We start from the raw sequence: 288,358 nt of genomic DNA, 5'->3' as shown, positions 1-288,358 counted from the left end.
TGCAGATTGAAGCATATATTTTTTCACCTTTTCTTGGGTTGTTTGCAACATAAGCTAATGTGAAAAATATGTTTTACCTGATTTCATATGATTAATGAGAATCGTATTTCTTGCTTTCTCATTGGGTAGGGGAGGGACAGAGGAAGGGAGAGAATTTGGAACTGAAAATTTTAAATTAAATTAAATTTTTTTAAAGCGTCATATAGCTCCTGTTCTCGAAGAACTTATAACTTAATTGGAGGATGGAAAAGTGTCTAAATACTATGATAAAAAAGAAAGGTAAATGGAAAGAAGAGAAATCATTTCAGGTTTTTATAGCAAGCCCTATCCACCCTTCTCTCCTTTCCACTTTGCTGAATTGCTGTGAGCAGACCCCTAATACTGGCTTTTTTGAAGACATCTGTCAAGTTCTTCTTGTCTTAGATGTTAGGAGTTGGGTATAACAAGAAAGCAATAGATTTTGCAGCAGAAGCCTGTGCCAGACTGAGGCCCTACTAGGAGCCAAGGTGAAAAAGATGTTTTGTCTTGCTTCCCTTAGCTTATCTCTCCAAGGTCTAGGTGATAAGGTGAATGGAGCATCATCTTTAGGGGAGTTACCAGGAACACTGCTTTAGTCTTCTGAAGATTTGCCTCCAAAAAAGCTTTTCTGTGAAATTTGTTTGCAAATGGATTGTTTTATTTGAAATATTCTAGAGAAAATGGTCTTCAGGGTATTCAGAACTGAAGTAGTTAGAGCCAAGCAGGAAGAAGTCCCACTTCCAATGGACAGGTGGTTTGAGAAACAGAAGAATAATGTCCTCAGAGGTTTGGCTATTTATATTAATATCTGATGCCAGCCGTCCAATGGTAAATGCCAGCTAGAGGAAGAAATGATGGTCTATATTTTGGTACCTGGTTCCAGCTCTCTTATCCTTCCATTTCCATCTCCATAGAGTCTTTTTTATTTTTGGTGAGGCAATTGGAGTTAAGTGACTTGCCCAGGGTCACACAGCTAGTGTCAAGGGTCTAAGGCCAGATTTGAACTCAGGTCCTCTTGACTCCAGGGCCAGTGCTCTACCCACTGCGCCACCCAGCTGCCCCCTCCATAGAGTCTTTATGAAAATAATCTACATATACATCATGGGCACCCTTGATGAAGATTTGAAAAAAGAAACTGTCAGGCTTCCATAAATAACCTTCTATAGTAGACCACATTTTTATAGTCCCACAATTGTCAGGCACAACTGGGACAGGGAATACAAAGTCCCAGGGGTGTGAGGAGGCTCCAAGATATCACTAACAAAGAGCCATAAAGGAGACGCAGCATAAAGGACATCCTCAGACAGAAAAAAGACCAGGAAAAAAAAATAGGCAAGCTGGTCATTGAGGGATAAGTGATGGCCAATGTATGATAGTGGTTTCTATTGTAGAAAATTAAAATATATAGTTTATTTTGCCTGTCTCCTACAAACAGATCAGAGAAATTAAATCCTTAATATCTCCTACAAAATTAATAAACAGCCCAGAGAAATTATAATATCTTATATCTCCTACAATTTGTTTCCATACCTGTCCTCCTACAAAAACCCAGATCAGAGAAAAATAAATCTCCTAGTAAAACCAGATCAGAGAACATGACTACAAACCAGATCAGAGACAGACCAAAAGACAAAACAAAACAAAAACAAGAACCCATAATATCAATTTAATTTTGTCCCAAGAAGAAATATAACATGATCATGCGGGAAACTCCCCTCCTAATAACAGAGCTCAGGGACTCCCTCTTTCTGAGGGTTTTGGTGTTTTTTTTGTCCATGGGTTACAGGGCGTTGTCAGTTACAGATCATCCCAAAAGCAAATACTGTAACAAGAATGGATGTAACAGAGGCATCATGATAAGATTACAGGATTGCAAAAAAGGGTTTGGCACAGATGGGGATGCTGAGAGGTCTCCATAAGATAGGGACTTGCCATCCTTGGGGAAAAGAAGTTACCAGGTAGGGACTTTTATCAGCCAGCTATCTGGGTTCAGTTTGGAGTTCAGTTGAAGGACATTTTTTTTTTTGCTCCTATTAACCCAGGGTTTCATAAAAAAATACTTTTGGATAATTAGGCACCTCTGTCAACAATATCAAGAAATCTAGACCATGGACCAAAGACAGCCAGAAACTGTTGTTGTTGTTGTTGTTGTTGTTGTTTAACAAGAGTGTTTTAGATTTTTAAATAAAGTTTTGCTGTACTTTAAAATGTAAAAAAAAAAATCTTAGTTTATAAACTGTAGTTTGCTGACCTCTGATTTTAAGCTAAAAGATACCTTAACAAGTCATCTACCTCATTTTATAGATGGAGACACTGAGAGCCAATGAATGGACTTGCCCATGGTTGTGTGGTTTAGGATTGAAACCAAAGTCATCTGACCACAGATCTAGCATTCTTCCTGCTATATCATGCGCTCCCCTAGCACGTTGAATTGGCCTCTGGGATCTAGATCGTTTCTCTAACCAAGGTGTTCCCCATGACTCTCTCCCAGGCCCTCTACTCGGCTCACTCTAAACTGTCTCTCTAGGTGATCTCATCAATTTCTATGGATTTAATTATCATCTCTAAGCCGTTGATTCCCAGATCTATTTATCTAGTCTCAGAAACTTGAATGTGGGAACCTGAGCATACACAGATAGCCTCTGCCTGCTTATAGCTATATGTGTATGACTCATTTCTGGGTTAAATCCCCCAGATTGGTTGCTGAGCCAGAAAAGCTGATGATTCAGGGGTCCATACCTGGTTGGAGAAGAGGTAGCTTCCAGCTGGTGGGTCTATTTGGGGCTTTCAAGAATATAAAAATATAAGATAAAACTATAATAGACACTCCAATCAAGGTGTGAAGGAAAGAAGGGTCCTCGGAACAATGGCAAGGCTGGGGCCCTTCAGATGTCTACTCTCCTCATCGTGTTTAGATTCAACCAGTTGAGCTTGTACCAGAGGTCTTTGACTACCCTGCCCCTCTTTTTGCATTTCCTCATTTCTAGTGTCAACCTTGTGAACGATCAAAGGTCCTAGAAGACCTGTGAGTGCCAGCAACAAAGACAAGGTCTGCTGAAGTGGTTGTGGTTACAGCCACAGATTCAGCATGGAGTCTGCAACACAGAAAGCATTGACATCAAAAAGGGAGGTCCCAGCAAGGAAGATCCCTCTTGATGTTTTCATGGATTGTATTCACTGGAGGTGAATTATAAGTGTTTACATCCCAGTAAGACTTTAATATTAACTTCCAGACTGATTATGCTAGTCATGATAAATTATTGGATTCTGCTGCATGATTCTTTTTTTTTTTTTAATGAGGCAATTGGGGTTAAGTGACTTGCCCAGGATCACACAGCTAGTAAGTGTCTAGTCATCTGAGGCTGGATTTGAACTCAGGTCTTACTGAATCCAGGGCCAGTGCTCTATCCACTGCACCACCTAGCTGCCCCTTGCATGATTCTTTATGGATTAGCATTGTCTTTTCTATTCCATGACCAATACATGTTTGTACATTGGGTAACATTTTTTTTTATTCTCCCTTTTGCTGTAGAGAATCCTTAGAGCCTGTGACCACTTCTATAATTACCAACTTTGCCCAGAGTAGCCATGATGGGAGCCAATGAATGTTAAAACTGGGAAGCCTACTGTCATGGGGTGCAGAGCACCCCAGAAGTTCTCTGGGGCACATCAAGGAAACTTCTCCTTGAGAAACTAAACCAGAGGACAGATAACGCCTAGAGAGATAAGCTGAACCAAATCTGACTGAGCTAGCTTGGAATTCCTACCCTTCATTCTGGTCTCCCTTACCCTGGGAGATAAATTTGGGTGTGGCTGTGGCCTTTTCATTCTGAAGAGGGATCTGTAGCCACCCCTCACCCAATTCCCCCATCTACCACCAGTGGGGGATGGTCCTTTCTCACTAAAGGAACTTTTCACAGGCAGATGGTCCACCCCCATCAGTCCTCTATAAAAGTACCTTCCAGTCTCCTGTTCGAGGAGATTTGGTACCTCAGAGCCATGTGCTTTATGCCAATCTCCCCATGAAAGTCCAAAGATTTCTTTCATGGTTTCCCTCCCCCCACCCTTCCCTTCCCTTGCTCCTAAATAAACTATCACCTTATTCTAACTAAGTTTTGTGTGCAAGAGGGTGTAATTCTTTAAAGAGGAATTCCCAAGAACCCCAACTCCTACACAACCCCTACCCCATTTTCCCCCATTACACTACTTACCCTTTTGAAAAGTTGGGTAACCGGGGCAGCTAGATGGTGCAGTGGATAGAGCACCGGCCCTGGAGTCAGGAGTACCTGAGTTCAAATCCTGCCTCAGATACTTAACACTTACTGGCTGTGTGACCCTGTGCAAGTCACTTAACCCCAATTGCCTCACACACACACACACACACACACACACACACACACACACACACACACACCAAAACAAACAAAAAAAAAGTTGGGTAACCCCAGAGCAATGCACCCCAGGAAAACTGGGATGGTAGATAAAGGGCAAAGATTGGTACAAGTCACCAGTCCCTGTGATTTTATGAGAATAATCTATAGCCACATGCTTCCTAACTAGACCCTTGCCTTATCTTGCCAAGACCAAAACCTCAATACCATGATCACCTCTGCCTTCTCCCTACCAGAACTTTGGACTCTCAACCCAGGGTCGCCTAGCTCTGATTGGTGAGCTTTTGCCCTATTTTGCCGGGGCCCTAGTCTCCATACCACTTTCTAAATCTCTTCTCCCCATGTGGATATCCTTCCCTCCCTCTTTCCAGCACCTCTTTAAGTGTTGACTTTCTCCATTAGGATTTAAGGTCCTTGAGGGCAGGGACCATCTAGCACTTTTTTATTTGTATCCCTAGCATAATACTGGGCACAGGATAAGCACTAAAAAAATGTTCTGTGGGGGCAGCTAGGGAGAGCTATGGATAAAGCACGGGTCCTGTATTCAGGAGGCCCTGAGTTCAAATATGACCTCAGACACTTGGCACTTACTAGCTGCGTGACCCCAGGCAAGTCACTTAACCCCCATTGTCCTGCAAAAAAGAAAAGAAAAAATGTTCTGTTTACATATCTGTTCATATGTATTTGTCTTCCAGGACAGAATTCTTGTTCTTCAAGTAAAGACTGCTCATTCATTCCATTTGTCTTCCCAGCACCCAACACAGTGCTTGCTACATAGTAGGTGCTTAATAACTATTTGTTAGTTGATTGATTAAGCTAAATGGAGAATCTAGGTATAACCTTGGGTTCAGGAAACTATTCTCTTGAAACTCTCTTCCTCCAAAGGATTGATTATACAGACTACCACCTCATTTAAAAGAGCTAAGGTTTCTATTCCCTTCCCCTCCCCCGCCAACCAAATCTGGAAACTGACCAACTTCTGATTACTTAAATTTCCTTTTTATGATCCTGTTTGCAGGCCTATAACTGTATGACTTATACTCTTCATTTTTAGCTAACCCTGGTGGATTGAGATAAACACCAACCTTTTAGTATGGAAAATTCCTTTATTGTATCCACCTCTCTCCTCCTTGCCTCACTTAAATTAAAAAAGAAAGACACAAAAGCTAAATCAGTCACTTAAAACAGATGCTAACTCACCCCCTTCCCTGCTTTCCCCCAGCTCCTCCACCCCACCCCCCCAGTTCCTATCATTTGGGCCTTTCTCTTATTATTATGATCAGACCACTAGAAGGATTCAAGACATCATTTCATCTGATCAGGATCATTTATAAATAGCAGCTCTGCTCTGCTGCAGCTCATGATACTGAGATGAGTGAATTAAAGCAAATTGCTATTAAGGAAGAGAGAGAATGAATTTTAAAGCAGCACAAGGCAGGTTTCTCCTTTAGTGTCTTTTCATGCAAATCAGCACTCTATGGGCACCTGGGGCCAGCTCTGTGGCTTCAATTGCCAGGTGCCAAGTCCCTTGAGGAGAAAAACCAAAGAGAACAGCATTGTGTGATCTGCATTTTACCTTGTCTTCTGAGGCCCAGAGCAAACAGGTTTTAGCACTTTCAAGACTGGCCTGTGTTATAGAACCAAAGGAAACTACTCTTGCAGGGTAGAAATCTTGTTCTTGAAGGAAATGTCCTTTTACAAAGTGCTACAGACTCAACTGGTAAACCTTAGAGTTTGAGTTAAGAGAGAAGAGGTGAAAGTGGGAACCAGTCGGGGAGGAAGGAGAACTCAGTACTCTTCTTAACTGTTTCCTCACATTATCCCACATTTAAGTTCTAACCTTGTTTTGCATTGAGTAGATGCCCTAGTGAGTTCCACCTGGATTAATGTTTTCTATTTATTTTTGAAACCCAAAATGAGAAACCAAGAAAACCTCCACTTTTATTGGGTAAAATGACTTGAGCACTTTTAACAACTGACCTGTCATCCTGCATTTGCTTTTGGTCTGCTCAGTTACTAAACTGGATGATACATCCAGCTTAACCCCTGCCTCCAACTTCTACTGTTATCTTGGCCCTACTCCTATTCTAAGTATACCTGATCAGGTATGCATGCCCCATGTCAAATAAGGATTTTCTTCCCTCGTGAGGGTAGCTACGGATGATCTGGCTCAGTGTGCAAAGTGTCAGACTAAGGAAAAACTGGAAATGGGAAGAAAATTATCATAGTATCTTCCTTCAGAAAACACCGCAGAAGGAACCCCCAGGCTTAAGAAAGTGTTATGGGGAAAATAGGCTGGGGTTTGGGATAGGTGTTAGGGGTCCTTATGATGTAGGAGGCAAAAAAGGGGTTAATAGAAAAACCTAAGACCCAAGCCCTAATTCAGATATGAGCTCCAAAAGGGAGTCAGACCCCAGTTAATGGATAACTTATACTAGGTTCTTATACCCACAGAAATCAGTGTCCATAACGGGATCAGAGGGAGAGAGGCCATGATGACCTTAGACTAAAATGACAAGGCTATAGAAATTCTAAAGAAAAATGATTATATTTTGAAACTAGCCATGGGAATCAGAAAGAGACATGCACAGAAAAGGCCAAATTTGTCCCCAGATTCACCTTATGATGTGTAAACCCCCAAAACACACCTCCACTGAAAAAGGTACCCACCTGGGGGGGTATCCAAATTAGGATAAGCCCTCCCCTGAAACACCCCTAGGTGGAGATTATTATAATGAGAAGTACAGGCCCTCTCCTGTACCTCCTCAAGGTGGAGATTATTATAATGAGACCGATAATCAATTTATCTATGCTATAAATATAACTGTCTTTCCTTTCACTATTCAAGAGATACCTTTCCACTATTCTGGTTCTCTCCCTGTGGTCACTCACAGTTTTGCAATAAAACTTGGGAAACTGAGTCACTGAGTCTTGTAATTCTTTTGGGACAATCAATTTGACCCTAATTCCATCCCACATCACTTAGGTATTCCTCTTTAAAGAATTACACTCTCTTGCACACAAATCCAACAGAATAAGATAATAGTTTATTTAGGGGCTGGGGAAGGGAAACCAAGAGAGAAATCCTTGGACTTCTTCTCATAGGGAGAAGGCATGGCACAGAGCATGGCTGTGAGATACCAATCTCCTCGAGCAGGAGACAGGCAGATACTTTTATAGAGGACTGATGGGGGTGATCATCTGACTGTGGAAAGTTCCCTTAGTGAGGGAGGACCATCCCCCACTGGTGGTGGCTGGGGGAGTTGGGTGAGGGGTGGCAGCATATCTCTCAAGCCATCTCTCTGCTCCTCAGGCCACAAAGGCAGCAGCCACACCTAATCTTATCTCCCCAGGGGTGAGGGAGACTGGAATGAAGGATGGTGGTCCCGGAGCTAGCTCAGTCCTGATCAGGTTCCACTTATTTCTTTAGGTGTGTCTGTCCTTTGGTTGAGTTTCTCAAGGAGAAGGTTCTTTGATGTACCCCAGAGAACTTCTGGGGTGCTAGGCCCATAACATAAGTGATGACTTCCTAAATTTGCTTCGGGGCTATGTGGTACTGACAATAGGTCAGAATCCCTGATTACACTTTTTGGCACACTTTGTTAGCACTTTGGATAATATTTTATAGGTCACACTTAGTAGTTATATAACCATGGGCAAACAACTTCTCTCAACCTATTTCTTTATCTTTAAAATTGAAATAATAATAGTACCTACCTCACAGGGTTGTTGTGAAGATTAAGTGAAGAAAATACATATGAAGTGAACCTTAAAGTGTAATATAAATGTTAGCTATAATTATTTTTTGTCACAATTTTAAAATAGTACAATTAATTCAGAAAAATTCAATTGAATGGGAGGGAAGACCCCCTAGTACACACACCATGGGAGGAAACCCCAGAACACTGACCCCTGCTGGATGGTTTGGGGGGTGGGAGAAGTAGAACAGATACCCAGAAATACTAGAAATCAGATACCCAGGTGTGAGAAAATGGGTAGTTGTCTCCTCTCAGTCAACCATACTCCTCCTGACCTGGTTGTAGGACAAAGGTCTCAGATTCCCCCCTCCCCCTCAGGCTAACAAAATCACGTGGTTCAAGGAGCCCTGGTCTCAATAAGGTCCAATCTGGAGTTGTGTCCATATAAGGAAATATAAAGTCCACTCCTGAGTTATGTGCATACAAGGAAGAGGGGTGGGAATACTGTGTTCTGATTAGCTAGTTTTTGCGCATAGATTGTAACTCTTGAGTAATCAGACCAATGATGAAAAAAGGGAGGGTCCATTCACTTTAGGGACTAGGATATAAAACAGGGCCTGCAAGCCCCCTTTCTTTGCACCCACTAGCTGCATACTAGGGTGTCTCCTTCTCACAAGAAGGAAATAAAAGAGCCTTTGTCACATCCCTGCTGAGTTCCTAAGAATTATTGAGAAGAGTATGGTTTTTCCCTCACACCAGGGACGCTTGTCTTCATTCCTCTGCAAGGGTATACTCTTGGGATAAAGCACTGGTCCTGGGTTCAGGAGGACCTGAATTCAAATGTGACTTCAGACACTTGACACTTACTAGCTGTGTGACCCTGGGCAAGTCATTTAACCCTCATTGCCCTGCAAAAAATTTAAAAATTAAAAAAAAAAAGAGTGTACTTTTGACTTTCTGCACTTTCTCTACCAAGCCTAGGGCCAGGTATTCCTCCTTCCCCCTTCCCCCTTCTTCCCTTTCTCTTCTATTTTTAGCTTTTTTTAATTCATTGTCTTCCCCCATTAGAATGTAAATTCCTTGAGGGCTGGGACTGTCTAATCTTTCTGGTTGTATTTGTATTCTCTAGGCTTAACTGAGTGCTTGGCACACAGTAAGCACTTAATAAATGTTTGTTACTTGTTAATTATCCTCCCTAAGGGAAATACTCTAAAATACATATATATGTTTTGTCCTTTGTTCTTGAGCTATCTGGGTCTAGTAGCAATGTATATCAGGATGACTGGAGATGGTCCTGGATGTTTTAAGGCAGTTGGGGTTATGATTTGCCCAGGGTGACACAGCTAGTGAGTGTCTGAGGTAAGATTTGAACTCAGTTCCTCCTGACTCCAGGGCCAGTGCTTTTTATCCACTATACCACCCAGCTGTCCCACAAGTCTTTGGTCCTATTTGTAACATTGAAGAATAACTGCCTGGCCCCCAGAGGTAAGGTACTAGGCCACTCCCTATTCTGTTCCTAGGCATGTGGTTTGAGTAAGGGTTAGGCACCCTGGTTTTGACACTCTTCAGCTTACTAAATCTCTTCCCTAGTACCCTCATGATGATTTTACATATAGCTTATGTTATGGCTCACTTCTAGAGTTTCCCCTCAAAAGGGGAAATAAAAGGGTGCTCAATGTACAATATGAATCAGGTATGGGAAAGGTAGTTTATTACTATACACAACAGAAATGCTAAACATAAAAGATTCACAGAATGCATTAGCCAGCTAAGTGGCACAGTGGAGTCAGGAAGATCTGAATTTAAATCCAGCCTCAGACACTTACTTATTAGAGTGTGACCTTGGGCAAGTCGCTTAACCTCTGCCTTAGTTTCCTCAATTATTACATGGGGATAATAATAGTACTTTCTTCCCAGGCTATTATGAGGATCAAATGAGATAGTATTTATAAAAGCACTTAGTACAGTATCTGGCACATAATAGGTGCTATGTATGATTAACAGAATGACTTAAGCAGGATTCAGTAACTTAATTTACATGACTTATAATTACTGTTATAAGTGTATATAACTTATAACTATTGTTACAATCTGCTGAGTATCTGGTATTTAAACCTTTTCAGAACATAAATGAGACTGTAAGACTTGCTAATTAAGCATTTTACATTTGATATCAGTTCTGCATTGTTCAAGTGCAAAACTCAGTATAAGTCTGCTGCTAAAATGGGCAGGCCTGGACCAACTCTCTTGTTATTGGCCATCCTCTCTACTATGGAAGCGTCCTTTGCCACCTGTTGACTCTAGCCTGGTGGGACCAAGGCCTCTGGACTTCTCAAAATCAATTTTTTCCCCCTGGACAATGAAGGTTAAGTGACTTCCCCTGGGTCACACAGCTAGTAAGTGTCAAGTGTCTGAGACCAGATTTGAACTTAGGTCTTCCTGAATCGAGGGTCACTGCTTTATTCACTGCTGCACCACCTAGGTGCCCCTCAAAATCATTCTTGACATGGATATATCTAGACTATTGTCCTAGAGAGACATCTACTCAGGAAAGGAAATCTACTCAGAGTAGAAAAGGCAGTCAAAGGGCCCAGGTGCCAGGCCTCTAAGGAGGAATAGCAGTCTAAGGGAGTAGAGGTGAGAAGAGCACCATCCGTTCCTCAACTTGTGAAGAACAAGGAGTCTAAAGATCGTGTACCCTCCCTACCACACTGGAGGGTCAAAGCAAGAGGCAGAATAATCTCTCTCTTCTTTTAATATCTGTCCTTGACATAGGTGGAGGGTAATACTAAGGGATCATTCAGGACTTTGACAGCATACCAAAATGCAAGGTTTTCTCAGAACTGGGCTATCATGTGACTGGAAGCCGACACCCAGGTTCCCATGTGCCCAGCTGGAACTAGGAATAGCAATTCTGCATAGGTCATCAAAGCTCCTTTAGGACAATTCAACTACACTGTGATCCAAGGTACTAAATTCAGTATTCTCTATGCTAACTGAAGGAATGAAAATGCTATTAAACTGTAGCAATTATTAAAATTGAATAAATTTTAGGGGCAGCTAGGTGGTGCAGTGGATAAAGCACCGGCCCTGGATTCAGGAGGACCTGAGTTCAAATCCGACCTCAGACACTTGACACTTACTAGCTGTGTGACCCTGGGCAAGTCACTTAACCCCCATTGCCCCGCAAAAAACAAAAAAAAACAAACAAACAAAAAATTGAAAAAATTTTTAAAAGAATTATTTTATAGGTTTCCACCTTTTAAATGTTGGTGTTATCAGCCAAGCCCAGAGTGTTCCACCCTACTTGTAGCTTTGCACCAGGTGTTTCAGAAATGAAAAATAAGGGAGAGTATAAGTATTCAGCTATCCCATTACAAATTTGCAAAATACAAGCAACTAAAATTCAGTTCTGTAGATGCAGGCCTATTAGCTACTCAACACCTATTTTGCCATTCTGGTGTCAGAGGTATCATCTTTTTTACTTACAAATGTTTCCCATAAATCCTTCTTAGAGGAACTGCCTAGCACACTGGAGCTATTATGACTATTATGATCGCATTTTTCATAATATAGTCACCTTGGCCTAAGTAAAGGTGAGTTAGGAGGATCTCAGCTGCACTAGTGAGAAGAGCTGAGTTGCCTGACCCCTAAACCCTCACTGGAAGAATGAAGAGGAAGAGAGAGCTTGCTATTTTAGATGTCGCCATCATTCTTCTGGCTGGGATTCACACCAGACTCTAGGAGCGTTCCATGGGTTTTAGCACCGGGAAAAGCCTGCCATAAATCAACTCTGTCTTTACCAGTTGGTGTTGCTATGGCAATAGGAATGCACTGTGGGCTTTAAAAGATGTAATTTTCTGTGATTCACTGTATATTTTTAGTGATTTTTCTTCCTGTATTATCTCTCTATGGCAATTGCCTATTAATGCTGCTCTGAGCCAACCCTGGGATAAATGGTCAGTTCTCAGAAATGATGAAAACACTGGGGATCACTCAGTAAGTACAAGAGTGGGGCTGAAGTCAATGGATCTATGGATGCTCTGAGAGAATGACCAGATTATTAGACGGCAAAAAGTCATTCATTTGTACCAGGACAAATCTCAGAAGCATAGGTCTAGGAAACTGAGTCCTGGTTACTTGCATAGTGAAACTGACTTCGTGTGGGTTGGTTCTCACATCCATGGGCAAGGCCTGCAGGCAGTTCTGTACATTGCTAAGAGGACCAGCTCACAAAGCTTCAGGAAACAAAATGTCTTTTGCTAATGGAGAATAGAAAAACCTTGAGCTGTCAATATTTGAATGATGTTCTTTGGCCTGTGACCAAGTTATCTGTAACCAAGGCCCAGTTGTTGATGAAAAAGCTGCAGAGGGGCAGCTAGGTGGAGCAGTGGAAAAAGCACCGGCCCTGGATTCAGGAGTACCTGAGTTCAAATCTGGCCTCAGACACTTGACACTTACTAGCTGTGTGACCCTGAGCAAGTCACTTAACCCCCATTGCCCTGCAAAACAAAACAAGAAAAAAAAGAAAAAGCTACAGAGACCATGATGCCTAACTTAAGAGGCCAAATATCACTTTATCTACTCATCTAACTAGCTTCAGCACGTGGGAGCCACTTATGTTCTTATACAGTGAGATGGATATTTTAGAAAATGAAGCTAAGATGACCATTCAATAAGACTTTATTTATTCAGTAATTTGTAATTCTCTCCTTTTAAAACTGAACATTCTAAGTCTAAAGTCATATTGAATAGACTTGAGTTGTTCCCTGGCTCTTTCTAGGATAGAAGCCAAGCCGGCTTGGCTAAACAAGTTAGTCTTCTCACTTAAAGAAGGGTTGACAATCTTAAATCACGTTCACATGCCTCAGGTCTGAGCTGACGTTTACCTAAGTACATAAACTTCATTATCTATGAAGAATGAGTTCATTAAGCAAATTAATAGTGTAAACAATAATTCCAGGAAAATGTTTAATAAACAGATAGTTTCCAAACACTTTAGAAGGAATCATTAGCTAACAATTAGTATAATGATTACAAATTAGTATTATATAGTTATAAAAATTGGACTGGATTTCTGCTTGTCATTTACTAACTTGGATAACAACAATAACAACAAAAATAATAAAAATAGCAGCTGCCATCAATTTACTCATGGACTTGATGTGAATAAAACTATCATTTTTCCTAACTTCATAATTTGACTTTTTACTCATTCAGACTAACTTTCCTTTTTTTTTTTAAGCCAGGGAGATGTAAGGAAGCATTACCTGTCCTGTAGTGCCCTCTGCTGATAACAATCACAACGTTACAAATTTCCAATAATGAGAATGATGTCGGGACCTAAGAAAACTTTCCTATTAAAAAGAAAAGGAAGGGGGCAGGTAGGTGGTACAGTGGATAGAGCACCGGCCCTGGAGTCAGGAGTACCTGAGTTCAAATCCGGCCTCAGACACTTAACACTTACTAGCTGTGTGACCCTGGGCAAGTCACTTAACCCCAATTGCCTCACTAAAAAAAAAAAAAAAAAGAAAAGAAAAGGAAGAATCCTGCCTAACCCCAGAGTGCTATCCATGAATTAGATAAATGCAAGTGGAAGAAGAAGAGATGAGTGGTGGCCTCCACAGCGTCTCAAATGAGAGCCACAGGAAGGCCCTGCCCCACCTCCCATTGTCACATCATTACTCCCACCAAAGAGGGCATCAACCATTCACTGCTGTCATCTTTTCTTTTTTCTTTTTGAAGAATATAAAATTATTTTTCCTGACCACTGTTCACCCATATTTACAATAAAGTTAACAATATCCAGTTGTACAATATTCTAATGATTACAAAGTTTTTTGTTGTTGTTTGTTTGTTTGTTTGTTGGAGCTTGGTAACCCAAATAAATACTCAAAAGGCTGGTCCAACATGTTGAATATTGATGGGTTGGGATTAAAGAAGGAAAAACATGCATGTCAAGAGGAAAGAAGACTACATAACACGGGTAAGGTTGCTTCCTCATTTATGTCCATAGTTAGGAAAAAACAACACCCACAAATGCTTGTTCTTTGGGCAAAATATTTTAAGTAGCAGCAGATGGGCATGTTACTACATGATTAAGAAAGTACCCTTTGGGGGCAGCTGGATGGCACAGTGGATAAAGTACTGGCCCTGGATTCAGGAGGACCTGAGTTCAAATTTGACCTCAGACACTTGACACTTACTAGCTGTATGACCCCAGGCAAGTCACTTAACCCTCATTGTCCTGCCAAAAAAAAAAAAGAAAAAGAAAAAAAAAAGAAAGAAAAAGGACCAACCTATCTTTAGCCTTCATATCTCTCCAGAATTCTTTAACAAATATTAAAATACTGATCCTTACAATTCTGCAGAAAAGAAAACAGGGTAGAATTAATGATCTATCTTCTGAGATATGGGGTGGGGGTGGGGGGCAGCTAGGTGGTGCAGTGGATAAAGTACCAGTCCTGGATTCAGAAGGATCTGAGTTCAAATCCGGCCTCAGACACTTACTAGCTGTGTGACCCTGGGCAAGTCACTTAAACCTCATTGTCCCCCAAAGCTATCTATTCCCATATGAAAAAATGCTCTAAATCTCTAATGATTAGAGAGATGCAAATTAAAACAACTCTGAGGTACCACCTGACACCTATCAGATTGGCTAAAATGACAAAAAAGGAAGATAATAAATGTTGGAGGGGCTGTGGGAAAATTGGAACACTAATGCATTGTTGGTGGAGCTGTGAGCTGATCCAACCATTCTGGAGAGCAATTTGGAATTATGCCCAAAGGGCGATAAAGCTGTGCATACCCTTTGACCCAGCAATCCCACTTTTAGGTCTTTTGCCCAAAGAAATCATGGAAGGGGGAAAGGGATCCACATGTACAAAAATATTTATAGCTGCTCTTTACGTGGTAGCAAGGAATTGGAAGTTGAAGGGGTGCCCATCAATTGGGGAATGGCTGGACAAGTTGTGGTATATGAATACAATGGAATACTATTGTGCTGTAAGAAATGATGAGCAGGAGGAGTTCAGAGAAACCTGGAGGGTCTTACGTGAGCTGATGATGAGTGAGATGAGCAGAACCAGAAGAACATTGTACACAGTATCATCAACATTGAGTGTTGACCTACTGTGATGGACTATATTCTTCTCACCAATGCAATGGTACAGAAGAGTTCCAGGGAACTCATGATAGAAGAGGATCTCCAAATCCAAGAAAAACAAAAGAAAGAAAGAACTGTGGAGTATAGATGCTGATTGAACCATATTATTTCTTTTGTTTTGGGTGCTGTTGTTTTTTTTTTTCTATTTTGAGGTTTTGCATCACTGCTCTGATTCTTTCTCTTGTAACAGGATTAATGCAGAAATAGGATTAATGTTATTATGTGTATATATATATATATATATGTATATGTATAGAGATATATAGATATAACCTATATAAGATTACCTGCTGTCTAGGGGAGGGGGGAGGGAGGGGAGGGAGGGAGAAAAATCTGAAATTGTAAAGCATGTATAAACAAAAGTTGAGAACTATCTTTACATGTAACGGAAAAAAAAATAAAATATCTCACAAATATAAAAAAAAAACCCTCATTGTCCCACAAATAAATAAAAAATTTTTTTAAAGTAAGATATGGAAGAAATAAACACTGTGGTCCTTCAAGCAAGGTGGAGCTGGTAGTAGAACCCAGTCTTCCTGCATCCCAGTCCTCAGTATTTTTTTTTTTTGGTGAGGCAATTGGGGTTAAGTGACTTGCCCAGGGTCACACAGCTAGTGTTAAGTGTCTGAGGTCAGATTTGAACTCGGGTCCTCCTGAATCCAGGGCCAGTACTCTATCCACTTCACCACCTAGCTGCCCCCTCATTATTTTTTAACCACAGGCCATTTTGGCAAGGCACTAGGCTCTATGGCTCACCAGTGTAGTCCCTGCTTCCACTTGCCACTACAAACAAAACAAGTTGTTTATTGTGGAATTTTTGCCTGGATAAATAAACCATTATTGTGGCTATATTTTTTTAATATTGATTTGAGGAATTTTAAATCTGGAATTTAATCTAAGGGAAACACTTTTTTTTGTTTGTTTGTTTTTTTAGTGAGGCAATTGGAGTTGACTTGCCCAGGGTCACACAGCTAGTAAGTGTTAAGTGTCTGAGGCTGGATTTGAACTCAGGTACTCCTGACTCCAGGGTTGGTGCTCTATCCACTGCGCCACCTAGCTGCCCAAGGGAAACACTTTTAAAAATAGATAATCTACATTTTTATATGATTAGAATAGAGACTACCTGAAGGTACTTGTGGACCATTAACAGGCCGCAGACCATACTTTAAAAGCAGTTGTCTTTTTGGACCAGGGCAAACGGATAGTCTGACTAAAATTCAGTTCCCTTGTTCCATTTTTGTAGCCAAGGATGTCCTGCTTCTCTTTTTTTTTCCTCATCTTTTTCATTTTTTGTGTAGGCCTGAGATGTAATGTTGTAGGAAACATCCTGTAGGAATGGGAAGGGGAAGGGTTTCCCAACCAATGTAAATTTGTGACTGTTCTGCCATTTTATAGTCAGTACTGAGAGATTAGGTGACTCAATTAGGACTTCACAGCCAGTGTTTGTCAGGAGCAGGGCTTGAAACTAGGTCCTCTCTCTAATCCGCTATACCATGATTTTTATTTGCCTTCACAAAACCTCTGGGTTCCTATGCTTTTTACTGTTTTCTTTTTGTTGTTCTTCCCCCCACCCCAACTTCAGTTCCTATTTCTTATCCAATATTTCACTCCAGACTTTGATTCTTTACTTCTCATTCCCAGTAGTAACTTCTGAGATTTCTCTCTTAACTACAATAAAATCAGGAGATCTTTACATCCTCACTCTGGGGGGAAAACGTAGGTAAGGGACATTGTCTTTCAAATGTAAGGGAGGAGGGTAGATCTGATTCCTTCCCTCCCTCATGTATAGAGTCCTTTGTACTAGTACCCAACACTTAACTTGCACTCCTGAGTCCTCCTATTTGTGTTTATGTTCACATCAACAAAGAAACATTATATCCATTAAAAACATTTCTAGCTGGATCCTGTGAAGAAAGCATTTTCTCTACAAATGTCTAGTATTGTGCTGGTTTAACACCATTACTCTTTTACTCTGCTCAGACTCACACATCTCATTCCATTTTTCTGGTCCTAAGCAGGTAATCTCTTCCTCTTGGTGATTTTTTTTTTTTTTTTGGTGGGGCAATGAGGGTTAAGTGACTTGCCCACGGTCACACAGCTAGTAAGTGTCAAGTGTGTGAGGCCGAATTTGAACTCAGGTACTCCTGAATCCAGGGCCGGTGCTTTAACCACTTCGCCATCTAGCTGCCCCCCTTGGTGATTCTTGATCTAAATAAAATGTCAAGTTCTGCCCCGAGGGACCTACTTACAAGATCGCCCTCCTAGGTTTCTTATTTAAGGAAAGTGGCAGATAGGACCCACCACTCCACAGATACCACCATTTTCAAGTCTAGGTTTCAGATAGGCTTATTTTGCTTCTCCTTCTTATGTTTTAGGGAACTCCCTCACTCTTGTGAACCCACACACTTGCCACAGCTGTGCCAGAGTCATTAGCAGTCAATGAGGACTTTTACTTTCTCTAATCCGTGTGTGTGTGTGTTTGTGTCTGTGTGTGTGTGTGTGTGTGTGTGTATGCATATGCCTTCTGAAGCACTGACTTCATGGCTTAAATGATGCAATCAACCCTTTCTACCTCAATCAGATCTCCTCTCACCCACTTCAGTCATGTCTTGGATGGATATTTTTCTATCAAATTGAGAATCCGCTCTGTTGTTAATAGCACTGAAGGTTTATATGCTCAGAGCTGCCTCATTCTCTCTATAGGTACCCTACAGAGCTCCCAAGGAAATTGTCTCCTTAGTTCTAGTCTCAGACTCAAAACTTCTGATCCTATGGGGAAAAAAGGGTTAACTTGACCACTTTATAGCATAAAAACTACTACCAATCTATAGAAAAACAAATTTCCCATGGCTGCACTGTGAGATGGTATGTTGAGGAATCTGTAATAGTATATCACTATAGGAAGTTAACATCATACCCATGAAATTGGACCTCATAGGAGAGGGGCTCTACAAAAGACTTGGAAATCATGTAAGTTTTTTTTTTATTTAATTTAATTTTACATATAAGGTATTTTATTTTTTCCATTACATGTAAAGATAGTTCTCAACTTTTGTTTATACAAGATTTACAATTTCAGATTTTTCTCCCTCCCTCCCCCCTCCCCTAGACAACAGGTAATCTGAAATAGGTTATATCTAGATATCTATATATCTATATACATATAGATATAGATATATAGATATCTATACACACACATATATATATACACATAATAACATTAATCCTATTTCTGCATTAGTCCTGTTATAAGAGAAAAAATCAGAGCAATGATGAAAAACCTCAAAATAGAAAAAAAAACAACAGCACCAAAAACAAAAGAAATAGTATGGTTCATTCAGCATCTATACTCCACAGTTCTTTTTTTTTTTTCTTGGATTTGGAGATCCTCTTCCATCACAAGTTCCCTGGAACTCTTCTGTGCCATTGCATTGGTGAGAAGAATATAGTCCATCGCAGTAGATCAACACTCAATGTTGATGATACTGTGTACCATGTTGTTCTGGTTCTGCTCATCTCACTCATCATCAGCTCACATAAGACACTCCAGGTTTCTCTGAACTCCTCCTGCTCATCATTTCTTACAGCACAATAGTATTCCATTGTATTCATATACCACAACTTGTCCAGCCATTCCCCAATTGATGGGCATCCCCTCAACTTCCAATTCCTTGCTACCACGTAAAGAGCAGCTATAAATATTTTTTGTACATGTGGGTCCCTTTCCCCTTTCCATGGAAATCATGTAAGTTTAATGCAAAGTAGCCCAATGGTACCTGGCAGCCTTTCTACAACCTGGCCCAACTCCATCAAACCACACTATAGGAAAAACAGCACAGAAATGAGATTTGCCCAGTCCTCCTCCTATTGGGTTGCAGAGGTCACAATGCCATTTTTGTGGTCTCAGGACTTAGACATGGGGCTACATATACCAGACATGGAGTGATATATACAGATGTCTCAGGATCCCTCTCCTTTATTAAGGATACACTCTGCTGTAGTCTTTCATCCATGGGAGGGCTTATAGACATCATCAGTGATACATGGCTGGCTCCTCTTATGTACAGCTAAAATGGTATGATTTTTAAAATGGCTAAAAGTTCTACCCTGCTCCTAAATTTCTCTCCTACTAAAATTCCTACCAGTAGAGTTACCCTTCTGGGCAATTCTCTGTTTTTTGTTTTTTGCGTGAGGCAATTGGGGTTAAGTGACTTGCCCAGGGTCACACAGCTAGTAAGCGTTAAGTGTCTGAGGCCGGATTTGAACTCAGGTACTCCTGAATCCAGGGCCGGTGCTTTATCCACTGCGCCACCTCGCTGCCCCGCAATTCTCTGTTAAAATGCAAAATGTGTTGTCAGGAGAAATGTTAACCTATTAGAACTAATTAAAAATACTAGGTAGGACAGGTCAATTCTGAATGGGGAGAAAGGGATTGAGAAAGTATGTGATTCTTCCAAGGAAGACTAGTCTTGGATCAATGTGCTGCAGTAAGAAGCCATGTGAAATGAGAAATAGAAAGGGGGATTGTATACCTTGGGGCAATCAAAAAAAGGGGAATGGGAGGGCCCCAAGGCATCTTCTGCTTATATCACAAGTTGTTTTGGTCACTCTCCCAAATGAATTAGCACAATGACACCTCATTTCTGTGAGAGTTGGTATGACCGCTCCACCCTTAACTTCCCTAAACATTTCCTTATCACATTCACCAGCTTCTTCTGTCCTTGACCAGTACATGGAAAGAATAGAGGTCAGGACCTGAACCACTAGTAAAAGGGTGCCAATGTCTCTTTTATATCAGGATCTCCCATTCCCTATTAGCTACTTTTTTTAATTAGGAAGGATGAATGTAGCACTATTGAATAGTGGAAAGATCACTGACCTGGGAAGCCAGGGGACAATCGTTTTTGCTCTTACATTCAGCTGTGACTTCAGTCAAGTTACTTCATCTAGCTGGGACTCAGTTTCAGAAGGAGGGGTGTGGACTAGGTGACCTCTAAATTTCCTCCCAGCTCAATGATTATATATGATGATGTACTTACTTTAAATTGAATCTAAGTTGAGGCCAGTGAGCAGCATCCTGGCTTTTAGAAGTTCTCAAAGCTGAGGTCAGACTCCTAATCCATCTTTTTTTCTTTAGGAAACACTTGAAAACCCTTTGGAGATGGTGATGAAAAAGAGAGATACTGTTTTGGAACTGGAAATCAGAGGAATAAGGAAGAGCCAGGAACTATTGGTAGGAAGAGGACATGGCTCCTCAGCTGCTTTTCTCAGATACTCATCCTTAGTACAATAGTGTATGATTTTCAGGAAGAGCAGTTTTATGCTTTGGTAAAAAGTTCCTTCTAGGTTTTGTTTTGTTTTGTTTTTGGAGTTTTTTGGGGGGGGGCAATGAGGGTTAAGTGACTTGCCCAGGATCACACAGCTAGTAAGTGTCAAGTGTCTGAGGTCAGATTTGAATTCAAGTCCTCCTGAATCTAGGTCCAGTGCTTTATCCACTGCACCACCTAGCTGCCCCCTTAATTCCTTCTAGTTTTACCTGAAGGTGTGGAACTGAACAAACATTTGTCAAATCTACATATATCTTTTTACACTTAAAAAAAAAAATTGTGAGCTTAGTAATCACCAGCAATTTAAATACTTCAATATGCAGAAAAAATAGGGGGTTTGCTTAAAAAAAACCATGATCTTGCATGTGAAGCTTTTTTTTTAAAACTTTATCTGTCTCTATGTATACATATATATGGGGGGGGTTGTAGGTGTGTATATATACACACCCACACACATATTGTAGTAACAAAATGGGTCATTTATCTATGTCCCTTCTATACTTTTTTCTTATGTGCATTTAAAAAATATTTTTATTGATTTTTCTGTGTGTCTACTACCTCCCAACTCCCATTTACTTCCCTGCATAGAAGCCTTCTTTTTTTTTTTTTAATAAATTGTGTATAATTAAGTAAAACAAATCAATACATGGGCCATATCTGAGAAGAGTGGATTATCACATATTATATTATATGTATAATGTTATGGTGTTTTTTTTTTTTAAGTGAGGCAATTGGGGTTAAGTGACTTGCCCAGGGTCACACAGCTAGTAAGTGTTAAGTGTCTGAGGCCAAATTTGAACTCAGGTACTCCTGACTCCAGGGCTGGTGCTCTATCCACTGCGCCACCTAGCTGCCCCGTATAATGTTATGTTAAAACACTATATACCTATATTTGTTGTTGTTATTCAATTGTTTCAGTCTCGTCTTAGTCTTCATGACCTCATTTGGGTTTTCCTTGACAAAGATACTGGAATGGTTTGCCATTCCCTTCTCCAATAGACGTAATATATAATTAATTGCTTACACATTATATATCATATATTATATTATATATTATTAATAATTCTGCATCTCAAGAGATGAGAATCATATTTCTTCATGAAATCATTATTGTTTGCTACTTTGACCAAAATTCTAAGGTTTTTCAAACTATTGTTATCACATAAACTGTTCCAGTTCTGCTCATTTCATTCTGCATCAGTTTATTCAAATTTTTCCATGTTTCTCTTAATCTGCCATCTTTTTCATTTCTTGTGGTATGATAATACTCTTATTACATTCTGATACTATAACTTGTTCAGCCATTCCCCAGTTGTTGGGCACTTATTTTATTTTCAGTTCTTTGCTATTACAAAAAGTGCTGCTAGAAAAATTCTTGTACGTGTAGGTTCTTTCTTTTTATCCTTGGGATAGATAGCTAACTGAGTGGCATCACTGGGTCAAAGATTAAGTAGAGTTTAGTGTCTTATTAGAAATACATTAGGGGGCAGCTAGATGGCGCGGTGGATAAAGCACCGGCCCTGGATTCAGGAGTACCTGAGTTCAAATCCATCCTCAGACACTTGACACTTACTAGCTGTGTGACTGTGGGCAAGTCACTTAACCCCCATTGCCCTGAAAAAAAAAAAAAGAAATACATTAGCATGAATTTTCTCTTAAATCCCTTCCAACAATTGTCCTCCCTTGTCATCTTTGCTGAGCTGATAGATGCAACATGAAAACCTCAGAATTGTTTTAATTTGCATTTCTCTAATCATTAGTGATTTGAATTTTTTTCATGTTTGTTAGTGGGTATTCTTCATTTGAGAACTGACATTCATATCCTTTGGCTATTTATCTAATGAGGAATGGCTCTTGTTTTTATATCTTTTTATTAATTCTTTATATAATTTGAAATATTATACCTTTATCAGAGAAATCTGCTGAGTTTTTCCCATTTGTTCCCCTTCTATTTATGAAAGCATTTATTTTGCTTGTGCTAAAGCTTTCCAATTCTATGTAATCAAAATTTTCTACCTTGTCTTTTTTGATCACCTCTATCCCTTGTTTAGGCAAGCATTCTCTTTCATCCATAGTTGTAAAAGATATCTATTTCCTTTCTCCTTTTTTTTTAATGATATGAACTTTTGTATGTAGGATCAATATTTCTTTTCTTTCTTTCTCTTTCTTTCTTTCTTTCTTAGAAATTTATTTTGATTTGGGGACCCTACCTTTGGGCTGAGATTGGAAAGCCTTAGGCCCTCAGGGTCTCTTCTCTGTGGGAGGGGCTGGTGCCCCTCCTCCTCAGCTTCAGCTGAGCGAAAAAAGCCCCGTGGGCTGTACTAGATGCCAGCTGGGGGAAAAAGCCCCCAGTTCCCTCCGACCTGAGCGGAGGTATCTGAGAGATGCGGGGCTCTGGCGTAGCCTGTGCTGAGGCACGTGAAGGTGGAGCGCACCCCGCCCCCCCCAACCAGCTGCAGCCCTGACTGGCAGATTAGCTTGGTCTGTGGGGGTGCAGGAAGCCCCGAGATTTGAGTGGAGAGAAGAAAAGGTATATATAGACCTGGGAGTTAGACAGCAAGGGGGGCCGACAAGGTACGGGGGCTGACAGGAGGACTGGAGGTCAGCAGATAAGACTTAGAGGGCAGAGGGACTAGATGAGGTGGAGAAGAGGTCAAGTGGCGGCTGATTAGATTAGAAAGGTTGGAGCGTGGCAGACTAGAGACGGGGCTACAAGGACTCTGGAGAAGCACTAGGAGCAGGGAAAAGAGAGGCCGAAGGGCAGACTGACGGAGCAGACAGACAGAAGGTCGGCAGTAAGGAGAGGAAAGTTAGAAGCAAGGGGATTTACAACGTGAAAGGGGTTTGGCTAAGGCCCTTATTGTATTAAAAAGGTTACAGGCCTTATTACAAATCAGGGAAAGCATAACGTGCCCTGAGGCGGGAGGCAGCTAAGGCCCTTATCATATTAAAAAAGCTCAAAGCACAGCAGGTGGGAAAGAGACACAGTGGAAAGAGACCGCAGGAAAGCAGTCAGGTTGTACATTTTATTTCCCTGTATTCTTAATTTTCAATAGTATCTCATAAATAAACTCTGATTTGATTATTTAGTTAAGAGGCTTCTTAATATTATGCTTATCAATTTGGGAGTGGAGCTGTGTGGTGGAACTTTATAAACGGCCCACATTAAATTAATAGCAGTCAGATTAGCCAAACAGTCAAAAGTCCCCAGATTAGTCCTCCAGTCAGCTTTAGCCCCAAAATTAGGCCTACTCATCAAAAATATTTTTATACTTTCTTTCTTTTTTTTTTGAAGCAATTGGGGTTAAGTGATTTGCCCAGGGTCACACAGATAGTAAGTGTTAAGTGTCTGAGGCTGGATTTGAACTCAGGTTCTGAATCCTCCTGAATCCAGGGCCGGTGCTCTATCCACTGTGTCACCTAGCTGCCCTGAGATCAATATTTCATGAGAAACTCTAGTTCTGCTTGCTTCACTCTCAGCTTACTCACTCCTGAATTGTTCGATTTCCTCAGTAACCTTGCCTCAGCATAGGTATTTACCCCTAACCTTGACCAAATCTTTTATATGTATTGTCTTCTTCCATTAGAATATAAACTCCTTGAGAATAGGGACAATCCTGTTTTCTTGTATTTGAATCACCAGTGCTTGCTTAGCACAGTGGCTAGAATGTATGTATGAATATGTATACATATAGGTGGATATAGCTACCATTAGGTCATATATCCATTTGGAGTTTATTGTGCTATGTGACTTAAGATACTGATCTAAAACTAATTTCTATCTGACAGCTTTCCAGTTTTCTAAGCAGTTTTTTGTTTTTGTTTTTAATATGGAGGCATAAACCCAGTAGTTGGTATCCTGGAGTTTATTGAACACAATGCTATTTGCATTTGTTTCTGAGTTTTGTTTACCTAGATCTGTTCTACTGATCAACTTTTCTATTTTTTAATCAGTACCAAATATTTTGGATGGTAACTGCTTTAATAGTATAGTTTGAAATCAGATACAGCTAAGACCCCTTTATTTATTTATTTTTATTCATTCATTCATTCATTTATTTATTCATTCGTTTGTTTATTCATTTATTTATTTATCTGTTCATTTACTTATTTATCTATCTATCTATCTATCTATCTATCTATCTATCTATCTATCTATCTATCTATCTATCTATCTATTTATGTATTTATTTGTGTGGGGCAATGAGGGCTAAGTGACTTGCCCAGGGTCACACAGCTAGTAAGTGTCAAGTGTTTGAGGCTGGATTTGAACTCAGGTCCTCCTGAATTAAGGGCCAGTACTTTATCCAAGACCCCTTTATTTTTATCTTTTTTCCATTACTTTCCTTCAGAGTTTTGATGTTTTGCTCTTCCAGATGAATAGTTATATGAAGTAATCCCTTGTTACTCTGATTAATATTATATTTAATCTGTAAATTAATTTATATGATATTATAATTTGTAATGCATTATCATGGTATACACATTAAGAAATACTATTCCTCCAATTATTTGTCTTTTTATTTATGTAAATAGTGGTTTTGAGTCTCATACAGCTAAGTCCTTAGTGTTATTTTGAATGGACTTTTTTTTTCTATCTCTTACTGCTAGGTTTTGTTAGATATACAGAATCTAAACAATTTTTGTCAGTTTGTTTTATATCCAAGTTATTGTTTTAATTCATTTTTGGTTGAATCTCTAGGATTCTCTAAGTAAATAATCCTATCATCTACAAATAGCAATGGTTTTGTTTTCTCATTACTAATGTTAATGATATCAATTTCTTTTTCTTAGATTACTGCTCTAGCTAGCATTTCTAGAACTATATTAAATAATAGTGGTGACTATGGGATATCCTAGCTTTACCCTTGACTGCTATTGTTTCTCCATTGAAGATAACTCTAGTTTTTGTTTTTCAATAGATGGTTTACTATATAAAGGAAAGACCCATTTATTCCTATGCATTCTAAGGTTTCTAACATAGTTAAGGGTTATAGTTAAAAGTCTTTTCTGTATCTGTTGACATTATCGTCTGCTTTTCATTTTTTTGTTATTACTATGGTCATATTATGTTTAGAGTTTTCCTGATATTGAACCAAATCTATATATCTAGCCTTTTTCTCTTCTTCCTTTGTTTGAATCCCTATCATTGATATGATAGTTATCTCTACCTGGATGTTGACAGATATCTTAAGTTCAAAAATAGAACTTATTATCTTTTCCCCAACTTTTACTCATTTTAAAAAATTTATGTTCATGGTATTATCATACTTCCAGACACTGAGATTCACAACCTCTGACCCTTCATGCTTCCTCATTCCTCATATCCAATAAGTTACCAAGTCTTATCAATTAATTTTACATCTACAACATCTCTCTGATATGTCCCCTCTGTTCTCTACTCTTGGAGCTACAATTATGGTTCAGGCCCTCATCTTACCTCATCTAAAAGGTTTTTTCAACAGCTTCCTATTTGATCTCCCTGCTTCCAGTCTCTTCTCTGTCCAAACCATCCTCCACACAGGTGTCAAACTGATATACCTAAAGTGCACTTCTGACTAAGACTCCCCTGCTCCAGAAGCTTCAGTAGCTCCTTATGGCCTCAAGAGAAAAATACAAATTCCTCTGTCTGATAATCAAAAACTTATACATTAGTTCCTCTCATTAATTCCTACTACATTATAGCCAAACTGACCTACCTGTTGTCTCTTGTACACATCATCTCCTCTCTTCATGCATGGGCCATGCCAGATGCTAGGAATGCTCTTCCTCTATGTCTCTGTCTCAAAGAATTCCGAGCTTCCGTTTCCCCCCACAAGGTGTATGGTCCTTGATGGTAGAGAACATTTTGCTTTTGTTGTTATAGCTCTAATGTCCAGTGTCTTGTACATAAAAGGCATCGAATGCCTACTGAATTAAATAAAGATCATTCTATGTTCAGGGAACTATGATAGGTGCTGTGGATACAAAAACAAAATAAACAACATAGCAGCCTTTTCTCTCAAGGACTACATAAATATTCTACTGCCATATTCCTCCCTAGAAGGGAGCCTGCTGGCCAGTAATGTTTATTAAGGGCTTGTTCTATGTTGGCAAAGAGAAAGAATAATGAGAAGGTTATCCATGACTAGAATGAGTTTGTAGTCAGACTATACCTGAAAAAGACAATTTAAAAACATTTATAAGCACATGCAAGTCAATACAAGTAGTTTGAAAATACAAGTAGTTGGGGTTTTTGACAACCCTATATTTCACTTTTCTGCTCATCTGATGGTACCCAAACCCACCTTTGCCTTGAGAAACCTTTGATCTACATTTTCACAGCCTCATGTTCATTCATCATTTTGAATCTTTCATTAATTTCCACTAGCTCCCATGTAAACAAAGTATTCTCAGCCCACTTTTCACCTTTTACTGGTATAGAAACACCATCTAGTGTTCAAAAAGGGCAACTCCAGACTATATATGGAATAAGGAAAATCTGACCTAGAGTGTGGCTTCTAGGTGGACAACGTACTGAAAAACAGGCTGAAGTGTGAGTATGAGCATGTGTGTGTGTGTGTGTGTGTGCACACGCACACATGTGCATATGTACATGCATGTACATGCATGTATGTGTGTGCTGATATTACTGGTATGTGTTATAAGTACTACGGTTAGATGAAACAGAGTATGAGAATCACACTAGACTGGTAAAGAATTAATTTTCTGGGAAATTATTATTACTTTAATTGTTATTTGGTCAATATTAACTTTCCTCAGCATATCTGACTTCATCATTAGGTACAAAACCAGACCAAAGTATCTGATTTGGTACAAATGTACATAAAAGGGGCAGCTAGATGGCGCAGTGGATAGAGCACTGGCCCTGGAGTCAGGAGTACCTGAGTTCAAATCTGGCTTCAGACACTTAACACTTACTAGCTGTGTGACCCTGGGCAAGTCACTTAACTCCAATTGCCTCACACACACACACAAAAGCAAATGTACATAAAGCTCCTATATAGGCACTGAATAAATAGTGATTGATGAGTATATTTTTAGATATTAAAGATATTTTTATATTATTTATATTGTATACTCAGCACCAAAACACATCCGAGTTTTGAAATCTGATTCAGACAAAGTGATGTTCATCACCTTAAGGAGTTGAGATTTCAGAATAAATTCTAAAAAACTCTTTCTATTCCTCTCCATTTAACAATCACAGTATAATAATAATGGAGCCATCACAGGACTAAGGTACTATCATCCTTTTAGCTACCCAGGTTAGCATACTAAATACATTTAGAGTAAAAAGCCTTACTTATTAAAAAGTTAAATTCAGTTATTAAATAGGAAAAATTATCTAAGAAATTTGGGGAATACTTTTATATAATTTTGCTAATATATTTTTGTTGTTAGAGTCCTATAATAATTGATAAATGATTTATATTGAGAAGTCTGTAGATTTGATAGAAGTATGCTATTAAAATTTTGAAATATAAAGTAATTCATTTTTTTTTTATTATCAAGGTGTAAAGAATTAATTGTTATTTGAGGTTTTTATGCCTCGGCGTGCACTGGCCTGGGGCTCCGCAAACCGCACGGTGCTCCACCCACTGGTTGTAGCCGTTGCCAGTGCTCTGGCATCTCACGTCATCACCACTACATAGGCCTGGCAAAATTATAAGCATTGGAAGCCTAGAGAGGGCAGTCATGTGACTGTCACAGCGGCCATTACATTGGCTGGGACTGTGTGGGGTGTTTCTAGGTTTGAGGGAGGAGAATTGGGCATTCTAGGTGAAAGCTGGAAAGTGACAGGCGTTCTGCTGCATATTTTCAGCTGATTCCTGGGCTGTGGTATTTTTTCAAGTATTATAATTTACCTTTCCTCATTTTATTTCCTTTCCCTTGATCCTACTGATCCTGTTTGTGGTTTGTTTTTTTTGTTTTTTTGTTTTTTTAGTGAGGCAATTGGGGTTAAGTGACTTGCCCAGGGTCACACAGCTAGTAAGTGTTAAGTGTCTGAAGCCAGATTTGAATTCAGGTACTCCTGACTCCAGGGCCAGTGCTCTATCCACTGCGCCATCTAGCTGCCCCATGTGTTGTTTTTTTTTTTAATTCGTTCTTGTTAAAATAAATCTTGTTCTGTTTCGAGGGAGGCTGCTGGTCTCCTTCCTTGCCCCAATATTGCGGCGAGCCGCTTAGCTAGCACTCCCCAATTAAAAATTGGTCCCCACAAAGGACAGTTTGAGATACTCAATATTTATTTGGAATTTTCCAAAAAGTATTAGCATTTTTAAACACATTCATACAAAGGAGTCTGTAATATAATGCATTTTAAATTAAAGTATAATCCCATATTGGCAGCAGGGATGATGGGATCTATAACTTTTCCCAATCATAAGGAAAGATGGAAGCCTGGGAACTTTGGAGCTCCACAATCTGTAAAGGGGGACCTGGGCTACAGCGCTGCAAATGCATACATGGCAGGAGCTAATAGCATGGAAAGGAGAGAATACCGGAAAGGGCAATAGTATCAATTATACTTATGAGCAGGGGAGCTTTGTTTGCTTTCTTGATCTATGTTGTTTAGAAGTGGAAGGAATTACTTGGTAGCAGGCTTCTATTGCCAGCAACAAAGAATGTAATGTGGTGAAGGATATAATGGAAAGACCCTTTTAAAACAAATATTTTATCATTTGCATCCTTAGAACACTGTACGACACATAGTAGGCACTCACCAAATGATTGTTCATTGATCTGCCTAGACAGAATTTGCCGTTTGCTTGAATGTGCCCTGTCTCAGATGTGGTGAAGTGAACAATTCTCTAATTTCTCCACACTCCCCTGCCTCCATAATCTTCTAAGGTTCTTGCTTTTTAAACCTGGCTTATTTACTCTCCATACTTTCATAATGGGTTGTATCTCCAGATAAAGATAAGCAGATTTGTACTGCATTCTGAGGAAATTTGTTACAGAGGCATGGGTAAAAAAGGACAATTAAGGTTGGAAAGGATGTAAGTGATTCTGTGAGACCAATTGCCCTGGACACCAAAAGATTACGTTAAATTCTTTGTAACATAAAGGAGACTTCAAAAGAAATCGTTTATTATTTGATTAAAGCATCACTTTTTATCTCCATTAGCACAGCTAATCAACAAGTGATTTACAGACAGTCCCAGACTATATAAACGCCAGACAATTGCTTAAGAATGAACCTAATTAATAGATGAGGGAAATGGTGTGGACGTGGTTTACCGAGATTTTAGGAAAGCTTTAGATAAAGTATCTCATACTACTCTTTCTTTGTTTTTGTTTTGTTTTTTGCGGGGCAATGGGGGTTAAGTGACTTGCCCAGGGTCACACAGCTAGTAAGTGTCAAGTGTCAGAGGCTGGATTTGAACTCAGGTCCTCCTGAATCCAGGGCTGGTGCTTTATCCACTGCACCACCTAGCTGCCCCCTCGTACTACTCTTATAGAAAAGATAGTGAAATAATGGATTAAACAATAATATAATCAGATAGATAAAGAAATGGTTAGGTAGCTAGACTTCAAGTAGTCCTTAATGGTTCAATGTCAACACAACAGTTTTCCAGTGGCATGCCCTAGGGCAAGGCGTAAACTTGTGACCTCTTTTCACCTGAGAATTTTTTACATGAGCCCAGGTATATAGGTATATCAAATAGGTATACGAGTCAAATATTTACTGCCAAATTTTTCACAACCCTCACATTCAGTTATGTGACTCCATATGGGGTTGCAACCCACAGTTTCAAAAGCTTGGTCCTAAGGGATCTGTGCTTGGCCCTGTGCTGTATAACATTTTTGTCAATGATGTAAATAAGCACATAGGTAGTATATTTGTCAAATTTGCAGATGAAATAAATCTGGGACTGATGGCTAACAAAGCAGATGACAGAGTCAGGATCTAAAATGATCATGACAGGTTAGAGCACTGGGCTGAATCTATAAAATTTAATAGGGATAAATGTAAAGTCTTGCATTGGGTCCAAAGAATGAACTTATTTTTTTCTTTTCCTTTTTTTTTTTTAATTGCTAGGCAATGGGGGCTAAGTGACTTGCCCAGGGTCACACAGCTAGTAAGTGTCAAGTGTCTGAGGCTGGATTTGAACTCAAGTCCTCCTGAATCCAGGGCCAGTGCTTTATCCCCTGCACCACCTAGCTTCCCCCTAAAGAATGAACTTATAAGATGGGGGAGGATAGGTGGAAGAAATTAGTTCTGGACCAAAACCAACCAAACAAAACTCTCACTAACAATTATAACTCACATATATGTACTGATTTAAGGTTTGTCTTATCTCCCTATTTTACAGGGGTAAAAGGCAACTTTTTGAAGTCTGTCTTTGCCTTTCTTTATATCCCTGTTATTTAGCACAGTTTCTGACACATAAGTGTTTAATAAAGGCTTGTTGATGAGGGGTAAGTGACTTACCTACCGAGGGTAACACAGCTAGTGTCAAGTGTCTGAGGCTGGATTTGAACTCAGGTCCTCCTGAATCTAGGGCCAATGCTTTATCCACTGTACCACCTAGCTGCCCCTATTGACTGACTTTTTGAATAAGGAAGAGTATGTTAAGATCACACAAAAAATTCCAGAGATATCTTTCTAATAACCCTCTACTTATTCAGATAAGCAAGGAGATTTACACAACACTGGAAGTGTTCACAACTGTCAGGGAGTACAGAGCATTTAATAGGATTTAACCTTTAGAAGGTGAGGTACTATAGAAGTTTCTTTCTACAGATGTTATTATCATAAATTCATGAAAACTCCTGAAAGTTATTCAATGATCCTCCTTATTGAAATTCATGATTTTTCATATACAAAAAACTAAATAGGTGAAAAATACTTTTTATACAAACAATGAAATGCAATTGGTTCAGTTCACTGAGCTGGGACATTATTAGTACACATACCTAGGGCAGACACTGGGACCAGAAGTGAAGAGAAAGAAGAAAGTGAATTGGATTGCATTTTTAAAACTACACAGGGGCAGCTAGGTGGTGCAGTGGATAGAGCACCGGCCCTGGATTCAGGAGGACCTGAGTTCAAATCTAGCCTCAGACATTTGACACTTACTGGCTGTGTGACCCTGGGCAAGTCACTTAACCCCAATTGCCTAAAAAAACAAGAAAAAACCGCACAATGTTTTTAATGAGACCAAGCTATTCTGTGGTACAAAGATTTGTCTCTTAATTAGTTAATTAATTTTTAAAGACCAACCTTTTAAATTCTAATGTTCTTCAGCAATGCTATATGGTTGCAAATCTTGGAACACTACAATCTCCAAAAGATTTTATTCTCAAGAGCTTCCCAGTCTTTCTGGGTTTACTTCCTCTGTAGAATTTTAGGTCATGGGATATATGCTGCCTTTTCTTTCTAATAGCCTCAAATTATGACAACAGTTGAACACTATGATATTGTCATGTTTACATTCTTTGTTTAAAAATTAATGTTTTTATTAATATAAATGATTTCTAGGAGTGGGCATGACTCAGGCTGGCCTTCTGTTAGTTTGGGTTTAATTTGGGGATAGAACGAGTTACTCATTTAACAGATAACAAAAAGAGCTTTACTTAGCCATAACATAGAAAGGGTATTCAACAAGGGCACTCCAGTATTTAGCTTGGGTAGAAACAGCCCTTCCTTGTCTCTATACGGAAACATATCTGGTCATCAGAGCAGAATGTGATGACTCTTGTGGTCTTGGGATATCCAACATATCTGAAGGGCCTGGCTCCAGTTATGTAGGTCTTTTATGCCCTTAGGGGACTGATACTACTAGAGGTTATCAGGAAGATTGCCAGGGTTGGTACAGCTTGAGTCATAGTCTCCTGGGACAGCCTGGTCCTTAGGAACAACATTGTTGACTTTCAGGGGAAATTCCATGTGATATGGCCTAACTCATGTTGGAGGTCAGGGTTAGGAACTATCCCAATGGTTTAAACATTTTCCTTTCTATTAAGTTAGAGTAACAACATTCATCATCATTGATAGTTTACAAAACAATGGCTCTAGCACCCATGTGTTCATCTATCTTACACTTAGAGCTCACTGTCTGTTTGCTTGTATATAAGGAAAAAACTGTTTATTCCACTAAAGCACTGAATGATTAATATATTTCTCTGAGAAATTCATTTATAATTTATCATTTGTTATTTAAAGAGACTTGAATAAAGTAGTCTGCTGAAATAGAATCAGGGGAATTATATAGCAATATCATTGAGAAAATTTATGATCAGAGAAGAAGATGGGACTGGTCCTATAATAAAAGCAAAGAGTAAGAGATGGAAAAGCTGTGTTTTATCAGTGCCTATGAAACATAAGAATACCAAAACTCAACAACTTGTTTGTGAGGAACACACAATATTAATTGTGTAAGCCCTAACCATATTAATCAGTTCTATTTTTTATCATCTTTACTAATTTGCTGGGATGTGAGGTGACTTAAAACACACAGTGAAAATAAGATGATTTTTAAAAATTCAATTAATTGACAACCATATGAAACTATTTTAAGTCACTAATAATAGAAATGAAAATTTAAACAACTCTAAGGTTTCACCTCACAATCCAGCAAACTGACTAAGATGACCAAAAAAAGAAGAAGAAGAAGAAAAAGAAGGAAAAAAAGAAAATAAAAATTTTTTAAAAGAAAAGAAAAAGAAAAAAGGAAAGGTTTCTTTGGCAGGACCTGTTGGTAGAGCTATGAATTGGCCTAACCATTCCGGAAAACACTTGGAACTATGTGAGAAAATTAGTAAATTATTTATGCTCTTTGACCCAGTGCCACTCTTAAACATATCTCAAGGAGATTGGTAACAAAAAGTTTCCGTATATAATCAAATATTCAAAGCAGCACTCTTCCTGTAAAAAGAAAAAAAATGGAAACAAAATTGATGTCTATCAGTTGGGAGAGAGATGAACAAATTGTAGTATGTGAACATAATAGAATACCATTGTATTGTAAGAAACAACAAGTATGGGGCAGCTAGGTGGCGAAGTGGATAGAGCACTGGCCCTGGAGTCAGGAGTACCTGAGTTCAAATCCGGCCTCAGACACTTAACACTTACTAGCTGTGTGACTCTGGGCAAGTCACTTAACCCCAATTGCCTCACCAAAAAAACCAAACAACCTTCCCCCCCCCCCCCCCCCCCTCAGAAACAACAAATATGTTATTTTTTATTACTCTTCCTAAGCACCAGTCTGACCATGTCACACCCCTCCATTTAGTAAACTCCAGTGGTTCCCTATCACCTCTAGATGAAATATAAAATCTTCTGTTTGATATTCAAAGCCCCCTCCTACATTTCCAATCCTGTTGCACCTCATTCACCTCCATGCTCTACTCTCTGATATAGTGGCACTGGCCTCCTTGCTGCCCCTCTAAAAGACACCACATTTCCTTATTCTAAACATTTTCACTGGCTGTCCCCCATGCCTATAATTCTCTTCCTCCTCATCGTCTACTAGGTTCCCCAGCTTGCTCTAAATCCTAGATAAAATCCCACCTCATACAAAAAGCCTTTCTTGATCCTCCTTAATCCTTCCCTCTGAGATTAATTCCAATGTATTCTATATATACCTTCTTTGTACATGGTTGTCTTTATGTTGTTTTACCCCTTATTAGACCAGTATGTCATAAGTGATTAATAAATGCTTGTTGACTTGGGGGACAATATGAAAAATTCTAAGAAACTTGGGAAGTCTTCTATAAATAGTTGTAGAATGAAGTAAGTAGAGCCAAGAAAGCAACATATACAATGACAATGACAAAAGAAAACTACATTAAGAGATGCCAGGGGGCAGCTAGGTGGCACAGTGGATAGAGCATAGGCCCTGGAGTCAGGAGGACCTGAGTTCAAATCCAGTCTCAGACACTTGACACTTACTAGCTGTGTGACCCTGGGCAAGTCACTTAACCCCAATTGTCTCACACACACACAAAAAAAAAAGTGATGCCAGAAATCAGATTATTACAATGATGAATCCAAACTCTAGATGGCTGATGATGAAACTTAGCTCTCTGGGTAGACACATGTTGGGCTATAAGTATAGAATGAGGCAAATGGAGTCAGACATAGTTAATGTGTCAGTTTGACTTGTTTAACTGTGCTTTCTTACAAGGGAAAGTTCCAGTGGGAGAATGGTATTGGGAAGTCATAGCCAGGTGAAAGAAAAACAGCAATAAAACAAAAAAAGATATGTAGAAAGATACAGAAGATCTTCAATTGGTCAGCTGGGTCCTTTTTAGAAGATCAAGAAGAACACTAGTTCCCAAACCCAAACACTAGCTCCCAACCTCTCTAGAATAATGACCGTTAAAAAAAAAAAGCCATGTTGTCTCCAACTTCCTCAAAACCTGTATGAAAAATTTTTCATACTCCATCCATAGTCTCTTCCCTCCCCTCCCTTCCTCTCCCCTTCCCTCTCCCTCCTTCTCCTTTCCCTCCCATCCCCTCCCCTCTCCTCTCCCCTTCTCTATACCCTTGCTTAACTGGCCCTGCTTCAAGTCTCTCTCCACTCCAATCCCTCCTGCACACAGCTGGTAAAGTGTTTTTCCTTAAGCACATGTCTGACCATGATGTTTCCCTACTCAGTAAATTCCAGAAACTCCCTGTTGCCTCAAAGGTAAAATAGAAACTCCTCTGCTTAGAGGACTATACCCAAACTATCTTTCCAGCTTCATCATACAGCATTATACTCTTATCTTGTCTCTATTCCTCACACATCTTTATTTCCCATCTCCATGCCTGGAATAAACTCCCTCTTCACCTCTGTGAATCCCTCTCTTCCTTCATGACACACCTCAAGGACAACCCTTCCTGATCAGCCCAATTTTCCAATGCCCTTCTTCCTAAATGATGTTATTTATTTTGCATTCATTCTATATATTCTTGTGTATGTACTTGTTTCCCCCAATAGAATGGAGGAATTGTTCCTTTGAGACTAGGAATGGTTTTGTTCATTTATATTTTTATTCCTAGCACCTATGCTGGCACATAGGCTATTAGTAAATGTTTGTTGATTGACTGATGACCTTATCGTGTCCCATGGGTTCAATGATCACCTTTATGCAAATAATAATAATAAGATAGCATTTATATGCTGCTTTAAGATTTGCAAAGCACTTTATATAGGTTATCTCATTCAATTCTCACAACCTACCTATGAAGAAGGTATTATCTACATTTTACAAATGGGGACTTGAGGGGACTGAGGTTGAGAGAGATTAAGTCAGGGTCACACAAATACTGTGTTTCTGAGGCAGGATTTGAATTCAGGTCTTCCGAGCACTAATTTTGTATTTCAAACTGCCTGCTGGATATCTCTACTTGGATGTTGCAAAGACCTCTCAAACTTAACAGTTCCAAAACAAAATCCATTTCTCTTCCCTACCAAAAAAAGGAAGAAAGAAAGAAAGAGAAAGAAAGAAATCTTAAAACAATAACAAAAACCAGCCCTTCTGCTAAACTTCCCTGTGTTCTGCTGAAGGTATTGCCATCTTTCCAGCCACCCAGAATAACAACCTTAGAGTCATCCTTGATTTTTCATCCTCCCTCACCCCTGCTCCATCAATTCTACATTTCTCCTGGACATCCCCCTCTCTCCAGTCAAATAGCCACCACCTTGCTTCAGACTTAGTTCATCAGATCTAGAATGAATACAATAGTGTTCCAATTGTGCTCCGTGCTTCCAAGTCTATTTCCAAACCTTTCCTAGACACACAGCTGCCAAAACAGTATTTGTAAAGCCACAGGTTTAACCATGATACCCTCTTGCTCAAAAAGTCTTCAGGGAATACCTGTTGCCCTTAGGATAAAATGCAAACTCCTTAGCTTGACATTTAAAGCCTTTCAATCTGGCTTCAACCTACTTTTCCAGGCTTCCTTCACATTACTCCCCTTCATGAACTCCACTTTCTGGCCAAACTGGTCTATGTGCTGTTTTTCCAAATCAGCATTCCTTTTCCCACTTTTGCAGTCTATATTTTCTACCTGGAATACATTTTTTTCCCCCGCTGGCTCCCATGGGAAACCTCTCCAGACCTCTCAAGTTGTTAGCATTATTTCTTCCCTCAAATTAAGCTACATTTACTTGTGTTAATGTTCTGGAATGGCTGTGAACAGACAGAAAAGTAAGTTGTCACCTTATTAATTAACCAGCAAGGGAATGCAGTATAAACATTGACCATCAGGTGGCAATACACTCAAACAACCAATCAAGTAGTTTCATAAAAACTAGTCCATTGCACCAATGTGAGCTTCCCATAAAGGCTACAGTATCCCCACCATTTACCAGAGTATGCTCAAGTCCTTGAACTCTTGGATTACTTACCCCTTTTCATCACCCTGATTTCCCAGTGTGTATGCTGGGGAAAGTGCTTCTTTTTTTCACCTTTATTTTTTTTTCTCTTTATTCAGCATTTTCCCCCAATCACATGTAAAAACAATTTTTAACATCCATTTAAAAATCTTTCAGTTCAAAATTATCTTCTTTCCTCCCCCGCTCCTTTGAGAAGACAGGTAATTTGATATAGATTATACATGTGTAGTTATACAAAACATTTCCATATTAGTCATGCTGTTAAAAAAAGACAAAAAAACTCAAGAAAAATAAAGTAAAAAACATTTATGCTTCAATCTTTATTCAGACACCATCAGTTCTTTCTCTGAGAATAGATAGCATTTTTCATCATAAGTCCTTCAGAGTTGTCTTGGATCATCAAGAATAGCCAAGTCATTCATAGCTGATCAGCTTACAATATTGCTGTTACTTTGTACAGAGTACATTTCACTTTGCATCATCTCATGTAAATCTTTCCAGGTTTTTCTGAGAGCATTCTGCTTATCATTTCTTAGTTTACATTTGTAATTTTTTTTCCTGCCCATCATTTCCTATAGCACAATAGTATTCCATCATAATCACTTATCACAATTTGTTCAGACATTCCCTAATTGATGGGCATCCCCTTAACGTCCAATTCTTTGCCACTAGAAAGAACTGTTACTACAAAATATTTTTGTACCTATAGGTCCTTTTCCTTTTTTTGGTTTTTGGTTTTTAATCTCTTTTTGGATACAGACCTAGCAGTGGTAGTACTAGGTCAAAGAGTATGCATGGTTTTATAGCCCTTTGGGCATAGTTACAAATCTCTGTATGGAATGGTCGAATCATTTCAGAACTTCACCAACAATGCATTAATGTCTCATTTTTTCCCACATCCCCTCCAATATTTGTCATTTTCTTCTTCTGTTCTATTAGCCAATCTAATAAGTAAGAGATAGTCCTGGGCAGCTAGGTGTTGCAGTGAATGAAGCCCTGGATTCAGGAGGACCTGAGTTCAAATCTGGCCTCACACACTTGACACTTACCAGCTGTGTGACCCTGGGGAAGTCACTTAACCCTCATTGTCCCACCAAAAAAAACAAACAAAAAACCAACCAAACAAAAAGAGATAGTACCTCAGAATTCTTTTGATTTGTGTTGCTCCAATTAATACGGAGTTAGAGCATCCCCCCCACCACCACCATGGCTACAGATAGCTTTGATTACATCATCTGAAAACTGTTCATATCTTTTGATCATTTATTGATTGGGGAATGACTCTTATTTTTATAAATTTGACTCAGTTCTCTATATGTTTTGAGAAATTAGGCCTTTATCAGAGAAACCTGCTTCAATTGTTTTTTCACAATTACTATTGCTAACTATATTTCCCTCCATCCTATTCCCTTTCCTCCTCCCCATTTATTCTATTCTCTCTCTCCTTTCACCCTGTCCCTCCTCAAAAAGTGTTTTGCTTCTGACAACCCCTCCTGCATTCTGCCCTCCCTTCTAGCACAGACTCCACCCCTTTTTGTCCCCCTCCCCTCCTATTTTCCTAAAGGGTAAGATAGATTTCTATACTCAATTGAGTGTGTACATTATTCCCTCTTTGAGCCAATTCTGATGAGAGTAAGGTTCACTCACTTTCCCTCACTTCCCCCATCTTCCCCTCTATAAGCCTTTTCTTGTTTCTTTTATGTGAGATAATTTACTCCATTCAACCTCCTCCCTTTCCTTTTCTCCTAGTGCACTTCTCTCACCCCTTAATTTTATTTTTGCTAGATATCATCATCTTCAACTCACACCTGTGCCCTTAACTGCCCTAATATTGAAAAAGTTCTTATATCATCTTCCCATGGAGGAATGTAAACAGTTTAACCTTTTAAAATCCCTTATGATTTCCTTTTCTGTTTACCTTTTTATGCTTCTCTAGATTCTTATATTTGAAAGTCACCTCTGGCCTTTTCATTAAGAATGTTTAAAAGTCCCCTTTTTCATTGAATGCCCATTTTTCCCTTGAAGGATTTATAATCAGTTTTGCTGCATGGGTGATTTTTGGTTGTAATCCCAGTTTCTTTGCCCTCTGAAATATCATATTCCAAGCCCTCTGATTTTTTTTCTTTTTTTTTCTTTTTTAGGGCAACGGGGGTTAAATGACTTACCCAGGGTCACACAGCTAGCAAGTGTCAGGTGTCTGAGGCCGGATTTGAACTCAGGTCCTCCTGAATCCAGGGCCGGTGCTTTATCCACTGTGCCACCTAGCTTCCCCCCTTCTGATCTTTTAATGTAGAAGCTGCTAAATCTTGTGTGACCCTGACTGTGCCTCTATGGTATTTTAATTGTTTCTTTCTGGCTGCTTACAATATTTTCTCCTTGACCTGGGAGCTCTGGAATTTGGCTATAATATTCCTGGGAGTTTTCATTTTAGGATCTCTTTCAGGAGATGATCAGTGGATTCTTTCCATTTCTCTTTTATTCTCTGGTTATAGAATATCAGGGCAGTTTTCTTTGATCATTTCTTAAAAGATAATGTCTAGGGGCAGCTAGGTGGCGCAGTGGATAGAGCACCGGCCCTGGAGTCAGGAGTACCTGAGTTCAAATCCAGCCTCAGACGCTTAACACTTACTAGCTGTGTGACCCTGGGCAAGTCACTTAACCCCAATTGCCTCACTAAAAAAATTTTAAAAAATTAAAAAAAAAAAAGATAATGTCTAGGGGGCACCTAGATGGAGCAGTAGACAGAGCACTGGCCCTAGATTCAGGAGGACCTGAGTTCAAATCCAGCCTCAGACACTTGACACTTACCAGCTGTGTGACCCTGGGCAAGTCACTTAACCCCAATTGCCTTACCAAAAAAAAAAAAGAAAAAAAAAGGAAAGATAATGTCTAGGCTCTTTTTTTGATCATGGCTTTCAGGCTGTCCAATAATTTTCTTTCTTTTTTTTTTCTATTTTTGATTTTCTTTTGGGTTTGTTTGTTTGTTTGTTAGTAATAAACATTTATTTTATTTTCCATTTACATGTAAGGGTAGTTTTCAACATTCATTTACATAAGATTTAGAGTTCCAAATTTTTCTCCCTCCCTTGCCTCCCCCCTCCACAAGATCGCAATCAGGTTATATATGTACAATCCACAAGTGTTCTTTTTATCAGTTCTTTCTATAGGGGTGCATAGTAAGCTTCCTCATTAGTTCCTTGGGATTGTCTTGGATCATTGCACTGCCAAGAGTAGTTAAGTCAATCACAATTGCTCATTGAACAATACTGCTGTCACTATGCACAATGTCCTCTCAGCTCTGCTCACTTCACTATACATTGATGTTCATTAGTCTTTCAAGGTTTTTCGGGGATCATCCTGTTTGTCATTTCCTGTAGCACAAGTCCATTCCACTACAATCATATAACACAGCTTTTTCCATCATTCATCAATTGATGGACATTCCCTTGATTCTCAATTCTTAGCCTCCACCAAGAGTTGCTATAAATATTTTTTGTATAATTTTTCCCCTTTTCTCTTTGTCATGATTACTATTGTTAACTGTTTCCCTTCCATCCTAGTTCCTTCCCCATGATATTTATTCTATTATCCATCTTCTTTCATCCTATCACTCTTCAAAAGGAATTTGCTTCTGTCTGTCCCCTCCCCCACTCTGCCCTTCCTTCTTTTGCCCCTCTCTCTTTATCCCCTTCCCCTCCTATTTTCCTGCAGGGTTAGAGAGATTACTCCACCCAATTGGGTGTGCCCATTATTCCCTCCTTGAGCCAATTCTAATGAGATTGAGGTCTTTGAGCCAATTCTGATGAGTGTTAGGCTCATTTACTGCCCAGATTAAATAGATTACTCCACCCAGTTGGGTGTGTGTGTGTGTGTGTGTGTGTGTGTGTGTTAGTCCCTCCTTGAGGCAGCTCTGATGAGTGTAAGGTCTTTGAGCCTTTTCTGATGAGTGTAAAATTCATTTACTGCATTGCTCCTCTCCCATCTCTTCCCCCACTCCATAAGCCTTTTCCTGTTACTTTCATGTAGGATTTCACTTCTGCCCTTCCCCCTCCCCCAGTGAATTCACTTCACCCCTCAATTTAACCCTAAAGATGTTATCATCTAGCTAAGTGACACAGTGGACAAATCATCACCCCTGGACCCAGGGGGATCCCAGACAAAACCTGGCCTCAGACACAAGACAGTCACCCACTGTATGACCCCAGGTATGTCCCCCAGCTCCAATTTTTTTTATGGTTCTCTAGGGTCTAGTATTTGAAAGTCAAATTTGCCATTCAGTTCAAGTCTTTTCATCACAAATATCTGAAAGTCTTCTTTTTCATTAAAGTCCCATTTTTTCCACTGAAAGATTATGCTGAGTTTTGCTGGGTAGATGATTCTTGGTTGTAATCCCATTTCCTTTGCCCTTTGAAATATCATATTCCATGCCCTCTGATCCTTTAATGTAGAAGCTGCTAGATCTTGTGCTATCCTGACTGGGGCTCCACAGTACTTGAATTCTTTCTTTTTGGCAGCTTGCAATATTTTCTCCTTGACCTGAGAGCTCTGGAATTTGGCTATAATATTCCTAGGAGTTTTCCTTTTGGGATCTCTTTCTGGAGGTGATCGGTGGATTCTTTCAATTTCTATTTTAGCTGCTGCTTCTAGAATTTCAGGGCAATTTTCCCTGAGAATATCTTGGAAGATGGTGTCTAAGCTCTTTCCTTGATCATGGTTTTCAGGTAGACCAATAATTTTCAAATGATCTCTCCTTGGACCTATTTTCCAGGTCAGCAGTTTTTCCCAGAAGATATTTCGCATTGCCCTCTATTTTTTATTCATTTGGATTTGCTGTATTGTGTCTTGGTTTCTCATAAAGTCACTGGCTTCCATTTGTTCAATCCTCATTCTTAGGCAATCATCAGAAAGCTTTTGTACCTCCTTTTCCATTTGACTTTTCAAGCTGTTGACTTTTTTCTCATGTCTTTCCTGCATCACCCTCATTTATCTTTCCATTTTTTCCTCTACCTCTCTAACTATCTTCAAAGTCCTTTTTGCGCACCTCTATGGCCTGAGACCAATTTGTATTTTTCTTGGAAGCTTTAGATTTAGGGGCCCTGATGTTGACATCTTCCTCTGAGGGTGCCCCTTGGTCTTCCTTGTTACTGAAGAAACTTTCTATGGTCCTCACCTTTCTCTGTCTGCTCATCTTGCCTTTCTTTGACTTGACTTTTAGCTCCTTAAAGTGGGGCACTGTTTCCAGGCTGCAGTATCCCAAGCTTAAGAAGTCCCAGGTAGTATGATTTAAGGAGAATCAGGTTCTTCACTCACCTGGCCTGTTCCCTGGTCCTAGATGACCCCAGACCAACTTGCTAATCAACCAGCTTTGTGTGTTGTGGTTGTTAGCTCCAAGGAGCCTGTGCCCCTCCCCCACCTGGGCCACTGCTACTCAAGCCTACCTCCTGGTTCTCAGCAGGGGTGTAAAATCCAAGTTCTGCCTTAGCACCAGCATAGACCCCTGTAGTCTCTCCCCTGCCCAGGGCTCGGCCCTCTCACCAGACTGTGAGCGTAGTTCCAGACAACACTGGCGCTTCAGCTGATTCAGAGACTCTGGGGGTCTGCTTCTCTGGTGAGGCCTTCCCGGGACTGGATCTGTGTTCAGGGTGACTGTGGGGTTGGGCTCAACTCCTGTATCATCACAGCAGCTCCCTCCTTCTGACCTTCCAAACTGTTGTTGGTTAGAAGATGATTTCAACACATTCTTCTGTGAGTTTTGCTGCTCCGGGCATTTTCCTATGGTGTTATTTGGATGTTTTTTGGAGTGATCGTGTCATGAGTTTGGGAGCTCACTGCCTTGCCTCCGCCATCTTGGCTTCCCAATTCTACTTTTTAAGAAGTTTTTTTCTCTGGTGAATTTTTGTGCTTCTTTTTTTCCATTTGGCCAGTCCTGCTTTTCAAGGTATTCTTTTCATTGGCTTTTTGTACCTCTTTTTACCATTTGACCTAATCTGGTTTTTAAGATGATTTAAGATGTTATTTTCTTGGGGCAGGTAGGTGGCGCAGTGGATAAAGCACCAGCCCTTGACTCAGGAGGATCTGAGTTCAAATCTGACCTCAGACACTTGACATTTATGAGCTGTGTGACCTTGAGCAAGTCATTTAACCCTCATTGCCCCACCAAGATATATATATATATGTGTGTGTTATTTTCTTCAGTATTTTTTGTGTCTCCTTTACCAAGCTGTTGACTTTTTTTAATCATAAAAGTATTTTATTATTTTCCAGTTACATGTAAAGATAGTTTTCAACATTTGTTTTCATAAGATTTTTAGTTCCAAATTTTTCTCCCTCCTTTCTTTCCCCCATCTCCAAGACAGAAAACATTCTGATACAGGTTATATATGTACAATCACATTAAACAATTTCTGCATTTGTTGACTCTTTTTTTCATTATTTTCTTGCATCTCTTTCAATTCTCTTCCCATTTTTTCCTATACTTCTCTTACTTTATTTTCAAAGTCCTTTTTGAGCCCTTCCATGGCCTGAGACCAATTCATATTTTTATTGGAGGCTTTGGATATAGGAGTTTTGACTTTGTTCTCTTCTTCTGTGGGTGTATTTTGATCTTCCTTGTCACCATAGTAACTTTCTATGGTCATTTTCCCCAGCCTACTTCTTGACTTTTAACTCTTTGTTAAAATAGGACTCTATTTCCAGGATGGAGGGTACACTGTCCCAAGCTTCAGGGGTTTTGTGCAGCTGTTTTCAAAGATACTTCTACAGATTTGTAAGTTTTTGGTTCTTCAAAGGTGGTATGATCTTAGGAGAGGTGTGTTTACTACTCTCCTGTCCTGTGCTCTGGTTTGTGACAGAACACAAGTTATTTTTTTACCCTGGAACTGAGGAGGGTCCCTGTTCCACTGGGGCTACCAAAATCTCTGGTGCACTAACACTCCTCCCCACCCTGGGACTTCCTCCCAGCACTACAACTGGGATCTGAGTTTAGGCAAAGCATCAGAGTCCTACCTCAGTGCTAGCAAAGAGAATCCTGTAATCTTATTCTGATCAGTTGTTCCACCCCTTTACTGTCTGTGGGCTGATAGTTACAGAAGCAGTAGCTACTGCTGCTGCTGCTGCTGCTGCTGCTGCTGCTGCTGCTGCTGCTGCTGCTGCTGCTGCTGATTCAGTAGCTGCCAAAGCCTGCTCCTGGTTTGCTAGGGCCTGGTCTGTACAGGACTGTGCTCCACTTTTACTGGATGCAATGGATCTTTCCTGTCGACTTCCTAAGTTGTCTTTGGCTAGAAAATTATTTCACCCTGTCCTTTTGTGGGTTCTGGGCTCTAGGAATCATCTTATGGCATTATTTAAAGGTATTTGGAGGGGTTTTGAGGATAGCTCAGGGGAGCCACTGCCTTTCCTCCACTATCTTCCCCAATTCAATATTGATGTAGAGGTATGAAAATAAAATGGAATATAGCTCTAAGATATCAAAATCATGGAAATCTCAATATGGCTCTAGTCCACATCACTAACTGAGAAATTTATCTCTCTTTATTAACCAACTTCATTCATGAGACACATATCTTTCATAAGACTTCAGTGGCAATGTGTTTTGTTAAAGTGAAGTAAAGGCTTAAAAATAAAAATAGTTATCAAGCCCAACCATTTCCCCAAAACTTTATTCCAGATGGTAGATTGTGCGAAAGATCTAGGGAAGGAATTGCTTGTTTGGAACCCCCTAGATCAGCATTTTGAACAATTATTGAAGAGAGGGATTTCAAACTATCTCCTAGTATTATCTCACCAGCTTTTTGGCTTTGCTGGTCCAGTCCTGCTTCATCTCAACCTTGGCTTACCTACTGCTCGATCTTGCTATCATAACACCTTGGTCCCGTATCTTCCCAGAATCTTCACTTCAGCCACTCAGCTCTGGGGATTTGTTACAAGTCTACCTTTGCCAAGCCTAAATTAAGTGGAAGCAATAGTAACTTCAGCATCAAGTGACTAGGGGCAGCTACCCCCATAGCCAGCTCCCCATCTTGGCTTTTCTGTTCCCACTCTTGATAATAGTGTTGTATGAAATGGTGGACCTGCAATGCTTTCTTTCTTTCTTTCTCTCTTTCTTTCTTTCTTTCTTTTTGCAGGACAATGAGGGTTAAGTGACTTGCCCAGGGTCACACAGCTAGTAAGTGTCAAATGTTTGAGGCCGTATTTGAACTCAGGTCTTCCTGAATCCAAGGCCAGTGCTTTATCCACTGTGCCACCTAGCTGCCCCTCCTGCAATGCTTTCTAAGGGAGTACCTCTCCCCCCCAACACACACACACACAAGGCAAGCAGGAAAGGTAAAATTGCATAACTGCATGCAAAATCTCACCCCATCTCCTAGCCTCTCATATGACTTCATCCCTGTCTGAGTATGCAGAGTCCTTGCTTCCAATATCCTTCTGATTCAGCTTTCCCTATTGCCTATCCCTCTGAATCCCACAGGTAAGAAACATGTTTCATACCCCACCTCATACTTCTTTGTGTAAACATTACAGTCCCCCAGTGGAATATAGGACAGGGATGAGGGCAGAGACTGTTTTTTGTCTTTGTATTGTCAGTGTCTAGCAAAATGCTTTTGCACATAACAGCAATTTAATAAATGTTTGTTTAATTGAATTCACTATTTCCTAAAAATCAAAGAGAATTTAAATTAATTTTGCTTTCATAAATAACTAGAGACATCCTTGGAATGGGTATAAAACTAGGGTTAGGCATCACTGCTAAAGGCAGGCATCACCTAATATTTATACATTTGAAGTTTTAACATCTTTTTAAAAGGATAAAATGTTTTGCTCTCAGAAACTCCTATCTTACGTAATGATGGTACTATAATAGTAGAGGAAAGAAGACTTACAATGTGATGTTATTTATGTGTGATAATAAAAAAAAAGATTCATTAATGCTGGGTGGGGATTTTTTAAAAAATAGCTTTCCCTTTCCTGTTTATCTTTGTATATTTCAGAGACAAACAGAAACAGAGAGGCAGAAGATAACATCTGAATTTGAAAAACTCCACCAATTCTTAGTGCAGAAAGAACAAGACTTCTTGGCCCAGCTGAAGGAGATAGACGAGGCTATTTTAAAGACACAGGATGAGAATATTAATACGCTCTTGGAAGAGAGGACTCTTCTCAGCAACCTTTTAAAAGAAATGGAGAAGAATCAACAAAAGCCTGAAAATGAATTCTTAGAGGTTGGCTGTTAGAATAGTGAATCAAGGAAGAAGGCTAGGGATGGGGGCTGGGGGGAGGAATATTCTATACCATTAGCCAATGCTTTCCAAGACAGGTCACTTAATCTCCCTATAGAGAAGACATATAAAGAAACCCAAGCAAAGCACTCCCATCTCCAAAAGTGGGAATGTGTTGTCCAAGCAGAAAGGTCAATTCAGTGACTCATTTTGAGGCAGAAAAAGTTAATTAACATGATTGATTAGCTCTGACAAAAGCATTCACAAGATCATTCCACCTTCAGAAGGCAACTAGTCCAGTACATGGGGCATAAAGTTGAAAGTTAGATTTGAAATCTCAGCCTAATTCTGCCCATTGCTTGTTAGGTTACTTTTTGGATTTCTCCTTTTGGGATTCTACTAACTTGATGGTACCATAATACCAATTTCTTACTAGCTCACAGAGATGATGTAAGTACAGGCAAGAAATGGGTCTGAAATTGACCTGAATGGCTAGTAATAAGTCTAAAGAACATGATAAACTTTCTTCCTCTGGTTAATAACTTTTTACTTATACCACATTTACAATAGAATCGTTTTCCAGTGTGTATCTACCCCTCTCCGTGAATACCCACTTGCAACAATGAAAAAAAAATAAGCAAAACCCAACTAGCAAAGCAACTGTATCTGTCAGTTTATACATCATTCTATCACCATTATCATAGTTAAATATCTTAACAGAGCAGTAAAGGGAAGAATCTACTGAGCAACATGGCTTTGTTAGATGGTTAAGCTTATCCTACTTACTAAGTAATCTTGCCAAATAATGAATTTAGCCATATGTGTAAAAAGGCCAGGAAAGTAGGAACAGATGCATCTCTGTAATCCCAGAAAATGTACTTATGATGAGAAGTTCATTTTTTTGTTTTTGTTTTTGTTTTTTGCGGGGCAATGGATGTTAAGTGACTTGCCCAGGGTCACACAGCTAGTAAGTGTCAAGTGTCTGAGGCCGGATTTGAACTCAGGTACTCCTGACTCCAGAGCCGGTGCTTTATCCACTGTACCACCTAGCTGCCCCCGGAGAAGCTCATTTTTAAGTTGCAAAACAAACGTGCTAGATAAATGCTAATCCAGTAGGCTATGGTATAAAGTGAAGAAATCCAGGGCAATGCACATCAGAACCTGAGTCTTCTTTGTTTTCCTTACAGGATGTCAGGACCATCTTGCGCAGGTATGTAGATGGATAGACAGGATTCTCAGAGGCTGTTGCCAACCTTGTCCCCTGAAAAAGACTTGAGAAGATATCTGATGATGCAGGATTAGTAGTAGTTACATTATGGGACACATGATGAACAAAGAAAGCCACGTACCTTGCCTGTGGCTAGTTGTTTATTTGCTTGGAACCTAGAGAAGTTGGAAGGAAAGATGAAGAAAAATAGTAGAAAGAACACTCTATTTGGAGTCAGAGGGCCCTGGGTTTGTCTTGGCCTGCTACTAAACTTCTCAGGGGAACCTTGTTCAAGCTAACTTTCTCCAAACCTCTGTAAAATGATAAGTTTGGACTAGATGACTCTAAGCTCCCTTTAGGGATTTAAATTTATGATCCTGTTAAAAGCATTTAAGTGTTGTCATTAAAGGAGGGAGCAGGTAAGACATTAATACACTCATCATTTTTAGTTTGATTATTGTCTCCAACCCAAAGCATTTCCACTGACGTGGGAAGAAGAAAAGAGTTTCTGTCAAGTTCCTTGTGGACTGGTGGCTCAGTGGCACTGGATTCTGACAGGCAGTCTCCCTGAGAGATTTCAGAACATCCATGACAAGAAAGAACAGTAAAGTTAGCAGGAGAAAGTGTTAAGCAAGTCTTACTGTTCTTGGATCTGGCAAATGTCATTTCTTTATATCAGAGCAGCCTAAATTGGCCTCTTAGAAGTTTTGGTTTTTTGGGGTTTTTTGCAGGACAATGGGGGATTAAGTGACTTGACCAGGGTCACAAAACTAGTAAGTGTCAAGTGTCTGAGGCCAGATCTGAACTCAAGTCCTCCTGAATCCAGGGCAGGTGCTTTATCCACTGTGCCAGCTAGCTGCCCCCTGCAAATGCCATTTCTAGTGAAAAGCATTGTTCTTCTTGGCCCTTTCAATTCAATCAGTCAATCTACAAGTATTTATTAAGCACCTGCTACTCAGTACTAGGTGCTAGGGGAACAAAAACAGCAACACATACATCACTTTCACGTGAGCAATACAAAACTCTCACTTGATTTTCAAAATCCCATGTCTGTCCTTAGGCATGATAATACTAAGCTTCCTATGCCAACTTCCAAGTTCCCTGACCTGGACAAGAGAATCAAGATTTTCACCCAAAAACACCTGTGTCTCAGCCATTGCTTACAACAGTTCAAAGGTAATAGGCTATAGTTGTTTTCATATGAAATGTTTTATTTATTTATTTTTTTAATTTTTTAGTGAGGCAATTGGGGTTAAGTGACTTGCCCAGGGTCACACAGCTAGTAAGTGTTAGGTGTCTGAGGCCGGGTTTGAACTCAGGTACTCCTGACTCTAGGGCCGGTGCTCTATCCACTGCACCACCTAGCTGCCCCTTTATGAAATGTTTATTACTGATCCATGAACAGTTAGACCATCAGTTCTCAAAATGTGGCCCATGGACCCCTTTAGGTCCATGAGACTCTTTCAGGGGGGTCTGAAAGGCTAAAACTATTTTCATAATAATACTAAGACATTATTTGCTTATTATAATACTTATGATGAGGACCCTGTTCTAACTCTATATTGAGGCCAGATTTTCTTCATTTACTTCAATAGAACAATATATCACAGTAGAATAAATACAGAAACAGATATGAGAATCCAACTGTCTTCTAGTAGGCCATATATTAAAGAATCTGGCAGGGGCAGCTAAGTGGCGCAGTGGATAGAGCACTGGCCCTGTAGTCAGGAGGACCTTGAGTTCACATCTGGCCTCAGATACTTAACACTTCTAGCTGTGTGATCCTAGGCAAGTCAATTAACCCCAATTGCCTCACCAAAAAAAAAAAAAAAAGAATCTGGCAAATATATATAAACCAATGCATCTTTTCTCACTAATTCTTTTTGTTTAGGAAAATACAGTATTTTCCCATAAATATTTATGTAAACATGAAATGGATTTATTATTTTAATGAATTACTAAATATTTTCAAAATTTATCTATTTTAATTTCTAACATAGTAAATAAATGTGTGTGTATATATTACATACAAATATACACACATAAATATATCCTACATAAACAAAAACTCTTTGGGGTCCTCAATAATTTTTAAGTGTGTAAAGAAGTCCTCAGACTAAAAAGCTTGACAACCATTGACCAAGATCATGATGAAGCCTCTGCTGTGATGCATAACCAACTGTTCTTTTTTTTAGTAATAATTTACATATGCATAGCAACTGTCTCAATGTGCCTCAAAAAATTTCAAATTTTTTTCCCCCTAGAAAATCTACCATCTTCTGTGATAGAAATAAGAGGTAAATTGCTCAAAATAACAAGTCTGGTAAGGCTATCGATAATGGATATCACCTTTCTTTTTTTCCAATTGTTAAGCATTTATTTTTTCCTCCCACCTCCTCCATATACATACTGGAAAAAAAAATAACAAAACAAAACCCTTGTAACAAATATGGAGTGGAGCAAAACAAATTCCCATATTGGCCATATCCAAAACCTTGTGTCTCATTCTGCATATTTAAGTTTATCACCTCCTTCTCAGACCTGAGATAGGATGTATCCTTCTACATTAGTTTTCTGACCTGTTAATTTTTTAAAAAAGCAAAGAAGGCATATTCCTTTCCATAACCTGGATATTTGAGGGGTGTAGGGGAGGGAGCTAAAGCAATGACGGCTATCAGGATGTCATATTCAAAGAAAATAGGACTGGGTCACAGAACCCAGTTTACTCCTGTGCAGATCTTGTATTTGCCTGGCAGGGCTGACTTTCAAACACATTTATGGTTTTCATGAAACATAGGAGGGCAATACAAATCAATGTTGTTCACAATACAGGAAAGACATCTGAAGGTAATGAAATCTGAAACCAAGGAGAGTGAACAGTTAATAAGCAGTTAATAAGGCTGTAAAATTGACTGGAAAAAAAAAAAAAAACTTGGTTCTTCTGTTTATTCCACAGACAACTCCACTTTACACAGACAAAGCTCAGCTTTCTTTATTTCAGAGAAGCCTCGGGACTCTGAGACTGGTGCTATAACCATTTGAGGAATAGAGTTGACCATTCATGGCCAATAGAATCTGAGCCAGATTCCGGGGATCCTCAGGTCTTTCCTGCTGTGGAAAGAGATAAAGCACTGATTCTGAGAAAGTAGTCTTACTTCTGACATAGTTTAGTAGAAATATCTTTGGATGTAGAGTGAAAGGTACCTTCCTCTGGAAAAAATGGGGTGGAGGGAGGAAGAATCATAGTTGGCATCCAGCCAGAGTCCTTTCCCACTCCCTCCCTTCAGACTCACTTATAACCTATAGAACCAAGCTATGGATCTCCACTGTGATCATTCCCTCCAAAAACAAGCTCTTGAGGGCAGCTAGGTGGCACAGTGGATAAAGCACTGGCCCTGGATTCAGGAGAACTTGAGTTCAAATGTGACCTTAGACACTTGACACTTACTAGCTGTGTGACCCTGGGCAAGTCACTTAACCCTCATTGCCCAAATCACACACACACACACACACACAAATTAAAATAAAAATAAAAAAAACAAGCTCTCTCTGGTTTTCTCTCCCCAGATTCCATGACTTTGGACCCAGAAACTGCCAATGCTTTTCTTATGGTGACAGAGGATCACCAGAATGTGAAAAACATAGGGACCAAACAGGATGTGTCCAGGAACCCAAAGAGATTTTCCTATTTTTCCTGTGTCCTGGGGGCTCAAGGTTTCAACTCAGGGAAGCACTACTGGGATACAGAGGTTACTCATGGAGGTTACTGGGGATTGGGAGTTGTCAAAGAATCAGTGAATAGGAAACAATGGTTTAAGCTAAGACCTGAAGAAGGAATCTGGGCTATCGGGCTGTACCAAAGTCAGTACCAGGCTCTGACCTCACCCTGCACTAGTATTGTGTTGAAAGAGAATCCCAAGAAGATCAGAGTTATCTTGGATTACGAAGAGGGCTTGGTATCATTCTACAATACTGAGACTATGAGTCACATCTTCACTTTTTCTGCTACTTTCACTGAGAAAGTCTTCCCCTTTTTCTGGCTGCCCTCAAAAGGGTCTCATATAACAATCTGCCCCACTAAGGAGTCATGCTTCCCCTGACAAATACCTGGGAGCTCCTGTCATTGCCTTCTTCATGACTGTGTGATGGAATTCAGATTCCTATTCCTTGTTGGGGGTTTAAGTGTTGTGTAAATGAAACTCATCAGCCATGAACACTTGGAACCTTCTCCTGTTTTAATGTGTTTGTAGTCAAGTGATATTTTCTGAACTTTTTATTCTAGTCTCCACTTTTACCTTCATCCATACAACCTCATTCACAATTCACTCTCCCCTCATCAAACAAAACCCACCTCCCCAAAGTCCCCAGCTGTGAGAAACCTCCAAACAAGTGAAAATTGTTGGACCTATGGTGCAGCTTTTATTAATCATCCAAGTGAAAAGGGCCCACAACAATTCCCAGTGTGGCAGGAGCCAGATTAAAATGTAATTGGGAAATATTTAAATGTAGTTGGGAAATAAAATACAATGAAACATGGATAATATTACATTACAAAACTAAGTCCTTTTACTCAAAAACCAAATTGGACCACTTTCTATTCCCCAAATGCATCTTTCCAAGGGGACCATGCCTTTGCTCCTGCAATTCCCTCTGTCTGGAATACTCTCATCCCTTAGCTATTCCACCGTTTTCAATATGTGTTGAAATCCTAATCATCCTTCAAGACCCAGCTCCAATGCTACCTCCCTCTACCATCTTCTGATTCCCTTGGCTAAAAGTACCTTGTTTCTTATTCAAGACTCCATAAACACTCTGTTTATAAGTCTCCAGTTTATAATACACCATCCATATTATATTTATAGGTAACATTTTTTTTTTTAGTGAGGCAATTGGGGTTAAGTGACTTGCCTAAGGTCACACAGCTAGTAAGTGTTAAGTGTCTGAGGCCGGATTTGAACTCAGGTCCTCCTAACTCCAGGGCCGGTGCTCTATCCACTGTGCCACCTAGCTGCCCCAATAGGTAACATTTTTATATCATCAATTACACTTCATTTTTTATTTGTTTTTTGTCTTGTGACACCAATAGGTACAAATAATAATACTACTTGAGCTCAATTGTCTATGAATTATAGCATTACAAAGTTAGAAAAGACATTGAAAAATTATCTACTCCTTTCACCTGCCTTCAATCAAAGCCTCTCTATTCAATAAGAATCTATCCTTTGGGGGAAATCCTACAATTTCTTTCCATGTGTTCTGACAAATATTCATCATAGAGGGTTATTTCATCATGGTGGATGATAAGATGGCCTTAGGAGTCAAGAAGGCTTGGGTTAAGTCCCACCTCACACACATACCAGCTGGCTGGATGGCCTTAGGCAAGTCATTTAACTTATCAATGCCCCAGGAAATTTTCTAAGAGTAGGTTGTAGAGCAGTTGAGGAAGCTTTCTTACCAGCAGTTCCCTACCCAAATCCAATTCAAAAAGAAATGTTCTTCATATGCATGAGGAGGGGATAATGTAGCAGAGCAGTATAAATGGTGCATCAAATATCAGAAGACTTGGGTTCAAATCCTGCCTTGGCTACTTAATTCCTGTGTGACTGTTTATACCTCTATGGGCCTTAGTCTTCTTATTTATAACAAAGAGGGGAGGTCAAATTAAATGATCTCTAAAAAAAATTTTTTTTGACATTTTCCTCTGTTATCAATTTCCTTTTTTTTTTAACTTCACTCCGGTCATTGTGAAACCAGACTTATTTGCATTTAAGGGATTTAGTTTTTATCAATGTGGATTAAATTTTCCACATTCTTGCCCAATAGCTCAGAAAACAAAGGAGGGTAATCAATTGCATCTAATGGTTAAGGCAGGGAGAGGTTTGTGAAAGCTGCAAGGATTGCTTTACTTGGAAATGGAATGAAGATGACCTGACTCCCTCTCACCAGCAGCAGCAGCAATGTTATCCTTATTTCTAGTTTCTCAAGCTCCCAATTCTTTCTCCTTTTTTTCATTAAATACATTGCCAATTCTTTTTTTAGAATATTGTCTCTTCCTTTTCTTCTTCATTATTGTTTGGGACAAACTGCCTCAGTTTACCCAAATAATTTGAGGAGACCACCAAGTCAAGCAGAGACAGATATATTACATCCTCATGAGGACGGGCAAAACCCAATTACACATTGAAGTCTTGCAAAGATATGCCCAATCCTCTAGGCTTTTATAGTAATCTTGAAAAGGACTGTCCCCACGTATACCTAGGGTGGATGAGCTCACAATCTAACATCCAATCCTGTCTCACTCAAGATGTGTACCCAGCTCATGATCCATGTATGGAGATATGTCCAAGAACAAAGGGGAGAAGGGGAAGGGGTACAAGTCTGAGGAATGTCAAAGAAAGAGGGAGGCAGAAATCACTCCCTTATCTGACTGCAATTAATCCATGACAGGGACTGGGATTCTGACATGTGAGAGGGGAGTTTTTTATTACAGGCCATAAACTAAGGTGTAGCTGGCATGTGGGAACTAAGCAGAAGTAAAGTAAATAGTGCTAATTGGTAGAACTGTGACAAGTAATAAAACTTACTGGGGGACTGGATATCTCCCAGACTCCATCCCCAAAGTTTACAGAACTGTCCCAAGTCCGTTATCTCAACAATAAAACTTAAAGAAGACAGTGAGAATTTGACAAGCAATTAACTTTTAGGCAAAGCGAAGAGGCTAGCTATTCTGGGGCGGGGGGGGGGGGGGGGGAGGCTAGGTATTTTTCATACTCCATCCTCAGAGTTTAATCTGACTCAAATCCATAATTGTCCCACACAATTATCATAGCCATTGTCCCAGTCCAGTCCTTAAGCAACTCATACCAAAACTAATACAAAAGATTAAAAAATAATTATTCCACAATTATTTCTTTTATAGAGGAGCAAAAATTTGACTTAAGTATCTTGTTTTCATTAAACAGTATTCTTCTTCTTGAGAATCCACAGTGAAATTCCATTTAAAACAATTATAAAATGTATAAACAGTTGGAAATCTATCCACCAAGATCTACACAAGAACTATATAAATACCACAAACCGCTGTTTCCAGAAATGAAGACAACTACTTATATCAAATTTAAATTATTGATCTTGTACCTTTAGTTCTTTCACTCAGTCTGTCTTATTTAATTCCCCTAAACTTAGAGGAAGTAAGGGCTTTTAAACTGGAGAATACTTTAAGAATATATAGTAACTGGGGCAGCTAGGTGGCGCAGTGGAAAAAGCACCGGCCCTGGATTCAGGAGGACCTGAGTTCAAATTTGACCTCAAACACTTGACACTTACTAGCTGTGTGACCCTGGGCAAGTCACTTAACCCTCATTGCCCTGCAAAAAAATAAAAACAAAACAAACAAAAAAAGAATATATAGTAACTGCATTCAAATATTTGAAGGGCTGTCACATGGAAGAGGGATTAAATTTGTTCTCCCTGGCTTCAGATGTCAGAGGTAAGAAGAATGGGCTGAAGTTGCCGATGGGTACATTTTAATCGGGAGTACCTAAGTGGCAGAGTGGGATAAAATGCTGGGCCTGGAGTCAGGAAGATTCATCTTCATGAGCTCAAATCCAGCCTCATACATGACTAATGTGACCTTGGGCAAGTCACTTAGCCTGATTGCCTCAGTTCCTCATCTTTAAAATGAACTGGAGAAAGAAATGGCAAACCACTCCAGTATCTTTGCCAAGAAAACTTCAAAATGGGTCACAAAGGGTTGGACGTGACTGAACAACAACAAAAGTATACTGGTGCCTTAGAGCACCAGTCCTCTCTCAGAGAGTCAGTTCCTTACTAACCTGGGTGAATGGATGGGTGGAGAGGGGCTGGTGGTAGATATCTCCTGTTTCTTTATAACTCCCTGAATCATCTATTAAAAAGATAAACATTTAGTAAGCTTGGATTTGGAGTTGGGAGAGACCAGAGTTCTAAGCTTGTCTCTAAAACTTACCACCTGTGTGACTAAAAACAAATGACCTCGTCTCTCTGTGCTTCAGCTTCCTAGCCTGTGGTCAGTCACCTCAACTCTCTGGCCCTTAGCTTGCCCATCCTCAAAATGAATAACAATTGCATCAGTGACCCCACAAGGTGATTGCTAGAACAATGTTTTAAAAGTGGGAACCGTTCCCATTCAACAGAGGTTGTGGCTGATCCTTCTAACCAAGAGAGAATTCCCCAGAGAGGACCAAACTGACCAAAAAAGGACCTTCCTTAGGCAGTTTTCTAGTGTGCTAAGGACATTTGCACTTGTTCCCAAACCAGACAAGTCAGTTTTTACTCCTATTTCAAAGCCACATCTCTTTTGCATTTTTTTGTTGTTGAAGCAGCATTTGGTCTGCAAATAAACTAGAAGAATGTTAGAAAAAACATAATTCGAAAATATTTTTATAAATACAAAGTTGAAGGCCAGCTAGGTAACACAATGGATAGAGCACCAGCCCTGGAGTCAGGAGGACCTGAGTTCAAATCCAGCCTCAGACACTTGACACTTACTAGCTGTGTGACCCTTGGCAAGTCACTTAACCTCAATTGCCTCACCCAAAATAAATAAATAAATAAATACAAAGTTGAAACAAACATCAAGATAAAATATGTTCTTTGCCCTCTGAATCAACATGTCTGTAACCCATATTGCCTGACTGATCCTTGAGTGACTTGTCTGAGGCCACAGAAAATACTCATAGATAATGAACAGCTGTTGGTGGATTAGTGAACTGATTCAACCATTTCAGAGAACAATTTATAGCCCAAAGGGCTATAAAACTGCACATACCCTTTGACCCAGCAATACCACTACTAGGTCTGTATCCCAAAGAAATCATAAAAAAGGGAAAAGGACCCACATGTACAAAAATACTTTATAGCAGCTCTTTTTGTGGTGACAAAGAATTGGAAATTGAAGGGATGCTCATCATTTGGGAAATGGCTGAACAAGTTGTGCATATGATCGGGATGGAATACTATGACACGGGGAATGGCTGCAGAAAAACATGGCAAGAACTATATAAACTGATGTAAAATGAAGTGAGAAGAATCAGGAGATCGTTGTAATGAGTAACAACAATACTGTAATGATGATTAACCATGAGACATTTGGATACTCTGATCAATCCAATGATCTAAGACAATTCCAGAGAACTCATGATGAAAAAATGCTATCCACTTCCAAAGAGAGGACTGATGAACTCTGAATGCAAATTGAATTATAATTTTCTCACTTTATTTTTCTTGCTTTTGTTTTAATATAAATGTGGAAATATGTTTTGCATGGTTTCACATTATAACTGACATCATATTGCTTGCTTTCTCAGTGGGAGGAAGGGAGGAAAGGAAGAGGGGAGGGCATTTGGAACTCAAAATTAACAAAGAAAAATGTTAAAATAAAGAAATAATTAAATGTTTTTTAAAATACTTGTAGAGCAACATAGCGTTGGGGTGGGGTGGAGGGGAGATTATAGTGTGTCTTTAACTATTCTGTGAGTGAACAGAATGTGCTGGACACAAAATAGCTAACTAAAGATTTTTATATAACTGAGTGTCGTTCAGAATGCTGGCCCCAGGATCCACATTGGCAGTTGGATTTGATATGGCATCCATGCCACAATGGTGCCCTCCTGCCAAAAACAGATGGCACCTGGCATGTGCCCTGTTACATCCACTTAGCTGCAATGAACAAAAAGATCTCATTCTATTGTTTTCCGTTATACCACTCTCTTAGCTGCTTTCCTCTTCTTTACTTCCATATGGCCAAAAGTGAATGACTATTTCCAAATATTCAGACACAGGGGCTTTAATAGTATGTAACTCATAAATCATGTTTTAATGATAGCTAGCATGTATATATTGCTTTAAGGCTTGCAAAGGACTTTGTAAACATTATTTTGTTTTATCCTCACAACAACCCTGGAAGGTAGGTGCTATTATTAACTGTCTTTTATCAATGAAGTAACAGAGGCAAACAAATAATAAATGATTTGCTCAGGATCACATAACTGAATTTGCATTCAGGTCTCCCTCACCCCAGGTCCAGGGCTCTATCCACTGTAACATCCAGCTTCTAAGATTGAAGTTAAGGTTAAAGGTTTACCTCCTCAATCTAAGACCTCAACCTTGTGTGGTAGCTAAGGATCCCATCATGAGTCCTTAAAAAACCTATGAGATCAATATTAAATATGTATGTGCCAAGTGGTATAGCATCCAAGTTCTTAGAGGAGAAGTTAAATGAGTTACAAGAGGAATTAGACAGTAATACTATACTAGTGGGGGATCTGAATCTCCCCCTCTCAGAATTAGATAAATCTAGCCAAAAAATAAATAAGAAAGAAGTGAATGAGGTGAATAGATTACTAGAAAAGTTAGACATGATAGATGTCTGGAGAAAATTGAATGGGGATAGAAAGGAATATACCTTTTTCTCAGCAGTACATAGCACATTTTCAAAAATTGACCATGTATTAGGGCACAAAAACATCATAGTCAAATGTAGAAAGGCAGAAATAGTAAATGCATCCTTCTTAGATCATGATGCAATAAAAATTACATGTAAGAAAGAGCCAGGGAAAAGTAGAATGAAAATCAATTGGAAACTAAATAATTTCATTCTAAAGAATGAATGGGCCAAACAAGAAATCATAGAAACAATCAATAACTTTATCCAAGAGAATGACAATAATGAGACAACATACCAAAATCTATGGAATGCAGCCAAAGCAGTGCTTAGGGGAAAATTTATAGCTCTAAATGTTTACATGAATAAAAAAGAGAAAGAGGAGATTAATGAATTGGGCATGCAACTTAAAAAGCTAGAAAAAGAACACATTAGAAATCCCCAATTAGACACTAAATTAGAGATCCTGAAAATTAAAGGAGAAATTAATAAGATTGAAAGCAAAAAACTATAGAATTAATCAATAAAACTAAGCTGGTTTTATGAAAAAATCAATAAAATAGATAAAATATTGGTTAATTTGATTAAAAAAAGAAAGAAGAAAACCAAATTACCAGTATCAAAAATGAAAAGGGTGATGTTACCACCAATGAAGTGGAAATTAAGTCAATAATTAGGAATTATTTTGCCCAACTGTATGCCAATAAATTTGACAATCTAAATGAAATGGATGAATATTTACAAAAATACAAACTGCCAGGTTAACTGAAGAAGAAATAAAATCCTTAAATAAACCCATATTAGAAAAAGAAATTGAACAAGCCATTAATGAACTCCCTAAGAAAAAATCCCCAGGGCCAGATGGGTTTACGGGTGAATTTTACCAAACATTTAAAGAACAATTAATTCCAATATTATACAAATTATTTGGAAAAATAGGTGAAGAAGGAGTTCTACCAAATTCGTTTTATGACACAAATATGGTGGTGATACCAAAACCAGGCAAAGCAAAAACAGAGAAAGAAAATTATAGACCAATTTCCCTAATGAATATTGATGCTAAAATCTTAAATAAGATATTAGCAAGGAGGTTACAGCAAGTGATCACCAGGATAATACACTATGACCAGGTGGGATTTATACCAGGAATGCAGGGCTGGTTCAACATTAGGAAAACTATTAACATAATCAACCACATCAATAAGAAAACCAACCAAAATCATATGATTATCTCAATAGATGCAGAGAAAGCTTTTGACAAAGTACAACACCCATTCCTAATAAAAACACTAGAGAGTTTAGGAATAGGTGGAGCTTTCCTTAGAATAATAAACAGTATCTACCTAAAGCCATCAGCAAGTATTATATGCAATGGAGATAAATTAGAGGCCTTCCCAATAAGATCAGGGGTGAAACAGGGATGTCCATTATCACCCCTATTATTTAATATTGTCCTAGAAATGTTAGCTTTAGCAATCAGAGAAGAGAAAGGAATTAAAGGAATTAGAATAGGCAAGGAGGAAACAAAACTATCACTCTTTGCAGATGATACGATGGTATACTTAAAGAATCCTAGAGAATCAACTCAAAAATTACTTGAAACAATTAACAACTTTAGCAAAGTAGCAGGATATAAAATAAATCCACATAAATCATCAGCATTTCTATACATGACCAACAAAGCCCAGCAGCAAGAGATAGAAAGAGAAATTCCATTTAAAGTAACGGTAGATAATATAAAATACTTGGGAGTCTACTTGCCAAGACAAACCCAGGAACTCTATGAACACAACTACCAAACACTCTTCACACAAATCAAATCAGATCTAAATAATTGGAAAGATATCAATTGCTCATGGATAGGCAGAGCTAATGTAGTAAAAATGACAATCCTGCCTAAATTAATTTACTTATTCAGTGCCATACCAATCAGACTACCTAAAAATTATTTTATACAGCTAGAAAAAATAATAACAAAATTCATCTGGAAAAACAAAAAGTCAAGAATATCCAGGGAAATAATGAAAAAAAATTCACAGGAAGGTGGGTTAGCGGTACCAAACCTGGAGCTTTACTATAAAGCGGCAGTCATCAAAACTATCTGGTACTGGCTAAAAAATAGAGTGGTAGATCAATGGAATAGGCTAGGCTCAGGAAATGCAGTAGTAAATGACACTAGTAATGTAGTGTTTGATAAACCCAAAGACTCCAGCTTCTGGGATAGGAACTCAGTATTTGACAAAAACTGCTGGGAAAACTGGAAGATAGTATGGCAGAAATTAGGCATAGACCAACATCTTACACCTTATACTAAAATAAGGTCAAAATGGATACATGATTTAGACATAAGAGGTGATACCATAGGTAAATTAGGAGAGAAAGGAATAGTGTACCTATCAGATCTTTGGAAAGGAAAACAGTTTTTGACCAAACAAGAGATAGAGTATATTATAAAATGCAAAATGGATGATTTTGATTATATTAAATTAAAAAATTTTTGTACAAACAGAAGCAATGCATCCAAAATTGGAAGGGAGGCAGAAAGCTGGGAAACAATTTTTGAGGCCAGTGCTTCTGATAAAGGCCTCATCTCTAAAATATATAGGGAATTAAATCAAATTTATAAGAATCCAAGTCATTCCCCAATTGAGAAATGGTCAAAGGATATGAACAGGCAGTTTTCTGATGAAGAAACCAAAGCTATCTATTCCCATATGAAAAAATGCTCTAAATCTCTAATGATTAGAGAGATGCAAATTAAAACAACTCTGAGGTACCACCTGACACCTATCAGATTGGCTAAAATGACAAAAAAGGAAGATAATAAATGTTGGAGAAGCTGTGGGACAATTGGAACACTAATGCATTGTTGGTGGAGCTGTGAACTGATCCAACCATTCTGGAGAGCAATTTGGAATTATGCCCAAAGGGCTATAAAGCTGTGCATACCCTTTGACCCAGCAATTCCACTTTTAGGTCTTTTTCCCAAAGAAATCATGGAAGGGGGAAAGGGACCCACATGTACAAAAATATTTATAGCTGCTCTTTACGTGGTAGCAAGGAATTGGAAGTTGAGGGGGTGCCCATCAATTGGGGAATGACTGGACAAGTTGTGGTGTATGAATACAATGGAATACTATTGTGCTGTAAGAAATGATGAGCAAGAGGAGTTCAGAGAAACCTGGAGGGTCTTACTTGAGCTGATGATGAGTGAGATGAGCAGAACCAGAAGAACATTGTACACAGTATCATCAACATTGAGTGTTGACCTACTGTGATGGACTATATTCTTCTCACCAATGCAATGGTACAGAAGAGTTCCAGGGAACTCATGATAGAAGAGGATCTCCAAATCCAAGAAAAAAAAAAAAAGAACTGTGGAGTATAGATGCTGAATGAACCATACTATTTCTTTTGTTTTTGGTGCTGTTGGGTTTTTTTTTCTATTTTGAGGTTTTGCATCACTGCTCTGATTTTTTCTCTTGTAACAGGATTAATGCAGAAATAGGATTAATGTTATTATGTGTATATATATATATATGTGTGTGTGTGTGTGTGTGTGTGTGTATATATATATCTATATGTATATGTATATAGATATAACCTATATCAGATTACCTGCTGTCTAGGAGAGGGGGGAGGGAGGGGAGGGAGGCAGAAAAATCTGAAATTGTAAAGCTTGTATAAACAAAAGTTGAGAACTATCTTTACATGTAACGGAAAAAATAAAATACCTTATACATTAAAAAAAAAAAAGCCTATGGGGTATGTAGCACAGAATATGGCACCAAGTGTGTTTCTGTGAATTAAAAGGAATTACTTCCAGTATTTGCACAAGCTATCATCGCCTGTAAGGGTTTATAAGATTCTGATTCCTCATAAAAATGGACTTGTCTAATCAGTTCATAGACTTCTCATTTCTACTTAGAAACATTTTATCATAGAGAACCCCTAGTTATTTTTTACTTTCCTTTTTCTTTTTAATTTTTCTCAATTACACGTAAAGTTTTGTTTTTTGGTTTTTTTTAGTGAGGCAATTGGGGTTAAGTGACTTGCCCAAGGTCACACAGCTAGTAAGTGTTAAGTGTCTGAGGCCAGATTTGAACTCAGGTACTCCTGACTCCAGGGCCGGTGCTCTATCCATTGCGCCACCTAGCTGCCCCCAAGATATTTTTGAGTTTCAAATTTTTCTCCCACCCTCTCTTCCCTCCCACAGTCCTGAGGCCAGCAAGCAATTTGATATAGGTTATACATTACTATCATATTAAACATATTTCCACATTAAACACAACCAAATGGGGAAAAAATGCAAGAAAGAATAAGCAAGGACAATAACGAAAAAGTAAACACAAAAGTGAAAATAGTATGCTTCAGTCTGCATTCTGAATCCATAGTTCTTTTTCTGAATGTGGAGAGCATTTCCCACCATAAGTCTTTTGGCATTTTCTTGGATCATCATATTGCTAAGATCATCACAAAATGTTGTTGATACTATGTACAATGTTCTCTTGGTTCTGCTCATTTTACTCAGCATCAATTTGTGTAAGTATTTCTAGGTTTTTCTGAACTCTATCTGCTTATCATTTCTATTTTTAAAATTTAAAAATTTTTTTATGCTTATCATTTCTTATAGCACAATAGTATTCCATTACATTCATATACCACAACTTGTTTAGTCATTCCCTAATTGATGGACATCCCCTCAATGCGCAATTCTTTGCTACCACAAAAAGAACAGTTATGAATATTTTTGTACATGTGGGTCCTTTTCCCATTTTTGTAATCTCTTTGAGATATAGATCTAGTAGTGTTATTGCTGATTCAAAGGGTATGCACAGTTTTATAGCCTTTTGGGCATGGAGAACCCCTAATTATTTTTTAAAATTTATTTTATTTTATTTTTTTAATAGAATTTTATTTTATAAAATATATGTAAAAACAAAATTTTAACATCAATTTTTAAAAAACTTTGTGTTCCAACTTCTCTTTCCCCCCCTCCACTTGGACCCCCCCCCACCCACCCACAAGAACTCAAGCAATTCAAAATAAGTTATACATGAGTAGTCATGGGAAAATTCCCATATTAGCTAGTTGTGAGAGAAAACAGTAAAAAAACCCAAAAAACCCAAAACTTCAGATTAAGAAATTGTCAAAGGGGAAAAGAAAAAAAATTTTAATGTGTTTCTATCTGTTTTCAGATACTATCAGTTCTTTCTCTGCAGATGGGCTGCAATCTTCATAAATCCTTCAGGGTTATATTGGATCATTGCCTTTCTGAAAATAACCACATGCTTCCCAGCAGATCATCCCCCACTATTGCTGTTATTTTGTATACAGTACATTTCACTCTGCTTCAGTTCATGTAGGTCTTTCCAGGTTTTTCTGATAGTATCCTGTTCATCATAACCTGTATATAGAACCTTAAGCTTGACAGAGAATTTTCTTCATAAAAGCCCAGCAAAGTAGGTACCATACGTTTTGCCATTACAATCAATCATCATAACTATTTCCCTCCATCCCACTCCCTTCCCATGACATTTACTTTCTCTTCTTTTTACCTATTCCTCCTCAGAGGTGTTTTACTTCTGACTATCCTCTTCCTCACTCTGCACTCCCTTTTTTCACTCTTCCTTCCTTATCTTTTTCCCCTCCTATTTTCCTGCAGGGTTAAATAGATTGCTCCTCCCAATTGGGTATGAAAGCTATCCCCTCCATGAGCCCACTCCAATGAGATCAGGGTCCCTGAGCTAATTCTTTGTTCTAAATTGTTCTTCCTCCCTCCCTCCTCAACCCTCCCTATGAGATCAAGCAATTCAATATGTCATACTGGTGCAGTAATGCATAACATCTTCATCTTCCTTGAAAGTGTTTTGCTTTTTACTGCTTTCTCCCAATCTGCCCTTTCCTCCTTCCCCTCTTTCCCCCTCCCCTTTTCTCCTTCCCCCCCTCCCCTCAGGGCAAAAATATATTACTATACCTACTTGAGTATGTATGGTAGTCCTTCTTGAACCAATTCTGATGATATTAAGGTTCACTCACTCCCCAACTCCTTCCCCCTCTTCTACTCTCCTCCATAAGCTTTTTTCTTGTTTCCTTCATGTGAACATGAATGTCTCCCCAGACCATCTCTCTCCTTCTCCCTCCCCCAGTTTATTCCTCCTACACCTCAATCCCATTTTAATGATGTCATCATGGATTAGTTAGGTGGCACAGTGGACAAAGCACCAGCCCTGGACCCAGGAGGCCCCAAGCCCAAATCCAGCCCCAGACATAAGATACCCCACCCTGTCTGCCCTACAAAGAACAAAACATAAATGCTTTACAGATATAATCCCTTCATATTCAGTTCAGCCCTGTCTTCTGTGAATTGCATACTGAGATAGTTCTTATGATTTCAAAGTATTATCTTCCCATATAGGAATGTTAACAGTTTGATCTTTTAATATCCCTCATGAAGTCTTTTTCCTATTTACCTTTTTATGCTTCTCCAGGGTCTTATATTTGAAAGTCAATTTTTCTATTCAATTCAGGTCTTTTCATCACAAATGCTTGAAAGACCTCTTTCTCATTGAAATCCCATTTTTGCCTCTGAAAGATTATACACAGTTTTGCTGGGTACGTGATTTTTGGCTGAAGTCCCAGTTCCTTTGCCCTCTGAAATATCATATTCCATGCCCTTCAGTCCTTTAATGTAGAGGCTGCCAGATCTTGCTTTATCCTTATTGTAGCTCCACAGTATTTAAATTCCTTTTTTCTAGCTGCAGTATTTTCTCCTTCACCTGGGAGTTCTGGAATTTGGCTATAATATTCCTGGAGGTTTTCCTTTTGGGATCTCTTTCAGGAGGTGATTGGTGGCTTCTTTCAATTTCTATTTTAGCTTCTGCTTCTAGAATATCAGGGCAATTTTCCCTCACAATCTCTTGGAGGATGGTGTCTAAGCTTTTATTTTGGTCATGGTTTTTAGGTAGTCCAATGATTTTCAAATGATCTCTCCTAGATTATTTTCTAGGTCAGCTGTTTTTCCAAGGAGATATTTCACATTGCCCTCTATTTTTTCATTCAATTGGATTTGCTTTACTGTGTCTTGGTTTCTCATGAGGTCACTAGCTTCCATTTGTTCAATCCTAATTCTTAGGCAGTTATTTTCATCAGACAGTTTTTTAATCTCCTTTTCCATTTGGCTTTTCAAACTGTTGACTTTTTTCTCATGACTCTCCTGCATTGCTCTCATTTCCCTTTCCATTCTTTCCTCCTTTTCTCTACATCTTCTTTCTATTTCTCCTACTTTCTCTTCAAAGTCCCTTTTGAGAGCTTCCATGGCCTGAGACCAGTTCATATTTTTCTTGGAATCTTTGGATGTTGGAGCTTTGACCCTGTTATTATCTTCTTCTTCTGAGGTTGTATTGTGGTCTACCTTACCCCCAAAGAAGTTTTCGATGGTCTTCTGCTTTCTCTGCCTACTCATCCTGGCTTACTATTTCTTGGCTTTTAACCCCTTCTTAAAGTGTGGCACTAGGGGTCAGCTAGATGGCGCAATGGATAGAGCACCGGCCCTGGAGTCAGGAGTACCTGAGTTCAAATCCGGCCTCAGACACTTAACACTTACTAGCTGTGTGACCCTGGGCAAGTCACTTAACCCCAATTGCCTCACTAAAAAAAAATAATAAAGTGTGGCACTGTTTCCAGGACACACTGTTCGTGCTACAGTGTGGCCCGGGGGATGGTTGGGCTTCTTCTCAGCCTGCCTGGCTTCACTTTCATTTGATTTTAAACTCTCCACTGGGGGGGGGGCACTGCTTCTTGGCTCTACTCCTGTTCTCGGCTTCAGAGAGTCCCAGGTGTTTTGGGTTGGGGGGGGGCAGGCTGTAATCTCACCTCAACTCCTTATTCTCCCTCAACTGCACACATGGCCAATTTTGCTGTTTCTATTTCCACAGCATCTCTCACATCCTACCATACCTCTCCCTGTGTGCACAGTTGCCACCTTAATCCAAGCCTTCATCATCTCTCACCTAAATTATTGCAATGACTTCCCAATTGGCTCTCCTGACTCGTGCTAATCCATTCCCTTCCACAGCAGTCAGTGATTTTCCTTAAGCACAGATCTAACCATGTCACTCCCCTATTCAGTAAATTCCACTGGCTCCCTGTTGCCTCTAAGATAAAGGAAAAACTTTTTTAAGCTGTTAAAGCCTTTCACAATCAGTACCCAATCTATCTTTTGAACTTTATTATACGCTACTCCCCTTCTTGCAATCTGCAATCCAACCAAACTGGCCTTCTCCCCGTTACTCACACATTGTACTCCATCTCCCATTTCCATGACTTTGCACTGGCTGCAGTTGAATGCATTCCCTTCTCATCTCTGCCTTATAGAATCCCTCTCTTCCCAAAAGATATAGATCAAGAATTACCTTCTACATAAAGTCTTTCCCTTTCCTGCCAATAGCAAGTTCCTCCCTAACAATCTCATTATTTAACTACCATGTATTTATTCTCTTTATAATTATTCCATATGTATGTATGTATGCATGCATGCATGCATATATATAGTATATATACTTGTCTCTCCTACTGGAATGTAGGTTCTTTGGCAGTAGGGATTGTTTCATTCTTTTTTTTTCCCCCAAACCTTTATTTTTTTCCAATTACGTGTAAAGATAGTTTTCAACATTCACTTTCGTAAGATTTTGAGTTACAAATTTTTCTCCCACCTTCCCTTCCCTCCCCTCTCCCAAAGCCAGGAAGCAATCTGATATAGGTTATATATTACCATCATGTTAAACATATTTCCACATTAGTCATGTTGTAAGAGAAGAATCAGAACAAAAGGAAAAAAAACACAAGAAAGAAGAAACAACAACAAAAAAGCAACAACAAAATTGAAAATAGTATGCTTCAATCTGCATTCAGACTCCATAGTTCTTTTTCTGAATGTGGAGAGCATTTTCCATCATGAGTCTTTTGGTATTGTATTGGATCATTGCATTGCTGAAAAGAGCTAAGTCTATAACAGTTGATCATCACACAATGTTGTTGGTCCTTTGAACAACGTTCTCCTGGTTTTGGTCACTTCACTCAGCATCAGTCCACTTAAGTCTTTCCAGGTTTCTCTGAAATCTGCCTGCTTATCATTTCCTACAGCACAATAGTATTCCATTACATTCATATACCACAATTTGTTCAGCCATTCCCCAATAGATGGGCATCCCCTCAATTTCCAATACTTTGTCACTACAAAATGAGCAGCTGTAAATATTTTTGTACGTGTGGCTCCTTTTCCCTTTTTATGATCTCTTTGGGATATGGCTCTAATAGTGGTATTGCTGGGTCAAAGGGTATGCACGGTTTTATAGCCTTTTGGGCACAGTGGATTGTTTCATTCTTTACATTTATATTCCCAGTGCCCAGCACAATTCTTAGCACATAGCAAGTACTGAATAAATTCTTGTTGATTTATTACTAAGACCTTTATCAGAGAAATTTATTATTAATATTCTCCCTGTTAACTGTTTCCCTCACAATACTAACTTCATCAATTTTATTTGTGTGAAATTTCTTCCATTTCATGTAATAAACATTGTCCATTTAATTTTTTATGATTATCTCTAGAACCTATTTTGTCAAGAAGTCCACCCCATTCAAAGTTTTGAATGGTATCTCTCTCCCCTTTCTAATTTGTTTATGTTATGACCATATATATACACATAAACACATATACATACATATATACATGTCTTAGATCCATTTGGAGCTTACTGTGGTAAATAGCATGAGATGTCAGTCTAAACCTAATTTCTGCCAGACTGCTTTCCAATATTCTGAGCAATTTTGTCAAATAGGAAGTCCTTGGCCTAGTAATTGATGAATTTAATGAATGCCATGCTACTATATTTCATTGCTTATGGGTCATGTTTAACTAATCTGTTCCATTGATCAACTTTTCCATTTTTAAGTCAGTACCAAATAGTTTTAAGGATTATTGCCTTGTAGTGTACTTTGAGACATGGTACTGCTGAAGAAGGAAATGGCAAACCACTCCAGTATCTTTGCCAGGAAAACCCCAAATTGGGCCATGGAGAATCAAACATGACAAGAAAATGACTGAACATCAAAAAAAAAAACCCTGCTAGGCCTCCTTCCTTCCCACTTCTTTATTTCTCTTGAGATCTTTGATCATTAGTTCTTCTAGATTAATTTTATCCTACAATATAACCCCTTGCTTACTTGCTATGGCACCAAATCATTAAATTAATTTAAGTAGTGAAATAGATTGAACTTGATTCAAGCCAGCCCCCTGATAGTTTAAGTTCCGTACTGGAATGAAATGACACTTGTAGCTGATTCACCGGTTAAAAATATTTATGTAGTCATAGCAGGGAAAGAATATTTCACAAAAATATGCATGGAGGACACTATGAATTGATTCAGCTAGGTGAAGCCTCTCTAAGTGAGTTATCAGTCATAAGTGCTGGCTGTTTTTGTTTTTATTCAGGTGACTTGGAAGTGATGTCAACTGCCTAAGTCTTTGGTCCCCTGAACCAATCAAATCTAGATGATGGTATTTTATTTATTTTATTTATTTTTTTATTTTTTTTTGGTGAGGCAATTGGGGTTAAGTGACTTGTCCAGGGTCATACAGCTAGTAAGTGTTAAGTGTCTGAGGCCGGATTTGAACTCAGGTCCTCCTGAATCCAGGGCCAGTGCTCTATCCACTGTGCCACCTAGATGCCCTGATGATGGTATTTTAAAGGAAAAACTTCTCTAACTTGCATGAGAGCATAGGTTAACATATTATTCCTACCTCAGCTGATACAATCATTTTTCTTATATTGGCATGGCCTGAGTAATTAATATTTTAAATTGGTAAATACCAATTCTCTAAATAGTCTTCTACAGTTGCATTAATCTAATTTCTATGTGCCTTGAACTTGCAGAAATTATTTAGATTTATTTTGAATGCAACCTCTTTTTCTTTCTGTGTTTTATTGGTACATAACGGCAGAGAATTTTGTGGTTTTATTTTAAATCCAGCTATTTTATTAGTTATGTAAGGGGCTAAAGTTCTAGCTATACTATCTAAAATCTAATGAGTGGTCTCCAATAAATTATAAGCTTTAGCAAGAGTATTTAAGTGTTTAAGTATTTATTAAAGAGCGTAAGGATCAGAAAGGTAAAAATCTAACTATTTCTAAGAGACCCCATTATCCAACCCACCATGGTGAGGTCAGGAACCGAAAGAAGAAGAACCCCTCCACCAGTGTCTGCTTCCTACTTCATGTTCTCCTCCCAGAAATGGGAGGCTCCTCAAGTTGATTGGCTGGAAGTTTTGATAGACAGTACCCATGAGCAAACGGTCACTTCCTAACGCCAAAGAAAAGCCACCTGGCTTGCCCTCAGAGGCCCTCTCCTCATGGCAGAACTTTCCTACAGTAAGTCTCCAGCAGGTAATGTCATTCCAATCATTCCAATTACAAATTATTTATTTTTAGTTGTAACTGTAGGGTTCTCTAAATAAACCATCATATGCAAAAAGTATTTTGCTTCTTCTTTTCCTATTATTATTGCTTTAATTTTTCCCCCTATCTTATTGCAATAGCTAACATTTCCAAACTCCATCATACAACACTGTTGATAATGGACATCCTTGCTTTCTTTACCTTTGATCTTAATGGAAAAGCCTTGTGCATTTCTCCATTATAAATAATGCTAGTTCTTGATTTTTGATAGATATTATTTTCCACACATGAAGGAAAGGTTCATTTGTTCTTATGATTTTTAAAGATTTACAGGGGTTTCTGTGGGAGTTCTTAACTCCGCTAGGTCTTAACATGCTGGCATCTTAGGCAAAAAAATCTCTGGTCATTGGTTTTATATATAGGTAATATTTATCTTATTAAGGAAAGGTCCATTTATTCTTACACACTTTTCTAGTTTTGGGTTTTTTTTTTCATATGACAAAAGCCTTTATTGCACTCTCATGAGAATGGGGAACCCACAGTAAAGCCAATCAGTGAGAACCAATGCTAAAAGCAAGTAACAACCAGTCCCTCCCCTGAGCCACCACAGGTTGCTAGGCATAGTTTCACAATCTTCCTGGAAGAGTTCTAGTTAAATCCTCCTTGATATGTTACCCCTCCCATACACATACATCTTCATGAGACCCATGACTGAGAATGGTGTGGAGTTTTTAGACAGGGGAGGAGAAGTTAATATTAATAAGCAAGCACATTAGAGACTAGGGTTAACCTTTTTTACCTACTCACTTTTATGTTTTCTACAGAAAAAGTGTTATATTGTCATAAGCTTTGTTTCTGTACTGATTAATATATGATTTTCATTGTTTCTATTATCAACATAATCTATATGTTCATAGTTTTCCTAATGTTGAACCAAACCTGCATTTTTGGTATAAATTTAATTTGGCCATAATAAAAAAAATTATTTACTATGTTTCTATAGCTTCTTCGTTAATATTATATCTAATGTTTATGCATAGATATTCCTTAAAGATATTGGTCTAGTTATCAGGATCATATTTGTATGATAGGAGTTTGTCAGGATACTTTCTCTATTTTTGCAAGAAATGTATGTAATGTTGGAGTTGGTTGTCATTTGAATGTTTGACAATTGATAGGAATCAATTGTAAATTTATTTGGGACAGGGGGTTTATAATTTGAGAGTTCATTTATGAATTGTTCAATTTTGTTTTCTGAGATTGAGTTATTTAAGTAATCTATTTTTTCTGTCAATTTGGGAAACATATTTTTGCAAGCATTCATTTGTCAGTTTTGTTAGCATATAAATGACATAGTTATATATGTATATATAGGCATATACTTTCTTCTTGCCCTGTTGTGAATTCTCCATTTTAATTTTTAAATTTTGACCATTTAATTTTATGTTTTTAAATTTTTATCAAATTATCTGACTTCTATTAGTGTAAAAAAATCACATAGTTCTATTTATCAATTCAATAGGGCTTTTTGTTTCTATTTTATTCCTTACTTAACTTTCAGAGTTTCTATTTGTGTTTAGAGCCTTGGATTTGTTGCTTGTCTAGTTTTGTTTTCTTTAGCTGTCCAATTCATTGATCTGTTCTTCCTCAGTTTTGTTGATGAAAATGTTTAGATGTTAATTTTCCCCTAATGATTACTTCAGTTATATCCTCAGAACTTTTAGTATGTTGTCTCATCGTCATTTTTTAAAAATGAAATTATCCCTTTCTATTTCTTCTTTGATTCACATTTTTAGGATTGTTATTTATTCTCCACTTAAGTTTGAATTTTTTCTTCAAATGATCTTTCTTGATTAGTTTATTGTGCTATGATCAGTAAAGGATGTATTTATATTCCGATTTATTTTGCATTTACCAGCCTTTTTAATGCACTGATACATGGCAAGTCTTTGTAAGTGTGTCATGTGCAGCATATATGTGTATGTGTGTATATATTGTATATATATATATGTGTGTGTGTGTGTGTGTGTATATATATATATATCCTTTTTTATTTCCATTTGATAATCACCAAAGATCTTTCATATCCAACTTTTCTAAAATTCAATTAAGTTCCTTTACTTCTTTTATCTTTTTGTCAGATTTGTCTAGGTCTTTGAGATACCCAACAATTATAGTTTTGCAGTCTATCTTGTCCTATAATTTGATTAGCTCTTTCTTTATGAATATTATATCATTGGGTACAAAGGTATAAAACATCGATATTATTTCATTATCCATGGTTCCTATAAGCAGATAGCAGTTTTCCTATTTCTCTCCTTAACCACGTCTATTTTGTTGTTTTGTCTGAGATGACTATTACTCCTGCTTTTTCTCAGGGTATGTTAAATTTTGTTCCAACCCCTCATTTTAACTCTGTAAGACTCTTTGTTTCAAGTGTTTCTTGTAAACAGCATATTGTTGGATGATGCTTAAGTTCATCCTTCACATTCACAGTTTGGACTATTGTCTTTCTCTCCTTCATATTCTCTTATTTTTCCCTCTCAGCTCCCGACTCTATACAGGAAATGAAGGAAAAAAAGGAATGGAATCCACTGTAGTAACCTATAACTGACTGTGATGATTCCATTTGTCTGTTTCCTCTCTCTTCAACCTGCTCAGACTCCAATTACTAGTTCTTACCCTTTCTTTCCCTCCCACACCCTTTTAATCCCCCTTTTATGATTTACCCTTCAGAGTTAAAGTTTGTTTTGCCTGTGACTATTCCCTCTTTGGTGGTAGTAATACACAGTCTCCTATTTACCTCCTTCCCCTTCCTCCAAGTTAAGTAAGTTTTTCCCTTAAAAGATACTGAAATCATCCACAAGATTGGCTCAGAGGAGTAAGTCTCAAACCATTGATATAGCTTCCTGATCACCTGCATACAAAACATCCAGGGGTCTGAAGCTCTTTATTCTGATGTGTAATCACAGACCAGCAGCATGAGCCACATTGGGAAGCTGTACTCAACTCAATCAATGCTTTGTCCTGAATGAACTTCCTTTCTCTGATCTGAAATTCCTTGCTCTGCTATGGCTAAGTAAACCTTAATTTGTTAATGGTTAGATTGATTACAGTGTTTCATTCAAGACTGGCCTGAAACAGGTCTAGAGCATGACCCCCTCCTGAATCTATCTTACTTTTTAAACCTCCACTCCCTATTCCTGCCTATTTTTATGCATGCATGTTTTTGTGTTGCACTGTTTGTCAGGTTCAGATAAGACTGGGGTTCATTAAATTCTTGCTCCCTCCACACCCTTCTCCATGTTCTTCTGACCCACCCTGATTATGAGAAATAGTAAGTTTCTTCTTTAATTTGTCCTCATTTCTTCCTTAATGTTTTCCTTTTTTCCTTCCTTTTCCCCCCTCACTTAAAATCAACAAAACAATTTCCAGAGTTTGTCTTTCTTTACTCTGTGACATTTGAAGACAGAATTCTGAAAGCATTCTTGTATACTCTCCCCCATTAGAACGGCAACCTTGATTCTGCCAAAGTCTGGCGTAGTTTTGTGGAGGAATAGCAGGACTCCTGATTGGCTAAGAAAATGTTGAGTTCTGTGTACATGCAAAAAGTGCTTTTTTTTTTCTTTTACTTTATTTCTTTCACCTACTCTTAGCATCGCTGTGTCTAAGACATTTTTTTTCTCTAAGCCTCTTGGTTTTTTTAAAAATTTAATTTATGGAATAAAACAAACATTTCTATAACATAATAAAAATGATTGCACATTAAACTACAACTCTGTTATGTGCAACTTGCTATTCCTTTTAAATATATAATAGAATTTTCATGCAAATTTTTTCCTCCCCCCCCCCATGGCTACCATTAGACACAAATAGGTATGTATCTATAGCTATCTATATATAGATCTCTCTATATATCTCTATATCTTTATCTATATCTTTCTTTCTTTTTGTGGTGAGGCAATTGGGGTTAAGTGACTTGCCCAGGGTCACACAGCTAGTAAGTGTCAAGGGTCTGAGGTTGGATTTGAACTCAGGTCCTCCTGAATCCAGGGCTGGTGCTCTATACACACACACACACACACACACACACACACACACATATAGATATATGTTCTTGGATGGTGCAGTCATGCTTTTCCTGGTACTGTTTCCTCTGCAATCTGTATACTACTACCACTGCAGTTCTGTATGGGGTATCTGGGAACAAGTCCCAGATTCTGCCTTAATTCATGTTTTCTAGCGACCAATATAGGTGCTGGTCTTACCCCCATCTCCTTGCACAATCACAACAAAACACTGTATCCATTACCTGTTTTGGCCTTGACAGACTCTGACTGAATGTCAAGGATTATGCCGGTCCTAGGTGTCATGCAGAGTACCTTAGCAAGGGCTTCCCAGGCACTGATATCCACCAGGAGCTAACTTTGTCTTCTGCTGTGGTTTCAATAGCAGTGACAACTTCAGGCTTTTTGGAGGACCCCAATTCATGCATGCATGCACAGCCCGGTCCCAATTCCATGTACAGTAATCTACTGGGGTTGGCTCCTTCTCCCACTGTAGCTCTGGCAGGGCAGAATAGAAATGATCCTGGTTTCAGGCCCAATTACCAGAGATTTGGTTGATTTCAGACACTCTTGGTTTATTCCTGCTCTGATTGACTGGAGGCTTCTGAGTGTCTTCTTGAGCAGTCAGTAATGGAGGGAGGCACTTCTGTGTCCCTTTGGTATCACTGATGACTGCTTTATCTAGTGCCCTTTCAAATGTTTGCTGGGATATGCCAGGCATCATGATCTTGGACCTTTCCTGTCACCATCTTAAAAGGAAGTCCCCTTTTATTGGGTTATATAAGGGAGTCAAAGACATAGTTGAGTGGTTCAGACACTACAGCAATAATCATCATTTTTATGTGAAGTAATAAAGAACAGAGGCAGTAGTAGACTCACTGCTATTTGGCAGAAAGCCTGCAGTACTTTCCATATATTCTTTAGTTAGTTTTCCATGTCCAGCAAGAAGAATGAGGAGCCACAGGTGATACTTTAAAGCAGTCAAATGTGATCCTTCCTCAGCAATGCATTCTGCAACACTCCCCAGTCAACTAAACATGATTAAAATGTAATTGGGAGGGGGGCAGCTAGGTGGCGCAGTGGATAGAGCACCGGCCCTGGAGTTAGGAGTACCTGAGTTCAAACCCGGCCTCAGACACTTAACACTTACTAGCTGTGTGACCCTGGGCAAGTCACTTAACCCCAATTGCCTCACTTAAAAAAAAAGTAATTGGGAAATAGTTAACAGAATAAGCATACAATAGAATATAATGTTAATATGTGGTTTTCTAAGTCAATAGTCAGCTCACAGGGATCCTTATGTATGGTTTAGTGACCCATGTTTCTATAATTTGATACCACTGTCCTAAAGGCTCTGCCGCACTTCTCAGCAGTGGATTACCTTGAACAATTTAGTCATACAACTGTCTAGATCTGAAAATTCTGGAAATTGGAAGAATTTAACTAGGTCTTTCATTATGTTTTCCTGTACCTTTATCTCCACTATCCAATCCCCATTTTGCCCTTGCCTTCAAAGCCTTCTGAAAATGATACCAGCTATACTCTACACATGGCCAACCTCTTGTATCCAGGCACACCAAGTAGCACAGCTATAAATGCTAACACGATGACAACACCATTATCTCAAAATTGCGTAGTTCTTTTTAAAAAAAATATTCCCATACAATTTTATTTCATCCTCATTTATCCCTATGTTAAATAAGTCAAATATTAGTATTCCCATTTTTGTTGATAAAGAAACAGATTAAATAGAGGGCAAGTTGGCACACCCAAGTTTACAGCATTAGTGTCACAGTTGGGATGAGAATCCAGTTTTTCTGACTCCCTATCCAATGCTCTTTACATTGTGATTTTGTGAGATGCTATCATATTTTAATCCTTGCAATTAATTGTGCTTCCCATCTTCTCATTTTGGTGGATTTAAAACTCTTTTCTCTTTAAAAGCCATATGCTAAGTTTCTTGAAATCATAATGAAAAAAAAAAGTGATAGATGAGTGTTCCCTAGACCCATAGACACTCTGATCCTTCCCTTTTACTATTCTGAAATCTTGTCCATGCAAAGGAGAAAAAGGGGCAATGATTGGTTAGTTTTTTTTCCCTAGAGCAAGCTCTTTAGCTGGCAAGTTTCCCATAGTGTTCAGCTTCCAAAATAAAAATAATTCTGATGAAAACTTTCAGTATGTAGGCATAAAATATGCACAAGTTTAAGCATTAAAACAAGAACTAAGACTGGGATTTAATTACCTAGTATTCATATTCATCTCCACCTCTTAGCTCTTTTTTTGGTTTGCTTTGGTATTTTTTCTTTTCTTTTCTTTTCTTTTCTTTTCTTTTCTTTTCTTTTCTTTTCTTTTTGCAGGGCAATGAGGGTTAAGTGACTTGCCCAGGGTCACACAGCTAGTATGTGTCAAGTGTCTGAGACTGGATTTGAACTCAGGTCCTCCTGAATCCAGGGCTGGTGCTCTATCCACTCCGCCACCTAATTTCACCCCACCTCTTAGCTCTTAATGGTGATTTCTGATTGTCTTTTGTTGTTAAATTTGTATTATGAAAAGATGCCAAAATGAAAGATCTTTAAGTTATTGCTCCATTTTGGTGCATAAATCCTCAATAAAGTTCTGTGTCTTGCCTACAAGTTGTAATTTTCTTGACTTCATTAGAGAATCAATCAAAAGATTTTTTTTGAGTTTGAACTCTGTGCAAGATGTGTTATGGGCTGTGTGGAAAATACAAATTATAGAAATATAAATACAAATTATAGTCCCTGTTTTCAAAGGAAAACAAAGAATAAACTCAGGAAGAAATAAATAGAAATGTAAGAATTTAATGACAACAATGACAATAACTAACTCAAGAGGTCTCCCAATACCTCACATGATTAAATGCCATTATTTAGTTGATTGTTATCCTTCATGCTTGGAGAAGACCAAAATGACATTACTATGTTAGGATCAAGGTACAGTGTTTCCAGCTAAGGCTGATCAGACCAGTACAATCTCAGAAGACTCTACCATAAGTTGGGCACAAATAACCCACATGAACATTGGAATGGAGATGTCTTTACATTTGCCTATCTCATGTTTCAGTTGAGCTACTGCAATTCTGCTTTGTTCATAGAGCAAGGTACCTTCTTTGATGTGGGAATGCCATGCTAGGCAGTCCTATGCCAGTGTCTCCCATGTCTCACAATAGAGTCCAAGGTTTTTTCAGAGACCTTAAGGCCTTGTATGGCTTCTTCTGACCTCTGCCTTGTGTGAGTTCTCTGTAAAATAGTCTTTTTTTTTTTTTTGCGGGGCAATGGGGGTTAAGTGACTTGTCCAGGGTCACACAGCTAGTAAGTGTCAAGTGTCTGAGGCCAGATTTGAACTAAGGTCCTCCTGAATCCAGGGCTGGTGCTTTATCCACTGTGCCGTCTAACTGCCCCTAAAATAATCTTTTAAACAAATGTACATTTGGCATATGAACAACATGGCCAGCCCATCGGAGTTACTCTCTCAGTGGTAGAGTTTGGATGCTTGGCAGTTCAGCTCAAAAAAAGACCTCAGTGTCTGGTGTTTTATCTTGCCAGGTGATCTTTAGAATCTTCCTAAGACAATTCAAATGGAATTGATTCAGTTTCCTGGCACAACACTGGTGCCCCATACAGGCTTCACAGGCATACAACAATGAGGTCAGCACAACAGCTCTGTAGCCCTTCAGTTTGGTAGTCTAATACCTTTCCTCTTCCACACTTTCCTTCAGATCCTCCCAAACACTGAGCTAGCTCTGGCAATGTGTATTCTCGTCATCTATGGGTATATCCCGGGAAAGCATATTACCAAGGTAAGTGAACTTATCCATAGCATTCAAACTTTCTCCATTTGCTCTGATAGTTCCATGGATGGATGGATGGATGGTGGTGCTGTCTTGTGGAGAGTCATTGAAGTACAGTGGTAAGACAAAAGTCAAAGTAACTAGTGATGGCTGAGGATGCCATGGATTACCTCGGCATCTTCAATGTCTAACCAAATTCTAAGTGTTCCAGAACACTTGCCAGCCACCTTCATAGCCTATTGGAACAAACTGTTCACAATCACATCTGCCCATTTCACCAGGGCAAGCTTTCACCCACTTGGGGTAGACATCTCCCTTACTTACCCACAGGTTTAAATCCTGTCGGTTACCCTCAGACTGGTTTAGCTCATCTACTGAGCCAGTTTTTACCAGAGTGTGACTGCTAAGCATGCTACAGCTTCTTAGAGTCACAGGTAAGAGCTGGGTGTCAGGTGGACACCAAAAGTGCAAAGCAGCCCTGAAAAGAGTTTGGCAGCCCTCACACCAGAGGTACTAGTCTTCCCTGAACACCCTTATAGCTCTTAAGTTCAAACTGACATTTAAATTACTGTTATGAGTTGAGAGTGCCTAGAGTGGTTTAGCAGGTACCATCACGGAGGAAGAGGGATTTGAGATGAGCTGTGAGAGATAGACTGGAATTGACTATGTGAAGAGAGAGGGAAATGCACAATCACCCAAAAGTGTGAAAGGGGAAAAGTCCTTTGGCTCCTTGTAGGGTTCAATTAGTTTGGCCTGAATGGAATACTTTAGAATAGAAAACAGAGTGGAAAGATGGGTCGGTACCAGATTTGGAGGGCCCTAAATCCCAGGCTAGGAAGTTTGGACTTTATCCTGTTGATATTCAGAGGAGTGATGTAAGTAATGATTACACCAATGATGAAAGTGGTCTTTTATATGGTAGAATGATGCAGGAAGAGTAGAGGAAGAAGAATTCAGAGCAAAGAGATAAATGAAGACATAACAAGAAGGCAGCTAAGTGGTACAGTGGATAAAGCACTGACCCTGGAGTCAGGAGGACCTGAGTTCAAATTCAGCCTCAGACACTTAAAACTTACTAGCTGTGTAACCCTGGGCAAGTCACTTAACCCCCATATCCCTCCTTCCTTCCCTCCCCTCCCCCCTTCCGGAGGTGGCAAACAATCTGATATGAGTTATACATATATGATCATGCAAAACATCATCATATTTGTCACTTGATGAAAGAATATGGGGCAGCTAGGTGGCACAGTGGATAAAGAATCAGTCCTGGATTCAGGAGGACCTGAGTTCAAATCCAGCCTCAGACACTTGACACTAGCTGTGTGACCCTGAGCAAGTCACTTAACCCTCACTGCCCTGCAAAAAAAAAAATGAAATTTAAAAAAAATGAAAGAATGTGAAAAATAGCATGCTTCAGTCTGTTCTATCAATATCAAAAGACATTTCTAAGAAATAATTAACAGAACATGATTGGATAATTTCACATGGTGTCCCATGATTAACCTACTAACAGTTACTTGAGCATGAAATCAGTTCTTTCAACTAGGCAGATCACAATCAATCCATACCATATCCCCTGATACTCTTGTTCATAGCCTCTTCAAAGAATTTACTCAATGGCTGAGATTCTTCCTCCAGACCTCTTAATAAAATTCAATATGCAGACTCCATATGACATCCCTTTCTCTTGCTACATGGATAGATCATTTCCTTTTCTGGTCCTACATCTTTTGGTTGATCCCCAGGTTAAGTGCAAACTCCCAGAGAAACACCTATGCCTCCAGTTATTAATATACCCTCCACTATGAAATTACTCATATATTTCATATTTAATTTCCTATATACATGTAATTTCCTCCCAATAGAATGTAACCTTCAGAGGAGGGACTGTTTTGTTTTTACCAGTAGAATGATATACACATATTAGAAAATGGCCAGTGTGTATATTTGTTTTGCTTTTTTATGCTTGTTTGCCACAAGAGAGAGAATTGGGTTTGTTTTTTAATAGAGGAAGGATAGGGGGAGGGTATCTGGGTGGGAAGGCTTAGTGATAATGATGTTCAAAAACAAAGAATGAAGAAAGGGTCACTGAAATATGAGGGGAGAAAACACATAAATCAACAGAAACTGGTCCAGAGGGAGTTGTAGACAGGCAAAACAGCTTTAAAATTAACACACTGAATTTATTATTTGCTCTTTTTTTTTTAAGAACAAGTTATTTACAGTGGAGATTCATGGCTGTACATACAATTCTCTTCATTATTTTTTGCATATGGAAATGCTCATGTTAATTGGTATTTGGAAAGTATAGGATAATAATTTTTTTATGAATTTAAAATGTTTATATACTCAAATTTAACTGGGCATAACAGAAGATCAGTTTCACATACAATCCTCTTTTCTATTCTCTGTATATTGAAATATTTATGTTTTTTGATGATTTACAAGTTCATAATGAAAAAAATGAAGATGCTGCAGAAAACACAATGTTGCATACCTCCTCCCTCATAGCAGAGAGTTAGAGGACTATTAAGTTAGAATATTTTATATATTATCAGGCAAGACTTCCTTACTGGATGTTTTTCCCTGTTTTTCTTTATCACAAAGGTAGGGTTCTATGTGGAGGGGAGGAAGGAAAATGACTATGATGTAAAGACAAAAAGCATTTAAAAAAATTAATGAAATTCCTGAAGAGGAACTTCCTCACTGTCAAAAGCAGATAACTGTCCCTAACAAAAATAGAAATAGAGTGAAGCACAGTTATAAAGACAAGCAGCCATGTATTTTTCAAAGCAAAACAGTCATGTAATGCATGGGAACCTCTCAAAAGAGCATTCAACCCAGACTTGGGGAAGGAGAGTATTTAAGTAATTGAAAGGGGTGATTATGCAGTCCCTGGACAATTAAGTTTTATGTGTTTATTGATAAATCAGTCAGGTCTGGATTAACTCCTTGCCTCTTGGTTTGCAATAGGCTGCTTTTAATTCCATTTGCAACATGCAAATCAGCCTGATAGCTCACTCCTTGAACCCAGGCAATGAGATAGAGGATGTGAAGTAGGAAGTTCTTGGGGATCTTTGTAGATAAGAATATCTCTTAGAAGGTCCATGAAACCCCAAATGGCTCAAAAATGTTGGGGAGGGAAACAAAAAGTCTCTAGCAGATAATAATGTCTTTTGAAGCACCATAAATTTCCAAATATCTCAGGAGAAGCCTGCTTGGTTTGTACTTTTTATTGTCTTCAGGAATATTGCATATCAACCAGGTTCAACCTGTTACCATAAGGGATCTTGGATTTGTTAGGCCAGATTTTCACATAGTTCCTCTGGAAAATAAAGGAATTCTAATAAATTTTGTATATCACTTATGGCAGAAAGGTGAGGAACAACTAGGACAACTCAATATTTCTGTATAACTGTTTTTCTTTGTTATAATGTTGGGTTCAATGTATCAATAAAAGGGTATAAACGTATCGATAAAAACACATTTTAAATAAATTGAGTTCATATATTTGTTTGGCATTTTTGTCACAGAACAAATGATTAACTTAAGAGTCAAATAAGTAACTCCAAGGACTCCAGGTAAGCAAGCTCTGAGAGGAAATTGAACACCTTAGGAGATGATAAAATCTCTATATTCTCACCTTGGTCTTCTAGGAGAGGATAACTTGTCCATGAAGGCTTTGAAACACAACAGGCTTCAAACAAATAAATAACCCATGTCAATCACTAAATTAATTATGGCATAAGGGATTCATCACCTGGACACTTGTTAGAGGAGAACTGCCTACTTCAAAAGACAGATATAATTAGAAAGTACAGATATTGTCCTAATGAATAATGGTTAGCTGGTCCAAAAATAAACATAAGCATCAGTACACAACAAAATATATATTTAATCTGGAAGCCTGGTATGAATTGGAGTGGCATATAGTATAGTAAAAAGCAAGATTTGGAGTCAGAAATGTTATAGGCTCAAATTATGCCTCTGACACTTATTAATTGTGAGACTCTAGCTAAGCCACTTTACCCAAGTTTTAGTTTCCTTCTCTGTAAATTAGAGGAAATTATTTGCAATACTTACCTCAAAAGGACTCTTGTGACTGAGGATCAAATGAAATGATGTAGGAGAATAATTGTTCAAACCTTAAAGTGTTATTTAAATATTATTTTATAAATTTGATTCATAATATTCTTTATTTACTATCTACTTATTTCAAAATTTCAGGAATTTGTGATTTCAGCCACGTCGGTATTCCTCTTACCAATGAAGATCAAAATTCCTCTATGGCTTAGGTGGCTTAGTGGGTTCCTGTGGACAAAAAAAATCAATACCATGTTGACCATTTGGTGAAAAGTTTCTCCAAAGCTTCAAGTTGGTTTGTTCTTTACACAATAAGCATATTGTGTCTTTCACCAGTCCTGTAACTGAAGCATTTCCAACTTGATAAGACCTACTAGATCTTGTACTAGCTTGGCATAACTTTGAGAATCCAGTGCCACTTCGACACCAGAATGAAACACTAGAGTGGGGCTTTGATGGAGGTTCATGTTATGATAAAGCTGGGTTAGTCTACAATGATATTCTGATTCACTCTTCTCACCCATTTTGAAGGGTTTGCTTGTTTTTGCAGGGGAAGGTCTGGAGCTGTCATTTCATTATAGAAGGTTCTACTGCTATTAGTACTAAAAAAGAAAAACTAAAAATATATCTAGTTCTGATTAATTAGACTACCATCCCTGAAACCAATTTTATGCTGTCATGCCTAAGAATATTCGCTCCAGGGGCAGCTAGGTGGAACAGTGGATAAAGTACCAGCCCTGGATTCAGGAGGACCTGAGTTCAAATCCGGCCTCAGACACTTGACACTTACTAGCTGTGTGACCCTGGGCAAGTCACTTAACCCTCATTGGCCCACCAAAAAAAAAAAAAGAATCTTTGCTCCTCTGGGAGATCAAATGCTGAAATTTAAAGGTTTAGAAAGGTTCAGAAAGGTGAAATTAAGACACTAAAAAGCTGGGCAGAAGTCAGTCATAAAATGGAGAAAACAATCATCACTTAGAAAAGGGTGCTGAGTTGAGTTGCTGCCTCTAGGGATGGTGGTATTTTAATTATGTACCTAATGTATCTGGGGGGCTGCAAGGTGGCCTAGTACAGGGCTTCTTAAACTTTTTCCACTCATGACTCATTTTCACCATAGAAATTTTTATGTGACTCTGGGTATACAGGTATATAAAATAGGTATACATAACCTTTTACTGTTGCCAAATTTTTTGAGAACCCCCCCATATTCAGTTGTGATACCTCATATATGGTCATGACCCACAGTTTAAGAAGCTTTGACTTAGTGTATGTCTGAGTGACTCTGGGTAAGTCACAAACTTTCCCAGTCTGTTTCCTCATAAAAGTGTAAATATTAGCTATTATCAAAATGGCTTCATCTGGGGGAAAGTGTGGTAGAACTATGGGAGCCTCAAGGTCAGGATTGCTTAGCTTTTGTATATGGTAATATTTAATTAGGGAAGCTAGATGATAAAGGTGGAATAGAGTAACTGGCCTGAAGTCACATAAACTCATCTTCATGAACTCAAATCTGACTTCAGACACTTAGCTGTGTGACCCTGGGCAAGTCATTTAATCCTGTTTTGCCTCAGTTCCTCATCTATAAAATGAGGTAGAGAAGGAAATAGCAAACCACTCCAATATCTTTGCAATATATTTTTTTTTTGGTGAGGCAATTGGGATTAAGTGACTTGCCCAGGGTCACACAGCTAGTGTCAAGTGTCTGAGGCCGAATTTGAACTCAGGTCCTCCTGAATCCAGGGCCAGTGTTCTATCCACTGCACCACCTAGTTACCCTCCAATATCTTTGCCAAGAAAACCCTGAATGGGGGTCACAAAGAGCCAGACATGATTGCAAAATGACTGAACACACACAAGTTTTAATAAAGTGTTTATTGAATTAAATGTGGCAAACACACTACCACATTACAGTAGCAGAGATTCTGAATTTGGAATCATGGGCCCTGGGTTCAAATGAATCCTCTGGAATCAAAGGATTATAGATCATGGTATTGTGTATTTAGAGCTGGAAGAGATTTAAGGAATCACCAGGTAAGGTTTCAAAGTCATTTTCAGACCCATATCATCTGACTTCATACCCAGCATTTTTTTCCACTACAACAAGAAACTAGCTTTAAGCTAGTTTCTCATTTTACAAGAAATTTTGTAATATATTACTTCAGTCATTTGGTCAATTACTTATTATTTAACCCTATTCAGGGTTCCAATTCTGATCCCTCAACAACACTCATCTGCTGAGATTTTAAGAAAAAAATTAAACAATCCTTCCTCGATCTGAGGACATACAACAGGTGCATAAGCAATATGAAACATACAAAATAATGGTTTGGGGAGGTAAGAATACTAACCAAAAAGTTCAAGAAACACCTTGTACAAGGAGTGGCATCGAAAGCCTTTCCAAATTATAAAGTATCAACTTCCACTTCTCACCTTCTTGGGCAAAGTTTCATATGCCACTTCTGTCACTTTTAAGTATCCTAAAAATGATAAAGGTGGTCATTTCTCTTCACTGTATTTTAAAACTTGATGGATTTCATGGAAACTGTTACACTTTTTGCACCTCCCCTGCCATACTAGAAACTGTAAAGATGATCACAGCTTCTTACCCCAGAATTAAATAATACTGGGTCAGAGATGAGGAGTCACACTTCCGGTCTGCAGTTCACACCCGGAACACCTAAAGTGACAAGCTGTGCCTCCCACTGGACAAGAGCGTTCTCACTTCGGTAGAGTTCCTTGCTGCAGCCCCAAGGTAGGTTACACCTAGACGCAGAAACGCGTGGCGGGTGAGTCAAAAGAGAATGCAAATGATAAAACCAAGGAGACGTAAGATAATTAGGACGCTCTTGAGCCCCGCCGTACGCGTTCCCACCCTCTCCCGCAGGCCTACTGCCCAGCAGAGTGCGTGCCCAGAAACCCCACTCCACTCCCGGAGCTCCAGCAGCCTCCACGTGTCCTCTCCTTACCCAGCAGCCTCTACGGCTGCCCAAGGGAGAAAAACCTCCTAACAACTTGCTCCACACCCCCACCAAGCCGAGTACTACAACTCCCAGAAGGCATCACGCTCCCCTTTCTCCCTCCCTCCTCGGCGGGACACGCAGGCGCTCTTGTTCTCGTCAACAAGCCGGAGCGCCTGAGTGTTTATCGTGCCTAACGGGATTTGTAGTCCTTCCTGGACCTTCAGTCCTTGGGCGACTGAAGGAGAGTGGACTCCAAGTCTCAGCGGCCCTTGCGCGGCTGAGGCCGGTCACGTGGGCGGGGGGGGGCCGGGCGTGCGTGCCGCCGTTGATCCGGTCCTGCAGTGAGGAGGTGGTTCTAGCCTTGTTGTGTGTGTGTGTGCGTGTGCGTGTGTGTATGTGTGTGTGTGTGAGTGTGTGTGTGAGTGAGGGAGTGAGTGAGGGAGTGAGTGAGCGAGCGAGCGAGCGAGCGTGTGCGGCCCGGCTTGTTGTTGTCCCTGACTTCCCCCTCCCCTCCACCCCTCCCCCTTTCCCAGCCGCCGCTGCAGTGGCCGCTCCCTGGGCCGTAGGAAATGAGCGATAACGATGACATCGAGGTGGAGAGCGACGTGAGTCCCGGGGTTTCTTCCTTCCCGTGCGTGTCTGTTTGGGGGTCGGGGCCAGCGGCCAGAGACGGAACTGGACGGGGTGGGGGGGCGGGGGAGGCGTGCGGAGGCCGGGCCGCTTCCTCCTCGCCCTTCCCCTCCTTAGACGGGTCCGCCGTCGCCGCCTCGGTCCGGGCATTTCCCTCACCCTCCCGGCCACCGCGGCCTCTGGAGTCCGGATGGGGAGGAGTGGCCTTGGGGAACCCTCCCTTCCCTCCCCCGCCACTTTCCCCTCACCCCACTCCGGCGGAGGGGGCAACATCACTGGGGCCAGTCTACCCTCCTCCCTGACCCCCCTGGTGCCGGGATGGGGGTACACTCCGTAGCCCATTGTCCAGATCCAGGGAACGGGGGCTGTGCTCAGGACCCTTCCCCGCCCCATCCCACCTCGTCCAAGATACCTAGTCCTTTTTCTGTCTGGGGGGGGTTAGGGTGCCCAGAATGCCCTTGGCAGGGGCTGAGGAACGGGGGCATTCAGGACCCCTTCCCCCCCAGTGCGTCCCCTCTGGCTGGGCTGGATCCCGGAAGAAGGGGCGGCGCACAAGACACACACGCCCCCAATCCCCCCCTCCCCCCAGCCCAGCACGGGGATCCCGGCTGGGGGGAAGGGAGGAGGGTCGGGCTTACTCCCCATCCCCTGCTTCCTTCACCGCCGGCATTTTCTTTCTTATTTTTGAATGTGAAGCGTAAAAATAACTCCTATATTTTCTATTTTTCTCTCTCTTATTCCAGGAAGAGCAACCGAGGTTTCAATCTGCGGTACGTCTCCTTCTCTCCATTTCATTTTCATTTCCGTTCAGTTCTAATCCTTTTCGGGGTCAGAGAGAGTTCTGTTACTTTCAATGTTATGATGGTAAACTGCACTGTGAAATGCTGGAGGTGAGGTGGGGGCCTACGTCTGGGATTGTAGTTGGGGATAAGGGTTGTAAACTTAAATCATTCTAGATTCTCAGGTGTCTAGGTGAGTGGGAGGAGCTTTGTCCATAGGAAAGGATTTGATTCTGGAGGGAGCAAATCCAAGGGATTTCTATAACTACTGTTTGGAGTCAGGAAAGGAAAGAAGTTCTGAATTAAGTCGTTGTCATTATTTGAAGGCAAAGCAAACTAGAGAATATTTGAAGACAAATAGGAGGCACATGTGATCATCAGAAATGAAAAGAGCCATTTGAATACTGTATTCCTTAAAGAGTCTAGCAGTATTACATAACATTGTAATGCAGAAATTAAAGCCACAAGTTGCACATACAGGAACAGTAGCAGAATGTCACTGTTCTAGGCCCATGGGTTGAAGCAGGTTTTGAAATTAAAGAGAAAAAGCTTTGGAGTTGGTGTGAAAGAGAGAAATGAGAATGTAGTTTTGTCAAGGAGGGAAGCTGTAAGAAAATGCTAGATCATTTCTTTGGTTTTCTGTATTAATGCATTCAATATTTGGTTCAGTAGATGTAGCTATGTATTGAAAATTGATGGGAACCTGGAGCTGTTTAGTGAATTTGAATGGGGGTAGGAGAAAGAGACTTTTTTGGGGGCACAAAACAAAGGGAGATTAGAGCGGGAAAGGGGAATGAAGCACAACAAAGTTCATGATAGTTTGTAGTTGGGAGCAGTAAGGAATAATAATTTTTTTAAAAAGAGAAACTCTTGCTGACTTAGACTTGAATTAACAGAACAGATTGAGATTCAGAATCTTGTTCAGAGACCTGGGGCTTCAGAAGAATTTAAACAACATTAGGAGAAATCCCAGGATGTAATTGTTTTATTAGACCTGAAAACTGTTTCTGATTGTCATTTGTTAAAAACAAAATTATCCATTTTAATGGGCTGACTTGGTCAGAGTTTCACATAACTTGTGAGGGAGATTCTTTATTTTGGATTTTTTTGTTGTAAATTTTCTTTAATAGTATATCCACTTTAATACTGTACTTTAAAAGCAAAATTTTAAAAAGTATTTCCTTTTTCTCCTCAACTACCTTGATGTGATCTGAAAATAGCCCTAGTTGAAGGGTGGTAGGAGGGGAGAAAGAGTCCTTTAAGAACTTCTTTTCCAGACTCTTGCTTGGAACAACTATTCATGGGCTTTCAGCAAGAAACCAATTTTCTTTGTTGAGAGAGGGCTTTCTCAAACTTTTTTTGATTTTCAAATGATTTATGCATTGATTTTAAATGGCCATGAAATTATTAAAATGTACTTCTCTGCACCTTAACATCTAATCTCAGGGCTCTCTCTAGAATTTTATGGTTAAGTGTTAAGGTGTCTAGAGTTGATCCCTTTGTTTTTTGTTTTTTGCTTTTTTATTTGGCTTGCAGAGACTTTCAGACATCTTGCACAAGGTAATCACAACAGCATGGAGAAAAGGCAGATGTGTTACCAGCATGTTTTTCAGTTTCACAAACAACTATCAGGAGTGAGAATTCCCCTTCCTATGATGATCAGATTTGTACTCCAAAACTCAAGGCCTGGGCATAAGAAGTTTCTTGTTTTTGAGGAGCCATTTTTAGACTTTGACTTTTGAAGGAAAATCAAGATGGAATAAAAGGAAAAAATAGTGAATAATTTGGGTCAATATTGTAAGAGTTTTAAAAATTACTTAGAGAATGTTGTTTTACAGGTGTAAAAATCCTGTGTCATGAGACATAAGAGACTGATATGAAGTAGGAAATACAGCTAACTATAAGAGAAAGTGAAACTGAATTTAATATTCTCTGGGAGCCATGAAAAAGATAAAGACTTTAATTGGTAGAAAAAATAAGCTCGACTAGAAGAAAACAGTCTGAGTAACCCAGAAGAATGACTTGGAGACTTTTCCAGCAGTATTTCCTATGACAAAAAATCCCATGTTGGAAAAATCCCAAGTGATGCGATTTTCCTTTTAATTTTATAAACACTTTAAAAAATAATGGAAGGATTTACTGTGTGGACATAAAAAGATACAGATTCCTTTTGCACATAATGTTTTTATGTTTTCTTTCTGTTTTGGTGGCATTCTACAGGAAGGGGTTTAAGCTTTGAATACAAGTATGTGAGACCTGAGACTATTTCTAAGAAATTGTCCTTCATGCTAGCTCAGTATACTGCAATTGCAGCATATCTTCTAGAAGTTTTAAAACAGGTTTGTGCAATTCCATTTCTGATGTGAAGTGTGTTAGCCTCTCCAAGGTATTTGCTTCTCAGAATTGTAATGTATTCAGAAAGGAAGAAGAGCAGATCTGTTTCAGATTTGAACTTGAATAGCAAAGTACTTTATGTTAGTAGCAAGAATGAGTTTTATGGCATAGGTGGTATATACTCGGCCTTCTTTTAAAGTGGTTAACCACAGTGCCGAAATTCCAACATCATGGGTTCCTGAATAGACCTTTGCTGCTATTAATAAAGTACTTCTGCCTTGCTGTTATAATCCTATTTAAAACTGATTTTCTATAGGATGGCTGCAGTGTTGACCAGTTTGGATAGGAATCCAGGGTGCTGGCCAGAAGTTTACTAGGCTCAAAAAATGTTTTCTGTAGTACATGAGGTATAATATGATGCCATATTGTGCTAGTCATATTCATCAATACCAAGGATTAATCTTCAAAGGAAAGCTAGAAATTTGGTCAACAAGTAGTTAACTTCAAGCAGTTGTGAGTGTACTAGCCTTGCCTTGATAGTCTGATTCAATTTAAAAGTTATTTCCTCAAATAAAGTTGTGGGAAACTTGAATTAATATTTTCATTCCATGGGCATTGGTCAGTATATATCGCTAGCCACCACCATTGATGGTTGGGATTTTCTGTGTATCAGGTTGAATCTTTCAGTTGGCTTCAAAAGAATACTTGGGTTTTTTTTGTTGTTTTGTTTTGTTTTGTTTTTGGTGGGGCAATGGGGGTTAAGTGACTTGCCCAGAGTCACACAGCTAGTAAGTGTCAAGTGTCCAAGGCTGGATTTGACCTCAGGTACTCCTGAATCCAGGGCCGGTGCTTTATCCACTGTGCTGTCTAGCCGCCCCCAGAATACTTGGTTTTTGAGGTAAGATAATATCAGTTGCATCTTCCCTAAGTAATGAGAGGAGTGCCTGGATCGCTTATATGTTACTGATTATATTCATTATTAATGTCAGGAGCAGTGTGGTATAGGATAAAGAGCTATCCTTGGAGTTGGGACAAGCTGGGTTCAAGGCCCACCTGCCACAAACTAGCTACGTGACCCGGGGCAAGTCACTTAACCTTTCAGTGTCCCAGAGCCTCTAATGCTAGAAGTTGTAGAACAGCCTAGTTGGAGGAAATTTCCTCAAAGGGAATTCCCTGCTTCAGTGAATTCACAGGTCCGAGCCATAAATAAAGGTTTTTTTTGCAAGAAATGTAGGTAATAGAGAAACAGCATGACAGAAAGGAACTGAATGAGAGTCAGGAAGCCCAGTAGCCAACAAAAACTATGTGACTCGACTCCTGGGCAAATCACTTAACCTTTTAATGCTCCAGATACATATGTTAGTGGTGTAATAAGTATATAAACAAAATCAGAAATGTGGATCCAAAAAAAGAGGCAAGACTATCTTGATGGTTGTGGTAATAAAACCACCAGTATTCAGACTCAGAAATTTCTTAAAAATTGGTACATTGTGATGAATTGCTACACCGTGTCAGGCAAGTTAATTATCAGTTTCCCTGTATTTGGAGCAGATGTATCTATAGCTGTATTAGTTTTGAAAGAATTCTGCTCACAGCATTCCTTAGGTATTTGGGAACCAGCCTGATGAGATATTTCACTGTGTTATCTACCACTTGGCGTTTTTAGGAAAAGAGATGCTGGCTAACAGAAAATATCGAATGAGGATACATTCTATATTCACAAAGTTGGAAAGAAATAATTTAAATAGGTTTCCCCCAATTTTAAGCAGAATCCATCAGACTGTTATGAACTCTCCTGCAAGTTAAGCAACTTGGCTAAAAAAGTGGCATTTGCTTTCAACATTTAACAACTTAACATGTACTTGTTAGTGTCAGGGATGGATGGACAAATTGTAGAAGAAGATTTTTATTCTGGCTGCATCTGTGGGAAGTTCAGTGGAAGGAAAACTGAATGGAAGAATAAAGATCTTGGCAGAGAAGTCAAAGCTGGAAGCTCTTTTGTGCCTGAGTTCCTGTGGAGCATCTGTGGGCCACTCTTCAGTATCCCATAGTATTTTTGTAAGCCTGGGATGGCCCTGAAGGAATGTTCCTTTGGCAGGCCCCATGAATCCAGTTTACTTGAGAAAAGGCAGGATCTGCAGCTGCTATCTCTATGGTGCATGTGGGTAAGTTTGTCCCTGGGCTTAGTGGCCACTCTAAGAATTCTGTCTTCCTCTAGATCTAGTTTGTCTGACTGATTTTGGAAAGGTACTTTCATTGCCACTTAACCCCTATGAAAGACCTTTCCCAGTGCAAGACAGAGTAGGCTCATCCTGATTTGACTTCCTTAGTACACAGCATAGATCTTTACACATTTTGTTCATGTGCCTGTGGGAAACCCATATACACACTGGCAGTAATCACTAACCAAGGTGAGGTTTCCTTCTTAGTAAAGGAAATGCCAGTCTGTGAAGGCACTTAACAAGGCGTTGATGAACAGTAGTATCCTGGCAGCTGTCCATACCATTCTGATGAATGGGGGACAGTGTTGTCAGACTGCCCTGATTTGACATTGAATGTATCTGTGCCAAGCACAGTTGTCAACTCTGCCTAAAGGATTTATGTATGCTTCAAAGCCCCTAGAAATATGGATGAGAGTTCTGTTACTTAATACAGATTTGCCTTGGTTGTTGCTTGAACAATGTAGTTCAGGGTGTTGCCACAACTTAAGTTAGGTGAACATTGTAGGTAGGACTAGTTAGAAGGCATTTTCTTCATCTTGTTCATCTCTAAGAGCTTCAGATTGGCTATAGGTGTGGCAACTTTGGGGTAGACATGGCAGCAGGGATTGTTTTTTGTTTCCTCTCTTCTGCTAGTTAAATTGGACCTGGAACCGCTCTTGTAATTCCATCCACTGCTTTGAGAACGACAGTCTCCAGCTCAGGCTTTCTACCAGGCAGCAAACTGTGCTGCCTGCATTGTTGAGCCAACTTCTCAAACTTGGCTTGCTCCCCAAATGACAAGCCAAGATTTCTGCTGATGGTTGAAAGCCAAGTTCACTTACAGTTCTCCAACCAAAAGGCTTGTTGTCCATTTGAGTCTTTTCAGGGCTTGGTGAATGGGAAGGGAGTAGTGCATTGTGGGGATGATTTTGGTTTTAAATTATGCTTAGCACCTCCTAACTAATTTAGAACCTAATGAAACCAAGTCCACCTTGATTTCTAACTTATATTTGCAAGACTTTCCCAAAAACAAGGGGAAATCTTTTGCAGGAGGGTAGAGGGGGAGGATCAGGATGTATTAATAGTAATTTCATAGTGTTGCTTCTATGTACAGCCCTCTAAATTGAACAGCATTGAGATAGAAGGAAGGCCAGGAGTTAGGATCACTTTATAGGCAGCAGAATCTTGGGCCGAATGGGTCCCTGTTGGAGATTAAAAGTGTATGTTTAATTTGCAGATAATGTCAATGAATAGAGAACACTGGAGAGCCAGTTACATTCTGAATGGTCATTGTATTGGCTACTTGAGATATTCTATGGTAGCGTGTTCTTCTGAGCTTTGCAGCTTTGTCCTAGGAAAAGGTCATAGGCTGTAGGGGGAGGAAACAGGACTGGATTCTTAAATTTGTATGCTGTGTGTTATTTTATCTCACTAATTTTTACAACTAGAAAGTAGTTACAGACTATACCATATTGTTTAGGTGGTGTAATAGATGAAAATTCATCAACTTAAATTGGTCTGGCAACCAAGGTTGTCTGATGGTTTTCTTCAGTTTTTCCATACTATTTCAGGGTATGGCTGTGGTTCAGGGTAGTGCACTCATTACTTGGGGCTGCCTGGTCATATGTCTTGGAAAAGGAAAAGTTTTGTTCTCTGGCAGTTCCCTGTCCATAACCATGATGGGAACCATGTGTTTTAGTAAAATTAGAGTAATAGATAGGATGCTATGTTTGGGAATTAGGATGTAACTAGAGTTATAACAACTGCCTCCTCTATGCTAGTCACCCCTTTCCCTTTAATGATTGAATCTGTAGTTCAAGTCCTGTTACATCTCCTGTCTAAAATTGTGTTTTCCTATCACAATATAGAACAAGGGCTTACTGATTACAGGAAATGACATTTTTTAGGACCTAGTACACAATGTTGTGCATCATTGCAGTACCTAATTGAAATATTGTTTATTTTTACAGCCTCATTTTAAAAGTTCTCGATGTTCCTTGTGTAAGTTTAAGTTATTTGTTTCCTTTTGCACATAACTTCGTTCTTTAGGTCATCCCGGTAGAGCTATATAAATGATGACATCATTGGTATGCTAAGGGTAAATTCTCAGTCTAAAGTCTTTACCATAACTTTTTACAACCCAAATATGGTTTAAATCCTTTAAACTCTAAAGAGCAATAGTAGCACTTGCATTTTATCATAAGGGTTAGCTAACCCTTTTCACTTGGATCGGGATAGTAATCTATCTATACTCTTTTCGCCTTGGAGCCATTCCCCTTTGTGGCCTAGTGCATTGACAGCCTATATGTCTCTTCAGCTGATTGTTCTTGTTTGTGATTCCAAGTGGTTTAAGACAAAGAGACTCTGCTTTGTGGTTATTTGGATCCTGCCAAGTAAATGTGTTTTGCAACAGGTGCCTAGGGAGATTTATTCAGAGCATGTGGAGGTTGAAAGCTTTGCGATCTAAGAACTGTCTCTCTCTGGCACAAACTTATTCGAAGGGGAAGCACTTGGCATGGATTTTAAGAATCAGGAAGCCTAAATAGAGTTGGAATCTTTGTCCTTTTTTGTTTTCCCAAATAGGCTCAGATTAATGCATATGGGATTTTTTCAGAGGTCTCTTTTCTTTTGTAAGGGTCACAGATGGGGATATTATGTGGGAACAGAGTACAGAATCACTTTGATGGGTATCTTTGAGGAAATAGTAAAGTGTGTGTAACTTATTCCTTCCTTGAGCATATGTTGCGGGAAGTCTCCATTAGTGGAAATGATTGTACCTTATTAATATATCTACCTGGAATTTTGTCACTACCAATCTCTGACTATTATATCACATGAGGAAATTTGGGGAAAGGAATTGTTCCAAGAAAATCACATTTTGCTCCCATGAATAACTTATTTTACTTGTGCATGAGCCAGATATGTCGAACTGCCTTGGATGTTCCTGTCACAGACCCTGCTGCTACTTACGCTTCTTTCTGCATTTAACAGGGCCTAATTCTGGAAACCCCTCCCCACTCAATTACCCCCTTCAATCCAGTGCCTCTTAGTCCAGTTGCCAGGGACATCACTGACAGCATACACCTCTGGAATGAAACCTGGACCCTCTGGTGCTATGTATTGAGAATGTTGGTTCTGATGTGCTCTTTCTCCTTTTCTCTTTCAGGCTGACAAACGAGCTCATCATAATGCACTGGAGCGAAAGCGCAGGGACCACATCAAAGATAGCTTTCACAGTTTGCGGGACTCTGTCCCATCACTCCAAGGGGAGAAGGTGAGTTTATTGAGAAAGCTAATAGGCTACCTCTAGTTTGGCTTCCTTTTCAGACATAATGAATCTTTTCTGCCTGAAAAGAAAAGGCATCCAAAGGTAATGGTAATCTCCTATTATAATTCTTCCTCTCTCTTTTTTTTTTCTTGGTGTGGTATACATATATTAAGGACTGATACTATTTTTTGTCTGTGGTACCCTTAAGTGTAACACAGTTGTCCTGATGATCACCTTTTAAAAATTTTTTTATATTTTATTTATTTCCAATTACATGTAAAAAATGTTTAACATTTATTTGTAAAAATTTTTGGTTCCAAATTCTCTCCCTCCATCCTTTCCCTGAGAAGGCAAGCAATACTACCATAATTTTTAAACATTTCTTGATTTTTACTTCTCTTGGAGTAAAAGCCAACTAACCCACCTTTTCCCATTTGCCACTACCAAACTATATGAGAATTAATGGGGCTGTTTATGAAATACTCAGTTGGGTGATACTTTATTATTTGTTAAATGTCAGGAATTACATATAGCTGAAACAAAATTAGAAAAATCATCACATTATAAAAATATTACATACAGTGAGCCTCTGTCATGCTCTGAGTATATTTATATATACACTTACACATACTAACACACACTCTCACTCTGCTTTCAGACCCTAATGATGGGCCCAAAAGGGCAGAACTCATAACTGTGCTAGTGGTTGATGAACATTCTTTGTCAGGAGAATATAGTAAATAGTGCCTACAGATGAAAATTTTCAGAACCAACTGTGAACCTAGTTCTAGTTATTTTTTTTCAGACACAATCTCCAGAGAGTGTGAACAGCCTGCTGAGTTTTGTGAAAAGAGACCTAAAGGAAAACTTGTGTCCTCATAAACTGGGTGGCCTTCCAAAAATGAGTGTTTCCCCGGGGAGGCAATAACCAGCTGTTTCCATATTTGAAACTAAAGCAAGAGGTTGTGGGCAAGGGTCAGTCCTTGGAATTCTGGGGAGAAACATCTGTTTTCACAGACGTTTTATCTTCAATATAGAATATAAGTACTTACATGTATCATCACCATTCAATAGAGTGAATGACTCTGGAAAGAAGACTTTCATCTTTATGGTCCAGAAGTCTTTTGGGGGGGGGAGGGCAGGGCCATGAGGGTTAAGTGACTTCCCCAGGGTCACACAGCTAGTAAGTGTTAAGCATCTGAGGCCGGATTTGAACTCAGGTCCTCCTGAATCCAGGGCTGGTACTTTATCCACTGTGCCACCTAGCTGCCCCCTTTGGTCCAGAAGTCTTAAAACAAGCATTTCTTTAAGAAAACCTTTGCTCATAGGAGTGATTTGAATAGCCTGCTTTAGGTAGAAGTCTGGTGATCTTTTCCACTTAGCCAAGATCCAGTTTGGATTCAAGTGGCTGGGATGTCCTTGGAACTATTGTGATGCTTGTTACACTCAGACTGGCATGTCAGTAAGTCAGAATGCTGGAAATATGACCTAAGGTGTGGTCAGTCTTCCATGGCACTAAACCATGGGTTAGGTCTGACCTTTATCAAAAGAATAAGTAAATAGGCCATGTGGGTCTCTGCTGTCACAGAACCAGAATTTTCTAAGTGAAATTTACTTATCGAGACTTTATTTAATGGCCCTGAAGGAAAGGTATTTATTCATCTTGAACGACAGCATTTCTGGGTGCAGCACAGACCAAAGAATCTGAACAGCTGGTGACAGACCCACCCTCTCAAAGTTCATGTGTACAAAGTGCTATCACATGTCAATCTGAGTCATTGATAATTGTTGCATCTTCCTGTTGTATATCTGTAAATTTTAACGTTTAAATTTAAACTTTGTAGATTGAAAAGTACTATATAAGTGCAAGCTGAAGTTATTGGATACCCCTTTAATTCTGAAATCCAACCACAGCCTTTTCCCAGCAAAAGTGATAAAAGGAAGTTGACACTAACAACTCTGAGCCCCTTAGTCCTACTTGATTAAAAAACTTTTTTCAAATTCATAGTTGTTATATACCTCATCACTCCTTTCCCCCTCTGGTATTGTTCCAGACTTTTTATCTACTGATGCAATTTTTTAAAAAAATGTATTTAAACCAAAGAAAAGTGCCTTGTTCTTCATCTGGCTTGTGATAATTTGGATTGTGACAGTTAGTAACTGTAAAAGAAGATCTTTTCCATGTAGACTTCTGGCAGCATAAGTTGCAGTAACTTAGGTCAGATGTCCCTTGAGTCTCCCCTAACTTTGAATATTCTTATTTCAGTTGACTTAATGATGCTAATTAATTATAATAATTCACACTTAAATCACTTTATGGTTCACCATCTCTTATAATTTGAAGACAGTTTGAGGTAGTGTACCTTCTAGGCTAGATAACCACTGCTAAATTTATTCATTCAATGTATGAACAAGCAAAGGTAGTTCTTTGATGTGAAATTAAGGTTATAATAATACCTTACATATATGTATGTCACTTGAGCATACAGCCAAGGATGTGCTGGAACCAGCTCAGACTAGCTAAATTTTCAGCAAACTGTACAAATCAGGGCTTATTTTATTGTTTTGTTGATTTTTCTAGACTTTAAAAATCAATGTAAAAAAACAATACAGATAAAACTAGCCAATTGTTAAACATTTGCCATTGTTTAAACATGTACTTGATTTAAATTTAAACATTTACCTGATTATAGAACTACTAAGTATTAGGACTTCAACCCAGTTTTTCTCTATACTCAATTTCTGGTAATATGGATATTGACATTGATTGAGTTGGTCTTTGAATCGATCAGGGGCTGATTACAGAGAGTCTGTTTCTGAAATATAGAATCCAAATATTATTGGTCCTTTGTTTCTCCAACCGAAAAACAAATCCCATTGAAAATGATCACCTTTTGCTTCAGAAAAATTAAGTGATCATCATGTCTGCTGATGAAATTACTACTTGAATGGTTATATTTTATCTTAGCATCTTCAGTTAGATATACATTTTTCTTCTATACTTCTATACTAGGCTGTGTAGCATGTCTGTGCTACTAATAAAATATCCTGGCTATATGTAGTAGGTTGTTAGTGATTGGTTTGTTTAGTCTGGGATCATTGAAAGATGATGAAACTTTTTGGTTTCATGTGGCTGCATTAATAGAGATGAATATGCAGTTGTTCTTGTCATTTTGGGAGGCTTATACAACTACTGGAAAATTAATTCCTGTTGTTAGCTAAGCTAGTTTGGACCATATAGTAAGCATAAATTTTGACCCCATGCAAAGTGTGTTTTTCATCTGAGATTTATTGAGTCCAATCCACTATTGTTTGCGTGTGTTATGCTTCTGGTAAATTTGGAGCTAGGACACACTCAGCTAAATCAAGAAGGACCCAGTACTAATCGTAATAAAAGAAAATCTCCAATGAATTTTGACCTTGGATATTGACTGATCTGAGGAATCTTACTCTGATGTGTTGCTGACCAAAGAAATAAGTGTTTGCTTCAAAAAAATGCTAATATTCATTGGCAATTAGGTGAAGGCTTCATCAGCATTAAGATTACATCCTAGCTAGGTGGCACAGTGGACAAAGCACTGGCCCTGGATTCAGAAAGACCTGAGTTCAAATCCTGCCTCAGACACTTGATACTTACTAGCTGTGTGACCCTGGGCAAGCCACTTAACCCTTATTGCCCCGGGGCTGGGCAGGGCAGAGATTACATCCTACTTATTTGGTGAGGATCTGAGTGGTCTGATGTAGATATCTTAAGTAGAGTTGTATTTCTGCTATACCCATAAGTTAGCCCCTAGCACCTGGACTAAAGGGACTACTTTTTGCCGTCTTGTTCTTCTGCTTGAAGTTGACTATTGAGCTAAAAAGCTACATTTCAGTAATTCCATTCATATGAATAAAGGAAAGGATAGCCTTCAACAACCCATGTCCAAACTCATTCTAACCCTACTCCTGTGTCATTTAATTATTCTGTGGAGAAAGACCAGACCTTCCTGTCTTGTTTGGGCTGGAAGTACTGCTGTCATTCATGGACCCTGTCCCAATGCTAAGCAGTGTGGAAGCTTAACCTTGCTCTGTTTTTCTAATTTCAGCTGGTTTCCCCCTCTTTAAGGAACCTGGCCTTCCCTTATTAAGGACTCGGCAATATTAAAAGTAGACATAGTACAGACACTATAGAGTGTTAGCTCTATTGCAGCTCAGAACTCCCTAACTCAGGATTCATCAGCCTCAGCCTTCCCTAGTGTCAGGTATGACAGGCATGTACCACCACTCCTGGCTCCAGAGTCATGTTGGAATACAGGGCTTTGTCCAGTCAAGGCAAATTCCAACTTATGAGACTGAAAGAAGAGGAGTCACAATTTTGGCTCTGCAGCAAGCAGAGCCAAACAACAAGCAATCTTGAGGTTATATATAGTATCACACTTTTAAAATCATTTTTATCCTTGGTCCAGGGGAACAGATAATGAAACACTTCCTTTTATTAGAGAAGTAGAGACTATAGATAGGAAGTGTGCTTCATGTGTCAAATATAGTCACTTTGTTTAATTTTGTTATTACAAGGAAAGGATTCAGTGGAGTGTATAGACAGAGATGATTGTAAAAAAAAGAGGCATCAAACTTTTAAAGGACAAAAAAAAAATCAAAAAAGGAAAACAAATTTTCAATAGTCATCAGCAAACTTTTGAGTATATATTATTAGGAGTAGGGTTCTGTAATGGGCTTTGGGGACATAAAGAAATGTGACATTAGCCCTTTTCTTTAGAGGGTTTATAATCTGAGAGGGGTATGTTATATGTATATTGCATATGTTAGTGTGTAAAGATAAATAACAATTATGGTAGCATGTATGCCAAATGAATGGTATAGAGTTTTTCTGTCTAGTTTATTTTTATGTTCTACTAAATCCTGATTTCCTTAAAGGGTAGGGGGAGGAATATTAAACAAACCAAACTCCTTTCTTCAGACAAGCAAAATTTATCAAAAACCTGAAGACACTTTAATTACATTCCCTGAAGTAGTTTAGCACTACCTCTGGGTGGAAGGGATTACCATGGACTTGATGCAGTTCATCTAACTACATTGTTTCCTTGTATCTCAGTGGGATGCTAAAAAGATTGTGTTCTGGACTAAATAGGAAACCATGGCCTTCCCGATTTCACCTCACTAAAATTCATATTTCCCTTTAACATGACTTGTGGTGACCAGGTCAGAGTCCATCTTAAGAAGGATAATATTTGTACTGTTTATCTGTCAGGGTTTTTATGGAGATGAAATTCAGTTAGATTCAGCACAAATTTGATAGATGCCTACTATGTATGTGCTAAGTGATGGGGCTGAATAAAGGCAAAACCCAAATAATTTCATCCTTCTTTCTACTAGGAGTATACAGTATGTACACAGGTAAATGCCAGGCAATTTAAAGAGGGTATCAGGAAAGGTTTTTCTTTGGAGGGGCAACAGAGTCAAGCCTGGAAGGAAACGATAAATTCCAAAATTCTAGAGTGTCAGTTTGGTTAGAACATTTAAAGTGGAATAATGTGTGATCAGCATGGAATAGTAGATTGGGACCCGACTGTTGAGGATTTAAAATGCTTTAATGTATATGAAGAGTACTGTTATACCTATGTCTCCAGCCCTGGCCCTTCTCCTTAGCTTTAGGACAGTATCTCTAACTACCTCCTGGATTGCTTCAATTACATCACTTTAAACTCAATATTTTAAACTGAATTTAGCCTTAAAACCATCTCCCTCTTGAGGCATCCCTAGGTAATCATTCTTATGGTCCCTCAAGCCCCAAATCTTGGAATTATCTTTGACTTCTTTTCTATCCCTGCCCAACCATAATCCAGTTACTTTTCAGTTCTTTATTTGTAATATCCTTTGATTCGGCTTTTTTCTTTCCATCTCTACTGCCACTAGCCTAGTGTAGGGCCTATCATAGTTTCATAACTAGTGTTTATGCTTTGTTTCTCTACCCACATTTATCCATCCTACATACTGCTGCTACATCAGTATACACACCAAAAACACTGTTTTATGAATGATACTCCACTGCTCAAAAACTTTCATTTACTCCATTGCCCAAAACATGAAAGTCAGATTTGCATTCAAGGCTCTCCATAGTTAGACATCTTATCTCTATATTTCTTATCCTTTTTTCTTTTTCTTTTCTTTTTTTGGCGGGGAATGGGGGTTAAGTGACTAGCCCAGGGTCACACAGCTTGTAAGTGTCAAGTGTCTGAGACTGGATTTGAATTCAGGTCCTCCTGAATCCAGGGCCAGTACTCTATCCACTGCACCACCTAGCTTCTTTTTTCTGTGTAAACCCTGTTCTTCTGGCCAAACTGGTTGGTTTGTTATACCTGAAGATGTGATATACATACATGCCACTGTATGTATACTGTATGTACTACAGACATCTGGTTGTATAAATCTTTTTCCTTTCAGGCTTAGCCTTAGGTGAATCCCTCTTGGCCTTGGTAACCACCTGATCCTCTCAAATCCTGAAATACTGATCATTGAGCATTTAGCTTGTTACCATGTATTTTTGTCTTCTCTTATGTACATACATTTATGTTCTGTATTTCCAGTTAGATTTCAGGCTCTGAATCAGACTGTCATATTTTATATCCCACATGCTTACCTGAGAACCACATACTTTTTAAAAAATTGATGTGATATCTACAGTAAAGTGGCAGCAGATGTGGTATCTCTTTGTGAAGATTAAAACCAGGGAACAACTACTACCTTTAACTACATACATCCACATGGCCCTTGCCCATGGATTCCAGAGGCAGATGAGCCTGAACTATACAAAGTGATTCAGGGAATAAGAGCCAACTAATTCTTACTGAAACCACTCCACTATCCTTTAGCTGTACTGCTAACTATTGAGTGGCTAAATCTTTAAGATAGGTATTGATTGATATTTTCTGTACACTTTATATATAAAACAATAACAATTGGTATTTTCTATAGTTTTTTTAAGTTTGCAAAGCATTTTATGTATCTGATTTGAGCTTCACAACTACTAAGTGAAATAGGTACTTGGAATATTATCAACTCATTTTTACACATGAGGAAGCTGAGGTTCGGAGGTCACACATGTGCCCACGGTCACACAGCTGTCTTTCTGACTCCAAGTCTAACATTCAGTCTCCCTTATCAGTCTTCCTCTAGATCCATTTAGCTTTCCCATCAGTAATATCATTTACAATATGGCCATCCCTAGATTTTATATAATATACAAATGATTTCAAGAGGGCTCCTGGCAACTGGAAATTTGAGTCTTTTGTGTTATTGGTGGGATATCACTTATTGGGCCTTTCCCCTACATCTGAGGGATAGTCTCCCCTTCATGCTTATTCCTTTCTTGGCTACAAGATGTTTAGCTAGCACAGGACTACTACTTCCGTTACCTTGAACGTTAACTTTCTTTTAATATACTGCAAAGATTACATTAGATTTTATGGTTGCTATATAATATTGTTGGTTGATTTTGCATTTGCAGTTAACTAAAAATTTCAGATCTTTTTCATATGAACTATCCCTCCCCATCACATCTTGAATATTATTGATTGAGGCCAGTTTGACCAAAAGCTTTTTTACAAAATAGAATCTGAAAGCACAGTCATATATTCTTTTGGGGGGGGGGCGGCAACAGGGGTTAAGTGACTTACCCAGGGTCACACAGCTAGTAAGTGTCAAGTGTCTGAGGCCAGATTTTAACTCAGGTCCTCCTGAATCCAAGGACAGTGCTTTATCCACTGTGCCACTTAGCTGCCCCCACAGTAATATATTCTAAAGTCCAAGTTATAAAACTCAATACCCTTTTCTGGATTGTAGTGTATACATGTTACAAACTCTTTTTATAGGGGGGCAGCACCAGCCCTGGAATCAGGAGGACCTGAGTCCAAATCAGGCCTCAGACACTTGACACTAGCTGTGTGACCCTGGGCAAGTCAATTAACCCTCATTGCCACGCCCAAAACAAAACAAAAAATTTTTTTATATAGTTAATGCAACAGTACAAGACTCATTCACCATATTGAACTATTTAGTATGTTTAGTTTATTGTAGCTAAAAGATGGTTTCACAGCATAGTTCTGCTACCTGCTCAGACTAGAACTCACAGATTTTGGAGAGTGTCACCTAAGTTTGAGTGTTTGGTCCTTAGTTCTTCAGATCAGAAATTTAGTCTGCCTAGAAATAGTCAAACTCTGGGGAATTGGGAAGGGGAGGGGAATAAGTATTTATATTTTGCCAGGCACTGTGCTAAGTGCTTTTGTGTATAATATCTCATTTGATCCTCACGACAACTCTACAAGATAGATACTGATAATAGGCTCTGTTTTACAGTAGAGGAAACAGACAAATGTTAAGTGACTTACCCAGGATCATGAAGATCACAAATCCAGTCACAAAAACTGGATTTGAACTTGGGTCTTCCTAACTCTGTGCCCAACACTTTCATCAACTGAGCCACCAGCTGCCTCTAAAATTGGTTTATGCTAACTAAATTTAGAAATAATTGACTTAGAAACAAGAGTATCAATTTAAAAATTTTAAGAGAGAGATCAAAATAAGTAGTGTTGGGTATTTGTAAAAATCAGTCCTTCTTTCAATGAAAAGTCCAAATTTAAAATTTTATAATGAATGATATAAATTCCAAGGCAACCAGTCTTCTACTGAAAGACTATTTGGAAAGCCAAATAAAATAATAAAAGACTTTGTAGCCACAAAATCATAGTAAAAAATTCATAGGATCCTAGATTTTGAGGCCCAATTTCTTTGTTTTATAGGTAAAGAAACTTGTTAATTCCCTTGATTTGTGTTTAGAGACCTGTTTCTTTGATTAAGTAGCTAATTTATCAGTTATCCCAAAACATTACGTCAAGTTATGGTACTGTTAAATTGGTCACTACTTTTTTTTTTTTAATTGAATCATAGTTAGATTGGTTTTTCCAAGGAAGACATTCAGTTCATTTCAAGAAACATTAATCACTTGCTAAGTACAGATCACTGTGCAAAGGGCAATACATTGTAGAGGAGATAAAGTACCTCTTGTTATGGGGGGGTACACAGACATTACCATGATATACTACTTATATATATTTATAAGGTATTTAGAGAAATGTGTGAGGTCTGTGGGGAAGAGGAGTTTATTACCGATTTAAGAGTACCAAAGTAGGATTTGTGAAAGAGACAAAGCTTGAGAGAGCAGGATGAAAAGTTAAAGTGACTCTTGATTGTGGAGGGCTTGAGATGCTAACTCTTCTTAGTAGATAATCTCTATTAAAGGGTCAGGAAAATATTGTTAAAGTTTTCAAAGAGTCTAAGCCAGAGGTGTCAAACTCCAAGGGCTACTCCTGATTGTGGTCTGAACCACATTATTATTATTATTATTATTATTATTATTATTATTATTATTATTATTATTAACAAAATAAATAAAAATACAATACAACATAATGTTAATTTGTTGTTTTATAAAACAGTATGCTGCCTGTTTCCATATGAGTTTGATGCCATTGGTCTGGGCCTTTCATAAGGAGGGCCTTTACTAGGGTTAGTAACTTAAAAGGACAGAAAGGAACAGAATGGATACAAGAAATACTGTGAAAATGGAATAAATAGTAATTAGTAATAGTATATTAGTGAATTATTAGAAATAATGAACTCTAAGGGCAGCTAGGTGGTGTACTGGATAGAGCATTGGTCCTGGAATCAGGAGAACCTGAGTTCAAATCCAGCCTCAGACAATTGACACTTACTAACTGTGTGACTTTGGGCAAGTTGATTAACCCTGATTGTCTCACACACAAAAAAATACCCCAAACCCAAAGAAATAACTCAGCTTCAGGCTTTGAGGAAGAGATAACAGACCTAATTATGGATGTCTTAAATTTAAGTTGTTGGTAGACCTTTGAGAGTGGTCAAGAGTAGGGGGAGATATTCTTGAAGTAATTAAGGAGAGGTCATGACTGGAGATACAAATACACTTTTGTGTATAGGTGAGATTTGAAGCCATGGTAATTTATATAGGCAAGGGAGAGTAACCAAGAATTGAGAACAAATTTGAGGAATACTCACCTTACAGGGTTGGGAAGAAGATAAGGTTCTAGCAAACAAATCATTAAAGAGACAGAAGGGGGCAGCTAGGTGGTGCAGTGGATAGAGCACCGGCCCTGGATTCAGGAGGACCTGAGTTCAAATCTGGCCTCAGACATTTGACACTTACTGGCTGTGTGACCCTGGGCAAGTCACTTAACCCCAATTGCCTCACCCCAAAAAAAAGAGAGACAGAAGGAAAACCAAGAGAATTGTGTCTCTGGAGCCAGGGGAGGAGAGGGATGGTCTTGGTTTCCTTACCTGTAAAGTGAGGGCAGTCAGACTAAATGGATATCTGAAGTGTCTTCTAGCTCCAAAATATATGTTCCTTTGAACTTTTACATAGGCTATGGAGAGAGAGAGAATATGCATATGTTTATGTATGTATATTTATGTGTATATTTTGCAAGTGACTCAATCATCTCTTCCCCCTACCCTACCCCCATTTTCTTAGTTGTTATGTTCAGGTACTACTATAGTAATAATTGTATACATTATAAAACTTACACACAAATAGGAATTTAAAAAGAATGAGATGGAGATGAAGTCACATTTGATCCTAAAGTTATCAAGGAGTCACTGAATAAGATAAGACTTACATTTTAATAAAAATGATTTTGGTAGCTATGTGAAGAAAGAATTGGAGAGGGGAGAGACTTGAGGCAAAGGAGACCAATTAGAAGACTGCCACAGTAGTTGCAGTGAGAGGTGATAAAGGCCTAAACTAAGATGTTGTGGCTGTAGAAAGGACAAGAGTTAACTGATTAGATATGTGGGATGAGGGAAGGTGGGGGAATTTAAGACAACACTGAAGTCATAAACCTGGTTGATGGGAAAGATAATAGATAATTTGGAAGAGGAGTAGGTTTTGGGAGACGATGTAATGAGATCTGAAATGAAAATGACAACCCATCCAAGCCTATGTGACTCCCTTTGCCCCACCCAAAATAGATAAGGGGGGTGTGTGGGTGTGGGTGTTGGGGGAGAGGAATTTTCTTAGAGGCATTTGGGCATTGGCTGTTTAGGGTACTTGGATCAAGGTTAGGCTATTACTACCAGGAGGGGCTGACACTGTCTTGGAATAGGAGAAATTGAGAGTTTGCACAGTGGAGGGAGCATATGGTCTGGGGGAACATTGAGGATTAAGAGTAAGTGTGGGGGCGGCTAGGTGGCACAGTGGATAAAGCACCGGCCCTGGATTCAGGAGGACCTGAGTTTAAATTCAGCCTCAGACACTTGACACTTACTAGCTGTGTGACCTTGGACAAGTCACATAACCCCCATTGCCCCGCAAAAAAAAAAAAGAGTAAGCGTGGTTGTTTTTAAGAAAAGTCCCATGTAGGAATGTTTGAAACCATCCAGTTGGTTGATCACACATATATCCATAGCCCTCTACTTTGGAAACCACCTATACAACCTATACAGATAATAAGAGTCACGGAATTTCAGAACAGGAGACCAAAGAAATCAATCACGTTTAGGCCTTCATCTTATAGATGCTGCTGAGGTTCAGAGAGGGTAAATAATTTGCCTGTGGTTACACAACTAATCAGAAGCAGACCTCAATATTGGCATTCAGGACTCCTGAATTGAGTGGTTTTTTTTACATTTCATTACAGTGCTCCAGTGTGGATAAATAATACTGTATGTATTTTTTTAAATCTAAGGTAATTAAAAACAATTCATTTTACTGCAAAATACTGCATTTACTGTAAAATACCACATTTGGCTTAAAAAAAAAAATCAACAGCAAAGGTGCCTAGATGGCAGTTTATGGTAAAAGGATTTGGAATTTTAGTGGCCTATAAGTTCAGTGGTATTATATATCAGCCTATAAAAGCTTCACCAGACTGCCAAAGGGGGATCCATGACACAAAAAAGCTTTTGGAACCTCTGGGTTATATATCCCATACAATGTATATATTCTCAGTCTATTTTGCCCTGGTTTCTTAGTTTTGAGCTGATCAGTCTCTCCTGTCCACAATCATTCTGTCTGTCCATTCTCCCCCCATTTAATGGCAGATGCGCTCTAAATGGGTAGTTTTAGGGTAAGCCAGAGGCCATGCCAAAGAAATGAAAGATAAAACCACACCAAAAAACTTAGAAATTCCTAGCAAGATTTATTGAAGGATATTTTTCTAGCTAATTGTCAAGGCCTCCATGAAAGGAACAAAGACCCCAAACAGACATTGCAGAGTTGTTGTTTCTAAGTCACTTCTAGCAAGATGTTGTCTCGTATTAAGTCCATGCTAATCATCTGTGCCTCACACAACACCGTCCTCAATCTGAGAATTATATCACCATAAAAGTGTCTTCCCAGCTTTTCTTCCTGTATACAAGAAAGGTTGCTTTTCTGCTATATTAGTATTGATTCACCAGCTTTTTATCTTTTGGTTTTTAATTCTGAACATCAAAAAAAAATGCTTTTCTTTCTCTACACAAAGTAAAAATATAAAAAGAGAATTGTATATGAAACTTTTAATGTCTCTTTCATACTGTTTACTTTTTTTAAAAAGTACATAATAAATTCAACCTGTAAATATAATAGAATCATTAATTTAGAACTGGAAGGAGCTTTAGAAGACTCCAAGCCCAGAGCTTTATCAAAGTTAACCTGCTTATCTATGCTTCCTTCTGAACTTCCTCCTATTCTTCTCTATGCATCTCTCTCCCCCTTCCCAGTAGAAAACAGAAGGGGAAAAAAAAACTAGTAAGAAGTAAGCATAGTCATTCCAAATAAATCCACCAGTGTCCATCTCTTTTTGCACCCTGAGTTCATCATTTTTCTTGTCTGGTGAGTAACATGTTTCATCATGTTACTATTCTGGAGATGGGGTTGATAAGAGTGCTCAAGTCTTCCAAATGTTTTTCTTTGTAATGTGTAAATTGTTTTCTGGTTTTGCTCACTTCACTTAGTATCAGTTCATACAATTCTTCCCAAGATTTTTTGGAAATTCATTCTTTTGTCATTTCTGCACGTTATTATTCCATTCATTCACATACCAGTTTGTTCAGCCATTCTCTTCAATTGCTAGTTCCTTTCCTTCCCCTTTTTGGTTTGTTTGGCTTGTAACTATTTCCTTCTTCTCATCTTCCTACCTACCCATCACTGCTTATTTCCTTTTTGATGTTTTAAACACTAGGTCACAAGAGCATATGTTTGACCCTCCTTTATTTAGTTTAGATATATGTAAAGTTTTTGTGATGCCTACTCCCTTTACCTTTCTCCATGCTTATGTACTTTCCTCACACATCCGAGTTATGAGAAACCTTTAGTTCCCCATGCTTTTTCCTCCTCTTTACACTGTTGTGTTCCTTTTACTCTGCCTTTTCTTTCCCTTTTTAAAACCCTCAGAACAAAATCAATCCAACCCTATGTCCTCTGTTTTAACTTCCTTGATACCCTTCATGTTAAGGTTTAGGAAGGACACCTGTTCTTTCTCCCCCTATTAAAAGGTTGACATTTATCATATAATTTCTTCCAATTGCTCAAATAAATTTGCCTTTTCTAGGTTTCTCTTGACTTTTATACTTGCATTTTAAAGTTCTTACTCAGCTCTGGTCTTTTCATCAGAAATGCTTGCAAGTGATGTGTTCCATTAAAGTTCTTTTTTTCCCAGCCATGTAGGATTATACTTAATTTTGAGTTATTCTTGGTAATAAGCCTATCTCTTTTGCTTTTGGAATATTCCCAAATCTTCTCTAATTTATAATAGGAGGCATAAGGTCTTAAGAGATTCTGACTATCTCTCTCTGACAGTTTGCAGTATTTTAATTTTTCCTGGAATCTCTGAAATTGGACTGTGACATTCATTGGACTTTTACTTTGGGGATTTGTTTCTGGTTATGACTGGTATGTTTATATCTTTACTTTGCCCTCTGGTTCTAATAAATCTGGGCAGTTTTATTTCTTAGAAGTATATGTCCAGTTTTTTTGTTTTTATTTCACTTCTGAGAGTTAAAAGGTATAGGTTGCTAAAAGATCTTTTCTTGGTGCTTAGATGTATTAGAGAAAAGTAATACATAGTAGACATGCAGTTATCCATAGTTGATTTCTGACATTTTAGAGACTGTTGAAAATACCAATATCAAATCTAAGTGTTTTAATATGAATATTTTGACCTCAGTCCTAGAGCTTGGGATCAGGTTTAAATTGTGTGGCTCTTAACAACACCTGCTAGAAATGGGATTATTCTAGTTTGTTTGCCACTTCAGAGTCGAATATTGGTTCCATATTTTTAAGTGTTTCTGGTCTAATATCTCTTCTAGGCTCCATTTCTTTCTCCAGCTAAGTTCCTTTTTGTATCCAGCTTATTGTCAACAGCGACACAAGTACTTCATAAATTCACTAACTTATAGCATATGCTTTTTTCCTAGTATCCTTACTAATTACTGTTGCTTGAGTTGAGTAGTAAAACAGATCCTTCTGAAGAAATTACAGCTTTTTTTTTGTTTTACTAAATCAGGCCCACCAAATCTGAGATAATAATAATTTATGGAAGAAAATATTGATGTGTATTGTTCAGATAAATGTAGGCATCTTTCCAAAACTTCATGGTAGCCATTATTTCATTCTTCACAGAAACACAAACCTTTTGCCCCCATACTGACCAACCAAAGTTCGGATTGAAGCATCCCCATTTGCAAACAGCCATGTTTACAAAATGTTCTTCAACATATTTAGATTAGAGAGGTGGTACTTTATAAATGAGGAGTTTACTTGGTTTCAGTGGCAGTTTTTATCATCATCATCATCATTATTCATTTTCTGTCTTGGCATGCAACATTCAGAAATAAAAATGCAGTTAGTGCTGCCTGCTTTCTCATCCTCTCACCCACTGTGTCTGGGCAATTCCTTCCTCTCTAGCCCAGACTTCCTATGAGTCTTGTGGTTTATTTATTTATTTTTTTTGGTGAGGCAATTGGGGTTAAGTGACTTGCCTAGGGTCACACAGCTAGTAAGTGTTAAGTGTCTGAGGCCAGATTTGAATTCAGGGCTGGTGCTCTATCCACTGCGCCACCTAAGCTGTCCCTTAAATGATCTTTTTATCAGTTTTCCAGCTAAGTTTTTAATATTCGCTATCTTAATTTTATTACCATTTCTTCAGTCCTTTGATTTTGTTCTAATGTGTCTCATGTCATTGGTTTATATTTCATCTAGTGTGGTTTTTAGGGAGTCTGTTAAGTTGGGTAAGGTTTACAACTTCTAAGCTATTCTCCTTTTTTTCTTTCAGAGCTCTTATTCCATTTTTAATCTCTTGCTTCATTTATTCTGAGTATTCATGTAGTTCTTATGGAAAGTCCATTTTTTTCCTTTGGTTCTGCTGCCACTTGTTGCAAAGGTACTGTTCTAGGTTGAATATTTGACACGTCTAAATCTACAATATGTTTTTTATGCTGACTGCTTTCTTTAGTTTGTTTATCTCTCCAGTTTTAGCTTTTGAATTGGTAATACTTAGTACTTTATGCCAGGACCAGGATACATTCCCTGCTATGCTGCTGTGGGGAGAGGAGGTAGTCTCTGCTTGGGGTCTGCCCTGTGTCACCTGTATTGCTGTTCTGACCTTTTACTCCCAGCATTAGGCCCTTCTGCATTTTTGAAGTTCAGCACTGGATCTTCAGGGCCCCTCTATAGCATCTCAGGTCAGTTGTTTTTGGTACATTACATTTTCTTCTATTTTTTCAATCTTTAGATTTTTGTTCTAATATTTCTTGTCTTTTTGTTTGATCTAGTCTAATTTTCAGGGAGTCATTACTTGGGTAAGATTTTCCACTTTCTGTTCTAAGCTATTTTCCTTCCAGTTCCTTCTTTCAAAGCTTTTATTTAATTTTAAATCTCTTGCTTCATCCTTATGGAAAATCCATTTTTCCCCTTTGATTCTGCTTGCTGTTGTATAGTTCATTCTCGTAGATTAGATTTTGGGATGTTTCTGTGTTAGAGGAATGTTGAATGTCAGCATTCTCCTAGTTCAGGTTCCATTTTGGGATTAAATGAGGCACTGTAAATCACTTAACAGTTAACAAAAAGGAGCTTTACTTTGGCTTCACACAGCAAGGATATACAAAAAGATATACACATACACACAGGTACTACCTTCAGTTTTGATAGACTTGGCCTACCTCACCTCATGGAAGCACATCTAGTCAGTGGGCCATCAAGGCAGGATATGATAACTTATGTCATCTTGGGCATTCACCAAACCTGAGAGCCACCAGTCACACCTGGGTGGAGCTTTTTATGCTCTTAGGTGACCAGGAAGCTGCATCAGGAGAGCATGAATCAATTAGGTGCCAAGGTTCAACCTTTTAGGGAAAACTAATCCCTGTAGCAGGAAGGCAGGAGGAAAGGAGACATACATGGACTTCACCCATGTTATGAGGTAATTCTTTATAGTGACTGGTATCTTTTGTTGACTCTTATCTTTAGCCTTAGTTTCTGAATTGGGCTTTGTACTAAGGCCAGGCTCTATTTCCTACTATACTTTGGATAGAGTAGTCAGTTGGACTTGAACTTGACCTGAGTTATATGAACTCCTGTACTGACCTTGACCTCCCAGGGTATAGCTCAATTTTGGTAGGTTTTGGACCTTTCAGGATCTTTGAGATTCAAAGTGCTGAATCTTCAGGGCCCTCAGGACAGAGTGCTAAGGAAAAATCGCCCCAGGGCTTGGGGTATTCTGGTCAGAGCACTGCTATTCAGGCTTCCAAGGAATACAGTATCCTGACCACCTTGGGGCTTTCTTATGACAGCCCTTCACCCTTGGAAAGCCTTGTAGACTACAGACATCTCTGAGACCTTCTCTGGTTATGCTGGGAAGCTTACATCTTGTTTGCTGGTGCTGGCCTTTCTAGCAGGCTCCTTTTTTTATTGCTTATGGTCTTTCAACTGACTTCTGCATTCTGGGGTGGAAGAAGTCAATTATTGTAGTTTTTCATTGGGTTCAGTCTTTTGTTGTTTTTAGGTTTTTGCTGGAGTAGGTATTTGGGAGCTAGATTAGCTGCCTTTATTCGAGCCATTATGTTGGCCAGAACTATCTCACCAGTTTTCCTCAGTTTCCAGAGGTTCTAGGGCAATGATTAGTGAAGAGAGAAAATGTTAGCTGTTGGTTCCAACTCCCATATATCTGTGCTTTGGGATAACAGCATTATAACTGGTTGAAGGGTCATAGGAAGAGAAGGAAGGTGGTGGGAAGAGTTTTATTATTGTTGTTCATTCCTTTCAGTTGTATCTGACTCATTGTGACCCCATTTGGGATTTTCTTGGCAAAGACAATCTCATTTAACAGATAAGGAAACTAAGGTAAACAGGGTTAGGGACTTGCCCAAGGTCACCTAGCTAATAAGTATCTGAAGCCAGATTTGAACTCAGGGAGATGAGTTTTGACAACTTGAGGCCCTGCGCTCTATCCACTGCACCACTTAGGTACTTATAAATTTACTGAGCCTGTTCCTGTGGCCTTGGCCTTGGTTGGGGTTTATAAAATTTTATATGAGTTTCCCTGTGTCTAGAGGCCCAAGGACTCATCATACCACACAGATGGCCATTATCTGGATAGCTGTAAGAGCTCATGGGGCATTTGGATGAGGGGCTGCATGACTCAGGGAAGAAAGTCTGGCCAGTGGAAAAAATAAGAATAGAGGTTCCATTAAGTTTATTCATAACCTAAATTTCTGACTTGATTCTTAATACTTTCCCAAGATTATGCAGACTCTTATAAAGCACTCTGTCTGTAAAGAAGTAGTGAGCAGGTTAACGTGTAGTTGGGCTGTCTATTCAGGACTTCCTCTTTAGGGATGCATTAAATCTTATGAGAGGATGCAGGGAAGTACTGAGGGCCAGACCAAACACTTGGTAAGAATACATCTGAAGTTTGTGCTGTTTGGGGCACCTCGTTTTAGAAAGAACATTAACAAGCCAGCAGAGAACGTCTGAGATACTAAGGAGAGTTCAAACTATGCCATCTTGCATGAGTTAGGACTATTTAACTTGGAGAAGAGAACTTAAATGGGAACTATGTTCAAGTATTTCATTAGCTGTCATGTGCAAGAGTGACTACACTTCATTAATATGGCCCCAGAAGATAGAAATAGGGTCACTAAGAAGAAGCTAAAGAGGCAAATTTCAGCTTAATATTAGAAAAAACTTACAGACTAGAGCTTTTCAGAAGTGGAATGGTCTGCTTCAGGATGTGTTAAGTGCTGCATCTGGATTTTTTAAAATAGAGAATAGATGAGTTCTGAGGTCCCTTATTCTCTGTGCTACTCTGTATTTAAATAATGTTCCTTGTTTAATGTTTTTGCTGTTCAGTCATTTCAGTCATGTCTGATTCTTCATGACTCCATTTGGGATTTTCTTGGCAAAGATACTAGAGTGGTTTGCCATTTCCTTCTCCAGTTCACTTTACACATGAGGAAACTGAGCAAACAGGGTTAAGTGACTTAACCAGGGTCACATAGCTAGTTAGTGTCTCAGGTCTTCCTGACTCTCGGCCCAGTGCTTTATCCACTTTACCACCTAGCTGCCCTGTTTCATTTTAATACTTACTGATTAAAAATCTTAAGTATCCTTTTAACAATGGGAGGCCACATCTGGATAAGAAGTTGGAACTAAAGCACATCTTTTTTATTTCACCCTATTCCCCCTCCTACTATGAACCCTCTGCTGCAGGCGTAGTGGTCCCTGGCAGTCCCTGAGATCCAGCTTTCACTTTCTCATCTCCATTGTTGAATCCTGAATCTGAACTATCTATCTCTCGCCGCCCAATTATGTTATATCCATCTTTAATGGTCTGACTCAAGTGTTATCTTCAGCAGTGAAGCCATCCCTTCATTAGCCCAAAAAGAAGTCATCTGAATTGCTGTGGTGTTACTGTTTCTGCCATTTGACTTCATTGGATGTATTATCTCATTGACATGAGTATTCCTGCCATTGGTGAAGATCACAGTTCAACCATTTCCTCTCTCATTTGGTGTGACTTTTTCTGTCTTCCCATAGTACATCCACTTAGTGTTCTAGAGGCTTTCCTCTAGTTCTTTTCATGTTCCATAGGAATCAGTGGAGTAGGTGGATCATAGAATCATAAATTTATAGCTGAAAGGAACTTCAAGATACCATCCCCCTCATTTTACAGGTAAGAAAACTGAGGCCCAAAGACATCAGTGGCTGTCTGTTATTCTTTACTCTCTTCACATGAGCAGCCTACCTTCCTACCTTATTTTACAGTCATATATTTTTTCTGATGGCATCCATGAGGTAGTTTATTTTATACAGTTCTTGGTTGATGGTATATGGTAGCCTACTCAAGTTTCCCATGATCCTTTGGAATCAAGAGGAAAGGAATAAACATTTATTAAGCCACTCGTGTGTGGCAGGAACTGTGCTAAGTGTTGTGCAAATATTACCTCATTTGATGCTCCCAACAAACTTGGGAGGGAAGTGTGTTAATATCCCCATTTTACATTTTACTCATTAAAAGAACTGTGCGGGGCAGCTAGGTGGTGCAGTGGATAAAGCACTGGCCTTGGATTCAGGGGGACCTGAGTTCAAATCCGGTCTCAGACACTTGACACTAGCTGTGTGACCCTGGACAAGTCACTTAACCCCAAACTGTGCATTTTCCCAATACAGCCACCTCTTCTGTTTGGTTTTAGTCCTAGAACACCTCTGTTAGGATAGCTGTGCCAACAGATCAGCTCTTTGGGCTTTCTGCCTAACTGCATATGGTAGTTTGGACACTAATCATTTTTTACCAACTTTGTTTTTCTTATGTGGATAGGCCAAAGACTTTTTTGAATTATTATGTATTCTTAACTAAACAAGCGATAGAGGCAATTACAAAAGATGAAAATAGATAACTTTGATTATTTGAATAAGATTATGTGTCTCATTTTGGAGACTCTGCAGGGCTTAATGCATGCAGCCAACACAATGTTAGTGACAAACAGGAACATCTAGAGGACCCCACTGTGTATAAGGAATTTCTCCTTCATTTGGAGCCTTCTGGGCATTCATCATGTATGATTTTGTCATGTTTCTTTCAGTACATCTCAGTTATATATTTATCCTTATACTATATTGTAATAATTCAGTCATCCAGCAAGCATTTATTTAAAATGCCCACAATGTGCCAGGCACTGTGCTGGGTTGTAGAAATAGAAAAACAAAGCAGACCTTGCCTTCAAGGAGCTTAAATTCTATTCAAAAGAAACAACATGTACACTGAAAAGCAGATACAAAGTAAATACACAGGGGCAGCTAGGTGGCACGGTGGATAAAGTACCGGACCTGGATTCAGGAGGACCTGAGTTCAAATCCGGCCTCAGACACTTGACACTTACTAGCTGTGTGACCCTGGGCAAGTCCCTTAACCCTCATTGCCCCACCAAAACCAAAATAAAACAAAAAACCCCACAGTAAATACACAGCAGCAGTGACCTAGGGGTAAAAGGCATTGGGTACCAGCAACTTAGAAGGTATCACGATAGACTTCTTATAAGAGGTGGCATTTGAATGGAACTGTGAAGGAAACTAGGGAGGATGCATTCCAAGGATGGAGGAGAACAGCCTGTGTGTAAAGAAATCGAGGTGGGTCACTTAGGCCAGTTTGGCTAGAATGTGAAATACAAGGAGAGTAATACGTAATAATCTTGGAAAGGTAGGTTGGGGTCAGAACATAAAGGGCTTTAAATGCCATACAGAAGAGCTCACATTTTATCCAAGAGAGAAGAGGAGCCACTAGAGCTTTTTTAATTAATTCAGGGAATGGTGACATGGTCACGAATCTGGGTTTCAGTAATATCAACGTGGGGGCAAGCTAGATGGCGCAGTGGATAAGAGCATGGGCCCTGGAGTCAGGAGTACCTGAGTTCAAGTCCGACCTCAGACACTTAACACTAGCTGTGTGACCCTGGGCAAGTCACTTAACCCCAATTGCCTCACTAAAAAAAAAAGAAGAAGAAAGTAATATCAAAGTGGCTACTCTTGAGAAAAATGGATTGGAAATAGGTGGATTTAAGGCAGGAAGGCCAATTAAGAAGCTTTCTGCTTTAATCTAAGCAAGAGTTGGATGAATGAGTGAGGTGGGACAGAGGCTAGATCAGAAAGGTATTGTAGAGGTAGACTTGGCAGCTAATTGGATTTGAGGTGGGAGGGAGGAGAGAAGAGTCAGGAATGACTAGAATTCGAAAACTTGGGTAATGATAGTGCCTTCAACAAAAATAGTGAATTTAAGGGAAAAGACAAGGATAAGGGGGAAAATCATCAGTTCTGGTTTGGAAAAGTTGAGTTTTTGAGATACCTATGGGACCTTCATTTAGAGATAGTTTGTGATGCCAGATTGGGTCCCAGGGGGACTAGTTATTTGTGTACATGTCCATGTTTCTCCCAAATAGACTTTTGAGGTCAGAGAGGCAAGGAATGATATTTTAATACTTTTTTCTGTTCCTTGGAGCACCTTACACCAAATTCTCAAGACTCAGTAATGAATGGCTTTGGGAGTATTATGGCAAGAAAGCCAGATACAACTTAGAAGCCGTCATATAAACCATCACATCCTATCAAATCCTTCCATTACCAAACCTGAGGAGTCATAAACTGACGCTTTAAATATTTGATAAGAAGTTTTGGTTTTTGAAAACCTGACAAGGTATGGGGTGATCCTTAGCCCATCTACTTTTGAAATCATTTGGATGTTTGATAACTACTTGAGTTGTATGGGTGGATTTCCAAAGTATTTCTTTGTCCTAAGTAAGAAGTCCTCCTGCTTCCCATCGTTAGGAGTGAGCACTCCATTGGGCAGTGATTTTCTCTGTCCCTGGTACTGTGCCACCAGTTTAAAATTAGGTTCTGTAAGATAACTTGGGAGAGGGCAGCTTTGAATAATTCTGGCAGTGTTTGCAGCCTAAAAGAAACCTCCCAGGAGCAGTTACCTAATATCACTTTCATTAGCCTACTGATTCATTCTTCTGGGCAGGCAGGCATTGCCCAGGACATCCACAAAACTTAGTAAAAAATATTACTGTTTTCTGCAATTTCTTGCAGCAGTCCCACCACCACCACCTTTTAATAGATCGAGCAGTTTATATTTTTACAAAATTGATTGTCAGCTCTGATGATGATGGTGTTGCAAACCACAATGCAGAAAAAGGCAGCATTGCTTATTGTATATATTTTGTATACATATAATCATGTTTTCCTTCTAAATATTTGGCTGAGCCCTGGGAGTTTCTTAGAACAATTTCGTGTGCTCTCTCAGCCCAAAATAGCTCTAGTCCAGGTCTGACTCCCTTTTTAATGGACTAGGGACCTACAGTTTTGCCATAGTATGGTCAAGTTCCAACAGTAAATATCCTAAGTGGTTAATCATTAAGTGCCCTGAACATAGCTGACCTTGGAAATTGCTTCTTGGATACATGGAAAGACCCTTAAGTGAATCTGGCTGCACTCTTAGCCTCTGCATGACCCTGCTGCCACTGTTCCTGCTACAGAAAAACACATTTGTTTCATCACTACCATGGACTAGGTCTTTATTTTGTCCCCTGTGCTTTTCTCACTATTGCAACAGGCATCCCGGGCCCAAATCTTAGATAAAGCCACAGAATACATCCAGTATATGAGAAGGAAAAACCACACACACCAGCAGGATATTGATGACCTCAAGCGGCAGAATGCTCTGCTGGAGCAGCAAGGTGAGCGTCTCAGGCACTGGGGCAACTGGCCCTTCTTTGCCGTGGCTAGCTGAGGGCCATCTCATCTGCGCCGGGATCGAAACCAGTTGTGGAAAGCTATTAACCCTCAGTCCTGGATCTAAAGAACTAAATTTGGGAGATAGAGCCTGAGAAAGGAACTTGTGTTGCCTGTCCAAATCGTAACACTGTGAGGAGGCAGGGGTGTCTAGGGAATTCGACCCTGGATTAGAAGTTTTTGTGTCTTTTCTGAACTGGAGCCAACCGTTTCCCAATTCTGTGCCTTATTTGCCCTGTCAGCAGTCAGGGGCACCAGCTGTCTGTTAACAACTTTGAGGTCCTTGGATTTAAATATATTGTGTAAGTACCAAAGCCTCACAAGTGTTTGGTAACAAGTGAGCCCACTCCAGTGTAAATAATTGTCCGATCAGGGCAGCATATGGGCCAGGTCCCTGCTGTTATCAAATGCTCACAACCGCCTTTTCCTATAACCACAGGGGAAAGCGAGAGCTGATCAAGTTCTTTGTTCCTGGGGAATTCACTTCTCTTCCTCCCTCATGGAAGATGCAAGTAAAAGGAAATGCAAGTAACCACTTGGGTTAGAAAAATGCAACATCAAAAAAATGGGTTCTTAGCATTCCAGACTCAGACAAGCTGAGCTGGGGCCTGGGAAGTGGGGGGTATTGGTGGGGAGGCACCAAGCTGGACAGCCTGCATGTGAGGGGTCTGTCAAAGGGCTCAGGTACCATGTGTGGTGAGATGAGATGCTTTTGAGGGTTCAGATTTTCATTACAAGAGTCTTTCCTATTAGGGGGCTTAGCCAACATTTTTCTTTGGTTCTTATGTCATCCTTTGCTGCTGTTGCGGATGATACGATCAGAACTGATACAATCTTTGCTACCCCTGTCAAGATTGCCATTGGTGGAGATCCCAGCTGCTTTTGTGTGCTTCCGTTGCTGGATTCCACAAGGAGCTGCATACTCCTGTCTTTGCAGTGTGCTTCTGTGACAGGGTTGATAACATTGCAAGCCTTCTCTCTAGAATTATTTGGGAGGGAAGGGACATCTTCTGGAAGGGAGTACTGCTTCTGAACAACCCATAGACTCAGGGCTTAGCAGACCCTTAGGAAGAACACAAAGGACCTTGAATCTGAGCCATCACTTCGGGTTAGCCTCCAGAGTGCCTTAACAGAGTCCTTGTCTTGCCTTTCAGTCCGTGCACTGGAGAAAGCGAGGTCAAGTGCCCAACTGCAGACCAACTATTCTTCTTCAGACAGCAGCCTCTACACCAATGCCAAGGGCAGCACCATCTCTGCCTTCGATGGGGGCTCAGATTCCAGCTCTGAGTCAGAGCCTGAAGAGCCCCAAAGCAGAAAGAAACTCCGGATGGAGGCCAGCTAAACAGAGCAGGCCAGCAATAAAAACTGTCTGTCTCCTCCATCGTCTCCTCTCCCAGTTCATCGTTAGACCCCTCCAAGCTGTTTTAAAGACTCTTTATTTTCTTTTCTTTTTTAAAAAGTAGAAGCTCTTGGACTGCAGCTTTCATCTTCTGCCTTTTTCCTTCAGCAATCTTCCCCCACCATGAATTTTTAAACCAAAACACCCCAACTTGGCAGCTTTTTCTGTGGAGGACAGACGGACACACCTGAGCACATGCTGCCCCTGACCTCCCCAACCAGCTCCTTCCACCTTGTTGGGCATCAGTGCCCAAGTGACTTCTCTGCTCACAGGTCTCCCTTCCCCGTTCCCTATGTCTTCCTTGTCCCCCCTCATTTGATAGACTTTGTGAATCTGTGAACTGCTCAACTTTTAGAAGATGACCTGTTTGGAATAATCAGAATTACCCAGAATTTTTTTTAAGGAAAAAAATTTTTTTCTAAAAAAAAAAAAATTTATCACTCCTGCTGAAGGGTTAGGTTGGGGGGGCGCGGGGGGTCTTGGTGGTGAGGGTAAGCGGGGACATCTGTGCAGTCTGGTGTCCTGGGTGTATTTCACTCCTGCTTCTCCCAGCTAAGTTACACGGAGTTGGGAAGTTCAGCCAACTTTTCTTTCTTTCTTTCTTTTTTTTTTTTTTTTTTTTTGCCTGAGTTGCCAGCATTCAGGAGGTTCATGTGACACCATGTGGTATGTATTTGGAGACTGCAATAGGGAAGCTTCAGCCACCAGGGGATTGATTTTTTTTTTTTTTTTTTTGGTGGGGGAGGCAGAGACAGGGAGTGGAGAAGGGAGGGTTAGGGTTGGGGGAGGAACGAATTTTTTTGTATTAAGGGCCAGTGATGATGTTTTGATATTTATTTCCTGCTACTGAAATTTGAATCCAAGTGTACTCTCCCTATTCTGATGATGTTGGTATTGCAAAGAGACAGATTCATAAAGTAATGATCAAATTTTCCTTTGTGTGTGTTTCTAAGAAATAGAGCCAACTGATTTTGTATATAAATATACCAAGAGCATCTTACCTGGTACTAAAAACCAGACTAGTTCAGGCCCCTTCTGTTCTGGGACCTCTTTCCCTTATATGACCTGGCCCTGGTTCTGGCTATGGTCAACAGGGTCCTTTGAAAGGTTTGTGTGTTAAGCCTCTCTTTTTTTTTTTTTCTTTTTTCGTCTCTACCCTACCCTGTTCTGGCGTTTGCTGATCTCTAGTGTATACTATGTAGTTTCTGTCCATGTTTAATTCCATTCCATGGAAATAAAAAGTATGTTGTACATACTGCCGAAGAATTGTCTTGCAAGTTAAGGCTTCCCCCTTTACTATAAGACTATAAATAAAAACTTATTTTATCCTTAGTGTGGTGATGTCTTCTTGCCCTTGTGAAGGTGAGGTGGTTCAGGAAATAGAGCTGCTGTCTCTTCTTGATGCATATGAAGATTTCATCTGCTTCTATAGCTTTGTGGTTGTAATGCCATGAGCAATAAATTATTCACAGGCTAAAAAGGTGTTCCCTCTTGTTCTGTGGACTGAGCTCAGCCCTAGTACTCAACAGCTAGCTGTTGGCAGTCATGTATGTAAGGTCAGGTATTTTGTCAGCTGTCCACTGGACAGAGAATCCAATTCAGAATTTATTTCTGTACCCGGCACTAAAAGGCAGTCAAGAATAACACAAACTACAGATAGAATTCTTTGGCAATGCTTCTTCCTAAATTTTTCTTTCTCTAAAGGGGAATGGCTTAGAGTACTGGATTGTGCTGCAGAGCTCATTTAGGAAAGCTATTGAGCTGAAACACATACCCCAAGTAAAGCAGTTAGGAATGTGAGACCACATCCTACAAGGAACAGTGAAAGAAACTGGATTTGCTTTGTCTCTAGAAGAGATCTTAGTTAGGGACATGTTATCTTAGCTCTCATCTAGTATTTGAAGGGCCATCATATGCAAGATGGATACGATTTATTCTGCTTGTTACTCTAGAGGCAACAGTGGTTGGACATTCCAAAAAGGGAGATTTGGGCTTGATGTAAGGAAAGATATTCTGAAGAATTAGAACCATTCAGATGTGAATTGGGCTGTTACCCCTTGACCTAAAGTCTGGATGAATGCTTATTGAGGATGTTGTAGAGGAGACTGTAGGGCAAATACAGGCTGGACAAGATGGCGTCCAAGGTTCCTTCCAGAGTCTGTTCATAGTCCAACCCTCCAGCACCTCTCTGCTTCCAGAAGATTTTAAGGCACTGAGAGACAGCTGGACTTGCCAGCCGCTGAGATGATGGCGGTGATGTCATGCATATAACTGCATCATGAAACCAGCACCACACTATACTTGTTTAACTCTAGAGCAAGGTCATAAGACTTAGAGTTGGCAAGAGACCTTGAAGATCTATTCCAACCACCCCATCTTACAAGTAAGAAAATGGGCTTCTAAATTTGCCCAAGTTCAAATAAGAAGTGACAGGCAGAATTATCCACAACTGCTGCTGATTTAGGAGACAGAAAAAAGCCGTGGCTGGTGTTTGCTGCCCACTTAACTGCTGCTCCAGGTATTTCCATGTCTCTAAAGGGAATCTTCTCTTTGGCTCGCTGAGACCACAGAAACCAAAGGTAGGAAGTACTCATCCAGCTATCATGAATTTTTGTTGTCAGAACTCATAGTACTTTAGCAAGTTAAGAAAGAGCACATTTAAATGCAGGGGGAAAAAACCTTTCAGTATTTCTCTCCAGATTCTATTTGTTAGATTATAGGGTTAAGCTTAAATTAAAAAAAAAAAAGTATGATCACCCCGAGGGAAACAAAGTGCCCCAGAGTGGTATGTTCCTTTTGAAGAGCCAAAGCTAGGTATTTGATGAACTAAGATCCTAGTGTTACTATATTAAAGGATATAAGCTTAAACCAATGAATACAAATGAACAAAAATCATTCCAATTCTTGACTGATTGAAACAGAAGCAAAATTGGTAGAACAGGACATACAAAAGCTGGTAGCCATGTGTTTGACTTGTTGGAGATAAGAAAAGTAGAAGAATTTCATGCCCCAGAAGGTTTGACTGGGTGATAGTGAAAAGTAACAGGAACCATAAAGGGTTGACCCGCACAGAAAATATTTAAACTGTTAGGTTGTATAGTGGAAAGTGAAAATACAACTCCAAAAAGGAAGTCTTTGGGATTGTTGTAGTAACAAGGCCGAATGGAAAACAAAGTGAAAATGTTGCATCAACAAGTATTTAAGTATGTGCCGGGGACTGGGTCATGTAAGAGTATGCACTGCTGGTCTATAGCATTAAGCTCTTTGAGACTAGACTCCATGGAGGTATGTAAAGTAAGCTGTATAGCCTTCCCCAGCGGCAGAATTAAATAGCCACTCTCAGAGCACTCTTCAGTCTCTTCTGTATGTCTAGAAAATGAATGGATATCTTCTCACAGGATGAAGTGGGTGGATGATAGTTTAACTTTTACATAATGACATGAGAATAGTTGACTTGTTTGTATTATTTTTCTTGATCGTTCTGTATGTCTAGAAAATGAATGGATATCTTCTCACAAGATGAAGTGGGTGGATGATAGTTTAACTTTTACATAATGACATGAGAATAGTTGACTTGTTTGTATTATTTTTCTTGATCGTTTCCTTAACAAAGTCTAACATCTTGTTTGTTTGCTTGCTTGGCCACGAGCAAATGGCTTCACTGAGGGTCCTTATGAAAAGCCTCCTCTGTCCTTTTCTTGACCGTAATCAGTGCAGTGTTCCGAGGCTTTCTGCCATGTTCTTTCCTGCTGTGGTGAGTGGTAAGCAAAACTTGATGTTTTCTCCAGACACTATAAATGCTTCTGGGAGTGAAGATTTTTTAAGTGGCCTAGTTTTTTAATGCTCAAGATATGCTACATACATATCAGCTACAACAGTAGGAATTACCTACTTTTCTTGTAGCTGCTGGGAAAATAGCTGAAAGAAAACTATGGAAGGAAGCTGTGGGAGATAGACCCCTACCTGGAATAAGAAGGAAAAGAGCTGAAATCTAGACCTAGTTTTACCTGTCTTCAGCACATGAAGCCCTCAGCCCTCTATAAAACATAGGAGAATCATTCCAGTCTCTATTTTCCTTACAGGAGTGAAGATCAATTATGTTTTAACTGTAAGGTATTTCGTAATTTCCTAATTTTTAAGGGTGAGCACTGTGTAATTGTGAGCACTGGAATTAAAAAGATGACCAGGAAGATAATCAGGTTTGGAATGACCAGCAGAATCCGTTTTGAAGTTTAGGACAGTGCCTTGGTGTCTCATCCTGAGACCCATTACTACTCAGTAAATATTTACAAGCTATTATTAACATATACATTAGCTAGGGATTGATTTACAGGATGACAGCCCTGGTAACAGCCAGAAACATTCTCTCAGCTGGTGAATGGAGAGGAGCTTTCAGAGAGCAGTGGAGGCATAGTTGAGCACGATAAATACATTGATCCTGTTCTGAGTATTTTAGCTTCCGAGATGAGTGAAAGGACAAAAGAGATCCATTCCCTTAACTGTTATTTCATGCTGCTTCTGAAGAAATGTGAAAAGATAGTGCTTTAGCTGTGCAACCAAGTCACCAAGGGAGTTCGCCAGGTCTCTAAAGGGAGAACTTTATCCCTTTCTGAAATACCAGCTGAGAGGGAAGTTAGCAGATCAGTCATGATTTTATGCAAAGCAAGGATACGGTGACTGGCTCTCAGCTAACTAAGAGAATTGGTGCTCACCAGCTTCCTAGGGAATTGGGTGTTGGCTTTCTTAGAACAGGCTGCCTCTGCACCATAAAGAGGCAACACAGCTCCTAAAAAGTTTATTTACCAGAAAACAGTAGCTGTACAAGCCAAAAGGGGAGAGCAAAGAGCTTTGTGTTTGTCTTACAACAACAAAAACTTTATGACCCATCATGGACCATACCCTAAGTTTTTAACTAACTCAATTTTTTTTCTTCTCAGGGAATGGAAAAAAGAGGCAAATGATAAACTAATACTTGTGCTTTTCTGTACATTTGAACTTTTTAGAGTGTGTAGTTAGGGTTAGTACACATCCATAACCTGATTTCTTGAAAGACTTGTTCAGTAAAAATCTGTGTCTAGAATGATATCAACCCCCTACCCTTGCCCAAGGCACTGTAAGATCCTGAATCTCTGAAGAATGACCCCTTTATATTTAATATTTATTATGTTATTCCTCCTCTCCAGCACTCATTTCCTCACTGCCAAGATCCAATCAGGTACAATGCCCACTGCCAGCAGTGCTGACTCCTAGGTGCCCACCTCTGCAGGAGAGATCCCAGATCCTTGCCCTACCATTACTCCCCAAGATCCTCTAGGCCTTGCCACCATCACTTTTTCCTGCCTAAGGCATTTCCATTTAATATCAAGCATGAACCCTCCTTTATGTGTTGTTTCCCACAATTAGAATGTAATTTTCTTGAGAGCAGAGACTGCCTATTTGTATGCCCAGCACTTAACACAGTATGTTATACATATATGACCTTAAACACATGCTTTTTCACTTCATATATTTTAGATTTACCACAAAGAGGGCTTCTAATTTATTCCTTCCTTAACCGGAATTAAATTAAGTAAATACTGTTCTCTTATCTTTTCTTTCTATCAATATACCTATCATTGCTCCCCCACACTATTATTCTGATTAGTCATTACATTGGAAAGCATCATCTGCACTTACTAGCTGTGTGACCTTGGGCAAGTCACTTAACCCCAACTGCCTCACCAAAAACAAAAAAAAAGAAAGAAAAAAGCATCATGTGGCAAAGAAGCTTGTTCAAGTCCTTGGTCAACCCAACCAAGTTCAACAGAGGTTGAAGGTATACCAGGTACTTGGAGCATCCAAGAATAAAAATGGTCTCCATCCATCCTCAGGGATTCTTATTCTTTAGGCAGGGTGGAAAAATAGCCAATAAATATTACACTCTTTGGTGAAGTGTAGCTCTGAGGCTCAGTGCTTAAATTTGCACTGACTTGCTTTGTTGCTGTGGACACATCATTCCCCCCACTGCCTACTTCAGTACTTTGTTGTGAAGATGGGGAGAGTGAGAGTGACCTGCCCCAGAAAATCATGAGCAGAAATACCACTAATAAAATGCTAAACATGTTGCAAAAATCTAAAGTGGAGTAGGAATACTAAGAAAAAATCTGGGGCAGCTAGGTGGCGCAGTGGATAGAGCACCGGCCCTAGAGCCAAATCCAGCCTCAGACACTTGACATTTACTAGCTGTGTGACCTTGGGCAAGTCACTTAACCCTCACTGCCCAACCAAAAAACCCCAAGAAAAAAATCAAAGGATATTTTAATTCCAAACCCAACAACCAAGTCAAGTGACTACATCAGGAAGTTTAATTTCCAGCCCTCAGCTGTCATCATAGGATTGTGGCAAGTAAACCTCTCAAAATGTATTTCTATGAAAAATGGAGCTAATAAATTTCATTTCTCTCCCTCCCTATATGGTGACGTGGCAGTTAAATGCTTTTAAGTCCCCAGAGGAAAGAAACAGCAGAAACATGCTCTAAATAGAAATGAAATTATCAGTAACTGATGGTAGGTTGGTTTACAGGTTAAAATATGGCAGGATCTTAATCTTAAACCTGTTTTCAATGGACTTACCTGTCATGAGGGGAACCCGGTATTTTCTTCCCCTTAAAAACTCAAGCCCCAGTTTGTTTTTTTTCATTCTGCATCCAAACTTCAACCAATATGTACAGAGCATTTATTACATATGAAGCCTGCTGGATGGAGGCTAAGGGACTATAGGCTTGCCTTTTTACATTTACAGTGTCTCCCATTGTTTATGATACTGGTCACTTGTCTGACTTCTTTAAACAGTGACCGAGGTTGCTCAGTGGGGTGAGGTGCTCATTAGTTCTCCAAGGACAGATGACTCATTTGCCCTGCCTATACTCACGTGCACCCACACACTCACACAGCACAGATGAGTGGGTGTCTGCAGAAGAAAGCAGCTGGGAAGGCGTAGCTCTAACCAGTCTAGCTTGTTCTCTCCTACACCCAATCATAGGTACCATCCAGTCTATTGCAGTCTTAAAGCCAGATCTGTCTTGAATTGTTGTTTAGAGGATATTCGTTTCAGGGGTGGTGATTCAGATGTTCCCTTTGGGCAAAACAATACTGCCCAACGCACTCTCTACTACCATTTTTTCCTAATACAGCAGAGGTAAAAGTTGAGGACTGAATGCCAACCTTCAAAGTTTTCCCTTCAACAGCAAGGATCTCTTCCTTAATGGGCGACAGGGTGATAGGATTTTATGATTTATCAAAGGTCATACAGCCAGTAAGTATCAGACTCCTGAGACTGGAACCCAGGTCTCCAGACTACAAGCCCAGTAGTCTTCCCACTAAACCATGTTGCCCCTTCTCCTGGAACTAGGTGCACATTTGTACACCCTTAAGTAAGAACTGTAGCCCCTCTAAAAAAAGTGTTTATTTGCAATACAAATGATCACTAGTTTTAAGACAGTAGACTCAGTTGCATGAGTTGGCAGTAGCATGGGGAAATAGCTAAGTGAACAATTCAACATACAAAGCTCCATGCCTAGCCTACCGATCCACAAACAATGCAACTTCCTACCCACAGGTGTGTCACCCATTATGACAAGGAAGTAATCTTCCTCCTTACCTTCCAAAGTGCTTGAGGCTTCCATTGCTTAATACTTCTCCATGTCATCAGCATGAGGAGCACAACTGTCAGCTAAAGGGCTAAAGGACAGGAGCCAGCAGCTTCAGGTCAAAAGTACAGAGTAGCCAGCCAGAAATAATAAAGGCTGTGTATACTGCTGATGCACATGTCGGGATGCAATGCTCCAACCAGGGCATTAGAGTTCTAAGCCACTCAGAAAGGTATCCAAGTTAGCATTTGTGCAGTTCTATCCACCCTGATGTTGCTCATCCAACACCAGAAAAAGTGATACTGAACAGTTTTAACACTTGCAATAGTTCAATATGGTATATGTACAAATATGTCAGCTCAGCTTCAGCTCACAAAAAAGAGCATGGATGGCATATGTATATAGATTTTCACTCACACACACACACACACACACATCTCTAAGCCTTAAAGGTTTTCTCCATGGTTTTGTAGATGTGCTAAAAAACTCGATACAGTGGGAAGAGTTGGAAAACTTGGATCTGAATCTCAGCTCTGTTTCTTTCTTACTACTGTGTGACCGTGGGCCAATCAGGGTCACAAGAACAAGCTCTCAGTCCCCTCATCTGAAGTTCTTTTCCAGCCCTAAAACCTAAGGTCTTGGTAAATTAATTAATAACATGTAGTCAACCTTTTGGTAATGAGAACCACCACTACCACCAACACCATAATCATGGCAATACTAGCATTTCCATAGCACTTTAAGGTTTACAAAACACTTGACAAATAACCCATTTTATCCTCCCAGAGATAGATGTTAGCCCATTTGATATGTAAGCGATGTACCCAGGGTCTCATAGCAAGTATCTGAGGCCAGACGTGAAATCCAATTTACCTGACTCTGGGTATAGTAGGATCCATAGTATCCCTGATCCTAGGTAGGCTGGCCTTTAGCTAACGGACATAGTCTATTGCTGGGCTTGTTACTAAAAGAATGTCTTGCCAAGACTAGCCGAATCCTCTAAAGAATAGATGTCTAGAACTTAGTGTCACTTCTGTGCCAAGATGTGCCATCAGATGAGGATTTCTGATAGGGAATGTATAGATGTATAACTAGCTACATACAGATTATAGTCACCTCCTTATATCCTTCTGGATAAATTCCATGAGGAGAGACATCATGTCATCTAAATGTTGTATCTTTCTCAAGACACAGTGATCAGCACAGTCTTAATAAATATTTGTTGAAATGACTCAACAAGTAAGAATGACAAAAAGGTATTTTAAAAAAATTTTTAATTTTTGTGGAGCAGTGAAGGTTAAGTGACTTGCCCAAGGTCACACAACTAGTGTCAAGTGTCTGAGGCTGGATTTGAACTCAGGTCCTCCTGAATCCAAGGCCAGTGCTTTATCCACTGAGCCACCTAGCTGCCCCCCCAAGGTATTTTTTTAAAAAGCTAAATTATAGGGGAGCTAGATGGCGCAGTGGATAGAGCACCGGCCCTGGAGTCAGGAGTACCTGAGTTCAAATCCGGCCTCAGACACTTACTAGCTGTGTGACCCTGGGCAAGTCACTTAACCCCAATTGCCTCACTAAAAAAAAAAAAAAAAAGCTAAATTATAAGCAAAAGAAATATCAAAAAGGATGAGTTATCAGTGGATTGGGGTGGATGGGACAATGATAATGAACACTTGGCAGAATTATTAAATGCTAATTTGGCTTCTGTTTTCTCTATGAAAGAAAATTACTCTTGGATTCAGAAAATGGAAAAAAAATAGCAGGGAAGTGAAACTGAAGTGAAGAGATAGTAAAGAGAGCACTAAGTCACTGGGCCCATATGCATCTCCTTCCAAAATATTCAAAGAAATGTGATTCATTCCAGACAAAAAGATCATACATCTTCAAGATCAGCTTGTCCCTGAAGGAGACTTTGTGATAGATCAAGCCCATCTCCTCACTTTACAGATGAAGAAAACTGAGGCTCAGGGGCTGACTGACATGCCCAGTGATAAACGGCAGAGCCAAGCTTTGAACCCAAGGCTCCAAATGCACAACTTCTGCAATTATACCATACTTGCCTGAGAATAGTCTGTATTTATAAGTATCCAGCAAAACATAACCATCTACTATGTGCTAGGCGCTGTGCTAAGCACTAGGGAAACAAAGAAAGGCTTTTTTATTTTTGGCGGGGGTGGGGTGGGGGTTGACATCCCTTACCCTCAAGCTGCTCACAGCCTCTATATGAGAAATAGCCTAAAGGTGACATTGTCTTTGTATCACCAGCATTTAGCACAGTGGCTTACATACAACACAGTAGGTGCTTGATAGGTTCTTATTTAATTGAATTATATTGAATTTATAAAGGATAGCAATGATAATTAAGAGCTAGCATGACTTTGTCAAGAATAGGTCATTCCAGACTACTCGTTTCTTTTTTTAACCTAGGATTACCCTAGACATAGTAACAATAGCTGATATTTATATAGCATTGTAAAGCTTACTGAACAATTTACATAGATGATCTCATTTGCTCTCAACTTTATGAAGTAGGCACTACCTCAGTGTTATTATCTATATCGGAACAAATGACGTAATCTGCCGTGGGAGTTAATGGGTTTTTCCTCATGAGGGCAAGCAGAGGCTGAATACTACTAGTTGGGCATATTCTAGAAAGGATTCTTACTCTGGTATGTGTTAAACTAGATGGCTGCTGTGGTCTCTTCAAACTTTGAGATTCTGACTTTAGAGATGAAACTAAAACTCAGAGAGCTTAAATGATTAGTGTCATAGGCCAGATTCCAGTGTTCTCCCCCGACTCCAGACTGGCACTTTTCCATTAATTCATTTACCCTGGTTTTCAACAAAGCAGCTGACAAAAAAGCCTCCCTCAGATAGATAGATGGACAGATAGATGGACAGATGATAGATAGATAGATAGATAGTGTAGGAGATGACCGAACAGCCAGACCTCATGAAGATTCATTAATAAATTGATGTTAATATGGTGGTAGCAGAGTGCCCCCAGAGACCTGTTTTTGGTCTCGTGCTATTAAGCATTTTTATTAGTAAGTTACAGAATGGCAAAGATGGCATGCTTATCAAATTGGCAGGTGATTCAAAACTATATGGTCAACATTTTGGGTGTCAAGTCAGAACTCAAAAAAGATCTCAACAGCCTAGTGCAGCCTAGGCTGCACTGAATAGGATAAAATAGGGGTAAATGTTAAGGCCCACCCAGGTTTGAAAAAATCAACTGCACCAGTACAGGTTTAGGGAGGCATACTGAAATAGGTATGCGCATCAACAGGGCTGTTGTTGGACTCAAATGAAATATTCAAATGCTTTGCAAAATTTGAAGTACTCTGTGTGCCAGTTATTACTCTTGCCCTAAGCTTATTAATGGGCCACAATGCCTCTTATGCCACAGAGCACCCTGCTCTTCTAGGCCCTAAAACAAAATCACACCTTTCCCTTCAGGAACCACACCTCAAGATAAATCCTGTTCTCCTAAAAAGATACATTTGTCTGTACTGCAATTCCAGGTTCACTCTAAGTCACTCAATGCTACCAGTCAATGGCAATCATAATTTCAAGACCTTAGAGATAGACCATCTTACCCAACCCCTCATTCTCTAGGTAAGGAAACTAGTCCCAGAAAAGCAGCCTGATCTTGTTTAACATTCTTACTCAAAAATGAGCACAGGTTAATTTGGTAATTGCCATGTGCCTTTCCCAGGAAACCATTACATGACTCATTATCCAACATTCCAAGCGCAAAGGTTTGCACATTAGTACCAGAGGTATAGAGTCACGTGCACACACACATGCACACACAAAAACCCTGGGTAAGTCCCTTAACTTCTGTACCTCAGTTTCCTCTTCAAGTAAAATAAGGGGGCTAGAATCTAAAGTGCTCCCCAGCTCCAAATCTATGATCCTATGATGCTCATTTTTAAAAAAAATTACATTTGGATACCACAGTCATGTAGCACATAGCTCCCTGATCTTCCTTTTCTATGTTTTCGGCTGTAACACTGATGTACACAGTTAATGATTCTGATTTTCCTAGATATGTGAAAATAGAGACGATAATACCATATAGCCTTGCACAGATTCTACAAATTTTATACATTAGAAAGTATTAGAGTGCTAGAAAGAGCTAACAAAGCTGGCCCTTGTTTAAATTCAGGGAAATCCTTAGCAACTACCATAGTCAGGGTTACTGAAGGTAAGGAAAAGAATGTTTTCATGCAGATGCCCTCACTTGTTGGGCCTGTGGTCCAAGACCAGAAAAGCTGACTGGCTACTAGCCACTGCAAGTAACTCATGTCAATTTTATGTTTGGAGAAGGGGTCTCAATCTTAAGGAAAAGTCAGGCCCAAGTCAAATGTCAAAAAGGAAACAACTGGGCCCCTACCTCAATTAGAAGACACCTACCTAAGACTGTCTAGTTCATCTTAGTGAACAATTATCTTGTTTCCATCTTAACTTTAGCTTCCATGAGTGAATGTGAAAGAAAAGACCCTTATGGAAAGGGTGATCCAAGTTCTATGGTCAGTAATGTTAAACTGGAAGAGAAATGAGGATGACTAATCCAGATATAAAGATCCCTAAGAGGCAGCTAGGAGGCGCAGTGGATAAAGCATCGACCCTGGATTCAGGAGGACCTGAGTTCAAATCTGTCCTCAGATAATTGACACTTACTAGCTGTGTGACCCTTGGCAAGTCACTTAACCTTCATTGCCCTGCCCCTCCCCCCGTGTGTGTGTGTGTGTGTGTGTGTGTATAAAAATAAACACACACACACAACATTGGGGGCAGCTAGGTGGCACAGTGGATAAAGCACCAGCCCTGGATTCAGGAGGACTCGAGTTCAAATACAGCCTCAGAAACTTGACACTTATTAGCTGTGTGACCCTTGGCAAGTCACTTAACCCTCATTGCCCTGCCCCCCCCCCAAAACACACACACATACAATATTGGGGGCAGATAGGTGGCACAGTGGATAAAGCACCAGCCCTGGATTCAGGAGGACTTGAGTTCAAATACAGCCTCAAACACTTGACACTTACTAGCTGTGTGACCCTGGGCAAGTCATTTAACCCTCACTGCCCCACAAAAAATAAATAAATGAAATATACTATCAATGTTTTATTATATTTTTATTTACTTCACTTGGGAGTGGGCTCCTTATTTTTGACACCTCTGTTTTAGGTAACTAGAAGAACACTCAGTTGGTTTGAGGGCAAACACTGGCCTGCAGAACAGGCCAAAGGTCTTACATTTCAGAATTTCTCTCTTTTTTTTTTGCGGGGCAGTAGGGTTAAATGACTTGCCCAGGGGCACACAGCTAGTAAGTGTCAAGTGTCTGAGGCCAGATTTGAACTCAGGTCCTCCTGAATCCAGGGCCAGTGCTTTATCCACTGCGCCACCTAGCTGCCCCATATTTTACAATTTCTGTAAATATAACACTATACTGTCCTTCCTACACACAGATCATACCACTGATGAGCAGAACCCATGGACTACTTGCAATATTCTGTTTAACACTTTATTTGATCGAGCAGATTTGTTATTTAATTCCTGATCTTACTAAAGAGACCAGGAGTATAAGGTAGCTACTAAGAATCAGTAAGCAGAGGAGGCCGATTTAAGTTTGATACAAGGGAAACTTCCTAGTAATCAAAGTTGTCAAAAACGGAAATGAGCTGCTTTGAGGAACACACACAGGAGGCTGTTGATAGGGTTAGAAATCATGTCTTACAAGGAACTGAGGGCATTTGGTCTGGAGAAGAGAAGACTTAAGGGAAAATAGGATTTTATCTTCAAGAAGAACTGTTGTCTGGGAAAGAAAAGGGTTAAAATTGTTCTTCCTGGGCCCTAAGGCATGAGATATCACTGAACTCTACCCCAATCCTGATTCCAAAATGAAAGGAAATCAATTTTGTGTAAGATTTACCATGGAAACACTGATATTGGACTGCATATTCACTCACTTATTCACCTACCCCATGATTGTGACATGTTCCATAGCAGCAGGGTTAGGGCAAATGATATCTTGGACCCACTACCCACAGTTTATTGAGCTGAGTCTATCTAGAGGAACTCTGATGGGAACATGACTTTTTGGTCAAGGGTAAGAAGTCTCTCTGAATCAACTAAACACCACCAGGATAGTTTAGGGATATTTTCAACAGGAGAAATAAAATATTCTATATTAATGAGATATCAAATCAAGACAGTAATAATAGGTAAAGGATGGATTACAGTAGGTATAACAGCAGGACAAATAATTACCAGATACTTGGCAAAAAGGGAACAGTGAATCAGGTTGAAATTTGGATGTGAAAATTGTCTGATTCTAATTGAATTTCTCTTCACTGGCCATCTCTACCATCATCGATAACTGTCTTGGGATAAAGACAGATTCTGAAGCAGGAACTGGTACCAAAGGTACTAGACTGAAAGAGACATGTGGTTTTCTAAAGAGTGAATGTGGGGGCAGCTAAGGTGGCGCAGTGGATAGAGCACCAGCCCTGGAGTCGAGTACCTGAGTTCAAATCCGGCCTCAGACACTTAACACTTACTAGCTGTGTGACCCTGGGCAAGTTACTTAACCCCAATTGCCTCACAAAAAAAAAAAGAGTGAATGTGACCCCCTGAGGCTACTCTGGAAGTGATAGTCTTCCCAGAGTTCTGGAGAAAGGTAGGAACTGGAACAAAACAATTACTTAAATCAGATCAGCCTCGGAATACAGCAAGTTAAGCAGCCACTTAAATGGCTTTGTTAACATTTCAAGGCAAGGGTTTTGGCCTGGGTCAATTATCAACCTAGAACCAAATAAGTAATAGGACATTTTGTAAAAATTATGAGAATAGTCTTTCAAGGGATGCAAGGGGTTCAAGGTAGGGGGTATGGAAGGGAACCTCAGAAAGAAGACTGACAGAACATGGAAAACTCTCAAGACAAGTCAGATGAGAATGTTCATAAAGAGCAACAACAGCAGCAAGTGAAGGATACATTTTGTTTTCAGTTTCTCTTTGTGTTACCTTTATAAAGAGGAAGTTTGGGATTTAACTGGGCACTGAAGTTAGCAGCAACTCTCCATTACTTTACTGGGGGAAAAAGTACTTTCACAAAGGAATTCTTTAATAACATCATGACCCCAAACAATCAACAAGCATTTATTAAGTGCCCAGAATGTGCAAAGCTCTGTGCTGTTTGGGATACAAATACAAAAATGATAAAGTCCTTTACCTCCATGAACTTACATGTAAACAAACAGGGAAAGCTAGTTAGTTCCCATCTAGAGCAGAAAGGCAATTATGAGAGCAGCTCCTATCTAAATTCCCCTGAGCATAGTATTAGGAACCCAAATATTATCATCCCCTCCCCTCTATTAAAATCCTACCATGATCCAATTCCATTCCTAATTCCTCTATAGTCTCTCTTGAATCAGTTCTTTCCTTTCTGTGAACTTTTAGAAAAAATTCACAATTCATTTGTCAGCTAATCATGAACTTTGGCTTCACCTCTTGTTATTTGAAGCTTCTTTTTCAATACTGCTGTTAGCTGAAGTTTCTATAGCACTTTAAGGTTTGGCAAACACATTATCTTAATTCAATCCTCAGGACAACCACACACAGCTAGAGCAAGTATTCCTCTCCTCATTTTATAGACGGAGTAAACTAAGGCTCAGTCAGAAAGGTGTGTCAGTCGCCTAAGTGGATGAAATGGGACTTGACCCCAGAAGTCAAACCCTTCATCTAGTGCTCTTTGCTGTCCACTATAGTCTCCTATTATAGTCTCCTTCTAAGAAACGGGCATATGGTTCAATGTCATATTTATCAAGAGGTAGATAACTAGTGACAGAAATAGGCGGCACACAGACTAATACAACAGTCTCTTGCCCTTAGCTGCTGTTGACACCCACCCAGAAGTCTTTTGCAATTCTCCCCCAATCCCCATTCCATGCCCAGATAAACCTTACAGAAAGGAGCTTTGGCCCCAAAGTATTTGTTGATCAGAAGTATTACAGTATGTAACTTTTTACATTTATGTTCTGGCTTCCCAACCATGCCTCTTCAAAGTAAGGATCTTTTCTTCTTCCTTGTCTTTATATTCTCCCCCTTGCCTAGTACAGTACCTTGTATATAGAGAGATGGACTGGACTTGTGATTTCGGTGCTTTTTGGATAAGAAAACCCCTTCCACCAATGCACATGAAAACTCCTTCCACCAACTTATCTGCAACTTACAGTCTTAAGAGTTGTCTAGAGCACTGTGATCTTAAAGTGACTTGCCCAAGGCTATGAAGCCAGTATCTCCAAGATTTGAACTCAGGTCTTTTTGGCTCCAAGCACAAGTCTCTCTCTTACCTTGTATATAACAGATAATAAATGTCTGCTGGTCGATGAAGCACAGGTCCAATAACCTCTGCAAAATTACTTATTTTTGAGGTTGTTTTTTTTTTTTATGGCAGAGGCCAAAAAACCACCAACATAATAAAAAATGTTACTATTTTATTATCTAAAGGAGGTAATACATAGCCCAAAAAGCAAAAGCAATAGGATATGAGAAGTGGAAAATGGCCAGAATTGGACAGCAGAAACTCCTAATTCTGCATTTCTGAGCCACCCCACCATGGTCCATCGCTGCTTGGGCGAAGTCCAGGTCAGTAATGATGAGTTCCACTTTAACTGCAGCAGCAAATGGAGTTCAAGTCACGAGGCAGCCTACAATGAAGTGACTGTGGAGATCCTCAGTATGGAAAGACATCAGAGGCTGAGTGGCCATAACCCTCCCCTTGGCATGAGCTCTCTCCATGACAAGTTTTACGCATTGAACTGCCTGTGTAAGAGCTGCTCCATTCTGAGGCTTAACCTCATTTCTCTGTGACCCAACAATAGGCAGGACATTCAAGAATCCCAGGTCAGATTTTAAAGTGAAAGCTTTAGTAGTGTTAACAGGTGAGGGACATGTCCTTGGATCTTCTTGAGGAGGATGGAGTCTGAAGGAATGGGGGGCAAAGGGTGATGATGCACTGAATGGTCACAGGCTCCAGCTACCTCACCCATTAGGGTAGGCAAGCACTCCCTCATGGATGCAAAGTTGTTTTAAAGGTACATGATGGTGGGGGGTGGGGAGTGAGACATGGGGATTTGCTTCCTCTTGCTGTGCACATTTAAGCTGGAGGCTCATTTCCCACACTTCACTGGTCTCCCAGGTCTAGTATATAGCACCCAAGGATGAATAAAGTCCTATCAGTACAACTGTGGCCTCTGGGAGGAACTGAAATCCTCCATTCTCCAATGCTAGGAAAGGAGGAATCAGTCTCTACTAACCACAGGGAAAACTATAAAGCACTTCCCACCACGTCTACCTTCCCTTGAGATTTAGGGCAGCAGGTGGGAGCAATGAAAGAAACACACAGGGAAGCGCTTAGGTATTGACTGGGTCCCTATCAATGTCCTTTGGAGGAAACATCTTAGAAGGACCATTAGTGATCCCATGGCTTCAGATGGGCTTATTTGCTACTCCTGAAAGGGCATCTCTCCTGGCAAATTTACAGTGGAGTGCAAGCAGAAACAGCAGCAATTGATGCTAAAATACTCACATACATTATTAGTTTAAATACAATTGTCCAGGCTTGGAAAGCTAACAGGAAGGCAACCACTTCCTTCTCAGCATGCAGTGCTCCCCAAACACACCATAGCTAGGCCAAAGCTGATTAGTGATTTCACATGGGCCGGTTGGTTTTTGGTCTGGCTGGCCGCCTAGGCATGAAAAGAACAGTGGCAAAACACAATGTTCTCCAAACCTAGGACTGTGTGTGTGTGTGTGTGTGTCTACATACATGTGTATACACACACACACACGCATATATACACATCTATGTATTTTAAGAAAGTGGAAAAAATATAGCTCCATGGTAGCTAAGGCTTTGCACAGCACTGTGTACACTGTGGATATGCCGTGTACCAGGAAAGTGAATATCAGAGTGGAGATTGGAGGGGACACAGTGCCTTTTAGTCAGTGGCAGCGGAAGTTGCTGCTACCTCCTCCTCCACACATGGGATGGGCTTCTGCAGGAAATACATGACAGCCTGGACCACCTTGTCTGGTGCAATATTATACACAGGGTGAGTAGGTTGCTGCAAAAAGAAGAAAAGACAAATATACAATTAATACTTCCTTACACCTTTGTAAGGTGGGGGTGGGGGTTCTAGTCCATGTCATTCTCTGCCCCAAGATAAAAGCTGAAATCTCAGATCTGGAGCAGGGTGTCATCCTGGCAAAGTATTCTCCAAATAACAGCTTACCACTCTCTCTCTCAGGAACCCTACCCTTGAAGTACCACTCTGGACTTCAGTTTCCCCAGCTGTAAAATGAAGAGGTTGGATCAGATGGCTTCTATGGGCCCTACCACTTCTAAATCCATGTTGCTATGAGCTTATGTTCCCAACTCAACCTTCACTCTAGCCAGTATAAGCAACTGAAGTTAATGAGAATGGGTAATTAAAAAGGCATCAAATTTTTAAAAATGTAGTGGCAATATTAAAAACAGCAATGTAATTCTAAACTTTAAAACCACTTAAAGGAAGGAAGTATTTCCAGGAGGAGGGAGGCATTCACACACTAGAAAATAAACCAGCAGACACCAAAGGCCATGTCATGTGCTAGAACCCATAGCTTTCCCCAGCCTGTGGCTCTTTCAGAGAGCCAAAACAGGGAGATAGCAAGCTATGGTCTGCATTGAATCACCATCTAAATAAATCATCGCACATAAATGAGGGAAGAGACTCAGGATTTGTGGGCTCCTTCCATAGTAAAGGAAATGCAATAGTCAGCTCTAGAAACTAAAAGTAGCTACTCTATTCTGAGAAACACTGAATTTCAGAGCAAGCTCTGGGCTAGGCTCAATGCCAAGTGCAATGGAGGCTCAAAGGACACAGTGGATTTAAGGCTGTGGTGTAAGAGGCCTCCCTCACATCTTACCAAGCGATTTTCTGGCACTCCCAAGACCACATCACATAGGATCTCTCCACTGCCAAAGTGCTGTGCTATAGATAAGCCACTCAGGCAATAACAGGTGTGGTAGAAGTCTCTTGACCTAGAGAGAAAAAACACTGTTGAGTAGAAGAACTCCCTAGTAGAGAAAAAAACCGACAATGCAATATTATATATGTTTTTCGTTGGATCAAATAGTTGCCTGAAGGCTCCAAGTTCAAGAGTTTGGACAAATCAAATATATTGAATATGACAACAAATGCAAAGGAATCCATGTAGTTACAGAAAATGCAATTTTCCCAAACAGTTTTAAGGAAATCCTTTAATTTTTACACGCTTTGTTCAGCAGATATGGATTTTAACTCCATTCAGTGAGGCAATGTGACTGTTAATTATTCCAGATATCTCCTAGAAAAGGCTGTGAAGAAAACTCATCAGGAGTAGACTCAATACTAAAATGAGTTTTTTCCTCTCAAATTCAAAGTAAGATCTCTAGAAACAGGCAAAGTCCTTTTTGACAACCTGCCAAGCACTACTAGTCTTGAGATGGACCTTCTTCCCTTGGGTCCCTAATTATTAGTAGCAAGCTGATTGAGGTAAAAGGCAGGAAAGTAGTGGCTTATTTGGTTTCCAGGTTGTTGTTGTTGTTTTTTAAATGATAGCATATAAAGGTATCTTATATTTGTTTTCCATCATTTAATCAACTGTAATTAGATGTTATGATTACAATCTCTGTCAGCTACAATCATGGGCTTTTCAATACTGTTGTTCTTTTAAGTCAGCCTAATATTTGAGAAAAGAGAAGCCCCTATCAAGCCTCTTTGTCTATTTCTGCTTCAGATTCCTGGAAACTAGTGGTGTAATGGGGTATATGTTTAGGCAGATGGAGAAGAGACTAGAAGCCAACAGTGGTATCTGGATCAGGGCACTTAGAGAAGGGAAAGGTCCGAACTGGGACTCCTTCCCTTTAAAACACTAGCATTATGAGCTTGAGAGAGAACTAGAGGGAACTAGGCAGCATCCCATATCAGCTTCTAAAGGGCTTGTGTTTTTTGAAATTAATTGCTATTTTCTATTGACACCAGTTTAGAGCAAGCAAGTTATTATTTAATTAATATTATGCTAATAAAAGATTGACCACATTATCTCCCTAACTTCTCATGATCTCAGGCTGCATGGTAGAGAAAGCAGGGAGAAAGCTTTGATGTGCCAGTTAGCTTGAGCAGGAGAAAAGCCCCAGAATACCCAGAAGATCCCCCAAGGCCTAGAATACCCCTTGCTGTCCTAAAAATGAGCTCCAATACCCAGAAGACCTCTGGAAAAAGAATGCAAAAGACCCTCACTGAAGTTGCTCAAGGCAAAGTCCATTATCACTGATCCAGACAAAAGAATCTATCTCCATTACTTTTATTCCCTTGGGTTTATCCCAGATGAGATTTGATAGATTCTCAAGGAGACTTGACTTTCTGGATTGGGGGTGGGATTGGATTGAGAAAGTGATCTCTGGGTTCCCCAAGAAATCCATTAATAATTATTTTCTCACAGGCTAGAAGTTGTTATCTACCCACCATGGGAAGTCATTTAAGTGCATACAGATGACTTCAGATTTTCCATCTTCCCTATCTCAAAGTAGAACTTACTTGCCAGGTTTATCCAGAAGCCCCCCTGCAGGGCACTGGCAGCACAGGAGAATATATTCCTGTAAGGCCTGCTGGTGAAACATCCAGCGACTCATACTAAGGGCAGGATCACCTATGGAAAGGGGAAAGAAAGCCTACATTAAAATCACACAAAATGGCTCCTGTAATAACTATTATTTTAACGAACCTTAAAAATGGGGTCCTGAGGAGGCCTGACTGCTCTCCCCTCCAGCCCACTCCAGATCTCTGGAATCCTAAGTGACCCAAATAGGGCCCATTGTTGTGGCCACACACTACACTCATGCCATCAGTATCAAAGCATCAAACGTGGTGAGCAATCCTATATCATAGTTCCTTCCAGGCAGTAAATTACTCATTTGGTTTCATCTTCCAATCTTCTCCTACCTTACTAAACCCTGTTTTTATACTTGGGGCTGGTTCAGGGTGTTTCACACTAAGCCCTCTTAAGAAATTTTCTTTAAAAGTGCTTCCATGTCTAAGTAAATGGTAGTGGTTCCATCTACTGTGCACTAAATAGCTAAAAGAACTCATAGCAAGAAGAAATGTGATTTTTATCTCTTTCCACTTCCTAATAAAGCCTTAATTTTGAGTAAAATTTTTTTTTCCTAAAAGGACTGAGTCATCCCCCGACCCCCATTTTGGTCTTTACTTAGCTCCCAATGTAAACAGATGTGACTTTTCAAAAAATAAACATTATTTTAATAAAACACAAATTCATTTCAAAGCATTTGGTGCTGTGAATTTTCTCTACTGAAGAATGCTAATGGGCCTAAGGTATTTTTTTTTCTTTTTGGTTAAATATTTTTCACTCTGGAAAAAACACATCTTCTCTCCCTCATTATGCTCCCCATTTGAGAAATGAAAACAAAGTCCTGTTACAAACATGGAGAGAAATACACATTTTCACACTGGCCATGTCAATGCCCCCCCCCCCAAAACAACTATGTCTTATTCTACACTTTGTATCAGGAAGTGGGTAGAATGTTTCATCATGAATCTTCTGAAAGCACGGCTGGTCATTAAACTGATCAGAAATTCTTAAGTCTTTTGTAGTTTGCCTTTACACTATTGTTGTCATTCAATGATCCAAAACAATTCTAAAGGACCCATGATGGTGTCTCTCCAGAGAACTGATGAAAGTGCAGACTGAAGCATACTTTTTTGTTTACTTTTATTTTTCTTGTTTGTGTGTTTATGAGTGTTTTCTTTTGCACCATAGAATATGGAAATGTTTTGTATGACTTCACATGTTTAATCAATACCGGATTGCTTGCCTTCTCAACAGGTGGGGTAAGAGAATTTGGAACTCCAAATTTTTAAAAATAAACCTTTAAAAAATTTCACACATTACTGGGAAATATTTGTTTTTGTTTTCTTTTTATGCTTCCACCTATATTCAGACACCATCAGTTCTTTCTCTGGGGATGGATAGCATTTTTCATCATGTATCTTTCACAGTTGTCTTAGATCACTGTATTGCTGAGAATAGCCAAGTCATTCACAGCTGATCATCTTACAATATTGCTATTACTTTGTACATAGTACATTTCACTTTGTATCAGCTCATATGTCTTTTCATGTTTTTCTGAGAGCATCCTGATAATTTCTTACAGCACAATAGTATTTCATCATAATCACATACCATAATTTGTTTAGCCATTCCCCAGCTGATGGGCATCCCCTCAATTTCCAATTCTTTGCCACCAGAAAAGAGCTGCTATAAATATTTTTTGTACATATAGGTCATTTTCCTTTTAGTTTTTTTAATCTCTTTTTTGGATACAAACATAGTGGTATTGCTAGGTCAAAGAGTTTTATAGCCCTTTGACCACAGTTCCAAATTGCTCTATAGAGTGGTTGAATCAGTTTACAACTCTACCAATACTGCATTTATGTTGCATTTTCTCCATATTCCCTACAATATCTGTCATTTGGGGGAAATATTTAATGAAATAAAAATATATTTAAAAAGAAAATAAGTGAAAAGGCAACACTGCTGTCATTATATACACTGTTCTCTTGGTTCTCACTTTACTATGCATCAGCTCATACAAGTCTTCAAAGGTTTCTCTGAAATCATTACCTTCATTATTTCTTACATCACAATAGTATTCTATCACATTAATATCATAACTTATGCTGTCATTGCCCAATTGACGAATACCTCTTCAGGTTCTAATTCTTTTTTACCAGAAGAACTATAAATATCTTTGTACATCCTTGTCATTTCTTTTGTTTATAACCCCTCACTTAATCTACCCTCTAATGCTCACTTTTCCTTTCTCTATTTCCTGGTCGAGTAAAACACATTTCTGTACTAAATTCTGTGAGTAGGTGTGTATTCTCCCCTCCTTTGACCAATTCAGATAAGAGATCCATTTCTGTATGTGTCACTCCCCCTCTCCTTCCTTCTTGTTTCTTTTCTTTTTTGGGGGGTGGGTGGGGCAATGAGGGTTAAGTGACTTGACCAGGGTCACACAGTTAAGTGTCAAGTGTCTGAAGCCAGATTTGAACTCAGGTCCTCCTGAACCCAGGGCTGGTGGTTTTATCCACTGGCCACCTAGCTGCCCCCTTCCTTTTTGTTTCTATAGATTTCTACTTGTGTGCCCTGATTATGTGAGATAAATTTCCTTAATTGTTCCCTCCCTTTTGCTTCCAGTGTATTCTTTTTCTCCCTTTCCATCCATCTTCAAGATCATCAAGACATAACAGAACCTCTACTAGGCCTTCTGCATAATTAGACTATGATCCCTGATGATAATAGGTTCAGAGGAGACATAAGTATTTCTCCATATGAGAACAATTTATCCTTGATTTAGTCCCTTATGATTGTTTATGTTTCATGGTTAGTTTTCTGCATTTCTCTTAACTCTTGTGACTATACTTTGAAGTTTCTGCACAGCTCTGTTCTTATTATCAGGAATGCTTGGAAGTCCTCTCCTTAAAAGTCCATTTTTTCTCCCATAACATTCATTTTCTTTTTTTTTTTTCAGGGCAATGGGGGTTAAGTGACTTGCCCAGGGTCACACAGCTAGTAAGTGTCTGAGGCTGGGTTTGAACTCAGGTCCTCCTGAATCCAAGGCTGGTGCCTTATCCACTGCGCCACCTAGCTGCCCCCATAACATTCATTTTACTCAGGTTTTCTGGGTAAGTTATCCTTGGTTGTAAGTCTATATCCTTTGCTTTCTGGAATATCATATTCCAAATTCTCCATTCCTTTACAATAGTGACTATTAAATCATGGGTGATCCTTGGTACTTGAATTCTTTCTTTCTGACTGCTTGAAGTATTTTTTCTCTAATGTCCCTGGTAGTTTTCATTTTGAGGTTTCTTTCAGGAAGTAACCAGAGGATTCTATTTCCAATGTGTTTTCTAGTCTGAAAACATCTTAAAATACTTTTACAATTTTAAAAAATATGATGACTAGGCTTCTTCATTTGGTCCTGACTTTCAGGTAGTTCAATGATTCTTTTTTTTTAAATTATGTAAAATATTTCCATATTAGTCATTTTGTACAAGAAGATGCAAATAAAAGAAAAAAATTAAAGAGTAAAAAATATCACACTTCAAGTCTATGTTTAATCAGTATCAGTTCTTTCTCTGGAGATGGATAGTATGGTTCATCATTAGTCCTTTGGGATTGTCTTGGATCATTGTATTGCTGAGAACAGCTAAATCATTCACAGTTCTTGAGCACACTATTGCTATCACTGTGCACAATGTTCTCCTGGTTCTGTTCACTTCATTATACATCAGTTCATATAAGTTTTTCTAGGTCTTCCTGAAATCATCCTGCTTGTAATCTCTTATAGCACAAAATATTCCATTACAATCATATACCATATGTGATGAGTAAAACTAAATCTGTGGTTGTCTTAAATTAGCTTTAACACCAGTCTTTGGGCATTAAGCATTTATTAAAGAGTAAAGAGAGAACTTGTGAAGTTCAGAAAGATAGGAAACCTGTCTACCCTGGCCTGCTTCTTCTGCCACCATGAGCTTGTTCCCGAACAAAAGAGACAGTTTCCCAGCCTGTTTGAGCAGAAGCTTCCTGCAGGACCAGAAGAGGGGCTGTCCCCACACACAGCTCCAAGCTAATTGGTTGGTAGCATGCAAGTCCATTGATTGACATGACTTAAAGGCAGTCTTTGAATAGAGGCAACTTCCAGGATGCTAGTCTGACTTTAGAAACCTAAGAAAGGTCACATGCTTTCTTGTCAGGGGGCGGCACCCTGATTCTCACAATATCTTTCTTGGCAGGGGGTGGTGCCCTGGTTCTCATACATATCTTGTTTAGCCATTCCCCAATTGATAGACATCCCTTTGATTTCTAATTCTTAGCCACCACAAAAAGAAATGCTATAAATATTTTTGTACAAATAGGTCCTTTTCTCTTTTTTTGGTTGTCTTCAGGATATAAACCTAGCGGTGGTATTGCTGGATCAAAGGGTATGCACAAGTTTATAGCTCTTTGGGCAGAGTTCCAAATTGCTGTCCAGAATGGCTGGATCAGTTCACAACTCCACCAACAGCATTGCAGTTTTCCCACATCCCCTTCAACATCCAACATTTTCCTTTTTTGGCATACTAGCCACTCTGATAGGTGTGAGGTGGCACCTTAGAGTTGCTTTAATTTGCATTTCTCTGATCAATAGTGATTTAGAGTATTTTTCATTAGCCCAATGATTCTTAAAAGTTTCTCTCTTAGATGTGTTTTTCAGATCACTTGTTTTTGCTATGAGATGCCTTATTTTCATAAGGTACTTTAATATTATGAGATACTTAATTTTTTTCAGTCTTTTGACTTTAATATTGTTGTTTCATGGAATCATTAAGCTGCCATTTAGTCAATTCTAATTTTCAGAGTTCGTTGCTTGGGTAAGGTTTTGTAAATTTTGTGCCAAATTTGTTAATTCCCTTTCCAAGTCTTTTTCTATAGTTCTCATTTCCTTTCTAATGTTTTCTTTTAACACTTTCACTTGAATTATTGTTAAAATGCTTACTTTCTCTCTCTCTTTTTAAGTCTTGCTTTCTTCTCTTTCAGGAATGCTAGCTGAGTTTTTGTCTGAGGTTTGTTTTTGAGGCTCTGCTTGTAGGAATCATTCTTTTCTTCTAGGTTTGTGTCTTAAGCATCCCTGTTACCATGATAACTTTTTATGGGGGAATTCTTTCTTTAATCCCTCTTTCAACCTACTTCCTGACTTTAGACATTATGTTAGGGCCAGGCTCTGCACACTTCTGGAGAAAATGCCTGGGCTTGTTTTATTGATGTTTCTTCAGAAGAATATTGTGTAGGGGCAGATAGGTGGCGCAGTAGATAAAGCACCAGCCCTGGATTCAGGAGGACCTGAGTTCAAAACCAGCCTCAGACACTTAACACTTACTGGCTATGTGACCCTGGGCAAGTCACTTAACCCCAATTGCCTCACCAAAAATAAATAAATAAATAAAAGGAATAATATTGGGTCATTCTAAGATCTCAGGAGCAACAGAAGCTTTGGATCTGGGCAACATATCACTAGGCTTGCCTCCTTGGCATGTCAGCAAACTGCCACTGGTACTCTCCTCAGTATGCCCTAGATTTATGACCCAGAACTGAGTATAATGAACAACAGAACTGGCAGTTGGTACCTTTTCCTACATCCTACAGAAGCTTGGGCCCCTTTATGCTGGATCTGGGACCTTCTCTTGCTTGGTTTACAGTGTTGCTTGGCATTGGAATACCCCAGTATCTGCAGACTTCTCTGTCTGTCTCTCTATGCTGACTTGGGCTGGAAAACTTGACTTTTTTTTAATCTTGTATTTCTTGATCAGGATTCAGTCTGGTGCATTTTTAAAAAATCTTTCAGGTTGTCATTTTTTTTGTTTTGGGGGGCAGGTGAAGTAGGGGAAGCTCACTGCTTCTTCCCTCCACATCTACTATGGTCTTGAAGGGAAGCAGCAAGCTGCCCAAGGAGGAGTAAATAGGCTCATGACAAAAAGAAGGCAAGTCAAAGCTTCCAAAAGTCTTATTTACAAAAATGCTTTCGTACATTTTTTATTTTTAATAAGTGAAGCTGTAGGAATGAAAAAAAGGATCTGTGAACAGCAATTGGTCAAAGATTAGTCCAAGTACATTGCACAACCTTGTATAACGCATTCTTACTGAATATCCTGTGACAAGTGTAAAATGAGTACTATATCCTACAGCCTTCAGTACTGGACTCCATAGTAGTGAGGAGAAGAAAATGCAAATGACTAGAGAGCAATGACTAACCAACATGACTAACCTGTACCAGTAGAATAAAGAGGATGATGCGACTTGTTTTACTGACTTTACCAAAGGATTATTTTATAGAAGCAGACAAAATAATAACAGAATTCATCTGAAGGAACAAGAGGTGAAAAATCTCAAGGGAAATCATGAGAAAAAAATGAAAGGGGCTTGCAATTAGCAACACTCAAATTTAACTACCAAGCAGCAGTCATCAAAATGAATTGGTACTAGTTAAAAATAAGAAAAGTAAATTAGTGGAACACAATAAGCAAACAAGACCTAGAAGTAAATGAATTCTAGCATTCCCCAAATCTAAGAACAAAAATGATTGCTGGAGGGGCAGCTAGGTGGCATAGTGCACTGGGCCCGGATTCAGGAGGACCTGAGTTCAAATACGGCCTCAGACACTTAACACTTACTAGTTGTGTGACCCTGGGCAAGTCACTTAACCCCAATTGCCTTACCAAAAAGAAAAAAAAAATGATTGCTGAGTAGAAGTCCTTATTTGACACGAAGTGCTTGAAAAACCGCAACTTGGCAGGAAAAAGTCTAGACCAGTATCTTATATGTTATATTAAGATAAAAATAGATATACAATCTAAATATAAAAGATTACATCATAAAAAAAAATTAGAGGAAAACAGGAAATAACTTTTCTAAAGATAGATTGAGATTTCTTAACTAACAAGGAATAGAGGACATCATAACATAAAATTATTTCAGTTAAACAAAATTTTAAGCTTTTACATGAATCAAATCGCTATTGTTAGAAAAAGAAAAATTATAGAATATAAAAATTATTTGCATTAAATGTATCTGATAAAAGTTTGATTTTCAAGATAGACAGGGAAATGACAAATGTATAAAACCAAGGGGCATTCTGTAATAGAAAAAAAGCAAAGGATATGAATATAGTTTTGATTTTTAATTTTTAAAACATAGTTTATGGATGCCTTTTGTCGTTACATCAAAGCTACTTCTCACACTCTGTCCAAATGGAAACTTGTTTGTAAAACAAGGAAAAAGGAATTAAGTAAAATATCCCATACAGCAACTATGTTTAACAATATGTACAACTTTCTGTATATAATATTCATTATTGTCCTGACATTTGGAAGTGATCATTTTAATAGGACAATTGTAAGTAATGAACAAATGTGGAACAAAGATAAAATGTTCCAGGAAAGTCCAAACTGTAACCTCTCTCATGGACTGTTTCAATAGCTTCTTAATTGGTTTCTCCCTGCTCCAATCCCTCCTCTACACAGATGCTGAAATGTTTTTCCTAAAACACAGGTCTGACCATGTCAACCCTCATTCAAACTCTAGGGGTTTTCTATTCCTTCTAGGATGAAATAATTTGTCTGGAATATAAAGCTGCTTACAACCTAGCTTGTTCCTATCTTTCCAGTCTTCTTAGACTAACTCCCTTCCAAATTGCCAGCTTGCTTTCTCTTCTACCCAAGATTCCATCTCCTATTTCCGTGCTTTTGCCATTCAACACCTGGAATGACCCCCCCCCCACACTTTTTTGTTTTTGCAGGACAGTGAGGGTTAAGCAACTTGCCTAGGGTCACACAGCTAGTAAGTGTCAAGTGTCTGAAGCCAGATTTGAACTCAGGTCCTCCTGAATCCAGGGCCAGTGCTTTATCCACTGCGCCACCTAGTTGCCCCCCCCCCCCAACTTTTTAAAAACAGTTCTGGCTTCCTTTAACTTTAACTTTCCTTTAGTTCTTCAAGTGAGAGTGGCACAGTACCTGGCCTATACTTCTTTGCTATGACAGAAGAAGGCTATTTTGTTATTTATTCTCCAGGTCTTTCACTGATAATCCAATTACTCAGAATACATTTTCTTTTTAGTGATCTTTTCACTTACATTGTTATAGACATTGTATATATTATTCTCTCAACATACAATTTTCAAAAGAAGAAATATAAATTACCATCAACAACATGGAAAAATATTCTAGGTGGTGAAGAACAAGAAGTGCTCATTTAAAAAATTTCACTAAAATTGGCAGATTGTTTAAAAATGAAAATACTAATGTTACATGGTCTGGGGGAAAGTCAGGCACTCTAATCCTCTGTTGGTAGCAACAATTTGGAATCATAAGAAAAGTTACTAAACTTTTCATTGATTTAACCATTCCAGTAACAGGTGGGTACCAAAAGTAACTCAAAGATAAAATGAAAAGTCCTACACGTACCAAAATATTCATAGCTGTATTTTTTGTGATATAAAACTGGAAAAAAGGTAGGTACCCATGGAGGGGGGAATTGCTGAATAAATTGTGATATATGAATATGGTGAATTATTGTTGCACTATAAGAAATGGATATTAAGAATCTAAAGAAATGTGTAAAGACTGCTATGAATAGATGCAAAGTAAACTAAGGAGAAAAAATAACCCTTGTGGTAACAATTATTTATGGTATAGATTAATGTGGCAAGTTTTTAGCTGAATCATGCGCATGCTATTGAGCAGCTTTTGAAGGACTGGAAGGGAGGCAGCTTCTGGTAGGCGGAGTGTGTTCAAAAGTTCACTCTCTTTCGGCCTGGCGAGCAGTCTCGTGGTGTCCTAGACCTGGTGGTGGTGCGTATTTTGCTCTGTTTTGGGCGACTGCTGTTCTGATGATTAACTGTAGACTGACCAGGGTTGGTGAGTTTAATTATGGAAAACCCTAAATTCCTTTGAACTAGCTTAATTGGGAACGCTCTGGGATTGTATAGGCTAAGCTTAGAGTTAAGATTATCTAGCTGTATTTCTACTTCCTTATTCCCTTAATTGGTTTCACCTTTGTGGTTTAATTAATTCCCAAGTAATAAAATCTGATTCTTTATGAACTAAAGCTCAGAGGCTCCTTTTCTTATTGGCCTGGGAAGAATATATAAAAAGGAAAGTTCAAAGGGGAGATTAAACCTAAAAGAGTCCCTCATATTTCCAGGACCCCAATATTAAGGCGAGTCACCCAAATAACGCTCCATATATCAAATTTTGGTCCTCACACCGTGATAAGTCAAATAAAAATAATACAGAATGATAACTAAACTCAGAATACATTTGATGATCAAGATTGAATCCAAAGGTCAGATGACTACAGATTCCAAATGTATCACCTTTATTATACATTGTTCTACTTAACTGTTTTACTTTGTTACAAAATCACAAGGGATTTAGAAGTGAATTCTACCAAACATTTATTTAAAGAGCAATTAATTATTTTTGTTTTTATTGGGGGTGGGGGGCGGAATGAGGGCTAAGTGACTTGCCCAAGGTCACACAGCTAGTAAGTGTTAAGTGTCTGAGGCTGGATTTGAACTCAGGTCCTCCTGAATCCAAGGCCAGTGCTTTATCCACTGAGCCACCTAGCTGCCCCCAGAACAATTCTAACACTACATAAACTAGTTGGGAAAATAGGTAAAGAAGGAGTTTTGATACCTAAACCAAGGAGAGCAAAAACAGAAAGAAAACTGCAGGCCAATTTCCCTAATAAATATTAATGCAAAGATTTTAAATAAAACATTAGGAAGGAGACTACAGCAATATTTATACCGGGAAACAGAGCTGGTTTAATATTAGGAAAATTATCAGAATAATTTACCATATCAATAAAAAAAATTATAAGATTATTTCAATAGATGCAGAAAAAGCTATTTGGCAAAATACAATACCCATTCCTATGAAAAAACAATTACTGAAAGCATAGGAATAAATGGAGTTTTCTTTAAAATGATAAGTAGTATCTACCTAAAACCATCAGCAAGCATTATCTAGAAGCCTTCCCAATCAAGAGTGAAACAAGGATGCTCATAATCACCACAATTATTTAATACTGTACTAGAAATGCTAGCTATAGCAATAAGGGAAAAAAATGAAGGAATAAGAATAGGCAATAAGAAAATAAAACTACCCCTTACTGCTGATGATACTTATACTATACTTAGAGAATCAACTAAAAAACTAGCTGAAACAATTAACAACTTGAGCAAAGTTGCAGGACATAAAGCAAACCCACACAAGTCATCAGTATTTCTATATATTAAAAACACAGGAGGAAAACATAGAAAAAAATTCCTGCAGACAGTATAAAATTGTTGGGAGTCCACCCAGGAATTATATGAACACAATTACAAAACACTTTTCACACAAATAAAGACAGATCTAAACAACTGGGAAAATATTAATTGCTGATGGGTAGGTAGCCACTATAATAAAAATGACAATTCTACCTAAATTAAAGTCAATTATTCAGTACCATAACAATCAAACCACCAAAGAATTATTCTACAGAGCTAGAAAAAATAATAGCAAATTCATTTGGAAGAACAAAAGGTCAAGAATATCATGGGAGTCAATGAAAAAAAGTGAAGTGGTACAGCCTAGCAGCACCAGATTTCATACTCTATTACAAAGTGGTAATCATCAAAACAATCAGGTACTAGATAAGAAATAGAGTGGTAGATCATTGGAAAAGTTTAGGTACGCAGTATGCAGAAATAAATGACCATAGTAATCCAATGTTTGATAAACTCAAAGATGCAAATTTTGGGGGCAAGAACTTTCTATTGAACAAAAACTACAGGGAAACTAGAATGCAGTCTGGCAGAAACTAGACATAGACTAACATCTCACACCATATACTAGGCATAGACCAACATCTCACATCATATGCCAAGATAAGGTCAAAATAAATACATGATAGCATTTGTTTGTCCTTCATTTTTGAAGAGGACTAGTAACATCATGGGGGTGATAGCTTGACAAAATTGCATTTAAATAAAGTAGAATTGCACAAAGTCATGAGCCTCACTCTCTCTTCCAGAGTCATCCAAGTCTAGTGGTAAGACAAAAGTGGAGACATCTGGTGATGGCTCAGGATGCAGTAGATGACCTTGATATCTTCCTTCAATGTCTGATCAAGCTCTCAGCACTCCACAGGACCTACTTCAGTCACCTTCCTGGTCATTAGAAGATATTGTTCTGATCTACTCAATTTATTCTGGGGAAGTCTTCATACACTTGAGATAACACACCAAGAGTTCTGAGGCCTGTTGGTTACCTTCAATGTGGTTTAACTGGTCTGCTTAGATTGCTTACCAGGGTGTGACAGCTTCGTAGAGCCACAGGTAAGAGTTGAGTGTCAGGCAGAGGCCAAAGGTACATAAGCAACCCTGAAAAGGGCTTGGTACGCCCTCACACCCCAGGTGGTAGTCCTCCTTGAACACCCTATACAGCCCATAATTTGAATAAGCAGATTAGGAGAAAATTGAAAAATTTACCTGTCAGGTCTATGAGGAAGAAAGAGCTTATAGCTAAATAAAAGAGGCGGGGTGGGGGACGGAGGAATGCAGGAGGTAAAATGGATAATTTCTATTATATTAAATTAAAAAGGTTTTGCACAAACAAAACCAATGCAGCCAAAATTAAAAGGAAAGCCAGAAACTGGGAGAAATTTTTTAATGGCAAGTTTCTCTAATAAAGGCCTCATTTCTCAACGATATAGGAAAAAGAGCCAAATTTATAAAAATAAAAGCTATTTCCCAATTGATAACAAATTCTACAAAAAAATTAAACAATTCTAATGCTATGTAAACTATTTGAAAAATATTAATACTATATAAACTATTTGAAAAAATAGGTAAAAGAATCAGAAGTTTCTCCTTTGAGAAGAAAATCAGGGGCAGCTAGGTGGCGCAGTAGATAGAGCACGCGCCCTGGAGTCAGGAGTACCTCAGTTCAAATCCAGCCTCAGACACTTGACACTTACTAGCTGTGTGACCCTGGGCAAGTCACTTAACCCTCACTGCCCAATAAAAAAAAAAAGGGGGGGGGAAGGAAAGGAAAGGAGAAGAAAACTAAAGGTGACCAGATAACAGGACAGACATATCTAGGATTTAAGGGACTATTAAACTTTATCTTGGCCAACTAGATATCAGGACAGATACACCTAAGAAGTATGGGGAGATAAAATTCTATAGCAGGAAACTCAATTCCACGTGGCTACTACCTGAGCTAGGAGAGATAACTCCAGAAGTCAGGGCTATCCCCTACTCTCAGGAATCTTTCCCCACCCCACCCCCAAAAGGAACTTTCCATTGTCAGGTGGTCACCCCATCTATTCACTTATTTTGTTGGTTTTTTGTTTTTGTTTTGGTGAGGCAATTGGGGTTAAGTGACTTGCCCAGGGTCACACAGCTAGTAAGTGTTAAGTGTCTGAGGTTGGATTTGAACTCAGGTCCTCCTGAATCCAGGGCCGGTGCTCTATCAACTGCACTACCTAGCTGCCCCTAACTATTCACTTATAAAAGCTTTGGCCTTTTCTGTTCTGGGAGGAAGCCATTTCTAAGCTATCTCCTCCCCCTGAGGCTAAGTCTTGGACTGACCTCACACCACTAACTCCAGATAGAAGACCATTTTAATCTTAATTGGACTGTGTGGGAGAGTGTAATTCTTTACAGAGGAATACCTAAGGATCTCCACTCACCTATTTCCTCTTGATAGGAGGGAGTGAGAGAATTTGGAACTAAAAATTTATATATGATTGTTCAAAAAATTTTTAAATAAAAAGCTTTGGGGAAAATGAAAAAAAAAATCACAGAAAGATGGAGAATATATAGGGAAGTTATTGTGATGTACAAAATAAAGATGTTACTAAAAATTTTTTTAAATAAGAAAAATAACTATTCATTACCAGAAAAAGTATGGAGAGAGATTAGGGCTATTATAAGATTCTTAACTTTGCAATGGAAACAGATTTTTAAAATTCCTTACTCTTAACTCTAACTTCTGAAGTTATAGGTTCTCATAATATTACTTTGTATTTTGGAAATGGCTTTTGTAAATGAATTAGTGCAATTTTATGGAGAAAATGGGCTCACAGCAAAAAATACCTTGAAGGACAAATAAGAAATTAATGTCAGAATTGGGAAGATCTACATTAGATTATAAAATCTTTGAGGGCAGGGACAGGCTTTCTTTTACTAATTTGTATCCCCAGGGCTTAGCATACTCTTGACCAAATATTGGGAACTTAATAATTGAACTGAATTGGATATTCTAAGAACTATGCTAATTATACTTGATTTAGTAGGTATGTAGACCTTCTAGCTTTATATAAATTAGAATTATGCAAATTCTATTGGGGTGGGGGTGGAGGGGTGGGAAGGACTGGGTAAGACCTGAAAGCTAATGAAGCTGCTCCTACTATGGGGCCCAGGTGATGTAGGAGGCAAAAAGGGGTTAAACAGAAAAAACCTAAGACCCAAACTTTAACTCAGATATTAGCTCAAAAAGGGAGTCAGACCCTAGTTAATGGATAACTTCCCTAAGTAGTTTGTGTTCTTGGGTTCAATGAAATACTGAATGGTTGTATTCAATTGCTTTAGGGTCCTGCTTATCTGAGCTATTCCACTGATCAAATTATATATATATAATTTAGCCAGTACCAAATTGTTTTAAGAATCACTGTTTTAGGGGGCAGCTAGGTGGCATAGTGGGATAAAAACACTGGCCCTGGATTCAGGAGGACCTGAGTTCAAATCCAGCCTCAGCCACTTGACACTTACTAGCTATGTGACCCTGAGCAAGTCATTTAACCCTCAATGCCCCATAAAAAAAATTTAGAAAAAAAATTGCTGCTTTAAAAAGTTCTTTTTGAAAATTAATAAAAATATATTTTATATACAGTTCAAGATCTGATAATACTCTTCACTCCAGTGCTTTTTTTTTCATTATTTTCCTCAAAAATCTAGATTTTTGTGTTCCTTCAAACTGAACTACTTTATCTAATGCTATAGAGACCTCATGGCATTTAGATAGGAACAACACTAAAGCATAGTCATTTTTGTTATACTGGTGCATCCTAACTATGAAAAATAAATCTCTTATCTCTTGCAATTTGTAGTTATTTTGAATGGAATTTTCTGAAGTAATTGGTTCTTAGCTTGGGTAAGTAATACTTATAGCAGGATATATAGAGTGACCTAATATCTACAAGCACTCAATAAGTTAATGTAGATTCAAGATTAAATGTTTCCTCTTGATATATATCATAATATTTTTCTTCCTTATAGGCTCCCTTTCTTACCACTGGCCTCATTATTTTATTTTTAATTTATGAAATAAAACAAGCATTTCCATGATATAGTAGAATAATAAAGAGGTGATTGCACATGAAACTGCAAATCTATTATGCACAACTTGCTATTCCTTTTAAATATGTAATAAATTTATCATGTAAATTTCCCCCCTTCCCTCCCACCCTAGAAATGGCTGCCATTAGACGTAAATATGGATATGTATGTGTGTGTATGTCTGTGTGTCTCTATGTGTATGTGCAAAATCGTGGCCCCACTATGTTCAAAGTCCAAGGTGTCTGAAGAAGTGAAAGCTTTCCCTTTAAGTCAATGAAAAAACTTAGATGGAGCAATGAACCCTGGATAACCTTTTCTATAAGCAAAAGCACATAGGAAAAATCCTCTAAAGTGTGAACTAATAATGAGAACATCAATAAGTTGCTCTTCTCACTCTTCTTCCCTGTCAAAGGAAGACTGACACAGGACTGACTTGCTGTAGTTCTTTCTAGATTTTTCTGGCAGTCACAAAGTGACCATATCCACATATCTGCGATGTGTTTCCTATACAGAGAACCTCTTAAGTATGCCGAAAGATCAACAATTCTATTGTTCTCTCAACCCAAACAATTCTGACTAGCATGAACATCAAAAAGTCCAAATTCATGTCCTTTCATAAACCTCCTATTCCAGAGGAAAAAAGTCTTCAAAACTCATTTTCTCACTTCCATATGAGTAAACAAACTGAGGACTACCTAACAATAAGCAAAGCGCCCACCTCATACTAGTATGTGGTCAAAGAACTTTTAAGACCAGAAACAGATCCCTGTAGCTTGGATTTGGAGGTTACTAAGGTAAGGACTCTATCTCTGTTATGTAAAACCTTGACAGGACACAACAACATGTGAGAATGGGAGGAAATGTGCAAAGATCTGGGTCTTAGTTAGGTCTAACTTGGAAAGATGTTGTAACCAATCAACTCTTAGGATACGAACCAATCTCCAATTATTCTGATACTCCTGCTTAGCTAGAACCTGAAACAAATTTCATACCATGTTAAAATAAGCTATTGAAAAAAACCCTTCCCATTGGTTTTTCTTAAAGAAACTCTTCTTCACATGTTATCTCCATTTTGCAGAAGAAGAAGCTGAAGCTCAGAGAGGTTAAGTGACTTGTCTACCATCACATAGCTAGGAAGTATCTGAGGAAGGTTTTGTACTCAGGTCTTCCTGTCTCCAAGCCCAGCTCTCCATCCACAGCACTACCCAGCTGCCTTATGAAAAAAAGGAAGCTCCTTTTCCTTTTTCCTCATTTCATCCATAGTGTATCTCTGTTCCTTCACCTTTTCCTTCCTCTATTACAACCAATATGGAACCAAGCCATCCCCAGACCCTTTGTTTATCTTTCTTTACTCTTTTTGTGACTGCAGAAACCAGTGGAATTTTAAAAGGATTTTGAATGTAATTTGAATGTAAGCACTTCATGATCATTTATCCTCTTCCTCTTGCTCAAATGTATTCACCTTTCCAGATTTCTTTATCTTTTATTTGCATTTCAGAGATTCTACCCAGCTGTTCTTTTCATTTGAAATAATTGAAAATTTCTAACGCTATTAAAAGTCCATTATTTTTACCCTGTAGGTTAAAAATACTAAGCTTTGCAGATTAGGTTATTCTTCTTTAAACATAAGCTTTGACCCCTTACCATTTAACACAGTATTCCAATATTTTCTCTCCTTAGAAGTAGTGGCACTTAGGTCTTGTGAGATCCTGAATGTAGTCACATGATACTAGAACTCTTTCCTTATAGCAATTAGCAAGTGTTTTTTTTCTTTTACCAGAAAACTCAGGATTTCAGTTTTGACAATTTGAACTTTCTTTCAGGTAGTAACAGGCAGACTCTTTCTACTTTTACTTTGTAATTTGGCTCTGAAAGACCTGAAGAGTTTTATGATTTCTTGAAAGATGGAGTCCAGGTCTTTTGTTTGGTCACAGTTTTCAGGAACTCTAATGATTATTTCTTTTCCTCATTCTGTTTTCCAGGTCAGCTAATTTTGACAGATGATACATTTTCTTCTATTTTTTCCAATCTTTTAATTTTGTTTTAACATTTCTTATTGTCTCATAGAGTTACCAAGTTCTGACAATCCATTCTGTTATTCAGGAAGTACACTATTTCAATAAGTTTTTCCACTTTCTATCTTAAGCTATTTATTTTCCTTGCAATTTCCCCCCCTAGAGCTCTTATTTCATTTTTTAAAAACGACTTGCTTAATTTCTTTCTTTGTTTTTTTTTTTGTTTTGTTTTGTGGGGCAATGAGGGTTAAGTGACTTGCTCAGGGTCACACAGCTGGTAAGTGTCAAGTGTCTGAGGCCGTATTTGAATTCAGGTCCTCCTGAATCCATGGTGGTGTTTTATCTACTGCACCACCCAGCTGCCCTTTATTTATTTATATTTTTCTTGGGGGGGGGGGGTGAGGCAATTGGGGTTAAGTGACTTGCCTAGGGTCACACAGCTGGTAAGTGTTAAGCGTCTGAAGTCGGATTTGAACTCAGGTCCTCCTGAATCCAGGGCCGGTGCTCTATCCACTGCGCCACCTAGCTGCCCCTTAATTTCTTATAGGTACTCTTACAGTCCTTGTGGCAAAGCTCTTATTTTCTCTGAGATTATCTTAATCTAGATTGAACTTGTAGGCTTCTCTCAAGCCATAGTACTCCTTTACCATGTTTGGCATTTACTCCTATTTAATCAGTTTCTGTACTAGAACTTTGTACTGATGTAAGACTCTGCAGATTCTATTGTCAGTGGTTAAGATTAATCTTCACCCTCTACACAAATCCCTGGCTTTCACTTCATCTTCTGGTGGCTCCTCAGCCCCTTCTCTGTCTTCTTTTCCTTGCACAGTTCAGAACCAGTAATTAGCTGATGGTTCCCAACAGGTTCCTATGAATTTCACTAATAACAGGTCTTCTGCAAGACCCCAGTACATTGCTGCCCAGATGCTGCAATGACCTTACCTCCTTCTATGGATATGATATATCTTTCTTTAGTAACCTGCTACCTGGGTGCTAGTCCAGCTTAGTTTTCTGGTGATCTTTCCTGTGCAGTCCAGAACTGGATAGGGGAGCCTGGAGCTGTTTTTCTTTGGTTTTCTTTATTACAGTTCCTTCTGGTGAATTTTCAGAAATTTACTAGAACATTTGTAAGAGACCCTAGGTGCTACAACATCAGAAGTCTGTTCACTGCATTTTAAAAATTATTACTAATAAGACCAGATTTTATAGCCAGTCTTGGGCAATGGGAAGAGATGTGCCAGGTCTGTTCCTACCACATTTGTATTCTCTGCTACTTAAAAAACCTTCTCAGGGATTAAATAATTTCCCTCCACCCCTCCCCCCTGCCCCCTTTCTCTCATTTATCTGATCACTTTCACAGTATGGGCTATTAAGCATCTCTTTAGGTAGGGAAGTATTGCTAGAAATTAAACTGTCAAATAAACAGTATGGTACTTTATACAAGAGGAAAAAGGACCAGCCCCTTCAATTCATACAGAAGCAATATAATCCTGTGCAAAATTAGAAAGGTGGGTGATTCTATCTTAGTCTACTCAGAGCAGAAATGACCAAAGCACAGTTTAAGTTCCTCAAACTACGAGAACCACATCATGTACCTTATTTGCAATAGAGAACAAGAAAGCGTATTAGCTAGAATGTTGCAACTGGAATCAGGAAGACCTAGGCTGAAATAAAAATCCTGGTTGTGATATTTACTAACCAGTGGAGAATGACTCAGTTTTCTCAGATGTAAAGAGGAGATGCTAATATCTATGGTACCTACCTCACAGAGTTGTTGTGAGGTTCAAATGACAATTTGCGACCTTTATCCATTAATATCCATTATTACTATTCCTCAAGGCATGATTTACTTATGTTCATTCACAATATCTAAGTAGGCATATCTCATTTCAAAGCACCTAAAAAGAGCAATATGGATCTCTCAACCAATTATAAACCTCATTAATTCGTCTAGCATTGGCAGCTTTGCAACTCACTTGCATCTTGTACTCACCTTGAGCATGTAGTGCTCGGTGGAGCAGTGGCAGTAACCCTGCCTGCCAGAAAGAATAACAACCATCCACTAACTTGTTGCATCGGCCCTGAAATCCACCTTCAAACCTCATCTGCCGGCTTGTCACCCATTGCTGAGAACAAGAACAAAAAGGAGAACTGGTCACATACAGGAGAGACAAAATCCAGGGAAATTACTTTCTTGGAAAGAAGTAGTTTCTTAGAAGCTTGATGTTTTCTCATCACCTCATTCTTCAGTGGAATGAAAATGAGAGGGAAACATCTAAACTTCCAAAAAAGTGTAGAAGCCTTCTCTTCCCAATCAATGGCATCAAGGGCCAAGAGTATCTTTCTCCCCTAAGGCAATGGCCGCCCCTCCTGAGGACTGTCCAAGCTAAGCTAACATGAAAATTTAAGTGTAAGGAAATGATGGTTTGTAATCTGTTATCTTTCACTAACTAATCTGGTCATTTTATTATGAAATATCCCATTTCTCTCACCTCCTCACATAATCTCAAATTTCTCCTTCACTGAACAAATATCCCCACTCCTATTTGGAACCTGGAAAAACTGAAGTTTGAACAGAAAACAAATTACCCAAGATTTCTTTCATTCTAGTCTCTTCAATGATCTCCAAAAAGAAATCCATTAAGGGGGCAGCCAGAATAAAGGAAGCTGGGGGCAGCTAGGTGGCGCAGTGGATAAAGCACTGGCCCTGGAGTCAGGAGAACCTGAGTTCAAATCCAGCCTCAGACACTTGACACTTACTAACTGTGTGACCCTGGGCAAGTCACTTAACCCCAACCGCTTCACCCAAAAAAAAAAAAAAAAGAATTCCATTAAGCTGAACTAAGATCATTTGTTCTGGAGCGTTTAATATTACTCATTCAAAATTGACACATGATATACCCCATTCCCAGGTACTAAGATCTAATTTTCTATGTATACATGTCTGCTAAACTAAAGATATGGATGGTCTTGGCTTTTAGAATGAGTAAGACCACCCAGCTGAGCAAATATCATTTTATCTTTTTTTTTTTCTCCCAGTAATATAGCACAGCTAGATTACTCTATTCACACTTGACTAGGCTGCAGGATATTCTCCCCATTAAGAGGCTTCCTTTATTCTGGACAGGGCAACAAGGGTTAAATGACTTGCCCAGGGTCATACAGCTAGTAAGTGTTAAGTGTCTGAGGCCACATTTGAACTCAGGTCCTCCTGAATCCAGGGCCAGTTCTTTAACCACTATGCCACCTAGCTGCCCTCAGCTTCCTTTATTCTGGCCTTGAAACTAGTCAGACGCTAAGAGAATTCACTGGAGATCTCTAATTAGGGAAAGGGAGAAAATTTAAAGTCTAGCCTTCTACTTAGGTCGAAGTAAGAGAAAGACAATTTAAGAACTCCTCTAGTCTCAGGCTTCAATCAACCCAAATCCACGTTCCCATGGTAGAATTTCTTTCTTTCTTTCTTTTTCTTTTTTTTTTTAGTGAGGCAATTGGGGTTAAGTGATTTGCCCAAGGTCACAAAGCTAGTAAGTGTCAAGTATCTGAGGCCGGATTTGAACTCAGGTACTCCTGACTCCAGGGCTGGTGCTCTATCCACTGTGCCATCTAGCCGCCCCCCCCCATGGTAGAATTTCAAACTGTTGTACAGGATTAGGCCAACTTCAATGTCATGATGCACTGAACAGTACTGAGCTAAATTATAATCTAAAGAAAGTAAATACCAATACTGGAGGAGTGGTACATAATTTATTTTAATTCAAATTCTTACATGTCCCAGTGAGCTTTTTTTTTAAGCTCAGTCTAATTTATTTTATATTCTATTTTAATATATAAAAAACTTACAGTTTGGGTCTTGATTGTCCCAGAGATATCTCCCTAAACATACCATCATAATGGCTGACATCGGGGCAGCTAGGTGGCACAGTGGAAGTGGGCAAGTCACTTAACCCCAATTGCCTCACTAAAAAAACCAAAAAACAAACAAACAAAAAAACCCCAAAAGATATCAATAAAATTGTTTAAAAAAAAAAATGGCTGACATCCACTATCATGTTCCTGATCTCCACGTGAGAGACAGATTTCACATTTGTACCCTTTGTCATTCAACCAGAACTGAAAGAATCTGGTGACTCTCAGACCACCACCCAAGGTCATTTCTTTGGGTCTGTTCCTTTGAGGGAGCCTTCCTGAGGTTCAATGCAATGCTTCTACTGCAGTTTGTTAATTAGAAAAAGTCCCTTGGAAGCTCATTTATGGGTCATGGGTTACACCCTGAAATCTGAAGAGAGTGGAGGATGAGGAGCTGAGCATCAGTGACAGCATATCCTATACTTTGTTTCTCTTGTGGTGAGGTGCAAGGTATGCCTACTCCCCAAAGGAAATCAGCCCCTTTAATGGCTAAGGAGTGTGCATATGTTTTTTGCATCAGCCCTTAGCAATTACATATACCATGCTGTAATGAATTTACAGACCTGAGCTGAGTATTGCCAGACGTCCTGAGTCCAATGAGAATGTCTTAGGAAAAAGAAGGAGTCATCTTCTGAATACAGTTTACCTAGCACCTTTACTGTACTCAGAACATTCATTGAAATGTAGGTCACAAAATAGGCACATGGTATAATAATAGTCTTGGACTCTAAAATTCTCCAAAGAAAAATCTATGGTCACCTCTCTTTGTCAACTATGACCAACATGTTTCATATTCTAACTCCCAAATCGAAAAAATGACTATGGCTGCAGCCTTATAAGCACTGGCTCACTGACAGATGTCTTAACAGATCTAAGGATCCTGAATAGCTGAGCCAAGTATTCTCCATGGAATTCACACACATATACTCTTTATTCTATTCAGGGCTATAAAATGCTATAATGTCATACAAAAACAGGAAAAGGGGAGCTGAGATTGAAGGCAAAGGTTCTTTGTACCTTCACCCTCATCCCCAACAGCCAGCCAATGGACTGGCATCTCTTTCATTTGTTCCACCTGAAGAACCCTTGCTATGAAAACTGAGTCCCAGTGGAGAGCTTTAGATTAGTAGTTTGTGAGTTGAAGACAAATGTTTTGTTAGCTTTCATCACAGTTGGTCAATCATTATTCTGGAAGTCTCTGAACTAATATGAATTGATAACAACGCACTCAAACTTGAACTAGAGGTTGCACATGAAGGTACTTACTAACAAACACTTTAAGTTTAAGGATTTTTCCTTCTTGAGGATGACGAGTGCTGCCAGTCCACAAAAAGTATAGCCACCATGGGCCTCCATTCCTGGCACACCACCAATTCCACCTTCCCAGTTCTGACACCTAAAAAGAGAATGAATAAAATAAATAAAGGAGCAGTCAGACACACCTAATTGAAGCTAATGCTATGTGCATGTTCACAAACTAAATATCCTTTTTTTCTAACAAATAATGAGAACATACAGATTAAATGTAATAGTTACAATTTAGAAATTGATGATATTGACCATATCATCCAGCTCTATAATCCCAGGAATCAGAAAGCCTTCTCTTCACCCTGGTCATTTTCCACCATTCCACTGCACTTGTACTGTCCCCACCACCACTCCTTTTCTACATCTTGAACTCTAACAACTAAAACCAAATCAACACTACAACTGACTCTCAAAAAAAAAATGTATGTCAATTGATTGCCCCATTATTACACTCACTCTTTGTGACTTCCCAGGCTAAAACACCCTAGGCCTGGCCACCACTTCCTTCTATGTGCTGTCTTCCCCATTAGAATGTAAGATCTGTGAGAGCAGAGACTTTCCATTTTGTATTTATATCTCCAGCATTTTAACACAATGTTTGGCATACAGTAGGTGCTTAATAAAGAGTTTTCATTCATTCATTAACAGTAAGTTATATGAGACTTTTTCCCCACAAAGAACACAAGCTGAGCTTAAAAGCATTCTACCAAAACGAATAAAGAACTGGTCGAAATTAGAACTTCTTCAGACGGCTCATCATGGCTCTTGCTCTTGACACCCTGTCTTGGCACTAACTATCCCCCATGCCTGGAATTCACTCCATCTTCACTTCCATGTCTTAGAATCCCCTTGATTCCTTCCAAATGCAGATCAGACACCACATAAAGTAATAGTCATGATCCTTAGCAACTGGACTAGCTGTCCAGGAATACCTCAAGGTGAAGTGTCATGGGTAAAAGGGTTGTTTTCTAGAACAAGTTCTGTTAAATCACACAATGAGCTTGGTTTTTTTACCTTGCTATCCATTCTGCAGTACCTTCAAAGAGTTTAGGTGTGATGATATTAGTTAGGGAGGCAACTGAGGCAGCGCAGTAAGCACTTCTGTAAAGGTAGAAAGAGACAAAGGGTTCAGTTCTAGAGACCAGGTCATGTAATGTTCACTTAGTTTCAGGTTTTCTTCCCAGTAAGTAGCAATTATCTGCTTAACATGCAGCCCCCACCCCGTCTGGCTCTCCAATGGAGAAATCTGGGATTCTATTCTCACCTTCACATGGCAAGGTTACATTCAAAGAAATAATGCAGGTATTGAATCCATGTCACTCAGAAGTGATTTTACCCCTTTTTTTCCTGTGATTTATAATGACTTGGTACCAGGGTCATCAACTTTTCAATTGAACAGATATTTAGTAATGGCCAACTATATTCAAGGCACAGAGGAAGGTGCTGGTGATACAAAGACAAAAATGAAAGTTACTGCCCTCGAGGAGCTTATGTTCTACTGGGAGAACCATTTTTGTTAATAGTTTTAGTTTATAAAATACACAACTGATTATACTGATGCCAGAGATAATTTCTGCCAAACTTAATTGTACCAATTTAAAAGTTTTCAGTATTGTATTTATATTGTTCAAGGTAATTCAGTATAAGAAGAACTACATGCTAATTATTTTCCTTAAAAAGCCCTTGTTATAGTGCAGATATATATATATATATATATGGCCAAGAAGCTAGAGAGAAGGCCCTAAGGAGCCTCTTGTGAAAGTGACATTAGGGTGAAGCTGAGGCATTCAAGTGAACACTTCTTGATCACTGATCAACCAATCTGTTTAACCTTATTCCAGAGTAGTCCAACAAGTGACTTAAGGGATATTAAAAATCAGCTAGCTTAGTTACATCCCTGTCTTATTAATCTGTGGTAAAATAACCTCGTTAGGAAAGAATATTTTTAAAAAGTTACATGTTTATTTGCTTTCTATTTCACTAAAGACTATAAAGTACTTAGAAGATAAAGAGGACCCCATATACAGCAAAACAAAAACAATCCACCAGAGGCTCAATTTTCTTCTTAAAAGGCAAGAACATGAGGAGATACAGAAATATCCACTTATGTCCTCCTAGATAACAGCAGGAATTGTCAGAACTTTGAATTCTGCTTTTTATTACACACCATATGATCAACTACTGAATAATTTTTATTAATATTACACAACCAAAAAAGCAAAGCATGGAAGCCATCGGTGGAAGAAAGCAGTTTTAGGGAAAGGGGAAAATACGAAGTGATATCTTAGGAACTTTCCAAGTAAGCGAAAATTTCATTTGGGAATCCTCCTTTTGAGTTCCTGAAAGGACCAATAGGATACCACAATTCTAAGAGAATTTAAAAGATCCTTTAAAATCAAGATTTTCAAAGAGAAAAACAAAAATACCACATAGCTAGAGCAACTGGTCAAAGGATTGACTATACTGGTTGACACATTGGGTGTCAGATGACAATAGGCTTTCAAATTTAAAAAGAGGTAAAAGTCTCTTGAAAAGAAATTGTAGCTGACACTTCAGTCTGGCCTAATTTGTCCTCTGACCATATTTTATTCCATTTGCTCTGGTGTCCATAGGTCACTTCTACAGTTAATCCCAGTTTTCCACTATGATCTTTTTAATCAACTAGCCCCTAAACTTTGTTTCAGAAAAAATAAAAACTGTTTCCTCTAATCACACTCACAATCTCCATTTCTCTGGAAGCTTAAAGAGAAGAACAAGGAAATAAACAGAAAGGTGTCCTTCTGATTTTATTTGATAGGGACATACAGGAGCCAAACTTTTTTGGGTACCCTGGAAGTGAGCCTTACAGTTTAAGCATCTATTTCATATATGAAATATATGTTTCATATATACTTAAACTGTCTATAAGGCTCACTTCCAGAGTACATGCACATACACACATAATTCTGACACCAGTCCTACTCATGATCATCAAAATCATAGCAAAGAGAAACATAGCCTCAATACATATCAGAAGCAAATTGAAGAAGCACGATACCAGGACCATGGGTCATATTATTATTAACAATACTATTAGAACCTGGTTTGTTTAAAGCTCAGACAAAGTGAAATAAATGTGACAATATGTAAGGGGAAGTGCTTTGTGTACTGTGAAATGTCACATAAATATATGAACTTTTTATATTACATTTCAGGCCACAGGTTGCCAGTCTAATATGCACAGCCATCAAACAAATTCCCAAGAATCTAGCCCATTTCTAGTCTACCCCATTAATATTATTTCAAAGTAAACTAATTTCTTTCTGTTTTTTTTTTGGGGGGGGTGGGGCAATGAGGGTTAAGTGACTTGCCCAGGGTCACACAGCTAATAAGTGTCAAGTGTCTGAGGCTGCACTTGAACTCAGGTACTCCTGAATCCAGGGCCAGTGCTTTATCCACTGCGCCACCTAGCTGCCCAAAGTAAACTAATTTCTAAGCATTTTCCTCTCATCCTTTAAACATCCATTCTCTGAAAATTAATCTGCTTCCCTTTGATACACAAAAGTACAAATTCTACCGGATCTTTATTCTCATCAACAAACAGGGAAAAATCACTTAGATATACTTGTCAGCTTTAAGTAAAAGTTCTGTATATTGAGAAATCCCACAGAAAAGTCCCACTCGAATGCCTGATTGTGATATAGGGGTGACCATTGTTTCTTGCTGGCACAGCCAAACCCTAGAAAGTGCTAGAAAGGCTTTGACAATGATTGCAGTGACAGAATGTCTAGTTGCAGAGCATTTCCCTTGATCAAGTATGGAAAGGTAATCAACCCACTAGGCAAACAGTTAAATCTGTTGGCCAAAGCAACCCCATTAAACAAAGAAAGATATAAATGGCCCTCAGTAATAATGGCTATAGCAGAAAAGAAGAAGGTGAAAAGAATCCTACAGTTTTGGGAACAGTCATAAACATAAACATTTTTTTTGGGGGGGGGCAAGGCACAATAAGCGGTAAGTACTTGCCCAGGGTCATACAGCTAATAAGTGTCTGAGGCTGAATTTGAACTCTGGTCATCTTGACTCCAGTCAGTGCTCACTCCATTGTGCCTTAACTGTTCCTAAACATTAACTTTCTATTGGTACTCTAAATGTGAGATCCTTGTCCAATGACCAAAAAATAAGACTGCATATTAGTGGACTAACTGACTTCTACATTCTTACTATAAATAAAACTAGAAGGCAAGAGGAAGGTGTAACTAAATATCATGGGTAGCACTTAGATTCTCATTGGAGAGGTAAATAAAGTCATTGACAAACCTGATTTTATCATGTATTTAAAGGTGATAAAAACATCATTTCCTGGGGCATTTGGTCATTTCTTATTGCAGTGCTCATGATGAACACTCACAGAAAGACCACGGTTGAAGATAACTGTAGTTTATGCATCAATAATTGATGCAGAGGGGGCAGCTAGATGGCGCAGTGGATAGAGCACCGGCCCTGGAGTCAGGAGTACCTGAGTTCAAATCCAGCCTCAAACACTTAACACTTACTAGCTGTGTGACCCTGGGCAAGTCACTTAACCCCAATTGCCCCTCAAAAAACCAAAAAAACAAAAACAAACAAACAAAAAAAAAATTGATGCAGAGGCAGAGAAATTTTTTGACTCATTTAAACTCTGTAAGTTAAATCAACATAAAAGTTTAACACTCAGTGACTTCAATATAAAAGTGGGACTACAGGAAATTGGTGAAAAACACTGCTAAATGTGGCTCAGGTTTAAAAAACAAAAAGACCTCTATGAACACAATTACAAAATACTTTTCACACAAATAAAATCAGATCTAAATAATTGGAAAAATATCAATTGCTCATGGATAGGCTGAGCTAATATAATAAAAATGAAAATTCTACTTAAATTAATTTATTTATTCAGTATCCTACCAATCAGACTACCTAAAAATTGTTTTATAGAGTTAGAAAAAATAATAACAAAATTCATCTGGAAGAACAAAAAGTCAAGAATATCAAGGGAACTAATGAAAAAAATGCACAGGAAGGTGGGCTAGCTATACCAAATACTATAAAAAAGCTATACTCATCAAAACTATTTGGTACTGGCTAAGAACAGAGTGGTAGATCAATGGAATAGGTTAGGCACAGGAGACATAGTAGTAAATGACTATAGTAATCTCCTGTTTGATAAACCAAAGATTACAGCTTCTAGGATAGGAACTCAGTATTTGACAAAAACTGGTGGGAAAACTGGAAGATAGTATGGTAGAAACTAGGCATAGATCAACATCTTACACTATATACCAAAATAAGGTCAAAATGGGTATATGATTTAGACATAAAGGATGATACCATAGGTAAATTAGGAGAGGAAGGAGTAGTTTACCTCTCACATCTATGGAAAGGAAAGCAATTTATGTCGAAACAAGAGATAGAGAATGTTATGAAATGCAGGATGGATGACTTTGATTACATTAAGTTAAAAAGTTTTTGTACAAACAGAAACAATGCAGCCAAAATTAGAAGAGAGGCAGAAAGCTGGGAGACAATTCTTACAGCCAGTATTTCTTTTTTTGTTGTTGTTTTGTTTTTAGTGAGGCAATTGGGGTTAAGTGACTTGCCCAGGGTCACACAGCTAGTAAGTGTTAAGTGTCTGAGGCCGGATTTGAACTCAGGTACTCCTGACTCCAGGGCTGGTGCTCTATCCACTGTGCCACCTAGCTGCCCCCAGTATTTCTGATAAAGGCCTCATTTCTAAAATATATAGGGAACTAAATCAAATTTATAAGAATGCAAAGTCATTCCACAATTGAGAAATGGTCAAAGGATATAAACTGGCAGTTTTCAGATGAAGAAATCAAAGCTATCTATTGCCATGTGGGAAAAATGCTCTAAATCACTATTGATTAGAGAAATGCAAATTAAAACAACTCTGAGGTACCGCCTCACACCTATCAGATTGGCTAATATGACAAAAAAGGAAAATAATGTTGGAGAAGCTGTGGGAAAATTGGAACATTAATGCATTGTTGGTGGAGCTGTGAACTGATCCAACCATTCTGGAGAGCAATTTGAACTATGCCCAAAGGGCTATGGGAGTGTACATGCCCTTTGACCCAGTAATAGCACTACTAGGTCTATATCTCAAAGAGATCATAAAAGAGGGAAAAGGACCCACATGTACAAAAATATTTATAGCAGCTCTCTTTGTGGTGGCAAAGAATTGGAAATTGAGGGAATGCCCATCAATTGGGGAATGGCTAAACAAGTTGTGGTATATGAATATAATGGAATATTATGCATTAAAAAACGATGAACATTGGGGGAAGCTAGGTAGCACAATGGATAAAGCACTGGCCCTGGATTCAGGAGGACCTGAGTTCAAATCTGGCCTCAGACACTTGACACATACTAGCTGTGTGACCCTGGGCAAGTCACTTAATCCTCATTGTCCCACAGAATTTTTAAAAAATATTAAAAAAATAAAAGAAACGATGAGCAGGAGGATTTCAGAGAAACCTGGAAGGACTTACATGAACTGATGCTCAGTGAGAGGAGCAGAACCAGGAGAACATTGTACCCAGTAAGAGCAACACTGTGTGATGATCAATTGTGATAGACTTGGCTCTTCTCAGTAGTACAATGATCCAAAACAATTTCAAAGAACTCATGATAGAAAATGTTCTCCACATCCAGAAAAAAGAACTGTGAATTCTGAAGGAAGACTGAAACACACTGTTTCTACTTTTGTGTATTTTTTAATCTTTTTTTTTTTTGAGGTTTTCCCCTTGCGCTGTGATTCTTCTTTTACAATATGACTAATGCAGAAATACATTTAATGTGATTGTACATATATAACCTATTTCAGATTGCTTTCCATCCTGAGGAAAAGGGAGGGTGGGAGAAAAATATGGAACTAAAAATCCTATGAAAACAAATGTTGAAAACCATCCTTACAAGTAACTTGAGAATAATAAAATACTTTCCTAAAATTAAAAAAAAAAAAAGACCAAAAATTTGCACACTATACACATATCTGTTTATCATGAAGACATTCTTCAAGAAGAGTATAAGGTGGGGCAGCTAGGTGGCGCAGTGGATAAAGCACTGGCCTTGGATTCAGGAGGACCTGAGTTCAAATCCAGCTCAGACGCTTGACACTTACTAGCTGTGTGACCCTGGCCAAGTCACTTAACCCTCACTGCCCTGCAAAAAACCCCAAACCCCACCCCCGCCAAAAAAGAAGAGAATAAGGAGACACTGGATATGACAAATACCGAATAACATGACAAAAAGCAAAACTGACTGTACAAAAATAATGACACTAAGAGCTAACATTTATATAGTACTTACTTTGTGCCAGACACTCTGGTACTAAGGACTTTATTTATCTCATTTCATCTTCATAACAACCCTGGGAGATGTGAGAACCAGGGGCCTCCACCCTCTGCCAAGAAAGCATGAGGTGACCTTTCTGAGGTTTCTAAGGTTGAATCGGTGTCCCAGAAGTTCATGGATCCCCTTTAAGTCATGTGAATCAATGGACTTGAATGCAACCAGTCAATTAGCTGGAGCTATGTGTGTGGGGACCACCCACTTCCTGTTCCACAGAGCGCTTCCGGTTGAATTGACTGGGATTCACTCTCTTGGGAAGCATGAGTGGCTAGGTAAAGGAGTGCTTGCACGCTCTCTCTCTCTCTCTCTCTCTCTCTCTCTCTCTCTCTCTCTCTCTCTCTCTCCTAGGTCTTAGCTAGGTTTTTTTTTCCATTCTTTCAGAGACACATGCTTTCCCTCTCTCTTTACTAACTTCTAATAAACTTTAATAAATACTTAAAAGCTAAACTGTTGCTGAATTTATAAGTGAATCCTAACTAGTTTCCCCCCATACTGGGGGGCAGGTAAGGACACACACATTAGATTTTAAACATAAAAGTTGGCAACCCACGAAGTAGAGTGCTGAACCCCTGAATCTTCTGATCTTCAAGTTGGGTAAGAAATATCCTCCTGTTTCCATGTCTGTCCCCTTTAAATTTTAAATGGATTTCCTTAACCTCTTAAGTACTTTAATCTGGCTATTCACACAAGCAAAGATTAAGATCATGTTTATGCTTATTCCATGTGAATTTGAATATTCTATTCCTATTTTTATTTTTACTTTTCTTTGTGTTATAGTGAGGAAATTTTTGAATTACAAAAAGGGGACTAAAAATACTGATTATTACAAGCTACTGATTCAACCAGGCATGACAAAAGCAGAGTTTATCAAACTGTGTTTTAAGTGCTTTAAGCTAAAAAATATTTTAGCTTACTAGAGAACCAATGTTAGAGAATGGGTCTTTTGATTCCCTAACACTGAAAAATTTGCAGTTAATCCTGCACTTTAATTCCCCCAAAGATTTAACTTATTCGAATCTCTGGAATATATATAGTGAGCAAGGAATTGACTCAAGGGGGTAAAAGAGAAGGGAATACAAGTCTGAGCTTGAATGCAAGTCTGTTTCTCAGGCTGAAACGCCAAATGACCCAACAAAAAAAAAAGGAAAAGAAAAAAAGAGAAAATTCACCTTTAGAGGACCCAACTCCTATTCCTTCTCCCTCTATTTCCTCTATACCACTCCCCCCCCAAAAAAAAGAAAAGAAAAAAAGAGAAGATTCTCCTGTAGAAGAAATAGAGAAGATCAAAATTCTTCCCCTTCAAGAGATCCTCACCCATGGTCAAAATGGTGCTATACTAAAGCTCAGACAATACACACCTTTTGGCCCAAAGATTTAAGTTCATGGAAATGAGATATTCCTAAATTTGATGAGGATCCCACAGCAGTTATCAGCCAGTTTAGGGCAATTTTCAGAGGATATCAGCCCACTTGGAATGATATTACTGATCTCATGGAAACAATATTATCCCCAGGGGAAAGAGCCGATATAAAAGGGACAGTAAACTCCTTAGAAACATCAGGAAAAGTTGCTGTTCGATGGCCTTTAGAAGACCCTAATTGGGACCCCAATATCCCTAAGCATTTAATAAGTTTCAGGAAGCAAGGGAAACATTGTTAAAGGCAATGGAATCCTGTGCTAGCAAGACTGATGACTGGCAAAAATTTATAGATAGGGGCAGCTAGGTGGCACAGTGGATAGAGCATCGGCCCTGGATTCAGAAGGACCTGAGTTCAAATCTGGCCTCAGACACTTAACACTTACTAGCTGTGTGACCCTGGGCAAGTCACTTAACCCCAATTGCCTAACCCCCCCCCCAAATTATAGATACAGTGCAGGAACCTAATGAAAGTCCTAACAGATTCTATGACTGAATGTGTAAGAGTGCCAAACAATATACTAGATTGAACCCATTAGATTCTAGAGATGCCCACTTTATCATTAGCCATTTTGTGTATTGATATCCAGAAATATGGAAATATTTTGAAAGGCAGTGTCCAGGTTGAAATGCCCTGGGTCCGGCAGAATCAAGGAAATAGCAACATATGTTTATGACGAAAATGAGAGGGAAGGAAGGAACAGATATGGCATTTTAGCTCCAGTACAGGAAACCATGAGGCAGCAAGTTCAGGCAGTTGGGAATCACTATCAACTCCCTAGATTTTGTTATTACTGCAACAGACAGGGACACACGATGCACTACTGGAGGATTAGGCAATGAGAACTCAGACAGATGATGATTGGTGAATTTAGAAACCTCTTCAGGGCGCAGAATCAAAATAATTATAGATCATCTCAGATACAGAGGACTGATGGTATAGGGGATGGTACTGATGGAGGGGAAAGTATGGTGGAATCTTTAGTTTTTTCCTTTCCAGACCCCGAGATCTTTAGCCCTCTTGTGCCAGTCCATTTGCCTCCCCAAAGTAATGAACCTCTTGTAACTCTCAGGGTTGGGGAGCCTTACTATGTTTATTTATTAGATATAGGAGCCTCTGGATCAGTCCTAGTGAGCAAATCTGACAATGAATGTACATCTATTGGATCTCTAAATGAAGTTGGAGTTTCAGGGAAAACTAACAATTGCAAAATTAAGCCCACACATGGTATCTATGGGCCCATCAACAGTAGAATATTCATTTCTACTCATGCCTGACTCTCCTGCAAATCTATCAGGTCATGACCTACTTTATAAACTTAAGAGCAACCATATCATGTTCTCCAGATGGTAGCATCCCCCTGGAAGTACTGGAGGATACTGTGCACTTGCTGCCAATTTTGATCTCAGACACTCAGGAAACACTGGGAGATACATCTGAAATCCCTTCTGATACTCCTGAGTCCCTATGGGCTTCTTCCTCTTCTGATGTAGGTCTCCTTAAATCTGCTGTGCCTGTTATCATTAAGACCAAAGGTGGCCCACAACCATCCATTCTACAATATCCCTTATCTAGGGGAGCCACTGAGGGAATTGCACCTATATTTGAGGCTTTGACAAACCAAGGTATCATTGTCTTTTGCCATCATTCCCCATGTAATACTCCCATTTTGTCAGTTAAGAAGCCCAAGCCTGGGCCAGATGGCAAACCTGTTTACCGTTTTGTACAAGATCTGTGAGCAATTAACTCCTATGTTATACCTATACATCCAATAGTGACCAACCCTGCTACTATCACTTCCTCAATCCCATGTGAGGCCACATGCTTCACAGTGGCAGATCTGTGTTCTGCTTTCTTTTTATTTATTTTTTATTTTTATTTTTATTTTTTTAGGTGGTAAAGGCCATTTATCTCATATAAGGTATTTTATTTTTCCATTACATGTAAAGATAGTTCTCAACTTTCGTTTATACAAGCTTTACAATTTCAGATTTTTCTCCCTCCCTCCCCGATATAGGTTATATCTATATATCTATATACATATATATATCTATATACACACATATATATATACACATAATAACATTAATCCTATTTCTGCATTAATCCTGTTACAAGAGAAAAAATCAGAGCAGTGATGCAAAACCTCAAAAAAAAAAAAAACCAAAAACAAACAAAAAAACCCCATCTGCTTTCTTTTTGATAACAGTACATTAAGATTCCCAATACCTGTTTGCCTTCACCTGGAAAAATACAGTGGACTTGGATCAGACTCCCACAGGTGTTTGTTGTACCACACTATTCTCTCAAATTTTGCAACAGGATTTAGCTTCCATTACCTTTAAAGGTTCCACTTTAGTCCAATATGTAGATGACTTACTCCTGGCTGCACCTAATGCTGAAATTTGCCAGAAAGACAGCCGCCATCTGTTATTACAGCTGCACAAATGAGGCCATAAGGTCTTTAAGTCTAAAGTACAATGGTGTCTACCTCAGGGGGAATATTTGGGTTTTGTTTTGGCCACTTGCACGCGATCCATCTCTCCTAGGCATGTCCAGACTATTCAACAACTTTCTGCTCCCTCTACTAAGAAGCAACTAAGGGCTATTCTGGGAGCAGCTGGATATTGCAGACAATGGGATACCCTCTTTTGGTGAAATTACTAAGCCACATATCTCTAATAAAAAATTCTGTCCCAGAACCTGGATTCCCAGCATCTTTCAGCTATAACAGAATTATAACGGGCCTTGTTATCAGTGCCCGTACATGAACAGAGAGGAGTAGCTTCTAGGGTCCTGACTCAAAAATTAGGACCTATCCAGTGCCCAATAGCTTATTATTCTACTCAACTTGACTCTGTAGCTGCTGGAGTGTCACCTTGACTTCAGGTTCTGGCAGCCACTGCTCTTTTGGTAGAAAAAGCCACTTATCTGGTCTTAGGTAAACCTCTAATTGTGCAGTGCACTCATGAAGTTGAGGCTTTCTTACTGTGTCATAGGACACAGGCTTTTTCAGATCAAAGACTCACTAGGTATGAAGTAACACTGCTAGGAAATGACAGAATCACTTTAAAATGTTGTATAGTTCTTAACCCAGCAACACTGCTTCCTGACCTGCCATTCTCAGGAGAGCCTTTACCTGACTGCACTTCCCTAGCTGATATAACTGAGAAACCTTGTGATGATCTTTTTGACACACTCTTAGAGAACCTTGATTTTATTTTCTATACTGACAAATTCTCTTTTATGTGTGAGGGAGTCTGCCATACACGTGCTGCTGCAGTTTCTGATTATGATACTATCTGGGCAGCTTCTCTGACTTTACATCTTAGTGCACAGGCTGCTGAACTTGTGGCTCTCACACAAGCCTGTTCTCTAGCCAGAGGGAAAAGTGCTACTGTTGACACTGATTCCATATATACATTCAGTGTCTGCAATGTTTAGGAATGTTATGGCTGCAGAGAGGATTTTAAAACTCTGCTGGCAAAGTTATTGCTAATGGAGAATTTATTATAGATCTCCTACCTCCCTTAAAACTCCCATCTGCTCTAGCTATTGTTCATTTTCCTGCTCATATGGGAAAAAGTGACCCTGTCTCAAAAGGGAATGCATGAGTTGGTGCTGCTGCTGCTGCTAAACTTGCTGCTTTGGAAGCTCCTGAACATGTATTTAACCTTTCTTCTTCTGCTGATGTTTCTATTTCTCTTACTTATGATAAGTCTGAAGTAGAGAAGTGGAAAAACAAATTCAAGGCTAAAGTAGTCAATGGGGTCTGCATGACTTCAGAGGGAAAGCCACTTCTCCCCCAGAGTTTCTACCACCAGGTATGCCTATCTATTCACAGAAAAGGCAATTTTGGCACACAAGGAATTGTGGACTCAATAAAAAGGGTTTGGATTGCCCCTGGAGTTACTAATGTGGCCTCTAGGGTTTGTGCCTCTTGCCCTGTCTGTCAGACTTATAATCAACATGCCTTCTGGGCTAAAGCTTAATGAGGACATCCTTTAGCATATACACCTTTTGAGCATCTACAAATTGATTATATCACAATGCCTAAGGTGGGATCTTATAAGTTTTGTCTTGTTATAGTTGACCAACTCAATAGGTGGGTAGAAGCTTTTCCATGTCCCCAAGGCACGTCTATATTTGTTGCCATAATTCTGCTCAAAGAAATAGTCCCTCACTTTGGCCCACCAGCCCACAATGATTCTGACAAAGGCACACACTTTATTGATTCTGTTCTATCCCAAATCTACTCTTTCCTGGGAGTAACTCCACAGTTCCATACACCCTACCATCCACAAAGCTCAGGCCAGGTGGAACTTATGAATAAAGAGCTTAAGAGCATGATTGGCAAATTGTGCCTTGAAACTCATTTGAAGTGGCCTGATGTTCTACCCTGGGCACTGTTCTATCTGTGCAGCAGGCCAAGAGGAGAACTATATATATCACCTTATGAGTTGCTTTTTGCCCATCCTCCTATCCAAGCAAAACCTTTTCCCCTAGTATATACATCATGGGTGGGAGGAGATACCTCTGTTACTTCCTATATACAGGAATTACAAGCCAGGTTACATGAACTCCATGAGGCAGGAGCAGCAGTATAGGCTTACATGATTTGAGACCAGGAGACAGTATATATATCAAATTTTTTAAGCATGCTAGTAGAACTCAGCCAGCTTGGGAAGGTTCTTTTCAGATGTTGCTAACAACTCGGATTGCCATCAAAATCAGAGAGAAGGACTTGTGGGTCCATTGCTCCCATGTAAAACTGGTACCAGAACATGTAGACCATTGAATTTCATTGTCTCTTATTCTTCCATGTGTATTTTGTTCTATTTATCTATCTCTCTATTTTTGAACCAATGCAAGATGGTTTGATTTCATAATACAATATTAATTCTGGAAGTAATATTCTCCCATATTCTAAGTTGTTTGTTTTTCCAACTGATTATTTGATCAAATTCTAGAAAGTGTTTCCCTGGCAAATTGGTTGCCATGGCAAGTGTAAATTAATCCTAGAAGTATTATTTTTGCTAAGCTTAAAAAAAAAAGGAACATTTGCAAAAGTTTTTCATATTCATGTAATCAAATTTATTATTGCTACAAACAGGGACATGTTTTGCAAGATAATAATATGTAATTTGGAGATTTTAGATATTGAAATCAAAAAAGATTTACTCAGAAAAAAAGGCAGTTCAAATGTTTCATAAGGGTTTCTTTTTTATGCTATTGCATCTACATTTTAAAATTAATAGTATGGAGATTTTTATTCTTTTAGGATTGTGTTTTAACTTGTATTATGTTCTGATTTTTCACAAAGGTAATTGTATACTTAGTAAAAAAAAGTTATTGCTTGAAATTATTGCATAATTATATTATATTCTGAGTCAAGGCAAATTCACATTTTTTGCAGTCATCATTATCTTCAGCTTTTAAATCCATATGTGACTTGGATTATGGAAACTTATCATTTGAGACATTAACTGCCTTTATTTTGAATTATCAGATCAGAGACAAGATGCCAGCCATCCACAAAAGGAATGCATACAAGGGGAGACATCCACAAAGTCCAGGTAGTGTACTGCCCTGGGAAAGGCCAAGAGAATGGCCATTGGCAAGAGGTGAGGTTGGATTCTCTTGGTTTATTCTTCCCCCACACATAGTACTGGACCGCCAGGTTATGCCATCTTATTCTATGCCTGACTTCGATTCCCCCTCCTACATGCCTGATGCCATGGATGTCTCAATCCCATGGATCTCATTAAGACTGACTTAGTTTCCCCTCTGTTCTTTTATGGTAATTCCATAATTATCTCAGGTGTCATGATAAATACGATGTTGGATTTGGCCTTGACATCTGTTACCAGTTATATTAGATCCTTTAATTTCTCATAATGGCATGAGGATAGTTAGGCAGATGATGCAAAAAGTGATGAAACAAAGCTAAAAATTATTTTCCTAATTAATATCACAATTGTCTTCTCAATTTATTCTCCACAGGGAGGAGAGTAGTAATATTAAGTTTTAGAGAAAGTTTCAATTTTTGCTTTTATTATATATTTCATGAGTAACAACTGGACAATAATTGTAAAATCTCTAAAAGAATTTCCTTAGATATATTTTTGAGAACTCTCATTGTTTGATTTGGTTACTGACAAAACTATTTAAAGTTCTGTTAAGACCAATTTTGTAGGAAACTTTCCAGCTGATCATCAGCATCCACACCTGAAAGACTTTCACTCCACAACTACAACCAGAGGACTTCTCAAGAACCATCTGAGATAAGACTTTCAAAGACTTAAATGGACATTTTTCTGTTTTTCTTTTTCCCTATTGCATACACTATTTATAATGTCCACTTGCTAAAGGGGAGTGCCCCCTTTCGTTTTTTCTTTCTTCGTAATGTCCACCTGCTAAAGGGGAGTGCCCCCTTTCATTTTTTCTTTCTTCGTAATGTCCACCTGCTAAAGGGGAGTGACCCCTTTAGCTTCTGTCAATGCATCACTCAATTTCTTTTTCTCTCTTTTCATTCCCTTTACTTTGTTAGTCATAAGTATCTGTAATGTTATTGTTTTATGTAAGGAAATGTTATTTCTTCATGAAGCACAGGGGGGAGTGTGAGAACCAGGGGCCCCCGCCCTCTGCCAAGAAAGCATGAGATGACCTTTGTGAGGTTTCTAAGGTTGAACTGGTGTCCCAGAAGTTCATGGACCCCCTTTAAGTCATATCAATCAATAGACTTGAATGTAACCAGCCAATTAGCTTGGAGCTATGTATGGGGACTGCCCCACTTCCTGTTCCACAGAGAGCTTCCGGTCAAACTGACTGGGATCCACTCTCTTAGGAAGTGTGAGTGGCTAGGTGAAGGAGCTCTTTCTCTCTCGAGTGTAGGTCTGAACTAAGGTTTTGCCCATTCTTTCAGAGACATGCACTCTCCCTCTCTCTTTACTAACTTCTAATATACTTTAATAAATGCTTAAAAGCCTAAACTGTTCCCCCCCACACACACTGGGGAGCAGGGAAGGACACACACATTGGATTTTAAATGTCACAGTGAAAAGTACTATTATTATCATCTTCATTTTACAGATAAGTGACTAGCCCAGGATCTACCTTTCTTTCTTCCCTCTTCTTGTTCTTATTACCATCATTAGTATATGAACACAGTGGGTAGAGCACAGAACTCAAAGTCACTAAGACCTTGTTTCAAATCATGCTTCAGACAATTACTAGCTATGTAACTTAATAGGAAGCTTCTTAGGTTGGATTTGAATTTAAGTCTGACTCCAGGCACCAGTGCTCTATCCATTGTGCCACCTAACTGCTTTTCTATATCTTAATATACAGAAACAAACTGATTACCACTATAGCAATCATGTGTGAATCAACTGTCTACATACAGTCTGGTCACTGACTTGTAAAAGCCAAGATAAAAATCAATTCCCGGTTAGAAGTGTGATGAAATAATGGGATTTAGCAGACACTCAAAGACCCAACCTGGAGATTAATCAAGACTGATTGAATCAAGGGAGAGTAATTGACTGCTGATTAAGCCTACTTCAAGTTAATTGGATTGTAATCACACCTGGCTATCCCTTAAGAAGGTATTGTTCTCAGAAACTAGACTGTGAACTCAACTTGAGAACACCTTCAAAGACTATGGATTTGGATGCTGCCAACCAATCACCTTGAAGCAGTGTGTAAGGACCGCCTCTGTTCCAGATCTATAAAAAAGCTTCCACAAACAGCTTGCTTAGGAATGCTGATTAAAACAGGCTGGGGAAGGAGTTCTTGATTAAAGCAGACTTGTGGAGGAGGACTTCAGGAAAAACCCAACCAAACTGGAACTCTAGGCTAGGTAGGACTTCTTTTTCATAACCTTCTGAACTCTTTGTAAATATCTGTATGTTCTAATAAATGTTTAATGCCCAAAGACTGGTACTGAAGCCTTTTAATTTTTGGCGACCACAATTAAGATTTTAAACATCACAGAAGAATAAAAACATAACATGTACAATTTAATAGTGCCTACCCAGATTATTTAAACAAGCTCCTGATGCAAAAAACTGGAAATGGATAAAAGTGTGGACATCTATACAAACTATCAACAGTTCCTATGAAAGTTTACCAATTGTCACAGCAAGGAGACCAAACAAGCCTAGAAACAGTCTCAGCAAGTGAACACTTGATTTCCTTACCAGGAAAAATCAGAAGGTATTTTTAGATATGTATTGAGAATAAAAGTATAAAATCATAAGGTAGAATATTATGAGTATTTATCACCTCATAAAATAGTAAGAATTAATCAATGAAGAACTTATTAATAGAAAGCTAAGTAAGAAACACAATCCAAATCATCCTGAGAAGATTTAAGGACAAAATTGAATAGAGGATAACAAGGAAAAAATTTTTAAGTTCTTCTAAGGATTAAATCAAGTTACATCCACTGTCATACCTATTAATTAATAGGGTGGGCCAAAAGTCACAATGTTTTAATAACTTTTTGAAAATTACTTTTCTTTATTTTTGTCACTTGAAAGATTTGATTTTTCATATGTAATATAAATTCATTTCCTCTATATGATGCTATATTATAAATTTAGAACAAAAATAAAAGTTATTAAATATTAAAACCTCTTTGGGACTTTTGGCCCACCCTGTTTAATTCTAGAAAGGATAGCTATAGGGGCAGCTAGGTGGTGCAGTGGATAGAGCACTGGTCCTGGAGTCAGGAGTACCTGAGTTCAAAACCAGCCTCAGACACTTAACACTTCTCTGGGCAAGTCACTTAACCCCAATTGCCTCACTAAAAAAAAAAAAAAAAAAAGGATAGCTATAGCAATGAGACAAGAAAAATAAATTGACTGCAAACTGTGATAAAAATAATGGAATTTGGCAAGCGCCCAGGGGTCCCACTTGAATGATCATACCGGCTAGGGATGACTGGATATGGGCCACACCTGGCCTGCCCTGAGTGATGTATGCTGCTGATGTCAGCAGGGGAACCACTCTCCACATCTAGCTTGAAGGACCTCCCTTTTGGGGGAGGGAAAGTAAAAGTAGAAAAAGGAACACTCATTGAGGGGAGCGTCTTTTCCTGCCAATGACCTTCCAGGAGCACATTGCTGAGAGGCCACACAGCTGTTTTGTATTGAAACTATGAACCCCAGGTGGTGAGTTAATAAAAACAAATCCAACTCTTTGAATTAGCTGAGCTAGAAGCAAGTTTGGGGATTGTGTCGGCCTTTGCTAGAGGCAAGGAGATTATCCATTTTCCTCTTTCCCTATTCCCTTGTCATTGGCTTAATTAATTTCACCTTTGCTGTGTATTTTATTCCCATTAATAAAACCTGATTTGTTTGTGGAAAAGAGGCTGCTAATCTCCTTTCTTATTGGCCTGGGAGAAATAACTAAAAAAGGCAGTTTGAAGGGGAGGAAACTTTGGACCTAGATGTCCCTTATTATTTTCTGAACCCCAATATTATGGTGAGCCACCCAATTAACTCTTCCCAAATTAAATTTGGCCCCTACAAAACAAAGAGAAAACAAAATTATTACTATTTTACCAATCATATTTTACTTAGAAAATCCTAAAAAGTAAACTAAAAATAGACTGAAATAAAATGGGATAGTAATAAAATGGCAGAATATATTCTCACAAAGGTAGTAAGAATTTCTGTATATTACCAACCAAACCCAAGAGGGAGACATAGGGGAGAAAATCCATTTGAAATAACTGTAAAATATATAAAATATCTGTGATTCCACCTACCAAGACATATTTAGGATTTATATGAATACAACTAAAAGCACTATGTACAAAAATAAAGGAATGGGGCAGCTAGGTGGCACAGTGGATAAAGCACTGGCCCTGGATTCAGGAGGACCTGAGTTCAAATCCAGTCTCAGACACTTAACATTTACTAGCTGTGTGACCATGGGCAAGTCACTTAACCCTCACTGCCCAGCCCCCCCCCCCAATAAAGGAGTAATTAAAGTAACTGGACTAAGGAACTGGAGAAATAGCTCCACCAACGATGCATTAGTGTTCAAATTTTTGTACAGCTTCTCCAACATTTATTATTTTCCTTTTTTGTCATATTAGCGAATCGGATTGGTGTGAGGTGGTACATCAGAGTTGTTTTAATTGCATTCCTCTAATTAATAGTGATTTAGAACATTTTTTCATATGGCAATAGATAGCTTTGATTTCTTCATCAGAAAACTACCTGTTCATATCTTTTGACCATTTCTCAGTTGGGGAATGACTTGCATTCTTATAAATTTGATTTAGTTCCCTATTTATTTTAGAAATGAGGCCTTTATCAGAAAACTGGCTATAAAAAAAATTGTTTCCCAGCTTTCTGCCTCCCTTCTAATTATGGATGCATTGCTTCTTTTTATACAAAAACTTTTTAAATTAATGTAATCAAAATTATCCTTTTGCCTTTCATAATATTCTCTATCTCTTGTTTGGTTATAAACTGTTCTCCTTTCTATACATCTGAGAGGTAAACTATTCCTCCTCTCCTAATTTACCTATGGTATCACCTTTTATGTCTAAATCATCTACATTGATTCTTGGGAGATTAGTTAAATTAGACCCAGAAGCAAGCAAGCAAAGTATCATGATTTCCAATAAGGCTAAACACAGTACTAAGGGGGGAAGGACAACCTGTGTGACAAAAATTTGGGGGAAAACTGAATAGCAATCTAGCAGAAATTAAGTTTAAGTCACTATCTTATACCACATATCACAATAAGCTACAAATAGATGATATAAATATAAAAAGTCACACCATTAAAAAAAATTAGAGAATGAAAAAAGATGCCTTTCACACCCGTAGTTAAGGGAAGAATTCCTAACTAAGCAAATGACAGCGGTGAACACAAAAGATAAAGGGACAATTTGATTAAATCAGAAACGACAATCAACACAACTTGAATTAGAAGACACTAATTCAGGAAAAATATCATTGCAGCACATCTCTCTGCTAAAGTACAACAGCCAAAAAAATATATAGACATGATAAATAAGAACAAAAGTCATTCCACAATAAATAAATGACCAACATAAACCAGTCATTTTCAAAAGAATATAGTTTACCAACCAGATGAAAGAATGCTTCAAGTCTCTAATAGGAGAAATGTATATTACTTTACACTGTTCAGAATGGCAAAGATACAAAAGATGAAAATGGCAAGTGATAGAGGATTTATGACAGACAGGCACACCAATGCATTATTAGTGGCCCTGATTTATCTAATTGTTCTAGAAAACAATTTTAAGCAATAACCAAAAAAAGTCACAAAACTTTGCATACCCTTTGATCTGGTGATAACACTATTGGTATACACCTCCAAAATATCAAGGACAGAAGGAAAAAATCCCTATATAAAAATAATTACAGCAGCAATTTTTATAAAACCAAAGAATTAGAAACCAAATGCTTGGCTATCAATTGGAGAATGGCTAAACAAATCATGGTCAAGCATGTAATGGAATATTATTGCACTGTGAGAAATTATGAATATGAAGAATTCTGAGAAAACATGTATGAACTTATATAAAGTAAAATAAGCAAATCAAGAATAATTTAGACAATGATAATAATGATATAAGGGAAAATAACTCTGAAAAGACCTTAGAACTTTGATCAACACAGTAACAAATCAGTAACTTTAGAAAACTAATGACAAAGATGTCATCTTGGCAGAGAGATGAAGAACATACATTTTCAAGCAAGACAAATTGATATGTTTTGTGTAAGTATACTTGTTGATGTAATGCTGCTTCTTTGAAGAGGGGGTAAGTTAGTGGGAAGTAACAGATTTTTAAAAAAAAATAAATGAAAAGCACATTAGAAAACAAGAGATGTTCAGAAGGGCACACAAACAGTACACATTTGATACTACTTTGTTAAATTTAATATACAACTAGAAGTTCATGATTTTACAAAGAATGTTTATGTTTGTTGATGATGGTTAAATACACAATAAAATATAAAAATTAAAAAGAGAAAAAAACCGGTCAATTTCATAACTATTTTCTCTATCAATGATATCACAGTCCCTGAATTTCTGTATGGAGATCTACAGAACCTACAAAAAGACAGACAGTCTTCTTACTTGAGATAATTTTGGAGACTTCAGGAAAGATTTGCCTCACTTGGGCAAAAGGGGAGGGCAGCTCAGCACAGCTGAGAGTGGTTAAGAAAGTTGCAACAGTGACCCCTGTGCCCCAAAAGAAGACTTCAACTTTATAAGTTTAAAAATAGGCTACAATATGAGTAAGAAACAAAAAAGGACACTTACCATTTGACAGCTTCTATGGTGAAAGGGAAGACCAAAACTCAAACTCAGATGAGTTAGTCAAAATGCCTATAAGTGAAGACTCAAGTGGGAAGATGATCTTGTCTCAAGAATAAAAAGTCTTGGGGCAGCTAGGTGGCACAGTAGATAGAGCACCAGCCCTGAATTCAGAAGGACCTGAGTTCAAATCTGGCTTCAGACGCTTGACACTTACTAGCTGTGTGACCCTGGGCAACTCACTTAACCCCAATTGCCTCACCAAAAAAAAAAAATAATAATAATAATAAGCCTTCTTGGAAGAGCTCAAAAAGGCTTTTAAAAATCAAATGAGGGGCAGCTAGATGGCACAGTGGATAGAGCACCGGCCCTGGAGTCAGGAGTACCTGAGTTCAAATTTGGCCTCAGACACTTGACACTTACTAGCTGTGTGACCCTGGGCAAATCACTTAACCCCAACTGCCTCACTAAAAAAAAAAAAAAAATCAAATGAGAGAGATAGAAGAAAAATGGGGAAAAAATGAGTTATGTAAAAGGAGGTGCAAAAGCTTACTGAGGAAAATACCTTAAAAATTAAAATTGGGCAGATGAAAGCTAATGACTCCATGAGATACCAGGAATTAGTCAAACAGAATCAAAAGAATGAAAAAATAGAAGAAAATGTGAAATACTTCACTGGAAAGACAACTGACCTGGAAAATAAATCCAGGAGAAACAATATGAGAATTATTGGACTACCTGAAAGCCACAATCAGAAAAAAAGTCTAGACACCATATTGCAGGAAATTATCAAGGAGAACTGTCCTGATACTGTAGAATCAGAGGATAAAACCATGTTTGAAAGAATCCATCAGTTAGTTCCTTTACCTGAAGTTTAGTTTTTGTTTGTTTTCTTTCACAACCTGGTTAATGTGGAAATATTTTGCATGACTGCTCATGTATAACTTATATTGAATTGCTTGAGTTCTTTGGGTGGGGGGGAATTTGGAACACAAAGTTTAAAAAAAAAAAAGAAAAGAAAGAATCCATTGATCACCTCCTAAAAAGAGACACCAAAAGGAAAATTCCAAGTAATATGGTAGCCAAATTCCAGAATTATCAGGTAAAGGAGAAAATACTCCAAGCAGTCAGAAAGAAACAATTTACATATCATGGAGCCAAAGTCAGGATTACACAGGACCTGGCAGCTTCAACATTAAAGGATCCCAAGGCTTGGAATATGATATTCTGGAAGGCAAAGGAGCTTAGATTACAAAGGTAAGGACCAAATTCCATATGGGGAGAGTTAATTGGGCCTCTCACCATCATATTGGGGTTCAGGAAATAACAGGAGACCTCTAGGTCCAGAATTTTCTCTCTTCCAAACTGCCTTTTCTTTAGTTATTTCTCTCAGACCGGTAAGAAAGGAGATTAATAGCCTCTTTTCCACAAACAAATCAGGTTTTATTAATGGGAACAATATTTACAGCACAAGAAGTTAATAAACCCAGGGACCATGAGAAAGGGGATAGACAAACTCACCACCACCTGGAATCTGTATTTTCTAAGGTGGTTTGGTCCGAAGGTCCACCACACACCAGCTCCTCTCTCTCCCCCTTCCTTCTCAGAGTTCTCTCTCCCCCCTTTCCTTCTTCTCCCATAGGAAGGGAGATTCTTAGCCCTGCTGAGTCTCCAATTAGTTCAACATACCTGCTGAGCTGTCCCCATTATAATTTGGCCAGGCCCATGTGGGCATGGGGGAACTCCTAGGTGGGGGTTAGGTACTTTAGTTGGATACTTTGACTCAATAAATGTTCTTTGTGTTGTTTGTCCCACCTAATATACATGACAAATCTGATCAGAGTTCCTTTTGTTTGTTCTATAATCTCTTCAATACACATCTTCTGTTAGGCTTTACAAGATTATATCTTTTGAGTCTGACCATAATGTAGCAAAGATGGGGTCATGGAAACCCCAAATCACAATTAATTCCTTACACAACCAAGAATCAACTACCCAGAAAAATTGATCATTATCATTCAGGGGAAAAGATGGACATTCAATGAAATAGGGGGCTTACAAGGTTTCCTGAAGAAAAGACCAGAACTGAATAGAAAATTTGATCTTCAAATACAAAACTCAAGAGAAGCATAAAGAGGGAGAATATGAGGGAGAATAATACTTTTAGCTCTTGGTATCTGCATTTCAATTTAGGTATTGTTATTAAACTGACTTTGATGTGGATATAAAGAAACTTAAAGGGTAGAATAAAAGGAGGAGAGGAAGGGGGAGGTGGAATGGAGGTAATTACATCATATGAAGAGGCACAAAAAAGAACTTATTACAATAGAGGGAAAGAAGGGAGGGGTGAGCATTGTTGCAACCTTACTCTCATCAAATTTGGTTCAGGGAGGTAGTAACATATACACCCATTTGTATAAAAAAACAGCTTACTCTTTAAGGAAGTAGAAGGGTAAGGGGAATAGAGTGATATTGATAGAAGGGAGAGCAGATATTGATAGAAGGGAGAGCAGAAGCAGGGGAAAAAAGAGGAAAGAAAAGAAAGGGTAACTGATAAAAGGGAGGACAGATTGAGGGAGGCAGTGGCCAGAAGCAAAACACTAGTAAGGAAGAATAGGGTGAAAGAAAAAAAGACTACAAAGGGGAAAAGATGATGGAGGGAATTTAACTGTGAATGTGAATGGGATGAACTCTCCCATAAAACGGAAGCAAATAGCAGAGTGGATTAAAAATCAAAATCCTATAATATGTTGTTTACAAGAAACACACTTGAAGCAGAGAGATACACACAGGGTAAAGGTAAAAGGTTGGAAGCAGAATATATTATGCTTCAGCTGCAGTCAAAAAAGCAGGGGTAGCAATCCTCATCTCAGACAAAGCAAAAGAAAAAATAGATCTAATTAAAAGTGATAAGGAAGGAAACTACATCTTGTGAAAAGGTACCATAGATAATGAAGTAATATCAATACTAAACATATGTGGACCAAGTGTTATAGCATCCAAATTCTTAGAAGTTAAATGAGTTACAAGAGGAAATAGACAGCAAAACTATACTACTGGGGGATCTAAACCTTCCCCTCTCAGAATCAGATTGATCTAACCTCAAAATAAATAAGAAAGAAGTTAAAGAGGTGAACAGAATGTTAGAAAACTTAGATATGATAGATAGATGTCTGGAGAAAATTTAATGGGGATAGAATGGAATATACCTTTTTCTCAGCAGTATATGGCACACACTCAAAAACTGACCATGTATTAGGGCACAAAAACCTCATAGTCAAAAATATAAAGGCAGAAATAGTAAATGCATCCTTCTCAGATCATGATGCAATAAAAATTACATGTAATAAAGACCCATGGAAAATTAATTGGAAACTTAAAAAAGGCAACTGAGAAAACATAATTATTGACCCACAATTCAACTACCTACTCTTCCCTCTCTTTAAAATCTATGAGATGGTTGTCTGGAAGTGGGTCAGGGGAAGAACATGGTCAAAAATGTAGGTAATTTTTTTTTAAAAAGACCAATAAATTTATTTTCAAGAAATCCATAGGAGAATAATCTATATCTGTATGAAGAATATCTTTGATAAAGGTATAAGAAAGGAAAAGAACTCTTTTATAACTGGTATTCTATAGTATATCACATCTTTTTAACTGACCATAAAATTAATTTCAAAACTATAAAAAAGCACTTGATTTGATAGAGAAAAAATGTTGCCATCAGTCCTTTCCTCCAAGAAACTTGTCTCCTATGAGTATGCCAAAATCATACAAAATTCTCTGAAAGATGTTACAACGCTGCTAACTGACAACCTTCTGGTTATTAATATCATTCAAGGTGTAAAACAAGGATTTAAAAGGGGTTTGCCATCATCAATAATTGTGTCCAGGGTAGAGTACAAATGGAAGAATTCCCTAGAGATGGCAAGGTCTTTCAGATGCTCTTGTTTGTAGATGATATTGTACAGAATTGTACCAAGGCCTAAAACACTGGGGATACTCCTAAATGAGATCCATAAACACTCAAAAGAATTTTGCCTATTCCTGGGTGGGGGGTAGGGCAATGAAGAATTCTTCATGCAGTTGAAAGAGAGTTCACAGCAATAAGATAAGAGGTGGTGTGTGTGTATGTGTAAAATGTTTTTTGATGAACAATGAGTGGAGCCCAAGAACAGAATATACTGGATAACATTTGGGACACTGTTCAGTGCTTTCAATTACTCCAAGTTTTCCCTGAAACAAAGGCCTACCTTTTTTAGTAACAATATTCTTCCCAAATTACTATTTGCTGGAATATTTAAATTTCTGAATAATCAAACTTGTAGGTCAGCCAAAGGATGGAAAGATTCAATGGGTGAAGATAGGCTGAGATATTATTAATAAAGCATTCCAACTGTGATTCCAGAAGACTCATAATGAAACAGACTATCCGCCACCCCTAATGGAGAAGCAATGGACTCAGAATGCAGATTGAGACATGTATTTTTGTATATAGCCAATGCAGGAATAAGAATTGCACACCATAAGCAAGGTCAAAGATATAAATAAGATTTGGAAATGGAAGAGGATGTAGGTTGGTCACACACCAGGAATGAAAGATAATGGATGGACTGTCTTTCTCCTCTACTTGTTCCCTTATAATGTCAAACAATTTAGAAGGTCTCCAGAATGCTAGCGAGACCTGTGGATGATTTATGGGAAGACAAAGACAAGAGTCAAAGAGAAGACAGGTATAAGAATCACACAGGCTAGGAAAACATGAATAAGTTTTGATCTCTACCAACAGCAGTAATACCCAGATGGATAAAATTAGAGATCCATAAAAATATATTAATAAATAAACTGGGGGCAGCTAGGTGGTGCAGTGGATAGAGCACCGGCCCTGGAGTCAGGAAGACCTGAGTTCAGATCCAGCCTCAGAAACTTGACACATACTAGCTGTGTCAAGTTGGGCAAGGCACTTAACCCCAATTGCCTCACTCAAAAAAACCAAAACAAAACAAAATAAACAAACTGGTTTTCAATCGAAAGATATTGGATTTATACTGGGCCTTAACATTTATAAACTTTTCCCCACAATAACCCTGTGAGGTAGGGATAGAAGTATTATCTCCTTTTAAAATATAAGGAAACTAAAGTGAAGAGTGGATAGAGTGCCCAGCCTGGAATCAATAAGACTCATCTTTCTGAGTTCAAATCTGACCTCTGACACTTACTACCTATATGACCCTGGGCAAGTCACTTAACCGTTTGCCTCAGTTCCTTGGCTGGAAAATGAGCTGGAGGGGCAGCTAGGTGGCACAGTGGATAGAGCACTGGCCCTGGAGTCAGGAGTACTTGAGTTCAAATCCGGCCTCAGACACTTAACACTTACTAGCTGTGGGACCCTGGGCAACTCACTTAACCCCAATTGCCTCACTTAAAAAAAAAAAAAAAGATAAGATAAAAAGAAAATGAGCTGGAAAAGGAAATAGCAAACCACTCTAGTACCTTTGCCAAGAAAACCCCAAATGGGGTCACAAAGAGTTGGAAATGACTGAACAACAACAAAGCTAAGAGAGAATGTGACTTACCATTGGTTAATGCATCTTACTAGTATAGGATCTCAGGTAGAAACCCAGGTACTTGATAATTCTAAGAAATTAAAAGGGTTGGGAGCAATTTGATAACTAAAATCCATTTCCAAAAGTTATTTCATTCAAGATACATTTATTAAACCAACACATACAAGATACTCTGCTAGGTGGACTGGGTAAATACAAAGTTTAGATAAGGCACAATCTCTAAGAGCATGCAGCTTACAGTCTAGAAGAAAAAATAATAGAAATCCAGGAAGATCTTAAAAGTTTCCTTAAAGAGTGACTTTTTTTGGGGGGGGGTGAGGCAGTAGTAAGTCGCTTAACCCCAATTGCCTCACCAATTTTTTTTGGTGAGTCATTTGGGGTTAAGTGACTTGCCCAGGGTCAAACAGCTAGCAAGTGTCAATTGTCAGGCCAGATTTGAACTCAGGTCCTCATGACAGAGTACCGTGGAAATATTCCATGCCATACAAGATCTCTCCAGAAGTGTAGAAGAACAGAGGGAATGAGCAAGACACCTGTCTAAGCCTGAAATAGAACTCAATTACACACTCTAAGACAGTCTTCCTCTCAGACCCTGAGAGACCCAAACTACAAAAATTCAATCCCATAGCAGGTCTCTGAAATGCCAATGCTGAACCAGAGAATTGATGAACAGAGGGAGTAGAACAGGCTTGGGAAAGGAGAATATCAGAGTTGGGGAGGGGGGAACCTATGTAGAACTCTAATAAGCCTAAGAGAAAAAGCCTCGCATCTATCTGGGGCCATTTCTGTCCCTCTCAAAACTCACTTGGGGCAGAGACCTAGGCTGGTGAACCATAAATTGCCCGATATAGGAAAAGGCTGAGATCCAGCTGCCAGGGAAACCAACATTAGAGGGGAGGGGGTGAGACAGTGAGTAACGGAAAAATAAGGGCAAAAAGATTAAAATTACCAAATATCTCAGGAAGGAGAATACTCAAAGACCATGAACATAAACATATATATCAACAAGGAAAACATTAACAAAAGAAGGGGGCAGCTAGGTGGCGTAGTGGATAAAGCACAGGCCCTGGATTCAGGAGGACCTGAGTTCAAATCTGACCTCAGACACTTGACACTCAGTAGCTGTGCGACCCTGGGCAAGTCACTTAACCTTCATTGCCCAACCAAAAAAAAAAAAAAGAAGAAGTGCAACACTATTACAAAGACTTTAGTTTTAGTCAAGCCACATGTACTGAAAAATGATCAAACTGGTTTGTGGACTGAGCAGGGGAAAGGGGAAGCAGTTCCACTGTCACGTGATATATGTTCCAGAATAATTAATGTTTCTTTTAACATTTTGAAGCAGGTGACTGAGAAACCAGGAGACTCATAATTCTTCAGTATGCAAGTGGATGAATCTACAGACATTTCTCAAAGTAGCCAGCTTTTTGTTTTTGTTCATTATATGCTTTCTGACACCACTAAAGAAGTCAAATTTTGTAAATCTCTTTTTGAAATGACAAAGGCCATTGATGTTTTGGAAGTAGTGAAAAATTTTGGGGGGATTGTTAGGTATTCTTTTGTTTTGTTTTTGCCAAACAAAACTTTGACTGGAAAGCACATCTCAACACACTTTGCACAAACAGAGCTTCTGTAATACTTGGTAATACATCTGGTTTTGCTACTTTAGTGAAAAAGTAAATTCCTTATGTCTTCATCATTCATTAACTTGCAACAACTCTGAAAAAAGTTTTGTTAGTTTGCCATGAACATCATCAACTTTATCAGAAGCAGATCTCTGACATCACACTTTTAAAGAATTTTGTCCAAAAAATTGGAACATAATATGAAGTAACTTTACCATACAAAAGTTTCCTAGCTTTCAAGATAAGAAAAAGGAAGCCTAGGGCGGCTAGGTGGCACAGTGGATAAAGCACCAGCCCTGAAGTCAGGAGTACCTGAGTTCAAATCCGGCCTCAGACACTTAACACTTACTAGCTGTGTGACCTTGGGCAAGTCACTTAACCCCAATTGCCTCACTTAAAAAAAAAAAAAAGAGCTAAGGCCTGGGGCAGCTAGATGGCACAGTGGATAAAGCACTGGCCTTGGATTTAGGAGGACCTGAGTTCAAATCCAGGCTCAGACACTTGACACTTAACTAGCTGTGTGACCCTGGGCAAGTCACTTAACCCTCATTGCCCTGGGGAAAAAGAAAAAGAAAAAGAAAAAGGAAGCCCAGTCTTTGAACACATTGAAAGAAAGAATTTTATTCAGTGACTTGCCCAGGTTCACACAGCTAGTAAGTGTCAAGTGTCTGAGGCCGGATTTGAACTCAGGAATTCCTAAATCCAGGGCCAGTGCTTTAGCTGGCCCCTTGGAGATATTTTTAACTGTAAAAATGATATAAATGTTTTAATTTAAGGTCCTAAAGTCACCATTATGGATGCTATTGACAAATTACAAGCTTTCTTGGCTAAACTGCAGATATAGAAGAAGAAACTTCTTGAAAAGTTTCAAATGCTAGAGAAAGAGTTTCACCAAGAGAAAACTGAGATAAAAAATGATCAATTCCTTTGAAAAGATAAATTTGTAAATGTAAGAAAATACTTCAGAACTTTTTCAAAAATTTTTCTACCTCGATGGCATTAAAATTGATCCACAGCTTCACAATCCTTTTTTTTTTAAATATAAACTACAATGAAGGACTGGATCTAGTCTATGATGAACTCAAAAGTTAACAAGGAGTCTGGCACACAGCTTAAGCAACTGACTAGCTCATTGATCTTAGGACAAAAGTCTTACTACAACTGGAGTTTTACTCAAATGAGCCTGCTTAGACTCTCTAGTGTTCCTTGACAAAAGTAGAGCCTTACCTTTAAAGTGAACTATGGAAGTTCTCATACCATTTGCAACAACAAATTTTGGGGAATTATGACCATTAAAACAAAAAAACTGAAATAAAATCTATGTCTAACATGACATGTGTTGCCTGTTTAAACCCACAGTTTAATATTCTTATTAAAGCTAAACAACAACATTCACACTATGTCTTTAAAAAATAAAATTAAACTCTAACTTGCCTATTTTTAAAAATTGTTTTCTGTCTAGTATTGTTCTTCATTTAGATTTTTTCCCCCTACCTACCTCAACTGCATAATTGAAGAAAGAAAAACAAAACAGCTGTTACAACAATACACTGAGTCCTTCTCTTCAGGAGGAGGCTCATCATAAGTTCTCTGGATTCATAATTGGCCAACTATGCTGACCAGAGTTCCTAAGTCTTTCCAAGTTGTTGGCCTTTAATATTGGTCTCATTGTATAAACTGTTCTCCCAGTCCTGCTTCTACATCAGCTCATGCAACTCTTTCTAGGTTTCTCTGAAACCATTCCCTTTATAATTTCTTACAGCACCATTTATATAACCATCTATATCTCAACTGATGGGTACCTTCCAATTCTTTGGCACTGCAAAAAGAACTGCTATATCATTGTACAAAAGTTTACTTTGCTTAAGACTAATAATCCCTCCCTTAATCTATATATCCTCTTATTTATCCCCTCACTGTTCTCTTTTCTTTCCCTCTTGTTTTTCTGTTGAAATGCATTTTTGTACCCAACTATGTGTGTGTGTTTTCCCATACTTTGAATAGTTCAGAAGACAGTGAGGTTCAAATGTCAGCCATTTCTTCCACCCCTTCTTGATTGAATAGACTTCTACTTGGACACCCTGATTTTGTGAGAAAAACTTCCTCTTCCTTTCCATTCCTCTCCTCCCAGTATATTCCTCCCCCCCCCTTCCATTCTTCTTTTAAGATCATCAAAACATAATAGAGGGGGTGGCTAGGTGGCGCAGTGGATAAAGCATCGGCCCTGGATTCAGGAGTACCTGAGTTCAAATCCGGCCTCAGACACTTGACTTACTAGCTGTGTGACCCTGGGCAAGTCACTTAATCCCCATTGCCCAGCAAAAACAAAACAAAACAAACAAAATAACAGAACTACTCCCAGGAACTGACTAACTGAACTCCTTCTATGACTCCTGATAATAGGGTTCTGAAGGAATACATAAATCATCTCCCTTTATTAAAATGTAAATAATTTATCCTTTAGTTCCTTATGATTGTTCACTGTTGTTTATGTTTGTATGCTTCTCTTGGCTCCTGTGTATGTACTTCAAAGTTTCTATGCAGTTTCTTTTCATCAGGAAGGCTTGGAAGTCCTCTATTTCATTAAAGATCCATCTTTCCCTCTACTCAGTTTTTCTGGATTATTCTTTGCCCTTTGGAATATCATATTAAACATTTCCATTCATTCATAATACGGCTGCTAGCATGTGTGATTCTGACTGACTGGCTTCTCACTACTTGAATTCTTTCTGTCTGGCTACTTGTAATTTTTTTTTTTTAACAGAAAACTCTGGATTTTGGATATTATGTTCCTGATAGTTCCCATTTGGAGACTTCTTTCAGAAGATAACTCAGTGGATTCTTTCAATTTCCACTTTGCTCTCTGATTCTAAGAAATCAAGGGAGTTTTATTTTATGATTCCTTCAAATTTGATGTCTAGGCTCTTTATTTGGTCATGGCTTTCAGATGGTTCTATAATTCTTAAAATTTCTCTCCTAGATCTATTTCCCAAGCCTGTCATTTGTTCTATAAAATACTTTATTTTTTTAGTCTTTTGACTTTGTTTTACTACATTTTGTTGTCTCATGGAACCATTAGCTTCTATTTAGTCTATTCTATTAGTTTGTTGCTTGGGTAAGGTTTTGTACCTCTTTGTGACAAGCTGTTAATTCCCTTTTCAAGATTTCTTTCCATAATTCTCATTTCATTTTCAATGCTTTCTTCTAATGCTCTAATTTCATTGATAAAAACTGTCTTTACACTCTTTTGGGGGGGGGGCAATGAGGGTTAAGTGACTTGCCCAGGGTCACACAGCTAGTAAGTGCCAAGTGTCTGAGGCCAGATTTGAACTCAGATTCTCCTGAATCCAGGGCCAGTGCTTTATCCACTATGCCACCTAGCTGCCCTTAAACTCGTTTTAAAACCTTCACTTTATGTATTCTAGGAATTCTAGTTGAATTTTTGTCCAAAGTATATTTTTTGAGGCTTTTCTTGTAGATATCTTGGAATCATATCTTCTGGGTTTGTGTTTTGAGCATCCCTGTCAACACAATAGCTATTTTGTTAGGATTCTTTTTACTGTTTGCTCATTCTTCAAGCTTACTTCCTAACCTTCGACTTTAGGCTGGGACCTCACTCAATCTGGAGGGAATGTCCTACTGAAGCTTTTTTGAGGTATTGGGCATTATGTTATACCAGGCTCTTGGGCAGCTCATACTAGGGACCTGCAAGTTTTCAGTGCTCTCAAAGTGGTCTGATCTAGGTCAAAATCTGATCACTGCCTCCTTCGTCTGAGGTCTGCAAATTCCTGACCTAGGTTTGGATGTGAGCAACGTGCTTGTGGGCTTGTCCCATTTGGAGTTCAGCCAGTGACTTGGCCAACTGGAAAGCTCTTCTGGGTCAGAGTGAGAGAATAGCAGGCCCTTCTTTGGGATTCCTGCCCTAGTTATTCTGCTACAGGCTTCAGAATGAGTGGGAAGCTATAACTAAAACTTGCCCACTCCACATTTAGGGTCTGAGCTACCTAGCTGCTACTTACTTCTGAACCTTATTTCCTCATCTAGTGCACAGTCTAGAGTCCACAAGTGCTCCTCACTCTAGAAGGTTATGCCTAGGCATAGGCCCTCTCCTTCTCTATGACCCAGAACTGGATATTAAGTTACTGAAATGACAGGTGGAACCAATTCCTTGCCCCTGTACAAGTATAAATCTCTCTATGATGGAATTGGAACCTCTTCATTTCCTAGTGCATGACTTTTCCCTTCACTGGAAAGGGCATGAAGCCATTCATTAACAGACTCTATCTCCAATGTCTGCAGACCTCTTTGTCTGTCTCCCTATGCTGACCTGGAATTAGAAAAATGATAACTGTGATTTTTTCCCCCTTTGGATTTCTCAAGCAGGACTAGGTCTGGTATGTTTTCTACATGTGTTTGGAGGCGTTTTGGAGAAAGTTCTGCTGTATTTCATGCTCTTCCACCATCATGGCTCCCAACATTGTACAGCTGATACCCATCATGACAAGACGGTTCAATGCTTACTGCTTCCTGAGCCAGTGAAAATACTTAGGGGGAAAGGGCACTTAAGGGTTACAAAGAAAACACCAAATTAAAATCTGAAGGAACTTAAAAGAACAACTAAAGATATTACGAAAAGGTACCCAAAAGAAGGAAACTAAACACCCACCTATCTTTTCCATCTCACAGGGAAGGCCTCTGCCTGTGTAAGCTCACCTGGTTTTAAGAAACTAACACTGGGCAGCTAGGTGGCACAGTGGATAAGGCACTGGCCCTGGATTCAGGAGGACCTGAGTTCAGGTTCGGCCTCAGGCACTTGACACTTAATAGTTGTGTGACCCTGGGCAAGTCACTTAACCCTCATTGCCCCACCAAAAAAGGAAGGAAAGAAGGAAGGAAGAAGAAAGAGAGAAAGAAGGAAGGAAGGAAGGAAGGAAGGAAGGAAGGAAGGAAGGAAGGAAGGAAGGAAGGAAGGAAGGAAGGAAGGAAGGAAGGAAGGAAGGAAGGAAAGAAGGAAGGAAGGAAGGAAAGAAAGGAAGGAAGGAAGGAAAGAAAGGAAGAAAGACCAGGCCAGTATTTGGACAGGAAACCTATAGAATGGAAGGAACCCTAGAGCCTATGGTCCATCTTTGCTTTTGTCCTAAGAAATTACAATTAATTTAGTTAAGGAATGAAATGTTTCTTTACCTCAAGAGCTATATTTGCTTTGTTGTAAACGCACAGGTCCTTAATACAATTTCTTGCCTGGGCAGACCACTCACAGATTAAATAATTTACTTCATGTTTATTATGAATTTAGTTACCTATGTTGCCAGGACCCCTGTATTATACTTTACCATGTTTATTTTCTTCACTTTCATTTTCATACTTGAAGTTTTTAATTAGTTAAAGCACTAGTAAATTTACTTAGAAGCCATGAAGGCAAATAAAAAATAAGGAATCTAGAAACTTCACAAAAGGTATTTTTTCTGACCCCATAATATAGAAAAAATGCTGACTCAAAAATTTGAGGAAGTGTTTTGAAAAGTTAAATGTTGAAAAAGTGAAGGTAAGCAAAATTCTTATATGTTCTACATAAGCTGCTTACTAAGTGTGAACTAGATATTTTTAGAGGTAAAACAATTCTGAATCAATAGGGAACTACCTAGTAAAGTACTATTTCCCTGATATTCCATTGGCCTACAGGAAGTCATAAATATTTAAAAATATTTTACTTAATCCTAGAGGGGCTGTCACCAGCTAATGTGTTATGTCAAAATTATTCATGATTTTCTAAAATCTCATTAGCATATATTTATTAAGACCCTATTATTTTTCTTCTACTTTCAAGTTTCCAGATAAATGCAGTTTGAACTTATAATGGAAAATGCATGTTATTAAAAATAGAAACAATTTTTTTTACATTTTAATAAACATTTTAATTTAAAGCATTTAAAGTTTTGAGCTCCAAATTCTCCTCTCCCCTCCCTCTTCCCCAAGGTGGCAAGCAATCAGATATAGGTTATACATGTCAATTATGTAAAACGTTACCATATTAATCATTTTGTATAAGAAAACTTGCAACATTGTTCAGAAACTGCAATATTGTTTGATGAAGAACTGTGAATGACTTGACTATTCTCAACAATACAATGATCCAAGTCAATTTCAAGGGCCTTTTAATGAAACATACTATCTACCTCCAAAGAAAGAACTGATACTGATGAAACAGAAGCATGTTCTTTTTCACTTTCTTTCATTTTTTTCTTTTAAGCAAGTTTGCTTGTACAAAATGACAAAAATGGTAATGTTTTACATAATCATATATGTATAACCCATCTGATTGTTTGCCGCCTCAGGGAGGGAGATGGGAGGTAGGGAAAGAGGGATAAAATTTGGAACCCCCCAAAATAAAATAAAAATGTTTGTTACAAAAGAAAAACTCACAATTCTTTCTTTTTTTTAACATGATTTATATTTAAGGAAGCTAAACAAGCAAGCCACTAATTTTAAAAATGCATTATTGGAACACATGACAATAGTGAAGACTCTAGAGTTCTTGGCTCAATTCCAATGACACTGTGTGAATTAAAGAATAAAACCCACCGAAGACACCTTCTGAAACTGATCCCTAAGAACCACCTCAGAAAGGTCAAGATCTCGATTCTTATCAAGCAATGAACCATGCTTGACTGTAGAGTAGACTAAATGCAATGAATTTAGTAGAAACATAGACCTTAGGACTTATGGTCAGTAAAGAATTCAGGGCATTTTTCATAATTGGGAGCCTAGATCCTAAATAATTCTGATGGACAATTCCATTGTGATTGATTTGGGGGGGGGGCAATGAGGGTTAAGTGACTTGCCCAGGGTCACACAGCTAGTGAGTGTCAAGTGTCTAAGGCTGGATTTGAATTCAGGTCCTCCTGAAACCAGGGCTGGTGCTTTATTCACTGCACCACCTAGCTGCCCCCCACTGTGACTGATTTTTTAAAAATAAGCTAAAATTTCAGAAGACTTTCCCCCCATAATATTTAATTCCTACTAATTTATTTTTTACATTACCTTCATTTCCTGATATATCCTTTCTCATCTCCCTTGCTCCTTTCCCTCCACCCAAAGAGTTATCCCTTATAACGCAGAATAAAAGATGAGAAGAAAAAGCAGTTCAGTAATAGCAACCAACACATCAACTGAGCCTGACAACAGATATACAATGTTCTATTCCCATAATCTCTCATTTCTTCAAAGAAGAGAGAGTTCTCATATCTTTTCTAGAGCCAAGCTTGATATAGCTCACGGTTGACTAGGATAGTCTGATAGCTGAGGTTCAAAATTTGAAGGAAATGGGACATTTACAGTTCATTTAAGAGTTAGCATAAGGAAATTTTACTTAGTCATAGCAAGAGAAGGTTACATAGGGAGGATATAGCATTGATTCAGCTAAGCCCATCTGCAGCCTTCTTCAATAAAGCACCAACCCTGGATTCAGGAGGACCTGAGTTCAAATCTGGCCTCAGACACTTGACACTAGCTGTGTGACCCATGGCAAGTCACTTAACTCTCACTGCCCAACAAAACAAAACAAAACAAAAATAATCAATAAACACTTATTAAGTGCATACTATGGGCCAGGCACTGTGCTAAGCACTAGGGATACAAAAAGTGGCAAAAGACTGAAGGAGATTGCAAATAAATACATATAAAGCAAGCTATATACAGGATAAATAGAAAATAATTAGCAAAGGGAAGGCACTAGAATTAAGAGGGCTTGACAAAGGCTTCTTGTAGAAAGTGGGATTTTAGTTGGGGCTTAAAAGGAAGCCAGGTAGATCAGTGGAGCAGGGGAGAAGAGAGAGCATACCAAGCATGGGGGGCAGCCAATGCCTGGAACCAAGAGATGGAATGTCTTGTTCCTAGAATAGCCAGGAGGCCAGTGTCACTGGACTGAAGAGGACATGTTGGGGAGTAAGGAATAAGAAAACTGGAAACCTAGGAAGGAACTAGGCTATGAATGACAGAGTGCCTCAGGGAAGACTCCAGTGACAACTAATAACCTGCCTTTTGTACCTAAGGGACCAGAAAGCTGTGTCAATGTCCAGAATATTTCATTCCTTGAGATAAATTAAGTTTTTAGGACAGTTTAATAGTTCTTCTTTCTTTCATAATCTTCTTTAGTCTTTGAAAGTCTCCAAGAACACTTCCTTCACGGGTTCAATTCGCCTAAATGCAAACAAGCTTCAAAAGCTATTGAAGGGGCAGCTAGGTGGCGCAGTGGATAGAGCACCGGCCCTGGAGTCAGGAGTACCTGAGTTCAAATCCGGCCTCAGACACTTAACACTTACTACCTGTGTGACCCTGGGCAAGTCACTTAACCCCAATTGCCTCACTAAAAAAAAAAAAAGGAAAGAAAAGCTATTGAAAAGCCTAGATAATCCACTACTCTCTGGAGCCCAACAAACCCCCAACTCACCTGACATCCACCTCACCTCCAATGTGCATGATAAAAGAACCATCAGGTTGCTTCAGGGAGTAGAGATATTCTAGAAGTTTCTCTCTGAGACACAAAAGAGAAAAAACAATTTAGTGGACCAGTATGCTTTATTAGCAGATACAAACCTGTTGTTTTGGGACTCAGACTCTGTTGAACCAGATTATACCTGTTAATGACATCAAAGGCCTCTTCAGTGCCAATGATACACAATGCATTGACTGCTGCATACGTGGGTGCAAGATGTGGGTGTTGACCAGGTCCCCCTCCAAAGCCACCTGTTGGGCTTTGACATCGCTCAAGAAACTGACACACACTATAAATGACAGAAGGGGAAAGCAAAGTCAGAATGTGCTATGCATACATACAAATCAAGGCAACAAACTCAGAAAAGCAGTTCTAGCCCTCTCATTTATTCACTCTCAAAAAGGAATCATGAGTTTGTATTTCTCTTTATCTTCTCTAATCCACGGTAAGAATATTTTAGGCAAAGTAGGTCCATGGTCCTACTATAAGATTCTGCCAGCAAAAACATGCTAACAAATCCGTACCTATCCCCCAAGAAGAAGGAGTACAAAATAATGGCGGAGAATGAAAACCATTTCCCTTAAAACCAGAGACTGCAAACTTATTCAATAGTACTAACTCTTGTTCTTTTTGGCCTTGCTGACCCACATGTATAGATGCATTACTCTGTCCTATCTTATTTCCTGGGTCTTGTACTTCCTTATCTGAACTAAAATGACCTACCTGGAAAAGGAAAAAGACTGAATTGTTGAGTTTGAAGGGTTTTCCTCTCTTGTCTGACCACTGCCCAAAGTATGAATCTCAATGACTATATTCCTGACAATTCCTCATCTAGCTTCCATTTGACTCTGAAGGCCATTCCAAAATAATTCTAAGCTTTAAGAAGTTTTTCGAGGGGCATCTAGGTGGCGCAGTGGTAAAGCACCGGCCCTGGACTCAGGAGTACCTGAGTTCAAATCCAGCCTCAGACACTTGACACTTACTAGCTGTGTGACCCCAGGCAAGTCACTTAACCCCCCTTGCCCTGCAAAAAAAAAAAAAAGTTTTTCTATATTAATTGAAATGTTTCCCTGTAATTCATACCACTTTGTCCTAGTTCTCCCCTCTGGGGCTATAAGTAACACAGGTTCTCCTTCCATATGATATTTTAAATATTTGAAGATCTCTATCATGTTTACCCCAAGTTCTTTCTTCTCCAGGCTAAATATTACCAGTTAGAATCACAGGGATTTCAAAGATCATCTATACCATCTATACCAAAACTGAACACAATACTCAGAATGTGATCCGAGGAGATCTATCACCTCCCTGAAATCATATTAGTTTTTCTGGATGCCATGATACACTGTTGACTAAAACCCAAGGGTATATATAAAAAAATTTTTTTTAATATTTATTTAAAGTTCTCAACATCCCTATTTTATTCTGGCATCATTTTTTAAACATCCTACTTCATTTCCCATCCCTACTCCATTAAAAACTGAGAGAAAGGGGGGCAGCTAGGTGGCACAGTGGATAGAGCAACGGCCCTGGAATCAGGAGGACCTGAGTTCAAATCTGACCTCAGACACTTAACACTTACTAGCTGTGTGACCCTGGGCAAGTCACTTAACCCCAATTGCCTCACTAAAAAAAAAAAACCCAACAACAACAAAACTGAGAGAAAGAATGAGAAAATAAAAAATCCTTGTAACATAAGCATAGACAAGAAAAAGACAGTGGCCACATCCAAAAATGTATCTGTCTCCATCTTGCGTCCATTAGCCTTCAGTCAGGAGATGGGACACATTTTACCACAGGTCCTATATATGGTTGGTTATTACACTGATCAGAGTTCTTAAGCTTTTCCAAGTTAGTTTTTTCTACAATGCTGCTGTACTTATATAAACTGTCTCCTCATTCTGCTCGTTTCACTTTATGTCACTTTATACAGCATTCTCCGAAATCATCTCTTGGTTGACTTCTTAGGGCAAAATAATACTCTATCACATTCACATATCACAATTTGTTCAGCCAACGCCCTGTCTATGACAATCTAAGTCATCCCCTTATATTTTGGTTTTCTCCCCCCCCACCCACTCTGATTTTTACTAACCCCCATCAAGATCAGGATTAGTTTTCTTTGCTTTGCAGCTAATAACTCCTTGGTATTATCCTCCCAACTCATTTCTACTTGTTTTACTCTGAGTTTAAAGTATTTCTGTACCAAATTGTGTGCATGTGCATGTGTGCGTGTGTGCGTGTTTAACCCTCCTTTTCAGGTAGGAGTGAAATTCATGTAATATCAACTATACCCGTGCTTTCCTCCAGATTTGTCTAAGTCTTCTTCTCATGCACCCCGGTTATGAGAAATAGCAAGTTTTACTCTCTTATTTCTCCTATATACACCAGTGTATTCTATTTGTGCTTCCTCTTTCTCCTCCTTGAACCCTCAGAACTAAGCCATACTTAAGACTTTAGTTTCTCTCAGTGCCCTTTGAAGATATTATGGTTCTGAAAAAACACCTGTCTCCCTACAAAAAGTGTTAGCACTCCACAATTATACAGCTCTTTTCAAATGCTCAAATAAATTACTTTTAAGATTTCTCAGGGTCCTCGTGTTCACATTTCAAAAATCCTACTTAGCTCTGGTTTTTGCAAGAGAAAAGCTTTGAAAGTCCTCTATCCATTAAAGGATACATATGCTCAGCTTTGCAGGGGAGATAATTTTTCATTGTAAGCCTCTCTCTTTTGCTTTTTGAAATATTGTATCCTAAGATGTCTGTTTTTTGGTAGAAGCCGCCAGGTCTTGTGTGATCTTGATCATGCATCCTGGGTATCACAACTGATTCTTCCTGGGTGTTTGCAGTATTTTTAGGTGGGAGATCTGAATTTTGTCTATGATATTCCTGGAGACTTTTCCTCTGGGGATTTCTTTCAGAAAGGAGGTGATTGGTGCATATATCTTTACTTTTCTCTCTGATTTTAAAATATCTGGGCAATTTTAATTTATGAAATATCATGTCCAGGATTTGGGGGGATGGGGATGATTTTCAGGGATTCCAATGATTATTAAGTAATCTCTCCTTGACCTTTATTCCAGGTCAATTGTTCCTATATTATAGTCTTATGTTTACTTCTATTTCTTAAACTTTTGATGTTTTTCTAATATATCTTGCTCATAGAGTCACTGATTTCTGCTTGCTCTATTCTAGTTTACAAAGAGTCTGTTACTTGGGTAAGATCACCACTTTATTTTTCTATTTATTTTTCTTAAAAATTTTTATTGCTTTTTTTAAAAAATCTTTTGCTTCATTTCTCCTAGGTATTCATGTAGTCCTTTTGGAAAGCCCATTTTTTCCTGTGATTCTCTGCATGCAGTTGTAATATTTCTTTCTCCTTCTTTGGGGAGGGGAGGAAACTTTAGATTTGGAATAATTTTTTATACTTCTTAGTATTTTCTTTTATTTATTCATGTCTTCGGCTTTAGCTCCTGAACTGGGGCTTTGTGCCAGGGCCAGGCATTGCCTCCCTCTGTGCTTTTGGGTATGGTTGTCATCAAACTTACTTCGTTTCACCTCTGGTTCCCTGAGCTGTTTGTTCTCTCTATCTCAGGGTTAGGCTTCCCTGAATCTTTAGAGACCTCTCCAGCATCTCAAAATAAGGTGTACGGAACTCCAGATCTCCTGAACCAGGGATATTCTGGTCCAAGTGCTATAGCATCACACTAATCATGAGTCACTGCCTGCTGTTGCTGCCCAGGGCTTCCAAGGTCCCCACCCTGGGGCTTTCTCAGGTAATCTACTCTTGCTGTTTCTAGACACAGAACTTTGCAGGTTACACATTGCTTTGGAAGACTACTTCTATAATAGTTTCCCTAGTGGTCTTACTTCCTTTGTACTCAGGCACCTAGCTGACCTCTTTGTGAAGTTTTAGGCTAGAAGTCACCTAGTATAGTTTCTAGCAGAAATTCTTGTTCATTAAAGTTCAGGATTTTGCTGGGGTAAATATGTGGGAGATGGACAATAGGCCTCCCATTTAGGCAGTCATCTTGGCCAGAAGTTCCCCAGATTTTTTTTTCCACATCAACTGTAATCCCATCCAGTAAATGTAGAGTTAAATTTTTTTTTTAATCAAAGAGTATGATGAAGGGGCAGCTAGGTAGCACAGTGGATAAAGCACTGGCCCTGGTTTCAGAAAGACCTGAGTTCAAATCCAGCCTCAGACACTTGACACTTACTAGCTGTGTGACCCTGGACAAGTCACTTAACCCTCACTGCCCCCCCCCCAATACAATTTGGGAAATCTTTAACAACATAAAAATGGAATATTCAAAAAAATCTAGGCACGTTCTATTAATGATAAGAGTATGACGATGTCCACTCTTACTGATTTTCATCTTACTTTCTCATTTAGAAATAATATAAAGTGGAAATCTTTAGCAAAATAATCCTCTGATAGCACATTATAGGGTAAAGGTCGTGACCCATGATTCTCAAAAGGCTATTCCACTCTAAGGCAAGCTCTTGTAGGTTCTATCCCAAAGTAGACAGGTTTCAAAGATCTGCCAGGAAATGGACTATAAAGAAATTATATGAGGATCAGTCTAGCTGAAGTACCTATTACCACCAAAAAGTTGGCTGTAATTATTTGGCCATAATAACTCACAAAATTATCTATGGGGGTATCAATCTTAGTTTTGGGGCAGCTAGATGGCGCAGTGGATAGAGCACCAGCCCTGGAGTCAGCAGTACCTGAGTTCAAATCCGGCCTCAGACACTTAACACTGACTAGCTGTGTGACCCTGGGCAAGTCACTTAACCCCAATTGCCTCACTTAAAAAAAAAAAATCTTAGTTGTGAGTACCCTCCTCATCTTCTTCTAACTTGAGTTTGTCAATAACCCATCTACTCTGTAGTACCTAGACTGGACACAATACTTAATACTCTATAAGTCATTCTTTCTTTGAGTAAAAGGCCTCGCATCCTAAAAGTACCCTTTTAAATCCATATGTAAGGGAAGTTCTAGAAGTGCCCTACTTATCAAGCTGCTGGGCTTCTTTTTACCCTATCCAATATAAATTATACAGAAGTTCAATTTGATAGCACTGTTAATACTACCTTCAATCATTCTTCCTGTTCAGAATAAATCTTAACATGAATCAACTGATGACTTGCTTCATGCTATGAATCTAATTCTCCCTTTAATCTTTTTCTTTTAGTCTTTTTAAAACAAATATTATTGATAAATTTTCTTTCAACACATAAATCCCAAACATAATTCCAACTGAACCCCCCACAATGGCAAAACCCAGAAAACAGTTAAACATGTATGACCTCATAGAATTCATGTAATTGTATACTAATGGTTTTATTTTAAAAGAAAACACAGGCATATGCTTTATAAGTTATCAATGTACTTGATGATCCAGTGTTTTTCATCTGAATTTTGCTGGTGTTTTAATTAATGTAGTTGTGATAATAGTGCATAGGTGTGTGTGTGTGTGTGTGTGTGTGTGTGTGTAGCCCTCTTAGTTCTGCTTTCTTAATTCTGCATCACTGCATGGAAATCTTCCCATATATCTTTGTTGTTGGTTGTTTACAGAGTTGAAATGATATTTCTTGCTCACATACTTTGTGCTAGGTATTAAAGGGAAGATAAATATAACACAGAGCCACTGCCCTCATGGAACTTAACACATGCACAAATATACATCTCCTGAATTTTCTCTGCTCCTATATCTCTTAGTGGATCATTTTAAAAAATGTTTTAAATTCTGCACTAAACACCAAAAAAATGAGCATTTTCATACACAAAAAATAATAAAAAAAGGTTGCATAGAAACAAAATCTCTATTACATTCAGTTTTTTTAAAAAGCATAAAATAAATTCAACAGAGGATCTTATTCTGCATGTCTATTTTTCCTTCTGAACACTTTTGTGTATTTTTTTTTTCGTGGGGCAATGAGGGTTAAGTGACTTGCACAGAGTCACATAGCTAGTGTCGTGTCTAAGGCCAGATTTGAACTTAGGTCTGCCTGAATCCAGGGCCGGTGCTTTATCCACTGTATTTTCTTTTAAATGCTTCAATGACTGCTTTCTTTCTTTCTTTCTTTCTTTGGTAAGGCAATTGGGGTTAAGTGACTTGCCCAGGGTCACACAGCTAGTAAGTGTTAAGTGTCTGTCTGTCTTTCTTTCTTTTGGTAACAATATTGCTACCTGCCCCTCTCTTCTTTTCCCTCTAAAAAAGGAAACACAAAACTCTTGTAGTAAAAAGTATAGTCAAGCAAAACAGATCCACACACTGGCCATGTTCACAAATGTACATCTCATTCACACCTTGAGTCTACTGCCTTTCACCATCAGTCTTCTTGGGTTATGATTAGTTATTAATATTGATCACACTTCTTAAGTTTTTCAAAACTGCTTTTGCTTCACAGTGTTGTTTTTATTATATAAACTGTCTTGGCTCTGCTCACTTCACTCTGCATCTTCTATACTTCTTTGATTTCTTTGTATTTGCCATTCTTAATGCATAGGAACATCCCATTCCATTTATATGTAACAATTTGTTCATATTCCTCAATTGTTGCCCAGCTTTTTAAATATATTTTCTCATAATGCTACTATAAATATTTTCACGTAAATAGGGCTTTGGTTATTGTCAATAAATTCTTTGGAGTGTAAACTGGAAGTGTTATCAAGGAGCATGAAAAGTTTCTAATTTTTCTTGCAAAATTCCAAGTTATCTTCCAGAATGACAACCATTTCAAAGTTCTACCAATAATGAATTAGCCTGCTTGTTTTCTTACATCCTTGACAACACTGAAATTTTCTTTTACCTTTTGGGTTTTTTTTTTTGGCAGGGGGTAGGGCAGTCTGTGGATGGAAATGGGTGTGAGGTGACACTTCATAATTGTTTTCAGTCATTTCTCTAATTTTTGGCAATTTGGAGCACTTCTTTTTTTAATGACAATTGATATTGTGTTAATTTGTTCCTGTAAGAAATATCTGGAGTGGCAGTATGGCATTGTGATAGAGGGCTAACCTTCAAGTTAGGAACACTTGGTTTAGCAATATCTTTTGAGCTTGATTATCATGAATATACTTCCCAAAACCTGACCTTCCTAAAGTGAACTGATAAAATCAAGTTTTAGAATCTGTAAAACTGAAGACCAGACCCTGGGACCATGGTGACCTCATAAAAGTGAAGACACTTCACTTCCTGCCCCCATACTCAGGCTGAAACAGGTTACTGATGACTAGCAATGATGCTCTATATTACTTACTTAACCCAACTAGAACACACATCCTAGTTAACATGCAAATCAATAAGTTCCTTTCTATATATCATTATGCTACTCCATTTCTTGCTTCTAATTTCAGGCTATTGTACTACACTGCGACAGAATCAGAAACTAAAACCCCAGAAATGGATGATGATATGTACATAACTGCCTCATAATAAATTCATCAAAGAGTTTGCAAGATTACACTAGCCATAAGCAAGAGGAACTGCAAGTAAAAATTGACAATAAGTAAGGAAAATTCAGCATCACTTTCACTTAATGAGACTTAGAGAAAAGGTTCTTGAAACTTTGAAAACATTCACCAATAGCCAAGTGAAACAACTTAGCTTAAGAAGACAACAGCAATAATGAAGTGCAAAAAACTTCCTAAGTTTTTGGTTTCAACCACATATCAAAAGGATGAAAGCATACCTCAAGGAGAATATCACCATAACCATCTCACTTAAGACATTATGTTTTCGAAGATGGTGGAGGAAAGACAGTGAGCTCTCGAACTCATGACACGATCCCTCCAAAAAACATTGAAATAATGCCAAAGGACAATGCCTGGAGCAGCAAAACCCACAGAAGAATGTGCTAAAATCATCTTCTAACCAAGAACATCTTGGAAGGTCAGAAGGAGGGAGCTGCTGTGCTGAGACAGGAGTGGAGCCCAACCCCACAGTCACCCTGATAGAGATCCAGTCCCAGGAAGGCCTCACCAGAGAAAGAGACCCCCAGAGCCTCTGAATCAGCTGAAGCACCAGTGTCATCTGGAACTAAGCTCACAGTCTGGGCAGAGGGCTGAGCCCTGGGCAGGGGGGAGACTACAGGGGTCTATGCTGGTGCTGAGGCAGAACTTGGGTTTTTCACCCCTGCTGGGAAGCAGAAGGTAGGCTTGAGTAGCAGTGGCCCAGGTTGGGGAGGGGCACAGGCTCGTCAGAGCTGACAACCACAACACACAAAGCTGGTTGATTAGCAGGTTGGTCTGGGGAACAGGCCAGGCAAGTGAAGAACCTGATCCTCCTTAAATCACACCACCTGGGACTTCTGCAGCCTGGAAACAGTGCCCCACTATAAAGAGCTAAAAGTCAAGTAAAAGACATCATGTTTCCTTCTTTGTCTCCCCAGACAGACTTTGACCAAATAGAAGAACACTTGCTTAAAGAATCTCAGCTTAAAAACTCTGAACCTGCTGGAATTTGAACTTCCCAAACATTGTTCAAACTTAACTTTTTGCCAACTTCATTCAGGCTGACATACTGCATCTACCTCTTCTCAAGGCTGAGACAACTTTTCCTAAGTCTAAGCATTAGAAACTAATAAATTAGTGTACCTTTAAAAATTAGCCAAAGTCATTATGGAGTCATTCTCTATAGAACTTGTCATAATTGTGTAAAAACAAAAAACCTAATTCCCTGTCTTTAAAAAAGGGCAAAAGGGGGGCAGCTAGGTGGCGCAGTGGATAGAGCACCGGCCCTGGAGTAGGAGTACCTGAGTTCAAATCCAGCCTCAGACACTTAACACTTACTAGTTGTGTGACCCTGGGCAAGTCACTTAACCCCAATTGCCTCATTTTTTTAAAAAAAGGGCAAAAGAATAAAAATGATCTTAAAAAATACAAATATGTGTCAATTAAATGTCCATACTTGGAGAAATGCCAATGTAATACCACATTAAAAAATACAAATAGTTTATGAGAGCGAAGATAATTCATCATTACATAGTCTTTACATAATGACTCCATTTTGTTTATCAACCAACTAAAATATCTGTTTACTTAGCTTTCAGTACAGTTTTTCATTCTCACATGACATAAATCAACAAATTTTTTACATTACAGTTTTGAAGACCATACTACAGTTAGGTATCAATCAATGAGCAAGTGCCTAATGGGTTTCAGGAAAAAAGGGAGGCACTAAAGTTATAAAGGCAAAAATGAAACTGTCCCTGCCTTCAGGAAGCTTTAATTATTTTTTCAAAAAATATTTTATTTCTTTTAATCACCCATAATCTGCCTTTTTACTGTCCTACCACTCCCCCAATTGAGAAAACACACACACACACACACACACACACACACACACACACCCCTTATTATAAACATAGTCAATTAAAACAAATTTCCATATCGGTCTTGTCCAAAAAATAATTGTTCTCTTCTGCATTCCAAACCTTTCATCTCTCAGGTAAGCAAGCACGTTTCTTCATTATTACTCTGGAATCATGGCGGGTCATTATGCTGATAAAAGGTCAGCATACCATCACATTTATGCACCATAATTTGTTTATCCATTCCCCAGTTTCTGGGTACCTTCCCCCCATGTTCCAATTCTTTGCCAACTCAAAAAGAGGTATAAATGTTCTTTTACATGCTTAGAATTTTTTTTGCTTAGGACTGATCCCTCTGTTAATTTACCTTCCCTCCTCCCCTTCTTTTCCTTTTCCTTCCTATTTTCCAGTTGAGTAAAATGTATTTTTGTACTCGGCTATGTGTGTGTTTGTATAGTCTTGTTTCTTTTGACCATTTCCCCTGAGGTTCCAGAGTCAGCCTCTCTTGCCTAGCCTTCCTCCTTCTTTGTATAGATGTCTACTTTACGCACCCTGATTTTGTAAGCTCATTTTCCCTAACCTTGCTTTGCCTTCTCCCTGCTCTTAAGTATATTACTCTTCTTGCTTTCCTTTCCTTTCTTAAAATCATCAAGACATACCAGACCCACTCCCAGGCTTTTTCAATTAGACTCCCTCTATGACTCCTAATGATAATGAGGTTCAGAAGAGAGAGATGTAACATGTCCCCATATTTGAATTAAGTATTTTATCATTCTTTGATTCTTTATCATTATTCATTCATTTCTACCTTTTTCTATTTCTTTTCAGTCTTGGGTTTGAATTTCAAAGTTTCCTCACAGCTCCTTATTTTCATTAAAAGTCCATCTTTTTTCTCCTGCAGCATTATAGTCAGTTTTGCTGGGTAAGTTAATCTTTGCTTTCTGGAATCATACTCCAAGTTTTCCCCTCCTTTAGAGTGGTGGCCTCCTAAATCATGTGTGATCCTGACTACAGCTACTCAGTACTTAAATTCTTTCTTTCTGGCTGCTTGTAGCATTTTTTTTCTCCAACCTGGAAGCCCTGGATTTTGACTATGATGTTCCTAGAAATTTTCATTTTGAAGGTTTCTTCCAGGAGGTTACTGGTAGATTCCTTCTATTTGTACTTTACCCTCTGGTTCTAAGAGATTTGGGATTGTTTGGTTTTTTTTTTTTAATTTCTTGAAATTAGATGTCTAGGCTCTTTTTTTTAGCATTTAAAAGCACAATAATTATTAAATGCTTTTCTCCTTTATTTGCCTTTTGCCATGATACATTATACTTTTTTTCAGCCTTTTTGACAAATATTTCTTTTTGTCTCATGAAGCCATTGGCTTCTGTTTGGTCTAATTTTTAGGGAATTTATTACTTGGGCAGTTTTATACAGCTTATGCTAAACTATTAATTCCCTTTCCAAGTCTTTCTTTCATACCTTTCATTTCTTTTCCAATATTTTCCTCAATCACTCTCACTGTTTTAAAAAAACCCACATTTTTAACTCTCTTTTTAAAAATTCATGCTTTATCTCTTACAGGAATTCAAGCTAAATTTTTATCCATGCTGTGGTGTTTTTTTTCTTTGAGTTTTTCTTGTGGCTGTTTTGGAGTCATTTTCTACTTTGGGGGTTGTATCTTGAGATTCCCTGCCACCTTAATAGCTCATTATGGTGCAGTTCTTTTTGTTTGTTTGTCTGCTCATTCTTCCAGTCTACTTCCTGACTACAGACTTGATGTTAGGGCTGAGCTCTTAAGCATTTCTACAATAAATGTGTAGGCTGAACCTATTACTGGTTTTTTTGGATACTGAGTGTTTGGTTATTCCAGGATCTCAGGGAGTCTGTAAGGAACAGCTCTATCAGCTTTTTTTTTTTTTTTTTTTTGTGGGGCAATGGGGGTTAAGTGACTTGCCCAGGGTCACACAGCCAGTAAGTGTGAAATGTCTGAGGCCGGATTCAAACTCAGATTCTCCTGAATCCAGGGCCGGTGCTTTATCCACTGCACCACTTACCAGCTTTTAGTACTCCCAAAGTGGTCTGATCCAGGACAAAGTCTGATTGTTGTCCCTCTGGTCTGAGCTCTGAAAATTCTTGACCTGAGTTTGGGTCTGTACAAGAAAAGACTGCTGCCCTATCAGCCAGTTGGAAAGCTCTGTTAATTCTGAGTGGCAAAACCACAGGCACCTGTTGGGTTGGGATTCCTGCCTTCATTTTCCCCGGCAGGCTGAACTAGATGTTGGAAATGGGACCCTGTTCTACTCATGGGATTTGAGCCACACCACTGCTGAGACTGGCTTCTGAACTTTCTTCTTTCTCAGGATAATGATCAGGGCCTTCCCACCAGGCAATGCCACCAGGGTGTGTAGGTGTCCTTTTCAGTCTGACCTGGAACTGGATAGTGCATGACAAAGCTACCAATTCACACCTGTACTGATTTCAGTATCCCTGTGTAGGTCTGGGACCTCCTCTTGTCCTTGTGCACAGCCTTTCCCTGGGTACACGCATGGCACATTCCTTTGTCTGTGGACAAAGTCCAAACTGACCTGGAGAGATGACTCACTATTAGTATTCAGTCTGGTGCATTTTCTTTTTGGAGGAGTTTTGTGGAACTCTGTTGTAGTATTTCCTACCTCTCTGCCGTTTTGGCGCCACCTGGAGAAGCTTAAATTTTAATGAGGGAAACAGCATGTACACATATAGGTAGATACAAATATATAGCTATACATATATATGATAGAAACAAAGGTAAGTTATCCTTGAAGAAGACACTAAGGGGTAGAGAAGGGAAGAGAAAGGCCTCTGGTAGAAGTGGTGCCAGAACTCGAGTCCTAAGATGCACTGACTAGGAGAGTGACATACTTAAGACTTATGCCATACAGGAGGCTATTTTAATAGTCTAGGAAAGAGGCAATGAGTACCTGAACTATGGTGGATGTGTGAGTGAAAAATGAATGAATAACATTTACTAACCTCTTTCTATGTATTAATCAATGGGGATATAAATACAAAAGTGAGAGTCTATGTCCTCAAGGAGCTTACATTCTAATGAAAGAGATAACAAATATGCAAAATGTTGGCCAGGGAAAGGAATTCTGGTCTATTAATTGGGAAAGATGGTGTGAAGAACAGAGCAAGAGGTGGAAGAGAGAGAGTTGCATGCAGTTGCACAGTGGAAAATGACCAGGGTGAAGATGAGGCTACATGGTACCAGAGAATAAAGAGCCCAGTGGTTTACTCCTCATAGGTGTTGATATGGGCCTGGGATAACTCAGAAGTTTTCTCCTTGAGAAGCAAAACTAAAGGACCAACACACCTAAGAAGTAAGGGGAGATAAATCCATTAGGCATGGCTACTACTTGAGGTACACTAGGACAGAGATAACTCCAGAAGTCAGGACCACCACCCCTCATTCAAGCTTTCTCCACCCCACCCCAAAAGGAACTTTCCATTGTCAGGTGGTCACCCCATCTATCCTCTATAAAAGCTTTGGACTTCCTTCTGTTCTTGGAGAATGTTTCTAAGCCATCTCCTCCCCTTGAGGCTGTCTTCGAATTCCCTCTGGGTCACTTTCTCTAGTACCCAATAAAGGACCATTTTAATTCTTATTGGATTCTGTACAGAGAGTATAATTCTTAAGGACCCTCCCCCCACCACTGTCTTTAGTGACCACGTGATCTCTAGAGGTCTGGTTTGGAAAAGGTAGCAGAGCAGAGAGAACAGAACAGATGTGGGAGACAGAGTGAAAACAGAGAAGAAGAAAAAAAAAAGAGGGGGCAAAACAGAATATTGTGCTACATAACCAGTTCAATTAATGGTAACACCATAGATGAAGACAAAGAAAAGGAGGCTGTGAAGGAAGACTCAGAAAAGTAGAAAGAACCAAGAGTGTTACAAAAACCCAGGAGAAACTATTCCAGAAAGAAGGTGATCAACAATGTCAAATGCTTCAGAGAGGTTAAGAAGAATGAGTATTTAAAAACAGGCCTTTAGATTTGGCAAATATGAGATTATGGATAATCCTGGAAAAGATAGTTTCAGTTGACTGAGGTCAGAAGTCAGAGGGTGAAGAAGAGAGGAAGTAGGGGGATTAAGTATATAGGCTACTTTTTTTTTTGGGGGGGTGAGGCAATTGGGGTTAAGTGACTTGCCTAGGGTCACACAGTGTTAAGTGTCTGAAGTCGGATTTGAACTCAGGTCCTCCTGACTGCAGGGCTGGTGCTCTATCCACTGCGCCACCTAGCTGCCCCTTATAGGCTACTTTTTTTTTGTTTTGTTTTGTTTTGGTTTTTTTTTAGTGAGGCAATTGGGGTTAAGTGACTTGCCCAGAGGCGGGATTTGAACTCAGGTAATCCTGACTCCAGGGCCGGTGCTCTATCCACTGCGCCACCTAGCTGCCCCTTATAGGCTACTTTTTAAAGGAGTTTGGCTGAGAAACAGGAAAGACGAATGGTTACAAAACCTTATCACAGGAGAAAATATCAATGATTTAGCATCAGTTTTGGATGATGTACTGGATAGCATATACACCCAATAAGCATCTGTGAAAGTAACAGCAAAGTAGCATATGGTTTACACCTTTAAGAAGAGTGTGAGAAAATAATTAATAATGATTTCTTGGGAGACCCAGGGATTATTCCTCTCCCTCTACCCCTCCACTCCAGAAAGTCTGAGTTTAAAAAAAAAAAGAAAAGAAAAGAAAAAAAGAAAGTCGGAGTTCTCCTAGAGAAACTTCATCAAATCTCATCTGGGATAAACCCAAGAGAACAAAAGGAATGGAGATTCTTTTGTCTAGATTGTAGAAGGATTGATGGGATTAAACCACACATAGATAATGGACTTTGCTTTGAGTAACTTGAGTGAGGGGTTTTTTGCATTTCTTTTCCAGATGTCATCTCTAGAGTTAATTATAATATAGACCACCTTCAAATCAGGTCAACCAATATTAGGTTTGATGTAAAATGACCCAGTTAGCTTTGTTCAATGTGTAATTACCAGCCTCCATCAAAAGAGGATAAAAAAGCCTTTGGAAGACACCACGGGAGGGCTTCTGGGGCATCTTCTTGGTATTTCTTGGCTCTCTGAGACCACATGGTCTCTGTCTCTCTTGGCTTTCTGGGACCACATGGTTGCTGTTTCTTTTGAGTCTCCTTGGGACCATATGTTGTCTCTCTTTGGAGACCCACATGGGTCACTTGGGGGCTTTTCTCCTGCTCTTGCTAACTGGCAGGCTGAGGGTCTCTCCCTGACTTCTCTACCCCACGACCTGAACCATGAGAAGTTAGGGAAGAAACATGGTCTGGTCAATTCTTTACTGGTATAATATTGATAAATTAATTTATGCTTACCCCAAACTGGTGTCCATAGTAATAATTATTTAAATGACAAGAGGAAAATGAAAGTCCAATATGGGCTTAAAACAGGTTAGGGAAAGGATCAGAGTAAAACAAAAGCAAAATGAATAGGAATAAGAACAAGGTAGTAGACCTAGGGATAAAAAAGGCATAAAATTCAAGATGGGAAATGACTACATGGCCTTGGTTGAGAAAGGTCTGCAGGGGCAGCTAGGTGGCACAGTGGATAAAGCACTGGCCCTGGACTCAGGAGTACCTGAGTTCAAATCCAGCCTCAGACACTTGACACTTACTAGCTGTGTGACCCTGGGCAAGTCACTTAACCCAAATTGCCTTACCCAAAAAAAAAAAAAAGAAAAAGAAAAAAAGAAAAGAGAAAGGTCTGTAGGCATAAGGCTGAGTGAGATGAATACAAATAAGAAGGCAATTTCTTTTTTTAAAAAATATATTGGGCAGCTAAGTGGTGCAGTGAATAAAGCATCAGCCCTGGATTCAGGAAGACCTGAGTTCAAATCTGACCTCAGATACTTGACACTTACTAGCTGTGTGATCCTGGGCAAGTCACTTAACCCTCATTGCTCAGCCCCAAACCAAACAAACCAAACCAAATCAAATATCATATATACCTTACAGGTATAGATATACATATTATGTGCACATGCATATATGTGTGTATATGCATACATATAAAAACATTTGACTTGATCACACTTCCCTTGAAATATAGGATAAAGGCTCTGATCTATTAGTAAGTCCTGTTATCTTTGTTTCCCCAGACATAGGACCTGACAAGAACAATGTTGTCCACCAGAGGGAACCCAAGTTGTTCTTAAAACATAACAGAAGCTCAGCAGTGAACAAAATAGAAAATTAAGAGGAAAAATGTTATTTCTGGCAGGAACAAAATCCCACAAATAAAAGCCACTCTCTAATAGTCCCATTCCAATTCTATTCACCTGAAGTAAAAACTAAACTAAGAATTCATTTGCTATACATTTTTCTCATATACATAATCACAAATATAAAGGAAAAATCTGAAAATTTCCTGTTCTCTAATTAAATTAGTTACTTAAGTTACTTATAATGAGAAAATAATTGTTTTCTCACACACACACACACACACACACACACACACACCTGCAAGGCTCAAAACAAAATGCATCATTGGGAAAGTATGTACAACTCTAGAAAGTCGATACAATTTTCATTCAGAAGAGTCATATCTAAGGTTGGTGAGGAAGTTGTGGAGTAGCCATTCCCAGATGCCAAACATAAAATGGAACTCAACTAAGTAGCGAAAGTTACTATCACTCTAGCTGGGCTGGGCCATAGAAACAACACATAGGAAGACTTCTATTACTTATTTCCCTAGGAGAAGCCAAGTACTTTGCACAATTACAGAACACTAGAAAAAATGTTCAAATCTAAGCGATACCTGAAATTTTCTATTAAAATAGCTCCTCCTCACAAAAAAAAAAAAAAAAAGCTCCTGCTGCTCTTTTATCTCCTAAGTTCCAGTTAGATCCTACTTTGGTGGGACCCACTCCATTTGAAATTCACACCAAAGTCTGATACTTGCATTCTGTTGGGTTTTCTTAAAATTTCATATACAGATTAGCATGCGCCCCCCCCCACCACACTTTGGAAAAAAATTTGGGAAAAAATGCCATTCACACACCCCAACTGGTATTTTAAATGCACATGGGCATTTATTTTGACAAATAAATCCTTGTTATTTCAGAAGATCTGCCAACTCCACTTCCACTGTTAAAAGAAATTTGGCCCATTGCATCCTCATGATGATGGAGACAATGTAGATTGTTTCACTCCCCCTCAGAAGGGATTTGTTCAAAGTGCAATTCCTTACTATCCCCACCATCCGCATTCATCACAAGACACCCTACACCCAGGAAAGCAAGAATGGGAGGTTATTGTTGAGAAAGAATGAATGAGACAATGTGTGGTTCTGTTCTTCTGGCATGACAATGTGACCTAGGCCAGGGCACCGGCTGGGCTCCATGTATCCTGGCACAGCTGCCTCCACTTGATGCATAAAAATGAACCTGGCTAGAGAGCCTTTCCATTCCTGAGTCCTGTAACTCAGAGTCTCAGAGAGTGCATATTGGACTAGAGGATACCAAAAGTCTCTTCCCAGTTGTAAGTCTATAAAACTGCAATTGGTCTTCTTCAAAGGAAAGTCTGATTTCTCACTATGGTCGATGCAAGCAGGCACCGAATACAATTCCTGACTCCTCTTTTTGTTAGGAATAAAAATAAAAATAACCTCCCAAGACTGCAGAAGAACTCACTTTTCCCTTCTCCAAAATATAAACAGTGGGAATATTCCAATAAAAAATGTCAAATGGAACACCATGTGCACAAAAAAAATTCACAATTTTTAAGTGTCCAATTATGCATGATTAAGAAAATCATGAATCTTTAAGGGTCTGTTCCAGAGGGGTTTGACCACCTGTGTACCATTAAATATAAGGTTATTACCACTTTCCTAAAGTGAAAGATATTATAGGGACAGACTATGGTTATGGAAGCATAAACGATTAGCTAACTGGGAGTTGGCAAAGCTTTCCCAAAGAAGCCAAGCTTTGATACAAACCCTAGAATCAGAGAATTTTATTGTTTTAAAGGTCATACAGTTCAACCTCTCTTCATACAGTAATCTCCATTATAATATTCCTGATAGAGATGATCCTTATCCTATGAGCCCTTACTTGAATACTATCAGTGACTGGGAAACTCATTACCTATTTTCTACCAAGATCATGGCTTTTTACTCAAATGACCAGAGCTGATGACCAATTCACTTCCCAAAGACCACAAGCTGGTCAAGAGATTAGGCCATCAAATAAGCCAAAACCCTACTGCTGGATTCCTAAGTTTTGGCTTACCTAAAAGTTCACATTGTGCCTTTGAAAAGGAAGAAAGTTCCTAAATGTGGAGAAGGCAAAATTTTCTTCTGTAATCTTTCCTGACTCTTCATGAAAAAAAAAAAGATTTCAAATAAAATTAAGAAGAGTTCAAAAGCCAAATTTAAGAGGCCAAAAGTCAAACTCACTCTGAAGCCACAGACTCAGGAATGGGTTCATCAAGCAGCTCCAAGCTGTGAAGGATCCAGTAGCAGAGCCAGGGGCGGCTAGCATCCAGACACTGTAAGATGGACAGGGAAGAAAACACATTTCCTATTCAGTTTACTCCAAGACACTGCTGACATGGTGTCATCTGTCTCACTCTAGACAGTCTGGTGAGGGAGAGGTTAGAGTATCCTATTGATAAGAATCAATACACGAAAGAAAGTGGCTATGGAGAGCTGTGGCTTTGGACAGGAACTGATATAGGTAACAAAGGAATAATACATAAATGGGTTTCACCTTAAACCTAGTAGGTCCTCAACCAGTAGTAAGTGAACTCAAAAGGCTAAGGTGGGGGGGGGCAGCTAGGTGGCGCAGTGGATAAAGCACCAGCCCTGGATTCTGGAAGACCTGAGTTCAAATCTAGCCTCAGACACTTGACACTTACTAGCTGTGTGACCTTGGGCAAGTCACTTAACCCTCACTGCCCCCCCCACCAAAAGTAAGTTGGGCTGTTTGGGCAGCTAGGTGGTGCAGTGGATAAAGCACTGGCCCTGGATTCTGGAGGACCTGAGTTCAAATCCAGTCTTGGACACTTGACACTAGCTGTGTGACCCTGGGCAAGTCATTTAACCCTCACTGCCCTGCAAAAAAAAAAAAAAAAGGCTAAGGGAACACAACACTTGCTGGCATCCTTGTTGGGGGTACTGGGAAGCAGGGGAGAGGAAAGGGGCTTTCTGTATTTGGTGAAACCTACTATTAAATGTCATTGTCATCAAAGAGGCCCAACAGGAAAAATAACCTCAGAAAGGTATTTGAAGTATTTCATTGAATGAAGCAGGGCAAAATGTTCATATCCCAAAGAAAAGGACAATGGGAAGAAGGATATAAAAACCCCTATGATATAGCTATAGCTACTTTGAAATTTAGCTAGAAACAAAAAGGCTCCTAGTTTCTTTTTTAATCTGAAAACCAGGGCTGTCTAAAGGCAGCCTGACCAGATGGAATACCTGGTCCCAAATATTCTTTTGAAGCTACATGAGAAAGGAAGGAGATCAACAGCGTGGCTTATCCCCATAAAGGAGGTAGTTATACAGGCACTTTAGGGACATTTCTTTTTCTTTTTTCTTTTAAAAGTTATAGGGGCAGCTAGGTGGTACAGTAGATAGAACACCAACCCTGGAGTCAGGAGGACCTGAGTTCAAATCTAGCCTCAGACACTTGACACTTACTAGCTGTGTGACCCTGGGCAAGTCACTTAACCCCAAATGCCTCACTCAAAAAAAAATTTAAAGTATAAAACATTTTATTTAAAGTTTTGAGTCCCAATTTTTATCCCTCCTTCCCTCCCTCCCCTTCCCCCTTCCTGAGGCAGTAAGCAATCAGATATGGATTATACATATATGATTATGTAAAACATTACCATTAGTCATTCTGTACAAGAAAACTTGAATAAAAGAAAAAAATGAAAGAAAGTGAAAAATAGCATTATCAGTTCTTTCTTTGGAGGTGGATAGTATGTTTCATCAATAGTCCTTTGGGATTGTCCTTGGATCATTGTATTGTTGAGAACAGTTAAAGCATTCACAGTTCTTCATCAAACAATATTGCTGTCTTTATGCATAATGTTCTCTTGTTCTGCTCACTTCACTATACATCAGTTCACACAAGTCTTTCCAGGCCTTTCTGAAATCATCCTGCTTGTCATTTCTTAGAGCACAGTAATATTCTATCTCTATCATATATCACAGCTTTTGATGGGCATTCCTCTGATTTCCAATTCTTAGCCACCACAAAAAGAGCTGCTATAAATATTTTTCTACAAATAGGTCTTTTTCCTCTTTTTTGCGGAAATCTTTGGGCTATAAACCTAGCAAACCTTGGGAGTGACAATTTCAAGAGGCTTCTAGCAAGTAAAAAGAGAGTGGAGAGACTTCTCTGATTATTGGTCTGGTCAGTTGGAAAGTTTGAAATTCAGTACTCCTGAGCCAATGTGTTTACCTCATAAGCATCTGTCAGCTGTCGAAGGCCTCTTTTCAGGTAATGGAAGTGCTTCTCTCGATGCAGAATAAGTCTGGAAAGACAAAGAGCTTATTATAAATAAACTTTCTATGAAAGCTTTACATGAATAGTCCCCCCTCCCCCTCCCAACAATTAAACATACACATACTCTCCTTCCCCTTGCCATGGTCATAAAATAAATAACCTGCTCCTTTTAAAGCCCTAAAAGGTAGCTATTTTTTTTATGGAAGCAAAAAAAGAAAAGAAAATTTTTAAAAAGTAAACAAACTGGGTGTCCATCAATTGGAGAATGGCTGAATGAACCGTAGCACATGAATGTGATGGAATATTTTTGTCCTAAGAAATGACAAATATGAGAAAGTCAGAGAAACAAGGGAAGGTTTATATGAACTGATGCAGGGTAAAGAAAGAAAAACCAGGATATACAATGATTATAATAATGTAAACAAAAATGACACAAAAAGGCAACACAATTTAGATTTAATGCGATGACCAATTATGGTTCAGCAGAACAGAGGTGAAAGACTGCAAGTGAAGCAGGTTGTACACACTATCAGATGAGGTAGTTTTACTACTTTGTTTATCTGTTACTTTATTACAAGAGAGAATTCAAGAAGGGGAGAGAGACAGGAGCATACATCAGAAAATGACTATACTGTAAAAAACAAAAGACCATCAAGTGTCTCTCCAACAGTACACAGTCCTATAGCTGGCAAGCTCTCTTCTTTAGTTAGAATCCTTGTAATTCAGTTATAGCCTGACTAGCTAGGTATAGCCTCTCCTCCTGCTACCATTTCCTGTTCCCTCATAACCCATTCCAGTCTCATACCACTCTCTCCCCTCTCTTTCCAATGTTTCCTATAGAAATTCCATTCTACAGTTAACAAACTGTCCTTTGGTTTAGGCCTCTTCTCACATACCTTACATCTTTTTGCAATCATAGAAGTCTGGCATAGAAGTCTTTTTTTAAGAAAACACTGCATTCCTGGCTACCCTCTCCCAATACTGAAATTCCTTTCTTTTCTGCTCCCAAACACACTGCCCAGGAGAAGGAACAGACACAGATGCTCCTCCTTGCCACCACCTCCAGACCCTCACCTAACCTCCATCATTTCACAACTTCACCTCCTTTGAGATTTAATCCATCTGGCTCTACCTAGATCCTAATTTGGATTCAGTGCTGAGCTCATAGTTTTCCTCCCCACTCCATCTCCTGCTCATATACCTCAAATTACATGTTGGTGAATGAATCCCAGTCCATCAATGTCCTCAGTTCTCATTAAATACTTCATTCCACCTCAGACAGCCATGGGGATGGTCATTGCCCTTCAGTTCATCATCACGGCATTGTGCATAATTTTAAAATTTCTCTTTGTTTTTTACCATAACCCTCTCTCCCTTCCTTTTCCTTTTGTGCTTTATCCCTCCCGAAAATTATTCTCCAACCCTCCCTACATTTCCAGTCATGCCACCTGCTCCTTGTTTTACCAGGCCATCAGCTCTGTTCTGGCCTTCCCTTTAAAATATTTATTGTTTTTTCTTTCTTTTTTAATGTTTAAATTAAATTTTATTTTATTTTCAATTTCAGGGGTTTTTTTTCCTTCCCCCACTCCCTCCCCTACCAATTGTGAGAAGGAAGAAATATAAAACCCATTACAAATATGAAGTAATTCAAAATAACCTTTAAGGAGCAGCTAGGTGATACAGTGGATAGAGCACTGGCCCTGGAGTCAGGAGGACTATGTTCAAATCTGGCCTCAGACAACTGACCCTTACTAGCTGTGTGACCCTGGACAAGTCACTTAACCCCAATTGCCTCACCAAAAAAAACCAAAAAACAAAACAAAAACCCTTTAAAGTCTGGGCCCTAGTAACCAGGTCAAATTTACACTGTCCTCTATCCTTGAGTCCCTTGCCCCTCTTGTTTTATTGACCCATATCCCTTTCCAAACCCTAACCCTAGGGTATTCTCACCACTCTCCCCAGTTCCTACTCTGCTACTGCTGAATGCCACTCAAGGAACTCACAGTATTTATTCTAAATCTCTTCTCAAATCACTTATCAATGACTTTGCTCATTCCTTATTTTCCTCCTAGCAGATCAATATCATCCATTTCCTCTGTAAGGCTAATCATCTATTTCCTACCCCTTGTCAGTGGCTAGACCCTAGAGCTCTATCCTAGCTTCCTACTTCTCTATCTACATAACTTTCTTGGTATCTAATTGACCTTCAATGGATTCAACTACTGGGCAGAAAACTCCCAAATCTATATATCTAGTCCTCATCTCTCTCTAGTTCTCTAGTCCTCCACCTCCCCACTTGGCTGCTGGATACTCCTCAGGCAGCTTCTTAAACTCATCAAAACTAAGTTTCATTATGTTTTCCACCAAACTCACCCCCTTGCAATTTCCCTATTTCTGTCATGGAAAATGCCATTCTTCAGTCACGCCAAGTTCAGGACCTAAGAATCATCTTCAATCTTCATTTTTACTCACACCCCACACCTAACCAGTTGCCAGTCTTATAAGTTCTACTACTACATCTCTCAACTCTGTCCCCTTCTCTTTACTCACATCACAATCACTCCAATTCATAGCATTATTACTTCTAGCTAGAATCATTCCACTCATGTCCTAATAAACATTAAGCCCTTTCCAATTCCAATCCATCTTCCATACAACTGCCGAATTAGTACAACTAAAGCACAGTCTGATCATATTGCTTAAGAAATTTTGGTGGCTCCCTTTTGTCCTCTAGGACAAATACAAATCCCTGTTTGGTGTATTTAAATCCTTCAAGTCTGGTTCTAGCCCAAGTTTCTATACTGATTGCATTATTACTTCCTCAGTCAAACTGAACTTCTCCCTGTTCCCTATACCGCTGTATACACAACATTGTTATCTCCCTTCCTGTGAATGCTTTCCCTCCTCACTTCCATCTCTTGGAACCCATTACTCCTTTCAAGGCTCAGTTCAAATGGCACAAAACACCTTTCCTGATTCCCCCAGTTGTTAGTACTCTCCAGACAGCCCTCCTACGTCCCTCCCCCAAATTGCTGTGTGTTTACTTTATCCATACTTTGTATTTACTTACCTGTGTACATGTTGTTTCCCCCTAGTAGAAATGTAAGCTCCTTGAGGGCAGGGACTGTTTCATTTTTGTCTTTGTATCCCCAGCATCCAGCACAAAGCCTAGCACAAAGTAGGTGCTTAATAAATGCTAGTTGACAAACTTGGGCCTGGAGAAGAGTTAAGAAAATTCACCTCCCTTTCTTCTTTGCAGAGGTGGGGGATCATTGCATATACTGTTAGACTTGGTTGGTGTGTGGGTTAGTTTTTCCCACTTTTTAAATATTTATTACAAGGGAGAGCTTTGAGGGGAAGGCAGGGGGAGGGATACATTAAGAAATGAAAGTGATATAAAAACAAAAGATGAATAAAAATGATAAAATAAATGCTTGTTGAATTGAATAAAAGCACCTACAGGTCATATTGGAGAACTCTATGGGTGATACAGTCAATACCATCCTTTCTACAGAGACTTTATTCTACTGCAGAAACCACAATTTGTCCTATGGAGCCAACTAGAGACCACAATTCACAAGGCTTCTGAATCCGGAGTTTCCTTTCTCATTCCAATGACAGAGCCATCAGTGACTCTGTATGTCTGTTTTGTCTTTCTCTGCATTCTCTACATTTCAAGGAAGAGCACTTCCTTGAAGTTTGTCATTTTCACTAAGACTACCCCTGCAATAATCCATCTATCATAACCTCATTGATAGCTCATCTCCTATTTGCTAACCTAAAGCCAGATAGTCAGTTTTTTTGTTTTGTTTCATTTTAGCTGGCAGCTTTTCCTTGGCATCTTATCAGTATCAGCATATTGACCAGAAACCTCCTACAATGTGTCACATCCTGTTTTATTCAGACATGAAACAGGTTAGCACTCCATTCGCAAGAACTTATGGCAAAGAAAATTAAGTCTTATAGAAGAATTCAAGATGCTGAGTCAGAACTCCTAATATCTAAATCTTAATCCAATATGAAATGATGTGGGGCTTTTGTAAGGCAGTACTTCTGTGTCTGTAAAAGAGATCATCAAAAGAATTAGAGCTACATACCATTAGATTTTAAGACTACAGGAGGGGGCAGCTAGATGGCGCAGTGGATGAAGCACCAGCCCTGGATTCAGAAGTACCTGAGTTCAAATCTGGCCTCAGACACTTAACCACTTACTAGCTGTGTGACCCTGGGCAAGTCACTTAACTCCAATTGCCTCACCAAAAAAAAAAAAAAAAAAACTACAGGAAAAAGAAATGATGCCTAATAACAAATAGCATTATATAACTCATCTACAAAATAATGACCTCCAAAGGTCCTCATCATTCTTAAAGGTTCTATGAACACTGCAGTAGGGGAGAGTGAGGGAAATGATAAAGGAAGGAGTAAGGAGCTTAGTTCAGTTTTTCTCAGCAAAAGTGGTAGGACCATCAAGGATGGTGCCCCTCTACATCTGCTTTCCAATTAGGTTATCTACTTAAGAAATAACAAAACAAACAAAAGTCAAAGAGAAAGAACTCATCCAGAGAGTGAAAGCAGAAGGAATATCTTTACTGATTAAAGTGTTTGCTCCGGGAGGCTTTCCTAGTTTAATTCATAGTGGCACATTTTATTAGCATTTCTAATGCATACAAACTACACTTCAGGAGAACATTAGTCCACTCTCCCTCTTCTGACCATGGAGTCAGTATTCTCAGCCTTTCTCCCCTATTCCTTGTCTACTGAGGGGCTTCTCAGTGGCAAATAAACCAATCAGAAAGCCTAAGTAAATGTCTACCAAAACCTGGCCCCTAAATGTGAGTCAATACACTACATTCCGCAGGATTCCCTGAATCCTTTGCAAAGGCACTTCCTACACAGTCACCACACTTGTACAATCTTAATCCTGTCAGGTCAATTTCAATTACATACCTTTCCACAATTCCTTCAGCTCCTGGGTTTTTCCTACACAAAATTTTAGCGAGCACAAAATGATGCACTCAAACCCTTCCCACACAATTTGCTTTTCCCTGATGAGTTTCACTATCCATCCCCCAACAAAAATTCCAGCAAACATTATGCTGGGAGTTCAGACAGAGCCTGAGCAGGCCAGAGGAAACCTGCTGAGGATGTGGAAAATGCTTGGGAGGACATACTGATAAAGTTTACAAAGATTTCAACACAAAATTTTCATCAATGACTATGAGCTAAAGGAAGAATTTCCATCAGTTACTTTAATTATTTTCATACCTGAAAAGTCATTTATGCTCTTTTTTAAAAATAGTAATTTGTATATTTTCTACTAAAACTGTGGCTTTAATATATAGGAAAAGGTATGCATTCTTCTGTGTATCTATCTTAAACACACAGACCAAATTAGAGCTACCAATGTTTCAGGTATGTTCTTTATTATTCATATTATCAACGTTTTCAGAATTTGTTTGGTTTTTTTTGTTTGTTTGTTTGGTTTTGGGGTTTTTTCTTGATGGCTTAGGAAGTCAGCAGGGGACTCCCAGATAAGTGCTTCTTACTAAACCTAAATCTACTGTATCACCTCAAAACAATCATCAATGCACCAAATAAACAATGAAAAGTAGGTGAAAGGAAAGAAACTGTACCAGAACACACTTTGAGGGAGTATCAGAAAGACCAAAAAATGAGGAAGGAAAAAAGAGATCTAATACAATGAATGGAGTAAAAAGAAAGTTAGAAATCTCCAGAAGGAAAGAATGAGGCTGCCTCTCTGGAAGAGAGACTGGACATATGAATAACTACAACAGTAGTTTAGAATTATAATAAGAACTGTAAAGAGAGCTCTCATAGCTATAAGACTGACAATAGGAGGCAGCTAGATGGTGCAGTGGTGGCACCAGCCCGGGATTCAGGAGGATCTGAGTTCAAATCTGACCTCAGACACTTGACACTTACTGTGGGGCAAATTCACTTAACCCTCATTGCCCCACCAAAAAAAAAAAAATCATAATATTCTCTTCCATGGACAATGTTTAAAAGAAAATGTACATAGTGGAACTCGTTTTCTCTTCTAAATTTCTTATCTCTCCTCCAAAGTTCCCTATTTCTATCAAAGGTATTGTGAGAAAAATAATGGGGTTTGGAGACTCTCCAGAGGCCCCACTGAGCCTGGCCTGACCTTTCTTTTTTCTTTCTTCTTCTTTTTTTTTTTTTAGTGAGGCAATCAGGGTTAAGTGACTTGCCCAGGATCACACAGCTAGTAAGTGTTAAGTGTCTGAGGCTGGGATTTGAACTCAGGTACTCCTGACTCCAGGGCCAGTGCTCTACCACTGTACCACCTTGCTGCCCCTTGGCCTGACCTTTCTTAAGGTCAGCTCGGAGTCAGGAAGTTACCTTCATTCAAAACCAACACCTACCTGAAAGCCTTGTTCCCACCAGGTGGTGTGTTCTCTGAACTCTGACCTCAGCACATTCTACTCATCAACTGCCCTCAAATCCAGTGAACCACTAGATTTGAGTGATGCTAGCCAATCAGCTTTGAATAATGGTGTAAGGGTGGGCTCTGCTCCTGCCCTCAGCAAGCTTGCACAGACACTCTTTTTTAGCACGGGAATTTGGTGAGTGTAGCCCTCTAGGGTCCCCCCAGTTTCTCTCTTCTCTTTCTTTTTTCCTAGCTAGGCTTTCCTATCTTTCAGAGCCATGTTGCTTAATGGTGCAGTAGCCTCTAATTTCTAAGTAACAAATATATGATAAACCCAGCTTAATTTTCCCTAGACTTGGGGTCAGAAATAGGGCGACCACATATAGTTTTACTCACCACAGTATCAATATCCTTTTGGTCCCCTAGACTGCAACCTGAAGTCACCTTTACCCTCCCCTTCACCACCCATAACCCATCAGTTGTCAAATCTACTTCCACAATATCTAATTCAGGTCCCTCATAACCTATTAAAAGAGGCAATGTGGTATAGTGGATAGAGGTAAGGAAGACCTAGATTTAAATCCTGCCTCAAAAACATACCAGCTGTGTGATCCCAAGCAATCACTTAACCTCTGTGGGACTCAAGCTCACATCTCATCTGTGAAAGTAGGTATTTGTACTCCATAACATCTAAGGTACTCTCAATTACTAAATTTATTGGTCTATTTTTTTTCCTCCAGACTATGGCAATAGCTTTCCAAGTATTTTCTCTACTTCTATCTTTTACCTTTGCCAACTAATCCTTCACACAGATGTCAAATTAATATACATAAGACAGATCTTCATATTCCATTCCCCAATGCAGGGCAACTAGAATGTTAATTTAAGGTACCAACATCCAAACGATCAGGCTTCATCCCAGAATAAAATTCCACCCCAATTCCTTCTTACCTCACTCATGTGCCTCTACCAGTGACCACCTAGGTGGAGCAGTAGATAGAGCATTGGCCCTGGAGTCAGAAGGACAAGAGTTCAAATCTGACCTCAGACACTTGACACTTAATGGCTATGTGACCCTGGACAAGTCACTTAACCATGATTGCCTCAAAAACAACCAGGGCCATGTCCAGTCATCCTGATGTATATCTTACCACTGGACCCAGATGGCTCTGGAAAGAAGAGTGAGGCTGGTGACTTTGCACAGCCCTCCCTCACTTAAATCCCATTCACTACAAGTCATGACATCACCTCCCGATATCATGGTCCTTTTTGAGAATGAAAGACAAAAAACAACAGCCTCTACCAGTTCATGGTCTCCTAGACCACAACCCCTAGAGCCCCATGGTTTATCTTCTACCTCCACCACTTCTAGTGGAAATGAGAGCCAGGGCTCTGAGAAGGATAAGCAATTCCACTCTCCCCAGCACAACCACACCCATAGTTGTATTGGCCCTTCACCTCTCCCACCAACCAACTCCCTTATAACTATTTTTGTCCTATTAGAAAAAATCCCTTGATATTTTTTCGTTTTGTGACAGCAATGATTATATGTGTGCTCCTACTGACACATAACATGACCTTGATCAGAGGAAATCTGATTGAGCTGGGCTATCAGGTAAATGCTAGACTTTGTGCCATATACTCATTCTCACTGAGGCTTTTATTGTGTTTTAGTGCTGCTTTTAAAAAAAGGATATGAACAAGTTATAAAGAGACGTGGAACAAAAAAGAGGCATGAACAAATGGTCCCTTTAAAAGAGAACACTTCCAATGAATATTAGAGATATTTTATGAGCTGTTGGTACGAGGAAGTAAAATATTTCAAGGATCACTGCAGGGGCAGGTAGGTGGCACAGTAGATAAAGCACCAGCCCTGGATTCTGGAGGACCTGACTTCAAATCTGGCTTCAGACACCTGACACTAGCTATGTAACCCTGTGCAAGTCACTTAACCCTCACTGCCCTGCAAAAAAAGAAAGAAAGAAAGAAAGAAAGAAAGAAAGAAAGAAAGAAAGAAAGAAAGAAAGAAAGAAAGAAAGAAAGAAAGAAAGAAAGAAAGAAAGAAAGAAAGAAAGAAAGAAAGAAAGAAAGAAAGAAAAAGGATCATTGCAGTCAATGTGAAAACAGGATTCCATCAACATGTAAAGCAAAGGGCAATAAAAAACAACCCAAAAAAATTACAAACTACTGTGAAACAGTCTAAAATAATCCTCAAAAATCAAGTTAAAGACCCACAGAGGGATCTGGCAGCTGTAGCTGGAAGAACAGTAGAAAAGACCAGTTAAAAAAATAGCTGATAACCACCATGATGAAGAAAAAAATGTTTGTCATGGGCAAAACAATGCAAAGACTAGAGCACTGAAGGTGGTAAAGAAGATAACTTTTGCCAACTAAATAACCAAAAGGGTCAACAGCCCCACACTCTCAGGCCTAGCTCTGGTTCCACAATGCAGGTGCTAAAATGCTCCAGCAAGCTTACTGATTCGGCACGTTCTAATTCATATTCTCATCCTGAATAGGCCCTCCTGATTACTCATTAAGAGATGCCCTTGAGAGAGGGAGGGTGGGGAGGGAAGAAGAGAGGAAGAGAGAGACAGAGACAGAGACAGAGAGAGAAAAGAAAATGAGAGAAAGAGATGCTCTTTTTGCTACTGATCCATATTCCCTGACCCACATGGATCCATCACAGTTGCCATGGCAGATCCTTTATCTGAAAACCCTGTGTAAACCCAAGCTACCAGTGGTTCTGGGTCTTCAACCTATCCACTGCTCATCCAGGCCATCACTAGGCATGTTGCCAAACAGGACAGTGTATGAGAGGGATGCCACATTCAGCTTTATTCCTGACTGAATTGCTGTTTATTCTGTCCATACCCTACTAGGCTCTACTTATCTATAAACATTGATAAACTATTCTTTTTTTTTTTTGCAGGGTAGTGAGGGTTAAATGATTTTCCCCAGGGTCACACAGCTAGTAAGTGCCAAGTGTCTGAGGTTGGATTTGAGCTCAGGTCCTCCTGAATCCACTGTACCACCTAGCTGCCTCCATCAATAAACTATTCTGACCCAGTCATAGTAGGCTTCCTGCCGTGCAATCTAACTGCTGGAAAATATTCATAGCACTGATGGCAATGCCCTTTTTATTCAAAATTACTGTCAGAAGATATCTAATCAAATTTGAGCATCTTCATCAGAAGATAACATTCACACACAAAAATAGGGGGGATATTTTCTTTTTACTTCCACTGGATCTGGAAGTTTTGTCCTCATTGGGGTAATAATGAACTCTGATAAATATATTGATATACTGAGAAACAGAATTGTTCTAGAATTACAGAATTCCAAATGGAGATGGAATACTGCAAAAAAAACAACAAAACCCCAGCACTATGCACACATCACAAAAAGTTAAGAAACCTATCTAAAAGATGAAGATAGGGGGAAGCTAGGTGGCCACAGTGGATAAAGCACCAGCCCTGGATTCAGGAGGACCTGAGTTCAAATCCGACCCCCATCATCCAGCAAAAAAAAAGAAAGAAAGAAAAAAAAAAGTAAACCAATGGGCTATACTCAAGGCTAGAGTTAGGAAAAAAAGGTACTGTTGCAAAGGTACACAATAGGATCAAATGTAGTTTCACAAAGACAAAGAATATTTGTCAAAATCTTGTGAACTCAATGCCAAATCATACAATGATTTCAGCAAAATAAGACCATATTTCACATTGTTTTTTAAAGGAGTTAGGGTTAAAGTTAAAGGTTTATCATATGTCAATATATATAAATGGCTCTATTTTGTTCCAGTTAATTCACATACCACCTTAGGATGAAATACAAAAAGCCATTCATAATCTATGCTTAAATCTTTCAATACACTTCATATTACTCCCATTTATGGGTTCTATTTTTCCAGCCAAACAGTCCTACCTCAGCATTCCATCTTATGTGATACCTGGAATGCATTCAATATGTAAATCCAACTCTAGAATTTGGCTTCCTTTAAAATACAGTTCGTGGGCTGCTTCCTACAGGAAGCCTTATTTCATTCCCTCTGGACATCAGTGCCCAACCCCTCCTAAAACTGCCTTGTAGTTATTTATCAAATCCAGGCTTATATTTTTCCTGGGAGAATTTAAGCTCTGTAGAGTTTCTTTTTTTGTCTTTGCACTCCCACTGCTTAATACAGTGCCATGCACATTGCAAACACGTATTTGTTGAATTAAAGTGATGAATTAACAAAAGAAATATGAACAAAAGATGATTTAAATAAAAAATAAAAATGCCATCCTACATGACTTGTAAAGGACCAAACCACAAAAACAATTTTAAAAGTATACCAAAGGTAACAATAATAATGAAAAAAACTAACAAAATGTATAGAGTAAAACTAGAGCAATACTTACAGGAAAATTTATATTCTTAAACATGGACATTAGCAAAAGAGGACTAACAAATTGAGCATGCAATTTTTAAAAACTATAAGACCAGCAAATTAATAATCTTTCATGTGACCAAAATAATAAAGATTATACCACAAAAGAGTTAGAAGAGAACCAGATCAGATGTCTTTCACAGCTTTGGCTAGAGGGCAAATTCATAACCAAATAAGGAATAGAGGTGATTACAAAAGATAAAAACAGATCATTCAATTACATGAAATTTTGCCACAAAATTAATACTACCAGGACTAGAATTTACTACATCAACTGGGGGAAATATATGTAGCAAATACATCTGATAAGGGCCTCATATTCAAGATATATTAGCAATTACAGATATAACTAAGAACAAAAGCTATTCCCTAATAATTTTTCAAAGAATATAAGCAATTCTACAAAGAATCTAACTATAAAAAGTATTAATAAACTATCAATCATATGAAAGAATGCTCAAAATCAATAATTCGAAGAAATGAAAATCAAAAGAAGTCTGAGGTTCCACATTATGCTCATTATATACCATTATAACCGTCCAAAGATGACAAAAGAGAATACTCTATAACAGAGGGTTGTGTAAAGATGAGCATTTTCGGTAGAGCTATGAAGTATGGGTTCAAATGTTCTAGAAAGTAATTTTGGAATTATGCAAAGAAAGTGACCAAAATGGCCATGTCCTTTGGCCCTGACATCCCAAGGTATATACCCCAAAGAGGTTAGGAATAAAAAGAAAATCTCCCGATCATCAAAACATTTATTGTGAATTGGAAAGAAAGTAGATATCCAATAATTGGAGAATCACTAAACAACATATATGAATGTACTAGAAAAATACTGTATTTTTTAAAAATGAAGAATGAAAATAATTCTCAATATTCATAGGAAGATTTTTATGAATGGATACAAGATAAATAGAATCAGGGAAACATACACATTAATCTTTTGTTTGACATGGCCTCGCCTCTGGCAGTCTAGTGAAGCCTAGCATTCCCTTCATAGAATAATGGTTTTAAATGCATAAAACAATATATAGGATTGCAAAAGAAATCATTTTATGTTGAAACAATTATCAAGGCAAATGGCATGAAATGAAATACAATGCTAAATGGCATAAAAATTATAATGACCAAGTTTGGTATCAAAGAATAAAAATAAAAAAGCATCTCCATTCATTCCTTGCAGAGGTGGCAGACTATATTCCATAATTCCATAGCAGAGGAAGTCAAGAATAGTTTTTCAATGTGCTGATTATTTTTGCTTAAGTGGTATTTGTTGTTGTTGTCTTATTCTTTGTTGTAAAGGATAGTTCTCTATAAGGGTGCAGAGGGAAGAATGTAATAATAGGAAGTATGGGTTACAAGAAAACAAAGAAAGCAATAAAATTTATTTTAAAAATTAATAATCTTCAAACAAGCACAAGAGATTTTTAAATTAAATACAAGAAACAAAAGTGAAGGTTTTAAAAAATTGAAATAACATGCAAAAGTTGGTTTTGCAGATTAACCAAATTAATAAATTATCAGATAATTTTATGCAAAAATAGTGAATATAACAAACATCCATCTTTTGACTGTAATCAATAAACTATTTTCAAGGAATATTCTTTGTAAGGGGTGTATCTGTTTGGATGTTTGTTGGAAAATGTCTGCTGAATCAAAATAAAATAAATCAAATTTAGAAAAAACAAATAAAAATTAAAAGGGGGGATATTTACTATAAGTAGAAAGGGAGAAAAGTTATCAGAAATTAGTATGCCAAATTATATGGAAACAAAACTAAAAATATAAGTGAAATGAATGAATATCTTCAAAAATTTTAAATACTAAACCATGAAACAGAAAACAAGTAACCCAAAAATATATGAAACAGAGAACACAAGTAACCCAATATCAAAAAGAAAAATTAAGCAAACCATAAATGGACTCTTAGAAAAATACTCTTGGTCAAGACAGATTTACAAATAATTCTAACATATATTTAAAAACAAATACTCCTTTTTATATATTATAAGCTCCCCTCTTCCCCCCCCAAAATAGAGAGAAATAATACTTTACCAAACACCTTCTATGAAACAAACACTGTCTGGATTCCCAAATTAGAGAGAAATAAAGCAGAAAAAGGAACTTCAGAACAATATCACTAATGAATGTGTGCTTAAGGAAACCTCCTCATATGGGAGCTTGCTCCATCAAGACAAACAATAAGAGGTGAAATAACTTACCAGGGGTCATATACCTAGTGAATGTGAGAGGCAGAATTTGTTGTTGTTGTTTTGATTTGTTTGCAGGGCAATGTGGGTTAAGTGACTTGCCCAGGGTCACACAGCTAGTAAGTGTCAAGTGTCTGAGGCCAGATTTGAACTCAGGTACTACTGAATCTAGGGCATGTGCTTTATCCACCACACCACCTAGCTGCCCTCCCCCGAGAGACAGAATTTGAACCCAGGTTTTTCTGACTCCAAGTTCAGGAAGCTATCTACTATGTCATGCTGCTTTCTCACTAATAAATACCTACATAAAAATATTCAATAAAATGCTGGCCAAAAAAAACCCAAAACAGATTACAGTAAGTAACACATACCAAAAAAGTCAAAGACCAAGGAATGATTTATACCAGGAATGCAAAGATGGTTCGATACCAAGAAAGCAAGTAGCATAATAAACCACATTAATGAACAATGTATACCAAAAAAATTTTCTATAGAGTTTATGCTAAAAACAACAAAAAGAAAAAAGCAAGAGGATCTTAAAAAAAAAAAAAAACATAAGCTACCATTATCTATACTGGGAAGACATTGAAAGTTTTCCTAATAAGATCAGGAATAAAATAAGGATGACCACCATTAATGTTATCAGACATAGTATAAGAAATACTAGACATAAAACAATAAAACAAAACAAAAAAGGATTTAAGGGAATAAATATTGGCAAAAGGAGGCAAAATTATCTATATTTATAGATACAGTTTATTTAGAATCAAAAAATCAAGACAATTTCTTCAGCCAATGAGATAATATATGTAAAGCAAGTGCTTTGAAAACCTCAATTACTATTATTATTCAGCAGGATATAAAAGAAACACACAAAAGACCACTTTCCAAATGTCACTACTAATAAAAACTAGGGAAAGAGATATGTTATTTAAACTAAAATCAAAATGCATTAAATATTTAGGAGTTAACTTACCAAGACACACACATAGGATTTATACAAATAGAAATACAAAACAATTTTCACAGAAATAAAGAAAACAAAGAAAAATATACAAGAGTCATGATTAGACTATCTCAATATAGTAAAAGTAACAAAACTATTCAAATGAACTCATCTACATATTTAACACTAAACCAAATTGCCACAGTGATATTTTATAGAATTGGACAAAACAATAACAAAATCAATATGAAACAAGAAAAGGTCAAATATGCCTAGAGAAATAATGAAAAAAAAGTAGAAACTAAGGGGGTCTGGCATGAGCAGATCTCAAATTACATATAAGGCAATTGTTATCAAAAGTATTCAATATTATCCATCAATTAATCAACAAGCATTTATTAAGCACCTACGATGTGCCAGGTACTGTACTAGGCGATGAGGATACAAAGACAAAAATGAGACAGACCCTACTCTCAAGGAGCTTACACTCTTGTGGTGGAGGCAATATATACATGTGTAAGTATATACAGAATAAAAACAAAATAAATACAAGATAGTTTAGAGAGGAAGGGCATTAGCAGTTGGAGGAATCAGAAGAGGCTTCATGTAGCTAAGTGTTTAAGTAAAGAAGGGATTCTATGAGGTGGTGATAAGGAAAAAGTACAATCCTCAGAGGAAGTGCATGGGCATCAGAGATGGAGTATTGTCTGGAGGAACCACAAAAAAGCTTGTTTTCCTAAACTATAGAGTGCAATAAAGGGAATAAAATATAATGAATGTGGGAAAGAAGACAAGGGCCAAGTTGTGAAGGGCTTTAAAAAATCAAGAGAATAGTTTATACAGGGAGTCACTGGAGTTTACTGAGTGGGGGAGTGACATGGTGAGAAATGCACTTTTAAAAAGTCACTGGTAGCTGTGTGGAGGATGGACTGGAGTAGGGAGAGAGACTTGAGGCAGGGAGACCAATTAGGAGGCCACTGCAATAGTCCAGGTGAAAGGTGATGTGGGTCTAGATACTAAATAAAAATAGAAACATTGATCAATAAAATAGATCAGATAAACAAGGAAATTCATACAATAGTCTAGTCTTCAACAAATCCAAGAACATAAAATATTAGAGAAAGAATTTTTTGTTATTCAGTAAGAACTACTAGGAAAATTGGAAGGTAATTTGGTGGAAAATATATTTAGCCCAGCATTTTACAACACATAACACAGTAAATTACAGATAAGTAAACCCGCTAACTGTAAAATTTGTATTTTGAAAAGTTAGAGTAGCAGGTTCTCTCTCATAACTTAATAGGAAAAGAATCTATAAGCATAATGATACTAAGCATATCATAAAAGACAGAAAAGACTTTAAATTGTATAAAATTGAAAAGCTTTTGTGCAAATAAAAGAATTTCAGCTAAAATAAGAAAAAAGAACTTGGAAAAATATTTGCATTAAACATCTCTGATAAAAATGTGACATCCAAAATCTGGAGGAAATTAACACAAACTTTTAGGAATAAAAGCCATTCCCCAATTGACAAGTAATCAAAGGATATGAACATAAAATTCTCAAAAGAAATGCATACTATCAACAATTATCTTTTTAAAGTGTTCAAAATCAGGGGCAGCTAGGTGGCGCAGTGGATAAAGCATGGGCCCTGGATTCAGGAGTAACCTGAGTCCAAATCGGGCCTCAGACACTTGGATACTTACTAGCTGTATGACCCCAGGCAAGTCACTTAACCCCATTGCCCACCAAAAAACAAAAACAACAACAAAAAAAAACAAACAGAAACCAATAAAGTGTTCAAAATCTCTACTAATTGCAGAGAAGCCCAAATTAAAACAATTTGAGATTACCTCACATCAGGAAAATAGCAAAAATTTGATGTCATCAAAGGTCCAGGGGGTCTTAAAAGACAAAATTCACTTCTTCTAAACTGACAATCATTTTGCAAAACAATATAGATTTTTGCAAGAAAAAGTCGCAATATTGCTCATGTCCTTTGACACATCTAACTCACTACTGGATTTAAATTCCAACAAAGGCTACTGACAAGAAAAGTATGAAAATATCCAACGGAACCTCAGAGTCTTTGGTCAATCAGTTAGTCACAGAGTCAATAAATCTTAGTCAACTAGTATAGAGAGCTGAGACACTGTTCCCCCCACCCAAGACTGATCCAAATCAAAATGTACAACTTAAAGAGATCACTCACTGGTATTCTTTTCCAGATCCAACACCATATCTTACCTTGGCACATGATGGTTGATCTTGTAAGCATTGAAGACTTCTTCTATCTTATCTTCTACATTTGCCTAATAAAGAGGTAGGAGGTGGGGGAGAGAAAAAAAAAGTGGATAAGAAATTTATTAAAAGTCAGTATCTTATTGCCTCAGGGAGTACCCAATAGCAATCAATCAGTATGAATTTATTAGTGCCTACCATTGGCCTGGCACTATAAAAGACAAAAGTGAAGAAATCCTTGCCATAAAACAACTTACATTCTAGCACATGTATAGGACTATTCAAAATGGATATAAGAAATATTCCTTGGTTAATGAGGAATTCATTTCCACCTATGACAATACTCTTATGTTTCTATTATCCACTCATATCTTTGTAACAAAGAATGTTACAAATTCCAAAGTTCATTCTAACTTGTGCTTTTAAGCTACAATGTAGTTTTTTCTAAGGTTAACTTCAAAAACATACCCTCAAGGTGTTTTAATTTATGTAACACAAATTGCCTTAGAGTCCCTAAGAACTTAACTGTAATGGAACTGACTGCATTATTTATGCTATTAAGGGGAATAGCAATAAGAATACTCTAAAATAAAAAGGCTAAAACAGAGGTGTCAAATGCAATCCTGCTATCAGTACTTCATGTAGAGATAGTTTTCAACATTTGTTTTTATAAGATTTCCAATTTCAATTTTTTCTCCCTCCCTCTCCCCTCTCCACAAGACAGCAGATAATCTGATATAGGTTATATATGTATAATAACATTAAACACTGGGGCAGCTAGGCGGCACAGTGGATAGAGCACCAGCCCTGGAGTCAGGAGGACCTGAGTTCAAAGCCGGCCTCAGACACTTAACACTTACTAGCTGTGTGACCTTAGGCAAGTCACTTAACCCTAATTGCCTCACTAAAAAAAATAATAAAATAAATAACATTAAACATATTTCTGCATTAGTCATGTTATAAGAGAAGAATCAGAGCAAAAAAGAAAAACAACAGCACCAAAAACAAAAGAAATAGTATGGTTCAATCAGCATCCATATTCCACAGTTCCTTTTTTTTTTCCAGGATTTGGAGAGCCTTTTCCATCATGAGTCCTTTGGAACTTTCTTGAACCGTTGTATTGGTGAGATGAATCTAATCCATCAGTTGATCAAGACATAATGTTGATGATACCTGCCATCAGTATTTCAGAGTGCAATACTTCAGAGTCCAAACCATTAAAATGTAATTGGGAAATATTTACCAAGATAAAAAAAAAAATAACAGAACATAGGTAATGTTAATGTGATTTTCTAAGTCATTATATAACAGCTGGGATCCTTATGTATGGTTTAGTGACCCCAGTTTCTATCTGAATTTTAAACCCCTGGTCTAAAACATTTATAGTTGGCTTTGGAATTTGTATATTTGATGTGTCAGGAATTCAAAACACTTCAAAAGTCTTCAGTAAGTTAGAATGAACTTGGAAATAAGTGGAAAGATGTCCAGATTCTTAAATTTCCCAATCACTTCATTTTACCTAGTGAAACAGTCCTGAGACTGATATGAAGCACCAACCTAAATAAACAGAGCTATTCTTTTCTAAATTGCTCTATTTATAATTGATTCCTTCCCCAAGTTGGGAAATACAATTAAATATGATTTCAAAGGCTTCCTGAGGGGCTTTAAACTGAATGATATAGAAAAGTAAATAAGAAATATAAAAGAGTGAACAGAGAACTTGGGCAGCTATTCTGCTAAATTATGTCAAATGCAAAATTTGCTTAGGAAACATTACAAGGTCAGACTATGTTGACTGAATGAAACAAAACTAAGTAGAAAGAAAAAACTCTCATACAATGCCAAACCTACTTGAATCCATATGCCTCATTTAAAACTGTTCAAAGGCTAATATAAAGAAGAGGTGTCAAACAGAAGAAACTGATCCTAAAGCCATATATTGACTTAAAAAACCTGTGGGGCCAAAGTTTGACACCTCTGATGTAAACGCTAAGCTTGACATCTGCTCAGCCTTGAGATGTCTAGGCTTCTAATGGGGAAAAAAAAAGCCTACATCTTCGAATTCTCAATACCTCCCCTCCTCAGAACCTGTCTAACATTAGACCCAAGTAGCCAGTGAATAAAGGACAGATTTCACTTATAGGTTATACAACACTTATCTGTACAACATGTCACTCCACCAAGAGGAAAATGTCAGCATTATTATCTGAGTAACATTGTGTACCTTCTCCAAAGCTTTTCAGATTTTATTTCTTCCTTCAAGACAAGCTTGGTGGTAATTCAAAGCAGTTTTGTAACTCATACTTTGAATATTTCAAGTATTGAACTGCAATAATAACCCAAATATTCTAAGTCTATAATAGTTCACAACAAATATTTATTTTTCATTGTGAGCAAATAACTGCTTTTCTCATTTTCTCTTAAATTTTATATATGCTAGGCTATCCTAAGAACAGGACTCATTTTTTTTTGCACAAAACCAATAAATGTACTTCAAAAAAGCTACTATATTCTAACTGTTTTCATCAGAAAGAACAAAAAGTTCAACCTTAATTTTTAAAATATTATGCACCACCCATGGGAGTTCTGAGATGTGGGCTTTTCTTCTCTTAAGCCTAAATATCTGAATGATGAGGAGATGCCAAGCTCATCATTTTACAATAACCTTTAAATAATTTTAAATGAGTCACACTGCAGAGCCTCCTGAAAAGATCTATAACCACTAAAACAAGTTTGGTCTGATCATCTACATAGACAACACCAAGCATTTAACAATTGTCTAATACCAATATTAGGACCTGCGATTAGACACAACACTAAGTACAGCTAGTAAAAAAGAGGGAAGGGAAAGAGAAAGGATTAAGCTTGTATATAATGCTTATTATGTGCCAGGTACCATGCTAAATGCTTTTTCACAATATCTCATGATATTCACAACAGCACTGGGAGGTATTACAACCCATTTTAAAGTTGAGGAAACAGATTAAGTAATTTGATTTGCCAGGGTCATACAGCTAGTAAGTGTCTGGGGCCAGAATGAACTCTGGTCTTCCTGACTCCAGGCCCAGCACTCTATCCACTGAGCCACCAGTGGCCTCCAGATGGTACAAATGGTGACTGAGTTTGGTCCAGTATTAAACAATGGAAGAGGGTGGCATGGAATACCTCGGGAAATTTCGAAGTTTCTTTAATGACCTCAAGCTCATCTAGAGATGTGTATTTATGTACGTATGTATATATACATCTATATGCTTATATGTGTATATATTACAAACAAATAATGTATACATTATATATATTTCTATTTCTATTTTAATGCTAATAGTCTACTAGTGTTGTGTGTAGCTGTCAGACATGGACCACAACAATCTTGAAAGAATTAAAAGTGAGTATCATAAAGAGGGTAATGGACTGTGAACAGACTACAATAAATAACAAATAAGGAACTTCCACGAGCAGTTTCCTTATTTATAAATTGATGATCTTCATATTCTAAATCCTATGATCGTCTAACATATTTTTTACACTAACTATTGAAAATAAGTTTCAGATTTTTAAAAGACTGTTTACATGATACCAATGAGGGGCACTCCAAATTGAATTCACCACACTGTGAAGTTTTAGTTTGAAAGTGCACTGAAACAGAGAGATGCATTGAGTCACTGACAGCTATTTTCCAGAAGTATGCTGGCCAGCAGACTAACTTCCCATGCACCCTCTCCAACACTGAGTTCCTGACCTTCATGAATACAGAGCTGGCCTCCTTCACACAGAACCAAAAAGACCCTGACGTTGATGAAGAATGATGAAGAAACTGGACATGAACTATTATGGGCACTTGGACTTTGGAGAATTACCTAATCTAATTGAAGGCTTTGCAATGCCTTGTCATACCAAATAGCATCTAAAGCATGGAATATACGCCATGTGAAGGGGCTCTCAGCCAGCTTCCAAATATACCCTTCCTCCTAATCAGCAAATGTGTAGTACCTACTCCTCATAGTTACACATTGAACCCTAAGGAGGAGCCAAAGCTACAGTACAAAGTCATTCACTTTATAGCAATAAAACATGATTTTTTACAAAGTAAAAAAGAGGGGCAGCTAGGTGGCGCAGTGGATAGAACACCGGCCCTGGAGTCAGGAGGACCTGAGTTCAAATCTGACCTCAGACATTTAACACTTACTGTGTGATGCTGGGCAAAGTCACTTAACCCCAATTGCCTCACTAAAACAACAAAACAAAAAAAGTAAAAAGATTTTTTTAAATGACCTTAATTGTGGTTGCTCCCCAACGCTCTGTACTGGAACCCTCTTTTCTCTTCTCCCTCTAAACTTGGTAATCTCCTCAGTTCCCATATCTCTACACAGATAACTCCTCTGATGTGTCTATCTTCAGCTCCCCTCTCCAGTTTCCTATAGACATCTTAATCTCAACAAGTACCAAAAAAGTACTCATTATCTTTGACCCCAAGATCCTCTCCTCTCCCAACTTCCCCATTACTGTCAAGAGGACTCAATAATCCACCCACTCACCTAACATGCACAACTTGAGTGACACAGTCTACCTTTCCACTCTCTCATCCTTACATATACAATACAGTAAGTTACCAAATCTTGTTTTTTCTACCTTCACAATGTCTTGTGTATATTTCACCTTCTCTCCACTCACTCAGTCAAACCCTTTTTCATGCTCTCCATCACCACTTGCCTGACTACGACAAGTCTTTTGGTTTGGTCTTCCTGCTTCAAGTCTGTCCCCAGTCTAGTGTCATGGGGTGCAGAGCACCCCAGAAGTTCTCTGGGGCACACCGAGGAATCTTCTCCTTGAGAAACTAAACCAGAGGACAGATAACACCTAGAGAGATAAACTGAACCAAATCGGACTGAGCTAGCTTGGAATTCCTACCCTTCATTCTGGTCTCCCTTAACCTGGGGAGATGAGTTTGGGTGTGGCTGTGGCCTTTGTGTCCTGAATAGAGATCTGTAGCCACCCCTCACCCAATTCCTCCAGTCACTACCTGTGGGGGATGGTCCTCCACTCATCACCCAATTCCCCCAGCTACCACCAGTGGGGGATGGTCCACCCTCAGTCAAATGGTGACCCCTCCCATGCATCAGTCTTCTATAAAAGTATCTTCCAGTCTCCTGTTCGTGGAGATTTGGTACCTCTGAGCCATGTGCTTTGTGCCTGTCTCCCCATGAGAAGTCCAAGGATTTCTTTCATGGTTTCCCTCCCCCCACCCTTCCCTTCCCTTGGCCCTAAATAAACTACCACCTTATTCTAACTACTTTTGTGTGCAAGAGGGTGTAATTCTTTAAAGAGGAATTCCTAAGAACCCCAACCCCTACCCAACCCCGTACCCCATTTCCCCCCCTTATCACTAGTATATCCTCCACTCAGCCACAAAGGGAATCTTCCAAAGCATAGGTCTGAGCATGTCACCCCCACTCACCACCTGCCACTCAATTAAACACCAGAAGTCCCTATTACTTATAGGACCATATATTAAATCCTGTTTTGACATTTAAAGCCTTCACAACTGGTCCCTTGGTACTTTTCCAGTCTTTTTAGACTTCACTCCTTTCCACTTCTACAATCCAGCAGCACTGGTTTATGTGCTTTTCCTTGCACATGAGAATCCTTCTCTCCAGTCTATATCTTCTCACTGACTGTTCCCAGGGTCTATAATGCAGTTCATCTCCTTTTCTAACTGCCTTCCTTTAAAGAAATGCAAAATGCTCAAGATGAGGAAGGGATTCCTATAGAACAAATATCATGCTTTTGCATTTCTATGAATCCCAGCACTTAGCACAGTGACTGGCACATAGAAAGTACTAAATAAATGCCTTGACAGGAGGAAATTAAGGAAAACAGTCTCTTCAAAAGGAGTCAAATTCAAAGGTTACACTTCTAAGGCTCTCAAATCTATATTCCAAACCAAACTTTTTCAACAGCAATGCAAAATTCTTATCTTTTCCTACCTAATTGTTCTCTTATTATTAAATTACATCAATTTCCATGGTCCCTTCCTCAAATAACTTCCAAATTCTGTGCACCCTCCATATTCAGCAAAAGAACCATAGAAAATGGAGTTATTAGTGGGGAGCAATTCAATAGCTGCTTAATAGCTCCATAGCAACAGCCAATAGCAGAGGGCTCAGAGGTCCAGTTCCTCACAATCACAGGGCACAAGGTTCATAACCATGTTAAGTAAAGTTGATATGACTACTCAGAGGAAAATTTATAAATTAAAAGATTAGGCACTGAAAACTTAGCTCCTTAATTTGGGGGGGGGGGGTATAGGCAATTGGGGTTAAGTGACTTGCCAGGGTCACAAAGCTAGTATATGTCAAGTGTCCAGAGTCAAATTTGAACTCAGGTCCTGACTCCAGGGCCGGTGCTTCCATCCACTGCGCCACCTAGCTGCCCCCACCAAATTATTTTAAATGACTTCTTGTTCAGTAATTTTCCAATCATGTCCAACTCCTTGTGACCACATTTGGGGTTTTCTTGGCAAAGATACTAGAGTAGTGTGCCATGTCCTTTTCCAGTTTCCTTTTACAGATAAGGAAACTGAAGCAAACAGGGTTAAGTGATTTACCCATGGTCCCACAGCTAGTAAGTATATGAGGTTGAATTTGAATTAGGTCTTCCTGACTCTAGGCCTGGCATTCTATCCACTGGGCCACCTAACTGCCCCTATTTTAATGACTACTGCTTCATAAATTCATTTGAGGTCTAGTAATGGTATACTTCCTTCATTACGTTTTTTTTTTAATCCAAATAAATTTAATTGTTTTGCCAAATTCTAAATGTATCCCTCAACAAAATTCACAAATTAAGGTAGCATTACCATTTTAAGCTTTATTAGCCTAAAACTGCACCAAAACTTTTGGAACACTATTGTCAAAGGCCAACCTTAATCAATGACTATTTATCCAATTATTTAAGGCTCCTTTTTATTTTTGTAAAAGAGTTTTTGTAGTTGTATTTATATAACTCTAGGCTAAATTTGAACTGAGGTCCTCCTGAATCCAGGGCCAATGCTTTATTCACTGTGCCACCTACTGCCCCTAACTTCTAAATATCTTACACATCTTGGAGTTATTAAAAATGGAATTTCTATTATATTTCTGCTGATTTTTATTAGCCACTATACATACAGAAACACTGAAGATTCTGTGCATTAATTTTGTATCCTGCTATCTTAGTGAAGCTATCTCAATGCTTCTTTGCTGTTTCTCTGGATTTTTTTTTTTTTTTAGTGAGGCAATTGGGGTTAAGTGACTTGCCCAGGGTCACACAGCTAGTAAGTGTTAAGTGTCTGAGGTCGGATTTGAACTCAGGTACTCCTGAATCCAGGGCCGGGCAGGAATGTCAAAACCACACACCACACACACACACACACACCACACACACACACACACACACACACACACACACACCCTGAGAGGAGAGTGTCCTGAACAAGCGATTAGCAAGTGTCAAATGCTACATAAAGGTTAAGATAAATCAGAGGTAAGAAAAGGCCACTGGCTTAATAAGAAAAAGATTATTACTGATCTTAGAGAAAGCTGTCTCAGTCAAGTGTCAGAGAAAACAGACTGCAAGGGGCTAAGTGGTTGGGAGGCGAGACAGTAGAGGCAATGAATGTTTTCTAGGAATTTGTGAAAGGGATGAGAGGACAATAGTTTGGTTACGTGAATGAGGATGAGGAAGATCAAGACATACTTGAGGGCAACAGATAAAGAGCCAGTGGACAAAAGTAAAAATTAGGGAAAGAGGGGATGGTCAAAGGGAATATTCCAGAACAGATCAGAAGAGGTAGAACCAAAGGTACAAAGTAGAGAGGATGGTATTAACAAGCAAAGAATGAGAGGATGAGTGAATAATGTTGATGTAATTTAACAGATGGCCTCAATAATGTAAAGCTTTCTACTAAGTGGACAAGGAAAAGGGAGTATCTTAGTGGCTTGAGAAAATGAGACTCTCTCTCTGTGGGGAATGCCTTGGGGAATTTACCAGAGAAGAATTAAAAGATTGATATGTAATACTGAGTACATGGCTGAAGCTAAATCATAGACATTTATAGTAAGCCATGACAGAACAGTTCATGTTTGGGACTTCTTCAGAATCAGATCAGTAGCTTGACAAGGTGGCTGGTAGGTATAACACAGGAATGGGTTTGGAAAAACATAATCAGTAGCAGGAAAAAAGGGTAAGATATTCACAAGCTTAGGAAAGTATAAAGTTGAACTGGTTTAAGATTTTCAGAAGAGGAAAGTGAAGGCAGAGGTGATGGCCTAGGAAAAGCAGAAGGGTAGAATTATAAGTTACAGTGAAGATAAAGAATAAGTTCTTGAGCTGAAGCACAGGAAGAAATTGAAAGATGGGACGGTTAGGGTGAGATAGAGGAATTTCAGAGGTATTGTAAGAAAATAGGTAGTTGTCTCCTCTCAATGAGGTTATAAACAAGTCAATCATACTCCTCCTGGCCTGTTTGTAGGACAAAGGTCTCAGATCCCCTCCTCCCCCTCAGGCTAACAAAATCACATGGTTCAAGGAGCCCGGTCTCAATAAGGTCCACTCAGGAGTTGTATCCATATAAGGAAGAATAAGGTCCACTCCTGAGTTATGCCCATATAAGGAAGAGGGATGGGAATACTGCATTCTGATTAGCTAGTTTTTGCATGTAGATCATAACCCTTGAGTAATTGGACCAATGATGAAAAGGGGGAGGGTCCAATTGCGTTAGGGACTAGGGTATAAAACAGGGTCTGCAAACCCCCTTTCTTTGTACCCATTAGCTGCACACTAGGGTGCCTCCTCATGAGAAGGAAATAAAAGAGCCTTTGTCACATTGCTGCTGAGTTTCTGAGAATTATTGAGAAGAGGACTGATTTTCCCTCACAGGTATGGACTGTGAGGATGAACATGTAGGTGATAGTGGCATCAAGGGTGTGACAGAACAATTCTTGTAGGTGGCTTAAATGAAGATAACAAAATGTCATGGGGTGTAGAGCACCCCAGAAGTTCTCTGAGGCACATCAAGGAACCTTCTCCTTGAGAAACTAAACCAGAGGACAGATAATGCCTAGAGAGATAAGCTGAACCAAATTGGACTAAGCTAGCTTGGAATTCCTACCCTTCATTCTGGTCTCCCTTACCCTGGGTAGATAAATTTGGGTGTGGCTGTGCCCTTGTGTTCTGAAGAGGGATCTGTAGCCACCCCTCACCCAATTCCTCTAGTCACTACCACTGGGAGAAGGTCCTCCCTCACTAAAGGAACTTTTTACGGGCAGATGGTTCGCCCCCATCAGTCCTCTATAAAAGTACCTTCCAGTCTCCTGTTCGTGGAGATTTGGTACCGCTGAGCCATGTGCTTTATGCCAATCTCCCCATGAAAAGTCCAAGGATTTCTTTCATGGTTTCCCTCCCCCCACCCTTCCCTTCCCTTGCTCCTAAATAAACTATCACCTTATTCTAACTACTTTTGTGTGCAAGAGGGTGTAATTCTTTAAAGAGGAATTCCTAAGAACCCCAACCCCTAACCAAACCTGGTACCTCACTTCCCCCCATATCAAAAAGATAAAGAGGCTGACTATTTGACAGAACATCCAAATGCAAAGTGAAGTCCCAAAGTATCATTCCCTCATAGGATGTAATAATAAAGACATAAATACATTAGCTACTCTAGTGCTTTTCACAAGTAATTCTAAAAAGTTTTTCATTTTATGAAGCTTAACAACCCAAGCAGGCAACTAGGTGGCACAATGGACTAGAGGGGCCTGCAGTCAGGAAGCCCTGAGTTCAAATATGCTGGGCCAGTCACTAAAACCTTTCTGCCTCAGTTTCCCCAACTCTAAAATAGGGATATTAATATAGTACCTTCCTATCAGGACAGTTCTGAGGTTCAAATGAGATATTTGTAAAGTACTTAGCATGGTTTCTGGCACATAGAAGGCACTTAATAAAGGCTTGTTCGTTTCCCCCTCACTAATGCATTTCTCATCTTGAACTCTCTATATAGATAGTTTTCAACTTATGAAAAAAAAAGTTGTAGAAGTTCATTTGTGAGAGAGCTGTTTTGGAACTGGGACTTCATTGTCCCATTGAAACAAAGTTATAAATGACAGTGCTCAAAAGTCCGTTTTAATGCATTCTGTAACTGAAACAATAATATCTCCTATTTTCCTTAACCACAGACCACACAATTTGATAAAAGTTAAAGAAATCCTGTTTCTACTGGCAAGGACTGCTCCTTCTCCTGCTCATGTGGAGGAACTACTCATCCTTTTGCCCAGGAATTTCATAAACTAAGTGCTTATATAGTTGGAAAGTAAGGAATCCAAGTGATTTCCTCAAAATCACTCAGAAATCCAGCAGAATGGTCAAGAATAAAACTAAAACCTAATCAGCATAACTTACTATTTATTTATTTGTTTGTTTGTTTGTTTTTTGGTGAGGCAATCAGGGTAAGTGGACTTGCCCAGGGTCATACAGATAACTTTTTATTGCATTATCTGAGTTTGTGTCTGGGAAATAGAATGGTATGCTTCGATTTCACTATTTGAGTAAGAGTAAATAGATGTAGAATTGCAACATCAACTTACTTTTCTTTATTCAGGGGAGCCTTGCTGAAAGCATAGATTCTGCCTGAAAATATTTTTTTTAAAAGTAACTTTGCCATTAATTAGAACTGAAAGAAAAAAAATGCTAAAACTTTATAATTAAGAAATGTTGGGTATGAATATACATGGCCTACTGGCAATTTAACCAGGTTTGGCACTAGTCTCTTCTATGACAGAAGCATAAACACAAAATTTGGTCTGGGCTCAATTTCTGTTCCGCTGTATCTTGCTTTATTAAAATACAATGATATTAAACGCAGACCATCTCTCCTCCCAGTTTTTTACATAAGCATTGCCCCAATCTTGTACTTCTTGGAATCCCTGGTTTCCTCCAAGTCTCGGCTCAAACATTGCATCCTACGAAAAGCTTTTCCTCATCTCCCTAGTTATTAGTATTCTATTTGACTAATTTTATGCCCATACTGACTGTTCTTTTCTCTGAAAGCCTACAGCAATATACATTTACATTAAGTAGTTCCTATTGTAAGTTAAGTAGCTTCTACTCTTAACTCTAGGGCGAGTCTTATAGTTCCCTTTGTTAAAGGTTCATTGACATTAAGTAATTAAGTAGTTCCTATAAGTGACTCAAGATTTTAGTTCCTTTTGTTCTGTTACCCCATATAAACCCTGTCCTTGTTCCCATCTTTGGAACCAAGCATCTTGCTTTGCTATACCACGAGCTATAGTTCCTCTGCCCCAATTAAAGATCTTATTTCTCCTGTATTGATTGTCTCATCAATTTACAGGTTAACAGTAGAGACATTGTTTCTGGATAATTAAATCATTTATCAACAAGGTCAATAAATTATTAATAAAAAGATGGTCATTTGATCTTCTCTCTTAGTTAGAACCCACCCCCCACCCCACCCACCCCCGCAAAAAAAAAAGAATGAAACAACTTTGAAAGGCAAAAGCAGAAGCAATCTGGCTTCTTGGCCAGAGCCATGATGACAGAGGAGCAGTAATCCAATAACTCAGATCTAGAAACAATACCAGATGAAGTCATTATCACAAAAAAAAAGACTTAGGAATTCTGTCAATGAAATTACCAACTACAATTCCAGACAACTCATGATGAAACCATACTAACCACCTTCTGACAAGAGATGATGGGACTCAAGAGTAAAGATTGTGGCAGCTAGGTGGTACAGTGGATAAAGCACCGGTCCTGGATTCAGGAGGACCTGAGTTCAAATTCGGCCTCAGACACTTGACACTTACTAGCTGTGTGACCCTGGGCAAGTCACTTAACCCTCACTGCCCCACCAAAAAAAAAGGAGTAAAGATTGAAACATTTTTTTTTAAACATGGTCAATTCAAGATTCGTTATGCTTTGTAGTTCTTTCTTTCTTACCGATTAACAGGGAGAAGGGAGTTTTACGAAATGGGGTTTTGTTGACTGAAAAAAACCTTAAGAAACTCTCTTCAACACTCTGATTGACTTGATGACCAACCATGATTCCAGAGGACTGATAAGAATGCTCTCCATCTCCTGGACAGAAAAGTAATGCGAGTAAATATGAGATACACATTTTGCAAGTGGACAATATGGGAACTTGTTTGCTTGACTATGTGTATTTGTTACAAGGGTTTTGTTTTTCTCCTTTTTCTTAGGAGTGGGGCTAAAGAAGGGCATAGGAGGGAAAGAATATAATGTTTGTTAATTCAAAACAATATAATTTGAAAAATTAAATGCCCCCAAAAGGCACTGTCTGGGAAGCAGACAAATTCTAGTCCTCCCTAACCACATCTTGTAATTTTAAAATCTAACAGCCTTTTCTCAGTTCTCAACATTCTTGACTTCTTTGCAATTTCTGACCCTGTTAATCACATCTTCCTCCTGAATACTCACTCTATCCTCCCTGTGTTTAGTAATGTTATGCTATCTTCAATCTTCTCTTAACCTCCTGACCACTCCTCAGTCCTCTTCAATGGATCATGATTCATGTCCCACTCCTTAAAAATATGGGAGTGTAGTAACAGCCTGGTAGGCCTGAGTCCAGTTAGGGATGCTCTGGCCCTGAGGGGGATATTATGACCATGAAGAAATGCGGTTGATCAGCTTGTTGGAATCAGTTAGAGATTACTCTTTCCTTGGAGAAGTAAAATAGTTGATTAACCAGTTAGTGGTTAGTCAAACAGACAACAAAGCAGCTACCCAGAAAGCTGGGCTCCTTGAATTTACAACATGAGCTTAGTTTGGAGCCAGTCATTGTTTGCTATGTGATTAGGACCAGGTAGTGACCAATAATCTCAAATTAGAAATGTGGAATTTTATTATTCATATATCCAAATAGCTAATGTGAGGAAAATGACTCCAGCTCAATAATTCTCTGAACTCAATGGCAGTGATGTGTCAAAGGCTCATTTATTGTCATTCTCCCAAGAATGGGGAACTCAGTGCAGTTGGTGGGTGAAAAGAACGGGGGCTTGCAGGTCCCCTTTTAAACCCTAGTCCCTAATGCGAATGGAACCTTCCCTTTTTCATCACTAGTCCAATTACCTCAGGAGTTACATTCTGCACATAAAAACTAGCTAACCAGAAAGCAGTATTCCTGACCCTAATTTCCATACCACCTCAGAGTTTCCCTGAACCATGTAATTTTTGTTTGCCAGAGCGGGCAAGAGGAGGAGAAGAAAACCTTTTTCCTCAAATAGGTACAAAGGAGTATAATTTGAATGGTGACTATTATATTTTTATTGAGGAGACCAATCCCCATTTCCTCACACTAATATCATCATTTTCAAACTGTTGTAACTTTTCAGTTTTAGGTCTCTATACCTATCCCCACCCCCTCTTGTCTCTATAAAATCATCATCTTCTCTTTTGCTAGAGAGTTTGAAGTTAGATTTCTTCTCCCAGTCATATCTCTATGGCTGTCTGATTAAACATCTCTGAGAGTTGAAGTTACTCTTCTTCTCCCAGCCACAACCTCTATGGCTGTCTAAGAAACATGCATAAACCAACCTATACCTCCCGGGTGCTGAAGCCTAGGCTTCTTCGCCCAGCCAGGTCCCTGTGTACCAAATAATAAGAACTTTTACTTAAATTTTGATTGGATTGTCTGGGCAAGTAATTCTTTCAAAGAGGAATGTTTTCAAGAACCCAATCTAGTGGTAACAAGAGTTCCCCCGAAATATCTGTCCTGAGCTTTTTTTCTCCTCTCAACTTTTCTCTCTCTCTCAAAGCTCTCACCAGCAACCAAGGGGCCAATTATCATATCTATTCAGATTAATCCTAGATCCATTTATTATGTATCTATATATCTATCCATATATCTATATATTACTCTCCTCCACAGAACTACTAACATAGGCAGTTACCTAATGGGCATTTCTTTCTTTTGTTTTTTTTTTAATCAGTTAACAAGTATCTATCTATCTATTTATTTATTTATTTATTGCGGGCAATGAGGGTTAAGTGACTTGCCCAGGGTCCCACAGCTAATAAGTGTCAAGTGTTTGAGGCCAAATTTGAAACTCAGGTCCCTCCTGAATCCAGGGCCAGTGCTTTTATCCACTGCACCACCTAGCTTCCCTACCTAATGGACATTTCTAACTAAATGTCCTACAGGCATCTAAAATTTGACATCCTTTCCCCCATTTCCTTATATCTGTGCAGAGTACCCCCATTCTTCCAATCACCCAGGTTAGCAACCTTACAATTCAACCTTGAACTTTTCATTCTGCCCAGGCCGCATATTTAATCAACTGCCAAGTGTTGTCAAACCCAATTCAACATCTCTAAACTTCTATCCACTTCCTTCAACTCATCCCAAAACCAAACTAGTCCAGATGCCCAATACTTCTGGCCTAGACAGACTACTGCAATATAATCTGCTGATATCCTGGCCTCAATCTTCTCCCCAATGGAGGCCCCACATTGGGCGCCAAATGATGTGGGATGGATTTAGGGTCAAATTGATCATGAGTCTTCCCAAAGAATTACAAGACTCATTGACTCAGTTCCCAAGTTTTTTGCAATACTGTGTGTGAGTGAACACAGAGAGAGAAACAGAATAATAGAAAGGGATCTCTGAATTAGGAAAGAAAATAGTTATATTTATAATATGGATAAATTGATTATCAGTCTCATTATAATAATCTCCACCTTGGGGAGGTACAGGGGAGGGTTTATCCTAATTTGGAGTTCCTGAGGTCCCTAAGCCAAGCCCCTAGGTGGGGACTTTTTTTCTGTGGAGGTGTGTGTTTGGGATTATATACATCATAAGGTGAATCTGGGGATGAATTGGGTCTTTTCTGCACCATGTCTCTTTCTGCTTCCCATGCTTAGTTTCAAAACATCTTCATTTATCATTTATTCCTAGTTTGAGTTTCTATAGCACTGTCAGGTGTCTGTTGTTATTGTTTCAGCCTTCATGGCCTCCCTCCCTCTATTCCCGTTATGGGCACTGGTTTCTGTAAGAGAACCTAGTATCCTGACTTATAAGTTATCCCATTAATTGGGGTCTGACTTCCCATTTAGAGCTAATATCTGAATTAAAGCTCAGGTCTTAGGTTTTTCTGTTAACCCCTTTTTGCCTCCTACATCAACCTCCACAGAATTTGCTAAATTGATATAACTAAAGCACAGGTTCTAATCATGTCATTTCCCTGCTCACAAAGCTTCAGCAGCTTCTATCTCCTTGAGGGTAAAATACAAACTCCTCTGGCATTTAAAACCTTTCACAATTCTAGTTTCTAGCTTAGGTTTCAAGTAGATCACACATTACTCCCCCTCTGAACACTCCACCCCTAGCCAAGCTGGCTTCCTTGCTGCTCCCCACACGACATTCCATCTTCCATACCCATGCCTTCACAAAGGCTGCCCCCTGGGCCTGAATGCTGTTCCTCTTCACCTCCTGTCTTGGAATACCTAGCGTCTTTTTAGGTTCTGTTTATGTGGCACTTCTTTCAAGAGGCCTTCCTAATGTTCCTAATTCTTACTGCCCTGCCCTGTTGTCCAGTCATTTCAGTTATGTCCAACTCTTTGCGACCCCATTTGGGGTTTTCTTGGCAAAGATACTTGGAGTGGTTTGCCATTTCCTCCTCCAGCTCATTTTACAAATAAGGAAACTGAGGCAAAGGGGGTTAAGTGATTAGCCCTAACCTCACACAGATAGTTAAGTGTCTGAGGCACTCTAACCACTCCACCACCTAGCTGCCCCTCTCCTAGGCAGTTCCCTTCTCTAGTTTCCGGATATTACTTTGTATATATTTTCTATTTAGTTACATGTATACATGTTGTTTCCCACATAGAGGCAGCAAGGCATAGTTTCTGTATTCCACATATCTACCATGGGCTCTAACAAATAAATAGGTGCCTCTGGGTTTTAGTTTCCTATTCATAAAATAAGGGATGAACTGGTATCAAACTCAAATAGAAACAGGGGCTTTACATAAGGAACCTCAAGGGCCAAATATTGACTTTAAAACCTACCTATAGGGGCAGCTAGGTGGTGCAATGGATAGAGCACCAGCCCTGGAGTCAGGAGTACCTGAGTTTCAAATCCAGCCTCAGACACTTACACTTACTAGCTGTGTGACCCTGGGCAAGTCACTTAACCCCAATTGCCTCACTAAAAAAAAAATTAATAAAAAAAAACTACCTATTACATTATCTATGCCCTACTGTGTTTTTTTTTAATCTTATTTTATTAATACTACCTAATTACATTTTAATCTGGTTCTGGCTCATGCAGCAATGCCTCCCTCTGGCTGCCTGTTTGGACATATCTAAAACAGGTGATCTCTATACAGTCACTTCTAGTTCTAAAAAGCTACAATTACTGATTGTTTTATGTGTATGAGTCTTGTTTCCCCAAATAAAATAAGTTCCTAGAAGGTAAAACCACATAAAATCACATAACCACAAAATATAAGAGTTGACAGGACCTAAGAAGTCTTTCTGCCAAAATCTGGAAAAACTCACATGAACAGATGCATAGTGAAGTGAACAGAATCAGAACACTGTACACAATAACAATATTATTTGATGAAGAACTATGAATGGCTTAGCTATTCTCAAGCAATACAACAATCCAAGACAATCCCAAAGGACTAATGATGAAGCAGGCTGTCCGCCTCCAGAGAAAGAACTGATATTGATTGAATATAGACTGAAGCATGCTATTTTTCACTTTCTTTCATTTATTCAAGTCTTCTTGTACAAAATGACTAAGATGGAAATGTTTTATGTAACTGGCATGTGTATAACCTACATCTGATTGCTTACCATCTGAGGGAGGAGGGAGGAAGGGATAGAATTTGAAACTCAAAATTTTAAATAAAATGTTTAAAAAAATAAGTCCTCTTCCCCAATATATACCAAAACAGAAATGCCATCTGGAACATCCCCAGCAAAGCAGTATCCAGCCTCTACTTGAAACTGCAATGACAGGAGAACCTGATTACTTTCTAAAACAGTCAGTAGTCAACTGGCTGATCCTGAGGTAGGTATTCTTTTTCACGAAACAAAAAAACATGCCCTTCTGCAATTTCTACCAGTGCTCCTAATTCTGTCTTCTCAAACCAAACTAAACAAGTCGAATCCCTCATCCACATAACAGCTTTAAAAAGTGGCTATCAATACCCATCGTAAACATTCACCTACTTGCCTGATTGTTCCACAACTAGCTAAAAACACATCTATCAGTTATATCAGTGGCCAAAAGGGAAAAAAAACAAACAAACCTGCAAACTCTATAGTATGGCTCATGTAGCAATGCATGAACAATTTGTTCATGGCAAAGGTAATATCTCAGAATGTGAATGTTCCTGTATTTAAGCCTACAGCCAGAGTCACAGAGTATTTGCAAAGGAATGGATTTCAAATGGTTACATTAAGAAGGGAGCCACTGTTAGGAATTGAATAAAAGGAGACAGGAAAAAAGGATAAAGGAAGGGATCAGTTACTAAAGGCTTTTAGCCAAGCATTATTTGGTTTCACTTCAAACATCACATTTTCTTATTAAAATAAAGCATTATGATAATTAGACATGGAACATACGGATAAGTGCCGAATTGTTACCAGCAGCAAAAGCATAAAATTAAGTATCAGTTTTCAGTATATATCAATATATGAATAAAAGCTGTAATCAAAGACCAAAGCCAGCCACAAAAGATCCCAACCACCTCCCCAGTAGCATCTACTCCAACCTGAGCCCTTTTTTTGTCCTACCCTAACCCTCAAAGTTTGAATTGAAATAAGATCAGAAGTAACAAAGAACCAACTTGCCTTTACTAAGTAGGAGCCACAAATGTGAACCATGAGGAGAAACATACCTAAGACATAATAATTAAGAAGACAAGCAGCAAGAAGCTTCAAACAATCAGCAAGAGCAGAAATGTACCTGATAGAACATTAACTGATACTGTACCTACCCAAAAGCAACATGCTTTAGTGAAACTAAACTTAGAACTGGGAAACCTGTGTTTGAATTCTAAGTTGTCATTTACTGGCTTGGACTTGAGATAAACCATTTAACTTGCCTCTCTTGACTCATCTGCAAAATGGGGATATTCCCCAACAGGGTTATTATATAGACTATTGGTCCACATTTATATCAACAATGTAGGGATTTCCTGATATAGGACCGCATGATGTACTTTCACAGATACAGATTGGCAACACACACACACACACACACACACATATATACAAAATAAGTGTTCTTAAGAGGTTACCTGGGGCACTGAGAAGTTAAATGGTTTACCCAGGGTCACCAAGTGAACATGTGTCAGAGATAGGAATTAACCCAAATCTTCCTGACTCCAAAGGTGACCCTTTATCCATTTCAACACAACGCTTGTTGGGAGGATTAAATGAGATAAATCTAAGAAATTATTACTATAACCTCTGTTAACCACAATTCCAGAGTACTGATGGCAAAAAATACTGCCTATTTCTGGACAAAGACAGGAAAGACCTAGAGATCCAAAATATTGATTTTTTGCATATGGCCCACACGGAATTTGTTTTGTTTGACTATGCATATTTGTTACAAGGGTTCCCCCACATACACACACCAGGGCAGGGGGAGGTGAGGGTGGAGGAAATGCAATCAATACAAAAAACAAAAAAAACCCAACTATTAATCCTGTTATCTTTCCCCTCTAATCATCCTTCTCTTGTTCTCTTGATGTACTGATCACCCATTCTCTATTATACCCTGTTATTACTCTCTGTAGACTACTTTTTGTCCTACATTTTTGGCCACTACCATTACGGTCTGCCCTCATTTGTAAACCCTTTTCTCATTGGGTCTAAAAGGTATCATCAGAGTCTAAAAGCTAAAGAACAAATAGAGTCGAACCTCAATTCTAACAGCCCATCGCTTAGGGAAATTTGAAAATATTGGAAAAACTGTCATTGGTGTTCACGACCCTCTAAGTGTCTAGATGAATGAAATCTAAAAGAGAAGGACTTTCATTTAAAATACTTGGGCTCTAACACTTCAGTTAAATGATTTTCCTCTCTAACCAGGCTTAAGACTTGTCAGGTCCCTGCAAATGGGCAATTTTACATTAATACAGGCTTCCAAATCTAGACCTAAATGACAAAGTTAATCCCTCCATGGTCATCCCGGGGGTTTCCCTTGCTGTATTAAGACGCCTTGTTTTGGAAAGCAGCCTAGTGTATTCTCTCAATGCTGAAGTGAATCAACCAGGCTGCTTTTCCTCATCACCAGATGGTGAAAATTTTCGTAATAACCAACTTGGGAACCTTTCCAACTTGGGGAAAGACAAGACACAGAGAAACAAAAACTCATGTATAAAGCTTTCAGTTCCATCTTGGTGAATAAAAATGAAATTACATCGCTGTTATTCACCAAACCCTGGTCACCAGATGAGATAGGGCCATGGTCGGGCACATGTGGGCCACTTAAGGAATTCATCAGGGTCCAGAAGGGAATTACTCTGATTGCCCCAGCCTCCTCCGCGCCATAAAGACTGAAGTCCATGGAATGGCACAATTGGGAAGAGAAGAGGAAGACACAAGCAAACACCGAGATAAATCTCCAGCTCCCCCCAGCAGATGGGGACGGGGGCGGGGGGGGGGGTCAGTCTGACCCTTGACCTTTCCCAGGGGCTCCCCTAGACCTCGTCCTAGTGAACCGAGGAGGGCTCACCTCCTACTCCAGGTAGCCCCTCCTACTCCAGGTAGCCCCAGTTCGTCCTTCTGCTGCCCACCCCATTTCAACCCCGGTACAGGTAACTTTCCCCTTCCCCCCAGCCCACCCGGCCCCAGGCACTGGGAACCCGCACCCCGCAGAAGGCAAGCACAGGGCCACCGCGATGCACTGTGGGAATGGTAGTCCCCAGCAGCGTTTCAGCCGTGGTCACCTATAGAGGACCGGACTGCCACTCCCAGAAGTCTCCGAGCCTCGGCTTCCCCCCCCCCCCCCGACCCGTCTGCCTCACCTGTTCCACGGAGGTGACCGTCTCCACCGCGTCGTCTTGCAACCGCTCCTGCACGTGCTCTGGGCTCAGGCAGTACAGAGATTCAGACCAGGCTGGGGGAAGGGGCGAAGGGAAATAGGAAAAGGAAGAAGCAGCGGCGGCAGCCATGGCTTTAAAAAAAAAAACACAGCTGGCGGCAGACAGGACTCAACCTCGTCAAACTGCAACGCGTAGCGTATTGAAACCCAGGCGGGCCGAGGCAGCTACGGCAAGCGGAGGCAGCCACAAAGTACCGAAGGCGAATCTCCCTCCCTTCCCTCTCTCCCCGCCCTCCTCCTCTAAGACGCATACTGTTACACATTTTTTCCCTTGGCGAGCTACAAGGATGTTGCCGCCCTCCTTAGGGGGAGGAAGCTGCTGCAATATGCTTAGGCCAGAGGAGAATGGAAAAGAAAACTTGCCTTCGAGTTGCGTTTGAGATAGCTTTGGTAGCGTCCTGGGTAGCGGGAGTGCACTTTCCCCCTATTCTCTGACCCAGATCTAATCCTCACCTAGTTTTATAATAACAATAATACTAATAAAGCGCCTCGATAGTGCTTTTTTTATGTAAACGTATTGATACGTTTTATTTCGACACAACGGATATTTCCCCACAAATATCCAACCAAGCCTAATTTGATGGTCTTCTATTAACAGAGAGAAGTGTGTCTTTAAACTTCAACCGTATGGTATGAATACTTAACCGGAGTTTTGTTGCCTCTCCGTTCTGACCTCATTTACATTGTTTCAATCTTTGTGCCCCTTGTTCTTTTGACTCTGCATCACTTCTTACGAATCTTCCCATGTTTCCTTGATAATCTTCATCTTCATTGTTCTTTATGGAATGGTGATATGCGATTACCTTCGCGAATACATTATATAATTCACCTATCATTCCATAAACTACATAATTTATTCAGTCATTGTCCAAATACTGGGAGAATGTTTTGTTTCCAGTTTTCTGTTTTCACAAGTAATGTTACTATGAAATGTTTTCCTTTTGTGTTTTGCTGTCAGTAACTTTCTTGTCTCATAAACTCATAGGATCCAAGGAAAGCCTAACCCTAACTTTAAAAAAAAGAAACTGGGGGCAGCTAGGTGGTGCAGTGGACAGAGCACCGGCCCTGGAGTCAGGAGTACCTGAGTTCAAATCCGACCTCAAACACTTAACACTTACTAGCTGTGTGACCCTGGGCAAGTCACTTAACCCCAATTGCCTCACTAAAAAAAAACCAGAAAGAAACTGAGGCATGGAGAAGTTAAGCAGTTTACCTAAAGTAACACAGGGTAGCAAGCATCAGAGGCAGAATTTAAAACCACATCAATAAATAAACATTAATTAAGCGTCTACTATGTGCCAACCAATGTGCCAAACTCCAGGGATACAAAAAGAAGAAAAGATAGCCTCTGCTCTCAAAGAGTTTACAATCTGATGGATTCTAGAACCAGTGTATTCATATCTAATCCCAGTAGTGGTATCTCTATGTGATGAACATTTTGTAGGTAGGAACAATTTAATAATTTATTGTCTAATTTCAAATTGTTTCAAGAACAGTTGAATTATTTTACAGTTGCATCAGAAGTGAATTCGCCTCCAACATTCAGTTTTCCCACAGCAGGAGTCTGTTGAAGCCATTTTTCAGGATTGTTAAATTTTCAATTTGAGCATTGGTAGTCATTACAAATCAAGGTCTGATGCATTGTTTTATTTTTTTTTCCCTTTTTTTTTGTGGGGCAATGAGGGTTAAGTGACTTACCCAGGGTCACACAGCTATGTAACAATTGGAATTTCAATTTGAGCATTGGTAGTCATTACAAATCAAAGTCTGATGCATTGTTTTTTTTTTTTCCCTTTTTTTTTGTGGGGCAATGAGCGTTAGTGACTTACCCAGGTCACACAGCTATGTAACAATTGAATGAGCCACCTGCTGGAGACTACTGTGGAAAAGCTTCGCCATGAGGTGAAGGTCTCTGAGGGCAAGAACATGCCATCTTTTCTTTGGCGTCAGGAAGTGAAGTTTGCTAGTGGGAGGAAGAAGGGGGATCCTGGCGCTCTGACTGGGGCTCTTTTTCATGTGGACTCTGGATGGAGAGCAGAGCTAGGAATGGCGCTCTCCCCTTTAATAGATAGATGAATCTAGGCCTTTCCTTCTCTCTTTACCAAATTCTTATTCTTCTCAATAAATGCTTAAAACTCTAACTCTTGCTAAAGCTTATAATTTATTGGCGACCACTCATTAGATATTTTAGACAGATTAGCTAGCATTTTAGCCTTAACAGCTAGTAAGTTTCAAGTATCTGAGGTCACATTTGAAATCAGGTCCTCCTGAATCCAGGGCCAGTGCTTTATCCACTGTGATACCTAGCTGCCCCTGATATAGTTTTCTTAACTGTCTATACTTAAATGTTGATCATGCAGATTAAACTTAAAAGTGCATGCCAACAATTTTTTCTGGAGAACCCAATTGCAGTATGTTTGTTTTCTTTTTAAATTAAACATTTTTTCCAATTACATGTAAAAACACTTTTTTTCCATGAAAGTATTTTATTATTTTCCAGTTACATGTAGAGATAGTTTTCAACATTTGTTTTTATAAGATTTCTAGTTTCAAATTTTTCTCCCCAAGACAGCCAGCAATCTGATATATGTATGTATATCTACACAGAATTCCAATCACATTAAACTTATTTCTGCATTAGTCATGCTGTGTAAGAAGAATCAGAACAAAAAAGAAAAACAAAAAAAAATAGAAATAGTATGGTTCAATCTGCATCTAGATTCCATAGTTCTTTTTTTTTTCTGGATTTGGAGAGCATTTTCCATCATGAGTCCTTTGGAACAATCTTAGACCATTGTATTGCTGAGAAGAGGCAAGTCTATCACAGTTGATCAACATACAATATTGTTAATACTGTGTACAATGTTCTCCTGGTTCTGCTTGTGAGGGCCAAAATTTGATATGCGGAGTGTTAATTGGGTGACTCACCAGAATACTGAGGTCCCGGAAATATGAGGGACCTTTTAGGTTCACCCTCCCCTCTGAACTGCCCTTTTTAGATATTTCTCCCAGGCCAATAAGAAAGGAGCCTTTAAGCTTTAATCCACAAAAAGATCAGATTTTATTACTAGGGAATTAATTAAACAACAAAGGTGAAACTAATAAAAATCAAAGATAAGGAAATAGGAAAGAGAAATACAGATAAATACTCTTAACTCTAAATTTAGCCTATGCAGTCCCCAGATTGTTTCCAATTAAGCTAATTCAAAGGAATTTAGGGTTTTCCGCAATTAACTCCCCAACACCTGGAAAGTCTACAGTTCCTCGTGCCACCAGAAGTGCAGAAATCAGAGAGTGAGAACTAGTGTTCTGGAAATCCTTTGCCTCCCTTCAGGGAGCGTTCAATCTTTCCTCCCCCAAAAGGGGAGGTCCTTCAAAAATTGCCTATGGAGAGTTCCCCTTCTGACCTCAGTAGCATACTTACAGTAGTAACTTCAGGGTGGGCCAGGTGTGGCCCCTCCCAAATGAGTCAGCTAAAATGCTAATAATTTTTACCACATTCTCATCACACTCAGCATCATTTCATGTAAGTCCTTTCAGGTTTCTCTGAAATCCACCTGCTCATCGTTTCTTACCCCACAATAATATTCCATTACTTTCATATACCACAACTTGTTCAGCCATTCCCCAACTGATGAGCATCCCCTCAATTTCCAATTCCTTGACACCACAAAAAGAGCAGTTATAAATATGAAAAAACACTTTTTAACATTAGGTTTTTTTAATTTTGAATTCCAAATTCTCTCCCTGCATCTCCTTTCCCCTTCAATGAGAAGGCAATTTCATATAGGTTATACATGCAGTCATGAAAAATACATTTCTATATTAGTCATGTTGTGAAAGAAAACAGACCCAAAAAACCCCATAAAAAATAAAGTCAAAAATAGTATACTTTAATCTGCATTCAGACTACATCAATTCATTCTCTGAAGGTAGATAGCATCTTTCATCTTAAGTCCTTCAGAACTGTCTTGGTTCTTTGTATAGCTTAGAAAAGCTAAGACATTCACAGTTGATCATCCGGCAATATTGCTATTCATATATACAGTGTTCTCTTGGTTCTGGAGAGCCCAGCTGTAAACATTGCTTTATAAATACCGCTTTAGCTCATCAGGAATGTAGTAGAAGGCTCAGAGAATGAAGTCATCACCAGACTTTAAGCTTAGTAACTGTAGGATGATAGTGCTGGTGGTGTTGATGATGATAACAACTTATATAATGATTCAAAAATAGCAAAGAACTTTACATCCATTATCTCATTTGATCCTCACAACACTAGTGTCCCCACATCTGAGTATCTTTGTTAGGTTGATGAATGGGAAGTGAACCTAGGGTTAACATGATTTTGTATTTATCTAATTATTAGTGATTTTGAGCATTTTCAAGTGGTTGTTGATAGTTTGTCTTTTGATAACAGTTCGTGTCCTTTGATCATTTCTCTACTGGCAAATGGCTGTTGAGTTTATATGTTTGTTCCAAACACCTATGATTTGGGATATCAGAAATAGTTAATGCAAAGTTTTCTCAATCCATCTTTTCTTCTGATTCTAACTACAATGATTTTTGCAAAGGTGTATAGTGATTGCTTTTTTTGTTATTTGTTTTTTTTGACCAAGCATTTATGATTTAATTGCAAAGCTAACTTTTGCATACCAAACCAGATTATCTGATTCTTCAGATATCAAAGACAAAGAGTGGCTTACAAAACTAATTTTTATAACAGAAGGGAAGAACTTAAAAGTTACAGAAACTTGTTTTTAATGTTAATTCAATTAGACAAGACAGGTCATCTGATTAGTGCTCTTCTCCCAGGCTTTCTTTCTTTTTTTTTTCTTTTAAATCAAAAAAGTATTTTATTATTTTCCAGTTACATGTAAAGGTAGTTTTCAACATTTGTTTTCATAGGATTTTTAGTTCCAAATTTTTCTCCCACCCTCCCTTCCCTACCCCTACCCAATATGGAAAGCAATCTGATATAGGTTATATATGTACAATCACATTAAACATATTTCTGCATTAGTCATATTGTGAAAGAAGAAGCAGAACGCAAGGGGAAAACCTCAAAAAGAAAAAAAAAACAGCCAGAAAGTAGAAACAGTATGGTTCAATCTGAATTAAGAATCACAGTTCTCTTTTCTGGATGTGGAGAATATTTCTTATCAGGAGTTCTTTGAAATTGTTTTGGATTATTGCACTGCTGAGAAGAGCCAAGTCTATCACAGTTGATCATTACACAGTGTTGCTATTATTGTGTACAATGTTCTCCTGGTTCTGCTCACCTCACTCAGCATCAGTTCATGTAAGTCCTTCCCTTCCAGGTTTCTCTGAAATCTGCCTGTTCATCGTTTCTTACAACACAATAATATTCCATTACATTCATATACCACAACTTCTTTAGCCATACCCCAGTTGATGGGCATTCCCTTGATTTCCAATTCTTTGCCACCACAAAGAGAGTTGCTATAAATATTTTTGTACATGTGGGTCTTTTTCCCTCTTCTATGATCTCTGGAGACTTACTGTAGGAAAGCTCCACCATAAGGAGAAGGCCTCTGAGGGCAAGACCATGCAGCTTTTCTTTGGCATCAGGAAGTGACATTTGCTTGTAGGAGGAAGAGGGGGTGAGGCTGGCTCTCTCGCTCTTTTTCCTTAGGACTCAGGTGGAGAAGGGAGCTAGAAATGTGCTCTCCCTTTAATAGACAGATGAATCTAGGCCTTTCTCTTTTTCTTCACCAACTTCTTATTCTCCTTAATAAGTGCTTAAAGCTTTTAACTCTTGCTAAAGCTTATCATTTATTGGCGACCACTCATTAGATATTTTAGACAGACTAGCTAGAATTTTAGCCCCTTCCAGATGGCTGATCCCAAAGTGGAAAGCTGAACCTACAATCTTCTGATCTTCTGGTTGGGTAAGAAATTTCTCCTACCTTGTCATTTTAAACTCTCAAGTACCAGCTGTTTTCCCTTTAAATTTTCAAATGGGTTTTTTCAACTCCCTAAGTACCCTGTTCCTGATTTTAGTCTGTTTAACCAGACAAATGGGGGATAAAATCATGTTAATGTTTTGTTTTTGTGGATTTTCTATTTTTATTTTTATTTTTGTTAGAAGAGCCAGCAAGTTGGGGCAGCTAGGTGGTGCAGTGGATAGAGCACCAGCCCTGGAGTCAGGAGTACCTGAGTTCAAATCCGGCCTCAGACACTTAATACTTACTAGCTGTGTGACCCTGGGCAAGTCACTTAACCCCAATTGCCTCACTGAAAAAAAAGAAAGAAAAGAAAAAAAAAGAAGAGCCAGCAAGGTGCTCACACAAGGGAATATAGATATACCCCTCTCTCCCAACCATGCCTTTTGAGAGAAACCTCTAACTCCTGCAGCTTTTCCAAATTCTAACACTAATTGTTGCTCTAATTTTGCTTGCCTGGAGGCAATGACCCAGCCTCTAGAAGCCTTTGATCCCCTAGAAGTGGAGAAGGGGAACCCAGGCTTGAGTTCGAAACCAAGACTGATTCAAATTGCCCTTCCCCTCCTCTTGGAACCCCACCTCCTCCCCTCCTCTGGCACCACCTCCTATTCCTCCACCCTCCTCAGAGCATGCGCAGCTTTCTCTACTTACATTTGCAGCTTCTACTCAGTTGCTGAAGCAGTCAGCCTCAGCCCTTCCCCAGCCTGGCTGTGATTCTGACTCCACCTGCTGTGGTTCTCCCAAACCAACCTTAGAAAACCCTTTAAATTCCAGATATGCTCATTTTGTTCATAATTTTGTTAACCTGTTTTTGTCTTTAATTAGTAACTTTATAAAGCATTTGTACTATGAAAGGACTGACAGACAATATAGAGGGGTTAAAGAAGACAAACTTAACCTGAATAAAAATGACAATCATCATATTTCAAGAAGACATATTTTACAGAAATGTAGAAGTAAGCAGCAAGGTATTAATATGAGTACTGGGGATTTTAGATATTGGAATCAAAAGTGTTCTAAATTCACTCAGAGAAATAATGTCAGTTCAGAGGTTACATAGGATTTCTATGCTATTACATCTACATTTTGAAATTAGCAGTATGGGTTTATTTTCATAGAGTTTTTCATGCTTTTGAGATTGTGTTTTATACTTAACTTTTTTAAAAAAGGGAATATTTGTAAAAGCTTTTTATAGTCATGTGATCAAGTTTATATTTTATAATATTCCTATTAATGTTAATATTCATTTGATAATGTTTAATATTATCAGTCATTTACATTAATTTGATTTCTCTAGTTTGAATTTCATTGTCTTTTATTCATTCATATGTATTTTCTTCTATTCATTCAACTATCTAATTTTGAAACAATGCAAGATGGCTTTGATTTCATAATACAATGTTAATTCTGGGAGTATTGTGCTCCCATATTCTGAGTTGTTTGTTTTTGTTATTTTTTTTCTCTCAACTGATTATTTGATCGAATTCTATAAAGCATTTCCCTGGCAAACTGGTTGCTATGGCAAGTGTAAATTGATTCTAGAAGTATTATTTTTGATAAGCATATTTAAAAAGGGGGGGACATTTGTAAAAGTTTTATTTTTTTCAAAAAAAAAGTTTTCTTTAAGATTGTGTTGTGGGGCAGCTAGGTGGCACACTGGATAAAACACTGCCCCTGGATTCAGGAGGACCTGAGTTCAAATCCAGCCTCAGACACTTGACACTTACTAGCTGTGTGACCCTGAGCAAGTCACGTAACCCTCATTGCCCTAAAAAAAAAAAGATTGTGTTGTGTTTTAACTTGTATTTAAACATGTTCTAATTTTTCACAAAAGTAATTGTACACTTGGTAAAAAAAAAGATATTATTTGAAATTATTGCATAATTATATATTATATTCTGAATCAAGGTATATTCACATTTTTTGTGATCATTATTATCCTCAACTTTTAAATCCATATGAGACTTGGATTATGGGAACTTATCATTTAAGACATTAATTGCCTTCATTCTGAGTTATCAGATACCAGTTAGCCAAGATGCCATCCAGTCTAAAGAGGAATACATGCAAGAGCAGACATTGAACTGTCACATCAGGGGAGACATGCATGAAGTCAAGGTATGGCCGAGGGAACAGCTTTTGACAAACACTGAGGTTGGTTTCTCTTGGTTTAATTTTTCCCCACAATATTGTACAGATGGCTGGAAGTTTTCATCACACCCATCTCATCTACACCTGGCTTCTATGCCCTCTCCTATATGCCTGATGCCATGGACGTCTCAATCCCAGGCATCTGATTAAGTCTGACTCAGTTTCCTTCCAATATGTTTGGTTGCATGGACATATATCCCATCCACTTATTTTAAGCCTGGCATACTGCATGGGCAATATATATTGCTCAAGTGTGGGAATGCTCATATCCCATCATTTCTCTGTTCTTTTATGGTAACCCCCCCATAATTATCTCAGGTGTCATGATAAATGCAGTGTTGAATTTGGCCTTGACATCTGTTACCAATTATATTAGATTTTAAAATTTCTCATAATGGCATGAGGATAATTAGGCAGATGATACAAAAAGTGACAAAACAAAGATAAAAATTAATATCACAGCAATTGTCTTCTCAATTTACCCTCCACAAGGGGGGGGGCTATAGTAATATTAAGTTTTAGAGAATGTTTCAATTTTTGTTTTATTATATGTTTCATGTGTAACAACAACTAAGATTCTGAATTCCCTTAGACATGTTTTTAAGAACTCTCATTGTTTGATTTGATTATTGACAAAGCTATTTTAAAGTTGTGTTAAGCTCAATTTTGTAGGAAATTTTCCTGTCTGATTACCAGCATCCAGACATCAACCCCTGAAAAGACTTCCATTCCACAACTACACAGAGGATGTCCCAAGAACGATCTGAGAAAAGACTTTCAAAGACTTTAAATGAACAGTTTTGTTTTGTTGATTTTTATTCCTTTCTGTTGTTATGTACACCATTTGTAATATGTATTCTCTGCAGAAGCCCTCCCTCTGCAGGCCAGTATCAGAGTGCTGCTTCATGAGGGACCACCCCTCTGAACAAAATTTCCTCTTTCTCCCTTTTCTATATTGTTATTAACATAGGGTATTATATTCTGTTATTTTTGACTGTTTCATCAAGGAAACACTCTGTGTTTCTTGAAGAAACAGAGTGGGGGACTGTAATGATTGGAATGGTGCCACCGGCTGGAGACTTACTGTAGGAAAGCTCCACCATGAGGAGAAGGCCTCTGAGGGCAAGGCCATGCAGCTTTTCTTTGGCATCAGGAAGTGACATTTGCTTGTGGGAGGAAGAGGGGTGAGGCTGGTTCTCTCGCTCTTTTTCCTCAGGACTCAGGTGGAGAAGGGAGCTAGAAATGAGCTCTCCCTTTAATAGATAGATGGATCTAGGCCTTTCTCTCTCTCTTCACCAACTTCTTGTTCTCCTTAATAAGTGCTTATTGCTTTTAACTCTTGCTAAAGTTTATCATTTATTGGCAACCACTCATTAGATATTTTAGACAGACCAGCAAGAATTTTAGCCCCTTACATTAGCCAGCCTGATAGCTGTGAGGTGCTACCTCAGAGTTGTTTTAATTTGCATTTCCCTAATCAATATTGATTTGAGCATTTTTTCATATGGCAATATATAGCTTTGATTTCTTCATCTGAAAACTGCCTGTTGTAAATTTTAGCTATACTGTCTAAAATATAATGAGTGGTCACCAATAAATTAAAAGCTTTAGGGGCAGCTAGGTGACGCAGTGGATAGAGCACTGGCCCTGGAGTCAGGAATACCTGAGTTCAAAGTGTCTGACCTCAGACACTTAACACTTACTAGCTGTGTGACCCTGGGCAAGTCACTTAACCCCAATTGCCTCGCTAAAAAAAAAAAAAAAAAAAAAAAGCTTTAGCAAGAGTATTTAAGTGTTTAAGTATTTATTACAGAGCATTAGGATCAGAGAGAAAGGTAAAAATCTAACTGTTTCTTGGAGACCCTATCATCCCCCATGGCAAGGTCAGGAACCAAAAGAAACAGCACCCCTTCGGCCACATACACTTCCTACTTCGTGTCCTCCTCCCAGAAATGGCAGGCTCCTCAAGTTGATTGGCTGGTAGCCTTGATAGACAGTACCCATGAGCAAATGTCGCTTCCTGATGCTAAGGACCTTGACCACATGGCTTGCCTTCAGAGGCCTTCTCCTCATGGTGGAGCTTTGCTACAGTAAGTCTCCAGAAGGTGGCATCATTCCAATCATTACACTGTTCATATCCTTTGACCATTTCTCAATTAGGGAATAACTTGCATTCTTATAAATTTGATTTAGTTCCCTATATATTTTAGAAATGAGGCCTTCATTAGAAATACTGGTTGTAAGAATTGTTTCCTAGCTTTCTGCTTCCCTTCTAATTTTGGCTTCATTGCTTCTTTTTGTACAAAACCTTTTTAATTTAATGTAATCAAAATCATCCATTTTGCATTTCATAATATTCTCTATCTCTTGTTTGGACATAAATTGTTTTCCTCTCCATAGATGTGAGAGGTAAACTGCTCCTTATAATTTACCTATGGTATCATACTTTATGTCTTAATCATGTACTCATTTTGACCTTATTTTGCTATACAGTGTAAGATGTTGGTCTATGCCTAGTTTCTGCCATACTATCTTCCAGTTTTCCCAGCAATTTTGTCAAAAACTGAGTTCCTATCACAGAAGCTGGAGTCTTTGGGTTTATCAAACAGTAGATTACTATAGTAATTTACTACTGTATCTCCTGTACCTAACCTATTCCATTGATCTACCACTCTATTTCTTAGCCAGTTTTGATGATTCTCCATTAGTAATAACTTTGCCAGCAGAGGTTAAAAATCCTCTCTGGATCCATAACATTCCTACAGCATGGCAGACACTAAATACGTATCTGGAATCAGTATAAACAGTAGCACTTTTTCCTCTGGCTAGGTAACAGGCTTGTGTGAGAACCACAAGTTCGGCAGCCTGTGCACTAAGATGGGAGGACAGAGAAGCTGTTCAGACAGTATCATAATCAGAAACTACAGCAGCACCTGTATAGCAGATTCCCTCTTTGTCGGTATAGAAAATAAAATCAGGTTTCTCTAAGGGTGTGTCAAAAAGGTCATTACAAGGTTTCTCAGCTGTGTCAAGTAGAGAGGTGCAGTCATTCAAAGGCTCTCCTGAGACTGGCAAGTCAGGAAGCAGTGTTGCTGGGTTAAAGACTGTACAACACTTTAAAGTGATTCTTTCATTTCCTAGCAGGGTTACTTCATACCTAGTGAACCTTTGATCTGAAAAGGCCTGTGTCCTATGACACAGTAAGAGAGCCTCAACTTCATGAAGGCACTGCATGATTAGAAAGTTACTTAAGAACTTTTCTGAGGCTTTTTCTACCAGAAGGGCAGTGGCAGCCATGGCATGAAGGCAGGATGGAGCTCTAGCAGCTACAGAGTCAAGTTAAGTAGAATAATAAGCTATTGGGCACTAAATAGGTCCTGATTTTTGAGTCAAGACCCCAGAAGCTACTCCTCTCTGTTCATGTAAAAAAAGAGTAAAAGACTTATTGTAGTCTGGGAGTCCTAGTACAGGTGCTGATAACAAGGTCGGTTTTTAATTCTGATATAGCTGAAAGATTCTGGGAATCCAGCTGTAAAGGTTCTGGGACAGAATTATTGGTTAGAGATATGAGGCTTAGTAATTTCACCAAAAGAGGGAATCCATTGTCTGTAATACCCATCTGCTCCCAGAATAACCCTTAGGTGCTTAGTAGAAGGAACAGAAAGTTGTTGAATAGTCTGGACACGCTTAGGGGAGATGGATTGTGTGCCAGCAGCCAAAACAAAACCCAAATATTCCACCTAAGGTATACACCATTATTCCTTTGACTTGAAGACCTTGTGGCCTCTCTGGTGCAGCTCTAGCAACAAATGGCAGCTGTCTTTCTGGCAAATCTCAGCATTAGATGCAGCCAGGAGTAAGTCATCTACATATTGAACTAAGGTGGAACCTTTAAAGGTAATGGAAGCTAAATCCTGTTGCAAAATTTGAGAGAATAGTGTGGTACTGTCAACAAACACCTGTGGGAGTCTGGTCTAAGTCCACTGTGTATTTTTCCAGGTGAAGGCAAACTGGTATTGGGAATCTTGATGTACTGGTATCAAAAAGAAAGCAGAGGGGCAGCTAGATGGCGCAGTGGATAGAGCACCGGCCCTGGAGTCAGGAGTACCTGAGTTCAAATCTGGCCTCAGACACTTAACACTTACTAGCTGTGTGACCCTGGGCAAGTCACTTAACCCCAATTGCCTCACTTAAAAAAAAAAAAAAGAAAGCAGAACACAGATCTGCCACTGTGAAGTATGTTGCCTCACATGGGATTGAGGAAATGATAGTAGCAGGGTTGGGCACTATTAGATGTATAGGTATAACACGGGAGTTAATTGCTCACAGATCTTATACAAAACGGTAAGCAGGTTTGCCATCTGGCCCAGGCTTGGGCTTCTTAACTGGCAAAATGGGAGTATTACATGGGGAATAATGGCATGGGTCAATGATACCTTGGTTTGTCACAGCCTCAATTATAGGTGCAATTCCCTCAGTGGCTTCCCTAGATAAGGGATATTGTAGAATGGATAGTGGTGGGCCACCTTTGGTCTTAATGATAACAGGCACAGCAGATTTAAGACCTACATCAGAAGAGGACAAAGCCCACAGGGATTCAGGAATATCAGAAGGGATTTCAAATGTATCCCTCACTGTTTCCTGAGTGACTGAGATCAAAATTGGCAGCAAGTGGACAGTGTCTTCTGACAATTCCAAGGAGATTCTGCCATCTGTAAAATAAGATATGGATGCTCTAAGTTTATAAATTAGGTCACAACCTAATAGATTTGAAAGAGAGTTGGCATAAATAGAAATGAATGTTCTACTGTTAATGGGCCCCTAGATACCATGTGAGGGGTTAATTTTGAAATTGTTTGAGTTTTCCCTGTGACCCCAACTACATTTAGAGATCCAATAGATGTACATTCAGAGGGGCAGCTAGGTGATGCAGTGGATAAAGCACCAGCCCTGGATTCAGGAGGACCCGAGTTCAAATCCAGCTTCAGACATTTAACATTTACTAGCTGTGTGACCCTGGGCAAGTCACTTAACCCCCATTGCCTCTCAAAAAAAAAAAAAGATGTACATTCAGGGTCAGGTTTGCTCACTAGGACTGATCTTGAGGCTCCTTTATCTAATAAACAATCATAATAAGTTTCCCCAACCCTAAGGGTTACATAGGGTTCATTATTCTGGGGAGGTGAATGGAGTGGCACAAGAAGGCTAAAGATCTTGGGGTCTGGAAAGGTAAAGTCTTAAGATTCCACCATCTTTTCCCCTCCTGTACACTATCAGTCCTCTGTATCTCTCTGAAAGGATCTATAAGTGTTTGGGTTCTGCCCCTCTGTACCTCTCTGAGAGGACCTATAACTGTTTTGATTAAGTTCCCTTTGGATAATCCTACAGTACCATATCGTGTCTCCCCGCCTATTGCAGTAATAGCAAAATCTAGGGGGTTGATAGTGATTCAGAATTTGATAGCGATTCTCAACTGCCTGACCTCGCTGCCTCATGGTTTCCTGTAATGGAGCTAAAATGCTCTGTCTGTTCCTTCCTTCCCTCTCATTTCCTTCACAAACATCAAATAGTAACTTTTCCTGATGTTTCTAAGGCATTTGCTGCAGCTAATATATCAGCTCTTTCCCCTGGGGATAATATCATTTCTTATTTTTATTTTTTTAATTTTTTTTTATTTTTGTGGGGCAATGAGGGTTAAGTGACTTGCCCAGGGTCACACAGCTAGTGTCAGGTGTCTGAGTTTGGATTCGAACTCAGGTCCTCCTGAATCCAAGGCTGGTGCTTTATCCACTGCGCCATCTAGCTGCCCCCTGGATAATATCATTTCAATGAGATCAGTAACATCACCCCAAGTGGGTTGATATCCTCTGAATATTGCTCTAAACTGGCTGATAACTGAAGTGGGATCCTCATCAAATTTAGGAATATCTCGTTTCCATGAACCCAAAAGGTGTGTATTGCCTGAGCTTTACTACAGTACCATTTTGACCATGGGTGAGGATCTCTTGAAGGGGAAGAATTTGGGGCTTTTCTGACTCCTCTAAAGGTGAATTTTCTGTGGTTGGCATAGAGGAAATAGAGGGAGAGGAGATAGAAGTTGGGCCATTTGGCATTCTAGCTTGAGAAACAGGGTCAGATTCAAACTCGGACTTGGATCCCTCTTCTCTTGTATCCCCTTGTATCAGTTCCCTGCTTGCTTTACTCTAGACTTTCCAATAAAGTAAAGTTTTAGGTGGCCAGTGGCATAGGATTCTTTGCAAATGCCTCAATGTTTGAGAATTAAGTGACCTATGTTCTAGCCATTCTTCTTCTAATACACTATGCCACATAAAACACAATACAATAAGCTTTCCCTTGATTATGTTTGATTTCACTGTAAGTTTTCCCTCATACCAATCCATGAGTAGCTTTCCTAATCGAGAGTCCTGGGGAATTTCACTGGGTATGCTATTTCTAATTCTCTTCTTGACATTCAAAACTTTCCTTACCACAACACAAAGCCAGGCAAAAATAAGAATAGGAATAAAAATATATTCATCAAATTCAAACTGACCAAGTGTTAACATGATCTCCCCTCCTCTCTTGTCTGATTAACCAGGCTAAAGTTAGAAAAGGGGTAATTAGCAGGATAAAGAAACCCATTTGAAAATTTAAAGGGAAAAAACAGGTACTTTGGAATCTAAAGGGACAGGCACATACGAGAAACGTAAAATTTCTTACCCAACTTGTTTTGCAGTGAAGATCAGAAGATTGATGGGTTCAGCATCCCTTTGTGGTCGCCAAAACTGTGATGGGTAAAATTAAATGTGTGGTTGCCTTATTCCTGTCCCCAGTGTGGGGAAAGCTAGCTAGGATTTACTTATAAATTAGAAGCTTGAGCAACAGTTTAGACATTAAGCATTTATTGAAGTATTTTAGAAGTTAGCAAAGAGAGAACATGTGTCTCTGAAAGAATAGGAAAGCCTAGCTAAGATCTATGGAAGAGAGAGAAGAAAAAGTTGCCTTCATCTAGCAGACTCATGCTACCAAGAGGATGTAATGATTGGAATGACGCCACCTGCTGGAGACTTACTGTAGAAGAGTTCCACCCATGAAGTGAAGGTCTTTGAGGGCAAGACCAGGAGTCTTTTCTTTGGCATCAGGAAGTGACGTGGGCTAGGGGGAGGAGGAAGGAAGAGACTGGCGCTCGCTCTGACTCTCTTGCCTTTGGACTCTGGTGGAGAGCAGAGCTAGAAATGTGCTCTCCCTTTAATAGATAGGAATCTAGGCCTTTTTCTCTCTCTTTACCAAATTCTTATTCTCCTTAATAAATGATTAAAAGTCTAACTCTTGCTAAAGCTTATAATTTATTGGCGACCACTCATTAGATATTTTAGACAGTTTAGCTAGAATTTTAGCCCTTAACAAGGAAGATCCTGTGTCTCTGCAAGCAGAAATTCCCTGTGGGTCAGGAAGAAGAGGTGGTCCCCACACACTGCTCCAAGCTAATTGACTGGTAGCCTTCAAGTCCATTGATTGATGTGACTTGAAGGCAGTTATAATGATTGGAATGATGCCTTGACATCTGTTACCAATTATATTAGATCCTTTAATTTCTCATAATGGCATGAGGATAATTAGGCAGATGATGCAAAAAGTGATGAAATAAAGATAAAAATTATTTTTTTAAATTAATATCTCAGCAATTGCCTTCTCAATTTACCCTCCACAAGGGGGGACTATAGTAATATTAAGTTTTAGAGAATGCTTCAATTTTTGTTTTATTATATGTTTCATGTGTAACAATTAAGATTCTGAATTCCCTTAGACATGTTTTAAGAACTCTCATTGTTTGATTTGATTATTGACAAAGCTATTTTAAAGTTGTGTTAAGCTCAATTTTGTAGGAAATTTTCCTGTCTGATTACCAGCATCCAGACATCAACCCCTGAAAAGATTTCCATTCCACAACTACACCCAGAGGACGTCCCAAGAATCATCTGACAAAAGACTTTAAATGAACAGTTTTGTTTTGTTGATTTTTATTCCTTTCTGTTGTTATGTACACCATTTGTAATATGTATTCCTCTGCAGAGGCCCTCCCTCTGCAGGCCAGCTGTTCAAGAGTTGCTGCTTCATGAGGGCGACCCCACCCCCCTCTGAACAAAATTTCCTCTTTCTCCCTTTTTCTATATTGTTATTAACATATTGTTTGTTAGCATAGGGTATATATTCTGTTATTTTTGACTGTTTCATCAAGGAAGCACCCCATGTTTCTTTGAAGAAACAAATTGGGGGACTGTAATGATGGACTGATGCCACGGCTGGAGAGCTACTGTGCGAAAGTTCCACCATGAGGAGAAGGCCTCTAAAGGCAAGCCATGTGGTCAAGGGTCCTTGGCGTCAGGAAGTAAAATTTGCTTGTGGGTACTGTCTATCAAAACTACCAGCCAATCAACTGAGGAGCCTACCTATTTTCTGGGAGGACATGAAGTAGGAAGTGGACACTGGGAGAGGGCTTTTTCCTCTTTTGGTTCCTGACCTGCCATGGGGGGGTCAGATGATAGGGTCTCTTAGAAATAGTTAGACTTTTACCTTTCTCTCTGATCCCTAATGCTCTTTAATAAATATTTAAACACTTAAATACTCTTGCAAAGCTTATAATTTATTGCAACCACTCATTAGATTTTAGATAGTATAGCTAAAATTTTAGCCCCTTACACAGTCCATGAACAGAACATGCACTGGCCCTGGAGTCAGGAATACCTGTGTTCAAAATCTGGCCTCAGACACTTAACACTTACTAGCTGTGTGACCCTGGGCAAGTTACTTTTTTTTAAACTTCCTTTTTTTTTTTTTTTAGTGAGGCAATTGGGGTTAAGGACTTGCCCAGGGTCACACAACTAGTAAGTATTAAGTGTCTGAGGCCGGATTTGAACTCAGGTACTCCTGACTCCAGGGCCAGTGCTCTATCCACTGCACCACCTAGCTGCCCCTGGGCAAGTTACTTAACCCCAAATGCCTCACTAAAAAAAAAAAAGAGAGAGAAAAGAAAGGTCAACCTATTCTCTCTTAGCAGGGGAAGGGGTGGTAATAATATTCTTATATTAAGAAGGGTAGAGGGTTTGGGATGAAAAATATGAGTTCAGTTTTGTATACATTGAGTTTAATATATCTATGGAATATCTAATTTTTATAAGGGCATCTAGAGATGTCCAATAAGCAGAGATAAAAGACTAGAGGTCAGAAAAAAGATTTGGGCTGGACAAATAGATCTGAGAATATCTGTACAGAGATGATAATTAAACCCATAGGAACTGATGAAATCACCAAGTGAAATGGTATGGAAGGAGAAGAGAAGGGTTCCCAAGGAGGGACCATAACAGTTATCAGGGAATGAAATTTTCTCTTCAACTAATCTTTGTAAGGACTGGTCTCCAGTCTTAGTATTGTGATGTTTAAAATCTAAATTGTGGTCACCTTAAATTAGAAGCTTCAACACCAGTCTTTGGGAATTAAACATTTATTAAAGCATAGAGGTATTCACAAGGAGTTCAGAAAGTTAAGAAAAAGCCTATCTAGCCTAGAGTTCCAGCCTGGTTGGGTTCTTCCTGATGTCCTCCTCCATGAGCCTGCTTTAATCAGGAACTCTCTCTCCAGCAAACTGATTGTGGAAGCTTTTTATAGGTCTGGAACAGAGGCTGTCCTTACACACTGCTTCAAGCTGATTGGTTGGCGTCATCCAAATCCATTGGTTCTGAAGGTGTTCTCAAGGTGTGATTACAATCCAGTTAACTTGAAGTAGGCTAATCAGCAGTTAATCACTGTCACTTGATTCAATCAGTCTAGATTAATCTTCAGGTGAGTCTTTGAGTATCTACTAAATCTCATTATTTCATCACAGTATCCTGATTGAACTCCTCTGGGTGTGCTCTATTTCTAGATGAATAGAATCCCTGATAATGTTGTATTAATTATGTATCTGATAAATGCCCAACAGTTTCCTCAGACAAATTGAAAGTAAAGTTTTCAACATTTTTTCCCTTTCCAGTGATAAAATGATTCTGCAGAGGGATACAGGAGAAACAGACTCTGTCTTATAACGTAGTTGGGGAAATGTGAAAATATGCATTGTGGCTAGAATGCCCTTCACTAATTTGAGGGGGTGGGTAAGGGATTTCCATGCTGAAGTTTCTTACACCAATGAAATTATAGGTCTAGAGCTAATGCAGAAAATATTCCAGGAAATGCTGCTTGAAGTTGAAAACCCTACTTACTTTCCTCTTCAAGAACATTAGTGACAATAAATAACAGCAGCAGCCTGCATTTGATTTGGGAATATTTTATCTAAATACCTGATATTTTTGAGAATTCATAGGGAACTCAGCAGCCAGCTAATACAATCCATTAAAAAAAAAAGGAACCCTCACCAGAGAGTACCCAACTGGTGATTATCCAGGTTCTTCCTTAAGACCTCCAATGAGGGAGAACCCACCACATCTCAAGGAAAGCCATCTCACTTTGGGAAAAGTCTAATTATTAGGAAGTTTTTCTTGACATCAAGCCTAAATTGGTCTCTTCCATGCATTACTTAGTTTTTCAAGATAATATTGTTGTTATATTATATATTGTTCTTCTACTTGTGCTCACTTTACATCAATTCATTGAGATCTTCCCGGTTTCTAATGAAGTTTTCAATTTCATCATTTCCTAAGATACAATAATATTCCATAATAACATTTCCATAATAATACATACACCATAATTTGTTTAGCTATTCTCCAAAGGATAACCCCACCACCACCACTTCCATTTTGGGGCTACTACAAAAAAAAAGAACTGTTATAAACATTTTTATACATATAGGTAGGTAATTTTCCTCTTTGTTTTATTTCTTTGGAATATAGGCCTAATGATGGCATATCTGGCCCAAAAGGTATGCACAATTTGGTAAATTTGGAGGCATTGTTCCAAATTGCTTTCTAGAATGACTAAACCAATGGACAGCTCCACCAACATTGCACTAGTATGCCTGTTTTCTGCTCTAGCTTTTCAAGAACCTTTTGGATCTTGACTCTGTCATCTACTATGTTAGTTATCCCTGTCACCTTTGTTTCAGTTGCAAATTTGATGGGCATACCATCTATTCCTTTATCTTAATCATTTAACCAAGTATAGATCCCTTGGGATCTGTGTACTCCATTGGAGATTTCCTGCCACCAAACAATGGTTCAAATAGAACAACTACTCTTTTAGTCCAGCCATCCAGCCAATTATCTGCATATATGAAGAACATCCTAGTCACCCTCTATAATTATATACATATGCATACATATATCACCAACTAAGTTGTAAAAGTACTGGATTCCACTTCTTTTGTATACATATATATGTATAAAATTCATATTTAAAAAAATAATCTTATTCATTATCTATATTAAGCCCCCCATCTCAGAGGCAAAAGGGTGGATACTATGTCAATGTGTGAGAATACTAGCTAAGGGCTAAGGTGTTTCCCTTTTATAGATAAATAAAATCACTAGAGAACAATTCTAAAGCAATATATAGGTAAGTTTGGTGGTAAAGAATATGTATATAAATCCTGAAGATATTCAAAAGAAATATAATTATTGGCTAAGTTAGTAACTGTTTATGCTTTCTCATGAAAGCAATTTTAAAGTCATTCCTTCATCATCAAGCTTCTTCTTTTCTTAAGCAATAGAGTACAGTCTTTGTCAGGGCCTAGGTCAAAAGGAATATTCAGCATAAGTGACAACATGCTTTACTGGAATGAAGGGATTGGAAAAGATGAGTAAGACAGGTGGGCTTCCTCCCTCCCACTCCTAAATCTTTAATACTATAGAGGCCCTAGACCTGTTGCCTACTCTGAGTGTATAAACTCACAATAATTGCTCCATGCTTAGCATCTGGGTAATAGTGGTGTGCCATTTCATTACTAATTGTTTCCCTGTTGCCCATTTCAGTTATCAAGCAGAGAAAAAGATAATGCTATTAGGGATGAGGTTGGGGCAGAGTGAGTGAGGGATCATAGAGAAATAGCCCTCAAAACCAAAATGACTGGTGTCATTATGCTGATTTCAGAATCATACAACTCAGACTGATTGGTGCCAAGGTGTTACTGAGTCTGTGATGAGTAACACAGCATAGGCTGGGATTGGGGATATAGATAAGAAACATACCCTTTGTAACTCACAGATGCCACACTGTCTTTTCCCTAGTTCTTTTGGGGGGGGGGGATAAGGGGGGGAGTTGCCTCATTAGCCAAATGCCATGTTCATCATTTACATTAAGCTGAAGGGACAAAATGAGGTATTTGTATGACAAGGTTTAAAAATAGGAGTGGGTGAAAGAAAGGATCCTGTACTAAAATTCCATTTAAAAATTAATTCTTTTGTGTTGGTGAAAACCTATCACAAAATAAATATTTGCCATGGATTGTAGAGCTTCTAGGTGGCACAGTGGATAGAGCAATCAGGCCTGGAGTCAGGAAGACTCATCTTCATGAGTTCCAATCTGGCCTCAGAGACTTACTAGTTGTGTGACCCTGGGCAACTCACAACACTGTTTACCTCAGTTTCTTCATCTGTAAAATGAGTTGGAGAAAGAAATGGCAAGCCACTTCAATATCTTTGCCAAGAAAACTTCAAATGGGGTCATGAAGAGTTGGACATGACTGAAAATGACTGAACAGCAACAAAACAAAGTAGATCTTTCTGATTTAAAAAAATATAGGCATTTATAAAAGTAATACCTAATGTAATACCTAATAAGTAATAAGATATGGTATGATAACCTTTCCATAACATTTTCAGGTGTCATGAACACATACTAAATTTGGCTTTGATCCAGACACATGGTAGTAAAAAGTGTTACTGATTGCATAACTACCTCAACCCTCTATTAGAAGTCTGGGAGATAAATAAGGGAAGTAATACCTAAATGTGTTCCTCATCAAGCCCTCCTATATGCTGTTTCCTAACATTATTTTCTCCTACTGTTCTACTAACAAAATAATAACATGTTTAGGTAGCATTTTAGGGTTTTCAATAAGCTTTCCTCCCAATCATCCTGTGAGACAATATATTATTATTCTCATTTTAAAGAAAAGGAAATTAGCTCAAAAAATGGAAGACAACTGGCCCAAGATCACATAGCTTGTAAGTGGCAAAAATGGGGACACAAATGTGGATTCCCTGATTCTAAGTATGGTTTGTTCCCCCCCTCATAAGGGATAAAGGCAGCTACAACAATGTTGTAACAAATCCCAATTCACAGCAAAGGTACTCAAAGCAATTACAAACTACAATAGTTTGTGAATAGCAATCTCTTAAGTCACTCTGAAATGTAACTGTCTCTGTAATAAGATATGATAGATGCTTAAAAGCTACATAATAATAATAGCTAGAATTTCTATATTGCTTTAAGATTTCCAAAACATTTTACAAATAATCTCATTTGATCCCCCTAACAGCAATGAGAGGCAGGTGCTATTATTATTCTCATTTTACAAATGAGGAAACTAAGGCAGTCAGAGGTTAAGTGATTTACCAAGGATCATATAGCTACTAAGTGTCTGAGCCTGGTTTTGAACTATTGAGAACTGAAACTAGCTCCACAAACCACATCTGAAAATCACTCTGTCCCTTAAAAAATTATATAGTTATATTCTGTGTATGCGATAAATAATAAATAAGATGTCCATGTGACTGTATTTGTTTTTGACCTTAGTACATCCTACAATTTGATCCAAGAATCAGCACCTTAAAATTCTTTTAACCTTTACAGCTGTCACTTGGCAGAGCCATATTATTTAGACTATTCTTCATGAGTGCAGAGAACTAGAAACATTTGCATAGAAATTACAGAGCCACCAATTTAGGCTCAATGTTAGGAAAACTTCCTAAAAATTAGAACCGACCCAAAGTAGAATAGGTTGCCTCAAAAGATACCAACTGAAAGTCTTCAAGTAGATTACGGAATATGGATTTCTACTGATTGGTGGTATAATATTGGGGAGTCTTCTCTTGGACATGTTTAATTTAGACTAGATGGTTTCTGAGATCCCCTTCACCTCAGAGATTTTGAAATCTTAATAGTTTACAGAAAAAAAAAATAGGTACCATTCAGGTCACTTGGATTACTGCACCCATGGTCTCCACTGCTGCTTTGTACCTTTGCTGGCCTGACTGGCCTGACTGGCCTGACTGCCTGATCTTTCTTTGCCCTGTAAGATACCTGCAGAAGATTCCTCCTGTCCTCCAAGTGAGGCTGGGCACCTCTACTCCTTCTCCCACCTTCTCTAGTGAAAGTTTCAAATTCATTTACTCTCCCCTCTCCTCCATCTCTCTTCTCCCTTAGAGTCAGGGAATCCTGGTGCAAATCATGATCATGATGCTCATAATGATGATGATGATAGCTAGTATCTACATAGTGCTTTAAGGTTTGAAAAGTGCTTTTACAAATGTTAATTCATTTGATCTTGAGATTACTATTAGCTGTGGGATGGGCAAGTCACTTAAATTCAATTTCCTTATCTGTAAAATGATGATTAAAATATCCCTACCCTCCAAGGTTATTGTGCAGGTTAAATGAGATCATATATGCAGAGCACTTTGGAAACTGTAAATTCTATATGTCAATTATTATTGGTATTATTATGTTAGAAATAGAACAAAAAATGCCCAAATAATCCACTAGAGGTCTCCCAAGATCCCAAGATCTTTTGAAATACTTTTACGAAAACTAATTTCTATCTTCTTTGCACTCAATACATCTCCAAGGGGGGGGGGGAGTAGCTCTGAATAAGATATACAGCCAGAATTTAGGAACTACATTAGAAAATGTCTTTCTCAGAAACTGAAGCTTATAAAAATCAACAGAGAATGGATGAAATTAGTCATCTATATAAAAGTGGTTCATCCTAAAAAATGGCAGACCACTAAGACCAATGTGTCATCATAAAAGAATGCACCAATTTGAAATGTAACTAAGATAAAATAAACTATAATCTTGGCAATTTTGTACCATGTGGGTCATGAGGAAGTGTAATGACAGAAGCTTTTGGTGATTGATAAGAAATATTGAAAAAGGAGAGGTGGGTGATGAATGGATCAGGCTTATCAAGTATTGTGAAGGATAGAGGGAGTCCTAAGATGACAACAGGAATATGGCATCAAATTTATCCCTGCAAATGGAGATGAGTATATCATACTAACATTTTTTTTTAATTTTTTTTTTTTTAGTGAGGCAATTGGGGTTAAGTGACTTGCCCAGAGTCACACAGCTAGTAAGTGTTAAGTGTCTGAGGCCGGATTTGAACTCAGGTACTCCTGACTTCAGGGCCGGTGCTCTATCCACTGTGCCACCTAGCTGCCCCTCACACTAACATTTTAATACAAGCTACTGAGGTTTTGTGGGTCGAAGGAAAAGACCCAGAGGCAGCAAGGATGCCACAATAAATAAAAATGTATTGATACTGTAATGGGAGTTGATCAAACATGTCTTAAGTTGCCTTATTGATTGATCACCAGAGGTTGGCTCTAACTCTGAAATGATTGGTGACTGATATTTGGAGGAAGCATTTGGGGACAAGATAGCATCTTCCTAGAAGTTGACTTTTTCCTATGTGGTGTATGAAAGCATGATGAGATGATAACATGACCTTTTTTTGTGCCTCCTAACCTTTGAACTTCCATAGCAAAGTGCAAGAAGGGCAGCGAGGGAGAGACTAAGAGGATCTCTTCCCTTCCATATAAAATGGTGGCTGACAGGAGAAGCTCATGGTAAGCTTGAGAAGGGAGTTCGTGGACCACACATCCTGGATGCTTTCTATCTTTCTATTTCCTTTTTTTTTTTTTTTAGAACAAGGCAGAGACTGGGGGCTCCTGGGAATGGTTCTTTTTATGTACTAGAATTCCTAGAGAACAAGAATTCCTGAGTTCAAGGGTCAGACCATGAGAATAGGAATTTTTTTTCTTTGTACTTGTGTCTCTAGTTTCTAGCACAGTGCCTGGCACACAGTAGGCAAAGGAAACTTTATTTTGATTGATTTCCAGGCCTCCTGCAGAAGAATACTAATCCTTATCAGAGGATCACCCTGGTAAGGCAAAAGATGTAGACCCTGATAACCTTGCTATTATTATAACTTGCTAGATAGGAAATATTTGTTCTGCAGTTTCCCAAAGTATCTTTATCTTCCCAAGAGAATTTGAAAGATAGGCTATTTTTCAAATGATGAAATAGTACTTTATATTGCTGTCTTTGTTCATATGCTCCTGTCAGTTCTTTGAATTATATGCATTTTCTACAGTGACTATACCATACCCAATACCTATAACATATATTGAATACTCATGCAGAAGTTGGCCACCCCATTACATACTTCTGGTTGAATCTAGGTATGAGTAATATCTAAACTTTATCTTGGAGATGTCTCCCAACCTCTGGGCAGGAGCATGAGACAGAGACACAGTGACCTCTTTGAGAGTCAGTACCTCAGGAAAGAACCTAGTACAAGTGAGTACTAGAGTCCTTGGGGGGCCTGGCCCATAAGTAACAGTAATATAAACTACCTTGGTTTACCTTGGCCCAATTGGGGTTAAGTGACTGCACCATCTAGCTGCCCCCATCCTTCATTCTTTTTTTTTTTTTTTTGTGAGGCAATTGGGGTTAAGTGACTTGCCCAGGGTCACACAGCTAGTTAAGTGTTAAGTGTCTGAGGCTGGCTTTGAACTCAGGTCCTCCTGAATCCAGGGCCAGTGCTCTATCCACTGCGCCACCTAGCTGCCCCCCCCCATCCTTCATTCTTGAAGATAACCAAAGACTTACAAATAGATTGGATTTAAGTAAGGCAGAGCTGCACAAAGTCATCAGTCTCACCTTCCCATCCAAAGTCATCAAAGTCTATTGGCAAGACAAAGGTCAAGATAACTGGTGATGGCCCAGGATTCAATGGGTGACCTTGGTCTTTCTAAATTAAGGTCTTTCTTAGATCTCCTTTTGTCTGAGGTCACACCCACTCAGTGACTAAGGGCTAGGTAAAAACCGAGACAAAAGATGCCCCAATTTACTATCACAAAGATATCAATCTGGAGGGAAAGATCCCCAAGAGTTTCTGAACAGAACAGAAAACAAATCGCTGTTTTCACTCATTCTAAGCCATCAAAAAATGAGCCACAGAAGTTTGTGTTGGGGCTATTATTGTTCATTCAATGAAAGCCAGAGTCATTTGTGTTTAAAGGTATGGTCAGGTTGTTCCATTTTTTTCAGAGGTATATTTGAAGAAGTCAAAAATGAAAACTGTGGAGGACAAAAAGTTAAATTTCTCAACTTTAACTTCTGGAGAAAATATTGATGGAAAAAGGAGGAGAAGGAAGAGAAGAAGGTGAAGGAAAAAGGAAAAGGAGAAGGAGGAGGAGAAGAAGATATAGCAGCATTCCCCAACTTCTGTTTGAATTGGCATGTTGAGTCCCCAGAGGCCAGCTACTATTTCCAAGTAACATGGTATAAAGAATTAATTGTTATTTGAGGTTTTTATGCCTCAGCATGCATTGGCCTGGGGCTCCACAAACTGCATGGTGCTCTACCCACTGGTTGTAGCCATTGCCATGGCACTGGCACCTCACATCATCACCACTCACTGATGTCTACATGGGCCTGGCAAAATTATAATAATTGGAAGCCTAGTGAGGGCAGTCATGTGACTGTCAGAGCAGCCAGACAATTGGTTGAGGGCTGTGTGGGGTTTTGGGGAACAGAGAGAAGTCGTCATTCTAGCTGGAAGCTGGAAGGCGACAAGAGCGGGGCTGTGTATTCTCAGCTGATTCCTGGTCAGTGGTATTTTTTGAGGTTGTATAATTTCCCTTTCCCCATTTTATTTCCTTTCCCTTGATCCTACTGATCCTGTTTGTGGGTTGTTTTTTTTTACCTTCCTCAAAAGTATTTTGCTTTTTACTGCTCTCTCCCCCAATCCGCCCTTCCCTCCTTCCCCTCTCTCCCCGACTTATCTCCCTCCCCTCCCTCAGGGCAAAAATATATTACTATACCCACTTGAGTATGTATGTTAGCCCTTCTTTGAGTCAATTCTGATGATATTAAGGTTCACTCACTCCCCAATTCCTCCCCCCTCTTCCCCTCCCCTCCAAAAGCTTTTTTCTTTTTTCCTTCATGTGAACAACCTCTCCCCAGACCATCTCTCCCTTTCCCCCTCCCCCAGTCTATTTCTACTGCACCTCAACCCTATTTTAAGGATGTCATTATGGGTTAGTTAGGTGGCACAATGGACAATGCATCAGCCCTGGACCCAGGAGGCCCCAAGCCCAAATCTGGCCCCAGACATAAGACACCCCACAAAGAACTAAACATAACATCCCTTCGTATTCAGTTCAGACCTGTGTCCTCTGTTAAATCCTTACTGAGATAGTTCTTATGAGTTTGAAGTATTATCTTCCCATGTAGGAATATAAATAGTTTGATCTTTTAATATCCCTCATGAAGTCTTTTTCCTGTTTATCTTTTTATGCTTCTCCAGGGTCTTGTATTTGAAAGTCAAATTTGTATTCAGTTCAGGTCTTTTCATAACAAATGCCTGAAAGTCTTCTTTCTCATTGAAATTCCATGTTTGCCTCTGAAAGATGATGCTTAGTTTTGTTGGGTATGTGATTTTTGGCTGTAGTCCCAGTTCCTTTGCCCTCTGGAATATCATATTCCATGCCCTCTGGTCCTTTAATGTAGAAGCTGCTAGATCTTGCTTTATCCTTATTGGAGCTCCACAGTATTTAAATTCCTTTTTTCTAGTTGCTTGCAATATTTTCTCCTTGACCTGGGAGTTCTGGAATTTGGCTATAATATTCCTGGAGGTTTTCCTTTAGGGATCTCTTTCAGGAGGTGATTGGTGGATTCTTTCAATTTCTATTTTAGCTTCTGCTTCTAGAATATCAGGGCAATTTTCCCTCACAATCTCTTGGAGGATGGTATCTAAGCTCTTGTTTTGGTCATGGTTTTCAGGTAGTCCAATGATTTTCAAATAATCTCTCCTAGATCATTTTTTCCAAGGAGATATTTCACATTGCCCTCTATTTTTTTCATTCAATTGGATTTGCTTTACTGTGTCTTGGTTTCTCATAAGGTCACTAGCTTCCATTTGTTCAATCCTAATTCTTAGGCAATTATTTTCAGCAGACAGTTTTTTTATCTCCTTTTCCATTTGGCTTTTCAAACTGTTGACTTTTTTCTCATGACTCTCCTGCATTGCTCTCATTTCTCTTTCCATTCCTTCCTCTCTTTCTCTACATCTTCATTCTATCTCTCCTACTTTCTCTTCAAAGTCCCTTTTGAGAGTTTCCATGGCCTGAGACCAGTTCATATTTTTCTTGGAAGCTTTGCATGTTGGAGCTTTGACCCTGTTATTATCTTCTTCTTCTGAGGATGTATTGTGGTCTACCTTTCACCCAAAGAAGTTTTCCATGGTCTTCTGCTTTCTCTGCCCACTCATCCTAGCTTACTATTTCTTGGCTTTTTACTCCTTCTTAAAGTGTAGCACTGTTTCCAGGACACACTGTTCTTGCTACAGCCTGGCCCAGGGGGTGATTGGGTTTCTTCTCAGCCTGCCTGGCTTGTGAGTAATCACAGCTGCTTTCTCTTTGACCCGGAAACAGAAATCTGATTGAACTCTGATTCTATATGGTCGGAAGCTTGGTGTGCTTTTACCCCTCCCCCACTGGGCCACCACCACTTGATTTAGCCCACTGGTTCAGACCCAGGGCGCTTTGCCCCAACTCCGGTAGATACTGTCTCCACTTCACCCTGGCCTACTGAAGAATCCCCTCACCAGTCTGTGATTGGAGCCTCAGAAGCTGCTGGTGCTGAAGACACTGACTTGTGCTGGAAGCACTGTCCCTGGCTGGGTCCGGACCGTGTGCTGAGCTGTTCAGCCTGATCAGTAGGTGATCAGAATTGCCCTCTTTTGCGGAGAAATAGTCTCACTCTGTTCTTATGTGCATTAGGCTGTTCTGGGTTTTGATTTTTACTGCCGGGTTGGTTTTTTTTAAGTTAGTTCTTGTTAAAATAAATCCTGTTCTGTTTTGAGGGAGGCTGCCAGACTCCTTTCTTGCCCCAATATTGCGGCAAGCCACTTAGCTAACACTCCCCAATTAAAAATTGGTCTCCACAGTTTTTGGCGAGTTAACCAGGAGTTGATTAACCTAGTGAATTTCTTTAACCCACCCTCCCTCCCCCTTATTTTGGCCATAAGCCAACTAACCTGGGGGACCTTCTTGCCCCTCCCCCACTGCCCCCTTAGGCAATCTCCCTTGCTCTTTTTTTTTTTTTTAATTTTTTGTAGGGCAATGAGGGTTAAGTGGCTTGCCCAGGGTCACACAGCTAGTAAGCGTCAAGTGTCTGAGTCTGGATTTGAACTCAGGTCCTCCTGAATCCAGGGCTGGTGCTTTATCCACTGCGCTACCTAGCTGCCTTCCTCCCTTGCTCTTAAAAAACCTTAGCGTTTATCTTGCTGGTCAGAGAAAAGCTGGTTCATTTTGAACTGCACCATGATTGACTATTTGGCTCCCCCCTTGTATATTCTTTTTTTTTAGTGAGGCAATTGGGGTTAAGTGGCTTGCCCAGGGTCACACAGCTAGTGAGTGTTAAGTGTCTGAGGCCAGATTTGAACTCAGGTACTCCTGACTCCAGGGCCGGTGCTCTATCCACTATGCCACTTAGCTGCCCCCCCACCCCCCGCCTTGTATATTCTAATTGGCATATTTTGGAACAGCATATTGTTCCGATTTAAACTATTGGCCTGCTCAATACTTATTCATGGCATTGCTGGTTTCCTCCTCACAAACACAGTAAAAAATCGTTGGAACAATGGTATGGGAGAGTTTATCTTTCCCACTGATCACATATACAATATTACTGGAAGCATTACAACTAAATTCAAACTTTACTATACTACTATCATTATAGCTCAAATGGCTATAAATTATATTCTTGTTATTGTCATTATTGCAATGTGGTATTTTTTCCAAAAAACCTATAAAGAGAGGAAGAGATATGACCATAGCAGACCATGTGTTCATAGGGAAACCAGAATGGGTCCCTCTATTGGAGATGACCTGAGTTCAGAAACAGATTTAGACCAGTTTTTAGAATCAGATCAACAGAAACTGCTCCCCCTACAGAATGTTACAGCCTGCAGAGGAGCACAGTGTAAAATATATAGCCAATTCAGTCCAAAGAATATAAGTGCATGAAAGAAACTTATACCTAGGTTTGATCAGAATCCAAAGTCAGTAATTTCGCAGTTAAGGTTTATATTTAATACATATCAACCCACTTGGGGCGATGTCACTTGTCTTATGGAAATTATACTATCCCCAAGTGAAATTGCAGATATTGTCACAGCAGGAAATTCCTTGGTGGCCTCTGGGGAAGCATTAACAGAGTGGCCTCTCCAGGAGCCAAACTGGGATTATAACAATCCATAGCAATTCCAAGAATTAAAAAATGCTAGGGAAACGCTACTGAAAGGAATGGAATCCTGTTCTAAGAAATCTGACAACTGGCAAAAAATTTTAAAACTCGCTCAGGAGCCTAATGAACAACCTAATAGATTTTATGATAGACTTTGTGAAGCTGCTAGACAATTTATAAGACTGTACCCTCTAGACTCAAAAGACTCCTATATTGTACATAATACATTTGTATATCAATCATTGCCAGAAATCTGTAAATTTTTTATGACACAGTGTCCAGGCTGGAAAGATATGGCTATAGACAGGCTTAAAGAAATTACCACCTATATCTTTGAGGCAAATGAAGACAATATGGCTAAGCAAAGCATTCTGGCACCAGCACTTTCAGGTCAGACATTTAATGGTCAGAACAAAATCCCTAAGGTGTGTCAGTACTGTGAAAAACAAGCACACTCATTAAGAGAATGTAGAATTAGAAAGCAAGAACTCAGGTGGGCAGTAACTCAGGTCTGGAATATTTTTTCAGGAGAAACCAGAATAATCATGGAAATTTTTACCAGAAAGGAAACAACCAAGATAATTACAGACCTTATTACAACCAGAATCAGTATAATTGTAGACCCTATCAGGGAGGTACAGAAGGACAGAATCAGAATCGGGGTAACTCTAGGGAGACACAGGACTGACAGTGTCCAGGGGAGGAGTGGAATATAAATACAGAAAGCTTTACTTTTCCAGATCCTGAATTTTTGAACCCTCTTGTACCAATCCATTCACCTCCCCAGAGTAATGAACCCCATGTGACCCTCAAAGTTGGGGACACATATTATGATTGTCTGTTAGATACAGGAGCCTCTAAATCAGTCTTAGTGCGTAAATCAGACCTTGGATGCAATGCTATTGGATCTTTAAATGTGGTAGGAGTCTCAGGTAAGGCCCAAAGAGTGGCAGAATTAACCTCTTGCATGGTATCTATGGGGCCTTTAACTGTAGAACATTCATTTTTACTTATGCCTGCTGCCCCTGTAAATTTATTAGGTCATGATCTCCTTTGTAAACTTAGAGCAACCATATCTTGTGCTCCAGATGGGGCTGTCTCTCTGCGGTTGCCAGAGGATACTGTTCATTTATTACCAATTTTGATTGCAGATGCTCAAGGAGCAGTAGGGGATACATCCAAAATCCCCTCTGACATTCCTAAGTCCCTATGGGCCTCATCCTCTACTGAAGTGGGGTTCCTTAAATCTGCCATGCCTGTTACTATTAAAGTTAAAGGGGAGGGGCAGCTAGGTGGTGCAGTGGATAGAGCACTGGCCTTGGAGTCGGGAGTACCTGAGTTCAAATCCAGCCTCAGACATTTAACACTCACTAGCTGTGTGACCCTGGGCAAGTCACTTAACCCCGATTGCCTCACTAAAAAAAAAAAAAAAAAAAAAAAGTTAAATGGGGACCACCTCCATCCATTCCACAGTATTCATTGTTTAAAGAACCTATAGAAGGGATCACCCCTATAATTGAGGCTCTGAAAAGTCAGGGTATTATTGTCCCATGCCATCATTCTCCATGTAATACTCCCATTTTGCCAGTTAAAAAACCCAAGCCTGGCCCAGATGGCAAACCTGTTTATCGTTTTGTACAAGATCTTAGAGCGATGAACAATTATGTTATTCATAGACATGCTATAGTCCCTAATTCTGCCACAATAGTTTCTTCTATCCCATGTGAGGCTACATGCTTCACAGTGGTAGACCTCTGCTCTGCCTTTTTCTCTATACCAGTGTATGAGGACTTCCAGTATTTATTTGCCTTTACCTGGAAAAATACACAGTGGACCTGGACTAGACTCCCACAGCGATTTGTGGACAGTCCTACATTATTTTCTCAAATCTTACAACAGGACCTGGCCTCTATTACTTTTAAAGGTTCCACTTTAGTGCAGTATGTAGATGATCTACTTTTAGCCTCCCCTGATGCTGACACCTGTCAGGAAGACAGCCGCCATTTATTATTATAACTATACAAGAGAGGCTACAAGGTCTCTAAGTCAAAGGCTCGATGGTGCTTACCTCAGGTAGAATATTTGGGCTTCATTTTGGCTGCTGGAACTCGCTCTGTCTCTACTAAGCAAGTCCAGGCTATTCAACAACTCGCTGCTCCCTCTACTAAGAAGCAGTTAAGGGCCATTCTGGGAGCAGCTGGGTATTGCAGACAATGGATACCCTCTTTTGGTGAAATTACTAAGCCTCTTATAGCTCTAACCAAAAATTCTGTCCCAGAACCTTTACAGCTGGATTCCCAGCATCTCTCAGCTATAACAGAATTGAAGCAGGCATTGTTTATCAGCACCTGCACTAGGACACCCAGATTACAGTAAGCCTTTTACTCTTTTTGTGCATGAACAGAAGGGAGTGGCTTCTGGGGTCCTGACTCAATCATTAGGACCTGTCCAGCGTCCAATAGCTTATTATTCCAGCCAACAAGATTCTGTGGCCTCTGGGGTGCCACCCTGCCTCATGGCAGTGGTGGCTACAGCCCTTTTGGTAGAAAAAGCCTCTGATTTGGTCCTAGGTAATCCTCTTACAATACAACATCCCCAAAAAGTAGAGGCCCTCTTACTACACCATAGAACATAAGCCTTTTCAGATCAAAGACTGGCTAAGTATGTAGTAACCCTGCTAAGTCATAAAAGTATCACTTTAAAATGCTGTACAGTTCTTAACTCAGCAACACTGCTCCCTAACTAACCATTCTTGGGGGAGCCATTGCATGACTGTGCCTCTTTAGTTGATATGGCTGAGAAACCCCATGATGACCTTTTGGATACACCTTTAGAGAACCCTGATATTGTCCTCTATACAGACGGTTCTTCGTTTATGAAAGATGGCACCCATTTCACTGGGGCGGCTGTAGTTTCTGATTATGATATTATCTGGGCAGCTTCTCTGCCTTCACATTTTAGTGCACAAGCTGCTGAACTTCTGGCTCTTACACAAGCCTGTAACATAGCCAAAGGGAAGAGTGCTGCCATTTATACCCACTCCAGATATGCCTTTGGCGTATGCCATGCTATAGGCATGCTTTGGCTACAGAGGGGCTTTCTAATATCCTCTGGCAAAGGTATTGCTAATGGAGACCTTATCAAGGACCTCCTATCTGCCCTGAAACTTCCCTCTGCTCTAGCAATTATACATTGCCCTGCCCACATAGGGAATAGTGATCCTGTTTCAATGAGGAATGCATGAGCTGATTCAACAGCTAAGCTCGCTGCTTTAGAAGCCCCTGAACATGTATTTAACCTCTCACCTTCTAAGGATGTTTCTCTCCACCTAACTTATGATAATTCTGAAGTAGAAAGGTGGAAAAAGAGATTCAAAGCTAAACAGATCAATGGAGTCTGGATGCCTTCAGAGGGAAAACCACTTCTCCCCCAGAAATTCTATCACCAGGTATGCCTCTCTATTCACAAGAAAGGCCATTTTGGCACACAAGGCATTGTGGACTCAGTTAGAAGGACCTGGTTAGCACCAGGTATAACTAACATAGCATCTTGAATCTGCTCGGGCTGCTCCACATGTCAATCTTACAATCAACATGCCTTCCATGCTAAAGCATATGGAGGGCGCCCTTTGGCACATACACCTTTTGAACATCTACAAATTGACTTTATTTCTATGCCCAATGCAGGACAATATAAATTTTGCCTTGTTATTGTTGACCAGCTCACTCGATGGGTGTAGGCTTTTCCTGCCCTATGAGCAACTGCTGGCTTTGTGGCCAAAGCTCTCGTTGAAGAGATTGTTCCTCGCTTTGGGCCACCAGCATACATTTACTCTGATAGAGGTACACATTTTACAGATTCAATTCTCTCCCAGATTTATTCTTTCTTGAGAGTAACTCCTAGATTTCATACTCCTTACCACCCTCAAAGCTCAGGCCAAGTTGAAAGTATGAATAAAGAGCTTAAGAGCATGATTGGCAAATTATGTACTGAAACCCATTTAAAATGGCTTGATGTTCTACCCTTGGCATTATTCTATCTGATCAGTAGATCAAGAGGTGAACTCCACATATCTCCTTATGAGATGCTTTTTGGTCACCCTCCTATCCAAGCTAAAACTTTTTCCCCAGTCTATACATCACTGGTCGGAGGTGATACTTCTGTTGCTTCCTATATACAGGAACTACAAATTAGGCTACGTGAACTCCATGAAGAAGGAGTTACAGGGGCGGCTAGGTGGTACAGTGGATAAAGCACCGGCCCTGGATTCAGGAGTTCCTGAGTTCAAATCCAGCCTCAGACACTTGACACTTACTGGCTGTGTGACCCTGGGCAAGTCACTTAACCCCCATTGCCCCGCAAAAAATTAATTAATTAATTAATTAATTAAAAAAAAAAAGAAGGAGTTACTGTACAAGCTGGTCCTTTAGATTTTTCCTTGCATGATTTAAGTCCTGGAGACAATGTATATATTAAGAATTTTCAGCGGACCAGTGAGACCCAGCCTGCTTGGGAGGGACTTTTTTAGGTATTATTGACAACTCCTACTGCTATTAAAATTCGAGAAAAAGAATCTTGGATTCATTGTTCCCATGGGAAGCCTGCACCATTTGTGGGTAAAGTAATTTCAGATAAAACTCAACCAGCTCCTAAAGAGAAAAGAAACCTAACGGAGCCCAGGGGTAATAGACAGTTCCAATTTGCAAGTATTATCACTCAATTGCAAACCCTGGGACTCAAACTCCATAAGGTATCAGGAGATGGAAATTGTCTTTTCAGAGCCCTTGGAGACCAGTTAGAAGGTCATTCGAGAAACCATCTCAAACACAGACAAGAAACTGCTAATTATATGCTCAGTCATAAAGAAGACTTTGGGTCTTTTATAGAAACAGATATTCCCTTTGAAGAATATGTTGCTGATTTGAAAAAAGCTGGTACTTGTGCTGGGAATGACACCATTGTAGCCTTTGCCAAACATAACCAACTCAATGTAATCATTCACCAGTTGAATGAACCTCTATGGCAAATTTGTGGCACAGAAAAAGCCAATGCTAAAGAACTCCATATTTTCTACCATAACTGTCATTATGACAGCATTAGAAGAATCAGTGATGATTCAGAAACCCCTGCCACTTTGGCATGCAGAGAATTGGGGAACCAGTTTAAAAAATGTGGTATACCCCAAACTCTAGCATTATAAGCTCTTACCTTAAACAAGCTTTTCCTCCTACAGGTGAAGAACTTCTCCACCAAGAGCACATGGCTCTGTTTTCTAGAAAGGGTTATTGAATCTTATTGCTTGATTTATAAGACAATTAATGAACATATTGAGTCTTGCTGATGTTTTATTTCCTTTTGATAAATTGTTCATCATTTCAAATATCTGTTATTGTACTAGATAGAGAATTCATGGACAAGATGATGTGGTTTACTTGCTTAATGAAGATTCTGTAATAATGTTTAATAATATCATCCATTTACATTAATTTATCATTTGTATGTCATTGTGACTATGTATACTCTGGGTATGGTTTGGGATTATATATATATATATATTTAAAGTATATCCCAAGTTATGCAGTATAGCATGCATTTTTACCATCAAATTGTCTTTGGTGAAATTAATATGAGATTTATGATTTATGGAAACTTACCATTTCAGAGACTAATTGCTCTTACAATGAGCTTAATGGAGATGGTTCAACTCCACGTTGCAGGCCCTGGAGAGAATATATGTACAACAGGAGAAGAGACAGGTACATGTAAGATACCCTGATGGAGGCTGAGAGAACAGCCAAATACATTCAGGAAGTTCATAGTTTGCTTATGAGAGCAGCTATGTAGAGCACAATTGCTGGACATAGTCCAGTTTCTTCCTCTCTCACTCCAAAAATGTTCTGGTGTCATGTTACAGTTAACAGAAGAAGAAAACAAAGTTGTTAACAGTCACATGAAAAAATTATCTAAATCACTGATTAAAGAAATGCAAATTAAAACTCTGAGATACCACCTCACTCTTGTCAGGTTGGCTAATATAACAGAAAGGAAAAATGATAAATACTGGAGGGAATGTGGAAAATATGGCACACTGATGCATTGTTGATGGAGTTGTGAAGTAGTTCAACCATTCTGGAGAACAATTTGAAATTATGTCCAAAAGGCCATAAAAGTGTGAGTACCTTTTAACCCAGCAATACAACTACTAGGTTTGTATCCCAAAGAGATCAGAGAAAAGGGAAA

The 288,358-nt window shown here is 38.9% G+C and overlaps 3 protein-coding genes and 1 pseudogene across 9 annotated transcripts; 2 read left to right on the top strand and 2 right to left on the bottom strand.

Annotated features, from left to right (window-relative positions):
- LOC122738668 overlaps nt 1-6,403 on the bottom strand; it is a 178,262-nt pseudogene extending 171,859 nt beyond the window's left edge.
- Nucleotides 6,404-14,057: 7,654 nt separating this feature from the next.
- On the top strand, nt 14,058-51,455 carry LOC122738667 (tripartite motif-containing protein 10-like). Its single transcript, XM_043980635.1, has 7 exons — nt 14,058-14,093; nt 20,410-20,505; nt 45,921-46,151; nt 47,336-47,358; nt 48,416-48,531; nt 49,620-49,652; nt 50,923-51,455. Exons 1-7 carry the CDS (start codon nt 14,058-14,060, stop codon nt 51,453-51,455), a joined length of 1,068 nt encoding a protein of 355 aa, XP_043836570.1.
- A 33,009-nt stretch (nt 51,456-84,464) lies between these two features.
- On the top strand, nt 84,465-174,163 carry MAX (MYC associated factor X). Of its 7 annotated transcripts, none has more exons than XM_043988902.1 (5): nt 84,465-84,766; nt 85,535-85,561; nt 93,272-93,379; nt 116,044-116,167; nt 117,377-118,953. In XM_043988902.1, the coding sequence occupies exons 1-5, from the start codon at nt 84,731-84,733 to the stop codon at nt 117,562-117,564; spliced, it is 483 nt and encodes a 160-aa protein (XP_043844837.1). In that variant the 5' UTR covers nt 84,465-84,730; the 3' UTR covers nt 117,565-118,953. The 7 variants fall into 7 exon arrangements, with proteins under 7 accessions (XP_043844837.1, XP_043844836.1, XP_043844840.1 ...); XM_043988901.1 differs by having other exon boundaries at nt 116,038-116,167; XM_043988905.1 differs by lacking the exons at nt 116,044-116,167; nt 117,377-118,953 and adding an exon at nt 173,837-174,163.
- On the bottom strand, nt 133,733-252,757 carry FNTB (farnesyltransferase, CAAX box, beta). Its single transcript, XM_043988898.1, has 12 exons — nt 252,457-252,757; nt 232,406-232,470; nt 216,117-216,189; nt 214,103-214,194; nt 196,468-196,614; nt 196,281-196,364; nt 160,532-160,618; nt 159,476-159,605; nt 156,297-156,429; nt 137,878-137,989; nt 136,226-136,340; nt 133,733-135,381 (listed from the first exon to the last, which is right to left on the bottom strand). The coding sequence occupies exons 1-12, from the start codon at nt 252,601-252,603 to the stop codon at nt 135,256-135,258; spliced, it is 1,311 nt and encodes a 436-aa protein (XP_043844833.1). The 5' UTR covers nt 252,604-252,757; the 3' UTR covers nt 133,733-135,255.
- Nucleotides 252,758-288,358: the final 35,601 nt, after the last annotated feature.

This window comes from Dromiciops gliroides, chromosome 2 (assembly GCF_019393635.1).
Source record: "Dromiciops gliroides isolate mDroGli1 chromosome 2, mDroGli1.pri, whole genome shotgun sequence".
Taxonomy (NCBI): domain Eukaryota; kingdom Metazoa; phylum Chordata; class Mammalia; order Microbiotheria; family Microbiotheriidae; genus Dromiciops; species Dromiciops gliroides.
This window is presented reverse-complemented; position numbering and strand designations above follow the sequence as displayed.

What these genes read in the sequence shown, in the direction of transcription:
- LOC122738667 (XM_043980635.1), top strand. Translation starts at nt 14,058, where the DNA reads ATGCATGTCAAGAGGAAAGAAGACTACATAACACGG. An exon ending in GTCAGGACCATCTTGCGCAG is followed by an intron (nt 47,359 to 48,415) that starts GTATGTAGATGG and finishes GTCTGTCCTTAG; the next exon opens with GCATGATAATACTAAGCTTC. An exon ending in TTCTGTGATAGAAATAAGAG is followed by an intron (nt 49,653 to 50,922) that starts GTAAATTGCTCA and finishes TTCTCTCCCCAG; the next exon opens with ATTCCATGACTTTGGACCCA.
- MAX (XM_043988901.1), top strand. Translation starts at nt 84,731, where the DNA reads ATGAGCGATAACGATGACATCGAGGTGGAGAGCGAC. An exon ending in CATCACTCCAAGGGGAGAAG is followed by an intron (nt 93,380 to 116,037) that starts GTGAGTTTATTG and finishes TTCTCACTATTG; the next exon opens with CAACAGGCATCCCGGGCCCA. An exon ending in TGCTCTGCTGGAGCAGCAAG is followed by an intron (nt 116,168 to 117,376) that starts GTGAGCGTCTCA and finishes CTTGCCTTTCAG; the next exon opens with TCCGTGCACTGGAGAAAGCG.
- FNTB (XM_043988898.1), bottom strand. Translation starts at nt 252,603, where the DNA reads ATGGCTGCCGCCGCTGCTTCTTCCTTTTCCTATTTCCCTTCGCCCCTT. An exon ending in AGCTGACAGATGCTTATGAG is followed by an intron (nt 214,195 to 216,116) that starts GTAAACACATTG and finishes TCCATCTTACAG; the next exon opens with TGTCTGGATGCTAGCCGCCC. An exon ending in GCCTTTGATGTCATTAACAG is followed by an intron (nt 196,365 to 196,467) that starts GTATAATCTGGT and finishes TTTGTGTCTCAG; the next exon opens with AGAGAAACTTCTAGAATATC.